Here is a 288,358-nt window from a genome sequence, read left to right on the forward strand (position 1 = left end):
AACACCTATTTTTCTCAAACTCTCCAAAATATAGCTGAGGGAGGAACACTCCCAAACTCATTCTACGAGGCCACCATCACCCTGATACCAAAACCAGACAAGGATGTCACAAAGAAAGAAAACTACAGGACAATATCACTGATGAACATAGATGCAAAAATCCTCAACAAAATACTAGCAAACAGAATCCAACTGCACATTAAAAGGATCACATACCATGATCAAGTGGGGTTTATTCCAGGAATGCAAGGATTCTTCAATATACGCAAATCTATCAATGTGATAAACCATATTAACAAATTGAAGGAGAAAAACCATATGATCATCTCAATAGATGCAGAGAAAGCTTTTGACAAAATTCAACACCCAGTTATGATAAAAACCCTGCAGAAAGTAGGCATAGAGGGAACTTTCCTCAACATAATAAAGGCCATATATGACAAGCCCACAGCCAACATCGTCCTCAATGGTGAAAAACTGAAAGCATTTGCACTAAGATCAGGAACAAGACAAAGTTGCCCACTCTCACCACTCTTATTCAACATAGTTTTGGAAGTTTTAGCCACAGCAATCAGAGAAGAAAAGGAAATAAAAGGAATCCAAATGGGAAAAGAAGAGGTAAAGCTGTCACTGTTTGCAGATGACATGATCCTATACATAGAGAATCCTAAAGATGCTACCAGAAAAGTACTAGAGCTAATCAATGAATTTGGTAAAGTAGCAGGATACAAAATTAATGCATGGAAATCTCTTTCATTCCTATACACTAATGATGAAAAATCTGAAAGTGAAATCAAGGAAACACTCCCGTTTACCATTGCAACACAAAGAAAAAAACTATCTAGGAATAAACCTACCTAAGGAGACAAAAGACCTGTATACAGAAAATTTAGGACGGACTGATGAAATAAATTAAAGATGATACAAATAGATGGAGAGATATACCATGTTCTTGGATTGGAAGAATCAACATTGTGAAAATGACTCTACTACCAAAGCAATCTACAGATTCAATGCAATCCCTATCAAACTACCACTGGCATTTTTCACAGAACTAGAACAAAAAATTTCACAATATGTATGGAAACACAAAAGACCCCAAATAGCCAAAGCAATCTTGAGAACGAAAAACGGAGCTGGAGGAATCAGGCTCCCTGACTTCAGACTATACTACAAAGCTACAGTAATCAAGACACTACGGTACTGGCAGAAAAACAGAAAGATAGATCAATGGAACAGGATAGAAAACCCAGAGATAAACCCACGCACATATGGTCAACTTATCTTTGATAAAGGAGGTAGGAAAGTACAGTGGAGAAAGGACAGCCTGTTCAATAAGTGGTGCTGGGAAAACTGGACCGGTACATGTAAAAGTATGGGATTAGATCACTCCCTAACACCACACACAAAAATAAGCTGAAAATGGATTAAAGACCTAAATGTAAGGCCAGAAACTATCACACTCTCATAGGAAAACATAGGCAGAACACTCTATGACATAAATCACAGCAAGATCCTTTTTGACCCACCTCCTAGAGAAATGGAAATAAAAACAAAAATAAACAAATGGGACCTAATGAAACATAAAAGCTTTTGCACAGCAAAGGAAACCATAAACAAGATGAAAAGACAACCCTCAGAATGGGAGAAAATATTTGCAAATGAAGCAACTGACAACGGATTAATCTCCAAAATCTACAAGCAGCTCATACAGCTCAGTAACAAAAAAACAAACAACCCAATCCAAAAATGGGCAGAAGACCTACATAGACATTCTTCCAAAGAAGATATTCAGATTTCCAACAGACACATGAAAGAATGCTCAACATCATTAATCATTAGAGAAATACAAATCAAAACTACAATGAGATATCATCTCACACCAGTCAGAATGGCCATCATCAAAATATGTAGAAACAATAAATGCTGGAGAGGGTGTGTAGAAAAGGGAACACTCTTGCACTGCTGGTGGGAACGAGAATTGGTTCAGCCACTATGGAGAACAGTATGGAGGTTCCTTAAAAAACTACAAATAGAAGTACCGTATGACCCAGCAGTTCCCCTACTGGGCATATACCCTGAGAAAACCATAATTCAAAAAGACTCATGTACCAAAATGTTCACTGCAGCTCTATTTACAATAGCCCAGAGATGGAAACAACCTAAGTGTCCATCACTGGATGAATGGATAAAGAAGATGTGGCACATATATACAATAGAATATTACTCAGCCATAAAAAGAAATGAAATTGAGCTATTTGTAATGAGGTGGATAGACCTAGAGTCTGTCATACAGAGTGAAGCAAGTCAGAAAGAGAAAGACAAGTACCGTAGCTAACACATATATATGGAATTTAAGGAAAAAAAAATGTCATGAAGAACCTAGGGGTAAGACAGGAATAAAGACACAGACCTACTAGAGAATGGACTTGAGGATATGGGGAGTGGGAAGGGTAAGCTGGGACAAAGTGAGAGAGTGGCATGGACATATATACACTACCAAACGTAAAATAGATTGCTAGTGGGAAGCAGCCACATAGCAGAGGGAGATCAGCTCAGTGCTTTGTCACCACCTAGAGGGGTCGGATAGGGAGGGTGGGAGGGAGGGAGACGCAAGAGGGAAGAGATATGGCGACATATGTATATGTATAACTGATTCACTTTGTTGTAAAGCAGAAACTAACACACCATTGTTAAGCAATTATACTCCAATAAAGATGTAAAAAAAAATAAATAAAAGAAATGTTTTTTAAACAAACTTCATTGAGGGTCTATTAAGCACCAAACAGAATGATGATTGTATTGGATTTTTTTTTCTTTCTTTCATAATACTAATGTGTTTCCAATATCTGTAGACAATAGGGGTTTCTGCAGCTCCTGGCAAGTTTCAAGTGTAAGGGGCAGGGAGACAGGGCACACTTCTGCTTCATCTACGACCTGAGTCCTGGTCCTGGACAAAGGCTCCTTCCCTGGATGGCATGGTCCAGGCTAGGGGCAAGCTGAGAGCTCCCGGCGGGAGGAGAAGGGTGAGGAAGGCATGAGATGGGGGTGGGGAGAAGATTGTGTCCATACCCCCAGGATGGCAAGTAGGCAACACCCTTGTAACTCAGGAGGATGGAGCAGCAAACCTGACTCTACTGGAGGCTGAAATTGTATCTGCTGAAGGTATCTGATCTAAGGCTCGGGTTCTGTGAGGCCACAGGGCTTGGAGGCCAAGAATTTTCTGTTACATGGTGAAGGTAAGAGTCACAGGCATTAGCAGGAACTCTGAGTTGACACAAGAGGTGCCAGGAGTTGGATCCCACCACAGGAAATAGGAAAAAGTAGGGCTGAGCAAATGCACATCAAACCAGGAACTGGGCAGAAAGCCCATTAACAGACTGAAGGCACCAGAGGGGCTCATCTGGGACCGCTCCTTGCTCCAGCGTGGCACCTGGAAGCACCCTCTGCTTGGATCCACTGTGGCCTCACTCACTGTGGGAGGAGGATTCTAGCTAAACAGCCAGGCAGGCTGGAATCCGCAAGCTCTGGGACTCGGTGGTGAGCTTCCTGCTGTAGCTGGCAGAGCGCTGAGCTGTCTGAGGTGGACAGATTGTCCCTGAGCCCCCAGGTCCTGATGCCAGGGGACCTGGACACAGGAAGCAGCTTCTGCCTTAACGATAAGGGGTGGCCTTAGCACCTCACTCTGATCTTCTGCTCTCCTCCAATCTCATGGTACTTCTCTTGCTCAGATAAGATGCTCACATAGGAGTGATGAAGATTAATTATTTAGTGCCAGAAGAGGGTGGTATTTCTGATGATGAAGAGTTTCATGTAACTGCTAAGTATTATTATAATTAGGGAGCTAAGCAGATACATTTATCCTGCATCTACTAATTAGGCAGGGAAGTAAATTAATTTTTCCCTATCATGCTCATTTTGCTTGTCGGTTATTTTTATATCAAATACAAGGAGAAAACCTTATCTCTTTCAGTATGGATTATATATGCTGTACTCCTCTGTCCAACCAATTTAGATAAAACTGGATCCACCCTAGGGAAATTTCACTTGGGGAAATGGTGGTGGGAGGAGATAAGACCTCCTTGTCCGAGTGAGTTATAAATAGCGGACAAATAAATAGAAAGTCCCAGATGCTGTTGGGAAGAAAAAAAAAAGTCTGTATTTTTTTTTCTTCTCCGGTTACTATATAATTAGCATGAGCCACTGTTCTCCCGGCTTGAAGTGTATGAGGGAGAGAAGGAGGAGGTGTGGAGGAAGACAGCCAGGCCCAGGACTGAGGAAGGAGCTATTCTTCGTTGAGCTTCCTAGAGAGACTGGAGCTCTAGAACAAATGGTACACAAAAAGCTTCTGGTCCTAGTGGGGTACCAGGAGGAAAGGAACATCGTTGCTCAATGGAACTCATAGACAAGACGTTCTGGATGTATGTCCACGATGTGTCATGTCTGCATTTCATTTCCTCTTCGAGGCCTCATTCCCCAGGAGTTGTTTTAATAGATGTCAATCAGTGATCTTCTCATCACTTTTCCCTGCTGCATGTACCTTCCAGGGGGTGTTCATCTGGTCCTCGGTGGTGTCCATGTTGGCAAACTCAGACAAGCTCATTCCCTATCTGGCCTGGGATCCCATTCTCAAATAGGCAAGGCCACTCCAAGACTAGCTCCATCCGAATGAAACCCAGTCCACTCTGGGGTGTTACGAGAGAGGGGTGTTACTTACTCTTGTGATCAAGGGGGATCATTCTACTGCTCTATCTCTTCCTCCTTGTCTCTTACTCAATGTACACACACACACACACACACACACACACGCACACACACACACAGTCATTCAGGCAAACACATCTCAGCTCCTGGAACCAGCAGGAACTCGATTGGACTGTCTCAGGCCTGCTGCCTAGACATAGCCCCACCTATTTCTGCTCCAGCTCTGTTCTGCCACTCCAAGACAGGATCCAGACTAGGGTAAGGTGAGCAAGGCATCTAGTGCACAAAATTTAAAGGCACACTCATTTTCAGGAGCTGATCCCTCACCCAGGATAATCCTGAAAGTGACGGACTCCTTAAGTCTCAGGCCCTGAGTGCTTCATTCGCCCCACCCTAGTCCCTGCTCTGCTCCAGGGTTCCCCAGGATTTACTCATTAAAGGAACTCTGGAGGCTGAAGAGTGATCCCCAGAGATGTCCAGGTCCTAACCCCTGGAACTTGTGAATATGTTACCTTAAATTGCAAAAAGAGCTTGGTAGATATTGATTAATTTAAGGACCTTGAGATGGGGGAGGTAATCCTGCATTATCCAGTTGGGCCCTAAATATGATCACAGTGTCCTTATAAGAGGGAAGTAGAGGGACATTTGGCGACTGAGACAGAAGAGAGAAGGCAACGCCATGACTATAGCAAAGAGAGCAGTATTTAAAGATGCTACGCTATGGGCTTTGAGGGTGAAAGAAGACACCAGCCAAGGAATATGGACAGCCTCCAGAATCAGGCAAAGGCAAGGAAACAGATGTCCACAGAGGAAGCATGATCCCTTTAATTTTGACCCACTAAGAACCGTAAGAAAATAAATGTGTGTTTTTTTTAATAGATCTTCATTGGAGTATACTTGCTTCACAATACTGTGTTAGTTTCTGTTGCACAACAAAGCGCATCAGCCGAATGCATACATATGTCCCCATACACCCTCCCTCTTGAGCCTCCCTCCCACCCTCCCTATCCCACCCCTCTAGGTCATCGCAAAGCACCGAGCCGATCTCCCTGTGCTATGCTGCTGCTTCCCACCAGCCAACTATTTTACGTTCGGTAGGGTATACATGTCAATGTCACTCTCTCATTTCGCCCCAGCTTCACCCTCCCACCCCATGCTCTCAAATCCATTCTCTATGTCTACCTCTTTATTCCTGCCCTGCAACTAGGTTAATCAGTACCTTTTTTTCTTTTTAGATTCCATATAAATGTGTTAGCATACGGTATTTGTTTTTCTCCTGACTTACTTCACTCTGTATGAAAGACTCTAGGTCCATCCACTTCACTACAAACAACTCAATTTCTTTTTTTTATGGCTGAGTAATATTCCATTGTATATATGTGCCACATCTTCTTTATCCATTCATCTGTCAATGGACACTTAGATTGCTTCCATGTCCTAGCTATTGTAAATAGTGCTGCAATGAACATTTTGGTATATGACTCTTTTTGAATTATGGTTTTCTCAGGGTATATGCCCAGTAGTGGGATTGCTGAGTCATATGGTAGTTCTAGTTTTAGTTTTCTAAGGCCACCGACTTTGGGGTGATTTATTACAGCAGTCATGGGAAATGAATCAGAAGCCCAGCTCCTTCTACCCTTGGCTTCCCCCCAGACCATCTGGGATGCTTCTCATCGTGCCCCAAAACATGGAATAGAAGGACACAGACCTTGCACCCACACAAACCAAAGTTGACTCTTGCCTTCCCTTCAGACTCTGACTCTTAAGTCTTTAGCCTGTTGCCAGAGAGGTGGCTTTTGCAACTCCGAAGCTCAGAGCTGACATAGGTGGTGAAAGTGGAACGCCTGGGTATGAGGCAACAATGAAGGGATCTTGGTAAATATCACAGCGAGCTTTATCTCCACGAAGATGGTGAGCAAAGCGATTTATACACTAGGATATTTACCCATGAAGGTAGCCCAGTTCACCCTCATTATGCAAATAAGTAGACAGAGTATCTAATCTCACAGTTAATAAACAGCAAAACAGGGGTTCTCTTTTCTCCTAACTCTTATTTTCTCCTTCAAACCAGGAATTTAGAGCCCCCTCCTGGAGCTTGCAGGATCTGGAATTTAACATCTGCTGCCTACAATGAGCCTATAATGGACCAGGGACAATACATCCCTGACAGCCATCAGTGATGCAGCTCTGTTGGTATGGCCCCACCTCTATTAGTTTTTAGGGGGGTAAAGTTTAAGATCTTACCACTGCTTAGGATGCCCTCTGTGATGTGGCCCTGGTCTCCTGCCTCACGGGGCACGGTGGGTCATTGTGCTGCTCCCACAGTTGCTCCCACAACCTCTGGCACCAGTCTCTGTCACTAAAAGAATCATGCATACCCATCTCCCCTGGTTCTGTAGACACACTCGCTTTTGCACGTGCCCTCTCCATTTATTCTGCAAGTGCTAAATCAACAGTATCTTCTTTGGCTAACTCTCTTCTGATACCCTTTGGGCAGAGTGCGGGTGCCCTTCTAGGGTTGCCACCAGAAGCTCTATCTCACTGCTCTATGATTGTTTACTCTCATTCTTCCTACAACAGACAGAATCTGTATCTTACAAATTCTGCATCTTTCCCCTAAGTTTGCACTGTGCCCAGCCCAGTACATAAAGGTCACTCAATAAAGGTTTGTTCATTGAGTGAATAAATGAATTCATAAGTATGATAAAGTAAAATGTTATTAGTGATAGCAATTTCTTTCTGGTATCTCTGAACAGCACCATCTAAGACTTGCTCCAGGGTGAGATAAAACCTAAGAGAATACTTTGGAGGATAAACTGAAGTCTGGCCCTTTGGAAACAGGGTGAGGGAGGGCTGCAGAGATTTTTTTTTCTTCTTGGTTTTTAAATTTCATTTCAGTAACTATAACCCATCTCACCCACAGTGGAGCTGTATGTCTTGTAGAGCACATTGAATAGAATGAGTGTGCCTGGGAGATTATGTGGGGAATTGAAGATGAACATCAATTTACCTGGACCTGAAAATAAAAGTTTCATGGTAAGAAAAATCAGTAACGTGAATGTTCCCTTGAACTCAGGTACGTGAATGGATGAGGCTAAGCAATGATACTAGAAAAACATGCCACAGGATCTGGGGGAGTGGAAGAAACTTGTAGGGCAGGGAGGGGAAGCCTGAACAAGGAAACACAACTGGAAGACTTATTCTTCTTCGTCCTTCTGCTTTACTTCTCTCACTTTCAGCATGAGGTTGCCCTAGGGTGTACCTGGTTCATGAAACTCCTATTTTAAGAGTATGCCTTTTATCTTAGTGATTATGTATCTTAGTCTCCAAATTCTGTAATTTTTTTTTTATGTTTTATAGAGGTATGATTGATTTACAATGTTGTGTTAGTTTCAGGTGTCCAGCAAAGTGAGTCAGTTGTACATACATATATATCTTTTTGTTTTTCAGATTCTCTTCCTTTATAGATTATTACAAAATACTGAGTAGAGTTCCCGGTGCTATACACTAGGTCCTTGTTGGTTATCTATTTTATACATAGTAGTGTGTATGTGTTAATACCAAACTCCTGGTTTATCTCTCTCTCCGCTTTCCCCATTGGTAACCATAAGTTTGTTTTCTAGGTCTGTGGATCTATTTCTGTTTTGTATATAAGTTCATTTGTATCATTATTTTTTAGATTCTACATATAAGCAATATCATATGATATTTGTCTTCCTCTGTCTAACTTCACTTAGTATGATTAACTCTAGGTCCATCCATGTTGCTGCAAATGGCATTATTTCTTTTTTATGGATGAGTAATATTCCATTGTATATATGTACCACATCTTTATTTATTCATCTGTCGATGGACACTTAGGTTGCTTCCATGTCCTGGCTATTGTAAATAGAGCTGCAATGAACACTGTGGTACATGACTCTTTTTGAATTATGGTTTTCTCAGGGTATATGCCCAGTAGTGGGATTGCTGAGTCATATGGTAGTTCTATTTGTAGTTTTTTAAGGAACCTCCATACTGTTCTCCATAGTGACTGTAACAATTTACATTCCCACCAACAGTGCAGGAGTGTTCCCTTTTCTCCACACCCTCTCCAGCATTTATTATTTGTAGTCATTTTGATGATGGCCATTCTGACTGGTGTGAGGCGATACCTCATTGTAGTTTTCCTTTGCATTTCTCTGATAATTAGCGATATCAAGCATCTTTTTATGTGCCTTTTGGCCATCTGTATGTCTTCTGCAAAAATCTGTAATTTCAAAAGCTAGGAAGTCTGGGAAGATGTGAGTTGAGGGAATAAATGACAAGGTGAGTGAGGAATAGGTTTCAATCCTTGACCAGAGAAAAACAAGCCCTACAAAATATGTTTGGCCTAAAAGGTAAAAAAGACCCTAAGTACAGAAGCATTTTCTGTTTCCAGGTTTAATGGAAAGAGAAGCATGTGTTAAGTCCAATAGAGGAGAGAAAAGAGCATGTCCCCTGGGGTCAGAGTGGCCCCAGGCTCATGTCCCAGCTCTATCACTTGCTAACAGAGGGACGGGAAGGTACCAGCCAGCCTTGCCTCAACTTCTCTCGCAGAAGTACGTTCATATCCTCTGTGGCTGTGGCTATTGTACATGACAGGACACACAGACTGTCCCTGACACATGTAAACACACTGCGGAATCACAACAGGTAAGTTCCTCCTTCCCTGTAATTAGCACTGGTCTGCTCATTCAGATGCAGAAATACTACCGCATAGCATGTTAATGGTTTATGGCATGCTTATTATTTTAATGTCACAACATCACCCTCCCTGACTCTTTCCTGGGAAGCTAATTTTAAATTTCTCTAGGTTGGTTATAGGTTTGCTACAAACATCCTCTACATTCTTTTACAGTATTTCCCAAGCTGATAAGAGGAAAGTACAGCCAGACCTCATGGGAGCGTAAACCCTTTAGGCCGACATGATCTTCTATCTCACACTCTCTTCTTGTTCCAGGGGCCACTCAACTTCTTGTCTCAGTGAAACTGACTTCTTCTGCGAGCTCCCTATTTTCTCTCATGGTTTCTGTATACTCGTCCCCCGGACTTCGACTTGCACGTGATGTGATTCCAGCCATTCCTGGCATCACCTCTGGTCCCAACACCACTTACATTTCAGAACAAAAGTCTAAAGCACTTTGAGTTTCTCAGAGTAAAAATATAATGCAGAAAATAAGAGAGATTCTTCTTATATTGGCCCAGGTCCCATCTACTGTGGAGAGGGCTAAGTTCAAGGTCAGGGTGGTGATGTATATGCCACGAAAGACTCAGGCTGGGGAAGCTTGATTTGCATTTCTGGTAAGGGAGGTAAAAGCACATGGTCCAACCTTTTTGAAAAGAAAAGTTTCAGGAATTTGAGAACAGAGTTTTAAAGTTGCTTGGAATCTTTGATCTACATATTCTACTGGTGGGAGTGTCATGTAAGACCCTTATACTGAATTTGGAAACAAACAGTCACAAAAATGTTCAATGAAGCATTAATAAAAGTGGAAAAGAAATTCTCAGTAATAAGGAAATGATCACTTAAATTAGAATCTGCTTCTGATGTATTATTTAACCATCACAATGTATAAGCATGATGACCATCCATTGAGTTAGTTAAAAATAAAAGTAAGATTCAAAACAGTACATACAGAAAAATCTAAAATATGCTAAGAGTATGCATATACAAAATATAAAAAATGTTTGCATCTGGTGGCCTTGGTATACAGATCTGCATTTTTCTTCCTTTTTTCTCTGAAGTTTCGTGTTTTACAAATTTTGTATTATGAGTGTGTATTATTTTATACTAAAAATTTATGCTAAGTCCTATAACTGTTTTTAAGAGAACTCTTCTGGCTTCCTCTTCCATTTTATCTCCTGCCTATTTTTGGAAACATAAACCAAGACGTGTGCATGGAGGACACAATGAGCAGAGTTACACTGATAGGGGGTTTAAGAAATAAGTCTGGTGTACTCCAATTGGTGGCAAGGAAAATATCCTAAACAGGGCTTTCATTTTGCCAAATTTCAATTAACCTTAGGCCTTTTTAGATATGTTAACACTTTTTTTTTTGTCAGCTAAATGATGATTACTCAGTTTGCATGCCTCCTAACCCTCATTAACTCTTCTACTGAATCCTCACAAATTACAGCATTTGAGAGATGCATTCTGCTACACAATCACAAGAAACCTTAGAAAAATGTCACTGATCACTTGCTTCTTCTTAGGGAAGAAAACACTTAATTAGAGTTATTGGAGGTCCATCAATATAGTCTAAAATAGCACCCATTCTGACAGAGTTTTTAAGCTGATCTCTGAAAAAAGCTGGTGACTATTTTGCATTATAATAACACCTTCCCTCTTCTGTCCCCGCACACATTACCCTGGAAAGTCAGACTTCTTCATGACTGAATGCCTCTTACCTGCATACCCCATTTGAAAACTCCATGGTCAATAAGGTAACTTCTAATACCATGGGGAAGGAAGAAACATCAACACAGTACCATCATAGGCCAAATAGGACTGTTGTCCCCCTCTGAAGCATACCTAGCACCTATGCCACTGTAATTTGCAAAATTGTATCTTAATTTATATGTCCATGTATTCATTCATTTACTCAGCAAGCATTTGTAGAAAAGCCTAGAACAACTATGGCTAACACCTAAAAATAAACTGTTAGAAGAACTATTAGAAGAATATAAAGTACATCTTGCACATTTGGCCAGGCAGTCCTTTAGGTGCTGGGAGTATCGCAGTTAACAAGGCAAGATCCCTGCCCTCATGGAACTTACATATACATACATAATTGACATAGCATATACACGTGTGTTTCTATTGGACCACACACCATGGAGACTGTGTGCTGCTAGAATGGGTTTGGGATTCACAGAGACTTGAGTTTAAACCCCTGGCTCAGTTATGTATTAACTTCATGGAATTCAGCAAGTGACTTAACTTCTCTGAAGAACCAACTTAAAAATGGGCAAAAACCTTGACAAAGATCTCACCAAAGAAGATATACAAATGGTAAATAAGCATTTGAAAAGATGTTCAACATCATATGTCATTAGGGAATTGTAAATTAAGACAACAATGAGATACCACAACATACCTGTTATAATGGCCCATCTCCAAAACACTGACAACACGGAACGCTGGGGAGGATGCGAAGCAACAGAAACTCTCACTCGTTGCTGGTGGGAACACAAAATGGTACAGCCATGTTGGAAGACAGTTTTGCAGTTTCTTGAAAAACTAAACATACTCTTACCATTAACATGCAACGATCATGCTCCTTGGTATTTATATAACACAAAGGAGTTAAAATTTATACCCACTCAAAATCTGCATGTGGATTTTATAGAGCTGTATTTATAACTGCCAAAACTTAGAAACAACCAAGATGTCCTTAAGTAGGTGAATGAATAAACTGTGGTGCATCCAGACAAGGGAATTTTTTTCAGTGCTGAAAAAATGAGCTATCAAACCACCAAAAATATGGATGAACTTTAAATGCATATTGCTAAGTCAAAGAAGCCAGTCTGAAAAGGCTACATACTGCATGGTTCCAACTACGTGACACTCTGGAAAAGGCAAAACTATAGAGACAGTAAAAAGATCAGTGGTTGCCAGGGCCTGGGGGAAAGGAGAGATGAATATGCAGATCACAGAGGATTTCTAGGGCAGTGAAACTCTTCTATATGATACTACAATGGTGGGTATATGTCATCATGTATTAGTCAGAACCCAACACCAAGAGTCAATTCTAAACTATGGGCTTTGGGCAATTATGATGTATCAGTGTAGGTTCATTGGTTGTAACAAATGTGTCACTCTGGTGCAAGATGTTGATACAAGGGACAGTTGTGCAGGGGCAGGGAGTATATGGGAACTCTCTGTAACTTCCTTTCAATTTTTTTAAAGTGAAACTGAGACCACTCTAAAAAATAAAGTCTTTAAAAAAATGAACAATTATTTACCTCTCATACTAATAATGCAAAATAGCCAATATTTATTTGATGTTTACCATGTACCAAGTCCACCTATTTCTTTTTTCATATGAAAAAAACAAGATTCAGAGTGGTTAGATCACTTGCTTAAAGCCATGAAGCTAGTACTGAATGGATCCAGGTTTTAAACTCTAGGCTATGTGACTCCCAAACCTATTTTAAGAGTGCACCATCTCCATGGTGTGTGGCCCAATAGAAGCATATTCACACCATGAGTAATTACAAGCTTGAAGCAGGAAAGTGACACACAACACCCAGAGCAGCATTCTCAGGATCTGAGGCCAGGCAAGATCTGCAATGGCAGGCTGGGGGCTTACAAGGCAGAAATACAACCCTCACCTGAGCATTTATGCTATATGATGGACCTGCCAGGTATTCTTTTATTGCCATTTAATAATAATGACAGTACGCTACAAGGAAGGTATTATGTATTCATTTAAGACACCAGGGAACCGAGGCTCAGAATGTTGAAGTACTTCCCTAAAGGCTGAAGACTTGGCTGTAGTAATGCTTGCCTTTGTCCATTCCAAATACTATCTTTCATTTGCTGGTGCTGAAATATTATTTGTACTTCATCAGTTCAAACAGATTACCAGACACTTATCCAAGGTACCAAAGGACCGAAGACACTGCTGAAGGACACTGGAGCCACAGTGTCACAAAAAGAAACAGACAAGCCAAAGGAGCAGAATTCTCAGGTAGCACAGAATCTCCAGTGCTTAAGGGTCTAAGCAGTGCTTGTTTTTCTCATCCCCCATCTGCTCTGCTGGATTAGGGACCCTTGGGCACCTCATGGGGTAGATCACTCAAGTTTTCACTAAGACTCCGAACTGCTCATTCCCTTTCTCATTTCATTTCATCCATGGGTCATGGATTCTCTCAAATGAGAAAATTAATTGTAATTATTATTTTTAAGAATGTGCATCTTGGTTACTCTTTTTATTCATCTTGAAAACTAGAGAGCCTCTCTGAAAGAGTGACATGTCAATGAATGGGAAAATGGGAGGGAGTGTTTCAGCTTTTAAACTGTTCTTGAAACACAGTGCAAGCCATCTACTGAAAGAGGCTTTAGTATGGAAAACCAGGTGGTCAGTATCACCACAAGAGATGTGACAAAGAGGATTTAGTAAAAGGTTAAGGAGAAGCAGGCTTCTTTGATTTCCATGATAATGACTAACAGGGTACTTCACATTATTCAGGAAGACTCACAAGTGCTTTGTCGATTTTAACCTGTGCACAAGTCCTTGTAGGTGGGAAGGACTTTTCAAGGACACTCTCAACATGGATACTCTTTGTTTCCACCTTTTAGTATTTATGATATTGAGATTTCTGATACTCACTACTTTTATAATCAGTATATCTGGTATTCTGATTTACATTTTGGAGAATTCCTCTATTCAATATATATATTTATTTATTTATTTTAAATTTTGATTGGAGTATAGTTGATATATAACGTTGTGTTAGTTTCAGGTGTATACAGCAAGTGAATCAGTTATACATACATAAATACATATACACATATGTGTATATGTATAACTCTTTTTTAGATTCGTTTTTAGATTCTTTTCCCATATAGGTCGTTACAGAGTATTGAGTAGAGTTCCCTGTGCTATACAAGAGGTCCTTATTAGTTATCTATTTTATATATAGAAGTGTGTATATGTCAATCCCAATCTCCCAATTTACCCCTCCCCCTCTTTCCTCCCTGGTAACTTTAAGTTTGTTTTCTACATCTGTGACTCTATTTCTGTTTTGTAAATAAGGTCATTTACCATTGTTTTAGATCCCACATTTAAGCAATATCATATGATATTTGTCTTTCTCTGTCTGACTTACTTCACTCAGTATGACAATCTCTAGGTCCACCCATGTTGCTGCAAATAGCCTTATTTCATTCTTTTTTATGGCTGAGTAATATTCCATTCTGTGTGTGTGTGTGTGTGTGTGTGTGTGTGTGTGTGTGTGTCTCTGTGTTGAAGCGGAGACAGGAAGGTCAACTCATTTTCTCTTTCAATGACTTTCAGGTAAAGAGCCAGGGATGAAGTGAGGTATTAGCAGTTTCTCATTCAGCTTATGAGGTCTGATAGACATTCACCCTGTTTAGCACTATGAAAAATATGCCTTCCCTGGGAAATGATGCCTTGTTGTACTATCCCCATAATAGGGAAAATGTTTTACTGTTCTTTATCTTTTACTGAATCATCTTCCCATTTGCTCTCTGGATTCCAACATTCAGGTGATGTATCAATACCATCCTATTAATTTAGAAAGAAAAATGCCAGGTTTTATACATTACTTAGGTAAGTAGGGATGAGTTTGTTAAAGTGTTGATAAATCACTACAGCAACTGGGCTCAAATTGTCAAAATTTTCCCAAATTTCATTTGATTCCCAAAGTTTTTAAAGTAAAAGAATTCTTATGATTTCTAAGAATTAACATCTCAATTATGATTCATTCCTATAGCCAATACATCTTCTGAAGTTTGAATGTGTATACAAGAGTGCTCAGGTATCTAGAAATGGCAAGGCTTTAACACTCGATGCTTTGAGTGCTTTAAATGGGATAAATTACAAAATAAATCACCTGCTTTTGTGAAATAATTCAAATTTGGATGATGTAAACATGGAGCTAATTATTCTTTCCAATTACCTTTAAGAAATAGCCATTGCTTTAAGGATTGTATAGGATGTAGACTGCACTTGGTAAAACAGCAATTCCTGAATTTTCTCTTCCAAATTTGTTAAACTGATATACAAATGATAAATAAGCACTTGAAAAGATGTTCCACATCTTATTTCACGAGGGAAATTCCGATTAAAACAACAAGATACCACTATACCCTTGTTAGGATGACCCAAATCCAAAATACTGACAACAAATGCTGGTGAGGGTGTGGAACAAGAGAAACTGTCATCCATTGCTGCTGGGAATGCAAAATGGTACAGCCACATTGAAAGACAGTTCGGCAGTGTCTTACAAAACTAAACATACTCTTACTGTATGATCTAGCAATTGTACTCCTTGGTATTTACCCAAAGAAGGTGAAAATCTATGTCCACGCAAAAACTTGCACATGGATATCTATAGCAGCTTTAATCTTATTTACCAAAACTTAGAAGCAACCAAGATGTCCTTCAGTTTAAGTGAATGGATAAACTGTGGTATACCCACAATGGAATATTGTTCAGTGCTAAAAACAAATACGCTGTCAAGCCACAAAAACTATGGATGAGTCTTAAATGCATATTTCTAAGTGAAAGAAGCCAATCTGAAAGGCTACTTACTATATGATTCCAACCGTATGACATTCCGGAAAAGGCAAAACTATAGGAATAGTAAAAATATCAGTGTTTGCCAGGGGTTGTAGGGAGGGAGGGATGAATATACAAAGCACAGAGGATTTTTAGGGCAGTGAAACTCTTCTTTATGATACCATAAGGATGTATATATATCATTATACTTTTGTCCAAACCCATAAAATGTGCACCATGTGTGACCTATAAACTATGGACTTCGGGTGATATTGATGTGTCAATTTAGACTCAATAATTTTAACAAATGTATCACTTTGGTGGGAGATATTGATAGCTAATGGGGGAGGCTATGCATGTGTGGGGTAGGAGGTATGTGGGAAATTTCTATACCTACCCCTCAATTTTGCTGTGAACCTAAAACTGCTCTAAAAAATAGTTTTATAAAAAAACTCTGTATGCTGATCCTTTGGTATAGTATTTGGAGAGAGATATGCCCTCCTCACTCCCCACATTCCTAAGCATGTTTGCATCCAGTGGATATAATCAAACCTTGGTAGAGAGGCAAGTTAAATATAAGCTGTTTGTCCCCTTAACTCATCCTATTTCTCTCCTTTGGTCATACCTATGTCACTCTACCCTCATTTCTCTGCAGAAAACTCAATTTTTAAAAAAAGAGAATAAATCAATATACCTCAAAGATGATGTATTTTCTCTTTAATTCAGTCATTTGACAAACTTGTATTGTGCCTATAATATGTGCCACACTCTTTACTATGCTTTTAGGGGGATCCTATGTAGAATAAACCATCATCACTCTTCTCAAAGAGGGTAAAAAAGAGGAATATTAGATGAGGGGAATTTGGAAATAAAACACAAAAGCAATAGAGAAGATTTTAAAAGCTCAACATTTGTTTTTTGAAAAGATTAACAAGATAGACCTCGGGCAAGACTAAACAAGAAAAATCAGAAAGTACAAATAAATACCAAGTGAAAGGGGGTGACAAATTAGACACATTAGAAAGTTAAGCATATTAAAGCAACAATTAGAGAAGCAAAAACCAGATAGCATGCACCAGATAGCAAGCTGTTCAAACTCATTAGTAATATGAAAAATGCAAATTAAAACAACAATGGACTATCTCTTTAAACCGTGTAGATTTGAAAATTAGAAAGCTGGATGGTGCCAAGTATTAACAGGGATTAAGAACTCTGGGAGTAAGAACCTTGATTTACTGTGAGTGGGAGAAGACTAGGGCTATCAACCAGGAGAGTAAGCTAGCAGTACCAAGATCCAGCATTTATGCCCCTGGTTTTACATGCCCTGAGAGTTAATTTTATGTGTCAATTTGACTGGGTTATGGGATGCCCAGATATTTGTCAAACATTCTGGCTGTGTTTGTAAGGGTATTTGTGGATGAGATTAACATTCAAATTGATATACTGAATAAAGGAGATTACCCTCCATAATGTGAGTGGCCCTCATCCAATCAGATGGAAGGCCTGAATAGAACAAAAAAAACTAACCCTTTCCTGGGGTAAGAGAGAATTTTTCTTGTCTGTTGGCCTTCAAACTGGAACATCAGCTTTTTTTCTGCCTTTGGACTAGAATTGAACATCAACTCGTCCTGGGTCTCAAGCCAGAAGCTTTTGAGTCTGGAACTACACCATTAGCTCTCCCGGGTTTCCAGTTTGTGATTCACCCTGCAAATCTTGGACTTTTCAGCCTTCATAATCATGCCAACCAATTCATTATAATAAATTTCTTTAAAAAAAATTTTTTAAGGCTTTTTTTTAACATTTATTTATTTTTGCCTGCACCTCGTGTTAGTTGCAGTACGCAGGATCTTCACTGAGGCATGTGGGATCTTTGGTTGTGGTACATGGGCTTCTCTCTAGTTGTGGCATGCGGGCTCCAGGGCATGTGGGCTCTGTAGTTTGTGGCACGTGGGCTCTCTAGCTGAGGTGCATGAGCTCAGTAGTTATGGCCCACGGGCTTAGTTGCCCTGCGGCATGTGGGATCTTAGTCCCCCCGCTGGGGATCGAACCTGCGTCCCCTGCATTGGGGGGCTGATTCTTTACCACTGGACCACCACAGAAGTCCCAATAAATTTCTTGATATATTAATACATATACACACACACACACTCTATTGGATCTGTTTTTCAGGAAACCTTGACTAATACACATGCCAAAGTCTTTATTTACCAGTCCGTAAGAGGACATAGATAAGGGTGCTCCTTTTATTTGTGGAGGTAGAGAGTGACTAGGTCAAATGTGGTGTGAGTCACATCATGGAGGGCTATACATTAGTCAGAAGCAATGAACCAAACAGAGCTGAAACAGAGGGATAATGAAGACAGAGTGCTTAATGAAAAGTTAGAAACAGAATTAGATATATTACACAATATCATTAGTGTAAATTGAAAATACATATGTGTAAAACAAGAGTATACATTTTGTAAAACAAATGCCTGTTTAGCAAGGATACAGTTTTTTATAGTAATGGAAAGATATATGGTAAATATATTAGAATTTTGCCTAACGCGGGTGAGAGAAATGAGAGCAGACTGTGTGGAAATAAGAGGAAATGATTAAATTATTAAAGTAATAAACAAATAAGAGGAGAGCTTTACATAGGCCAGCAGAAATAATACACCAAGAACTCAGTAGTATGATTAACTTAACTCTGTACTTTGAAGGGAATAAAGAAAATCTGATATCATCTAATATCTACTTAGATTATTTTAGACAATTAAAAAAAAATCAAGCATTCCAGGGTGAGAGATTCACAAATTCTTAGCATTGGAGGGGTCCCTTGAGGTCACTGGCCCAATGTACCTCATGATACTGAACATCCTCTCAGACCTCACTAGGAAGTGTGTGTGCAGCTTGGGACAGAGCACTTGGGTGGTGAAGAGCTCAGAGTCACCTACAGCAGAGACAACGCTGTCTTTGGGTAACTGTGACAGCTAGAAGGATCTCCTTCAAAATGTGATTGAAAATCTGTCTCCTCAAGATTCCTGGCTGCCTCTAGGTCTTGGTTTCCTTTTTCCTGATTTCCTTTGCCTCGTGATAGTCTCAACATAACACCATAGATGTGAACATTTTTCTTTGTATTTAAATCTTCATTGTCATGATGCTGTCTTAGGAATGCTTGGATAAAGGGTCTTCCTTCAATCTCCCAACCTTACTATACAACACAAAAACATATTTCTACAGCTTACAAAAGCCCTGTGAGGCAAAGAATTACCTTTATTTCTTTCTTAATTGGACTGGAAGTGTAATTAAGAACCTCACAGATGAATAGAATTAGGTGTCACCATAGAAATAATTGTTAGATAAAATATAAAAGTCCAACCTTAGATTTGTAACCATGATCTATTAAATATATATTTTTGTTCTGAAGGGTCATGGTATCTAGTCAGGACAGAAACATCAAATAGAAATGAAGTTGGATGAATATTCAGAACTAGGTCAGCAAATCCGAGATTCAATCCATCAGAGTTATTGCATTCTCTATCATTGATGTCCTTTCATTTAAAAGGATGACACAGCCTTGCTCCTATAAAGAGTCCATTTACATAAAATATCATGGACTAACTCAAGAGAAAAATACCAGATAGCTCCAATTCCTTAAAACGTCATTATGAAATGACAGGTTGGGTGTTTCAAACTAATTCTTTCACTAACAACAAATAAAAAGGCTGGGAACACGTAGAAAGATTTGTCTTAATGACATCAAAGACCAAACGAGATATTGAAGGTTATCGGACCAAGTCACTGGCTGAAAACAGGAGCAGGAAGTGTAGAACAGAATGCCCTGCATGGACATCCTCCTAGGAGTCAGGAGGAAGGCCACCAGGAGGCAGAGCTCTGTGAGCAGGTGGGAGGCAGGGTGGCGTTAAGCCAGGGCACTACATGGCAGGGACCAGAGAGACTCTGCTCTTGTCACGCGCACACACGCTGAAATCCTGTCCCCTCCCCCATCTGTGCTTCCCTGACAAACAGCTGAGAGGTGAGTGGAGCTTTTGGTTGACACTTGGGGTTGACAGGATGGGAGCTCAGATCCACCAAAGGCAGGATCTGTTTGAGGATAACACCTCAAACAACAGAGGTTCTTAATCTTTTGTTTTTTCCTCACGGACTCCTTTTCACGGTCTGATGAAGCTTATACACCCCTTCTCAGAAAAATTTTTTTTAATGCATTGTAATGAAATACTTAGGATTACAAAGAAACCAGTTATATGGAAAAGCAGTTATCAAAGTGTACTTTGAAAGAAAATTTATCCTTTTTAGTGTGTAATTATATGATTTTTGACTAAAGAACATATTCCAGTAACTACAGTGACAAACAAGATATAAAACAGTTCTATCACCTCAAAAAATTCCCCATGTCTCTTTGTTGTCAACCCCTCCACTAAACCCCTGCCTGGTAACCACTGGTTTGTTTTCTCCCTGAATAATTTTGCCTTTTCTACAATGTCATATAAATGGAATCCTAGCATGTAGTCTTCCGCGTTAGATTTCCTTCACTCAGTATAATGCATTTGAGATCTATCTAAGTTATGCATATCAATAATTCACTCTTTTATTCCTGCATAGTAGTCCACGGTATTTATGTACCATGATTTGTTTATCCAGTCACCCCTTGAAGGACATTTTGTTTTTTCAGACTTTTTATGATTAGGAAAAAAGATGCTGTAAACATTAAGTACAGGTTTTATGTGTGTGTGAACATATGTTTTCACTTCTCTTGGATAAATAAGAAGTGTTGGGTCTACCTGTTTTATCGAAAACCCAAAGTTTTAGAGTATATAGTAGAAATGCAGAACTCTTTCTTTCAAATCCTTAACACGTGCTGTCTTAAGGTGAAACTACTTCATTCCTTGGAGGATTTTCTATGCGTTTCAATCAATGGGAGGAGACTTTTATAAATCAGCAAACTCACTGTTTGCTGATAATGGCTTTTTTCTTAATAATTTCATTAGCATTTAAAGAAAGTTTCTTGATTTTCATGATGAAGGATAAACTTTTCCCTTGTTTACTTGTTGATTCACTTTGTAAACATTTTCCCATTTGAACAGTGTGATTATCTTATTGTGGGTGAGGTCTCACTGGGCTCTAGCTGGTTATTGTGCCATGTCTGGCAGAATTGAAGTTCAAGGTCTTATCCAGGCTAAGGGGTTGGCCACCCTGTCTTGAGAGTGTTTCCTTGAGCAGTGGCAAAAGTAATGGCAGCCTAATGTGTGTGTTGGGCGGGGGTGGGGGGAGGTGGATCCCAGACCTGCATTAGAGAACCTGTATTAGTTCCAGCTCTGTCACCAACTAACTACATGAACTGACCAAGCACTTTGTCTCCATGGGCATCAGTTACAAGGCTCAACCCTGAGGTGAGTAAGGTGCTTAGGACACAAAACTCCAGGAGGCAGTGCCTCTCAGGGCAGGGCTTGTACCTGTAAGATCCGGTGAGCGAGTGCCCTTCAAATTTTGCACCCTAGTTGCCTCAGTCCCCCAATCCCAGTCCAGGCAGAGATGGTAATTTCTCGGAAAATTACATATTCATTTACCCTTTGACCCAGCAATTCCACTTCTAGGAATTGATACCAAAATGCACAGACAAAAATATAAAAAGTTATAGGCTCTCAGCATTCTTTGCAGGAATATTTGAAATATCAACAGACTAGAAACAAGGCAGGCGACCAACAGTCTCGAGATAGGAGAATGGATGAATAAACTGTAGTATTCCAGAGTGAACAACTCGAATAAACAACCTAACCTTGCACCTAAAGCAATTAGAGAAAGAAGAACAAAAAACCCCCAAAGTTAGCTGAAGGAAAGAAATCATAAAAATCAGATCAGAAATAAATGAAAAAGAAATGAAGGAAACGATAGCAAAGATCAATAAAACTAAAAGCTGGTTCTTTGAGAAGATAAACAAAATTGATAAACCATTAGACAGACTCATCATGAAAAAAAGGGAGAAGACTCAAATCAATAGAATTAGAAATGATAAAGGAGAAGTAATAACTGACACTGCAGAAATACAAAAGATCATGAGAGATTACTACAAGTAACTCTATGCCAATAAAATGGACAACCTGGAAGAAATGGACAAATTCTTAGAAATGCACAACCTGCCAAGACTGAATCAGGAAGAAATAGAAAATATGAACAGACCAATCACAAGCACTGAAATTGAAACTGCGATTAAAATCTTCCAACAAACAAAAGCCCAGGACCAGATGGCTTCACAGGCAAATTCTATCAAACATTTAGAGAAGAGCTAATACCTATCCTTCTCAAACTCTTCCAAAATATAGCAGAGGGAGGAACACTCCCAAACTCATTCTATGAGGCCACCATCACCTTGATACAAAAACCAGACAAGGATGTCACAAAGAAAGAAAACTACAGGCCAATATCACTGATGAACATAGATGCAAAAAACCTCCACAAAATACTAGCAAACAGAATCCAACAGCACATTAAAAGGATCATACACCATGATCAAGTGGGGTTTATTCCAGGAATGCAAGGATTCTTCAATATACGCAAATCAATCAATGTGATACACCATATTAACAAATTGAAGGAGAAAAACCATATGATCATCTCCATAGATGCAGAGAAAACTTTCGACAAAATTCAACACCCATTTATGATAAAAACCCTGCAGAAAGTAGGCATAGAGGGAACGTTCCTCAACATAATAAAGGCCATATATGACAAGCCCACAGCTAACACTGTCCTCAAGGGTGAAAAACTGAAAGCATTTCCACTAAGATCAGGAACAGGACAAGGTTGCACACTCTCACCACTCTTATTCAACATAGTTTTGGAAGTTTTAGCCACGGCAATCAGAGAAGAAAAGGAAATAAAAAGAATCCAAATCAGAAAAGAAGAAGTAAAGCTGTCACTGTTTGCAGATGACATGATACTATACATAGAGAATCCTAAAGATGCTACCAGAAAAGTACTAGAGCTAATCAATGAATTTGGTAAAGTAGCAGGATACAAAATCAATGCGCAGAAATCTCTTTCATTCCTATACACTAATGATGAAAAATCTGAAAGTGAAATCAAGAAAACACTCCCATTTACCATTGCAACAAAAAGAATAAAATATGTAGGAATAAACCTACCTAAGGAGACAAAAGACCTGTATGCAGAAAATTATAAGACATTGATGAAAGAAATTAAAGATGATACAAATAGATGGAGAGATATACCATGTTCTTGGATTGGAAGAATCAACATTGTGAAAATGACTCTACTACCCAAAGCAATCTACAGATTCAATGCAATCCCTATCAAACTACCATTGGTATTTTTCACAGAACTAGAACAAAAAAATTTCACAATATGTATGGAAACACAAAAGACCCCGAATAGCCAAAGCAATCTTGAGAATGAAAAATGGAGCTGGAGGAATCAGGCTCCCTGACTTCAGACTATACTACAAAGCTACAGTAATCAAGACACTATGGTACTGGCACAAAAACAGAAAGATCAATGGAACAGGACAGAAAACCCAGAGATAAACCCATGCACATATGGTCACCTTATCTTTGATAAAGGAGGCAGGAATGTACAGTGGAGAAAGGACAGCCTGTTCAATAAGTGGTGCTGGGAAAACTGGACTGGTACATGTAAAAGTATGAGATTAGATCACTCCCTAACACCATACACAAAAATAAGCTGAAAATGGATTATAGACCTAAATGTAAGGCCAGAAGCTATCAAACTCTTAGAGGAAAACATAGGCAGAACACTCTATGATATAAATCACGGCAAGATCCTTTTCAACCCACCTCCTAGAGAAATGGAAATAAAAACAGAAATAAACAAATGGGACCTAATGAAACTTCAAAGCTTTTGCACAGCAAAGGAAACCATAAACAAGACCCAGAGACAACCCTCAGAATGGGAGAAAATATTTGCAAATGAAGCAACTGACAAAGGATTAATCTCCAAAATTTACAAGCAGCTCATGCAGCTCAATAACAAAAAAACAAACAACCCAATCCAAAAATGGGCAGAAGACCTAAATAGTCATTTCTCCAAAGAAGATATACAGACTGCCAACAAACACATGAAAGAATGCTCAACATCATTAATCTCTAGAGAAATGCAAATCAAAACTACAATGAGATATCATCTCACACCAGTCAGAATGGCCATCATCAAAAAATCTAGAAACAATAAATGCTGGAGAGGGTGTGGAGAAAAGGGAACACTCTTGCACTGCTGGTGGGAATGTGAATTGGTACAGCCACTATGGAGAACAGTATGGAGGTTCCTTAAAAAACTACAAATAGAACTACCATATGACCCAGCAATCCCACTACTGGGCATATACCCTGAGAAAACCATAATTCAAAAAGAGTCATGTACCAAAATGTTCATTGCAGCTCTATTTACAATAGCCAGGACATGGAAACAACCTATGTGTTCATCATAGGATGAATGGATAAAGAAGATGTGGTACATATATACAATGGAATATTACTCAGCCATAAAAAGAAACTAAATTGAGCTATTTGTAATGAGGTGGATAGACCTAGAGTCTGTCATACAGAGTGAAGTAAGTCAGAAAGAGAAAGACAAATACCATATGCTAACACATATATATGGAATTTAAGAAAAAGAAATGTCATGAAGAACCTAGGGGTAAGACAGGAATAAAGACACAGACCTACTAGACAATGGACTTGAGGATATGGGGAGTGGGAAGGGTAAGCTGTGACAAAGTGAGAGAGAGGCATGGATATATATACATTACCAAACGTAAGGTAGATAGCTAGTGGGAAGCAGCCGCATAGCACAGGGAGATCAGCTTGGTGCTTTGTGACCACCTGGAGAGGTGGGATAGGGAGGGTGGGAGGGAGGGAGACGCAAGAGGGAAGAGATATGGGAACATATGTATATGTATAACTGATTCACTTTGTTGTAGGGCAGAAATTAACACAACATTGTAGATCAATTATACTCCAATAAAGACGTAAAAAATAAAAACTAAATAAAACTAAACTGTAGTATTCCACAGTGGAGTACTAAGCAGCTGTGAAAAGTAATGAGGAATATCTCTATATTTTATTGATAATTTGAGGAGTTCTCTAGAATATCTTACTGACTAAGAATAAAGGGGAGAAGAGTGTATAGCTTGCTATCACTTATACAAGAAAATTGAGAATACCAAATTGTGTGCGTGTGTGTGTGTGAGCTTAAATATAGTTGGGGGATGAAGCAGAAATATTCAAGGAGGGACAGAGTTAGAAACTAGACATCTTTGAATGTACTTTTTTTTCTAAGATTAATTTTGGAATCAGATACTTGAAAAATTGATGAACTGGTTTGCAAGGCAGAAATAGAGACACAGATGTAGAGAGCAAATGTACGGACACCATGGGGGGAAAGGGGGGATGGTGGGATGAACTGGGAGATTGGAATTGACATATATACACTAATATGTATAAAATAGTTAGGTAATGAGAACATGCTGTATAGCCCAGGGGACTCACCTTCACTTCGCTGTACAGTAGAAACTAACACATTGTAAAACAACTATACCCCAATTTGAAAAAAAAAAGAGAGAGAGAGAAGTGATATGGAAAAATGAAATTAAATATTTGTCTATTTGGTGGCTAATCATTCAGGGTGGAACTGTTACAACTGACTCAAAAACGCCAATCATTTTACTCTAATATCCTAGTGGGATATATTCTCAAAGAGAAAAACTGCAAAAAAAAAAAAAATCTCAATTTTTTTTTTACAGTAAACATATTGTTGCTGTTATTTATTTGTATTTGTCTGTGAGACTACTGAGTATGTGTATTTTGGGATTCATTGAATGAGTAATTATATGATATTCTAATTCAATCAACCCTGTTTCCTGGAGTACCGAGATTCAAACTATAATTTCTATATCTATTACACAAAATAGATATATAAGATAGGTTGTAGATAGAAATAAATATACATGCACATACACACAAGTATATACAGAGATTACCTACATAAATACATGCATATGTGTCTATGTGTATTTTCTAGCTCTGTTCCCTGAAAATGCCTTGAAAACATAACAAACCAAATAGCAAGGAACACTCACGGCTCACAGATTATAGTCTTGAAATGCCATTTCGTACCCAAAGTAGCCAGAGCTCCTTTAAGAATGACTGCCTCTAAGTCTGGGGCAGTGTAGGATGATCATGGAATATCTTTTTATACTGGATAACGAGAACTCTATCAACTGGGAGGGTCATATGTAAACAAATTTGAAGTCAACCCGAGTAAGTTGTTATTGGCAAAAGTAGTACAATTTGAGCGTCACTAGCACTAATTTCTGCTATGAATTTAAACACATAAAATATGTATAAAACTGTAAGGTGCAATATGATACTGAAAAAAAAATAACCTTGGTGACTACTGGAAACTTGAAAATAAAGGGAAAGAATTCAGCATGTTATCATGTCTTCCCATGTCACCAAAAAGTAGATGAGGCAGATTCTCTTTACAGAAGTATTCTAGCTAATGCATAAGGAAGAAATGAAAAAATCAGAACATCATCACTGTGTAACACATAGTGAATTCATATATCGAAGCACTGGTCATTAACTACTGCTAACATCACAAAAAGTGGCAAACAAATATTCCATATACCCTGATGAAATACACAAATCTATATGCAAAGTACCCTTGTCCTCTCTCAGATCAATCCTGAACCTGATCAAGCCTTCCAGATTCAATTTAGCAAAATATGAAAGACAGAACAATATGTTGAACAACATATTATGTTAAATAACAGATGCTAAAGAACAACTTTAGGGCTGTAATCAGCAAAATTCAGCTTGTACGAAGCTCTACAAGATAAATAATCCTGTTTCTTCAACAAGTACATTGTAAGGGGGATGGAGAAAGATGGAAAGGAACTTAAAATATGGAACTTAGCTGAATACTGAGTCAAAGAAACTTTAAAACTGATATTTATGAGACAATTGGAAACTTGAACATTGTCTTATATTTTGCCTTGTGGTCATGGCTGCTTGACTCTATACATTTATCAATACTCATGGAGTTGTACACCAAATAGGGTACATTTTTCTATATGTAAATTTTAAAGAATTCTAAACAAAAAGTAGCAAACCGGGCTTCCCTGGTGGCGCAGTGGTTGACAGTCCGCCTGCCGATGCAGAGGACACTGGTTCGCGCCCCGGTCCGGGAAGATCCCACGTGCCCCCGAGCGGCTGGGCCCGTGAGCCATGGCCGCTGAGCCTGCGCATCTGGAGCCTGTGCTCCGCAATGAGAGAGGCCACAACAGTGAGAGGCCCGCGTACCGCAAAAAAAAGAAGAAAAAAAAAAAAAAGTAGCAAACCAAATCCATAAAAATAAAAAGTATAGTACATCATGCCCAAATTAAGTTTATCCCTTGAATACAAGGGTTTTTTTTAACATTAGAAAAATCAAACAATTTAATATAGATGTTAACAACTTAATAGAGGGAAGAAAGACATGATCACCTCAATAATGTTTGAGGAATTTAACATTCATTTTAAAAACTCTTACTGAAATGTGAATAGGACTCCCTTAATTTGACAAGGAAATCTACAAAATGCATAACAAACATCCCATTTAATGATGAAATGTTGAAAGTTTTCCTTTGAGATCTAGAGCAAGACAAAGATACCATCACAGATCGGGTTCTCTTGAGAGCAGACACTGAGATTAAAGCATAACCAATATCTGAAACATAAAACAGGATAAAATGGAAATAACAGGAATTTAGGTACTTAATGAGGTTTAATGAAACTTCTGCTCCAATTCTACATATTGTCTACTGAATCATGATACAAATCCTATTTCTTGTTGTGCTTCACATCACAAAAGTATGAGGAACACCACACAGAATAGAGTCCAAACAGCTTTGTAAGTTACAGGAGGCTTTCCTTAACCCTGAGCTTGCCTACCCTCTACCTTCCTCCATCCTCCTGTTCCACACTTCTTTTATCTTTCTTTTTAGCATTATTTAACAACTTGCAGTTTTTAGAATGCACTGTATAATTTCAGGTCCTGTCTGTTTGCAAAAGAGAATCCTTCCCTAACTCACCCACCGAGTGCATTTCTACAGGTCGTTTAATGCCCAGCTCTAGTGCGTTCCCTGCAAAGGTGATTCACTGCCACCTCTCTGCCCCCTTGAATATACTTCCACTATAGTACTTAGTATATTTCCATTATTTGTGACAAGCTTCTTTATCTCTGCACAGGGTGTTTCTGAAGGCAGGTATTATGCCTCAATTATCTTTTTAACTGAGATAACAGACATTTTAGGAAAGTCAAGAAGTGAGGAAGGGAGAGAAGGAACTGAGCCTTGAGTAGCGGAAGTACATTTCCAGCAATGTCTTTACTTAGGCTTGAGCAGCGTGTTTAGGATTTGAGGTAGCCTTTAAATGGGGAATCCTCCCAACACCTGTTGTCACTCACTGCCTGCCAAGCCTAGCAGCAAACACGTTGAGCCATACTTTCCCACTTGGACCCCTGTCACCCAGGCGCAGTGACATGCCCCCACAGGGCTACTTTCCATAATGAGAAATGGGCCACGGAAGCATTTTGGCTAATAGGCAGCACTGAATTGTCAAATTATCCTCTGCTCTGGGATAGCAGAAGCCTAGCTTCTGTCATCATGTGCTTCTCATTACTGTTAGCTTTATTAGCTTCATGATGCTGGGTAGAACCTGAGGATGAAAATCTACAGATAGCTGAGCTTGAACTCTAGCATTTTCTCCACCAAAGCCCCAAAAGTGATTCACTAATGAATTGGGAAAAGAAGTGCTTCTTAGGGGATTGTAGAAACCATTCTTTCTCTAATAATTCTGAAAATATTTTCTGAGGAGGTATGAGCCCAGAACTGTGCATGTGAGGATACACTGATAAATAAAACAGATTTCTCATCCTCAAGGAGCTTAATAGTCTGGGAATTCATGCAGACCAACAAAGAGAAAAATGTAATGGTGTAAATATAAAAATAGAGATCTGGCCTGTGTGCTTCCCACACTTTAATGTACATACAAATCAGATGGGATACTCGATAATATGCAGGGTCTGAGTCAGTAGGTCTGGGATGGGTCCTGAGATTCTGCATTTGTAACAAGCTCTCTCATGGTGCTGATACATTAGTCCAGGAACCATTCTTTGAATAACTAGGAGCTGGAAACATAGGGAAATGGAAGTGTATCCTCTGATAGCGTGTGAACAGAATAGTCTTCCCAAAGGCTCCAAGGCTTGAACCACATCTTGACAGCTACGTCGCTGTTTCCATCCTGATCTAGAGGGGTTATAGGCATTTAAGGTAGAGAGATGAGCATGCCCACAGTCCGTTATGTTTAAGGAACTACAGTGGTGTCATGGGATGAAGCAGAACCATGAATAAATCAATGACAGGTGACAACCAGGGAAGGCATAGACCAGATGTTCAAGGGCATAGTAAGAAGCAGAAACTGTATCTTGTAGACACTGAGGAACCATAAAAAATGAAGATAGTGTATGAAAATATATGTGCCTTTTATATGCTAGGGAAAATGAGTGCTGCTGTACCTGTGAAGTAATTTATTTATGAATAAGATTAAGGAAATGATATCAACCCAATGGTTTTATGAATATATTTTAATATTTGCATATATATATATATATATAGTCATATATATATGATTATATGATGTGTGCAGATTATTTTATGCTTTTCAAAATGTTTTAGCCCAAATGGAAGCAGAAATAAATGACATCAAGATTTAAAGTTAGAACCTATATGAGTTAGGGAAAAGTATCATGTCAGGGTTTTTTTAGTCAAGTAAAATTCACATAAGATAATTTCACCATTTGAAAGTGCATAATTCAGTGGCATTTGGTACAATCACAATGTTTGTGCAACTACCACCTCTATCTAGTTCCAAAACATTGTCATCATAGGAAATGGAAACCCCATACCCATTAAGTAGTCATTTCTCGTTCCTCTCTCCTCCTAGCTCCTGCCAACCACTAATCACTGGTAAAGGACTTCTGTTGTTTTGCTATTTGTTTCTTTGTGTATTATGTCTTTTTATATGCCTATGTTCCTCCATTACTGCCTTTCCCAATAATCTATAAATTTTTTCTAGTGCATCATTTTGATTTCCTTCTCTCTGTGTGTATTTTTAGTTTTTTTTCCCTTAGTGGTTACCATGAGATTACAATCAATATCTAACTTTATAAGAATCAAATTTGAATTTATACCAACTTAGTTTCAGTAATATTCAAAAACTCTGTTCCTTTACAGCTTTATCCCTCCTCCCTTTATGTGTTATTGTCCCAGTTACATCTATATACATTATTTGTCCATTAACATTCATTAATAATTATTGTTTTATGCTCTGTCTTTACATTGTATAGGAGAGAAAAAACAGGAAATGCAAACTAAAATGCAAAAATACTGGCTTTTATATTTACCTCTGTAGCTACCTTTGCCAATATCCTTTGTTTCTTCACATGGCTTTGCCTTACTGTCTAATGTCCTTTTACTTCAGTCTAATAGACTTTTTAAGCATTTTTTGTTGGACAGGTCTACTAGTAATGAACTCCACTTTTTAAAAATCAGAGACTATTTTAATCTCTCCTTCATTTTTGGAGGATTTTTTTTCTGGATATAGAATTCTTTGTTGACAGGTTTTGTTTTTGTTTTTAATTTAAGTACTTTAAATATAACATCCCACTGCCTCCTGGACTGTATGGTTTCTGAAGAGAAATTAGCTGTTAATCTTACTGAGGCTCCCTTATACATAACAAGTTGCTTCTTTCTTGCTGCTTTCAAAACTCTATCTTTGGCTTTTGAAAATTTTACTATACTTTCTGTTATCGTGGATATTTTTGAGTTCATCTAGTTTGCAATTCCTTGAGCTTCTTGAACATGTACATTCATGTCTTTCATCATATTTTGGCCAATATTTCTTTGAAGATTCTTCTGCCCCTTTCTCTCTACCCTCTCCCTCTGGGGCTTTCATTATGCATATGTTCATTTGCTCGACGTTGTCCTACAGGTCTGTTAGCCTCTGTACATTTTTCCTCATTTTTTTTTTCCGTATGCTCCTCAGATTGGATAATCTCAATTAACTTATCTTTAAAGTTTGCTGATTCTATCTTCTTCATAGTCAAATTTGATATGAACCACTTTAGTGAATTTTTAATTTCAGTTATTATACTTTTCAGTTCTAGAATTTCTATTTAGTTCCTTTTTACAATTTCTGTCTCTTTATTAATATTCTGTACTTGATGGGACATCATTTTCATGGTTTCCTTTAATTCTTTGTCCATGTTCTTCTTCAGCTCTTTGAACATAGTTAATATAGTCTTTGTCTAGTAAGTCCAATATCTGCTTTCTCAGGGATGGTTTCTCTTAATTTATCTTTTTTCCCCTGTGGCTGGGACATATTCCCTTGTTTCTCTGCATGCCTTATCACTTTTTGTTGAAAATATTCTTCTGAATATTTTACTGGGGCAACTCTACAAACCATACTCTTCTCTATCCCTGGGTTTGTGCTCCTGCTTGATGGGGATTGTTTGTTTGTTAATGACTCTTCTAAATTATTCTTCTAAAGTCTATATTCTCTGCCATATGTGGCCACTGAAATCTCTGTTCTATGAACTTAGAAGTCAACCAGTGTTTTGACAAAATTTTCTTAAATTCCTGGAGACAAGAAAAGAAAAGAAAATTCTCCCAATCTTCGTAGATTGGCTCTGTGTCAGAGCACTTTTTCAATGCTTAGCCAGGACATTTACAACTTTGCCTTAACCTTCACTTCCTGCTGTGTGGAGCCTGAAGATCAGCCAGAGGTGAAAATTTAGTCTTTTCAGACTTAGTCACTAAGAATATATCTATCTGTGGGAACGGGTTTGACCTTCTTGATTCTCCAGTGTCCACAGGAGCTTTTTAAAGCCCTTATTCTCCTCATATATCTCATTTCCCAGCCTCTTCTTTCCTAGGAGTTTTGGTCTATTGTGCTTGTTCTGGCTGTTTTCCCTTGCCCCAAGATGCTGCACTCAATACTTTTGCCTTTAAGTACTTTCACTAAAAGCTGCCCAGCCCTGGGAATGCTCCAAGTCAGGCAAAACCAATGTCAGCCTTTGTGCCCATCATTAAGGGAGCTGCCAGACAGGTTGAATCCTAAAACCAAAATCTTTTTTTAATAATAAAATATTTATTGCTCCTATGGTACTTGCAACATGAACCAGGTGTTCAGACTGCTTTTTTCATGGCTTCTGACATTCTGGAGAGTGGGGAAAGGTAGATGGGTGATGCAAAATGCCACAGCTCTCTCTTACCATAGTGAAGCAATTTCTATGTCCATTAAACTTTTCCTTGGCTATTGTAAGTTTCTGACTAGATTCCAGAGTTCTATAAAAGTTAATTCTGACAGTTTTTGCCAGCTTCTTGATTGTTTTTCTAGATGGACAGTCTTGGAGCTCCATATTTCACATTTGTTGAACTCACCATGATATTGTTTATACAGCCCATGCTGTAATCTGCATTTGTTTGTTTGTTTGTTGGCCATGCCACATGGCTTGCGGGATCTCAGTTCCCCAACCAGGGATTGAACCCAGGCCATGGCAGTGAAAGTGACGAATCCTAACCACTAGACCACCAGGGTAATCTCCTGTAATCCATATTTCTGCCCAATTTGAGCAGAATAGAGAGCAATGTTGAGTGTTAATTATGGAGGAGCATTTACTTCCAGAGAAATTCTTTTTACTTCTGAGGCAAAAGGATTTCTGATCTTCCATCTACCTTGATTAGGCCTCATTGAGCTGGCCTCATAGGAACACAACAGCTCTGATCACAGCTCTGATCCAACCACTGACTGAGAAAGTTACTTGTATGTTGCTTTGGGGTGCACATACCTCTGTGCCTCATCTTCGCCTTTTCCTCCTCCTCTCAGATAGGGCTTGTTAAAATGTGACTTTTAACTTTCTAGTGATCTCTGAGAGACTATTTTGGAGGCAGGTCTGGGGCATGTATATCATACTTAATACTTAGTTATTCATTCAATGTTTAGAATAACTTCACACATACCCTATGCCAGGACAAAGCCAGGAACTGGGGAGATAAGGAGGAATAATGTGTGGTCCTACCCTCATATAGCTCACTGGCAGCAGACGCTGGGTTCCAGATCAAAATAGTCTATCATTATGTAATTGTAGGGAAAAGATTCACCCTAAAAAGAAGTGCAAACTATTAACCTACAGCCATGACTTTTGTTCGCAAGAGAGTGTTAGCAGTTTCAGCAACATACACTTCTATCTTCTCTCAATAAATTCATGGAAAATATTCTAATTTGTGCCTTTGTTTTCTAAGTAAAAGCAAGCAACTCTGAAACCCAAATGGATATCTAAAAATCAGAGCGGATCTGTCACTGTTTGATCAGGCCTCTTAACTCAATGTTCACATGAAAGCCAGTCACTACACAGTATGCTCCTTCCTTTGTTAAGAGGTTATGAATGATAATGATCCAAGTTCTAGTAACTTTGTGAAATCTTATTGGTAATTTGAAATGGAAGGAAAATAATTAACAATTAGTTTTGTTAGTAAAATTTACATGAAATCCATTTGGGGAGGTGGGGCTAAAAGGCTAAAGAGTAATAAAGACACAGACCTACCAGAGAATGGACTTGAGGATATGGGGAGGGGGAAGGGTAAGCTGTGACAAAGTGAGAGAGTGGCATGGACATATATACACTACCAAACGTAAAATAGATAGCTAGTGGGAAGCAGCCGCATAGCACAGGGAGATCAGCTTGGTGCTTTGTGACCACCTAGAGGGGTGGGAGGGCGGGAGACACAAGAGGGAAGAGATATGGGAACATATGTATATGTATAACTGATTCACTTTGTTATAAAGCAGAAACTAACACACCATTGTAAAGCAATTATACTCCAATAAAGATGTTAAAAAAAAAGAGTATATTTAACCAAGATTGAGTAAATACTGGATTACTCTCCTTTCATAAGTGAGTAGAAAATTGGACAAAATCTATATGAAAGAATAGGTTCCGACGGGTAGGACATGATTGCGATCTCTGAGTGAAGAGAAACAAAGGCGGTGAGCCCTATAATCACCCTACATTTCTGAGCTGCTTTCCAGAGAATGGTTTTCCAGTGGGAGAGAAGGAGAGCCCAAACATACAGATGTGGTTTCATTTCATTGAGGACAGAGATTCATGGAGGCCAAGGCAGCTAGAATTTCCAGGGCAGATACCAGAAAGGAAGAAGTCACATAAAGAAAAAGCAACGGAAATATTCGTAAGTTTCATAGGTTTCTATTTGAATCTTTGTCTGTTCATATATACAATGATTCCCCCACAAGGCCAGGCAAAGAATGATCAAAGACCTTACCTATAAACTGAGCAATTGTCAGACCTCACACAGGGGTAAGAAACTTTCTAGTTCCAACCAACCAATGTGGAGAGGCCTTGCTGAACATCTGGAATATTCAGTAAATAGCTCAGTAGGGAATCTTACTAGGAAGGCTAAACTATCAAACCTGGAAGGAAAATAGTCAACATTTTAACAGCTTTGCTGAGATAGCATTCACATACCATATATTTCATCCCTTTAGACTCTGCAGTTTGGCAATTCCTCAAAATGCTACATGTAGGGTTGCCGTAGTCCCAACAATTCCACCTGGAAGAAAACACAAATCCACAGAAAAACCTGAACAATATATTTCATAGCAACCTTATTCATAAATACTTAAAAAGTAGAAGCAATTCAAATGACCATAAGCTGATGAATGAATAAACAAAACATGTTATATCCGTACAACGGAATGTTATTTGACAATAAAATGGAGTGAAGTTCAGACACATGCTCCAATATGGGTAACCCTTGAAAACATTATGCCCAGTGAAAGAAAGCCCAATTAAGAAAGACAACAAATTGTATGATTTCTTTTATATGAAATGTCCAGAACAGGCAAACATATAGAGATAGAAAGTAGCTGAGGGCTGGGGAGGGGCAAGTGGGGAAGGGGGAGTGACTCCTAATTTGGGAGGTGATAGTATGTTCTAATATTAGATTGTTGTGATGGTAGTACAAGTCGATGAATATAATAAAAACACTGAACTGTACGTTCTAAACGGGTGAATTATAGGTTATGTGGATTAAATCACAATAGAGCTAGGAGTTTTTTTCTCCCATGAGTTTCGTTTTTTGTTTTTTTTTGCGGTACGCGGGCCTCTCACTGCTGTGGCCTCTCCTGCCGCGGAGCATAGGCTCCGGACGCGCAGACTCAGCGGCCATGGCTCATGGGACTAGACGCTCCGCGGCATGTGGGATCCTCCCGGACCGGAGCATGAACCGGCGTCCCCTGCATCGGCAGGCGGACTCTCAACCACTGCGCCACCAGGGAAGCCCTCCCATGAGTTTCAAAGGGCATTAGAACTGGATATAATACCTGGTTCTGTAATGGATGCTCATGAACAAATAAATGAATTATTAAAGACAGTTACAGAAATTTGGATATGGAATGGACATTATCAAGACAAAGAATATTGAATATTGACATGGAAGCATAAAGGTAGACATTGCTTCTCCCAAATAATAAAATAAACACATTAACAACAGAAAAAAAGGTAATTAAAAATGTAAAAAAAAAAGTATACTTTTATCTAATTTTGGTTAAATTAAAAAAAAATAACAAGTAAGTGTGTGTGTGTGTCTACACATATGTAAAGATTTGGAAGGACATACAATATAAGAACATGCTCTTAATTAAATTCTGGGTAATAGATGATGTTTCTATTTTCTCATTTTTTCTTTCCTTTTTTTTCATTTCTTTACACTGTACACATATTTATTTTATAATTTTATTTTATTTGTATATGTCAAACAAATGCAAAGTAGAGAGAATAAAGTGACAAACCCCCATGCACCCATCATGCTGCTTCAACAACTATCAGCACAGTCTATTCTGTTTCATCTGAACCTCACCCTTATGCTCCTTGTGTTATTTTGAAGCCAATTAAAATGTTACTTTTAATTCAAAGATTATCATCAACTTGATAATTAACTTGATATAAAAGGATAGAAGAAGGTCTTTTAGGTACATATCAATTTGTGATTGAGAATAGAATAAGGACGCGGTAGAGTGGGTGGCTCTTTTATGATGGAAAAGTATTTATGGAGAATTTTTTAAATCATGCAAAACAGAAAGATAATTTTTAAAAAAGAAGCATTCCTCCATATGTATTAGAGGCATAAGGTTTTCCTCAAATTAGCAAAGGTCCATGGAAAGAAGCTGAAGAAGCACTGAACTAGAAATCAGGAGATGAGTTTTACTTCTATTTCTGTCACTGTAACAATAATCTCTTGAGTCACTGCTTATAAGGATCAAGCATATTATTCACTCATTCCGATAATATCTTTGAGCATCTACTATATGTCCTGCATTGTCCTTATTGCTGGAGATACAGAATAACTTCATTTCCATATTAGTCAAGACTCTTTGGCGGTAAGTAATAGTAACTTTGACTCAAACTAGCTTAGCCAAAGAGAAGATGCAATGGCTTACACAACCACAGAATCTAGGGATGGATCTGACTTCACATGCATCTGGAATCAGAGGCGATTAGAGTTTCATCAGGACCTAGTCTTACTATCTCTCCATCCCATCTCCTCAGCTCCACTTTCCTCTGTGTGGGCTTCCCTTTCATGCAAACTCTCTCAATATGGTGACCCCTGGCAGCTCCATGGTTATATCCTCACTGCATCAAGACCAAGGGCTCTCGGTACTACCTTTCCTCCTCTCGGTCAATTATGATCCCATCTCAATATATTCTCTTGCGTAAAATCCAGAGTGCACCAAGTGAAACGTCTGGCACATTAGCTGCTACGTAAATGTTCTCTCTTTCCACCGTCTACCTACAAGGCTGCATCACCTATGCTTGACAACCAAGTTGTTTCCTTTCTTTGTTTTTTTAATTTTTAAAAATCATTTATTTTTTATGTTTTTATTTTTAATCTATGATCTGTCCTCTGAGGCCATAGTTTGGAAACGATCCATAGCCCATTGACTCATGATGATATTCTGGGCTGATTTTCAATGAATCATCATTGGATGTTTCCCTATTGAACCATCAGAGATCCTGCATGGGGTTACTTTGCCAGTACAACCCACGTTATTCACACTCAGTGCTGATGGAAAAAAACTGTGCTTGTGTTTTCACAGTTACTTCAGGAAAAGAAATGCCCATGATTCCCATCTCTCTTTTGAAGAATTACTTATAGTTTCCCTATTATCCAATGGAAAGTCGCAGCATAACATAGTTCTCTTTTTTCCTAAGGGCAGTGTAAACATCTTTCCTCTCTACTTTCTCTTTCCTTAGAGTCAAGAAGGTATTCCAGAAAGAGAACGTAAAATGGTGTAAAATCCCTCTCATCATCTGCTAGCTGGGGCTTCCTGGAAAGTCATTTGGCCCTTCTGAGCCTCATTTCTCACAACTATTAAATAAGGATAGTAGTGGACCTACCCCACGATGGAGTTCAGAGGATTACGGAAAACAGGTTTATAAAGTTCTAACATACTGCCTGGGACAGACACAAGTCACCTTTCCTCCTCCAATGGCACAGCATGTTCAGATTTCTTTCTTTAGGTCTCACTTTATTTGTTTTTGTTGTTGTTATAAATTTATTCATTTGTTTGTTTATTTTTGGCTGCGTTGGGTCTTCGTTGCTGTGCGTGGGCTTTCTCTAGTTGCGGCGAGTGGGGGTTACTCTTCATTGCGGTACGCGGGCTTCTCATTGCGGTGGCTTCTCTTGTGCAGCACGGGCTCTAGGCACGCAGGCTTCAGTAGTTGTGGCACGTGGGCTTAGTAGTTGTGGCTCGAGGGCTCTAGAGCACAGGCTCAGTAGATGTGGCGCACGGGCTTAGTTGCTCCACGACATGTGGGATCTTCCCGGACCAGGGATCGATCCCTTAACCCCTGCATTGGCAGGCGGATTTTTAACCACTGCGCCACCAGGAAAGCCCCTCACTTTACTTCTTATATGACCATTACTTCTATTTCTCCTATTCATTCATAAATCCCTTGAGCTTGTGAATCATGCTTTGGTTCTATTTATTGTCCATGGAGCTGAGCACAATGCCTTTTCGTGCAGAGGGGCCCTAGCCAATGACTCATAGCTGTAAAAAACGTCATAACTTTGATACTCCTATCCCCAAACTATGGGTAGGAATATATTAATGATACAAGCATCTAATAACCCCACTACATGTGAGACTGTGTTATGTGATTTGTCTATTTTCTCATTTGATCTAACACTGTGAGCATAGGTATGGCTCCTTTCTCGTTTTACAAATGAGGAAACAGGGTTGTAGATGCTAAGAACTCACTGCACAGTCATTCAGCGGGTGAGTGGTGGGCTTTGTCCTTAAACCCAGGTCTGATTACGCTGGACACCTAGCCCCTCTGACTCGACTGTACTGCTGCACATCGCCCGTCTTAGGACTTTGGCATCTCAGTCTGGTGCAGTATCAAAAGACCAGGCTAAGATGTAAAGTCTTCAAGAACCCATACTTCATGGTACAGGTGTATAGTACTGTGGGAGCAGAGATGTGAGTGCTCACAAAGGCAATCAGGGGAGAAACCTGGGCTGCAAGAATTCCTCTCTAGTCCTAAAGCCCAGTCAATTACGTGCAGATAAGCTCTTGTTCCAAATAAGCTCTTGGGCGCTTAAGTGTGGTGCCCATTCCCTGCTCTGGTCCCTCTGAGGATCCTCTTTATGTTATGGTTCCAGGTCTAGCCTGGATTCTCTGTGGATGTTTTGTTTTGAGTCTCAGATCTGTGCCCCACAAGGACACCCCCTCCTTTCCCTCCTGCTACACTGAGGGCTTTGACGTCTTAGCTCCCTTCGCAGCTTCTGCCTGCCAGGTGGTCTAGTCAAACTCTAAATTGTTGTGGGAACCTGGCTTCTCCACCTCTCTTTTGCAAAGTAGCATCATGCTTCACTCTTGAGATTTAAAATTTAACAGCATACATATTCCTACAACAGGAAAACATTTCAGCTCCCTTTCCACTGACTTTTTGCTACTTTAAACCTTCAAGCTTTCTCTTTTCAATAGCACTTGGGTCATTGCAAGCCCTGCCCAGTTGCAGGTGGATAGAGCCCAGTCTAGGTTTACAAAACAAGAATGGGTCCCAAAGTGCTGGGTGGAGATGGTAGAACTACCAGGTATTTGACCCTTTGATCTGGATTCAAAAGGAGGCAGGAAAAATGCACCTGGGGCCAGACACTGGGAAATGAGTGTAGAAGGAAATGAAGCAGGACCCTGAATCCAGATCATGTGACTGGAGAATAGGGTAAGAGCATCATGACTCTGGAAGGCAGTGATGGAGAACCCTACAGATGGAGGCAAAAGGGGTTAGACCAGGAAAGGTCTAGCCTGCCATGTGATACTAACGAAAAGAGTTGCTATCACCTTACAGATGTTATTTCTTTTCATCTTCCAAATAGATCTTTGGTATATATTTGTATATCCATTTTAAAGATGGGAAATTTGAGGTTCAAGTAGGTTAGGTAATCTGTCCAATGTTCTAGAGACAATGGGTGGCCAAGATTTAGATGTTGATTTGTCTGATTCCAGAACTCACACTGATTTTCCAGAGATACTGTATTTAAGGAGCTACACTTCAATATTATCCATGGAAATTAAGATGGTCTCTGAACCTAATGAACTGATGGGGCAGGACGTTACTGATGTAATGCCCAGTCAGATTGCTTCGCCATGGTACTACTCAGGTGACTGTGGTCCCTTATGGCCAAAGGAGACAGGGCTGGTACTGCAGGAGCTCACACACGTGGATAAAGGGTTAGCACTAGAGGGCTTGACCTGGGGCCCCTTGGACGTGGCAAATAGCTTTACCCTCCTTATTTCTCCACTCTTTGACATTTTACTCCCCTTACAGGCTTTCTCTCTCATGCCCCCATAATGTGTCTGCAGTGATTTGAGAAGGTTCACATGCTTTCCCGTGTCCCTCCATGCTTGTAATTCCACAGGGCATGTTCTAAAAATAAAATGAAGCTATTCTGAAGTAGGAATATTCATTTGCTCAGAGCTAAGCTTCTGGGGAGCTGCAGGCAGTCACCGACACATTTTCAGAGACCTGTTCCATCTCTTACAGCACTGTCATCTACTGCCCGGGCCTCAAAATACTGCAGCCTGACTCTGTAGCCCAGTATGACCAGTGCAGATTCTCTAGGCCTCCATTTCATTAAAGATAAAATATATTCAGTGAGGATCAAAGCACAGAATGCTCTAAGCATCCCTAGAGCAATGGTGGGAGCTTGGGAGCCTGCAGTGAACGATTGGCAGCGGCGCAGGGCATGGAGGTGGCATGCAGGGCAGGGAGGCTGTGGGAAGAAGTTATAGAGAAGTAGACTGTGGTCACATGAGGACATTCTAATAGCCTGAGCTGTCTGAGGATGAAATGAACCATTCTGGAAGGCAGAGAGTTTCTTGTCACTGAGAGCGGGACTGTAGCAGCACTTAAGGGTACAGGGGAAGCGCTCACCCCCGCTGAAAACCTGGCCCCCAGGCCTGCACAATGGGGACAGAGTTCTGGGAAATAACGAGTTGAAGTGCTTGACCATGAAGGAAGCCGTTGGCCCAGTCCCATCCTCTCTCTGCGGCATTCCAATTTGGACTGTGTGGGAGCAGGGTGGTAGCTCCCCGGCATCAGCAAGCTGGGTGTTGGCATCAGTCCAGCTTAGCAGGGAGCAGAGGGATGAATGAAGCCAAGTGGGACATTTGGCAGCATCTGACAGAGGAGGGCCAGCTTTGCTTTCTTAGAGTACAAGGTCAAGTCTCAGAGAGCCCACCGAGGGGGCGCTACGGTCCAGGCAGGTGTCCGGAACTCTGCAGAAGCAGAATGATGTGCCCTAGACGCAGATGGTGTGGAGGATGGTGGGAGGGAGTGTTGGGGGCAGGGAGAGTTCCTTTGCTCCGCGATCCTGCCATTGGGCATGAGGTTCTTACGGAAGGTCAGTGTGACACTGCCCAGGGAAGGGCCTGTGTGTCTATACCCACTGAGGCAGGGCAAGCAGGAGCTGACCTTCCCTGCAGGGGCTGGGTGACTGCACCTTATACTGCCTTCCATTCTGAGACCACAGCATCCCATGGCCTGAGGGAATCTGGGATTCAGCCAGAGTTGTGTTAAGTGTACTTAGAGGCATCAGTCCTTGGTCTAAAGCAGTGATTCTCCAAGTTTGGCATGTGTCAGAATCATGTGGATGGCTTTTTAAACCCTGAATGGCCGGCCCCACCCCCAGAGTTTCTGATTCAGTGGGTCTGATTGAGGTCTGAGAATCGGCACTTCTAACAAGTTTCCAAGGTTGCTGGTGCTGCTGGTCCAGGGACCACCCTTTGAGTAGCTCTAGTCTAAAGTAATACTAAGAAAAAAAGTACCCAGGAAAGTGGTGCTTAGTCTTGATGCCAAGAACTAGAGATATCCCAATAAACAAGACAGAATCCCTGGCGTCAGTGGCTTATTATCTAGAGATACATGAATGGGCAGTTACCAGGCAGAGTCACTGAGTATTGCCAAGACAGGAGTAATTAATTACTGGTGATGCTGAGCCTGTGTGCACATGCGTACTGAGACGTACAGTCCTGGGACACTAGAGAAAGTTTCTGAACCACTCGACCTTGAAACTGGAAGCTGATTTTAGGGTCAGAAAACCCTGCATCAGCTCTTGGCTCTGCCCTTGGTAGCCAGTTGACCTTAGATGAATTAATTAGGTTCTTTGAGCCTCAGATTCCTCGTTAGCCAAGTGGTCCACAGGCACTCATCACCGTGGCCACGGGCATGTTCTAGGCACAGGGCCATAGAGAGTAAGCCTGACAGCTTGTCCCTGTTCCCAAGGAGTTCACACTGCTAGTGGCATTGGGATTGGGGACAGGACACTACCATGTAGATGCATAAATGAGATAAGCTGTGACAAAGTACAAACAGGATAGCCAGGACAGGGAGAGATGAAGGAGGACAGATGATTTTATAGACGGTTGTCAGAAAAGGCCTCCCTGAGCAGATAACGTTTGAACTGAGGTCTAGATGATAAGAAGAAGACTGTATTTGAGTATATATGTGAGTTCAATAACTCTCATGGTCAACTATCAATAAAATATGCTTATTATTATCACCATCCTTCTCTTCATTACACTTACTGTTGTTGTTATTCTTACAGTTATTACAATGACTATCATGCCAGGAATGCAAGCATATGAGTGAGGCCCAGAGGAGCGCGCCCTCCCAGGTACATTCAGAAAGGTCATAGGTCAGCAGCACTGAAGCACAGAGCATTCAGGGGGCGTGAATGACAACACCTGAGATCCAGTAACAGATCTGCGGAGCTGGCCAAACCCTGGACGTTGTCCTTGGGAGCCAGGGGAGAAATCTGGGTAGCAATGTGACATGTTCATATTTGTGTTTTAGGAAAAGCACCTGTCATCTCGTTTTCTCCTGTGTGCGGCGTGGGGAGTGGGCGGAGGTCAAAGGTTGTGGGCGAGGGGGAGACGCTAGCAGTCTACAACGGGAGGGACCGGTGGGGCAGGTGGTGACAGAGATATTTAGGAGGGGCGATGAACAGCTGTGGATTGTTCTGGATGGCAAAGGGGCTCGGGCCATGGAGGGAGCCTGCCACAGGAACAGGACGCGCCTCTCCCCAACCTCCCTTCAAACTACGAGGAGGCAGGGCTTTGGGGAACCTGCTGCGGGATGTCAGCCAGGTGACTCTGCCATGTGGGCCTTCTTTCTGTCAAACAGGATATTTTTCTGCTTCCCAGAGAAGAGTATTGTGAGGACTAAGTCAGATGGCAGGTATGAAAAGCACTTTGGCAATTGTAAAACATTGTGTCAAATGTGAGGTGCTATTTTTATTACCCTTCATTTCCTTGTATAGAATGTGACCCAATAACTGGATGACAGTGTCTGGCTGCTCCAGAGGCAGCAACAAAGGAGGCGATGGCAGGCCCCGGGTCCTACCTGCCAGGGCCTCTGGACATGGCCTGAGCTAACTCCCCAGGGGCCCACCTTTCTCAACAATGCCCTTAATGTATCTCTCATTTAAAATGATTTGCTAGGCAAAGCTGTGTACATCATCAGAGGAAAGGCGGCAGCCTCGGGTGATTCAGTGCCTGCAAAGAAATAATCCCCATCAACTCTAATGGGGGTTAAGACGGCAATGACATGATTACCAAGCATCCTCCCATGATTAAGCTGCACAGCAGCTGGCTCTGGATGCAAACAGGCACTCCCAGCAGGGGCTCCCTGTGCAAAGCATTAACGAGAACTTAAGATAAATTCCTCTTCAGTGGGCTTTGGAAATGGAAACCTATTTAGGGCAAGGCTGGGCGTGACACACCATGGAAGTCATTTTACTCATAGCTGATCCCTTCCTTCTTTCCTTTCCTCTCTTTTCTCTTCCCGCCCACTTCTATTTCCCTTCCTCCTCCTGTCCCTCAGGTCTTTCCATCTCCTACTGTGACATTAGGAAGTAATCCCCGAGGCATGTACCCTGATGCATTTGGAGCCCAGCAGTTCAGTGATGGGGGCATCCATGGGAGCTTCTCTGCGTGGGTGCTACGGGGGAGAATTGTGGGAAGCCTGTGGTCACACACACACTTGATTCTGTCCCTTGGAATGTGATGCACAGGTGAACATGTGGCTTTCCCATCCTTGTGTGTGTACACGTGTGTGCACTGTGGCCCAGCAGTGCCTCCTGTCCTCTCGCTCCAGCCAAGCATCTTGAGGACTTGCTCAGAGCACAGTGGCTACTTGAACTGTGAGGCCCCTGAGGTTCCAAAAGAACCTGCAAACATCAGCAGACTCATTTGCTGTGAAGGATTTTATATCAAGACTCCTACAAGGGCCACAGCAAAATAGCTCAATCTCAGATTGCATCCACAGTCGTGGGTCTCATCCGTTCTCTCTCCTTCCCTTCCCCAAGTGATGAGCAATCTTGTCTATCCCAGCTCAGCTCCTAGGAGCTCTGCTCTCACCTTCTCTCAGACTGAAACTTTGAACTAATGAAACTTCAAAGCTTTTGCACAGCAAAGGAAACCATAAACAAGACCAAAAGACAACCCTCAGAATGGGAGAAAATATTTGCAAATGAAGCAACTGACAAAGGATTAATCTCCAAAATTTACAAGCAGCTCATGCAGCTCAATAACAAAAAAAACAAAAACCCAATCCAAAAATGAGCAGAAGATCTAAATAGACATTTCTCCAAAGAAGATATACAGACTGCCAACAAACACATGAAAGAATGCTCAACATCATTAATCTCTAGAGAAATGCAAATCAAAACTACAATGAGATATCATCTCACACCAGTCAGAATGGCCATCATCAAAAAATCTAGAAACAATAAATGCTGGAGAGGGTGTGGAGAAAAGGGAACACTCTTGCACTGCTGGTGGGAATGTGAATTGGTACAGCCACTATGGAGAACAGTATGGAGGTTCCTTAAAAAACTACAAATAGAACTACCATATGACCCAGCAATCCCACTACTGGGCATATACCCTGAGAAAACCAAAATTCAGTAAGAGTCATGTACCAAAATGTTCATTGCAGCTCTATTCACAATAGCCCGGAGATGGAAACAACCTAAGTGCCCATCATCGGATGAATGGATAAAGAAGATGTGGCACATATATACAATGGAATATTACTCAGCCATAAAAAGAAACTAAATTGAGCTATTTGTAGTGAGGTGGATAGACCTAGAGTCTGTCATACAGAGTGAAGTAAGTCAGAAAGAAAAAGACAAATACCATATGCTAACACATATATATGGAATTTAAGAAGAAAAAAAAATGTCATGAAGAACCTAGGGGTAAGGCAGGAATAAAGACGCAGACCTACTAGAGAATGGACTTGAGGTTATGGGGAGGGGGGAGGGTGAGCTGTGACAGGGCGAGAGTCATGGACATATACACACTAACAAACATAAGGTAGATAGCTAGTGGGAAGCAGCCGCATGGCACAGGGATATCGGCTTGGTGCTTTGTGACCACCTGGAGGGGTGGGATAGGGAGTGTGGGAGGGAGGGAGACGCAAGAGGGAAGAGATATGGGAACATATGTATATGTATAACTGATTCACTTTGTTATAAAGCAGAAACTAACACACCATTGTAAAGCAATTATACCCCAATAAAGATGTTAAAAAAAAAAAAAGACAACAACAACAACAAAAAAAGACTTCTACAAGGGCCACAGCAAAATAGCTCAATCTCAGATTGCATCCATAGTCGTGGGTCTCATCCGTTCTCTCTCCTTCCCTTCCCCAAGTGATGAGCAATCTTGTCTGTCCCAGCTCAGCTCCTAGGAGCTCTGCTCTCACCTTCTCTCAGACTGAAACCTTGAACCCTACAGGAGGTCCTGGATCTCCGTAGGAACAGACACTGGATTGGGTCCCCCCTTCTCAGAGCTGCTTTGTCCCTTCTCCCAGGGCCTATGTTGGCATAGGTTATCATCTTCTCCCCAGAGATTACCGCCTTTCCAGCGTAAGACAGTATCCATTCAAGGCTGCACTGTTTACTGCGATAGGGACCACCGTCCCTGTTTGAGCTTCAGTACACAGCTGGCATTTCCATTAGTTCAATAAATGTTTACTGATTAGTGATTAGTGGGGATACAAATGAAAATAAGACATAGCTCCTGCCTGTAAGAAAACCACAATCTAGAGGAAAGAGAAAGATGTAAACAAATAAGTTCAGTAGATTATTTTAAGTGTCCTTTATAATTTGGAGATGTTTGCATTTACAGATATGTGTTCAGCTCTGGAGAAGCCAGGGTGGAATAGAGCATCTGACTCATAATTCCCAGGGATCTCGTTATTACCGAGAGTGACAATAATATTACAAGCTTTACTGTGATCTTCAAGTATCTGTAAGCACTAGTTCCATTAACTGCCAAGGAAACTGAGGCTTAAAGCAGTTAAATGACTTTCCCAAGGCCAGACATCAGGAAAGTGGCAGAGCTATAAATCAAATTCTTACCTATTTGACTCCAAAGGTCTCACTCTTTACCTTACCCCAGCCTGCCTTTCTCCGACACCCTCCTTTTTGGATGGAGACTTGCTACCAACCTGCAAAATGGTGGAGGGTGACCCTTTTTATGTCAGCATGATGTTTCAACTTCTGAAATCAAGCAGCATCGACATGTGACATGACAAGGGAACATTTTCCCCATTCAGAGGATCATTAACGGAAATGAAAGCCGGTAGATCATTGTTACGCACGAGGAAGCAACATAAATGGAAAAATCTATGAGTGTCATATCCATAAGTCTCTGGGGAGTTTGCAGTGGAAGCAAATGGGCCAGAGTGTGAATGGGTAATGCTTCACCAATGGGAACCTGGGAACCATCAGGCCAAGCTCTCAGCAAAATGATCCATTCTGTTCAGCATGAAATGAATTCTCTGGCAAAATAGAGGAAAGGCAGCTTAACCACCTGTTTCTCAACTGTAAGATCTATGGATCTGGGTTTTGTCTCCGGGAAGATGAAGGAATGCTAAAGCATATTCCTTTGGGCATGTGGACAGAAGCTCGGCGGATTCTCCTGCAGGTGGCTTAAAGCCCCTTGGCCATGGCCCTGCAGACTTGGCAGAGCTTGGAGATCAGGGCTTGTTCCACACTCCTCAGGTTCGTTCTAAAGATGGCAGCTGGAAGATAAGGCCACTCCAGGAAGTTGGACACGGCATCCAACATGATGCCTCTTAGAACAAAATCTGTTCAGCAAGCCCGGGTCCTTTCTGATGAAGGGACAGTTCCTAGTTGATCAGGGGGATGTTTGCTCATTAGGCCAAAATTTTCACTCTGTCCCTACTTGGGCATGGTCCAAATTTCCCCCAAATCTCTGTCTACTTGGGAATTCCATTCTGCTTCTCCTCAGAAAAGTGTCTTCCTCAGGAAGATTTCATTGATCATCAGTACCAAACTAACAGCCCCTCCCCCTCAGGGTCCTTATGCAGCCACTGGAAAGTGTGAATCATATGGAGAAATTTGTTTTTCCTTGCCCACCATCTATCCTCACTTTGTATAATAGCACCAAGGTTTTCGGAGAGGAACCTACAGGACAGATATTTGTTCTCTTCTTAGGATTCAGTAATTTTATAGAAGAGAGGTTCTGGGCAGCTTCCATGAAATAGTATGATCCCATCTCTTCTTAAAAATAAAAATAAGAATTATAATGATGCATTAACTTCTATTGCATGCTTAAATACATGTACTGTATTAAGCACTTTTCATAAATTATCTCATCTAATCACCACACATACATCTATGAAGAAGACTCTTATTCCCATTTTATAGGGACTGAGAATCAAGGTGCCAATAGTACAGAACCAGGTATTTACACCCAGATGTCTCTGACTTCAAAGCCTTTTCCTTGACTACTATGCTCTGTGCTGCCTCAAAACTCCTTTTTTTCAGATATGCAATACAAATTTGAGGATTGAATGCCCTGAAGTGTACTCAGTAAAGAACATTATTTAATTTTGCTTCGTCTTAACATGGAGAGCTTTGTAAAGCTTTTCCAGGTACCACTGCCACTATCAGCAGGTCTGTCCCTTCCTGACCTATATGTTCAGAGGAGGACAATCCTGTAGAAGTTGGAGTAGTAGTACTGGTGGTGGTGGTGGGGATGGTGATGATAGTATTTACTGAGAGCCTATCATGTGCCAGGTGTTTTCCACGTATTATCTCATCTAAGTCTTACAATTTTGGTAAAGAGTGAGTGTTATTATCATCCCTATTCATAGTAGATGAGGACACTGGGATTTTGAGAGCTATCTTGCCAAAGGTCATACTATTAGGAAATGGTAAAACAGGAATTTGAACCCAGACCCACCTGAATTCTCAGCCCCTGGGTGGTGTCTGCTTTTCTCCTAAGCAATGGCAGGTTGCCTTCCCTCGGGGAAGGGCCAGCCTCCAACCCAGCAGAGCCCCACCCACGCTGGTAGCTCAAACTCTAAAAGGACATGATGATTTTCTTTCAAGAAAGAAAAAGGAAGCCCCTTGTCCATCTGTCACCCAGCCTTCTAAACTGTAAAACATCGGAACCTGTGGAAGCTCTGCTGTGACCACAGAGCTCTCCCGCAGGAGGCTGGACACAGGGAGGGAGTCCCACAGGCCTCATGGCAGCAGCATGGGATCATTCTATGTGGAACCCTATAGACCAAGAGTAGATTAAGGCTTCAAGATACACGAATTTCAAAATTGAAGCAATAAAGCACTTTTTTTTTTCTCGGCTGGCAATTGCCCCTTAATTGGACCATGAATAGCAATTACACTATAAAGCCTAACAGGAATTCGTGGGTAATTAGAGTGTGTCTTGGGTGGCGGGTTTTAATGGAGGAATCCTGCTAATCATTGAGTGACTTTCACCCTCTACCAAGTGATAAAATCATCATGTAACGCCTATCAATCATTCAGAGAAATTGCAAGTGTGATTTTAATTCCTGTTAGAGTAAGACTAAGAAGGCTGGAAATCCACTCTGCCCAGAAGGCTCTGTCTGTGTCCTTGAAGAAGTGGAAAAAGCAGAAGCAAAGGTGCTCCCATGGTCTGGGAACTTACAATGCTCTGTCTGTAGCTGCTTTTTACACAGTACTAACTTCAGTCCTCAGTACGGCTTTGTAGAGAACATATCTTTACACCCAATGCATAGATAAAAGCATCGAGATTTGGAGTAATTTACCCAAACTCATATAGCTAGTAAGTGACAGATCCAGAATTTAAATCCGCAGGTTTAATTTATGTCACGCTCAAAGTTCATGACCATTTAACTCTATAATTGCTCAACATTTATTGAGTACATACTCTAGGCACTGGCTTTCCACACATCATGCGATTTAATACTTTCAACAGGTACATTGGGTAGGTGCATTTTATCACATTTACAAATGAAAAAGTAGAAATCAACAGGAATGGTGGAAGTTCCTGTTCTGGACTATCACCCTCTGCTACACTTCCCATCTCACACCGCCCCCGCCCCCGCCCCCCCCCCCCCCCAGCACATACCACATTTCTTCTGTCCCTCCATCTCTAGTTTCAAGAAGCTGAAGCCACACTTTTGGGGTTTCCCTCAAAAGCAGGCCGTGAGCCAACAATACAAGAGATACCCTAAGAAGCACCAGGGGGATGGAGAAATGGCACAAGGAAGTTAAGGTAGCCAAGAAAGGATGAGCTAGCAAGGAGGCTAGCAATGTTAGAGCCTGGATACGGCCTCACCGGGAAGCTAGAAAACAGTGTAGACCACACATAGCACTCACTGCAGAGCAACAGGGTGGGTATTCATCTATCGACTTCAGCAGTCATAGCTGGGGAATCCGGAGGTGGGAGACTTAATCCTTCCATGCTTTCAACTTATGACAAAGATAGCAAAATAGGTTCCAGAGCAAGAGAAGGCCCTCAGCAAAAGAATTCAGGCACAAGTGGTAAAGACCAGTTCAACAGTAATGGAACAAACTCGTCTTCAATGAACCAGGAAGCAAAGGAGAGGCAACAGAAAGAATAGCTCTGGAATGCGATAGACCTGCTTAGGTCTGCTTGCTGTATCATCTTCTGGCAGTGACTGACCTGGGCTAATGTGCTCACCATCTTCCATTCAGTCTAGATCAACTCACACATGAGCCAGGGAGACTGAGGCACACATCCAGAGTGGATTAGAAGATTCTAGGGATAAGACCTGTCCGATCCCAACACTGTACTTATCTGGCAGACATTTGCTGCTCAAGAGAGTAAGTCACCTGCACCTTGAAAACTGCTTTAAAACCAAACAATAAAAGGCAATTTCTGGTCAAATCATTCTTCAGATGGGTCCTCTAGAAAGTAAAATGTCACTTGTAACTTCTCTATCCAAGGGGTCATGGATTTCTTTGAAAATCTATTGAAATCTCCCAGCTCCATCCCAGAAACACACACAGAAGATACAAAAAGATAATCTGCAGGAGACAGAAGAGATACTTCCACAATTATCTGGGGGAATCAATATGTAAACACAAGTACATTTAGTGAATTTGCTGGGTTTTGCCTACTATGAGCATTCCCTAGTCATAATCCTGGTAGTGATGTAAGCCTGTGTGGACTCTTAGAAGAAAAACATCATTTATGGTGTCTCTGAATGGCTGAGGGCCAGCTAGGACCCTTATTCTGTATCCCGGTTCCCAGCAGCATCAGGACCACATGTTTCAGCAGAGACAGAAGCATGTTGTGAGTCATTTGCTCAGTTCGGCTTTGGGCCATTGGTTTCCCTTCATGTCAGTGTCCTTCCAGAAAATGATTTAGGTCAAGCTGTAGCATAATTGCTGACTGGTTTATTCCAAGCTCTCAAGTATAAGCAGAAGAGTGATGGAAAATACAAGCCAAGTTAGGAGTTACTTAACCTGGCTAAGAGACGTCAGTCTTCCATGGAAAATATACCAATCTGCTGAAATTCTGGATCTGAATTTTGATTTGTTCCTTTTGGGAAAGGAAACCTCTACATGTGGGTGATATAATATCCCACCACCTTTTTTATAACTGAATTCCTAAACTTGGCTTGCTAAGGTTCTGCTTCCCTACCAAGCAGCGTAAATCAGAACTACACAGCACAGGGACCCATTACTTACTTGACATTGCCCTGTGTCCTCATTTTCTTCTCCCTTTACTCCCTCCTGCAATATTTCGGGACAGAGAGTTGTGTTCTGAAGCTTCAGAAGAGGAGTCGTACTAAATCTACTTTGTGCCAAGGGCCTCTTCCATGTAAAAATACACTCTGTTCCACTCAGACTCCGAGGGACCGAAGAGGGATCGCTTAACCGCAAGTTTACTGCCGAGCAATCCCGCCACTAGGCTCCCTTCCCGTGGAAGAGGAATCTGCTACCATCTGTATGTGACAAGAGCAAGTGGCTAGGGGACTAAGTCACTGAATAAGGATTTATTCCTCCTTCAGAGATGAAAAAAGAAGCACATTTATGTCTTTGCCACACCTTCCCTGTTATCTCTTACCCTCATTTGTCCTCAGTAAAGTATATAGTTATCAACAAGCCTTTCAAATGCCATGCGACCAGGGTACACAAGAGTGACAGAAAAATAGCAAGAACTCCGCCCCTCCTCGCACCCTCCAGTCTCCTGATGTATCTCCCTAGAGATCAGCACATTGTGGAGATATAGACACACAGGCTTAGGAACCAGGTAGCTGTGATCAGAGAGCTGAGCCTCACCTACCAGCCGTGTGACCCTGGGCAAGTCCTCTCTGAGTATCTATTTCCTCAAAGCGGTGACACTCATATCTGTTGGGGTTGTCGAGAGGTTCATGTGAAATACTGGATGTATTGTAAGTGTCCAACAGATGAGAGGGCTCTTCCCCATTGCTCTGGGTTCCCGGAAGTCTATATCACCTTTTCCTGCCTCATGTTAAAGTATAACCACATTACTGTGGATCCCACAAAAGCAGACAAAAAGAGACATTTTTAAAAGGATGTATAACCATAGGAAACATACCTGGCATCCTTATACCTTACTGAGACCTAGAATAGGGTTGTCAGGTAAAATATGGGGTATCCAGTTAAATATGGTTTTAGTTTAAGTATTTCCAAACTTGTGTAGGATACACTCGTACTAAAAAATTATGTATTGTTTACCTGAATTTTAAATTTAATGGGCTGTCCTGTATTTTGATTCATTAATTCTGGCAGCTACTTGTGTCTCACGACTCTCAATTTGCCTTACCCGATTGAGCAATGTTAAGAGCTCAAGGGCACTAGTCAAATGACGTTGCCCTAATTTGGATCCCAAGCCCAGATGACTGTCCTGCATAATCTTAACCATGTTTTAGGCAACATTGGAAAGATATTAACAAGCTTCAGGCAAATAGACACAAACATCTTTTTTATGCTATGGAGGTTTGCCAAAAGCAATACAATAGCAAAATGAAAACAGAGCAGGCAGAACCAGATACAACACGTGACTTCTTCGTTCAGAGGCAGCGATCTATAAGGGAAATTTAAGTTTTGCCATAAGAGTGTGGAGATATACTTTTATGATATGTAGATTTGCCAGGAGCAGTATAAAGGCAAGATGAGAACAGAGTGGATAGAACCCGTAGAACGCGTGTTAACTCTCCATTCAAGAGCATCGATCTCCAAAGAAATTTTAACTTTTTTTTGTTTTAACAATATTTCTTTGTGCTAACATAAGAAATAGGAGAGGAAAACTTTCCAAAGGACAGATAAGATTTGTCCAGATAGAAGATTCAGTGTGTCCTTCTAAATGCCTGATTTGTGGTTCTCCTTCTTTTAGAGGAAGGTGGTTCTTTGGAGAGGGGTACAGGCAAGTAGACTCTTAGAAGGATGTGCATTGGGAAAATCTGAGATCATAGGCTAGACCCCATAATCTAGATGTTTTGAGGCATTTCCAAGTTTGCTGTTCTCTTGTTTCAGCTGTCTATTGTTGTATACCAACCACACACCCCCTACACACACACACACACACACTACTTACTTAAATAACCACCATTTATTATCTCTCACAATTCCACAGATCACGTGGGCTTAGCTAGGGTGCTTTTGCTCCTCATGCTTTTGGCTGGGACTGCTGTGGTAAACAAGCAGGACCCTATGGGGTTTTCCCAGAATAGACCCCACCCCCATGTCATCTGCCTGCCTTTTGTCTGTAGAAAAACTTCAGTCAAAGAATAAATTTAATCAGAGAAGTGAGAAAATGCAGAAAGGAAAACAATCTAGCAAGACAAAATAATAATAGTTTAGCCATTAAACAAAGTCAAGAAGCTTTCTTCCTCAAGGACTACAGATAATATTCTGAGCCACGTCCTTTGAGCTGTTTGGCAGACACTGAAACCCCCACCAGGTGGAAGAAGTTAACTATATGCTGCCCACAGGCCAGAGACCCAAGACCAGTTGGAACCAGAAGGTTGATAATGTTGACTCCCAATTACCTCACCACCAACCAATCAGAAGAATGTTCACCAGCGGATCACGCACCCCACAATCCCCCTCCCTCACACTGTCTTTAAAAACTTTTCCCTGAAAGCCTTTGGGAGATTGGGCCTTTTAAGCAATAGCTGCGTGGACTCCTTGCTTGGTGCCCTGCAATAAACACTGCTCCTTCCTTCACTACAACATGCTGTTAGTAGACTGGCTTTACTGTGAGTACGGACAGTGGACCCAAGTTTGGTTCGGTAACACTACCACCTGTAGGCTTGGCGAGGCTGGAACAACCAAGATGACGCACTCAAACGGCTGATGTTTATTAGCACTGTTGGCTGGGAGCTTGCCAGGGGCTGTCACCTAGAGAGCTTGCTGGTCCTCTACCCAGACTCTCTAACTGCTTGAGCTTCTCACAGTGCAGCCACTGGGCTCCAAGAGAAAGTGTTCCTAGTGCACAAAAGCTGCACATCTCTTAAGGTCCAGACTTGCAAAATATGCAAGGTCACTTCCACCACACTCTATTGGTCAAAGCAGGTCCAAAGACAGCCCACATTCAAGTGGAGAGGAATAGGTTTCACCTCTAGATGCAGGAGGTGGCAAAAAATGACCACCACCTCTCATTACCCACAGTTCATCTTGTGGCCACAGATCATTTACATTCCTCCCACACGAAAATATACTCCCATACACCCCAGGAACCACAAAAGTCTTATTCAATTATAGTATCAAACTTAGGTTTGAAGTCCAGGATCTTGTCATTTAATCATGTTCAAGAGTGTATGAGAAACTTACCCTGATGTGTCATTCCTTGGGGGTAGGTCTTTTAGTATGGTTTCATCTCAATTTGATGACCTAGGAATTAAAGAGATACAATTTAACATGCAATGATGAAACAGGCATAGAATAACTACTAGAGAAACTCATGTTCACAAAGGGAGGAAATATGAGGTATATAAACATCACTATTCCATAGAAATCTGAAATCTAGCTGGGCAAATGTCACAACTCCCCCTCCTTTGGGGGCAAGGGATGCATATTGATTAGGGCCTGGTTTTGCTCCCTCAGACCTTAGCTTTGTTAGATCTGGTTCTCCTGCAGTCTTAGCTTTGTTGTCTAGGCCCTTGGTTCTATCTGAATCATCTTTCCTGGATGGCTATGTTTTCTTATATTTTATATTCTTTATTTTAAATAAATTTATTTGTTTGTTTATTTATTTTTGGCTGCATTGGGTCTTCATTGCTGCATGCTGGCTTTCTCTAGTTGCGGGGAGCAGGGGCTAATCTTTGTTGTAGTGAGCGGGCTTCCTATTGCGGTGGCTTCTTTTGTTGTGGAGCACGGGCTCTAGGCGCACGGTTTCAGTAGTTGTGGCACACAGGCTCAGTAGTTGTGGCTCGCGGACTCAAGAGCATAGGCTCAGTAGTTGTGGCCCACGGGCTTAGTTGCTCCGCAACATGTGGAATCTTCCCGGACCAGGGATCGACCCCGTGTTCCCTGTATTGGCAGGCAGATTCTTAACCACTGTGCCACCAGGGAAGTCCCTTCTATATACTTTTTTTTTTTTACATCTATCTTGGAGTATAATTGTTTTACAATGGTGTGTTAGTTTCTGCTTTAAACAAAGTGAATCAGTTATACATATACATATGTTCCCATATCCCTTCCCTCTTGGGTCTCCCTCCCGTCCACCCTCCCTATTGCACCCCTCTAGGTGGTCACAAAGCACCGAGCTGAACTGCCTGTGCTATGTGGCTGCTTCCCACTAGCTATCTAATTTACGTTTGGTAGTGTATATATGTCCATGCCACTCTCTCACTTTGTCACAGCTTACCCTTCCCCCTCCCCATATCCTCAAGTCCATTCTCTTAGTAGGTCTGTGTCTTTATTCCTGTCTTACCCCTAGGTTCCTCATGACATTTTTTTTCTTAAATTCCATATATATGTGTTGTCATACGGTATTTGTCTTTCTCTTTTTGACTTACTTCACTCTGTATGACAGACTCTAGATCCATCTACCTCAGTACAAATAGCTCAATTTTGTTTCTTTTTATGACTGAGTAATATTCCACTGTACATTTGTGCCACATCTTCTTTATCCATTCATCCAATGATGGACACTTAGGTTGTTTCCATCTCCTGGCTGTTGTAAATAGAGCTGCAATGAACATTTTGATACATGACTGTTTTTGAATTATGGCTTTCTCAGGGTATATGCCCAGTAGTGGGATTGCTGGGTCATATGGTAGTTCTATTTGTAGTTTTTTAAAGAACCTCCAGACTGTTCTCCATAGTGGCTGTACCAATTCACATTCCCACCAGCAGTGCAAGAGTGTTCCCTTTTCTCCACACCCTCTCCAGCATTTATTGGTTGTAGATTTTTTGATGATGGCCATTCTGGCCGGTGTGAGATAACTCATTTTGATTTGCGTTTCTCTAATGATTAATGATATTGAGCATTCTTTCATGTGTTTGTTGGCAGTCTGTATATCTTCTTTGGAGAAATGTCTATTTAGGTCTTCTGCCCATTTTTGGATTGGGTTGTTTTTTTTGTTATTGAGCTGTATGAGCAGCTTGTAAATCTTGGAGATTAATCCTTTGTCAGTTGCTTCACTTGCAAATATTTTCTCCCACTCTGAGGGTTGCCTTTTGGTCTTGTTTATGGTTTCCTTTGCTGTGCAAAAGCTTTGAAGTTTCATGTGTTTGTATTTTTTACAGATCTTTTCCTGTAATTGATATCTAGTCTCATAGCGTTGTGGTCGGAAAAGATACTTGATACAATTTCAATTTTCTTAAATTTACCAAGGCTTGATTTGTGACCCAAGATATGATCTATCCTGAAGAATGTTCCATGAGCACTTGAGAAGAAAGTGTATTCTGTTGTTTTTGGATGGAATGTCGTATAAATATCAATTAAGTCCATCTTGCTTAATGTATCATTTAAAGCTTGTGTTTCCTTATTTATTTTCATTTTGGATGATCTGTCCATTGGTGAAAGTGGGGTGTTAAAGTCCCCTACTATGAATGTGTTACTGTCGATTTCCCCTTGTATGGCTGTTAATATTTACCTTATGCATTGAGGTGCTCCTATATTACGTACATAAATATCTACAATTGTTATATCTTCTTTTTGGATCGATCCCTTGATCATTATGTAGTGTCCTTCTTTGTCTCTTCTAATAGTCTTTATTTTAAAGTCTATTTTGTCTGATATGAGAATTGCTATTCCAGCTTTCTTTTGGTTTCCATCTGCATGGAATAGCTTTTTCCAGCCTCTCACTTTCAGTCTGTATATGTCTCTAGGTCGGAAGTGGGTCTCTTGTAGACAGCATATATATGGGTCTTGTTTTTGTGTCCATTCAGCCAATCTGTGTCTTTTCGTGGGAGCATTTAATCCATTTACATTTAAGGTAATTATCGATATGTATGTTCCTATTCCCATTTTCTTAATTGTTTTGGGTTTGTTATTATAGGCCTTTTCCTTCTCTTGTGTTTCTTGCCTAGAGAAGATCCTTTAGCATTTGTTGTAAAGCTGGTTTGGTGGTGCTGAACTCAGCTTTTGCTTGTCTGTAAAGGTTTTAATTTCTCCATCAAATCTGAATGAGATCCTTGCTGGGTAATCTTGGTTGTAGGTTTTTCTCCTTCATCACTTCAAGTATGTCCTGACACTCCCTTCTGGCTTGAAGAGTTTCTGCTGAAAGATCAGCTGTTAACCTTATGGGGATTCCCTTGTGTGTTATTTGTCATTTTTCCCTTGCTGCTTTTAATATATTTTCTTTGTGTTTAATTTTTGACAGTTTGATATGTGTCTTGGCATGTTTCTCCTTGGATTTATCCTGTATGGACTCTCTGGACTTCGATTAACTATTTCCTTTCCCATATTAGGGAAGTTTTCAACTATAATCTCTTCAAATATTTTCTCAGTCCCTTTTTTTATCTCTTCTTCTTCTGGAACCCCTATAATTCAAATGTTGGTGCATTTAATGTTGTCCCAGAGGTCTCTGAAACTGTCCTCAGTTCTTTTCATTCTTTTTTCTTTATTCTTCTCTGCAGTACATATTTCCACTATTTTATCTTCCAGGTCACTTATCCGTTCTTCTGCCTCAGTTATTCTGCTATTGATCCCCTCTAGAGTTATTTTAAATTTCATGTATTGTGTTGTTCACCATTGCTTGTTTCATCTTTAGTTCTTCTAGGTCCTTGTTAAATGTTTCTTGCATTTTGTCTATTCTGTTTCCAAGATTTTGGATCATCTTTACTACCATTATTCTGAATTCTTTTTCAGGTAGACTGCCTATTTCCTCTTCATTTGTTAGGTCTGGTGGGTTTTTATCTTGCTCCTTCATCTGCGGTGTGTTTTTCTGTCTTCTCATTTTGCTTATCTTACTGTGTTTGGGGTCTCCTTTTTGCAGGCTGCAGGTTCGTAGCTTCCGTTGTTTTTGGTGTCTGTCCCCAGTGGCTAAGGTTAGTTCAGTGGGTTGTGTAGGCTTCCTGGTGGAGGGGACTAGTGCCTGTGTTCTGGTGGATGAGGCTGGATCTTGTCTTTCTGGTGGGCAGGTCCACGTCTGGTGGTGTGTTTTGGGGTGTCTGTGGACTTATTATGATTTTAGGCAGCCTGTCTACTATTAGGTGGGGTTGTGTTCCTGTCTTGCTAGTTGTTTGGCATAGGGTGTCCAGCACTGTAGCTTGCTGGTCGTTGAGTGAAGCTGTTTGTTGGTATTGAGATGGAGATCTCTGGGAGATTTTTGCCATTTGATATTATGTGGAGCTGGGAGGTCTCTTTGTGGACCAGTGTTCTGAAGTTGGCTCTCCCACCTCAGAGGCACAGCACTGACTCCTGGCTGCACCAAGAGCCTTTCAGCCACAGAGCTCAGAATAAAAGGGAGAAAAGTAGAAAGAAAGAAAGAAGGAAAGAAAGAGAATTAAAAGAAAAATAAAATAAAATAAGGTAAAATGAAATAAAGTTATTAAAATAAAAAAATAATTATTAAAAGATGTTTGTTAAGTAAAAAAAAAACAAACAAAAAAAAAAACGGACGGATAGAACCCTAGGACAAATGGTGAAAGCAAAGCTATACAGACAAAATCTCACACAGAAGCATATACATACACACTCACAAAAAGAGGAAAAGGGGAAAAAATCATAACTCTTGCTCTCAAAGTCCACCTCCTCAATTTGGGATGATTCGTTGTCTATTCAGGTATTCCACAGATGCAGGGTACATCAAGTTGATTGTGGAGATTTAATCCGATGCTCCTGAGGCTGCTGGGTGAGATTTCCCTTTCTCTTTGTTTGCACAGCTCACAGGGGCTCAGCTTTGGATTTGGCCCCGCCTCTGCGTGTAGGTCGCCGGAGGGCATCTGTTCTTCGCTCATACAGGACGGGGTCAAAGGAGCCGCTGATGCGGGGGCTCTGGCTCACTCAGGCCGGGGGGGAGGGAGAGGTATGGAGTGTGGGGCGAGCCTGCGGCGGCAGAGGCTGCCATGACGTTGCACCAGCCTGAGGCGTGCCGTGCATTCTCCCGGGGAAGTTGTCCCTGGATCCCGGGACCCTGGCAGTGGCGGGCTGGACAGGCCCCCCGGAAGGGAGGTGTGGATAGTGACCTGTGCTCGCACACAGGCTGCTTGGTGGCGGCAGCAGCAGCCTTAGCGTCTCATGCCCATCTCTGGGGTCCGCGCTTTTAGCCGCGGCTCGCGCCCGTCTCTGGAGCTCCTTTAAGCGGCGCTCTTAATCCCCTCTCCTCACACACCAGGAAACAAAGAGGGAAGAAAAAGTCTCTTGCCTCTTTGGCAGGTCTTTTCCCCGTACTCCCTCCCGGCTAGCCGTGGTGCACTAACCCCTTCAGGCTGTGTTTATGCCGCCCACCCCAGTCCTCTCCCGGCGCTCCGACCCGAAGCCCGAGCCTCAGCTCCCAGCCCCCACCCGCCCCGGCGGGTGAGCAGACAAGCCTCTCGGGCTGGTGAGTGCCGGTCGGCACCGATCCTCTGTGCGGGAATCTCTCCGCTTTGCCCTCCGCACCCCTGTTGCTGTGCTCTCCTCCGTGGCCCCGAAGCTTCCCCCCTCCGCCACCCGCAGTCTCCGCCCTCGAAGGGGCTTCTAGTGTGTAATCCTTTCCTCCTTCACAGCTTCCTCCCACTGGTGCAGGTCCCGGCCCTATTCTTTTGTCTCTGTTTATTCTTTTTTCTTTTGCCCTACCCAGGGACGTGGGGTTTTTCTTGCCTTTTGGGAGGTCTGAGGTCTTCTACCAGCGTTCAGTAGGTGTTCTGTAGGAGTTGTTCCACGTGTAGATGTATTTCTGATGTATCTGTGGGGAGGAAGATGATCTCCGCCTCTCACTCTTCCGCCATTTTCCGGGATTCCCCGGCCTTTAATGTTTAACGCGATGTTTTAACTAGGATAAGAAACACCTGCCTGAGTTAGCCAGCGCTGCCTAATCAGCCGCTCCTTTAAACCCCTCCCGTCTGGGCGAAGAACAGACACCAGAGGATGACCTACATACAGAGATGCGGCCAAATCCAAAGCTGAACACCAGGAGTATTTTGAATAAGATGCAATCCTACATTTGGAAGCAAAAATAATTGTTTCAATATATTCAGTTCTTCCTTCTTCCTTTCCTCCTCCACACCTGCTAGTATTGGAGGGTCTTCTGCAGAGGCGGGGGGTGGCTGTGGCTCACTGCAGGGACAAGGACACTGGCAGCAGAAGTTCTGGGAAGTAATCCTTGGCATGAGCCCTCCCAGAGTCCGCCATTAGCCCCACCAAAGAGTCTCCCTTCTATATTCTTGATGCTCTGACATTTGCGGCCTTCATCCGAGACAGAATGCCCCTCCCAAGGCTAGCTAATTCCTAGAGATAGGCAACACCTCCCTTTATAGTACACCTTTGATATCAATCAATCCAGAGCTCACACCTCCAACCATTTCCTTTATTAAACTCTCACACAGTAAGCCAATGATTCCTCTGTCCTAAATCACCCCAGGGGAAAGACACTTGAAAACTGGGAATTACCCCTATAACCTAGCGCCCACCTGAAATTATTCAAACTATCAAACCCTTTAAACCTAGCATATTCTACCCTGCCTCACCCATTCCTTCCTACAAAAACCCTTAATTGGTTTTTTGTCTCTGGATCATACACGCCCCTCTCTGCCTCCTGACCTTCCCTGGCCCTTCCCCATAAGGCCCTGCATGGCATGCCTTCAGCTTTTAGGGATCGGTGAGTATAAACTTCTTCCCTCATGACAGTCATTTCTGTGTCTGCTGTCATACCATATTTGATTAAAACAAACCCTGGGAACATTTTAATACATCTTCTTTTACATAAGAAATAATTCATGTTTACAGTACAATAGCTTTCTCAGGCTGCTTCCTGTCTAAAGAAGATTGCGAGCATGGAATCTTCCTCATTTTCTACAATCAGGGTTCAACCATGAAGGAGATCCACTAAAAGCACAGTGGAATAGGGGATTTGTTACAGTAATTAGGATTTCCGCAGTTTGTGGAAGGAGCTGGGTCAGTCAAGGTCTAGAAGGAAAAGGTACAAGATCGTAGGAAAGTCACAAACTCGGTGTCCTGGAGAAATGGAGCAGGCGGACAAGCAGAAGCTGGCTGAGAAAACACCAAAGTGGATGGGGAAGAGGGTCTGGAAAGACATCTACGGAAAGCTGCTGTTTTTGTGTGACTACTGCCTTTGGGGGCCTGCAAACAACTTTCTGATAATGGCCAAGGACCACTATTGGTTAGCAGAGCCAGCATCTGGAAGATCAGGACACACAGCAGATGAGCACAAGGGTCAGCTGAAAGCCATCGGGCACGATGCATTTGACCTTCATCAAATCTTTGCCACACCTGCCTTTACTTCAAACATTCAGTTTCAGTTTTTCTCTCCTTTGCTGAGGACAGTGCTTCCCACTTCCTACGGCAGGAGACTGTGTCTCCCTTCCCTAACTCTTTGTGGACAGACTTGATTCACAGTGTCTGAAGCACTTGCACTCTCCCAGCATTATCCAACCCCCCTTTGCCTTCTGGTCCAAGAGAGAAAATTTAATTGATGGGACTGTAACGCAGTTAAATCTTGACCTCACTTGAGCTCATTCCTCCCTCTCTCCCTCCCTTTCATCTTGCCTTCCTGCCTTCTATCCTTTCCTTATGCAAGTTCTATGCATCGAGTACCTATGATGCACCTAACACTATGCTAGGTGCTGGGGCAGGTCACCATCTGAGTAACTGAGTAAAGGTACAGCTTCATTTATCTGTGCCTGCCTACCTTATTTATTCATCTAACAGTTGTAATTTGAGATAACATTTGCAGGACTTTGTGCTGGGGTCAGGGAGGCACCCAGCTCATTCTCTGGCAGAGGACAGGAGACACTTACTAATAGGTAAGGTAGATATTGAAAAGGCCAGAGGGGAGTTGAAGACAAACTACTGGAAGGTTGAAAAGATACACTAAAGTCAGATTACGAGAGTCTTTTAATGTTTGTCTAAGGACTCGGCCTTTTTCTGTGCCTAATGGGAAATCATTAAAGACCTCTGAGCTGGAGAAGGCTATAGTGAGAGCTGAGCTTTAGGTAAGTGTATCAGGTAATGCTGCAGAAGGATGAGGAGATGAAGATGACTAGAGTTAGGCTTATCAGTTGGGGGCTGAGGAAAGGTGAGCTATTACTGATTTATTAAATGAATCTCCTTGGAGCTGGAGCCTCGGTGGTATGCATCATCCTGGGATGACTGCAGGTATCTCTGAGTTTTCACCACTGTGGACATGGGAGGTACTGGGCAAGGGTTGTGCCATCCTGTGGCTGGTGGGGGTGTCGAGATTGTAGGGCCAGGGTTTAAGGCATTCTGGAAGACAGGGTATTTGCAGGACTCAGGACACCATGCCACACAAGTTCACTTCATCCCACAAGCACAGCAAACTGTTCTCTTGGCCATGTCCCCTCTGACAAGTGAAACTTCTCTTGCTACCAGATCAATAGTCACTGAGCTAAAGAATTGTTAGAGATAATTTTTAACTCAGTGGAGCATAGTTCCTATATATCGTATTTATTTTTACATCCATGTATTCACAAATATCAGTTAAGTGTGGGCTGTGGCACCGTGATATATAGAACATTAATGGTGGTAGAGATGCGAGTGTGCCTGTTCTTTCCCTTATCAAATGATGTTGATGGCAGTACTTTCTTTTCTTTCCTTTTTAAAATAAGTAAATAATGTCATAACTTGGCAAAATAAAATATCAGCAACCTTATGTTAATACCCTACCTCCCCTGCTGGTCCGTGACTCCAGGGTAGAAATCATTGCTTCATGACAGAGGCTGCACATTGTTTTTATCCTGTTCAAATGATTATTATGGACTTATAAAGGCAATGATGATATTCCTATCAAGTTTCTGCATGACAAGAATAGGAAAGGGGTCTAATATGTAGATATCTAATATGCTGAATCATGATCCAAAACTTTCCAAAAAAATTGCCAGTGCCCTCAGGAGACAGATTATGGAAGTAGCTGGTGACACACGGCAGCGTGGTTCAGACCACAGCTGCACACTGGGTCTAGAGCTGGCCGGCCTACTCTAAGAGCAATACTGACAGGGGGAGTCAAGGAAAGACTCGCCAGGATGTAGAAGCCATCGTTTCAGAACAGGAAACAATTGGAAGAGAGTCGTTTCTTCTTTTTTTGTTTTTCAGCCATGCTGAGAGGCTTACGGGAGCTTAGTTCCTGACGAGGGATTGAACCCTTGCCCCCTGCAGTGGAAGCACAGAGTCTTAATCACTGGACCGCCAGGGAAGTCCCAGGAAGACAGTTGTTTCATAAAAGAAGAGATAGCTTGAGGCAAAATGGAGAGAGTAGCCTAAGAATGCTCGTAAAAAAAAAAAAAAAAAAAAAGTTATACAGTTGTATTATAAAGAATTTTGAACTTTTTATGTGTCCCACCAGGAGGCAGAACTAGGGAGAGTGGATGGAAACTACAAGAAACGCTGTTGCTAACAAACGTAGTAAGGTAGATAGCTAGTGGGAAGCAGCCGCATGGCACAGGGATATTGGCTCGGTGCTTTGTGACAGCCTGGAGGGGTGGGATAGGGAGGGTGGGAGGGAGGGAGACGCAAGAGGGAGGACATATGGGAACATGTGTTTATGTATGACTGATTCACTTTGTTATAAAGCAGAAACTAACACACCATTGTGAAGCAATTATACCCCAATAAAGATGTTAAAAAAAAAAAAAAGGACTTGGAACAGCATAGGGAAAAAAAAAGTATGGCCATTCCCAAGGGCAAAGGAAGGTTAAAAAAGGAACAATAGGTGTATCCACATATGTGGGTGTAAATAAAATCTAGAACATCCCCCCCCCCCAAAAAAAAGAAATGCTGTTGGTCTCCTATCAGAAAAAAAAAAAAAAAATCCCTCCAATATTAGCATTTACCCCGCAGGGGATATATCATTGCCTTGTCTATGATCTCATTCAATTTATAGCTCTGCGATGTCCAGACCTCATCTTGGAGCTTTGGGTGGATCCCCAAACAAGTAGCCAGTACGGTGCCTGCTCCTAGTAGGAGATGGATAATTGTGCAATGAACTGAATTAAGTGGATTCACTGCTTTGGTGTTGATTTGTGTCCAGTATGGCAGTTTTTCATACAATTCTTTTCGTCCTCACTCTTCATAGTTAATCCACAGATAAGGACTGCCCAGCACACGAACGTTTTAACTTGTATTCCCTGTGGTATATAACTTCTTGAGGCTAAAACAGTGCACTTCCTCAGTTTCTCCGTATGTACAAAAGAAATCCCCAGGAGTCCATAAGCCTAAATGATACGCACTTGGAGATATATAAAGATAGGATATCTTGTGATACTACTCTTTCTGCCACTTGTTGACATTGATTGACGATGATTGAAACTCAATGGAGCCAGGTAGAAATAGCAGGGAGGAAGGACATAAGGCTGCCTGTGGGGGTCAGGAAAGGTTTCACAGAGGAGGTGATATTTCTGCTGAATTTGCTAGGTCAGCGGTCCCCAACCTCTTTGGCACCAGGGACCGGTTTCGTGGAAGACAATTTTTCCATGGACTGGGGGGCTGCGGGGGAGGTGGGATGGTTTTGTGATGATTCAATCGCATTACATTTATTGTGCACTTTATTTCTATTATTATTACATTGTATATAATGTAATAATTACACAACTCACCATAATGCAGAACCAGAGGGAGCCCTGAGCTTGTTTTCACTTGCCACTCACTGAGCGGGTTTTGATATGAGTCTGCAAGCAGTTGATTTATTTTGGTCTCTGTGCAGTCAAACCTCTCTGCTAACGATAATCTGTATTTGCAGCCGCTTCCCAGCGCTAGCATCACTGCCTCAGCTCCACCTCAGATCATCAGGCATTACAGTCTCATAAGGAGCACGCAACCTAGATCCCTTGCGCGCGCAGTTCACAGTAGGGTTCGCGCTCCTATGAGAATCTTATGCTGCCGCTGATCTGACAGGAGGCGGAGCTCAGGTGGTTATGCGAGTGATGGGGAGTGGCTGTAAATACAGGTGAAGCTTCGCTCACTTGCCTGCCGCTCAACTCTGGTTCCTAATGCGGGTTGGGGACCCCTGTGCTAGGAGGGCAAGGGGTAGAGGGTTGAGGCAGGAGGTGAGAGTGGAGAGCATGGGTAGAGTCAGTCTGGAAGTGTTAGGGGCAGGATGGTTTGGGGAACTCAAAGATGTGATTAGATATGGTGTGAGCACATATTTTGAGAGACAAGAGGTTGATGGGACAAGAAACCAAGCTACACAGACGAGGAGACATGGTAGTCTTAAAAGGCAGATAAGGGGTTAGTGACATCCTGCAGGTAGCTGGGCTTCTCAGGGTGGTCTATTTTGTGGATCATGGAAGCTTCTAATGATGTGACTTTCCTATCTTTAACCCACAACTACTTAGATAATTTTGAAAACTTGTTGTATCCAAAGAGGTTGCCATACAATGACTCAGATATCTAGTGCATTATCTTCCATCAGGGAGATGGAGCATTGGTAATCATGTTAGAAGAAGATCCTTATTTTCCCCTTTGAAATAAATGTTTTCTGTCCTCTCTTGTCCTATACCTATTTCTCATTCTGCTGGCAATAAGAATCACAGATTTGACAAATGAGCAGGTAAGCTACCTTCAGACTAACAACAAAGGCATTTAAAAAAATTACTATATTATATTTTAAAATAAGCTTGAGTTCTCTAAGTCTTCCTGTTTCCTAAATCTATGAAACAGGAAGACTTAGAGAAGGTGGGCCTTCATTGTGAAGAGCAAACACTCCAAAATGACCCTTTTCCCTGCACAGACCTCTTAAAGCCAAGACTACTTGTGTGTGAGAATAATGTTTTGATAAAAAAAAAAATTTATAGCAGAGTTCCCTCACCTTGGATTCATCAGCAGGTATTAAGACATCCTTGAAAATGACATGAGAAATTAGGAAGATTGTCCTAGGGCCACCAACATAAAAGGCTTAAGGAACCCAAATGGTTTTAATAAGATAATTAGAAGCCACAGCCTGAGGTGAGGATTACAACTCTCTCCTTTGTCTTTTTCAGTAGAAAACACATGAGAAATAATGATCCTTAAAGCCATCAGAGCAAAATAAGGTTGTCCAGAAGGGATGGAAGTGTGTGTCTGTGTGTGGGTGGGATGCTGGGACTGGAGCAAGCCAAGCAGAAAAATTGCAACCATTTGCATGATGAATACATCTAGGCAGCCTGTCTGTACCACACGTGCTGGAATGAAGGGCTGGCTGGTCAGACAGGAGACGGCTGGGAATTCTGATAAAGCAGAAGTGAAGATGGAGTCACACCTCACCCATGCCTGAGCCCTGCGAAGCACGGGGCGTGTAACACTTTCATGAGAAAATGACCTAGCAGGTAAGATAAGGCCCCTCTTTTCCTCCTTTACCTATCACTACTGGCCCAGGTCTGGGTGCTCATTCCCTTTTCCGTGGGGCCCTACTGCCTCCTGGGAAAGCGATCCTGACCATCAGTGGCCCCACACATGGTACTGTGGTCCCCCCCAGCATTCTCAAGCATTGTCCACCAGCTTTCCTGTCCTTTGTCTCCTGTTCCTGTTTGTCCCTTCTCATCTCTTTCTTGCAATGGTGACTCTAAATGATTTCAAATAAATATGACCCTGCAGAGCAAACTGCTGTTGACAGTGAAAAGACTTTGGTTACAAGTACTAGTTATTCGGCAACCAGTACTACTGCTAGGACTTATCCAGCACACAATAAGCATGGCACTAAACGCTATTAAACAGTGTCTCATTTTTCCTCACAAGAAACTTGGGAGGGAGCAAATTTTTATACCCAATATCGTTTGTGGCTGAGGAAACAGAAAGGCCAGGTAACATGTATGAGGTCACACGGCTAGTGAGTGGCAATGCCAGGTTTTGGAGCCCCAGGCCCATCGACACTCTCTGATACTGGCAGTGGGGAGCAGGTTGCAATCCACCCTCCCTGCTGATCACTTACCCATGAGAGCAGGAAATCCAGGACGCCTCTTTGGTACACTCGGACCTCAGCAATTCTGACAAGTCTGATTTTCTGAATTTAATTTCCGTGACTCTTGATGAAAAGAATCAGAGAGTTGCCCCCAGACCTTGTCGACCAGGGAGATTCCCCAGGGCTCATGCACCCATGAGCATGGAATTTGGAAACATACTGGGGGCTGCCCCAGCCTCCCAGAAAAGCTACCTGTGAGCTGGGTGAACACTGAGCTTCTCCATGGAAGGTAATATTTTCCCCAAGCAGCTATGATGGGGGATAAATGAAATCCTGTATGTAAAAGACAGTACAAAACCTGTCACAAAGGATGTGCTTGGAAAACATAAGTGCCTGCCCTCATTCCCTCTCCTGTAATCTGCAGGCTCGTGCCAGGCAGGCCCATGGACAGCAGCAGCCAGGTGGCATGGCTTCATGTGGAACATTTCCCGGTGGCACGGTCAGAGACAGGGACAGGCTGAATACCCCTTTTCTAGAGCCTGTACAGGAAGCAGCATCCTGAAACGTGGAGATCATGATGTTGGGGTAAGAAACTTAGGGTAGAGGTGACCTGGCGCAAGTCACTTAACTGTTTTCAGTTCGTTGATTAAGTCACCTTCCAGACTCTGCTTCTGAGCGTGTTTGAAAGTTATATACGATGACACCTGAGAAGTATCTGGCATGATGCCTCGTTGAGAGGAAATGGTTAATGCGTGTACACTCTCTCTTGACTCCTGTATTTCCTTTCGTGTTCAGATTCAGACCTCTGCCAGGGGTTGATCTCTGATAGGATTTGGAAGATTAACAAAATGAGCTCTGACTCTCGTCAGATCCAGGACTCCGTCCAGGTGAAAGATGCACGGTGCCCTGAGGTGAGTGCCGCCTTCTGGCACGGAGGAAGCAGCATGAAGGATGAGCCTTCTCCCGCCTCAGCACTGGGTCAGGAAGGCAGAAAATCACACTCACTGGGAGCCGTTCTTCATTTTCTGCAATGAAATTTGGAAGGATCATCTTCAATCAGTATCATTCTCCGGCGGAGAAGGAGTCATTTTATATGTTCCTTCTGATTTCCCACAAAAAGAAAACCTGGATGAGGCCAGCCCTGGGCATCCACCGTCCTCCCCATTCACACCTCCCCCACCTGAAACACCTCCCGAAGAGCACAAAGTGCAGCCCACAGACTTGGGGAGACTGCCGTTCTCTGTAGACCCCATTTCCACCTTGTTTCTCGGAGGTGCTCCACAGCTGACACCCAGCGGGTGCGCTGGGGCTCCGTGAAGCTTCTTGTTTCTGCATCCCGTGCACAGAGGACATTCAAGGGGGGCTCTGTAACACCCCCGCCCCCAAACACCAGTCACCGCCCTTGGCCATGCCTCGCTCACAGATGTCCCCACCTCCTTCATTTTCTTTTTGCCTCACTTCCAGGGCTGGAGGAATTATAAACGTGTACTCTTTTTTTTTTTTGCGGTACGGGGCCTCTCACTGTTGTGGCCTCTCCCGTTGCGGATTACAGGCTCCGGACGTGCAGGCTCAGCGGCCATGGCTCACGGGCCCAGCCACTCCGCGGCATGTGGGATCTTCCCGGACCGGGGCACGAACCCGTGTCCCCTGCATCGGCAGGCAGACTCCCAACCACTGCGCCACCAGGGAAGCCCTAAACGTGTACTCTTGCCTATGATTCCAACATGGCACTTTGCCAAATGGCCTTAAGGTTCTTGACCAGAGACACTGTCAATTTTATTAACGTCTAGAACTTTTCTTTCGGGTCTGTTCCAGCAGGATGACCACTTGTTTTACCCCTGTCTATAGATGAAGGCTGAGCACAGTCTAAAACATTCTGTACGCCAGCCGTGCCTCATCCTCTCACTGCCGTCTTCTCTGTTTAAGTCACTCTCATGGGTCACCTGCATTTGCTGTAGTAACTGCTTGCTTTGTTCCCCTGCCCATGTCTTGCTCCCCCTCTTCATGTGCCTCCAGAGTCTATTCTCAGAGCAGTGGCAACAGAGGGACTCATTAAACGGAAGTAAGAGCTGCTCAGAACTGGCTTGTGTCTTCCTCTCTTCCAAGGAGGAAAAGGCTTTCAGTATCCCAGCCTCCCCTTTCCATCCCAGGCTACCCACGACCTGACCCCACCTCCTACTGTCTTCTCTGCCCCTTGACTCCCTCTTGCTGTCTGCCGACATGCTAGGCAGGCCTCTGCTTCGAGGAATGCTCTTCTCCCAGAAATCCAGCATTTTATTTTTTTCTTCATTTCCTTTTTTTCCCCCCTCAAATACCGCCTTTTCATTGAGGTCTTCAGCAAACACTCCATTTTAAATTGCAGTTTTTGCCTCCTGTACTCTGGCATCTATCATTCTGATTCCCCTTCCTTGCCTTATTGTTTTGTTCACAGTACTTATCATGTTCTAACATACTATGAGGATAGGAGTTTTATCTGCATCCCAGCACCTAGAACACTTCCTGGTACATAGTGGGCTCTCAATAAATACATGTTGGTTAAGTGGACTCTAATAATTGCAACCAGGTCTGGGATCTGGTCATCTCTCCATCTATCCCCTCTCAGTTTTATTCCTCACTGCTATGCACATGGCCTTTGAGTAGACGCAGAGACCCAGAGCAGGAAGATGATAAAGGCATCACCCCTTTCTTCAGAAAACAAATCTATCTCGACTTTTTTCCAGTCATTATCTATGCCCTAACTCTAACTAGTTTTTCATTACCACGTGTCATTGACTTTAAAGGACTCTTTGGAGTGCAGATGACCTTGTACACACCTGTTTCCTGTTCAGGGGCCAGCGTGGAGATGAAGGATGGTCCTGCTCTTATTATAAGTTGTCAAGAGATCTCCTTGGCTTGATCCATCCAGACAACCTTTATTCAGAGGGGAGAGACAAATCAGTCAAATCAGTTATTTGACAAGGTGTCAAAGACACTTCAGTTATTTGGTTGAAACAAGATTTTTCTATCAGTTAGGGTGGTTTTGTTTAGAAACGTGCCTTCCCTCAAAGACTCTATAAAGTACACATATACTTAGTTATTCAAACCCCTAGAGAATGAGCCCAAACGTGCCTCATTTACTTGTCCTAAAACCAGGAACTACTATTTGTGGTTGGACATGGTGGAGAGCTCCTAACTACTTCCCTATGTCAGTATTTGTGAGCTTCGGTAGTCAGGGTCAGATAGGTTGCACTTGAGGGTGGATGGGAAACTAATATTTATAGGGTGGCTACACTGGCCAAGGGCTTTACATAAATACAGCTCCTTATTTCTCAGAATAACCCTATGAGACAGGTTTTATCATCACATGTTACTGATGAGAAAACCATGGTGCAGAGAGGTTCAGTAATTCTCTATTTGATATGTAGCATCAGAGCTGAGATTTGAACCAGGTACTGACTGATTCCAAGCCCAGGTTTCTTTAGTGTTTCAATCTGTATTCCTAGTCTCATTCTTTCTCTTCTAGGTTACTTCTGTGGCCAGTTGAATAAGAACTGTGCTTAAAATAGTCAAAGGTTCAATAGAAAAAGCAGATTAAATATCCAATCTTTTCCCCTCGCATGATCCTTGGAGTGTATCTGCTCTCCAGCTCTGTACATAAGCACTGAGGGGTCAGCCGTTCTTAATATCCAAGGTCAACCATTACTTATTTAATTCAATCTTAACACTCATCCAACTGCTAGAGAGAGAAATCTACCTTAAACTGTCTTAAGGAATAAAGGAAAAGTGTTGGCCTCCTAAAAAGTCACATGGGTAGCACCAACTTCAGCAATGGTGGAACACAGGTGCTAAAACTATGGCACTGGGATTATGTCTCTCTTTTTCATACGTCTCTAATTTCTTTCATATCAGCATCACAATTAGCTACACTTATCTTACCCGAGCAATCACAAGAAAGAGCTATTATCTTTCCTAACATATCCAGGAAAATGCAGGAGCTCAGTCTCACTGGCCTGGCCAAGGCCATGTGCCCATACTGAATTCACAAAATGGTCAGGATAATGGAACAATCTGCCTAGCCAGACCCAGGTTGTGAAACGGAGTCAGCCCCATTTCCATACAACATGTACTAAAAAATTGGGAAAATGCATTTTCAAAGGCAAATCAGGGTACTATGACCTGAATAATGGCAAATGATTGCTGGACAGGCAAAACCAATAAATAACCATCAAACCAACAGTGTGATATAGGATAGCTTGCGTACCCTATATGTATATCAGTTTCCTTATCTGTAAAACAAACATACTGTGTATCTCACAGCATTTGAAAAGGATCCAATGATATAATGTTTGAAATTGCTTAGCACAATGCTTGATGCTTTGCAAGGCCTCCAAATAGCATTGTATTATTTTATATTACAATGTCCCAGGCCTCATGACTTCTACATGCAATAGCGTTGAATTATTTTACATTACACTGCCCCAGGCCTCACGACTCTCTTCTCATGCCTTCCTACATGCAACTGTATTGCTGTATTTTCCTCATGCCTCTGGCTCCTTATTTAAATGGTCCGGAATTTGTTAGACAATCTGAATTTTTGATGGCCAGAGGGTCCATGGGAAGCTGGAACTTTCAGAAAGGCTGCTACAAAAGCTGTTGGCAGCCATCATCTTTCAGCGGGGGTTGTGTGTGTGTGATTTGTGTAGAGACGGTATGAGACGGAAGTACACATCTCATTATCCTATTAATCCTCTAACATGTTGCTATTTGGCCATAATCTCCTTTCCCCAAAGACGAAAAGGGAGAGGGAGACAACAACAGTACCGCACATAACAGATTGTGCTTTGATACCCATGAATGATCTGGGGGGAGAATCACTTCATCCACAGAAAATACTTACTCCATAAAATTTGGCCCCAGTAGCAATTAACTGGTTGGGGAATATTTTCGGGGGGAGGGTGAGTCATATTAAATAAACTAGGGAAATAAGCTTCTGAGGACAGCTCTTCCTTTCCCTTTCTTCAAATCTGTTCTGTAAATATTTCAGGATAAGTGCTGAGAGCTGACTTTTCCTCCCTGGTGACACATACCATTGTTTCAGAAAACATGGTTTATAAGCAAGTTTCTGTGGAATGCCTTTTTTTTAAAAAAAAGCAGCCAACTTTACTTTTCACTCATGGAACATGAAAATGGCTGAGGAAACAAAGGAACTCCAGGGAGCAGGTAACCATGACAAGGACAATGGACAAGTCAGTCTTCTCATTTTGCTTTTAACGCATTCTTTGTCTGAACACAATTTTTTTTCCTCATTCCAGGAGAAGGTGGATGGCAATCAACACTCACTCATTAAACCAGCCTTTGTTCTAGAGTCTAGAGATGTATCTATGAACAGAACAGACGATGTCACTGCTTTCAAGATCCTATGCTCTAGTCAGGGAGACAGAAAATCAACAAGTAATTAAGCAAGAAAAATATCAGAGAATAAATGTAAGCCAAAAGTTAAGCTAGGTTTACGTGACAGTGCGTAGATGGCAACGCTGGGGCAGGTGGTGGCAGCAGGTGAGCTGATGTCCTGCTAGATCCTATCGTCAAGCCAGTGCACACATCCTCCAGCTGCTGGAGGATAATCCTGTGGCCAGTGGCTTAAATGCGAGACCTTCTCAGGAAAATTGTCCTTGGCTGGTAGGAGATGCCCTGGAGTCAGCCAGTGATGGATTGATACAGTGGTACAAAAGCCTGGCTCCTTCCTTCAAGGCTGGCCACCTATGAGGAATGATTTACCCTCCAGATCCCCCATGACCATCACAACCCGTAGATCAGGCCAAGCTAGACATTACCTAAGATCACATCTCAGACCATGTCCTGGTTCTCTTTTCCTCTCCCCCTCCTTGCTGCCCTCACCCTTTTGTAGGTTTTTCCTAAGTATACACTTTAAACAAAGCATGTGCTCCCAAACCCTTCTCTCAGGCTCTATTTCTAGGAAACACAGCCAAGACAGTGGTCGAGGAAAGTCTCTTTTGAGTTATCATATTGAAGCTGGGAAATGAGTGATGAGAAGTAGCCAAGAATGCAAACATCTGTGGCACAAACTTGACATATGCTTAAAGCACCAAGAGAAGATCTTGGGTGGCAGGCACTAGGAAGAGGGAAGGTGGAAATAGAGGAGGTTGGAGGAGCCCCAAGAGCTGGGCCCAGATCTTACAGGAGGAAGATCCTGGATTGTAGTCCAAGTGTAATGGGAAGCTATTAGAAAGTTTTGAGCAGTTGTGTGTTCTGACTTACGTTTAAAAAATTCCTCCAGAGGACAGAAACTCCTGGGGTCAGAATAGAAGCAGGGAGATCAGGTAGGAGACTACAGCGATGACGTTGGTTGGACTAACAACTGTTGTGTGCCTGTTATGTGTCGACAGTTTACCTACACTGTGTAAGTTCTGCTAACAACTCCACAAGGTGGGTATTATGCTACCCATTTTAGAGATAGGGAAAGCAAGATAGATTGTTCATATAGCTACCGTGAAATCCCCCAGCTATTAAGTAGTATATCTGCTATTTAAACTAGACCATTTGGTTCTAAAACTGATGTTTTTCTTACTATACTACCCTCCTCATCTGATTTCCTGGTGTACAGTTTTCTTTGAAAATAGCTCAATCACCCTGGCTTGCAATGTTTGGGTCATCAGAGGTGCTGAAGCCTCTGTGTCCCACTGGGGATATGAGTTCATGCTGAAGCATCAGTCTGTGGGGCCCCTGAAAGACTGGCTGCCATTCTTCAAACACATCTGTTTGTAATTATGAGGTGCCCTTACACTTCCCCATTTTGTCAACATAATTACTCTCAATTACATGAACACTCCACCCTGACCAGCCCAGGGACCCACACCCCTGCCAACTACAATGGTTGATTTCCAAAGCCCCTGCCACTCCAGGCCAAACATATGGACCCTCTTCTCAGTTTTAAGTACAAGAGGGTTCAGGTCCAAATACAGTATGAATAGTAGCTACTTCTTGCTCTGTCTGTATCACTATGGCAATGCAAGAAATGGTTAAATTACTTAGGGCCTTCTTTGAAATTTACAATGACTTTGGCAACTAGAGGGAAATTTTTAACGGGCATTTAATCTGAAAGTGGTTCTCTTGCCACAAAAAGCCATGGCAATCCAAAATCTCCTCCTCCCAAAACGATGCAGAGAGAAAAAGAGAAACCAAATCTGTTTCAAATAATTTAGAATTAAGGCGGAGGAGATGTACCCAAATTCAAGAAGTGCACAGTTCTTTTTTTTTTTTTTTGAAATAAATCCATACATGTAAAGTCCTTAGGACCAGATTCATAGTGACTGCTCAGTAAGTGTAGCTAGCTATAACTATTATACTCTAATTTTTTTTTTTTTTTTTTTTTTTTTTTTTTTTTGCGGTACGCGGGCCTCTCACTGATGTGGCCCCTCCCGTTGCGGAGCACAGGCTCCGGACGCGCAGGCTCAGCAGCCGTGGCTCACGGGTCCAGCCGCTCCGCGGCATGTGGGATCTTCCTGGACTGGGGCACGAACCCGTGTCCCCTGCATCGGCAGGCGGACTCTCAACCACTGCGCCACCAGGGAAGCCCAAGAAGTGCACAGTTCTGAAGAATAGCAAAACAGGAGCAGCAGCAGTGAGAGCTTTTTACGTGGTTGATGAAGAGTCTAGATTAAAATCCAAACTTTGACAAAGGGCAGTTGAAAAGTTTTCTGTAGTTAGTGTAAAACCCTGAAGTAAATATGAGATGAGTCCAAAGTGCACTAAAATAGGGAAGAAAAAACAGGGGATTATCACTTACTTTGCTTCCTCTTGCCAGGCATGTTTAAAGGTGTTTTACCTTAATGATGACATTTAATCTTTATACCAATACTATCAGGGCGATTATTGTTATTCTGGTTCTCTAATGGAGGAAATGGACTCAGAAAGCGTAACAAGTAGCCAGAGGCTATAGACTTCATAAATGGCACAGAAGTCACCAGAGCTCTGGTCCCGGTGGTTTCAAAGGCTACGGTAGCTTTTTATTTATTTATTTATTTTTCGGTACGCGGGCCTCTCACTGTTGTGGCCTCTCCCGTTGCGGAGCACAGGCTCCGGACGCGCAGGCTCAGCGGCCATGGCTCACGGGCCCAGCCGCTCCGCGGCACGTGGGATCTTCCTGGACTGGGGCACGAACCCGCGCCCTCAGCATCGGCAGGCGGACTCTCAACCACTGCGCCACCAGGGAAGCCCTACAGTACCTTTTTAATCTGCAATAGTGAAAATGGAAAAGCGAAGGAACTAGGGAGAAGCAGAGAAGAGGAAGGCAACATCACTAAGGACGAGAGATTTCCTTTGGAGATACTTGACCAAGAAGATCAAGCAGCTTTTCAATTTGGCGTGGAGCGAATGAACAGAGATAATACAGAATCCCAAAGCATACTAATTATAGCTTGGTAAGTATGTATGTGTGTGTGCACCCAAAATAGCTATGCACAATTGCCTATCATTCATTGCATAGTGTAGATGGTTCAGTTGCTCTCAATATTCCTCTTTGACCCTAGTAATACTGAAGAATCATTGAAGTCTTTGGGACCCACGTACCATGCAGCTTGCGGAGCAGGTGACCACGCCCCATCATAAGACAGAGCTTAAGCAAATTCCATCTCCACTGGGGTAAGGCAGAGCTTAACCCTGTCCTGCTCAAAGGAGGCTCATTAATTGTCCTGGTTCTAAGTCCAGACCTGTAGAGATCACCTGAAGTTAAATCCATATGCAGGGCAGCGCTGCTGATAGGAGTCTTTCCAAAGAATTCCTTTCCCACGAGTGTCTAATTGGGTCCCTGTGACAGAGATATAAAGATATACAGAGTAACAACAACCACCAATTCCCGAATCTCACGTCAGAGACTGTTGTAAGCACTGTGCCATGCATCATCAATGACAGCTCTGTGAGGCAAGTAGAATTAAAATCCCCACTTTACAGGTGAGAAAAGTGAGGCTTAAGAGAAACGAGAAATAAAGCCTTGCCACGGCCACGCTATAGGTCAGTTTGGCACCCTAATCAGTACCCTTAGCATGTTGTGTCTCTCTCAAGGCTAAGTGCAGGTTAGAGCCCCAGGCAGGTGCAAGGAGGCCTCCTCTGTCTTGGGTACTGGGAAGAACAGAACAAAAGAATTGGACGGTAAGGGGTGCCACAGTGTGCCAGGCATCCTGGGAGGATATATAGAGAGAGATGCTTTAGGATTGAACCCTCACCACAATCATGCTGGCAGGTTACTTTCATTGCCCACATTGTGCATGTGTGTAAATATAAGATTGAGGCTGTGAGTGTGTTCCCCAAGGATATTCATTCATTCACTCATTCATTCATTCACTCAACAGCCCTTCACTGGACATCTACAGGGGATCATGTCCTGTTCTGGAAGCTGGAATGAATGAAATAAATGACATTACAGCTCAGGGAAGGGGCTGCACACTAATCAGACAGTCACAAGAATGGATATATGGTTACAACTGTCACAAGTAAGTGCTCGCCATGGTGCTCTCGGAATGTATGTCTCCTCAGGGGGTCAGAGGAGGCTTCCCAAAAGAACTGATGGCTGAGATGAGGTCTAAAGGATGCATAGGTGGTGAAGGGGAGAGGGAAGATGGTTTTAGGCAGATAGAAAAGCAAGTATGAAGACCCTGTGGAAGGAGAGAATGTGACCCATTTGAGGAGCTGAAAGAGAGCAGAGGGGGGAGCCACAGGGCCATGTGAGGCCAAAGAGTTTGTGTGGAAGCCAGGCTTGGCCGAGCCACGTGAGACCACAGAGTTGGTGATGGCTCGACTCGCAGCTACGCCCAGCCCTTGTTGTTTGCTCTGTCACAAACAGAGCCTCTTACAGGATGGGGAACAGGTGTACAAGGAACTGGAATCTTAAATGGTACACTGTCCAGTGGCTCCAGACATTATAGCCTGTCTGACCTCTCACAGGACTGAGACCTTACCAGTAAAGGCCAGGTAGCACTTATTTAGGAAGCCTATATTCGCTAACCTGGCATCGAGGTCTTTCCCAGTCTTTCCAGTTTCAGGATAATCTACTCTATGGAACTCAATCTTCATAAGACTGGGTCCCTGATACAAGAATTCCTACCCACCCAACTCTATTCAATACTCGAGTTTGGATAGCAGACAATTTGGATAGTGAGGGATACATGGACTTGGTGGGATTCCATGATGCTCTCTGAATGCCTGGCCATCCTGTGGTGCCACCTCTCTGTTCACCTGAGTCTCTGCTGAGCTCAGATCTCATCAGTGACTTGCCTGGACCTCGTGTAGACCATAGTCACACGGTGCCAGCTATCTTTACAATGGGAACCGTCTGGCTGCCCACCTGTATGAATGCCGGACACCAGCTGCCACCCATCTGCCAACTGTCTGCCTACCCTCTACTTGAATGTCCACTCTGGATACTTGGGTCCATCTCAGCCTTTTGCCGGGACCACTTGTCTGCCACCTGTTCTCCCTTCCCTGGAACAGATGACTCTCCTTTGCGCTTATCTTTGCATATTTGTGTTGGGTTCTGACCTCAGCAATCACACTCCCTCTGAGTTCTCGAGGCTTGGAACCTTCACATCCAGGCCATCCAGGCCCTAAGTAAAGCCAGCTGAGTTTCCGCAGGCCAGGCCTTTGCAGACAGGGACTGGATTTGTCTCACTGCTCTAACCCTGGATTGTTGCTTTATCCGTGGTAGAGTGTGAGCTTCTACTGATCTCCACCATATATTCCCAATGCGATGCATTTGTACCTTTGCCTCATTTCTTACTTTGCTTTCCTGCTCTCCATACTTTTCCGGGGTCTGAAATTCCTGCCACATGCCTCTTTCTAGGGGAAATCCTTGTCCCCTTAAATCCAGTCTCTGCCAGAGGTTTTCTGCCGAACTGAATGTACTGCCTTGAGCCACAGACTACCTCCCACCGCACTGTGAGGGACAAGCATGCCCTTTGGAAACTTTGTCTTCCTAACTTACAAAAGTTGATTGATGGATGTTGGATGGATGGATGGAAGAAATGATGGTGCCTGGCTTAGGAGGGATGAAGGACTCTTCAGCATGGCCTGGCAGGTGATATGGGTCGGCAAACATCCATCTGGTGCTTAAGTAGATATTAATCTCACCCATATCCAAGTGCAGCTGAAAGGCTCAGGGACATAGTGGCTATTGGGAGCAGCCCTTGGAGGCAAGAGGTGAGTTCTCTGCTAAATGTAGACTCAGTCCCAGGCTCACTGGGGATCAAGGTCAAATTGCTTCACCTCACTTGGTCTTGTTAACTCAGATGGAAAATTGGGTTAGAAGCAAATCACATACATGGAGAAGAGCTGCAGCTACCCAGGGCCACTTTTACAGCGTAGTGGGGTCTCTGAGGAAGGAAGAATAGTTAAGATGGATGCGTAGACAGGAATGAGGAAGGGATGCAGGCTCCCAGGGGACTGGAAATCCCCATTAGCATCAGGAACATCATGCTGGAAAACCTTTTTTCGTTTCCTACCACAAGTAGTTGTCGAAAGTCCCCGCCTTCTGTCAGACCACAGTGAGGATGGCTGCCTAGACTTGGGTTGGGCCTCTGTGGGTTGCAGAAACAGAGTGGGCATTTGGGAATGAGCATTGCCCTGGGGATGAAAGCTAGTCAACACATGGCTGACCAATGAGAGCAAAAGAAACAGCTATACTGCGTCCTGTCCCACCACCCTCATCTTACAACTCAGCTCCAGCTAGAAGCTTTGGTTCCCTGGCTACTTCCAGGCTTCTCAGGTGAAATTTTGATCAGCACTGATTCTGTCCCACAGACCTCAGAGCCGGACAAGTAACTGTGTGTTCTGGCTGTACCTCAGCACCCTTGCCCACTCCTCCCACACTCACTTCTGCCCAAGTGTTCTGCTGGCCCATGTCTGAGAGGAACAACCACCAAAACTTCCTGTAGGAAGCCAATGCACTGCAGGATATTTTCATAAGGAGAATTTATCAAACCCCATTGTATGAAGATCATGATGGAAGAGCCTGAGTTAGGTGTGCTCACTCTCTGCCCCTCCAGCAAAGCACAGCCTCTGGAAAAAGAGATAAATTGGTATCCTCCATTCACTACAGAAAATGAAAATTTTCTGCTGGGTACCCAGAGCCGGACAGGAAACCATTGATCATCCTGAACAAACATCCTTCAATAAATCTTTATCTCTTCTGAAGATAACTGGAAGGACAGTGACTTCTGAGTTTACTCTCTTTCAGTAGTCACCTCTCTTTGACCCTTCTGGGTATATTTGTTTTCAAAGACAAAATGTACTACATGGTCCCATCCATCAAGGTGAAGGAACCTCAAATGATTTCCTATTTCAACTCCAATGTGCTGAGCTTGAGAATTCTCGTAATCCACTGGCTTTGCAAGGTGCTTGGCCTTTTCCATCACAGCTAAGCACATCATGTTGCCTAATTCCTCAGGAAGGATGTACCCACACTACTAACCCCATTGCTCTGTTTGGAGTTAAGACTTCCTCTCTTTTAATGAGCATATTCATTTGTTCATTTCAAATGCAACTGACCATATGCCCATCACTGTTCCAGGATGCCCAATTGTTAAAGCAGATATGATGACAGATTTGCATGTGCCTGAGCTCTCTGGATCCCAGCTTGCTTATTAGTGCCCCCTGAGGTATGCAGCTGAAGCAAAGACAATCATTTTGGTGATTCTATACATTCTCGGTTGTAAAAGTCATTTAAAACACTGAAAACCTTAAACTTGGTATTTTTGATTTGCAGGACTCTTAATTAGCTGTGTAGCTGGTACATCAATATCTTAAGACCCATATTCATTAAAAAAACTAGGTTATTATAATGTATAACTTTTAATAAAACCTTCCAACTATAGTAATGCAAATCATAGCAGCCCTGAAAGCTCTATGAATCAATGCCACCACCTCACACCCAGCTGTGGAAGTTATTTGCTATTCACACAATAACCTTTAAATAGAAGAGTGTGTTCTTAAGCATACTGGGCCTCAACAAGGGGCCCACCCATATGACGAAGAGGACTGGCCTCTGTGTTGCACGTGAAAATATAATGGAAAGAATTTTAATGTGGCAGAAACGAATGTCAACTCTTACAAGAAGAATTCACAAGTATCTATAGAGTTCGAAGATCATCGACACAATGCAGATGGTTCTTTTATGCAAGTGTATGAAATACAAAAAATGATGGCTCCTCTGAACAGAGGAAGTTGTCAGATCTCACTAGGAAGGCTGTTTGAATAAATTTTAAAATAATGAGGAACCAAATGACTTTTACAGTGGAGTAATCTGGAAAACCCCTTGTTTACCGAGTGATCAATGCTAACCTCACCGATAAGGGCATAAATTGGCATCATGTGCCTCCTGGTTTGATGTGCTGAATAGAGCAGAATATTGCTTTCATAAAAAACTGCAAATAGAACTACCATATGACCCAGCAATCCCACTACTGGGCATATATCCTGAGAAAACCATAATTCAAAAAGAGTCATGTACCAAAATGTTCATTGCAGCTCTATTTACAATAGCCAGGACATGGAAGCAACCTAAGTGTCCATCAACAGATGAATGGATAAAGAAGATGTAGCACATATATACAATGGAATATTACTCAGCCATAAAAAGAAACTAAATTGAGCTATTTGTAATGAGGTGGATAGACCTAGAGTCTGTCATACAGAGTGAAGTAAGTCAGAAAGAGAAAGACCAATACCGTATGCTAACACATATATGTGGAATTTAAGAAAAAATAATGTCATGAAGAACCTAGGGGTAAGACAGGAATAAAGACACCGACCTACTAGAGAATGGACTTGAGGATATGGGGAGGGGGAAGGGTAAGCTGTGACAAAGCGAGAGAGAGGCATGGACATATATACACCACCAAATGTAAGGTAGATAGCTAGTGGGAAGCAGCCGCATAGCAAAGGGAGATCAGCTCGGTGCTTTGTGACCACCTAGAGGGGTGGGATAGGGAGGGTGGGAGGGAGACCCAAGAGGGAAGAGATATGGGGATATATGTATATGTACAACTGATTCACTTTGTTATAAAACAGAAAGTAACACACCATTGTAAAGCAATTATACTCCAATAAAGATGTTAAAAAAAAAAAAAACACTCTTAGAACTAATAAATGAGTTCAGCAAGGTCACGAAAAAAAAGAAAAAAAAAAAAAAAGAATATTGCTTTCATAGTACTTGTACCAAAAATGTATAGCTTGAATCTAATCCCGAGATAAATGCAAATTGAGGGATAGTCTAAAAAAAAAAGTTTGATTCTTCAAAAACATCAAAACCATAAAAAGGAAAGAAAAGGGGAGAAATCATTTCCATTTAAGCCATGACCCTAGATTAGCACTTGGATATAGATTAAAGATCTATTGATCAATCTATTTAATCTATTTATCCATACATAATTTTCCCTCTAAATCTGTGTATGTATATCTGAAGAGAAGAAGGACATTCACATAACTATACACAGTTATCAAGTTTTGGAAAATTTAACACTGATAAAATAAAATAAAAATATTATCTAGCTCTCTGTCCATATTCAAATTTGCTGATTGTCCCAATAATGCCCTTTAGAGTAGGGGTTTGCAAACTACAGCCCACCTGCCATCTGTTTTCATAAGTAAAGTTTTATTGGAACAAAACCATGCCCCATTTGTTTACATGTTGTCTATGGCTGCTTTCGCATTACAACCACAGACTTGAGTAGATGCAACAGAGACCATATGGTCCATAAAGCCTAAAATATTTATTATCTGGCTCTTTACAAAAATAGTTTGCCAACCCCTGCTTTAGAGCTATTTTATTCCAGTCTCATCCAGGGTAATATATTGTACTCAGTTGTCAGGTCCTTAACATCTCTTTTAATCTGAATTAGCTCCTAACCCTTTCTTTGTGTTTCTTAATCTTGGCATTTTTTTAAGACTGCAGGTTTGTTTTGTAGAATTACACTCAACTTGCGTTTATCTGATGTTTCCTCATGATGAGATTCAGGTTATGCATTTCTGGAAAGAACAGATGGATGTTGCATCCTTTTCAATACCTCAGATTAAGAGACATGTGAGTTTATTTTTTGTTTTTTTCCAGTTTCATTGAGAAATAATTGATATATATTACTGTATATGTTTAAGGCATACAACATGAAGGTCTGATTTACATATATTGTGAAGTTATCAAAATAGGTTCAGATAACATCCATCTTCAATACAATAAAAAGAAAAGAAAGAAGAAAAGAAAAAAAATTCTCCTTGTGATGAGAACTCTTAAAATGGTTTTATCCCAATATTGATGATGGTAGCTTTGGTCAGCTGGCTAAGGTGGTGTCCTCCAGAAGAAAAATATTTTATTTTGCTCTAAAAGACATTATCTGGAAGATTAGTAACATTCAAATACAGGTTGTATATTTGGTAACAGAAATTTTGGCATATTAAATTTCCATTTGATCATTGTGATGTGGTTATATTAAAAAGTCCTTGTTCTTAGGAAATTTGTACTGAAGTATTTAGGGATGCAGGGTCATTATAATTACCACATATCAAATGATTTGGCACACACACACACACATACACACACACGATGTAAATTTGGAAAATCTTAACATTTGGCCAAATCTAGGTAAACAGTATGTGGGTGTCCACTGTATTATTCTTACAACTTTTGGGTAGGTTTAATTCTTTTTTAAATAGGAGGTTAAAATAATGATGGATCTATATTACCTGGCACATAAGACAGAACAGAGTGTCAGGAGGACAGTAAAGAAGTGAGACTGAGAATGAAGAACATCTTCCCCTCTGTACTGGGGGGAGCAATTGTGTAGACTCCAGCGATAATAAAGGGAGCTCCCAGAGGGGAGATTCCAGGCCATTGTCACACTCCCAGCCATAGCATTTGCCCACCAACTGGATAAAATCGATTTTTATTTAATTGTATAGAATGCTTTGGCACAGTTTTGATTTACCCATGAAAGCTACAACTTCCAAATCACTTAGAGGAAAAAAGAAATCAAGAGGGAAGGAAAAAGGAAAACGAAAGATGACAGTAAGGAATTGTAAGAGATTTGCAGTAAGCCAAAATTTATCAGTTATAAAAATAATACATTGAGAGTCCGCCTGCCGATGCAGGGGACACGGGTTTGTGCCCCGGTCCGGGAGGATCTCACATGCCGCGGAGCGGCTGGGCCCGTGAGCCATGGCCGCTGAGCCTGCGCGTCCGGAGCCTGTGCTCCGCAATGGGAGAGGCCGCAACAGTGAGAGGCCCGCGTACCGCAAAAAAAAAAAAGTCAACGACCTGATTCCTAGAAAAGAGAAATAAGATGGGTATGTCTCTGGCAGCACACACACACACACAAAAAAAAGGCAAAAATAAAAACACAAAAATTTATCACATTATGCAAAGTAGCATATACACGCAGAATAAGAATGGGTGAAACAATTACAATGGGATGCAAAATGTCATTATAAGCTTAACAACATGCAGTTCATTGATAAATGCATGACTTTCTAGAAAAATGTAAACTACCAACACTTATTCATGAAAAGTTAGAAAAGGGAAATAGGCCATTAACTATGTTAGAAAATGACAAAAGTTGTCAAAGAACTTCCTCCAAAATAAATGTTTAAACCAAATCATTCTTTGAAAGAATTTTATCCAATGCTATTTAAACTGTCAACATATAAAAAATTAATGCAAATTTCTCAATGAGCAGCATAAAACTAGGGTAAAACTGATGCAGAACTTGAAAAAAAGATAGCACCAAAAGAAAACCTGCAAATCTCACTATGAATATGTGTGGGTACAATCATAAATAAAATATTTCAAAACGTTTAAAATGATATACTATAGACATGTAAGTGTTAATCCCAAAAAAGCAACAAGTCAAAGGAATTAAAAAATTTTGGAAATCCTAATATGTAATTAATAGAGGAAAAAAAAGGTCAATATGATTATCAGAAAGATAAGTAGAAAAGGTATTTGATGAAGATTTGCATCAAATATACTATTTTAATGTAGACCACTAGGAAGATAAGAATAAGCCCTCAGGGACTTCCCTGGTGGTCCAGTGGTTAAGAATCTGCCTTCCAATGCAGGGGACACAGGTTCAATCCCTGGTCAGGGAACTAAGATCCCACACGCCTAGGGCAACTAAGCTAACGCGCTACACCTAGAGAGCCCACGTACCACAACTAGAGAGAAGTCCACGTGCTTCAACAAACCTCCTGAGCGCCGCAACTAAGACCCGATGCAGCCAAATAAATAAATATTAAAAAAAAAGAATAAGCCCTCTGTTTGAAGTCAACAGCCATCATTATGTTAAAATGACATACTAGTGACACCGCCACTAGAGCCCCAAAGGGTCTCAGGGGCATTGCTGTTATTTAACATTGCTAAGGTCAGTGCAAGAAGGCAAGAGAAATAAATATGACAAACATACCTATAGGAAAATGGAAGAGGTGACTGATTACTTGGCAAATCAAAAGAATTTACTCAACAAATTTAGAAAGAGTGAAATAATCTAAGGAAGCTAGTTTACATATAAGTCATGTTTAAAGATTTATCCTACCATTCAGAAGTAACCATTTGGAAAAGATTAAAAAAAACACTCCCTTTCCAGTATCATATGTATTATAAAAATTTAGTAAGTAATCTGCAGAATTCTTTTGAGCAAAGCCATAATTTTCACTGAAGGAAATAAAGACTTTATATGCATTATATAATGTAATCCTCATAACTAGACAATGAGGTAGACATAATTATCTTCATTTTGCAGACAAGAATACTGATTCAGTAACTTGCCCAAATTCACAGACTTGAACTAACATATATTACATTTTATTTGGGGATCATAAAATAATATAAAATATGCAGTAAAATAAGAAAAGACGGTAATAGGCAACCAACAGAACCCAAGACATTCAACAAAGCATCTGAATAATACATATGATATTTTTTAGTCACTGGAAGAAAAGATTAAAAGAAAAATTAAGCAACTGGTACACCACTACAGAAAAGTATAATTTAGATGCTCATGCCACGATACACACCAAAAATTTTCTGATGGATTATGAGTTAAGTGATAAATAAAAACATGAATACAATTAAACAATGGCAAATATATGTTAAATATCAAACTGGGGAAACCCTCTAAGAATAACATCAAAGGCAAATGACGAATATCGTTAATAGATTTTACTAAATAAAAATAGAAAAGTTGTATACAAAGAAACTCACTATAAATCATAATAGAAGCAGAAAACTGAAGAGTGTATAATACAGGCAAAGAGTCTATGTTTTTAATCTTAAAAAAAAAAAACTCCTGCAAATTGATAAGTCTAATACGAAATAATCAAACTAACCTACTTTTAGGTATATACGCCAGGTAAAAACTAGAAACGTGTGCTTAGATAAGTTTGTTCTGTGAAATACTGTTTATAAACTCCAAAATCGGGGGAGTGGAGATTAAACATCTAAAAATATCTGTACTTTAAATTACGGTACACAATGTTATACGACACATTAAGAATACTATCACATTTTATATATTACACATAATGTACAAAATGCGATGTGTACATTAATGGAAATATATGATTACTAGTATATTATTACTAGCATATTCTTCGTGTGATGGTGCTCACAATTCTACATTTTTTAAAATTATGAAACTTCACATTCAGTATGTTTTCATCTTTGTGGGAAAAGCATCCTTGTAAGAAAGATTTCAGAAGGATTTGCACCAAAATTATATCAGTAATTTATTTGGAGACGTGGGTAACATTTCATTTTTTCTTATGTCTTTGGTGTTTACAATTACATTTTAATGTGCCCCATGATCTTCCACTCACCCTCTAGTCATGGCCTCTCTACTAGGTGTCAGGCGTTATGGAAGCTGATGATACAGTGCTTAGCAAAACAGATGCCCTCTGTCCATCTCAGGGAGGAGCAGCCAGGAAACAGATGAACTAACCAGTTGGTAAGGCCATTAGTTACAAATGCATACAGGAGCTCTCAAGGTACATGTAGGGAGTAATGGGGTTCTCCTTCCAATAAAGTAATTTCTCTGAGCAGGCAATAGTAGAAATGGAACCTGGAAGATGAGGTTAAATTAAAGTATTGAGGGAAAGGTGTGGAGACCACGGGAACAGCAGGTGTCAAGCCTCGGGAGACAGTGGTTAGTGGTGTTACGAGAAGGGAAAGGAGACAGCGGTGGCTGAGTGGTATGAAAAGTGGTGGGAGACTTAGGCCAGGACAAAGAGTTTCGTTTTTATTCTAATTTGACAAAAGCCTTTGGAGGTAACACAGCATCTGGTTCACCCTGGAGGCAGACAGGGTGGAGGGACAGGTGCGGCTGTGTTGGCTGGGAGGCCATGACAGTGGTCCAGGGTGAGGAGGGCTTTGGGCAACATTATGTGCAGCGTCAGCCAGCAAAGTAAAGAAGATGTGATCCTAGGTAATGCGATCCTGACTGCCGGAGACAAGAGTAAAGATTCTGGGGTAAGAGGCCATTCGGTTATTGCAGTTATCCAGGCCAAGACTTTGGAGCCATCGTTCCTTGTTCCCCAACTCCTCTCTTTATACCACTCATCCAATCAATAAGCAGATCCAGTGTGCTTTACCTTCAGGATGTCCCCGGAATCCAATCCCTTACCTCCTGCACAACGAGCACCCACATCCTGTAGTCTCCCAGTTGCTCCCCCCTTTCCTGTCCTTTCCTCCTTTCAATCTGCTTCATCTCCATATAGCAGCCTACACAGTCCTTTGAAAACCTAAGTCAGGTCACGTTACTTCTTTGCTTACTATCCTCCAGTGGTTTTTCATCTTATTGACAATAAACCCAAACACCTTGCGTTTGTCCACATGCCTCCCATACTCCTCTCTGACACCATGGCATCCTTGTCTCTCACAACTCCCCTCCTCTAGCCACACCGGTCCCTCGCTATTCCCGGAACCCTGCGAGCAGCTTCAGCTCAGGGAAGGCACCGAGCCCTCGCTCTGCTTGCAGTGTTCTTTCACTGGATATCTGTAAGACTCCTTTCCTCACTTTTTTCAGGTCTCTGTTTAACAGGGAGGCCATCCTGGATACCTTATACGAAACTGCCCTCTGCCATCGTCTAGGTCAACTCCATGAGGGCAGGGAGCTCTCTTGGGTTCGTGGCTGTATTTTCAGTGTTCAGGACGTTACCTGTCCTGAGGCAGTTCTCCTTAAATGGTGGGGGAGTAGATGAGTTCATTCAAAACATTTACTGAGAACAGGTTAGGAATCAGAAACCACACAGATGCTGAGGAAGCCACTACGTACTAAGAAAACATCACAGTCTAGAGGAGGAGGTAAGTGGAAGAAAAGGGCTGCGGAGTGGGCAGGCGTTGGTGGTCAGCTCCGCGGATGCCTACGTCATGCTGAGTGGCATCTCACTAGCCCTTGCAGCTCCGTGATGTGGACACATGCCCTTCATCCTGAAGAGGGAGATGGAGAACCATGGTAGGATTTCCTTCAAGGGCTGATATGATCAGTTTTGTATCTTAGAAAAATGTCTCTAAGTGCTTTATGGAGCTGGGAGGGCAGTGGGAGCAGGGAGACAGGGGGCTGCTGTGATAGGCCCTATGAGAAAAGACCCTTGTTTGACCTAAGACAATAGATTCATGGGGATGGAGAGAAAGAAATGGCTTTGAGAGAAAGGTGGAGGCAGAACCCTAGCCTTCAGTAATGCAGAACAATAAATCAGGCATAATCTTGAGAGGCAGATAGAATTTCCAGAAGCCATCTCACTTCATCTGCTAGAGTTGTTCCTTTTTATCCCTTTCAATAAAGGCAATTATAAATACTTTCAAACTGTCTTCTTCATCAAAATCGAGGTTGTCCTTGTGCACACTCAGGAGAAATTGATGTCACTATAACCATTCAGCCCTATAGTCAGTCACCTGCCCACACTGCTCAGTGAGTGATGAAACACTAAAGTGAGGACCCTGGCCCAGGGTCTACATGGCCCAGTACTGGTGCCAAGTTTATTAAAGCTTTATCCTGGCATTACTAAAATCTAAACCTGTTGTCAGACTCAGTGGAGAGGCCTCTTCTCCTATAGCATCACCATCACTTTTTGACACTGTAGGCACCCACATGCAGCCAGACCCCCGGTCCCCAGGGATCCTGTTTAACTCCAAATCCAAGACTGCTTGCCTTGGCTTCTCTGCCCAGAGAAAGTGTCTAGGTTAGCGGGACTTTGGCTCTCACATAGAAGGCTAGAGTTTGGGCAAATCTAGCACTAGAGCAACAACTACATGAAGTGGAAATATTGCAAAGTTAGAGAAGAATTTTTTTTTTTCAGTCCAGAGATTGGTGGTAGATCCCAGGGTATTTAGTTAAATATATATATATATATATATATATATATATATATAAAACCCTGTGTTGACACTAACTCAGCAGTGAAGAGAGAAACAAACAAACATCAGAGGAGCAGAGAGACACAAAATCCACATAGAACCAGGGAAAGTGCTATATGCCCTGTAAGGGTAACGCCACTTTCTTAGACCCCAGTGTGGCTTTGGACAAGACTGGGTTAAGCTGGGCAGGATGTCCACTGCCTCAATATCTTTATTGTGGATTTCACTGGAAAGGGATCAGGCCTCTGCAACTAGGATAGCTGGGGCACTGGCAGAACGGAGCAGTCACAAAATAAAAAGTACCTCAGTAAGGTGGGCTCTACGTGACAGGTCCCCTGGCAGGTGGGCATCTGATGGTACAATGTCAGTACCCAGCATGCAAAAACTGTCACCACCGTGCATTTATTCATGCAACAAACCCCTCATGTGCATTCACTGCTGGGCAAGAAATGTGGGAAAGTGCTATCCTTCTCCTTTTTCAGCTTCCCATCTAAAAAAGGACATGACACAGCTATCCAAGCAGCCCTCCAGAAGATGCCACTGTTCAGACCAAAGACACCAGAGACCCTTTGACTGAGCCTTCCCCACCCCTCTCTTGAGATGTGCTTTCTTTCTTGAGTTGTGAGAAACAGTTTTCCACGACCAGCTACTGGGAGTTACGATGCTGCTCTGATCTGATGATGGGAGCTCAGCGCCTTGCTTATCTACACTTTTGTTTTCTTGCTTTTGAATTTGCAGGTCATAATAAAGCATTGCATGTCCACAGACCAGCCAGAAGAATTAATTAAGGAGAGCCTTTTAATGTAAAAAGCAGCTTACTGAGATAATGGAAAAGGCCTTGGTCAGATTTGGCTTAATTGGAATTTCAAGCAATTCCTGGCTTGTCGTACCAGGGATTTTTACTGTTATAGACAGGATGAGCAAGCTGTTTAAAGAGCTTATGGGCAGAAATGGACTCAGAGATTTTGGCAGAGATGGATTTGGTTCAAACAATCAGGGCTGCCTCAGAAAGTGGTAAGCAGGGAGCATGGACTTGTTCTCTTGTCACTGCACGGACACGTAAGGCTTTTAAGCCTCCGTTGTCTCAGGTAACTCAGAAACCAAGAGATGAACTGGAGGGTCAAGTTCCAGTGCATCACACTTGCTGCCCGTTCCTAGATATAAATACGAAATGAAGCAAAGAGGGACGAAATGCAAAGCATGGGCTTTGGAGTTTGAAATGTATGCTCATGCCCTAATTCTACCACGTACTTCCTGATATAGCCAAATGATAATTCCCGCTCCCAGGAGCAGTGCGGATGTTAACCGTTAACAGAACATGTTAAATGCACAGTGCTCTGCTGTGATGGGTAGTATTCTCTGGGTAGGACACATCAGTGGGCAAGATAAAGACACTTAAAGAGGTTTACAGTGTATTGTAGACGGCCAACAAATTATATTAGCTGGGATGAAGCCTTTTCTATTTGAATCACTAACTAAGCATTAATGAGCAACCGAAAGATAAAGCCAGTTGAAATGACTGCCTTTAAAGGATATGGCAGGGTTTCAGGAAAGAGGACAGTGACTCTGTCTTTTTGTGGGCTGAAGTGTGCAGGGGCAACAGAAGCTGACTGAGGATTCGTCTGACTGTCCCACAGTAGAGCTCTTTGCCTTTTTCCCTGAGTCCAGACGCTACTCATCATAAACATCTATGCCTGCAATTTGATGGGACCATCTGAAGGGCTGTTTGTCTGGAAATTAGCCTGATTCACATCTGAATTACCAATGATTACCAATGATTAGTTGATTATGTCTTGACTTGAGCTACAATTGCTATTAAGTGCTATATGTCACCTTAAAATATATTCCACTGAAGACTATTTCCACTTGCTTCTTGTTGTATTGAGGCTAGGCTGAGATTCTCTTAGCACACCTAAGGGACAGCTTTGGGGAACAAACACATGGTCTCTTGTAACATTCAGTCCACTTACTAGGTCAGAGAGTGCAAAGAATAATTCCTTGGCTCCAAGATAAGGATGGGAACTCTTTCAGGGTGTCAATTTCCCTAGTAGAAACACTGTTTCTGCTTTAGTGCTAACAAAGAGAAGAAAACTGAATCCAGGGCATTGTCCTGAAGCTTTTTCCAAGTAGCATATATATATGACTTTGAAAGTAAGCAGCCTTAAATAAGTAAGACCCTAGAGTCAAGAAAGAATCCAGAAGAATATGCATTTACTGGAATAAATAACCTTCTAAATACAGCAACCAAAGCTTCCCCAATGCAACAGAAAATTCCAGGATGAGCTTTTCAGAAGAGGCTGGATTATAGCATTTTATATGAAGGAAAAATGGACCCATATCCATTACTCTCCTCAATGTTTCTTGTACCAGTGCCTGATATGAGTATATTACTCTGAAGAGCTTTCATGTTTGCCCTCCAGTTTTATCTACACATCAACCCTAATGGGTATCTCTTTTACTCCCATTTACATGTTAGGCTACCAGGGCTGAGAAAAGGGAAGTCACTTTCCCAGGTTCACACAGCCATAAGGAGTGCAGTTGAGATGTGGAACACAGGCTCTTTCCTCCAATGATTGAGTGTTTTACTCTACGGTTTCTGGAATACTGTTTTGCTTCCATTTTTGCAATTCTCCAGAGCACTTTCCTGGAGGTTCTACCCTAAAACTCCTACCAGGACCCCTATCCCAGCAGCAGGCAGATCTCAAGACCCTAGCACCCTAGACCAGGGGTTCTCAAGTGGGAGTCCATCTCAGAGTTACCACATTTCTGGGCCCTATTCCAGAGTCTTCTAATTAAGTAGGTTAGGAATGGCCAGAGAATTTGCATTTCTTTCTTTTTTTTTTTTAATTTAACAACTTCATTGAAACAGACTTTACATACCGTAAAATTCAACCATATTAAGTGTACAATTCAGTGATTTTTAACAACTTGACCTACTTATACAACCATCACCACAATCGAGTTTTGGAACGTTCCCATCACTCCAGAAAGATCCTTTGTACCTGTTCGCTGTCATTCTCGGCCCCTGACAAGCACTAATCTACTTTCTGTCTCTATAATTGGCCTATCTGGAATCATACAATATGTGATCTTTTGCATCTATCTTCTTTCACTTAGTGTAACATTCTTGAGGTCCATCCATGTTATAGTACGTTGCAGTACTTCATTCCTTTTTTATTGCTGAATAATATTCTATTCGTTGGCTACACCACTATTTGTTTATCTATTCACTGAGAATGCGCATTTCTAACAAGTTCCCAGGTGATGCTGACACTGCTGTTCTAGTGGCTACACTTTTGAGAATCACTGATTTAGGCCAGCGGTTCTCAACCTTGGCATCCCATGTCCAACTGGAATCTCCAGAGAACATTTTACAAAATACCACTCAGACCTCATCTATATTCTGATTTACATGGTCTGAGGTGGGGTTTGGGAACTAGCACTTTAATAAAACTTCCCAGGTGATCTGAATGCACAGCTGAGGCTGAAAATTACATCTCTAAACCCTTGCTACTCAAAGTGGGTTCCCTGGACCTGCGGCAGCAGCGCTTAGCCTGGGAGTCTGATGGAATCTCCAAATCTCAGGTCCCAACCCAGAACTCCTGAATCAGAATCAGCATTTTAATAACATCTCAAGGTGACCTTAGATACATGAAAATTTGAGAAGTGCTGTTCCAGAGCAGGGCAAAATGCTGAGGAACAGAAGACAGGAATGAAAGGGAAATTTCACTTTCAGATTGAACTGTAATGAGGTCCAAACAAAAGACCATTGATGAACAGGTTGTTCCTTTAGTATGAATTGCCAAGATGAGCTCTTGCATTGATTAAATTATGGAACAGTTGCTGACCTTCCTTCCCAGTCCCTGTGGCTACTGATGAACTTACTGAAGGAAGCTGGGTTAAACTGCCTGCTCTAAATAGATCTCATTCTCTTCCAGAAAGTGTGGCTGGTACATGTTAATGACTTGTTTCCTCTGTGTCCATGCTAATGAGGATGGGCTGGGATTCCTCCAACAATCTCTTGTCTGGACTGCTGAAGTCATGTATAGATTCCATGGAACCTTAATATCTCGACCAGATTAGGACAATTTTTTTTTGGTGAACCTATTTAGTTCTGGGCATGGAGAGGTATTAGGGTACAGAGATCAAAACCCAGTGTCTGTCTGGAGGTACCTGGTATACTAAGGGGGGCAGAGGCTCAAAGATACATGTAACATTCAGTGTGATGAGGATAATGGAAGCCCCAGAAGGGAAGACCCATAACCACATATTGAGGGGGAGGTGTAAGCCAGGGAAGGCTTCCTGGAGAAGATTCCAACTGTCACTTGCCCTATTCACCTCCCATATATTGCCTGGTATATTTATATCCTGACCTTTAGGCTTACAGCCAGTGCCTCTTCTGTTGGTGACTGCAGATCTGTACAGTAGTCAGCTCTAGAACTTAAAGTTTAGGTTTCTCTTCCCTCCCTCCCTTCCTTTAGATTTAAATTTTCATGCTGCAGCTGCCTGAATACTGAGGGCTTAAAAAACATTCGAAACAAGTGGAAAAGAATTAACATTCAAGGGATGATCTCATTTCAATCCTCAAAATAACTCCATGAAGTAGATAATAATATATTATCCCCATTTTACAAGTTCAGCAACATAGAGGCATATCATCTTGTCCAAAACCCCCATCTAGTAAGTGGTGGAAATGGTCAATCCAAGGTTTTTCCTGGGACCAGGCTGCCCCTCAATGGGGCTGTTTCATGTGTCAGTGGCTCAGCAGACACTAGAGATGCCCCAGTTGCGGTAGTGGTTGGGTCATTATTCTCAGAAACAGACTATGATGATCTTGGGGGCAGTTGTGGCCTGTGAAATGTTGCCATGAATGTGAGTGGATATGAGAATCCCTTCAATCTGCTACGTCTATGATTCCAGGCCAGGCAGCCAAGGGGCTGGCCTGAAAGTGTGCCCACCTGATGTTTCCACGTGTTCCATTGAGAATCCATGTTGCGAGGTCAACACAGGACTCAGACCCAGGGAAGAGCACACGCGTCACAGCTGCAGAACAATTCTGCTTTGTTGGATACCAGCAGGCGAGTTAGCTTGAAAACAAATTATGCCTACGAAAGGGTTGGATGGGTCCATTGTGGACGGGCCTGCAGTATAGCAGGTTATTTCTTGTCCTTAATTACACTGTCCTCTGGTGGGGATGGAAAATAAGGTTAATCCATTACATTCTGTCCTCAGAATGGAGACCCCCTTTGATTATTTCAACTTTTAAAATACTCATTTTGTGTGAATGAGTATGATTGTTGTTTTAAATTTGTAAATTAATATAATCAACGAAGAAATCCTAATGAAACTGTGAATTACATTTATTTGGCATCTACTCCATTAATGTCTAACATCTAAAAAGCATTGTTAATTATCTCAACATGGTTAATTGCTGTTTTCTTAAATAACTAGTAGGCCACATGTAAATGATCTTTCAAGCATTAACATTTCATTTGTGGAAAAGTAAAACACTGAACAGATTGCATGATACATTAGACCGAACATGATCTTTGGGCCTTTCATGCTGTATTAGGAGAATGGCAAACCAAGTGAATGATTCTCCCTTACCATCCAATCTAAAACCTCAATGGCCCAGTGGAGCAAACATAACTATACTTGGAAATATGATGAAATTATCAAAAGGACAGTAAGTCTGCAGCATAAATTGTGAAACATAAGTTAGAATTCTGTTTTTCTTATGACTGTAAACTTTGCATTTATTTGTCAAGCTAGGAAACAAAAATAATAATGTCTAACATGTAGGGAGCACTTTCCAAGCACTGTGCAAGGGCCTGGTGCATTTTCTTGCTTCAATTCATTCTCATAACGGTCCTATGATGAAGATAATGTGATTATCTTTCCCTTTTATTTATTTATTTTTTTGCGGTACGTGGGCCTCTCACTGTTGTGGCCTCTCCCGTTGCAGAGCACAGGCTCCGGACACGCGGGCCCAGCGGCCATGGCTCACGGGCCCAGCCGCTCTGCAGCATGTGGGATCCTCCCAGACCGGGGCACGAACCCGTGTCCCCTGCATTGGCAGGCGGACTCTCAACCACTGCGCCACCAGGGAAGCCCTATCTTCCCCCTTTTAAAAACCCAGGCAGGGAAAAGTTAAGTAACCTGCGCAAGGTCATATACTAGTTTGGTTGGGATTGGGATGCTTATCTAATAGTCCCTATTTTCCTCCTTTTACATAGGGTTTCCCAGCAGCCTCTTTTGGTGGGTACTACTTTAAAATACCAATGACCCCACCTTCTCTGCTTTTGAGAACCTGAGCTCAGCATCAAGTAAGACTTACGATACCCACTCTCCAGAAAACCTGGGAACCTTCTATAAACCTGCTTCCCATCCAGTGTGTTTGGGACAGATATGTTAGTCTGTTCAAGAAGCATGTTTGCTAGATGGGATGGCAATGCTTTTTTATATTTTCTCCTTCAGAGGCAGGATAAAGGGCTAAGGGTCATGGTAATCTTGGTGAGTTGGAGACAGTGTAGTGTGAATAGCGATAAGAGCTCTACAACCAGAGAGTGGATATGCCATGATGCTAATGCAAGAGGAAAAGGTTGTGTGTGTAGTGACGGACATGAAATAAGAACATGACATTTAACTATAAATGTCAATCAACTAAATATGCTCAGCTAAAATACTATACCAATTTAGAACTTTGTTAAATCTGGAAAAGCTGAAAAACATAGAAAGTGAGTGAAGAAACAAAGTCATGGTGATAAGTGGGGTGTGGTTGGTCAGGGCCGATGCATATGGCAGTGAGGGTGAGAGAATAATTTGACCATGAGCAGCCCAAGCCACCGCCAAAGACATGGTTCAGAGCACAACTTCCTTGTTAACAGTACTTACTACATGTACTTACTTAATATTTCTCTATGTAACCTGAGGACCTAGCAAGAGATCAGTAAAGTTTCCTGAATGCATAAATGAAGAAGGAAAGTAAAGGCAGGGGGAGTGGGAAAGAGAGAGAAAGAGAGAAAAGAAGGAAAGAAATAAAAGTTGTATCAACAAAGTTGATACAATATTACTGACTATATTCCCTATGTGTACATTATATCCCTGTGATTTATTTATTTTATAGCTGGAAGTTTGTACCTCTTAATCTCATGTCACCTATTCTGTTCGTCCCTCAAAACCCCTCCACTCTGGCAATCACCAGTTTATTCTCTGTATCTATGAGTCTGTTTCTGTTTCGTTTGGTTTGTTCATTTGTTTTGTATTTTGGATTGATGTATGTGAAATCATATGGAATTAGTTTTTATCTCTGACTTATTTCATTTAGCATAATACACTCCGGGTCCATCTATGTATGTTGCCACAAATGGCAAGATTTCATTATTTTTTTAAGGCTAAGTAATATATTTATATATGTATATATAAATATATTATTTAGCCTTGAAATATTATCCATTCATCTATCCATGGACACCTAGGTTGCTTCCATATCTTGACTATCAGAAATAATGCTGCAATGAATATTGAGGAGCATATATCTTTTAATTTAGTATCTATGTTTTCTTTGGATAAATACCCAGAAGTAAAATTTCTGGATCGTATGGTAATTCTATTTTTAGTTTTTTGAGTACCCCCATACTGTTTTCCACAGTGACTGCAACAATGTACATCCCCACTAACCATGCACGAGGGTTCCCTTTTCTCCATGTCCTCTCCAATACTTGCTATTTCTTGTCTTTTTGATGATATTCATTCTGACAGGAGTGAGATGACAGCTCATTGTGGTTTTGATTTGCATTTCCCTGATGATTAATGATGTTGATCACCTTTCCTTGTGCCTGTTGGTTATCTGTATGTCTTCTTTGGAAAAATGTCTATTCAGATCTTCTGTCCATTTAAAAAATTTTTTTTATTCAGTTGTATGAGTTCTTTGTATATTTTGGATATCAACCCCTTCTTGGATATTTCATTCGCAAATATTTTTTCCCCACTCAATAGGTTGACTTTTTCTTTTGTTGGTGGTTTCCTATTCTATGCAAAAGCTTTTAGTTTGATGTAGTCCCATTTGTTTATTTTTCATTTGTTGTCCTTGCCTTAGGAGACATATGAAAAAAATATGTTGCTAAGACTGATGTCAAAAAAGTCACTGCCCATGTTTTTGTCTAGGAGTTTTATGAATTCAGGTCTTACATTTAAGTCTTTAATCCATTTTGAGTTTATTTTTTACATGGTGTGAGAATGTAGTCCAGTTTGATTCTTTTGTACGTAGCTGTCCAATTTTCCCAACACCATTTACTGAAGAGACTGTCTTTTCCCCACTGTATGTTCTTGCTTCCTTGTCATAGATTAATTAACCATCTAAGCACAGGTTTACTTCTGGACTCTCTAGCCTGTTGCATTGATCTACATTTCTGTGTTTGTGTCATTACCACACTCTTTTGATTACTACAGCTTTGTAGTGTAGTTTCAAGTATGGGAGTCTGACACCTCTAGTTTTGTTCTTCTTTCTTAAGATTGCTTTGGCTGTTCTGGGTCTTCTGTGGTTTCATACAAATTTTAGGATTGTTCATTCTAGTTCTGAGAAAAATGCTATTCATATTTTGATAGGGATTGCTTTGAATCTGTTGATTGTGTTTTGTCATATATAGTCTTTATAATGTTGAGATATATTCCCTCTATACCCACTTTGTTGGCAGTTTTTGGGGTTTTTTTTTTAAGCCATAAATGGATGTTGAACTTTGTCAAAAGTTTTTTCTGCATCTATTGACTTTTATCCTACTTTTCTTTTTTTTTTTTTTTTTTTGCGGTACGTGGGCCTCTCACTGTTGTGGCCTCTCCCATTGCGGAGCACAGTCTCCGGACGCACAGGCTCAGCGGCCATGGCTCACGGGCCCAGCCGCTATGCGGCATGTGGGATCTTCCCAGACCGGGGCAGGAACCCATGTCCCCTGCATCGGCAGGCGGACCCTCAACCACCGCGCCACCAGGGAAGCCCTATCCTACTTTTTGTGGTATCCTCCATTTTGTGGTGTCCCCAACACATGGGTCCTCTCTCTTCATCTTTGCTCTATTATAACAGCAATTCTACTAGTGATACTAGTCCATTTTTTTTATCCTACCTCATCTCTCAAAGATCTCAAGGCATATTATCTGTAGGATTGGTCTGAAGAAAGTGCCTGCATCCACAGCATCATATCCAAAGTCAACTCTTCTATCTTCTCTGAGTCCCAGCATCTTCCCTTATCTGCTAAGGTGTGACATTTACATCAGAGTCTTACTGTTCATGAATTTAACTCCAAAGTGCCCAGTGGGTATTTTCTCTCCCCAAATGCCTATACGTCCCTTCTGCAAATAGAACCCTTGGGGGCCAGCCCTGATACAGTGCACCATCTCAGAGTCTCTTCTCAGACTGGTTTACAGAAGAGAAATACCTCTGCAACCCTTGCTATATTATCAATGAGCTGACCAAGGGAACATCAGAGGAAGAAATGGAAAGGGACTTAAGGAAAATTGACTTCTATAGCCCACCCTGATTGGATATTGAATTGTTTCTTGCAAGGATGACTTTCTGTCCAGTCATTCTATGGAGTCAGCTGTCAGTATATTAATGTGATCCTTATGCAGTCCAGAGAGAATAATGATAACCTGGCACAGACACGATTACACACTGACAATTTCAGGGCTGCCTCTGCCATCCTTATCCAGCCCATCAACTTGCAGCTTTCAAGCCTCATTCTTGGTCTAGGCAGGGTACTGCCAGCCCACAGGGGTGTGCTCTTCTTTAAGGTCATTATGGGCATGATGGGGTTGTACCTTGAATATCCTGTCATTTTCCCCAAATGCCAGCAAAATATTATTGAGTCTGTTCACAAATATGATACTGTTTTCCCAACTGTTTTGACATTGAGGTTAGGTCTGCAGCAATAACCCAATGGAAAATGTAGCTAAAGAGATGATAACGTGCCACCTGGGAAATGAGGAAGCATCAAAACTCTAATTTCCACGAACAAATTTTCTGAGCACTCACTGATGGGACAATCATATTCACCTAAATCTTTAACTGAGCATTTACAAACTATGGTTCTATTAGATTTTAAACCAGACTATATTTGAAAATGTGTTTTTATAGAAAAACTAATTAAAATAACCTGATATTGTATCTAGTGTGAGACTTAAAAAAACAAAAAGACTACAAGCTACAGAACAAGAATAAGTAATAACTCTACTTTTCCTGGTGGATATAATGAACCAAAGAGATCTTAAAGCCCTGCTGGAGATTAGGATGAACCTTAATGTAAAATTTGGCACGTGTGCCAATTTTTATTTAATCTTTCAGTTATATTTAATCATACTTCTCCTTTTATGCAGGGGTATTGTCTTCAAGTTTTCTGTGAAGGGTGTACTTTTGGCCCAATGCCTCCTCAAGGACCTTGCGCTTCGATCTCTGAGCCAGACCCATCCAGCGCCCAGTGAGGAGATCAATCACTCAGGCATCTCCCAGGACACCAGGTCAAGTGGCGAAAGTTCGTCCTCCAGGACTCTTGGTCCTCTGGACTTTTGTAGCATCGACTGTCAACTTGACAAAGTCAGCTGAGTTTTTGTGTGCAATCCCCAGACAGCATAAGGCAGAGCAAATCCTGAGAGGCCAGCACTAAACTTTCAAGCTTTTTAAAGAAGAAGACTGATAGGACATTGGTCTGCAGTAGGAAAAACAAACCACATATATCCAGCACCATTTAGTAACTGCATCAACATGGACCAATTGAATAACCTCTCTGGACCTCTGTTTGCTCATCTGTAAATAGGGTGGTTGCCCATCTTGCAGTGGGTGAGCTGTCTCTATAGAGCTCTAGACCTGTGTCTTGTGATCCCACCACACGTTCCTCTGAGAACACTCAGAGGGGCCCATTCATTGTTATCCTCTTCTCCCCACCTCCCCAGTCATTCAGCAACATAGACAAAGGGCACAAATCTGTATGTGACCATGATGGAACTTGAAGGAAGATCAATAAGACCTAGGAGAGGGTCCTTGAATAACATCCTCAACCCATCGTTGCTCTGGGAGGAAAAGTATCCACTGCCAAAATCCAAGCATGTATCCCATTAAATGATAAATGCAGGAAGGGCACAGTGGGGCAGTCATTTTGGCAAAGATGCTCAGATTATCATAGCCTTGTCAGATCAGCCTGGAAAAGAGCCACTAGGGGATCCCTAGTGAGAGTTCACAATATCTTGACATCCAACAGAGGTTGGCTAGCCCAAGGCAAAAGAATTGTGATGTCCCAGCCTAAGAGTTTGCACCTTATCTGTACAAGAAGAGGGGGAGGCTGGGAAATGGGGATCTGCAGATGGGGGCAGCTGGGATTTTTTCCTAAGTATTTCTAGGAATTATATTCATCCTGTTAATATAGGAGTTAGATGAGAGAGAAGGATACCTCTGGTCACACAGAAGTTTGAGACATGCTGGATTAAGGTAAATGCTAGACCTTTAGTACATGACCTATCATTCATTCCTATTCCCAGCATTTCAAGTTGCAATACCATCTCTCTTTCTCTATAGTGGGAGACGAATTCAATGACTTGCCCAACGTCACACAGTTAGTTATCTCAAGTCTGCCTCACTCTCATGCTGACAGTTTTCTGTGAGAATGTATTCCTTACTGAAGAAAGGAGTGGGCAGTGTTTTGAAGAGGACTTTGAGAAGTAAAAATAAAGCTTGTCAATGAAGGCCATGGAAATCAGAATCAGGCCTGCATGTGTATGGGCAGTATGCAGCTGATGGCGCTCCCATACTTTTAAGCCTGGGAAATATTAACATCCCAAGGACAGGCATAAGCCACATTCTCTGTCCGTGCCTAGAACAGAGTCAGAGCAAGGTACATGAACACTCTGTGTGGAGAACAGAGGCCTTATTTGACTAAAAAGTGTCACTTGCCCTGCCTTGTGGCCAGTCGAAATGCAAGCCTCTTCCCTGCTGGGCGCTGGGATTAGTCAGGTGGCCAGAGGCAGGACTACCTCTTTCCAAAGCCAGAGCGAACAAGCCCATCAGGCCTCAGGGGCTTGCAGCTAAAGGATGCAAAGCCTTTCACTATTTTTGAGGGGGTGGGAGTGGTGAGGGCAGCCCAGGAGTCTCTGTCCCTCTGATTCTTTGAAACGTGGGGAAAGCATTGCTGTGTCATTCTCCTTTCCTGGAAGCCTGCCCACTTTTCCAGCCAAGCTCCTGTTTCTTTTTTATCATCCAAGCAATATCTCCACTGGCCATCCCTGGACATGACTTAGCTCTGCATGTCTGGACTCTGAGGGTTAAGCTCACAGCCTCCTTCCTTAGAATCAATGCCCTTACACGCCCCCCACGGAAATAGCATGTGCCAATAAGTGCATTCAAGCCTTTTCACAAACATTGGTCTTTTGTTGTGATTCTGGTCTCCCTGGACTTGAAGGGCCGCAACTTCTCCTCCCTCCCTCTTAGTCTGTGCCCCTCCTTTCCAGTGAGTTGTACAGGAGTTTCAACCCTCTCCTGAACGCAGTTGCTTCTGGGGATTCTAAGACCACAAATGGTCACTACCTTTCCCTGGACATGGAACCTCAGAACTTACATGGTTCAAGGCTCTCAAAATTAATTTAATATCTAGACAGGACTTCTCTGCAAAGGGTTTACTTGAACCATGTTCTTTTAAATATATCTCTATGGGCAACCCACTTTGTCTTGAAGCCTCCAGAGGACAGTGTCCCTGCCACTCAGGAAAGGCATCGGTCATGTGGAGGGTGCTTGGAAATGCTCCTCTTCAGAGAGGCACCAAGGGCTCCCTGGGCCCGGAGCTCTCAGCAGTGAGAGCAGGAGGCAAGGGGGACTTTGGGGCAGTGTTGTTTCTGAAGGATGGTGTGGTGTGGCCCTGTTCTCAGAAGCCCCAGGGTTCTGTCTATAAGTGACTAGAGAAAGCAGGTCTCTGTGGCTACCTCCAAATGGAGGGATATAAATGGCACTAGTGTTAGGCGCCAGGGGGGCAAAACCGTCCAACTGCTGATTATGCGGAAATCAAGGGCTATTTTCTAATATGGAGAAATTACAGGTTGAAAATGTGATCCCAATGGAAACAAAATATAGTGGCTGATCCCGTCCGTCATTCAAATCCTAGTGTCAGCAGGGAATTCCCATGCCATGGGTTAAAATATGATGGTTTGAAAGGGAAGACATTAAAGCATAAATACCAGGTATTTGTATTTTACTTTACGCAAGTTCTTGACCATTTAGCTATTTGGTAATTGCTCTGCACAGCTGAGTAAATATACAGTGAGTCCCAAATCATTCAATACTAAGAAAATGGAGCCACATATATATAACACTTTTCCTTACAACTTCTCGACGCTGAGGTTCGTGATTCTTTCTAGTTGTAACTGGAGGTCAGCTGGAATGTTGTAAAATGTCAGAACTGCCAAACATTTTCTTTAATTTCCAATTCAGAAATGTCAGCCAAAGTGATGGGAAATAGAAAACTAGATCTCTCTGAGCACATTTTTTTTTCTTTCCATTCCCCACATCTTTCCTCTCTGAGCAGGTTGGGCATCTCTACAAATAAATGCATTCATTCCCTTCCTTTCTCCCCTCTGGTAGCTATCTTTTCAGGGCAGGGCAGGACCTATAGGAGTGAGATTGACCCAGGATATATAGAACCAGGAGCCTTGTCAGTTTTGTGCCTCAGGACCTTTGCACATGCTGTGCCTTATGACTAAGAGACAACCCTCACCTTACACTCTTCTGGCCAAATCCTCCCTCATCTTTCAGCTCTCGTGTTAAATGTCATTTCCCCAGACAGGGTTTATCTGGCCCGTGGAGACCACGCCATATCTCCTGTGATTAGTTTTCTCTCTATCCTAGACTTCTCTTTTATATTATCACAAGAAATGACAAAGGGATTCTGAGTGGTCAGCAGGAGTCAGAGAACCAGAACATGGGGTCTTATAAGGCCAAGGGAGCCGATTGGCACCTCATCAATATGCACACAATGGTTCAGCCTCTCCAAGAGCATCAGGATCAAAGCAAGCCATAGGGGGCAACTCCAACTAAAGACAGCTGGGACAGACCTTTGGGCAAACTAATTTGTCTTCTTGCTCTGTGGATATTCTCATACTCTAAGGATTCCATCACTGCCCCAGACCCACTTAAAAATATTGTATTTTCAACCAAGTTCTGCTGGATTTTAAATATATATTAAATATATATATTCTGCTGTCTTGAAAATAATTTTCTGGCATGAATCTATGAAAAATTCCTGGCTTTTCTTCTTTACCTTTGTCCTGAGAATCTGTGTCCTCTTACTAGTTAACTTCCCTCCCCTGGTCTCCTTTCTGGATGGCTCTGAACATATCTCTTAGACTTTGACATCTGTCATATCTCAGCTGGGGTCTGACCTGTCACCAGCCATTCTCAGCTGGTCCTTAAATATAAGTGTTCAGGCCTTAGCCTGTGTTCTGAGGAAGAGTTAAAATCCGCAGCCAAAAAAAAAAAAAAAAAAAAAAAAAGGGGATCTTAATCTTTAGAAGGAAAGAACTTTAGAATAAGTAGTTTTATTTCTCCATGCGGCAGACATTTTATTCTTGAATTTAATAACCAGAGCTCCAAACCCACCTAGAGCAAGAGAGTCTTAATGATGAGTTCAGAGTGTGGAAAAGGAACCTCTGATTCCCTTTGGCCTAAATTGAGAATTAATCCCAATAATGAGGAATGGTCCCGGGTCTGGAGTTTCAAGTCAGATGTCTCCATCTACGGGTAAATGCAGATTGTTTGTTCTTATGATGCCAGCATCTTTATATCTCGCCAGGTCTGCTCTCATTTCCTGATGTCTGCAACTTCAAAAGATGAGACACTGACAACTTCAAAAGAGGAGCAGCCTCAGCCAGTGCCATTTCTAAAACAACATGTGCTTGTTGAGGGAAGTTACGGCAGCTTTCATTAGTGACTCTACTGCTACATTCCAGGACTGGTTGTGTGTATGGAAATGTGCTTACCTTACCCTATAAGGATTGCTACCCAACAGCTCATTTGGGCTTTCACAGATCATTATCACCTCGTCAGAGAGGGCTGCAGGTCAAACTCTGGCACCAAAAATCCACTGTAGGTAGGTCCTTAGTGGCATGACTACTTGTGCTCTCCTCTTCAGAATTCAATTTACATGCTAATTAACCTTTTGTGCATCGACACACATTTACCTGTATAGAGTAGTCACTCTCTTCTTCCTCCAATTTGGTAGCATTACCATCCCACTAAGAAGAAATCATACTCACTGGGTCTTTGCAGCCCAGAATTGGGGGCACTCCTATTTCAAAACTCAAGAAGCTGTGTTCATTAATTTAGCTTCCAGAGGTGAAGAGCAAGGACAGAACTGCCTGCATTCCTCAACACAAAACACAAAAGAGGGCTTTTTTCCTGCCTGAGTCATTTTGCAGGGCAGTATGGAAATTGGTTGTCTAACATTCAATACTGGAGATTAAGTGACTTCTTTCCATCCAAATGTGGCTCCAAAGTCTTCAAATTGTTACTAAGGGAACTGTTTTGCCCTCTATAGTGTGTTTGTGTGCAAGTGTTCTGAAGCACAAAATGCCAAACTGTGTGCATTAACCGAGGTCTGCTCCTTTGCAGATTTTACTCCACAGTTTTAATTCAAATGTAATTGACCATGACAATGCTGAAGGCGCTAAAACTCTTCCTTTATTGGAATTAACTGCAAAACATTTCACCCATTGGTGAGATACGCTGTACAGGAAGGGCTTATGCAAACAGCCTGCTGAAAATTCATAGATAGGAACATTTCCTGGAAAAGAGTAAAAATGGAACTCAGAGGACAGTGGCATGAAAAAGAGGGCAAATCAAGCACATGGGCCAGCTCTGACTCCTCTTTGATTTCCACCATGTATTTTTATGGCTGTTTAATGAGATGGACCAGCCATGACAAGATGAGCTGCTGTTGTGATGCTGATGTCTCTCAATTGCCTTGATGCTGCTTTTCCCTGAATGATTTATAGATTCTGCCCACACCGGGCATTCTACTAGGGACCTCAGCGTGGGAGTTGGAAGAAGGATGGCAGATTCGGAATTCTATGAAAACACTTTCAGCATTTCTCCTAAATTGGATCCTATAAGTCTTTCTCAGAAAATGTAATTGAAATTGGAGTCTGTACCTCTAGTTGAGTAAGACATGATATGAGAAACTTATCAAGACCCTGAAAGGACAAATGGTGTCTGGGTGGGTATTTCAGCAGTGGTGAGAAAGCCCTGATGTTTACATAGGGTCTAGGAGACCTCAGAGAGCCCTTCAGGATAACCTCAACAGGAAGCATTTGTTGATCACCACCATCTGCCACCACGACCCACTGCCTCAAAAGAAGCCTCTCCCCACATGCCACCAAGCGGCTCCTCAGATATCTATAGTAACAGTTATGAACACTAAATTGCTCTTATGTATTTGTCTTACCCACTAGAGGGAGAGCACTTCAACACCATAACTGTGTTACCTTTGTCTTTATCTTTCTAGACCTTGGCACTCAGTAGGTGGTCAATCAATACTTGAGCTGACCTTTTTAAAAGGCTGTCTAAAGTGTCCATGACGGCAGCAGCAAGAAGAACTACAATCCTGCAGCCTGCGGAACAAAAACCACATTCACAGAAAGGTAGACAAGATGAGAAGGCAGAGGGCTATGTACCAGATGAAGGAAAAAGATAAAACCCCAGAAAAACAACTAAATGAAGTGGAGATAGGCAACCTTCCAGAAAAAGAATTCAGAATAATGACAGTGAAGATGATCCAGGACCTCGGAAAAACAATGGAGGCAAAGAGCGAGAAGATGCAAGAAATGTTTAACAAAGACCTAGAAGAATTAAAGAACAAACAAACAGAGATGAACAATAAAATAACTGAAATGAAAAATACACTAGAAGGAATCAATGGCAGAATAACTGAGGCAGGAGAACGGATAAGTGACCTGGAAGACAGAATGGTGGAATTCACTGCTATGGAACAGAATAAAGAAAAAAGAATGAAAAGAAATGAAGACAGCCTAAGAGACCTCTGGGACAACATTAAATGCAACAACATTCGCATTATAGGGGTCCCAGAAGGAGAAGATAGAGAGAAAGGACCAGAGAAAATATTTGAAGAGATTATGGTCGAAAACTTCCCTAACATGGGAAAGGAAATAGCCACCCAAGTCCAGGAAGCGCAGTGAGTCCCATACAGGATAAACCCAAGGAGAAACACGCCGAGACACATAGTAATCAAATTGGCAAAAATTAAAGACAAAGAAAAATTATTGAAAGCAGCAAGGGAAAAATGACAAATAACATACAAGGGAACTCCCAAAAGGTTCACAGCTGATTTCTCAGCAGAAATTCTACAAGCCAGAAAAGAGTGGCGTGATATACTGAAAGTGATGAAAGGGAAGAACCTACAAGGAAGATTACTCTACCCGGCAAGGATAAATTCAGATTTGACAGAGAAATCAAAAGCTTTACAGACAAGCAAAAGCTAAGAGAACTCTGCACCACCAAACCAGCTCTACAACAAATGCTAAAGGCACTTCTCTAAGTGGGAAACACAAGAGAAGAAAAGGATCTACAAAAAAAATCCCAAAACAATTAAGAAAATGGTCATAGGAACATAACATGTCAATAATTGCCTTAAACGTGAATGGACTAAATGCTCCCACCAAAAGACACAGGCTTGCTGAATGGATACAAAAACAACACCCATATATATGCTGTCTACAAGAGACCCACATCAGACCTAGGGACACATACAGACGGAAAGTGAGGGGATGGAAAAAGATATTCCATGCAAATGGAAATCAAAAGAAAGCTATACTCATATCAGATAAAATAGACTTTAAAATAAAGAATGTTACAATAGACAAGGAAGGACACTACATAATGATCAAGGGATCAACCCAAGAAGAAGATATAACAATTATAAATATACTTGCACCCAACATAGGAGCACCTCAATACATAAGGCAACTGCTAACAGCTATAAAAGAGGAAATCGACAGCAACACAATAATAGTGGGGGACTTTAACACCTCACTTATACCAATGGACAGATCATCCAAACAGAAAATTACTAAGGAAACACAAGCTTTAAATGACACAATAGACCAGATAGATTTAATTGATATTTATAGGACATTCCATCCAAAAACAGCAGATTACACTTTCTTCTCAAGTGCTCACAGAACATTCTCCAGGATAGATCACATCTTGGGTCACAAATCAAGCCTCAGTAAATTTAAGAAAACTGAAATCATATCAAGCATCTTTTCTGACCACAACGCTATGAGATTAGAAATGACTCACAGGGAAAAAAACGTAAAGAACACAAACACATGGAGGCTAAACAATACGTTACTAAATAACCAAGAGATCACTGAAGAAATCAAAGAGGAAATCAAAAAATACGTAGAGACAAATGACAATGAAAACACGACGATCCAAAATCTATGGGATGCAGCAACAGCAGTTCTAAGAGGGATGTTTATAGCTATACAAGCCTACCTCTAGAAACAAGAAAAATCTCAAGTAAACAATCTAACCTTACATCTAAAGGAACAAGAGAAAGAAGAAGAAACAAAACCCAAAGTTAGCAGAAGGAGAGAAATCATAAAGATCACAGCAGAAATAAATGAAAAAGAAATGAAGGAAATGATAGCAAAGATCAATAAAACTAAAAGCTGGTTCTTTGAGAAGATAAACAAAATTGATAAACCAGTATCCAGACTCATCAAGAAAAAGAGGAAGAGGACTCAAATCAATAAAATTAGAAATGAAAAAAGAGAATTTACAACAGACACCGCAGAAATACAAAACATCCTAAGAGACTACTACAAGCAACTCTATGCCAATAAAATGGAGAACCTGGAAGAAATGGACAAATTCTTAGAAAGGTATAACCATCCAAGACTGAACCAGGAAGAAACAGAAAATATGAACAGACTAAGCACAAGTAATGAAATTGAAACTGTGATTAAAAATCTTCCAACAAACAAAAGTCCAGGAGCAGATGGCTTCACAGGTGAATTCTATCAAAGATTTAGAGAAGAGTTAAGACCCATCCTTCTCAAACTCTTCCAAAAAACTGCAGAGGAAGGAACACTCCCAAACTCATTCTATGAGGCCACCATCACCTTGATACCAAAACCAGACAAAGATACTACAAAAAAAGAAAATTACAGACCAATATCACTAATGAATATAGATGCAAAAATCCTCAACAAAGTACTAGCAAACAGGATCCAACAGCACATTAAAAGGATCATACACCATGATCAAGTGGGATTTATCTCAGGGATGCAAGGATTCTTCAATATACACAAATCAATCAATGTGATACACCATATGAACAAATTGAAGAATAAAAACCATATGGTCATCTCAATACATGCAGAAAAAGCTTTTGACAAAATTCAACACCCATTTATGATAAAAACTCTCGAGAAAGTGGGCATAGAGGGAACCTACCCCAACATAATAAAGGCCATATAAGACAAACCCACAGCAAACATCATTCTTAATGGTGAAAAACTAAAAGCATTTCCTCTAAGATTAGGAATGAGACAAGGATGTCCACTCTCAGCACTATTATTCAACATAGTTTTGGAAGTCCTAGCCACGGCAATCAGAGAAGAAGAAGAAACAAAAGGAATACAAATTGTAAAAGAAGAAGTAAAAGTGTCACTGTTTGCAGATGACATGATACTATACGTAGAGAATCCTAAAGATGCCATCAGAAAACTACTAGAGCTAATCAATGAACTTGGTAAAGTTGCAGGATATAAAATTAATGCACAGAAATCTCTTGCATTCCTATACACTAATGATGAAAAATCTGAAAGAGAAATAATGGAATCACTCCCATTTACCAATACAACAAAAATAATAAAATACCTAGGAATAAACCTACCTAGGGAGACAAAAGACCTGTATGCAGAAAACTATAAGACACTGATGAAAGAAATTAAAGATGATACCAACAGATGGAGAGATACACCATGTTCTTGCATTGGGAGAATCAATATTGTGAAAATGACTCTACTACCCAAAGCAATCTACAGATTCAATGCAATCCTTGTCAAATTACCAATGGCATTTTTAACGGAACTAGAACAAATCATCTTAAAATTTGTATGGAGACACGAAAGACCCCGAATAGCCAAAGCAGTCTTGAGGGAAAAAAACGGAGCTGGAGGAATCAGACTCCCTGATTTCAGACTATACTACAAAGCTACAGTAATCAAGACAATATGGTACTGGCACAAAAACAGAAACATAGATCAATGGAACAAGATAGAAAGCACAGAGATAAACCCATGCACCTATTGTCAACTAATCTATGACAAAGGAGGCAAAGATATACAATGGAGAAAAGACAGTCTCTTCAATAAGTGATGCTGGGAAAACTGGACAGCTATATGTAAAAGAATGAAATTAGAACACTCCCTAGCACCATACACAAAAAAAAACTCAAAATGGATTCGAGACCTAAATGTAAGACTGGACACTATAAAACTCTTAGAGGAAAACACAGGAAGAACACTCTTTGACATAAATCACAGTAAGATCTTTTTTCATCCACCTTCTAGAGTAATGAAAATAAAAACAAAAATAAACAAATGGGACCTAATGAAACTTAAAAGCTTTTGCACAGCAAAAGAAACCATAAACAAGATGAAAAGACAACCCTCGAGTGGCAGAAAATATTCGCAAATGAATCAACTGACACAGGATTAATCTCCAAAATATATAAACAGCTCATGCAGCTCAATATTCAAGAAACAAGCAACCCAATCCAAAAATGGGCAGAAGACCTAGACATTTCTCCAAAGAAGACATACAGATGGCCAAGAAGCACATGAAAAGCTGCTCAACATCACTAATTATTAGAGAAATGCAAATCTAAACTACAATGAGGTATCACCTCACATGAGTCAGAATGGGCATCATCAGAAAATCTATGAACAACAAATGCTGGAGAGGGTGTGGAGAAAAGGGAACCCTCTTGTACTGTTGGTAGGAATGTAAATTGATACAGCCACTATGGAGAACAGTATGGAGGTTCCTTAAAAAACTAAAAATAGAATTACCATATGATCCAGCAATCCCACTACTGGGCATATACCCTGAGAAAACCATAATTCAAAATGCCACATGCACCACAATGTTCACTGCAGCACTATTTACAATAGCCAGGTCATGGAAGCAATCTAAATGCCCATCGACAGACGAATGGATAAAGAAGTTTTGGTACATATATACAATGGAATATTACTCACCCACAGAAAAAGAACGAAATTGAGTCAATTTTTGAGACGTGGATGGATCTAGAGACTGTTATACAGAGTGAAGTAAGTCAGAAAGAGAAAAACAAATATCGTATATTAACGCATGTATGTGGAACCTAGAAAAATGGTACAGATGAACTGGTTTGCAGGGCAGAAGTTGAGAAACAGATGTAGAGAACAAACGTATGGACACAAAGGGCGAAAATCATGGTGTGGTGGGGATGGTGGTGTGCTGAATTGGGCAATTGGGATTGACATGTATACACTGATGCATATAAAATTGATGAGAACCTGCAGTATAAAAAAACAAATAAACAAAGAAAAAAAATTAAAAAAATAAAGTGTCCATGACTTGCAGAAATGTGCTCTTGTTATGTCCTTTGATTATGTTTATCTTCCCACCCCACATTTCCCAGGCAGGTTAGTATGGAGGGAAAATCTCTCACATCTTTACAGAACATTTCATCCCTTGGCCCCTTAACCAACGAGCACCACCATACACTCATGCCTCCAACTGATGAGGATGATATGGTGCCTGCTATATTGACAGGAAGCTGGGACATTCTACTTAGAAAGCCAGCAAGTTTCCTATTTCTACAGCTATGTGGAGGGGGTTAGATAATCACTGCCTGCCTTAGAAGGAATGAAAGAACCACAGGTCTGGACAGCTACAGTGGGAGGAAAGACTGTTATTTCTGGCCAACCCCCAGATAACATTCATGTACAAAATTCCAGGGGAGGAACTCTTAAATCTCTGTAAATGGTGTTGAGCAAACCCCACCTCAGACAGAGTCTATGTCCTGGAAGCCACTTGAACCTGGAGAATCTCACACCCTTTCCATCTCTGGTTTAAAAAGATTAAACTGATTAGACCAGAGGATACCTGGTATGAGCAGGTGGGAGGTTGGGAGTTGGGTGGGGGAACGTAAGAGTTGGGGGTGTTTGTGGGGTAGGAGACCAATATAAAACTACTCCCATCTTATCCCCCATTTCCTGTTGCTGAAAAGCAACTGGACATTTCACAGATTGGCATCCGGCAAGTAGAGCTTTATGGATTATCTAGCCTGAGACCCCAGAAAAGCTCAGGCTAGTAGAACACTTGGGAGCGAGGTGAGCTACAAGGGAAAAGGGACCTAATATTTCCTGAACTCCTACTATTGCCAAGCACTTTACATGCATTATTTCATTTAATGCCCACAAGATCCTGGAGTCTAGGTATTCTTCTCTCCATTTTAGAGAAGAGAAAGCTGGCTCATAAACAATTTATGTAAGGTTTAAAAGTCATTAAAATGGATGAACTGGCTACACTGACTCATTCCAAAGCCTATGATCCGTTTTACTAGGAAAGGAGAAAATGGAAAATGAAGAAAAGGCAATGGACCAAGGAGAGAAAAGAAAGAGAAAAATAAAGGCTATATATGCCATGAGAAAAAAAGATGAGGCATCTGGGCTCATGAGTCTCTTCCCCTTAGTCTGTATTGGAAGGACACCTCGGGATAAATAACAGTGAGCAGATTTACTGGCCTTCTGATTCTTCCTGCTTTGCCTGAAGATAGTTCTCTTCTATATTTGGTTCTTCATTTCCTTCAGGGGGTAATCTGAATTTTGGCACATTTCTGTATGAATATGCCTGATGAAGTAGGCATAATGACTGTGCAAAAACTACATTAATTTTCAGGTCCTTATAACAAATACATGAATAGCTGCATAAGTCAGTTCCTTACAGGAGAATGACTGAGTGCTGAGGTGACCAACCATAACACTGTTTTTATCTTGAGTCAATGAGCAGGACACAGGGCGACCTTCAGGAGTGCAGGTCCATTCATGCTCAATGCACACTGTCTAATCTGTCCAGCTGGATGTGGAAGTCAGGAATCTGGGTTCTGGTTCTCACACCCATCACTGGTTGGATAAATTCACTTGGGATAGACACTGAGTTCTCATTGTTTGTCTTATTTACTGAAGTATCATTCTCAGATTAATTTTGCCTTTTTAAGCTTGGATACATCCTGATTACATTACCCTTTAATCTTAATTTAGCCACATCTGTCCACTTTTTTACTGAGAATTCTTTCATTGCATCTAAGAATGGAAAATTCTCTTCCATGCGTACATGTAATACATATTTACTTCTATTTTACTAAATTGTTTTGTGATTTTTAAAAATTTAAATCCATAAAATTTATTTTGTAGTATTGTATAAAGTAGGGATATGGTTTATTTCCAATTATTCAATACTAGTTATTAAATAATCAACTTTGTCCCTATTGATTTATGATGCTTCTTTTAAACTGGCGGATATTTTAGCTCAAAATTCTCGTGTACTATAAAAATAACGCTTTTCTCCAAATATTCTGACTCATTTTATAGAGGGAGAAGATCCTCCACAGGAATGTTTATAATTTATAGGTGGTTTCCAACCGTCTGTCTTTTCTGCCTTCTCTCTCTCTCTCTCTCTCTCTCTCTCTCTCTCTCTCTGTCTCATCTCTACCCCTCCAAATACTATAAATCTTTGTTTCCTCACTGTCTTCTTTGGCTCTTTCCTCTGACTTCTGGAATAATTTCTCAAATAGTTCTTTCAACATAATTTAACTTTCTGCACCTTCAATTTTATTCCTTTTTGACCCCAATGCCAATTTTAAACCTGACATAGCTTTTTTATTTTTGGTTTTGTGGCAGACTTTAACATTTTTAGCTTATACTATTTTATCTCAGAATTTTGTCTTTTTATCTCACCTGTTCTTTCCTTATATGTCATTTTGTTGTTTCATGGTTCCTCTTTATCTTACCAAGAACACAAATCAGATACACTTTTTAAAAATTTGATCTATTTTCACAGCAACTGTCAAAGATAGGCTTTTCCTCTGAATCCTCCACACCTATTATCCTGCAGACTTTTCTCATAGGCCACAATGTCACATGCAGCGAGAGAGCAAACTATTTGGCAGAGAAACAAATTCCCTCAGCTCTTTGTAGTGTATTGCCTCTGAAGGTCCTGAGAAAAAGAGTGCAGGGGATACACACTGTATCTTATTTGTCACTAGCCTCCACTTGGCTATTTTAAATCTGGAGACACTCCCAAGTAAGGGGTCATCCCAAATCTCCAGCCTCATGCAAATATGAATCCAAAGTTTGTAAATGGCCCCCCTGCCCCCTGTTCCAACCCAAATACTAGCCAGAGTCCTAACCTATTTTCTTTACACAATCAAAGTCTCATCTTCAAATCTTGTGGACACGGGCTTCCCTGGTGGTGCAGTGGTTGAGAGTCCGCCTGCCGATGCAGGGGACACGGGTTCATGCCCCCGTCCGGGAAGATCCCACATGCCGCGGAGCGGCTGGGTCCGTGAGCCATGGCCGCTGAGCCTGCGCGTCCGGAGCCTGTGCTCCGCAATGGGAGAGGCCACAACAGTGAGAGGCCCGCGTACCGCAAAAAAAAAAAAAAATCTTGTGGACACATTTTCAGCCCATGAATAGGGAGCCACCTTCGATGACTATCTTCACCAATGGATCAGGTATGTGGATGGCCCTAGACAGCTACATACCCATTTGGATCCTCATAGAAAATTTCTTTGGGGGATATAGCTGGAAAAGTGTGCCCATCCTCTGGCCCACATTCTGCTAGCCTGAAATACAATTGCATCATGATGCCACCACCTAATTCTCCCAGTAGAGAATGAAAATATAGGCCATGGAGAATATGTGGTGGTCATTAGTCACCTTTTTTTTCTTTATAAACTAATTGTGATACCCAAAACACTGTTTGTGTGCTTCTCCTACAATACTCGCTGCTCCCACCTCACATAATATACTTAACCTGGGAAAACTATAATTCCCAAAATGTCCCAACCCACCTTCTCTAACTTTTAGCAACACTGTATAGTGAGGGTTATTTTCTGATGGGATGTAGAAAGCCAGAAACAGGAGAGTGATAGGAATTAGAAATGGATGGTAGATATATGATTTTGTTTGATGTAGCACTTGTTTCATCCTTGCACTGTCAAACGTTAGTGTGCGTAAAAGTCACCAGGGAATGTAGTTAAAATGAAGATTCTAATTTAGTAGATCTCGGATGGAGCATGTGATTCTGTGTTTCTAATAAGCTCCCAGATGATGCCAATGCTGTTGATTCATGGACCACACTTTGAGGTGCAAGACTGTGAGCTCCTTGAGGCAGGGACAATATTATATGAACTTAGCTCAGTGCCAGGATTGTGACAGACACTTTCCAGGCATTTCTTCTACTGAATTGAAATGAAGCATTTTGGATTTGAAAGGCAGAGCACTCAGAAAAGACAAAATGTGCTTTTTAATCTGGCTGTGCTGGTAACACAGTTATACCTCTTTGTCTTAAAAGCTGACTCTTAGACATTTTTGAATTCCTAATCCCTAAATGACCATGAGTTTAGAGTTTGGGGAAAAGTCTGATGGAGATACACTCAGTTGTTTTAATCACAAAACCAAGTTTTCCTTCCTGTATATTTGAGCCTTCTGTGGCTCAATATCCCCCTTTCTCCTGGGCTGGGTGTCACCCTACTGAGCACAACTATGTTCACCAAATGCACATAACAAGTAGATGTGTTCACACAGACACATATGACCATGGTCACCAACCCATCACCACCCTCACCATCCCAGTCCCTCCAGCAAATGGCATTCCATTGTGACTTTCACACAACACTAGTTCTGGTGGAGTTTATATCAGTATGGATCCACTCAAGAGATAGAAATTACACTAGTAATTTTATCAGAGGATAGTAGATATACAGAATTGTAAACCGGGTATAAAGTTGTTCACTAGGTATCATGGACGTGGCAAATGCAGGAAGCAGCTCCCACCCCAGAGCTGGGCAACAAGGGGAAGACGTTGAACTTATCGAAAATGAGAAGCTTCAGAGGAAGGGCCCTGAAAACTGAAACTCAGACCCCCAGGGCCGGTGTCTGAGCTTGAGGGAGAGGACCCATGGGCCTGGGCCTGACCCTGTAAGGAGGTGCTGGTATCTCAGAGAGGGATGTAAGAAAGTTGGCTCTGCAAGTGTTGGGAAAACTGCAAACTGGCTTCAGCTGCTGCTACAGGAAGGAAGTGCCTCTGCCAGGGCAAAGAGTTGTTGCTGGGGGGGGGGGGGGGGACACAGTAAAAGGCAGCACAAGGCAAAAGGAAACAGACAAGAAGGAGCTTGTCTGCCTCTTCTTCCTCCGGCCTTCTGTCTCTACCTAGCGTCCCCTATTTGAAGGTCCCATCAAGGAGAATCTAGTCAAACAGAAATGTGATTTGCAGAGGTCCAGCCTCAACATGGCAGAGCTAAGTATGGAAAGATGGGTCTGGAGGCAACAGACAATAACCAACAGCTTAAGAACTGATACACCCATTGTGGGGGTGGAAGGAGTTGTATAAGTAAATAGATTTGGGGAAAACTGGGTTAAGAAAGTGTAAATATCAAAGTAAAATTGTAAAGTATCCTTTGCCTTAAACTATGAGCCCCTATGGTTTTCCATCTATTGAACAAAGCTTTTTCTTACTTTAGAGAAAAAGTAGCTGCCATCAAGAACACAGGAACCACTGGAGGAAAGATGGAGGCTCTGACTCAGAGATGTTCTTCTTTTCCATCAAAAGTGAAGGGGAGCTGGAAGTTCTTCTGGTTCTGGGAGGCGGGAATGAGAGGAGGATAACGAAAGAAATCAGGTGATCAGATATAAGAATCTTGGTTGCTAAAGCTCTAGGAAAAGAAGATGAAAGAGTGACAGAAATTCCAAGGAGGTTGAAGGAAAAGCTGTTTGGAATTCTTGGAGGGAATTCCCCTCAACAGAGGGCCTGGAAATGACACGGGAGCAGCCACATTGTGTGCTTAGGAAGAGGGATAACCAGAGACAGCACCCCTGCTCTCTGCTCCCTTGTGTCATGGATGAAATCTAAAGTTCTGTGTGCTTCCAGGATGTAGGAGGAGGTGGCGAGGTACTAAGACCATGCGCTTTCCCTGAGGTCAGTGTGAGCAAGAAGAAAGAGTTCCTGTGGCAGTGGACATCTAGTTAGAAGATATGACCTAAATACAGGGATTTGAAGGGCCAGCAGGAGCCATAGTGAGGTTAAGTTAGCACAGAGTCGTCAGGGAACTCTGATTAAAAAAAAAAATAGGTCATGGATTTCACCAGCCACAAACGTGAGCAGTCGATACTAGTTGGATGCCAAGTGTCTGGGCAGGGTGACGGACATCACTACAGAGGGCTCGTGAGTCCAGAGGATGGCACAAGCACCCTTGTGTAAGGCAGTAGTCCCTTTCCAACCTCCCTGAGGACCCAAAGAAATCTTCAGCAAAAGAAAAACCAATCCCGGTAAGGAGTTTGAACTTTGAATTTGACTAAATATTTATGAGTTTATCAAAACAACATCAAGCTAACTTGAAAGTGATTTTTTTAAATGGAAGAGAATGAAATTACTTTAGGTGATGAGATTTTTCACCACCACTGCCGTGTCTCTCCCTCTCTCCCGCGCTCTCTCTCTCTCTCTCTCTCTCTCTCTCTCTCTCACACACACACACACACACACACACACACACACACACAATTTATCTAGGAGGATACAGGGGGCTTAGGAAAACGATAAGAGACCAAAAATAAAATTAATCATTTAAAAACCTTTCTTTTTTTTACACCTGAGCATAGCCTGCAATTGTGAAACTTTCACTACACAGTCAATCAGTTGCCTCCATCACTTGACCTCTCCAAACTTTTACTATAATAGTGAGCATGTGACTTGCTAAGAGGAGGAAAACACTGTTCCCCTGAAAATGTCCTTAGAGAAATGTACTGTAGACCACCCTTTGGGAAATCTGGATCATGTTTTACTAAGCATCTACTAAATGCAAATAATTGTGGAATCATTTACCCTGAATCGTCACGAATCCTCAGATAGGCAAGATAGCATTATGTCTGCATTACAGGTGAGGAAACTGAGTCTCAGAGAGGTTAATTCATAGTCAAGATCATACACCTAAGTAGAGTAAAACTGCCATTCAAGTTCACATCTGTTTGGTCTCAAACCCACTATATAAATCAATATAAAACCAAGTGCTAAATAGAATAAGCACAAATTACAAACAAACCAACAAAACTAGACCATACAGAAATAGAGACACAGGTGTAGAGAACAAATGCACGGACACCAAGGGGGGAAAGCGGCGGGGGGTGGTGGGATGAATTGGGGGATTGGGATTGACATGTATACACTAATATGTATAAAATCGATAACTAATAGGGCTTCCCTGGTGGTGCAGTGGTTGAGAGTCCGCCTGCCGATGCGGGGGACGTGGGTTCTGTGCCCCGGTCTGGAGGATCCCACATGCTGCGGAGCTGCTGGGCCCGTGAGCCATGGCCGCTGGGCCTGTGCGTCCTGAGCCTGTGCTCCGCAACGGGAGGGGCCACAACAGTGAGAGGCCCGCGTACCGCAAAAAAAAAAAAAAAAAAAAAAAAAAATCGATAACTAATAAGAGCCTGCTGTATTAAAAAATAAATAAATAAAATTTAACAAAGAAAACAATCCCATTTACAATAGTATCAAAAATAATAAACTACTTAGGAATAAACTTAACCAAGGAGGTGAGAATTTGTACAGTGCAAATTTCAAAACACTGATGAAAGAAATGAAAAAAAAAAACAAAATGAAGAAAAACCCAGACCGTAAGTGCTCTGTGATTGGAGCCAATAACCCTCTGTCCTTAAGACAAATACAAGAAAATAGCTTAGAAATACAGTTGCCCAGAGGTCTAAGCAAAAGCATTTACCACTACATTTCAGATCATCTGAAGACAGATTATTCCCACTTTATTTTATCTATCCAATTTTTCTTACAAAATTGTCAAGTAGTATCTCTAGATTTAATTTAATTAAAGTTGGCCAAAGGGCACAAAGACAAGGAAACATACTTTGTAAGAACATATCAGATGCTATTATCCACAGTGCTGCTCTTAATCACTGCAGAAGTCACAGAGGGCACCGCTGAGCTAATTTTTACTTTGTATTTTCCTTACTAGTTCATATTCATATCATCTCTGGCATCTCACATTATTTCAGTTCCTCCATTCTAAAACTGGCACGTATATAACCACATGGCTTTTCAGCTCTCTCCTTCCCTTCCACAGTGATATTTTAGGTAGCCAAGGTGGTATGCACTGTTTTAAATTTTTTGCCTTTTATTCACTCTCCGTGGCATTTTGACTCCTGAACCCCCGCTCTATTAATGATTCAGGCAAAAGCCAAATACAATTGACTAGTAATCAAATGTAGTGGATTCTTTTCAGTTCTCATTCTATTTGGTTTATCTGCAGAAGTTGACGTCAGTGTAACACCCCATCATTTATGAAAACCTCACTCTTCTTCCTTAATTCCTATGATGTCACTCTCTCCTGCCTCTTACACCTCTGACAGCTCTTTCTCTTTTTTGTCAAGTCCTCTTCCTTCCACTTTCTCTAATGTGATTTGCAATGTCTGTCTCTATCTACCTAAAACTAAACTTGTAAATACCCATCTTTTCCCAACTCTGAACCAATGGAAGCTCTTTCTAATCACTGACTGAACATCTGCATCTGGATAGACTACAGATGAGCTGACATTAATAGCTTCAAAGTCTGCTTCGTTTTCCACCCACTCAAACCTGAAGTTCCTCCTTCAACCAGTTTTGTTTTATGAGTCTTGTGAACCAGCTAAAGACCTCACACCAGACAATCTGAGTGTTGCTCTGGGCACTCCTTGGTTGGATATCGTTACCGTCCGCTCACTGCCAAGGCCAGCAAATCCGCCTCCACTGCCTCTTCCCTGCTCCAGGTAAGAATCACCTCTCAACGGTGCTGCTGTGACTGTTTACAAACATGCCTCTGCCTCTAGTCTTTGTGCCTACAACCGGTCCTCAAACGGACTGACAAGACCATCTTTCTAAAACACAAATACCTTCACAAGACTCCAAAAAAATTTCTGACACTAGGAAAATGATAGCTTCCCACTACCTCGTTATTTTGTTGTAAATCCATGTGGCACACACTATTTTTAATACGCTGGCTTCACGCCACTTTTGCAAATACACTTTTCTTCTCCTCAAAACCCTCCTGTCTCTATATACTATAATTCTCCTCATTGCCTATAACACTCTGTGTAATTTCAGGACTCTAGACCTTGCTCATTTTGCTTCCTTTCTTTACTATTCAACATTGTTAAGATGCACTGCAAATGTCAGTTTCTGCTGCTCCCTAGGATCCTGGAACAAAATCGATTGCTCACCTTTTCTCTTTATCAATGTGTATAATGTCAGCACATTGCACAAGCACAAATTGTAGTATATAATAAAAAAAGACTGTTTTTGACTTCCGTATTTCAATATTTGTTAGGCTCTGTAACTGACTGCTTCACTCTTAGAAAATAATAATTTCTCCTGTTCCTTCATTTTGCAAGCATAGCCTCAATTGAGATGTTAGGTCAAGTTCCGAAAAAACTTAATAAGCTCCAAAAATAACACTGGCTACTTGGGAGTGGCAGAAGATGCCATGATTCTTCTCTTTTTTATCATTTATTCTAGAGAGACAGAAGAAGAAAACAGGACAGGGAAGTTCTTTCTGGAGCTGGCCCATCCACAAGGTGTCTTGGTGGTCTTCAGCCCTGGCCAATGTTGATAGTGACTCTCCTGGGTATTTTTGCAGAAATTTGGAGGCTCCCCTGCTAAGGCACGATGCATATAATTTCCCACACTCCTTCAACTACCCAGTTCACCCAGTGCCCTGTTTTTAGAGGTCCACATTCACTCTCATTGAAGTTCCATCACCTCTTACTTAGTGTTCTTGAGAAAGCCACAAAATAGCTCCAGGCTGGCTGTCTCTCCCACAGAGTATGCATGTGGTTCCCAGAAAATGCTCATCCCTATTTGAACTGCCAACAGAAGGGAATTCCCAGAAGCAGCAGCAACTTGCCTTCTTCTCTACAAGTAGAGCAGTTTGCCAGCTTATGTTGCCTGCCCTCCATATACCATCACAGAATTCAGTCCCCTTTCCAGTCTCCCCCATATCTCAAGTCCTCTGTGAGATGAAGTGAAGGAAGTAGCATCCTCACCCATCTACCCCACCTTGGTGGGAACCAGGTAAATCAGGTAACATGTCAGTTCTTGCCAAAGAAATTTCATTATGGTATCTTATTTTTGTCTCCATTCTCTCAATCTTTTATAGCTTAGATTTGTTTCAGGATTCACTGTTTAAAGTGACCATGAGTCATGAAATCAGTTACCAGTCACTTATTATGAAATCCTGCCTTTTAGTCTGGTATAATTTACTTTACAAGCAACATCTTTAGCACTTTGGTTTCCTAGTTAAAACTTTAATTTCAATATCCTATTACACACAAATTCACACACATGCATGTAAAATAGTTGGGAGCAGAAAATGTTTTTCCCAAGTAATCTTAAATTTGGGTAAGCCCCACCTCCTGGGATTGGTAAGAAATCCAATATCAACTAACCACTTATGCCATGAAGATTGTGTGGATTTTTGCCCGTGTGCTGTGACAGTTTACTGGGAATGGCATTAGTAAGGAGGAGTGACTTCCTGATAAACTAATTCACCCCAAAATGATAGCTATGAAAGCTGAATTAACTTAAAATCAAAACAAGAGAACAAAAACCCAAAGTATCTATTCTGAGGGCTTTGGAGACTAAACAAAAGCAGATAATATTTATTAATTTAATTTAATTTAATTTTTTAAACATCTTTATTAGAGTATAATTGCTTTACAATGGTGTGTCAGTTTCTGCTTTATAACAAAGTGAATCAGTTATACATATACATATGTCCCCATATCTCTTCCCTCTTGCAACTCCCACCCTCCCACCCTCCCTATCCCACCCCTCTAGGTGGTCACAAAGCACCAAGCTGATCTCCCTGTGCTATGCGGCTGCTTCCAACTAGCTATCTATTTTATGTCTGGTAGTGTATATATGTCAATGCCACTCTCTCACTTTGTCCCAGCTTACCCTTCCCCCTCCCCGTATCCTCAAGTCCATTCTCTAGTAGGTCTGCATCTTTATTCCTGTCTTGCCCCTAGGTTCTTCTGACCATTTTCCTTTTTTTTTTTTTTTTAGATTCCATATATATGTGTTAGCATATGGTATTTGTTTTTCTCTTTCTGACTTACTTCATTCTGTATGACAGTCTCTAGGTCCATCCACCTCACTACAAATAACTCAGTTTCATTCCTTTTTATGGCTGAGTAATATTCCATTGTATATATGTGCCACATCTTCTTTATCCATTCATCTGTTGATGGACACTTAGGTTGCTTCCATGTCCTGGCTATTGTAAATAGAGCTGCAATGAACATTCTGGTACATGTCTCTTTTTGAATTATGGTTTTCTCAGGGTATATGCCCACTAGTGGAATTGCTAGGTCGTATGGTAGTTCTATTTTTAGTTCTTTAAGGAACCTCCATAGTGTTCTCCACCAGCAGTGCAAGAGTGTTCCCTTTTCTCCACACCCTCTCCAGCATTTATTGTTTGTAGATTTTTTAATGATGGCCATTCTGACCAGTGTTAAATGATATCTCATTGTAGTTTTGATTTGCATTTCTCTAATGATTAATGAGGTTGAGCGTTCTTTCATGTGTTTGCTGGCAGTCTGTATATCTTCTTTGGAGAAATGACTATTTAGGTCTTCTGCCCATTTTTGGATTGGGTTGTTGGTTTTTTTGGTATCGAGCTGCATGAGCTGCTTATAAATTTTGGAGATTAATCCTTTGTCAGTTGCTTCATTTGCAAATATTTTCTCCCATTCTGAGGGCTGTCTTTTCATCTGGTTTATGGTTTCCTTTGCTGTGCAAAAGCTTTAAGTTTCATTAGGTCCCATTTGTTTACTTTTGTTTTTCTTTCCATTTCTCTAGGAGGTGGGTCTTGCTGTGATTTATGTCATGGAGTGTTTTGCCTACGTTCCCCTCTAAGAGTTTGATGGTGTCTGGCCTTACATTTAGGTCTTTAATCCATTTTGAATTTATTTTTGTGTGTTAGGGAGTGTTCTAATTTCATTCTTTAACATGTAGCTGTCCTGTGTTCCGAGCACCACTTATTGAACAGGCTGTCTTTTCTACACTGTATATTCTTGCCTCCTTTATCAAAGATAAGGTGACCATATGTGCGTGGGTTTATCTCTGGGCTTTCTATCCTGTTCTATTGATCTATATTTCTGTTTTTGTGCCAGTACCATACTGTCTTGATTACTGTAGCTTTGTAGTATACTCTGAAGTCAGGGAGCCTGATTCCTCCAGCTCCGTTTTTCTTTCTCAAGACTGCTTTGGCTATTCGGGGTCTTTTGTGTTTCCATATAAATTGTGAAATTTTTTGTTCTAGTTCTGTGAAAAATGCCAGCGGTAGTTTGATAGAGATTGCATTGAATCTGTAGATTGCTTTGGGTAGTAGAGTCATTTTCACAATGTTGATTCTTCCAATCCAAGAACATGGTATATCTCTCCATCTATTTGTATCGTTTTTAATTTCTTTCATCAGTGTCTTATAATTTTCTGCATACAGGTCTTTTGTCTCCTTAGGTAGGTTTATTCCTACATATTTTATTCTTTTTGTTTCAATGGTAAATGGGAGTGTTTTCTTAATTTCACTTTCAGATTTTTCATCATTAGTGTATAGGAATGCAAGAGACTTCTGTGCATTGATTTTGTATCCTGCTACTTTACCAAATTCATTGATTAGCTCTAGTAGTTTTCTGGTAGCATCTTTAGGATTCTCTACATATAGTATCATGTCATCAAAAGCAGATAATATTTAGAGGGGAGTCAAAATTTAGACACAGTGTCTAGTGGGGAGTGAGTTCCTCCCCACCTTTTTTTCCCTGTGCTATCTTTTGCTTTCCTTCTCTTTCTGTCGTTCCCTCTTTCTACTTTTCTTTCTTCCTTTCTTCCTTCCTTCCTTCTTTCCCCTCCTTCCCTCCTTTCTACTCTCTCTCTCTTACATTTTACATCAAGGGCAGCCATAGTTACGATGATCACAATTGCTCCAGGCAACTACAACTTTGATAGAAAATCCACTAGTTTTCTTATTCAGTGGAGAGAACCCTGGCACTACAAGGATGAGCAGAAAAAGAGAGAGAAACACTAGAAATGAAAGATCAAAAGAGAAGTACAGTTATGGAACACTAATTCTATATGTAAACTCTGTGAAAGTTTGTGACTGACTTCTAAATCACATATATGTGAGGTAAACTGAAAGTAGCTTGAACTTGAGCTCAAAGAACTAAACTGGCATTTGGACTACTGCTCACCACAGATGATCAGCTGGATTTGAGTCTAACAAGTCAATTCCCTGCTTAAAAAAATCAACAACCTCTGGGGAAATATGAGAATCCAGAATCCTCACAACATAACATTCAAAATGTTATGATCCAAGATGCAATCCAAAGTTACTTGGCATATGAAAAACAAGAAGAAAGATATGGAACAGATGCCAATCTTGAGATGATATAGATGCTAGCAATATCAGATAAGGACATTAAAAAGTCTATTACAAGTATGCACACTGAAATAAAGTAAAATACACAGACAACACACTTAAATTGAAAAGATAATAAATGTCAGCAAAGAAACAGATAATAAAAAAATTTAAGAAGTTGGACCATCGAGACCTGAAAAATTCAATATGTGAAGTAAATTTTTCAACAGATGGGTTTAATAAGTGTAGCGATGAAAAGGAAAGAATCAGTGAATGCGAAGATGGATTAATATAAATCATAGACTCTAAAGACAAGAAAGAAAAGTATCAAAATAAGTTAAACAGTCTGGGAATCCTGAGGAAAATTTCAAAAGGTTCAGAAGAGAGGGAGAGAGAAGAGGGAGAAAAATATTTAAAGAATTAATGTCAAAAACTTCCCAAATTTGTTCAAAAACAAATATACAGATTTGAGCAGCTCAGTAAACACCAAACATGATACATTTGAGGAGAACCACACCTAGGCACATCATAATCAAATTGCTAAAACACAGTACAAAGAGAAAAAGTTTGAAAGCAACCAGTGAATATCAACACGTTACATACAGGGAAATAATAATTTGGATGACAACAGACTTCTGCTTAGAAACAGGGGAGGTCAAAAGATGGTGAATAACATCTTTAAAAAGAATAAGAAAGGGCTTCCCTGGTGGCGCAGTGGTTGAGAGTCCGCCTGCCGATGCAGGGGACACGGGTTCGTGCCCCGGTCCAGGAGGATCCCACATGCCGCGGAGCGGCTGGGCCCGTGAGCCATGGCCGCTGAGCCTGTGCGTCCGGAGCCTGTGCTCTGCAATGGGAGAGGCCACAACAGTGAGAGGCCCGCGTACCGCAAAAAAACAAATAAACAAACAAAAGACTAAGAAAAATGACATCAGTCAACCCAGAATTCTGTAAGCAGCAGATAGCTTAATAAATGAAGGGAAAATAAAAACACTTGTCGTTAAAGGAAAAATAGAGTAATTCATTGTCACCAGACTTTGTAGCACAAGAAATGTTCACAGGAAATTTTTCAGCATGAGTGAAAACTAGGCTCTTCAGAAATAAATGAAAAGCATTTGAAATGGTAAACATAAAAGATTATTTTTTTCTCTTAGCTTCTTTACAAATATATATGCTGCAAAAAAATACATAAAAAATGTAAATTATCTTACTTGTGTAAGTGGATGCAATACATATAACAACTATATGGAAAAGGAGGTGAAAAGATTAAAGAGCCTACGTGGTTGCAGAGCTTGTATATTGCACATGAAGTAATACTATATAAATTCCAGGTAGAATTTGAAAATTTAAGATTGTATGTTGTAATCTCCATAGCAACCAGTATAAAGTAATGGACAAAGGTATTTTAACTCCTTGTTAAAATGAGAAATCTGCAAGATGGCCAGGAAGGAGGACATCCCTCCCTTCCTAACTCCCCCCAGTTCAATTTAAGTAAACCCTCCCTTTCAATGATTCCTGTGGGAAGTTTGTTAATACAACAAAACGTGCTCAGAGAGGAGTGGCCAGGTTCAGCTAATTGTTTCTCTCTCAGGATTTGATGCTGCTTTCCCAGCTAGCTGCTTAGTGCACAAGTTCATTGTGACTCTTTCTGTCCGACACGTGAAATTGCTGGGCTGCCAATCAGAAGATTTAGAAGAAAATGCAGTAAATTATAGATTAGATGTACATGAAATACATGTAGAAAATAAAACATAAGCAGCCCTGTCATAGAGTGAAGGGAATACAAGGTAATTCTCTGATGGCTGTTGCTACTGTGATTTTATTTATTATATGTTATAAATCTGAAAGTATGCATTTACTTTATTGTTTTTGCAATGCTTTAAAAAAATTTTTTTTTTTTTTTTGCAGTAAGCCCTTTGGCAGTAGTGAACAACAAAAGTAAGAGCAAATTTCATTAAAAAAAAAAAGTGCTGAAATTCCACCTCTTACAAAAGCTGATGACAAGCCTGTAGCTTAATTTTTTATCAAAATTTACTTTTTACTATGTGGCCATAGTACTTTTTCTTGCTGCATGGGAACAAGAAGTCAAAAATTGCTAAGAAGTGATGGAATCCACTATTAAACTTAGTACTTTGACTGGATTGCACTGGCTAGGATATCCAATACAGAGTTGAACAAAAGTGATGAGACCTTCGTTTCATTTTTTAACTTACAAAGAAAACTCAGTATTCCAAAAATAAATATGATGTTTACTGTAGATATTTTAGAAGTACTCATACTAGTTTGCTATTTATTTTTTAAACATAAATGGTTATAGAATTTCACCAAATGCTTTTTCTACATGTCATAGTGATCACATGGTTTTTCTCCTTTCTTTTTGTGTGTCAGTAACATTATTGATTTTCAAATGTTAACTCAGCATTACAGATCCAGATAAGCCTTATTAGGTCATGATAGATTATCTTTTTAATATATCATTGAATTTGATTCACTAATATTATGTTTAGGATTTCTGCATCAGAACTATGGTATAGGTATCCAATATAATAAAACCAATGTCTATTAATTCAGAGATATTTTAAATGATATTATTTAACATCTAGGTACCCTCTTTCTCCTTCAAAATTGTCTCATCATGAAAGATAAATTATATGGCACATAATAATATACCATAGCATAAAATAAGAAGAGCACAGTCAAAAGATTCTGAGGTATAGCAAAGTTCTGGGAAGGATAAGGAAAACACTGGTTGAGGATACAATGCCCAAAATATCTTGGCATCTTCAATAAAATAGAAAAAGACATATCCTCAGTGAAACAAGAGTAGAAAACCTTAAGCCAATGAAAGATAGAGATGGAAATTCAACAGAATGCAATAAGGAATGAAAAAGATGAGCTTTACAGAGAGGTGGATGATCACAGAAGGAGTTACAAGGCATCTACACAACCAAAAAACAGAATTAACATCCATGTTAGAGCATAAAAAAAGAGCAGGTCTGAAATGGCTGAACACAAAATCAGTAGGACTTTCAGTTCAAATGGCAATTTAAAACCACTCATTTAACTTGCCTCTCTAACAACCCCACTAAAATGAATAATGAAATATAAAATTGGTAGAAACATGTATCACTGCATGAAACTAAGGAAACATGGCACCCAAAGGCAAAAGAAAAATTCAAAGGCTCTGTGAACTAGAGCATAAAAGCTCTGGATAAAAGGAAGGGCCAACGGTTTCCAACAGAGCCGGCTGTGCTTAGGAGTGGGTGGACTTCCTCCAGCAAATCCTCAACATCAATTCCAAATTTCAAGAAGCAGGACCTGAAGGCAACCTTCGGCCATTGCATAACTGGCTCAGTTCAAACGCAGCCCTACAAGGGCGAGTGGTAACCAGCACAGCAGACCTGTTCTTGTGAACATTGCTCTAAAGAAGGGAGGAGGTCCTGCTCTAACTGGCTGCAAATGAGGGATGACCTTCTCCTTAAAAAATGCATATACTAATCAGATATCTCTAAGCTATCATAAAAAAAGCAAAGATAAAAACAAGAGAGAGAGAGAAAAAAAGAAATCCAGAGAAAAAGAAAGCCAGAGAAAAGGCCTTCTGTACCTTCAGAGTGTGCAGGTACATTTACCTCTTGTGCTTGGACCACTACACATCCATGCAAAAAAGAAAAGTCAGCAAATGTAAACATGTTCTTCTCACTCATCCAGCCCTAGAAATCTGAACAGTGCTCTTCATGGTCTCTAACCATGCCCATCTTGATTCCCAATATTAGACAGACATGGAGCTCCCTCTTTAATGAGAGTAAACAGAAAAAAAAAATATATATATATATATATATATATATATTTTTTTTTTTAACTGAGGAATAAGAATAGATGTTTCCTTCTAAGACAGATTATTCTAAGAAGAGGTATTCTAAGGTTCTGAAGGTATTCTAAGAAATACCTTCAGGAAATAGTTTACTTCATATACTTATCAAGATCTGAGATTAAAATAAATGTGTGAAAAGAAGTAAATGAACAATGAGAAAATATTGTTTTAAGATGAAAAATTAGATTATCAAAAAGTGTAAAGTCAATGAAGGTTGGGAATATCAGAAACAGTGATATTCTGTGGAAGCCCAGAAAACTGTGGAAAGACAAACAAATTGTGGAAGACAAAGGGTGGATTAAAAAATGAAGTTTGTAAAATATCAAGTGGAGCCCAACAGAAAAGGATAAGGAGATAAATGCAAGTTCAAGGACAGAATCTATGAACACAAGAGTATTTATGGAGAAAGACACACACATTCAAGAAAAGGACTATAGAATAGATGAATAAGCAATAAATAAAGAAAAAAAAGAGAAATTTTACTGAGTTGAGGATTGAGGCTTCACACTGAAAATTTTTATTAAAGAAGTCTACCCAGACTGTTGATGGTGAACTTTCTGAAATTAAAAAAAATGAAAGGAAAAAAGAGAATCTGAACTCTTATTTAAATGACTCACTGAGCATAAAAATTTCCCTCTTCTTTCTCTCAAAATCTCATGAAAATGACAAAATTTCTCTGATGTAGGGGAAAAAAGGTAATGCTACAATATTAAGAATGCCTTCAAAAGCAAAGAAATATAGAGTATTTCTGGACAATATTAAGCTAATACAATAATATTGATCACCATACCTAATATGTCTGAGGAACCTTGAAACTTATGAAACAGATGAGAGAACCTCTGAAAAATTAAGTTTGTCCAAAAGAGACCCTCAAAAACAAGGTCACAGAGAGCAAGAGCAAAGGAGCTAGAACAGAGTGTGGGCTTTTTTTAATGTGTAATTAAAGGATTACAAAATAGTTACTGCAGGTCCCTGCTTTCAGGCCTGCTGTCTGTTATATTTTCCAACTGGATAAAATTTGCAGGGCCACTTTTTACTGACTGTGGGAATTCAGCCAAAGGGTCTATAAAGGGGTGACTTCAGACTTTTGTCCCCCCGATGGGGGACAGGGCCACTTACATTGTCCACATAGGTTCTTTCTGCACCTTTAAGGTACAGCCTGCCTACTTTTACCTTCCTGTCCACTGGACAGAGCTGGTCTCAGCACTCATCATTGTGGCAATAACTACTGTCATATGTGCCAAGGAAATTTTCATGAACCATGATCACAGCTACATCTATAAGTGTATTAATATATGGAAATGAGCAAGGAAAAAAATCATCAGACATTGGAGGAAAAAAATAATTAAAAAAATTTAACACTATGAAAGGGAGAAATCAAAATCAACAAACAGGATAACTTACACTAGCAGAATCAGAGTTAGCACTGAATACAGGAAGATTTTTTAACTGTCTTGTATTCATATTTTCATAGAATGAAAGGATGCTCTGAAAAATAGAAAGTAATTGTTTCTTTAAATTAAAAACATGATTACTAAGGTTAAAAATACAATAATAACACAAAGGTTGGATAGCAAAATTGTCATGGATAAAGATTATTTTTGTGATTGGGAAGATAAAGCTGAAGAATGATCCCAATGTACAGTTTAAAATTTCAAAGCAGTAAGAGTTGAAAGATACTAAGCAGAAGACATGGAGGTTAGATCTACAGTCGCCAATATCCTTTTAAGATTCCGACTGACATCCAACTTCTCATCTCAAACGCTGAATTCTAGAAAGTAGCAAATAAGAATGAAGGATTTTTGAACTAAAAAAACCCTATCCCTATCAAAACTTTGATCCAACTATGAGAAAAAATAGACTTTTTAGACATCAATGGAAAAAAGCTATATTTTACTTACACTTCTTTTTTCACAAAATGTATTCACTAACATATCCTTGCAAACTGAGAAATGAATCTTAGTATGTGGAGGATACATAATGACAAAAGTAGTTAACTTTAAATAGTCATAGGTAATAATGCTATGGAACCTAATCCAGCTGTTAAATAAGTGTTCTAGGGCTTCCCTGGTGGCGCAGTGGTTGAGAGTCCACCTGCCGATGCAGGGGACACAGGTTCGTGCCCCAGTCCGGGAAGATCCCACATGTCGTGGAGCGGCTAGGTCTGTGAGCCATGGCCGCTGAGCCTGCGTGTCCGGAGCCTGTGCTCCGCAACGGGAGAGGCCACAACAGTGAGAGGCCCGTGTACCGCAAAAAATAAATAAATAAATAAGTGTTCTAGTTCCAAAAAATTAGGGTCCAAGAGGAAGAGAAGAATTCAAATCCTATGGAAAACAGTGTGGAGGTTCTTCAGAAAACTAAAAATAGAATTACCATATGATCCAGCAATCCCACTCCTGGGCATACACTATAACTCAAAAAGATACATGTACCTCTATGTTCATAGCAGCACTATTCACAATAGCCAAAACATGGAAACAACCTAAATGTCCATCAACAGATGAATGGATAAAGAAGATGTGGTACATATATACAGTACAATGGAATACTGCTCAGCCATAAAAAAAGAATGAAATAATACCATTTGCAGCAACATGGATGCAACTAGAGATTATCATACTTATTGAAGTAAGTCAGAAAGAGAAAGACAAATACCATATAATAACCCTTCTATGTAGAATCTAAAATATGGCACAAATGAACCTACTTACAAAACAGAAACAGACTCACACACATAGAGAACAGACTTGTGGCTGGGGGGCGGGGGAAGGACTGGGAGTGTGGGATGGGCAGATGCAAACTATTATATATAGGATGGCTAAACAACAAGGTCCTACCATATAGCACAGGGTATCCTGCGATAAACCATAATGGAAAAGAATATATAAAAGAAAAGAATGTAAAAAAAATACCCATTTCAAAGCTATAAGACCAAAGAATAAAACTGACAGATTACAAAATTTTAAAAAAAGAAAAAGAGAGAGAGAATTCAAATCCTACTAGAGTTTTTGCCTGTTCTATGGGACTCTAGGGTTGGGCTATGGTTAGCAATCCAGTTTTGACAAATGTGTCTGCTTAAAAGTTAATGTAATAACTAGTAGAACAGATGTGTGAAGTAGAAAGTCCAATCCATGAGGACAACAGAAAAAGATCAATCTAACAAAACTCAGGGTAAAGGAAAAAAAATCCATTGTAACTTAATGAAATAAAGCTTAATAAAGAGAAAACATAAACTGTGTCTAGAAACGTTGTTGATTATATTTTATGAAAATCCTCTCATTTAAAACGACCTGGAAATAGCAGATAAAATTCAATAAAGATTACTTTACTTGCCTAGCTGAATTTTCAAGAATGTTAGAGAAATCTTTATAGTCTGACATCTAGTAATTGGGATCACAAGCTACAACTGAAGACCTGGCTGTACTAAGGGCATTTTCCAGTTATAATAAAACCAGGTTTGGCTCTTCACAACCTCAAGATCTTTAGGAGAAAGGGTCTTAGGTGAATATAGGCGGGAGTTAGATTGAATCCATCATATAAATCCCTCAGAAGGTTATACTGTCAGGTAAAGATACATGCTTTCAAAGAAAGGTAACACAAAACTTTGATTGCTCTAACCAAAAGCAAAAAGTCATAATTTCAGTCTTGCCCATACACAGGTAAGGGGATTAAATTTATTTGAATGTTCCAGAAAGTACCAATTCTGGATGTTAATTTAAAGAGGTTCCAGGTTCTTGACATCCTTTTCAGGAGAAAAAAGAAGACAGCCTTCTCAACTTTGTCACTAATAAATACCTGGTGAAAATGAGCTCATGCACAGAAAGAAGTCATTAAAAGCTAAAGTAAGCTGAAACAACAATCAACAGAATTAAATCTCCAAGGAGTTTAGACAGAGGAAAAATTAGATACAGAACATGAGACTTTTACTGAAAATGTTTAAAGAAATAAAAGAGAATCTAAAATATGTAAAAGAAGATGCTATTTATGAAGAACATAAGTATGTGAAAAATGAACCAAATCAAACACGTTCTGAAAATTAAAAATTATACTCATTTAAATTAAAAACTCAGTGAATAGGTTAAAACACAGAATCGACATAACTGGACAGAGAAATAGTGAAAGAAAAGATTGATTTCAAGAAATAACCCAAAGGCAACACAGCAATTAAGCATATGAAAGACAGATTGAGACCCAGTGGTAGACAGACTGATAAGGACCAACACACATGCAACTGGGGTCCAGAAAAAAAGAGAGAATGAAGGAGAGACAGTATATATTTAGTTAAGTCTATAACTAATCAAATGCCTTGCTCTTCAAATCCTAGAAATAAACCAAATCCTAATCAAAAAAACTAAAGTGAAAATCATACCTGAGTGCTAGCTACCATAACAAACCCTAAAATGTTTCATGGCTCAAACCTGATAGAAGTTAATTTCTTGTTCACATAAAATCCAAAATGAGAATGTTGATTATCGAGTGTCATCTATCATTTCTGCTCACATTTTTTTGGCTGGAAAATAGCTCATCAGTCACAACAAGGTGCAAAGAAGAGTGGAAAATGCAGGGTAGCTTTGAACCCAGGAAAAGTAAGAAAAGGACACTGATGAATGCACAGTGTTTTATCTGAAACACCTTACCCTTCTCATCATGAAATATTCATTTTATCCTTCCCCCTATAGAAGGAGATAACCCATGCCTATCTGGTTCAAAGTTCGGTATTTCCAGATGATTCCCATTCCTCTCCATCAGGTTTGTTTGTAAATCACCATGGGCCAGTGATCTGGGAATAAAAATATTTTACTTGCTCTAATACACAGCGGTGGAAAAGGCATAGAATCTAACCGGGCAGGTTCTGTGAAAATCAGCTGCTTGTATGTGGAATGATTTTCATTCTTCTCTCTGGCCAAATCTGAAGTGGGTAAGGGCACACATATTCTCTCAGATATTAGGAGTTACTATAAAGTTATGTAGTAACTAAACTAGAGTATTAATACCACAGTAGTAGCAGTGCCAAAGGTTTGATGGTGGAACTTGATGATGGAACAAGTTTTTAGTATCACTTAACGTGCTTCAGAGCCTCAAAAAGAAGAAATCTGAATTTGTTGGTAACAGAAAAGGTGCAAAAATGCATAAAAATAGATGAATAGGCCATTGAAACAGAACAAGACAGTCAATGTATATATGCCAATTTAATATATGCAGAAAGTGGCTTTTCAAATAGGTGAGAAAGGAATAGATTATTCGGTTATTCAAAAAATGGTATTGGGACAACCCACCACTATTCACTTGGGATCAAAATATAAATATCTCACACCATACATAGAAACAGATTCTAGATAGATAACATAACTTTTCAGTGCTATAAAATATACTATAAAACATAGAGAATATTTTCATATTCTTATATAAGGTAAAATCTTTCCTAATGAATATTTAAAAAAAGAAACTAGAGGCTACAAATTTGACAAAATAGATTGTATATATTCCAAATGAAGTTTTGTTTTGTTTTTTAATTACAGAAGATGTGGTAAACAAAGCCAGCAGGCAAGGAAGCTTGAAAAATATAATCCTCTGAAATACAGAGCAGAGGAGATAAGAGGAATGGATTTTTGGCAACAAACAGACAAATAGACTGATACAAAGTGCATTTTAGACTGAAGAACAGAGTTCATTAAATGAGTGGGTCATTTCACACAAAAGGCTATTCTTATTTCAACAAAAGGGAAAAAGTTAAGCAAGCCCCTCAATCTGTATATATGCTTTCAGTTATGGAAAAAGACAAGACTGCAAACAATGACCTGAGGTTTAGTGCTTAAGATCACCCATGTTTTAAATGTGGAATATTTTGCTTGTAGCAAAGACAGCGGTTATGTCTATTTCAGGCTGAGGAACACACCAAGTGCTATCAAAGAGCATGTGTGTAATCACAATGGGCCACTTAAATTTGAATGGCACTTTGATAACTGCACAGTGCTTTTGGTTGTGTTATCTCATTTAATCCTCTCAAGACTACACTAGTCAGATAATATTGACCTTCTTTGTTTAAGAGAAATAAAGTCTCAAAGAGAGTTAGACTACTTCCAAAAGGTTAGACAGTGAAGGCAGGAGTCAGGATTTAAATCCAGATCTTCCTTGGACACAAAAGCAGTGATATTTCTACCCCTTCAACTATGACCTCTCCCTCTTTATTCAATTGAGTTTAAAACATTCTATAAATAAGGTTAAAAGACATCATGGCTCAAGGAAAATGATTTGCAACATATATAATACACAAAGCATTCATGGCTACACTCTTTAATGTGCTCCTTTGCACCAAAAGATAAAAGGCAAAGAAACCAACAGAAGCATAAGTAAATGACAAAAATGGATAATTTAAAGATAAAATGTATAAATGTTGAGAATAAACTACATTCTCTCATACTGATAATTAGGAAGATGGAAATTGAAAATGTAACTGCTACCTCATTTCTTGCCTATCAATTTGGTAAAGACATTTGATTATATTTTGTGTTGGATATTTATATATTTCAGTGTTTTACAGTGTGTCACTTGATGGTCAGAATACAAGAGAGATGCTATTGATTGATTAGAAATTGATCAATTGATTAGAAAGCAACCCACGTGGTTTTTTCTACTAATCAAGACCAAGAACTTGCCAGAGAAGACAGTGAGGCTTTATCTTCAACTCTCATTTCTATCAGAGAAGATCTGCTTATATGTTAAATCTCTGGATAAGAGTTTATTTTTAAAAAAATTATTCTGTCAAGAAGAAAAAGAGGGGGAGAAGGAGAAAAAGGAAGAGGAGGAAGAAGAGGACAAAGAAGGAGGAGAAAGGAAAAGAAAACAATGAAGAAAAATAAAGGTGTTGGAAAATCCTTGTTGCATTGGAGAGAGTGCAGGCATTGCGGAAAGCAGTTTCAATTTGACATTTCTTCCACCTCTCATTTCCTATGTGGCCATGTATAATTTGCATAACATGTATGAGCCCCAATCTATTCATTTATGCCAATATTTTACAATTTCTACAAAAGCTAAAAAAAAAAAGCCTTCAGAGGATAGACTGGTAACTCAACTGATTGAAGGAAACTAGTGTAATCACAGTAGGGTGTAGTAGGTTCTAGAAGCAACTAGAGAGTAAAAGCACACTAAAGGAATTCGAATACAAAAGTTATTAAAAATATCATGCAAGCTAAGTAGGTCATCTCTTGGCACAGCTGACTGGACTGCGTTGGGAGTTTGAGCCACTGATTTACAATTACGTTACATGGTAGGTTTAGTCCAACTTTAGGGCGTAGTGCTGTTTTATGGCTACAAGTATAAATCAATCAACTTAAAATGTGGAACAAATCACTTGAATGTTCTTATTTTATGGAAATACTCAAATAGAACCTGAGTGATAAATCATCTTTCATTTTGAATGGTGAGCCAGTCCTCAACAAGGATGAGTCTCTTTAAAATATTTATTGCCTTAACTGAATATTAATTAGCTTAATTTTATATGTCTGCAAATGTTCTAAAGCTTCATTAAAAGTTTTCTTCTTGATTAGGCTCTCAATAAACATATTGATTAATATTACAAAAAAAGAAAAGATCTGAGCAAGGCTCCTCTGTGGAGGACATCTGCTGTTTCTATTTGCCTTGGGTTCGTTCTACCTTTTCTGCAAAGAGTACCTCGACTTACCTTCAAGGATTTCCTCCACAAATCCTTAGGTGACATCACTGCAGTGACACTAGGCTTTTCCCATTGTCCATGCTGCCCTGACTCAAAGCGCCCTTGTCCCTCCTTTGCTAGCTCTGGGAATAAGAAACCAAGGGCTCACAATGAGGAGCAAGCCCAAGTATCAAACATCAGCAGTTATTTTTCTCAGTCTCTCCTCTCTCTGCATCTGCTCTATCTTTCATTGCATCATTAAGGGCCCATTTCTCTACTGCCATCAGTTCCTGCCATTTGTATCTGGGAATTCAGATATCTAATGAGAGACTATTTATCAAAGCCACCCCAGAACTGCTTCCCCCAGTGCCTGTGCTCTCTCTCCAATACAAAGAATGATGATGGGTCCCACTTGGGTCAGACTCCCACCACTGGACCAGCCCACTTGGGCTAGAGCCACACCACTCCCACTGCAACTGTGTTGATGGGGTTTGGAGAAGGAGGGACTATTCTCAGGAGGAAAAAAAAAAAAAGGGTGCTAGAAATGCAAACAGATAGGCATCTGCCACAAAGCCTGGAGATAGAGAGCCGTGAACGGCAAAGGAGGGAAAATGCCAGGATCATTTCAAAGAAAGATGGAAAGTGTTAAGAGTGACAAAGGCTGCAGAGCACACAGTACCATAAGGGTTGACAGGAATCCCTGGATTTAGCAATGAGGTAGTCACAGATAACCTTGGCGGGAATGCAGCTCGTTGGGTGAGGTGTGAAGGAGACTGAGGTGACCACATCCAAGGGGCTGAGAATGCTATTAACCCAAGTTAGAAAGAATATATCCTTGACAAGAATGCTATCAATTTAATTTTGTTTCTTGTTAAAGAATGAGCATGGTCATAGGCTAATAATCTCTGGACTTTATAATCCCTGGTTTTCTACCACGTGAGACTGGGAAGGGAATAGGCTCTGAGCGGATACTGGGGAAAGGACCACACCCCGAGTTTTTTGGCGGTTCAGGATCTCCTGTGTGTTCTTTTTTTTTTTTTAACATCTTTATTATAGAGTATAAATTGCTTTACAATGGTGTGTCAGTTTCTGCTTTATAACAAAGTGAATCAGTTATACATATACATATGTCCCCATATCTCTTCCCTCTTGCATCTCCCTCCCTCCCACCCTCCCTATCCCACCCCTGTAGGTGGTCACAAAGCACCAAGCTGATGTCCCTGTGCTATGCAGCTGCTTCCCCCTAGTTATCTATTTTACATTTGGTAGTGTATATACGTCCATGCCTCCTGTGTGCTCTTAAGAAACCATGTCTCTTTGCCATCCAAGGAACATATGCAGTGACCACAAGGAAGGCTCACCACAAAATATCTCACACTACCTGTACCAACAGATTAATTTATATCAACAATACCATGTCTGTTCAACTCCCTAAGTTATATCCTTTCACGTCTATAAAACATTTTCTCTCCCCCGTGTCTGCCTTCCCCCATCAGTCTGACCACAAAAAGCCCTCTCTCCTCTAATATCAATACTTTCCTTTGCGGAAGTTTTCTGGAGTTACCCACAGAGAGTTAATACTTTTTCATTTGAATTCTGCATCTCTGAATGTCCCTCATGTAACAGAGACAACATTATATTATGATGGTTCATGCACTCGTCTGACTTACTTCCCAGGTGTTAATGCTGACCAGGTCAGGAAACGGTGCAGCCATTACAGAATCTCAGGTGTGGGCTGGGGCACAAGACACAGACCAGAGCTCAGGGGTACACTGCACTTCTCTTCCTCAACTGGCCCGCCTTGCAGGATCGTTTGCATACCTACAGGAAAACACCTGTGACGTGAATACACCTAAGTAAGATATCTCCGCTCTGGAACCATCTTGTGTTCTGTCTGCCCAGCTTTCTCTCAACACCTGAAACATCCTGGCATCCTCCAGCTTGCCTCACCTACTGGATGAGACCAGTCAGGACTCAGCCCCACATACTCTGTTCCATTCTCTGCAGAAAAGGTGACCCAGTGTTATGAGAACACATGGGATTTACCCAGCATCTGGACTCAGCACAGAGAAATGTTATATATGAAACGAGGCCACTTGGTGGGGTAGTGCTTGAGTCTCAGCTGGGAAGCTTGCAGGCCACATTTGGCCTGCAACCCTTCGGAGAAGAGGGTGAGCCAGCTCTTTCCAGAAATGGCAGGATGGAGGAAAGGAAAGGGAAAGGCCGGTTAGCAATAGTTGGTGCTCACACGTGTACAACTCTAACTCTCCAGAGAATAAGTTAGCATTTGTTTAGGGATCAGTGACAACAGTACTCACTAAGAATAGGTGAGATTAGCAAGTGGGGCAAAAAAAAAAGTCTTTGGTGCCTCTGTTTAGGGGATCTTCACTGACACCTTGGGTCTCTCAAGGGGAGAAGCCATGAGGCTTTGTGGTTAAAGGCACAGGCTCCAGAGTCCAGGTCCATCCCTGATGGGCTGTGTGATCTTCGACAAGTTACTTAAATTATCAGCATTTAACTTCATTTAAAATTTAAATTTAAAAGTCCTAGCTGGCACGGTTGTTGGAAAGATTATAAAGCATAGAAAGCACTTAATATGTGAAGTGCTTAAGACAGTACCTAGTAGGTGTTCAATGAACAATTATTAACTGGAGGGTTTTCAGATTTCAGGATTTCCAGAAATTTGTGTTTTTAATTTCAGGTAAATGTTTCATTTATCTGATAGGTTTTGTTTTCTCATGCCATCAGTTGTGGTTTTGGGGGGAAGTTGGGAGAAGCTGAAGGAGATAATGCAATGGACTACCCAGTAAGATGCTATATTTGACCGGAAGCCTCAGAGAAAAGTAAACTACATTACTATAGTTTTAATTTTTAAAGTATTTAATTATATTCCAATTATTTGTAATTTGATCATCCCAAGTGGCATAGCTCATATATGCAGTCTATTTAATAAACTACAAATTATGTTTCTTAACTCACTATTCTGGAAAATCTGCCTTAATTGATTTCCCAATTATTGATGACGTTTTGAGCACTTGATTCTGCATGAACTTCTATAAGGAAGGATAAAACAGACTAGTCCTATGTAAAATGCCTTGTCACAAAGAGTTAATGCACTGTCAATGATTATGTTTTTAAAGTTATTTTAAAAAGCAAACCAGAACCCTCAGCAGCTTTCAGCCTTCCAGAATATGACAGTAGGCATAGTCAGGGAACTGTTCCGTGCTTTTCTCTACCACTTTTGTGGAGTCTAGGCTCTCCCTGAGCGCAGCCCTGCTTGCTTCCTCAAGTTCCTCTCTCACCACTCTGCCGGGCTCTGTTTGATCCAGCGACATTGGCCTTCCCTCTTCTGGTTTCTGATTCTCCACCAGCCATTTCCTCTCTCTGGGCCTGTACCCACATTACTCCTCTGCATGGTATGCTCTCTGCCCTTGTTTTGAGGCTGTCTACCTAGGTTTAGCTCCCAGCTTAAGTGCTTCCTCCTCAGGGACACCTCTGATACCATATTCTCCTCCCCGATCCTTTTAGAGCACCCTGCACTTTTCATCATAGCCCTTGTCACAAATGCATTTAAATGGTTACTTATGTAATTTTCACTTAATTGTAGTCATCCCTATTAACATGTATTTTTCATATTGAGAGAGACCATGTCTTTTTGATTTACTGCTCTATTCTGAGCATCTAGCCCAGTAACGGTTCAATAAATATTTATGAACTGGGTGAATAAGTGAGGAAGCTTGTAGGAGAAGCCAAAGCTGTTTCATCTTGAGGCTGGTGCTCAGGCTTTTGAGCTGGACAGGTTTGCGATGGAAACACAGATTTGCTATTTAATTATCCTGTGACTGTGAGCAAGAAACTAAATATCTCTAAGCCTCAGCATTTCCCCTTCTGTGACATGGAGATAATATAGTACTTCCACATAAGGTTACAGTAAGATATAAATCAGGTTGTGTTGTACCCACAAATACCTATTATAGTGCACAGGGTAAGTACTCAAAAATTCCCAGTGCTCAAAGCTCACTACTATTAAGAGTGATGTGGAGTAGAAATCTATTTCCATGATAAATGCCTTGCATGTATCATTAAAACTCAGCTCAGGCAGCTGATATCATAGCAGAGTTAACATCAATGGCAGCTCAGTTCTTTCTGAAAGCTGATTGAGAGTGTAACTGACCCTGATATAGCACAGGCAGACCATCTGCTGCCTCTCCAAGCTCAGCCTGAGAAGCAGTCCTCATCAAGTTGTAGCACTACACAGCTTCTCCCACGAGAGCTTCTGGCTTCCCAAATACAGCCAAACTCCCATCCTCAATTATACTGTTTAAAACAATGTACGGTGTCTCTCCTTCTGGGAGGGCTCAGCAGGGGCTCTTATAATTATCACCTAAGCAACACTCTAGTCACTAGCCAGCATTAGGAAAGAGAATGTTCTGGTAACATCTGGTCTGGGCATACAAATGGACTTCACATCTAAGTATAAAACACGTAGCACTCACCACACCCAACAGTCTACACAGACTGGTAGGATACATGAATATCTAGCTCCTTACATGCCAGTCTCTCCAACATATCCATTTCAGATGCAGTCTGTCCTTTACATCTGCAAAACAAAATCATTTTTAAAAAATCTGTTTAATAACTTTTTCTTTCTAATTACACACTGTAGAAAATTATTTTGTACCAGAAGGAGCACTCGCCCCTTTAGAATACAACTTCTGGAGAACTTTGTAGATAAAAACAATCTTGAGAAAAAAAGAACAAAGCTGAAGGTATCACCCGCCCAGACTTAAGACTATACTACGAAGCTACAGTAATCAAAACACTATAGTACTGGCACAAAAACAGACAAATAGATCAATGGAACAAAATAGAGAGCCCAGAAATAAACCACGTATGTATGGTCAATTAATCTACAACAAAGGAGGCAAGAATATACAACAGAGAAAAGACAGTCTCTTCAATAAGTGGTGCTGGGAAAATTGGACAGCTACATGTAAAAGAAGGAAGTTAGAACATTTCCTCACACTATATACAAAAATAAACTCAAAATGGATTAAAGACCTAAGTGTAAGACCTGAAACCATAATCCTCCCAGAAGACAACATAGGCAGAACACTCTTTGACATAAACCACAGCATTATTTTTTTGGATCTGTCCCCTAAGGCAAAAGAAATAAAAGCAAAAATAAATAAATGGGACCTAATTAAACTTAAAAGCTTTTGCACTGCAAAGGAGACTATTGACAAAACAAAGAGACAACCTATAGACTGGGAGAAAATGTTTGCAAATGATATGACTGACAAGGGGTTAATATCCAAAAATATATAAACAGCTCATACAATGCAACATCAAAACAAAAACAAAAAAACCCACACAACTCCATCAAAAAATAGACAGAAGACCTAAACAGGCATTTTTCCAAAGAAGACATATAGATAGCTAACAGACACATGAAAAGATGCTCAACATTGCTAATTATTAGAGAAATGTGAATCAAAACAACAGTGAGATATCACTTCACACCTGTCAGGATGGCTATCATCAAAAAATGTACAAATAACAAATGTTGGAGAGGGTGTGGACTAAAAGGAACTTTCCTACACTGTTGATGGGAATGTAAACTGGTGCAGCCACTATGGAAAACAGTATGGAGGTTCCTTAAGAAAACTAAAAATAGAGTTACTATATGATCAAGCAATCCCACTCCTGGGCATACATCTGGAAAAGATGAAAACTCTAATTCGGAAAGATACATGCACACCAATGTTCACAGCAGCACTATTTACAATAGCAAAGATATGGAAGCAACCCAAGTATCCATCAACGGATGAACAGATAAAGAAGACATGGCATATATGAAATATTACTCAGCCATAAAAAAGAATGAAATTCTGCCATCTGCAGCAATATAGATGGACCTAGAGAACAATATGCTTGGTGAAATAAATCAGACAGAGAAAGACAAATACTTTATGATATCACTTATATGTGGCATCTAAAAATTAAAACAAACAAACATATATAGCAAAACAGAAACAAACTCACAGATATAGAAAACAAACTAGTAGTTACCAGTGGTGAGAGGGAAGGGAAGAGGGGCAACATAGGGGGATGGAATTAAGAGATACAAACTACTATGTATAAAATAGATAAGCAACAAGGACATACTGTATGGCATAGAGAATTATAGCTATTATTTTTTAATAACTTAATGGAGTATGATCTGTAAGAATACTGAATCACTATGCTGAACACTTGAAACTAATATAATATTGTAAATCAACTATACTTCAATTAAAAAATTAAAAATAAAGAAAAATTAAATCTTAATTGGGGCAGCTGTTTTTAAGTGAATTCATTTTATAATAAAATTTCAAGTAGTACATCTGAGAGAAGACAGTGGCTAAATGGCTACTAAGACAAGGCTGGGTTCGTTCAGACAGAGATGGTTTAGGAGAAAGACCTTCTTGGCTATCTTTCCATCATTACTGAGAACAAATACATTACATGCATATAAAAGGGAATTTCATATTGAGGCGAGTCTTAACATTTGAAACTACCCAAGAAAGAATAAAAATTTCAGCTTTGCAATAGAGTTGATGCTGGAAAGTGGATGCTCAATCAGGGATTATAGTTGCCTGCTCTCTTTTTTTTTTAAATTTTTATTATTTTTGGCTGCATCAGGTCTTAGTTGTGGCACATGAGCTCTTCGTTGTGGTGTGCAGGCTCAGTAGTTGTGGTGTGCACGCTCTCTAGTTGTGGTGCAAGGGCTCAGTAGTTGAGGTGTGTGGGCTCCAGAGCACTTGAGCTCTGTAGTTGCAGCACGCAGGCTCTCTAGTTGTGGTGCGTGGGCTCAGTAGTTGCAGTTCACAAGCTTAGTTGCCCCGTGGCATGTGGAATCTTAGTTCCCCAACCAGGGATCGAACCTGTGTCCTAAAATTCGTTCCTTTTTCAGTTTGGTTGCTTTTACTTGTAAACCTTGTACTTCTTTATCATGATACTCCTTTAGTTTTATCCAAAGATCCTTAAAGTCATTAGATACATCTGCAGAACTAGGGCTTCTATAACTGCTTCCTGAGACGTTCATCTTGCTTAATATATGCTACTCTTCTACCGCTTAATGTTTTCTGACCTTTTCTGTTACATTAGACAGGTATGAAGTTGTCTTTGGCCAGTTTAAATACCCAAAGTCACACTGCTAGGACACAGCTACAGTTACATCACGGCTGGAACTCAAGTTGTGATGCCAATGAACTCCAAAATACTTGGCTTGCAAGACTGCTTTGAGATTCTCAAAAGCCCCAGCAGGAAAGCGAGCTCACTTTGGCGCAGGGAAGAGATGGCTGTTTGCTCTTCTCATTCCCTCACTAATCTGCAAAACTGCCAGCGGCCAAGCCACCTCCTCTGGGCAGCCTGCTCTTTCCAGCGCTGCGGGAGGGCCCAAGGGCCACCGGCCCCAGTTGCCTGACCTCTTGAATCTAGATGAGGCCATGTGACCAAGCCTTGCCAAAGATAAATGAGCAGATGTGCTGCTTGTTACTTTGGGGCAGAAACATTTAGGAAGTGGGTATGCTGTCTTCATCCTCTATTTCCCCTTCCCTCAGCTGTTTCCCGAGGAGCCTGAGGTCAAAGGGATGGTGAAACCACAAGTTGTAAGGAGCGTGATTCTCATAATTATTGCCCAAAGAAAAGTCACCTGTTGACCAGGACTATCCATATTGTACTGTTTCAGGGGCCAGACGTTTTATTTCTGTTGTCTCAAGGCACTGAAATTTTGTTAGTATTTATTACAGCAGTTAACATTACCCCAACTCATATATTCTTTTCAAAGGAAAGAAAGTCACACATTTTTCAGAAGGTTCTTGAGATCTTTAAGTCATCCAAGAAGTGGAAACATCTGCATGGGTGTGTCTAATATAGGACAGGATTTATCACGGGCACATGTCTGTTCTACTTGCTGAAGTGATATCTCTGGAGTTTTTGACTTTGGCATGCTATGGAATTCTGATAACTATTTCTTAAATATGATCAATTACTAGTTTGAGACACTTCCTAGTTTCTGGCATTTTGCTCCTTGACTTCATGCCCCTGTCATGGACATCGGGGACCACAGAGTCACCATGTGCATGCTCATTATTTCTCCCCCAGTGCACACAAGGCATGACATGTGCAATAGTCAACCCTCTCACTGAGAAGTAGACCAGAAAGCCATACCTCTAATAATCCAAAAATTATAAAGCAAATGAACTCACTGATCACGCTGCAGGCAGACAAAGGACTTAACAATTCTCAGAAGTGGCACAAACTTAGATAACCAGATTCTAGTCCAGTCATAGGATGTATCTGACTCCAAAATTGAAGTTAGGGTAAATTTTAAAGAAAAGTTCAGGTTGATTAAGCCAACAGTGGTCATCAAAGTCAGAATTATTATTGTTGTTGTTGTTTTTAACACATCTAAAGAGTCTGCTTGAGTAAGTTTGGAACTCAGCTTGGACAACTGGCACTTTAAACCAATTTCCCATGTGCTTACAATGTACAGTAACACTTGAGAACTACTGTATTAACTGTAAATCGTAACGTATAAGCATCCATGAAAAGGCAGTGTTAAGGCTGAAACAAAAATATAAATGGAAGCATTTTGTTCTGATGTTAAATACTAGAAATGGGAAGATACAGTTTTTAAAGGAGAAAACACATATATTATCTGAGAGAAGCTATCTAAATTACAGGTCTTGTTCTTTTACCATCGTCTTGCCCAGGTACCTCGGCCATATAGAGATAGCACACTCCATTGTAGGTTCTTAGTTGGATGGATAAATTTCTGTAAGGAGAGTCTCCATTTCTGAAGCTATATCAGGGTCCATGATGGTGTTGGCATAAGGATATATTCAGGGAAGGCAGAAGATGGAGTGCCGTAGGGTTGTCCATCCTTTATGGACACGTTTCAACCATTCAATGCCAAAGAGATTTCATAGACTCTCTACTTAAAAATCCTAATGCTGGTAGAATAGTCATTAGAGTACAGGTTTGGATTTTCAGGTCTAAAACAGAAGCATTCATACCCATGGTAGAGAGTTGGTCTAAAGGAAAAGATAGAAAAATAATTACCTTGTTCTATGCATTATACTAAACATTTTATTGACAATTTAAGGCTTTACCTTCCAAGAGGTAAGTGCTCAACTACATTTAATTTTATTTATATATATAATTTATTTATTTACACAATATATATTTAGATATATTCTGATATAATTGGGGTGTTAGCATTACCTTCCCATGGAGGAATTAAATCAGTATTTGATAAAAAGTTCTTTCCTAATCCTAGAAATTCATTGACATGCAGTGTCCTGTCCCTTCTCCTTGACAACACCCTAAAGGCAACATAGTATCAAGGGACATATGTAATAGAGAATAAACAACATATTTCAAATATGCAGAGTCTATACCATAACTTGAAGCCTCATTCTTTATTTTTTTTTACTGCTCCTATTAGGCCCACAAAACCATCACTGCAATTGAATGAGAGGTTTCACTTCTAACACTCCTGAGTGATGTCGAGATTACTAAGATGTATGGGTGAGTGACTTCCTGATTCTGAAATCCAGAAATCAGGGTCTTCTGTTCCAGGGACATCATCCACACCCAATGGTTCTTTTCAATATTTATTCCTTGGGAGTCAATACGTTGTGAGCAATTTCAGTGGCTTATTTATCACATTCTCCTGGTCTGTTACTCCCTTGTTACCCTCTCTTTCCAAACATGGAAACAGCAGGCCCACAGCAATGACAGAATCCCAAAGTTGCTATTACTCATTCTAATGAGGTGCCCTGGTACCTCTCATCCCTCCCTCCAGACACACCATCATTACCTGTGCTCATTTATAAGCATCTCTGCATATTTTCAACAACCCTGCCAAGGCTTGGAGAAGCTCCTCTATGTGATGAAATAATCAGAGAAACAGTGACTTTTCTGGTGGTTAGGCTCAGGGTGAGCACTGCTTGGAAGAACACGCCATGCTCTTCAGGTGAACTGCTGTGTCAGGGAGCCAGGAATGCAGCTGAGGGTTGCTCACTAGGGCCAAAGGCAGCATCAAAGGAATGATGTGAAATGTGAAAAAGAATCAATAATCATTCTTCAAAATAATGCCTTTTCAAACACGGCAAATGTCACTGGCTTTTGGCAACACTACTTGGGATTTATTCTCTCAAAAAAGGGCACCACCACAGGGCTGGAATAAAAAGCCCTGGTATGTTATTCTTTGAAATGGCAAAATGACAGAAGAGTGGGCATGGGAATTCAGATCCAGATGTAAATTAAATGTGCATAATTCCTCGAGGCATTTGCATCCATCTCCCCTTAAGGGCTGTGCTGCTAAGCTAGTGGATCAGGGTAGGTCTAATGGGGGTGGGGGTGGGGGGAGGACAGGAGGGGTCTCAGCAGAGCCTGGATGCTCTCACACACTCCCACATCCCAGTTTCAAATAAACGTCAAAAGTGGGCGCTAACTTCTCGTTTCCTCTGCCGCTTCTGCCTTACATGCTACAACTCAGTGTTTCACTCCTCCCTCTCCTCTTGTCCACTTCTGAACATGTTAATCTCACTCTGATTATTCCACTTCTCTCCTTCCCTTGACCTTGAATCAAGCCAGCTGGGTCACCATGATGGCCTGTCCTCTAGTTTCCTGATGCTGAATTCTACTTGCCACCATGCACCAGTCATGTTTACATCAGAATAATGGGTGCAACACTTAGATCTGCTCATACCACACCTCCTGTTGACCTCTGAAGATGTTGGGGGATGATCACCCAACACAGAGTTCAAGCATCTTGAGGTACATTTTACATCCTTCCCAATGTAGCTCCAATCTTTTCAGTGCAGTCTCCTATATGAACCCACAAATCCCTATACTGTAGCTACAGCCACCCTGCAAATATACCATGCTTAAATGTATGTCTTCTCCCAACTGTCCATGTGGCAGCAACTTGTATCCATCCTTCAAATACCATTGTCTATAATGGAAGACTTCATAGGGATTAAAAGAGCTACAGGTACACATTGTCCAGGATGGATCTCACAGACCAAAGTTGAGATAAAGAAAACAGTTACCAAACAAAAACCCACCCGTATCTTATGAACCCATTTATATCAAATTCAAAAACAGGCAAAATAAATTCATGGTGATCAACCAGTAGTTACCTCTTGGAGGTGGGGAGGATTGGCTGGGAAGGGGCACAAGAAGCTTTCTTGGGATGTTGAAATGCCCCACCCAATATCTTAATCTGAGTGATAATTACCTGAGTGTGCACATATGCAATAATTCACTGAGCTATACAATGAAGATGTGTGAACATTACTGTATGTATGTTATACCTCACTTAAAAAGAAAACAAATACCAACAGATAAGTGACATTTTGGAAGAAGCATTTCCTATGTCCAACTGGCCACTGCCACCCAACTCTGCTCATAGAATAATCACTCTCTCTTTTATGTTCCCATTGTCTTTTACAGCTTAATTACAACACATGGCCCTTATTGGTGCCTCTTTTGTTCTTAGCCTTGGGCATCTTTATGAAAAGGGATTGACTAGCATGTTTCTTCTCCTCCCCAGCACTTAACACAGTGTTTAGTCAAATGTTGCTGAATGAATGCAATAGGAAATCACAAACAGAATTGCGTGGGACCCCTGCAAATGTGGAACCATTCCTGCTATAAACATCTCCTAGCAGGGCTATGCATTTCTCAACAGGCAGAATTCTAAACTGCCACCCTCTGTCACCAAGGTGTCTGTTAATACACTGCACCGTCTTCCCCAATAAGAAGTTGAGTGAAGGCAAAAGAATTTATACTACGTGATGACATTCAGACCACCCTGCTCTGGGCTAAGAGAGCGCACACAGTGAGGCTTGTCAGCTGTGTGAACATTAGGCTGGTTAGTTGTTTAAAGAAAGCAAAATTAATTTTCAGCTGTCAGTCAGTTGAGCAAGATTTGCTTCACTTCTGAAATTTATTGACAGGCTCTAATAACCAGCACTTAAATTGTCTTTTCTGGAAGCAAACAGCGAAAACCAAAAGCTAGAAATCGGATGATCACCTCTGGTTCCCAGGCAAAACAGAAAGAGGCTATTGTGGTCATATAGTTTTTACAGCATTTTCAAATTTTAATAGACATTTTTGTTATTGGAAGTTTCCCAAATTAGCTTGCTGTTTTTCTTTACTACTGCAAGGTTAATATAGTCTGAGTGTTTTTGGCAAGGTTTACAGCACAGAGAGTGGGGGTAAAATAAGAACTGTGATTACCTATAATAAAGAGGGTGTTGAAGACTCAGATTCAACAACCATTTTATTGAGGGACTTCTGGTGATGGGCACTTTGACATATTTTTATTCAACTACTCTTCCCCAAAAGAGGGATTTATTAGACCTAACTACAGATGAGGACAATGAGATTAGTGAGGTAAAATAATTACCCAACATCACACAGTAAGGTTAAAGTCATTTAATATAACTCACACTAAATCCTATGATGTCTGGTGAGGTAATACCTTGTGATGTTATAGATTCAGTTTTTAGGAAGACACAAAGTCCGTCCTAGCTTCCCTCAAAACTCATCACATATGTTTACTTGACTTCAATAAGCCAGTCTCCCAGCCATACCTACCATACCAATCAACTCAAGGCAATATGTATCAATAGCTACTGAGAAAGACACACCTGTTCATCTATTATTTTTGCACACAATAGGGAGTCATGAGGAGAAGAGAATAGCCCTTGCTCTCAAGGAGCCCCCAGTCTACAATTAAGGGACTTGACCACTTCTCCAAGGTGTACAGAAAGTTGGGGTTGGTCTTAGTGTGATGATCTCTGCGCTTGCTACTCAGCAAAGAAAAAAGCAGCAGCCTCCTCTGAGGTTGCTAGTTGTTGCCCTTGTGAGTCATGAGCCTTGGATGTCCAAGGGCTGCAGGATCTTGGATCCCAGGGGACAGCTATCTTTGTCTCCTGGACTTCCCGCTGCAGGTTAGACAGCACTTGGATTGCCAAAGGAATTGAGGAGGTAGACAACGCTTGAATGTCAGGGACTTGGTGGGGAAGAGGAAGGATTTGATCTCCTCTTGAGGAACTGATTATACCTATGGCAGACAAGAACTTAATGGGGAGAAGTGAGTTGTAGGTTAAAGATCTTCAATTCCACAGAGATTAAGTGAGGACCCAGTGGGTGTTGAGGTTGTGAGCCCCAGTGGGGAAGGTAAGATGTAAAAAGTTGTCACTCAGTGTGGGAATGGACCAAATAAAGACAGGGGCAAAGTGTTACAGGGGCACAGAGGAGGTCACATCTAAACCCACCTGGAGTAGCTGAGAAAAGTCAGGCAAAGAAAAATGGAAGAGTATTCCAAGATGAGACCCTAGCACGTAATCTGGCACACAGGCACTAAAGAATTAGTTGTGTATCTGGAACGATGGGGCTTTGACACAATTAGAACACAGGTTTGTGCTGCCGGTTGTTTTGAATTGTTTTTCTACTTGTGGGTTTCTTGTTTGGTTGTTTTGTTTGATGGTTTATGTGATTTTTCTTTTTCTTTTAAAAAAGTATTCCAAAAGGTAAATTATCTCATTTAAAGATAGAAGATCAGGTCCTATCTATATTAGTCAGCTTTCTCCAGAGAAACAGAACCAACAGAATGGTTGAAAGAGAAAGAGAGATTTATTTTAAGAAGCTGGCAAATGCAATTGTGGAGGTTTGGTAAATCCAAAATCTGCAGGGTAGGCTGGCAGGCTAGAGACCCAAGGAAGAACCGGTACTACATACCATTCAAGCCTGAAGGCTGGCTGCTGGCAGAATCCCTCCTTGCTCGGGCGGGGGTGGGGGGTGGGGGGTCAGTCTTTGCTCTATTTTGACCTTCAATTTATTGGATGACCCCCACCCACATTATGAAGAATACTCTGCTTTGGGGCTTCCCTGGTGGCCCAGTGGTTAAGAACCCGCCCGCCAATGCAGGGGACACGGGTTCGAGCCCTGGTCCAGGAAGATCCCACATGCCACGGGGCAACTAAGTCCGTGTGCCACAACTACTGAGCCTGCGCTCTAGAGCCCACGAGCCACAAGTACTAAGCCCACGTGCCACAACTACTGAAGCTCACGTGCCTAGAGCCCATGCTCTGCAACAAGAGAAGCTACCGCAATGAGAAGCCTGTGCACCTCAACGAAGAGTAGCCCCCGCTGGTTGCAACTAGAGAAAGCCCACACGCAGCAACGAAGACCCAACACAGCCAAAAATAAAATAAATTAATTAAAAAAAAAAAAGAATACTCTGTTTTACTCAAAATGCATCAGTTTAAATGTTAATCTCATCCAAAATAGCCCTTCATAGAAATATCCAGAATAATGTTTCACCAAGTATCTGGGCACTGTGGCCAACCAAGTTGACATAAAATTAGCCATCACAGGTCCATAAAGTAAAAAGACATGTTTAGAATTCCCAGGATTTTGTTTTTTATCTTTTGGGTTATACAGAGCCCTTGAAAAGTTTTAATCAAATAATGATTTATAAAATAGGTAGGGCTGCATTGCAAATGGTGCCTAAATTTTTAATTGAACAGATGCTAATGATATTAACTGAGACAAATATAGAAAGAAAAATAGGATTTGGTCACGTTGAGTTTGAAATAGCAGTGTGACAGCCAGGTATAAATATGCAGGAGGCATTGGAAACACAGGCATGTGTGTCTGTGCAGCTTAGAAGATATGAATTTTGAAATTGTTATTATATAGTTGACAGCTAAAATCACACATTTACAGGAGGTAGAGAATGAGGAAAGAACTGAGGATGGTATTCTGGTATGTACAGGCATTTTATATAGCAAGAGGGAGCAGGGAGAGGGTAAAGGAAGATTAACTCCAAAAAACACTTAGAATAAATGGTGAATAAACATAAAGAAAAGGTCGCAAAATGCAGAGGGGCGGGACTTCTCTGGTGGCACAGTGGTTAAGAATCTGCCTGCCAATGCAGGGGACATGGGTTTGAGCCCTGCTCCAGGAAGATCCCACATGCCGCAGAGCAACTAAGACCGTGTGCCACAACTACTGAGCCTGCGCTCAAGAGCCCAGGAGCCACAACTACTGAGCCTGCATGCCACAACTACTGAGCCCATGTACCTAGAGCCCGTGCTCTGCAACAAGAGAAGCCACCGCAGTGAGAAGCCCACGTACCGCAATGAAGAGTAGCCCCCGTGTGCAGCCATAAATAAATAAATTTGTTAAAAAAAATGCAGAGGGGAGAATGGACATTGAATTAAAGGAAGAAGAGTAAATTATGAACAAAACAAAGCCACAGTGGTCTTCTTGGTAAACTATTCTAAATACTTGTGGGTATGAAAATATCCCACCTGGAAAGCTGAAGGAGGGAGACAGAGGGTAAAAGGGAAAACGGTAGATGGAGATGTGAGAACTCTGAACATGAAGAAAGCTGCTACCACTCAACATCAAAGATGAGTGCAAAGAGGAGGAAGAAAGAATACGCGATCCACCGAATAGCAGAGGTGGGATGGAAAAGTTGACACACTGTCAGATGAATCATTTGAAAACAAAATGGTGGAGGAGGTAAAGGGTCTTTTAAAGACCTTAGGGGAGTTTTCTATAACTGAGAGGAAGGCAGAGTTTATTCCCCAGCCCTTCTTTTCCTTCCAGGTGAAAGGTCATCATTAACATAACACTGGCTGGACTCTCTCTGTCCCCCCACCTAGTCTTCCCCCATGGTGTGTGGAGGGATTTATCTTCTTGGTAAACATGGAAAGAATAAACTCAGTGCACATGACTCAGGGCCTCCCTCTTCCTCTTAGGAGCAAGCCTTGCCAGCAGAGGGTGCATGCCCTCGACTGCTCTCTGCCATGTGGCCAATGAAGGGGCAGGTCTGTCTATCTAATCCCGGGGATCAGTGTTAGGGCCATGATCTACAAACATCTGCCTTCCTCTCCAGTGTCATTATTATAGGTAAGAGAAGAGCTATTTTGATATCACTTCTGCTAATTTTTGGTCTTAGTGCTCCATAGATTCATCTAACTATGCATAAAGGAGAGGATGCTGTTATTAGGCATTTGATTCCTAACAAGGATTAAAGTAAAGATGAAATGTGCATGTTTTCTCATCCACATCTAGACTGAGATATTGGAGGGCAGAGATGGGCTGTCCTCCCGCTTCATTGCCCATAGTACCTACATGACCCATAAGAAGCACCCAAACACATCAGGTTTAATTAATGATGATTGAAATGTTTCCTAACTTCGACAACCTTCATTTATTCTCTTTCCTAAATGGTTAGGGAGCAGGAAAAGGCAGACAGACAGAACATGATTGTAACGTATACAATACAAAACAAGCAAACAAACAAACAAACAAAACCCAACGTTCAATATGTAGGAGGAGCTCCTACAAATCAATAAGAAAAAAAGACAGTAATCAGAAAGAAAATGGGTAAGGAAAATAAATGAAGCATTTCACATAAAAGGAAATAAAGTGGTCAATTAACAGACAAAATGATGCTCAACCTCATTCACATCAGAGAATGAAAATTAAGCAACAATAATTCTGTTGTTTCACAAAGATTAAAAAGATTGATGATATCTAATGTTGGTGAAGATTCAGGGAAATGGGCAATGTCTACCGCACTTTCAACGGGGGTGTAAATCAAGCAAGCCTTTTTTGGCAGGTGATCTGGCAGCAGCATCTAAATATTTACTGTGCATATTCTTCTTCCAAGCAACTCCATGAATAAAACTTTATTCTTAAACAGCATGAATACATAATATCAAAAGATATGGGCAGTGGTGATCTTTTCAGCATTGTTAGAAACAATCTTAGTGTTGCTTAGCAGGGGCTGTTTAAACAAATTATGATATAACTATATTACATTATGGAATGCTCCACAGCCAGGTCTCTCAACCTCAGCACTGACATTTCAATCTGAACCTTGATATTTTGAGCTGGATCATTCTTTGTTGTGGGAGGATGTCCAGTGCATTGTAGGATGTTTAGCAGCATCTAAACATGGCCTCTATCCTTCCTGGCACCCATTTCCCCACAACTGTGACAACCAAACATGCTTCCAGACATTGCCTTATGACAACATGTTTCCAGACATTGCCAAAAGACAGCCTGTGGGCCTAGAGAAAAATTACCTCCACTTAAAAACCACTGTTTCACAGATATACAGAGGAAAGTGCCTAGTAAATATCTAAATATTTGAAATGGTAGGGTTCCAAATCATAGTTTCACACCAGTGGAAAGAGCACGTTACAGAAAAATACATAGAGCACAACATTAATGGCCTAAAAAGATATATGTGAACATAAGCATTGAGTAAGAATAGGATGAGTATAGGAAAATAAACACTAGTCCCCTGTTGCCAGTGGTTTACTCTGAGTGGAGAATGGGAGTTTTTTCTTTTAATTTATTTTTTATTGAGGTAACACTGGTTTATAACATTATAGAAGTTTCATGTGTACAAGACACGTGAAGCATTGTGTTTTAGTACACTGTAGTATGCACTACAGTGTGCTCACCACCAAAAATTTAGTTTCTGTCTGTCACCATATAGTTGATCCACTTTAGCATTTTAACCTTCCCCCCACCCCTACCCCTCTGGTAACCACCACTCTGTTCTCTGTATCTATGGGATTGCTTTTGTTTGATTTGTTCATTTTCTTAAAAAAATTTAAGAAAATGTTTTAGTGCATCTAACTAAAGGAAGTTAGAAATTGCATTCCACTACAAGTAACAGAGCCTTGAAAATAGTGATTTGAACATGTCCAAAGACAGGCAGTCTAGGGTTGGACTGTGTCTTCCAAGACCAAGGTCCTATATTTGATCGCAGGTAGGCTTATATGTCCAACACCTAGTGCTCACGGGATGGCAGCTTTACCGTGAGCACCAAGTCTTCCTTCCAGGAAGGGGGAGGACAGTGGGCACCAGGTAAGCTGAACTTATCCCCTCCACATACATGTCATTGGCCAGAACTATGTCACATGGCCACATTCATCTACAAGGAATGTATTTTTTTTAAGCTGGCATATTACCAACTTGGACACAATCGATGTAGGCTTCTAATAATACTGCCACACTTGTAAACCTCTTTGAAAATGAAGAGGGGAGGGGAATGGAAAGACGTGAAGGAAGAAAGGGATGAGTGTAGAAGGAAAGATAAAATGGACATAGACCTTGAAGACAGTAGACTTGGGTTTGAAACCTGCTGTCATCACTTCCATATTTATTGGTGAAAGTCAAATTAGTTACTTAGAGGCTGCTTTCCCAACTGTAAAATGCCTATCTTACAAGGTGGCTATAAGGATTAAATAAAATTAGTTTTTGTAATATGCTTAAAACAGTGATTGCACACAATAAGTGCAAAGAAAAGTGGATTTTCTTCTTCTCCCTAGAATACCTACAGTCTATTAAATATTAAAACATACAGGGGGACTTCCCTGGTGGTCCAGTGGTTAAGACTTCGCCTTCCAGTGAGGGGGGTGCCAGTTCAATCCCTGGTCGGGGAGCTAAGATCCTACATGCCTCACGGCCAAAAAACCAAAACATAAAACAGAAACAATATTGTAACAAATTCAACAAAGACTTTAAAAATGGTCCACATCAAAAAAAATCTTAAAAAAGAAAAAAACACACAAGTGCACACACTTGGTTCTCTAACTGTTTCATGGATGTCATATTGGATTATAGTGAGAGCTTCTGCTCTTCAAGGGCAGGGACTTTGGCATCCTGTGGGATCCCCTAAAAGATATGCATGTCTTTTATACCACATCCACATTCACTGGACACCATGTACCTTCTGCCCTGGACACTGGGCAGGGCTGATGACACAGTGACTCTACACAGAGGTGAGGCTGGACCTTCAAAGTGAGATCCCAGTGAAGGTAAAAGATGACTATTGTGAGGGCAAGTCCCCCCAGCACATAAGCAGGACTGACCTTCAGGATCTGGGTTGGCTATGAGGCTACAGAGACTCAACATGGGAAACGAAGGACAGAGAGATGCTCAGAAAGGAACAGAGGGAACCATGTAGTCTTTGCAAGGAGGAAATTTTGCTGAGTGGAAATTGTGTTTATGTGGTATGGGTAATTATGGAGGGCACCAGAAACCCTGGTGTGCGTGTACATACACACACACACACACACACACACACACACACACACACACACACACACACTTTTCTAAGGCTGGAGAAATCCCCCTGATCATTACCCCTCTTAGACTACCCACTTCAATTCCACGCCCAAACACAGCCCCCATCTCCACCCTCTCCTCTCATTAAGTGTGCTCTCCTTTTGGACATCCCAGTCTCTGTCATGGATTCACAACTGCTCTTGGGTTCACAACTGAGTCCCCTTTGACTCACCCGCCAGTCATAAAATCACCTGCCAATGTTGCCTTTCACAAGACTTCCTTCCTTTGCATTTCCACGGCCATCACTTTAAGGTCTGTGGATGACTTACCCAATCTCCTTACAGTTCTCCTCACATTTCATCTCTGCCTCCCCGTCACCATGCAAAACGTTGCCTATTAATTTCTGAAACACAGTTCTTTTATTACGTAATGCAGTATTACCCTTATTTTCTAGGTAAGTAAACTAAGGTATAGAGAGATGAAAGACCTTGATGTGGCCTCTCTAGCTCCAAAGCTACATGTTTTTTCCTCATAATACCACAGTGTCCCTCAGGCATCAGGGAAATCTCCTCCCCATGCTTCTGGAAGGTGGCTGACTTCCTGCCTTGCTCAACAGCTTCCTGCCTGTGTCTCAGCTGCTTTAGCATCACTGACAACCAAGCCCTCTACTGAGATCCCTGCTGGAATCTGTAGTGAAGCCAACATCAGGTCAGTATGCCAGTTACTCGGCAGTAGAGTCAGGGAGGGATGAGTGCCAGTGCCTGTAACTTCTGTGCTTTAATATTCATTTAACTTTGTAGAGAGTAATTATATTCCACTCATTCTTCACCAGCTGGTATTTACTTCATCCTCCATCAGGTATCAACAGAGCATGGGGCTGCAAGACAGAAATATTACTCTGGCAAACATAAATATTTCATTTTTCACACCACAAATGTGTTGATGATTTATTAATTAGCCTAAAGGCTTCTGCCTCTGCAGAGCTGAAAATGAAGCCTTTCTGCTCTGTGGATTGGGTCTGTTTGGGGCACAGTGTCTGTGGGTGATGCTTAGCCGGGAACGTGGCCCAAGTTTGGCAAACAGCCTCTGGAATGCCCAGTCCAAACTTTGCAGGCCCAGCTTTGGGTTTTGACTATGCACAGAAGCCCTGCAGAGAACTTCCCCAGCCTCAAAAGTATTTTATCTTTGCCTTTCCAGAAAATGTAGCTGGGACCAAAGCCAACTGGTCTACCTACCAGCTGGCTACTAAGATGAGGCTGCTGACCTGCTAAGGGGGTCACTACCTGCCTTTGACCCAGCTTTTGAGGTTACAGGACTCATCTCAGGGTTAGATATTCAGGAGACCCAATGGAGCCTCCCCTGAACTTTAGCCACAAATGTCAGTCAGTGACAGGATCCAGAGTCCTCTCTTTCATAACTGTCTGAACACTATGAGAGGAATAGCTATCCTAGGGGTGAAGCACTCATGTGACAGAGGTCCACTCCAACTGGGACCTACACACCCACCCTATGCAATTCCCTGAGCTCTCTGAAGAGACTTTCATCTGGGTTCTGAATAAGTCATAAACTGTTAAAATGAAGAATAAAAACAGAGCCCAAAACATCAGCTTTATTGTTGATAAAGCTAAATGAGAGGCCACAATTTGGTGTCAGGTCCAAGTGGTCTGCCAACCCTTCACAATTGTTTAGGGCAGTGGTTCTCAGGGTGGGGTGGTAATGCAATTTTACAGTATCTGAGACATCTGTGGGGATGCTATGGGTGTCTAGCAGGTGGAGTCCAAGGATGCAGCTAAAGATCCTACAATGCACAGGAGAGCTCCTACTAAACCCCACACCAACCCTAACACAAATCACTTGACCAAAATGTCAATAGTGCTGAGGCTGAGAAAACTTGGGCTACACTTGTAGGCAGCACATCTGCGGTAAACATGAGTCTGTAAAGCAGACACACTTACACAGGTCATCCCACTATTCCTGGGGAAGAAGAAAGAAGAAAGATAACCCATACACCATGCTCAGAATCTCTGACAGACTGTCATTGAGAGATGCAGTGGTTGTTGTTCTCTACCCATTATTCTATCTTCATAGGTAGGAGTAAAGGGTGGGGCAGGAGGCCAGGAGCATTCTTGGGAAAATCTCCCTCAAAGATACCAGGAACAAGGAAAACACTCTCCCTCTTAACAGTATCCATCCTCAGACTCTAGCCAGACATGTAGATGAACTTCAAACACCAGCAGGTGATCAATGTAACAATCAGGAAGACATCCTACCCCGTTCCCTAATTGTAACGTGCTTGCCCTTCGTTGTCCAGTCTCAAACCCTTGGCTTCCTAACCTGACTCAGATATCTGTCCTTGGCTCCACTGACTTGCCCCAAACCTTACCCTGGACCTCAGCCTGATGATCCGACTCCTTTCTCCTTCTGGGGTTTATGATCATTTTTCTGACTCCTCATGTATAACTGAAGCCATAGACTCTATATGTAAAACTGAACCGGCCCCTGGCTAGGGATATCCCAGTAAAAGGGTGAGAAATCCATACATGGAAGGTTCCTGGGTTGGACAAAGTTCTTGATATTAAGAAAAGATAGCAATCACTGGGTATTTACTCTGTTTCAAGACTCTCCCAGTACTTTATCTATTTTCTAACTATCAGCATTACACGCATTGCACACCTCTAGTACCCCTGTTGTACAGATGAGGAACACAAGGCAAAGGCTGAGAGGATACAATTTTCTCAAGATGGCATGGCTAGTAAGTAGCACATAAGGATGAGAATTCAGACCGTCTGGCCCCAAATCTGCCTTTGCTAACCACTACCCTACACCATGCCGGGGGATGGACATGAGAAAATGAAAGACAACTTCAGTGTGGGGAATGCATGACTAAGTTACACACAGGTCACTAAACAGAGACAAAGGGGACCTTAAGTAAGAGAGGAGGTTTCCCCAGAGAGGCAGTGTTTGAGGCTTGACAAATGAGGGCTATTTCGAGGGCTGGGGGCAGTCTTTGGTGGGGCTCTTCTCGCAAAAGCACGAGAACAACAGAGGAGCCGTGGCAGTTTGGTCTTGCTAGCTGAAACATGGATCGTGAAGACAAGCACTAAAGTGGGGCAGCTGGTGAGGCAGGCACAGTCTAGATCACAGGGGACCTTAAGACACTGCATAAGCGTCTGACTTTTTCCAGAAGGCAGTAGCAGAAGGCCACACAGGTCATTTGTGTCTTAGAGAGGCTCCTCTAAGCCCTAGCGTGGTAAACAGGTTGTGGGGTGATATTGGTCAACTAGGCCCAACAAAAAAGTTCTTATGATAAGGTCTGAACCAAGTCAGGAGCATTTGGGCATGGGCAACAGCAGACAAATAACAGAGGTATTTAGAGGGTGAAACCTTTTGGGGTTTGAGTAAAGTTAAAACACAAAATTTCTGTGTAAGTAAAGGGAGAGTTTCCTAACAAATCTAAAACCTCATAATAGCAAAGTTCCAGCACAGGGCACAGCCATCAGTGGCCCAGGCCACAAGAGGTAGGAAGGAGAGAATTCCCTAATGGTGGCAGCAGAATCCGTTCAGCATATTGGGTTGGCTAAAACGTTCGTTCCAGCTTTTCCGTAAGATGTTATGGAAAAACCCGAACTTTTTGGCCAACCCAGTACATCAAAAAAGCTCTCCCTTTACCAGTGGCCCTGTCCACACAGTTGTCAGGCTGGAGCCACAGGCCTCAAGATGAATAACCCACAGCCTTTACATTGGCCAATGTAGCTGGAGAAGCATGGACTGAATTGAACTAAATGAGCAATTCCTAATTCTTATTTTAGTGAATAAGGAACATCATCCAATAAAATTAGTCATCATTCAAAATGATTAACACTAGCAACTTCCCATGAAATAAGTTAACCCACTTGATTTAGGGAATCTGGAAACCTTCCATAAAACCATTATCAACATATAGACAGTTTTCATTATTATTAATAAGAATCTGGTTTAGGCAAGTTGCATTAAAAAATGCTTTATGCATCAGTATTGAAACAGATCATATTCTTGGAGATGGCTGACGAAGCCTCTATTTACAGGTGCTGCATCAAGGTTGTACACAGGTCTGTGAGATGACCAGCCTCCCGCTATGGGTGACAAAGTCCATGCAGGTCACGAGGATTTTTGAGAGGAATCTGTGGCAATCAGCCTCAGCAGAACCATTTCCTGTGGGAAAAGCCAACGAATATTTGTGGACCTGGGAGTACCTGAGAACTCAGGCTCCAGGTCAGTTTTCCTATGCCAATTCTACTAAATTCTAATAATAATTTGTTAAATGAGATGCCTGTGTATCAAGTTTATTTCTGATATGATAGGTTGATGTTAAAGCGGAAATTGGAAATCCTTTTATTTATATTCCTCTACATGTATTTTTTTCCATCTCATTTATTTTTAAGCATTTCTAAAAAAAAGAAAATTTCAATGTAATAATAAAAAATGTACAGCTTCAGAGGAAGTAAAGTAAATGTACAAGAAGTGTCAATGTCTTCCTTATAAAGTAGAATGACTATCATCTCAGAGCACATACTTATCTTACCTTCTGTTGAGCTTTGAGGAAAATGAATAATCAGGAAGTGAAGAGGAGAACAGTGCACCAGATCACTATGGATCCTTTCTTCAAGAGGTTATAAAGAGACACTTGCTCAGAGACTCATATAGTAACACAAAAAGATGAATTCCTAATGGCTGAGCAGTTAAATATTTTTAAAATAAAGCAATAGATCCCTAAAAAATAGAACTGTATATTTATTCAACCTCTGCAGGGAGGACGTTTGAAAACTAAGATTTAATAGAAGAGATGACAAAGGAAAAAAAAGACAATTCTGACTACCTCAAAGTAAATATCACATGTAAAATAAAAACTTAAAAGGCCAATAAGAATTTGGAAAATATTAATTTATTGATATATTTATCATACACAAATCTCAAAGTTGATATCTAGTTGATATCTAGGGTGTCTAGTAGCATCAGTGATGAACCAAAGGTAACATTAAGTGAAGAGAAGTGCTTGAATGTGGTTATTCAGTCAGGTATTAACTACATAATTACAATCCTGGTACATGAGCCATTAGATATATTGCTACATAAAAACAAAAGCCTAGATGTTTATACTTTGGGTGGTCTAGGAACCAGATGACCTGATGAATGCAACTGTTGAAACTACTAAAAGTTCTTGGCAAATAGAGCAAAAATTATGTTTACATTTATCAATGATATTGATTTAAAAAACAAAATAAACAAACAGGAAACCTCCAGCTTGATAGAAGAAATGGCAAATAGTCTCTGGAGCAAAGAAAATTCAAAATAAGTGTCAAAGAATTTAAATATATGAAGTTTCAAGGAATGATATTTCTTGGTTAAAGATGAAAGCAAAAGGCATATGGTAAAAATCATGAGTGAAGGACAGAAGAAACAACATAGACAAATCAGATCAGCAAAATGTCTAATAGTGGAATTATCAACTTAAAAATGTAAGCTTAAAGGAAAAAAATTGAAACTGTGATTGAAGGACAGGAAAATATAGAATATAACCAAAATAGATTTTTCAAATTATCAAATTGAGATTCTAGAAGTGGAACAAAGTCAGTAATGAAAATTTAAAAATTCAATAACTAAGTTCAACAGCTAATTCAACAAAGCTGAAGAGTAAAATAAAGGATAGGATCAAATGAAATTATAAAGAATGAAGAACAGTAACAAAGACACAGATAATTGGAGAGAAATTTTAATAAACATTCAAGGTTAAAACACCTAACATAAGATCTGTTGGAATTGCTGAGAAAATGAGAGCTATTGAGAGAGAGAATTTATTTGAAAGAACAGTTACAGTAGTCAAGATGATGTGATACTGAGGTAAAGACAGACAAATTAAAGAGGCCAGAAATAGACCCACACAAATATGGACAACCCATTTTTGACATGATGCAAAGGCAAATCAATGGAGAAAGTATAGTCTTTTACAAAAAAATGGAGGTGGAACAATTGGATGGCCATATGCAAAAAAAAAAACACCCAAAACCCTTTAGTCCATACCTCCCACCACATACAAAAATCAAAGGGATCATAGACCTAAAATTTAAAACTTAAACTATACAGTTTCTAGAAAGAAAACTAGAACAAACCTTTGTGAACTTAGGTTAGCTGAAAGTATCTTAGATATAACACCACTATAGATTTTTGTTCCCCCAAATACGATATGCTGAAGTCCTAATCTCCAATACCTCAGAATGTGACTTATTTGGAAACAGGGTCTTTACAGAGGCAACTGAGTTACAATGAGGCCATTAGGGTGAGCCCTAATGTAATATGATTGGCGTCTTTATAAAAAGGAAACATGGACAATAGAGATAGCCATGCACAGTGGGAAGACTTGGAGAAAAGATACAGGGAGAATGACATGTGAAAGCAGAGGACTGGAGTGATGGAGCTACAAGCCAAGGAACGCCAGAGATTGTCAGCAATTACCAGACACTAGGAGAGAGGCATGGAACAGATTCTCCCTCACAGATCTCCAAAGGAAGCAGCCCTGCTGACACTTTGATTTCAGAACTATGAGATAATAAATTCCTGCTTTTGTAAGCCAGGTTGCGGTGCTTTGTTACAGCAGCAATAGGAAAGTAATACAAACACCATAAACATAATCCATAATTTTTAAAATGATGGTAAATTGGATGTTATCAAAATTAAGAACTTCTGTTCTTCAAAAGTATTTGTTAACAGAATAAAAGGATAAGCACAGACTAGGAGAAGATATTTGCTAATCATTTATCTGATAAATGATTTATATCCAGAATATAAAGACGTCTCAAAATTCAATAATAACAGCCCAACAAAATAAAAACAGCCCAAAAGAAAATGGGCGAAAAGTTTAAAGAAAAAAAAAAAAGATGTACAATGGCAAGTAAGCATATGAAGAGATGCTCAACACCTTAGTCTCTAGGAATTGTAAACTAAAATTACAATGAGATACAACTTCACACCTATTAGAATGGGTAAAATTTAAAAGACTGATCATACCAAGCGTTGGCAAGGATGTGAAGCAACTAAACTCCTATACATAGCTGGTGGGACTGTAAAATGGCACACTTTGGAAAAGATTTCTGCAGTTTCCTAAAAAAGTTAACGAACACTAATTTATGATTCAGTCATCCCATGCCAAGGTATTTACCCAAGAGTAATAAAAGCATATAAACATATAACTTATATCTGAATGTTCATACAGCTTAATCTGAAATAGCCAAAAACTGGAAACAACCCAAATGGACATCAGCAGATCAACAGATAAACAAATTGTTTCATATCCACACAATGGTATACTACTCAGCAGTAAATAGGAATGAACTATTTTTACACACAACAGCAAGTTTTTAAATAATTAATGTAAGTGAAAAAAAGCTTGACATAAAAATTATATACTTTGTGACTTCATTTATACATAATTTTAGAAAATGCACATTAATTTATAATGACAGAAATCCAATTACTGGTTTCCTAGGAATGGAGAGGAAGGGCTGGGAGGGGCATCAGGGAGGGATTACCAAGGTGCATGAAAAAATTTTTTGGGGGGTGGATAATGGATATTTATTATCACGATAGTTTTGATAATTTCATAGGTGTATACATCTGTGAAACTTATCAAATTATATACTTTACATGCAATTTATTATATGTCAATTATACAAAAGTATAATATTACAGAGTGTAAATTTATGTGCATTTTCTTTTATGCCAATTATACAAAATATAATGTCAATTATACAAAATCATAATTAAATTGGATTTAACCCCCCAAAATATAAGGGAATAAAGACATGTTTATATTTTAGTATCTTCTTTTATAATAACTGTAAATTGAATATAACCTTTAAAAATTGTGAATCACTATGTTGTACATCTGAAACATATAATACTGTATGTCACCTGTACCTAAATAAAAATTTAAAAATGTGATAAGATAAATAAGAGGTAGAATAAATGCAACTTTGTAGATGAATGCTCAGCCTCTGGACAGAAACAGACTTAGATTCATAATCCTGAATCAGCTACTTACTCATAAATGTGACCTTGCTCAATTAAAAAAGAAAAGAAGAAGAACAGGGCTTCCCTGGTGGCGCAGTGGTTGAGAGTTCACCTGCTGATGCAGGGGACACGGGTTCGTGCCCCGGTCCGGGAAGATCCCACATGCCGCGGAGCGGCTGGGCTCGTGAGCCATGGCCGCTGAGCCTGCGCGTCTGGAGCCTGTGCTCCGCAACGGGAGAGGCCACAACAGTGAGAGGCCCGCGTACCACAAAAAAAAAAAAAAAAAAAAAAAAAAAAGAAGAAGAACATTGGAGGAAACAATATGGCATTAAAGCACATCAAGATACCAAGAGGAGCACAAGTGTATTAATTATCATTGTGGTCCGTGTCCACATTGTACCTGACTCTGTAAAAACATGACGTGACTGATCAGGATGCGATGATGTCTTTCATCTCTGTCATAGGGCTGCCACTGAGTACTGCTCCGGTCTGATCATCAAAACTACAGCCATGAAGAATATATCATCATCTTGCCAGAAGACAATTTACCAGTGACTAGTTCTTTTCCATGAATGTTTTTGGTCAGTTCATATTTGAAAACAATGTGGTGAATCACAACATAAATAGGTTTTATAAGCTTGCTCAAGGTAAGATCCTGGTAGGATACAGGGTTTAAAAGAATTTTCTGTTTTTTCACTATAAAATTAATTTTTAATCACAATTTACACAGTGTTTGAGTTAATATTCATATTATACCCATATTCACTACTGACTCACAAAAATTCTTAGTTATACTGACTTTCTATTTCCCCCCTTTTTTCTTTTGTTTAATTTTAAGATCTATTTGATATAACTGTCCCTAATACACATCACATATTTCATAAAAGTTTGTATCCTTACAATGTTAAATAAATAAAACTTCCCCATAAAATAAAAATTGTATTTAATATATAATAAATATTAAAGATAAAATATCAAATAAAAATTGCATCAATGACCATAGAACAATTAGAAGGGAATGTCTCTTAAAATTATGGAAATTTTTTTCTTTTGAGCTTTCTTTTGAGCTTTCCAACTTTTATTTAATGAGTATATACTATATTTATAGTGAAAGCAGTATCCTACAAATCTCAAAGTCTTAGGTTAAATTATTGTAGCGTGTGATTAACTGTTTTTTGATCAAGCATTACTTTATGATGTAGATTATTGAATAATACAGAGAAATGAGCTAAATAACTTTTATTCCTTGTGTCAAAGTATAATGTTCCACTAAAATGGCCAATTGGGTATCAGATGATTTGCTTCATAGGTCCACAAAGGGTGCAAAGTCTCCTAAAATAGCCCCTAAACAGCAAAATGTAGGCCAGAACATCACAAGGGATGCATCTGATGAACTGCATATGACATAATGTAAAATTCATAAATGGAAGCTGTCTGATTCTAAAAATACTTGAAATACTCAAAAGTAGCCAAACAAATCAAAATATTTCCAAAGGGATGCAAGCACTCACTCTAATAAGTGTAACACTGTGTATATCCCATAACATGCATTTCATTGTGTAAATACGGATTTTGAGTGTCACTAGGAAACTTTCGATTAACCAAATTCGTGCCCATCATGGTGATGCCAGTGGGCTGGGAAGACCCACTGCCAGCACACAGACACCTGGCAGAAGCCAAACAAATGTCTGAATGGAAAGGGAAGAGGCACCAGGTTTAGTTGCCCTGGGAGGGAAGTTGACAAGAGGAAGAAAGAGTCTCAGAAAATGCAATCAGTTGACACTCAGTGCTAATATGTGCCATATATAGTGAATAAGAGATCATTAAGAACATGCAGCTAAGAGAAAGAAACAGAAATAAACAATATCATTGTAATATTATAAGCTCAGTATCCAGGTCTGTAAGAAGAGCAAACGAAGCTTAGAAGAGGTATTGGTATATCCGCTTTGAACATTGGGGGATAGAGCTGGGGGTCAGTGAGGAGCTGCCCAGAAAAAGGCATATTTTCGGAACTTAAACCTGAGTAAGATTTTTGTCAAATAGAGAAAAGGGGGAAAAGAATGATAAGGAAAATTGAAAGGGTGTGACTTGCTTATAAAATCAAATATCCCTTTTCAGTACCAGAGTTTAAATACTTCAGGTGAAAAGTGGCAAATGTGAGTTCAAAGTTAGTTAGAGACAGCGTTTAGAGCTGAGAGAATGCAGGGCTGCATATCTGTAACTTCTTCCTTAGGCATCAGAGACTCCATGAAGGTACTTTCGATGTTGCTGTTGTTTTGTTTATTTTCTTAAGAACAGAAATGAAACATGATCATTGTTTTTCAAAAAGCTTTGAAGAAAGGAGTACAAATGGAGGCAGAAATTATTTTAACAGTCCAAGTGAGAGATGATAAGGGACTGAACTGAAGCTCTGTTACTAAGGAAGGACTATAAAAAGACTTTAGAAACATTTTGAGAGATGAATAGTCAGGGCTTGGTTCAAAACTGACTGTGAAGGTGAGAGAGAAAGAGCAGTAGATAAGGACTCTGAAAGTTCTAATTATGACAACCCAGCAGATGGCAGTATCATTAACCCAGATATGGAATGCAGGAAAAAGAGCTGGTTTTTAGGAAGCAGATAATGAGTTTAGCTTTGGACATGGTGATTTGTATGTTCCTCTGGTATATCCAGAAATGTAGAAAATGGAAATAGAGGTCTGGAAATTAAAGGTGAGTTTTGAGTTAGTGAAATAGATTTGAGACTCAAGAGTCCAGTGCTGGTAGTTAAAGCTCTCAGAGAGGATGAGAGACTAATAATCAACAGGATATATGTGTTTGGGTGCTCACTGTGTGATCACTTTACATATATTCTTTTACTTAATTCTTACAACGACCCCATACGTTAGGTACTATAGTTGCTTCTCCTACCCACAAGAAGCTGATTCACGAAGGGGTTAAAAACTTGTCCAAGAATAGAAGTGACCAAGCTGGGATTCACAGCCAAGTAGTCACAGCACAGATGCTTAGCCAACACTTTTACTTTCCTCAGCCAGTAAATGACAAGGAGGATCACGAATATTTGGGGGGCAAGTCTAGGAAGAGAGACCAATGGACATCACAGAAGATAACCAAGGAGAGTGTAATGTTAAGAAAAGCAAAGGATGAGAAGGTTTCAAGGCAAGAGCAACCCACAGGGTCAAACACTGCAGAGAAGTCTCGGATGCCTGAGTAGGGGGTCGGGGCCAAAGAGCAATCTTCTGGGAGGAGATGGGAAAGGAGGCTAGACTGCAGGGGCCTCTGGTGGCCATAGGAGTGAAGGGACAAGAACAGTCAGAGCAGAAGACTTTTCCAGAAAGGAGAGAAAGGAGGCAACAACTTGATTGGTAACAGAATGGAGGAGAGATTTATGGCATTTTCAAAAGCAGGGGTTGTCCTGACCTACATGTCTGTCTTGACTCATATAAAAAAGCTGAAGTCTGCAAAAGGGGATCACAGCCTTACCCCCAAGCTTGTCTGAATACACTTTAGGTTAACATAATAGGTCAAAGGGAAGGCACTAGTGTTTAGGGTCGCAGAAGCAGGAACTCCGAAAGGTTTAAGGAAGCCCACTAAGACGGCCCCCGCCAGAGTGAAGATCTTGAGTGCCACAGCCAGGATGAAGCAGGGACATCGGCATACAGACTGAACAAAGGACACCCAAGACCTTGAAGCGGCACTCACCTAAAACTGCCTAAATGGTGGGGTCTGGGAATCCAGATTTAGCAATGGACTGAGGTGAGGCCCATGTGGTTGGGGGAGGTCTTAGCATCCCCCAAGACAGAACCCTCTTCTTAAGATGACTAATGTCCTTCTAAGCTTCATATTATTCCAGGCTTTGGAGTTTTTGTGCATCCCCCCCCCCCCGCCTCACTGAATTAATATGCAAAAGAATCTGTCTGTGCTGGGGCACGAGAACACTGGAGGTTACTGGTTCTCAGGGTCCAGTACGGCAGAGGCAGCACCCAAGCCAGAAGGACATGCAGAGAGCCAAACACAGAATTCACGATTCTAAATATAAATTACTGGGAAGTCAGAGGTGGCCAGAGACTTGACAGAGCCTTCCTCTCTTTTTCAGTGAACTTGGGTCTTGCGTGTAATTCCCACACCCACGAACTTTCTCCTAGAAAATGACAGCTAAAACCTCCATTTGGCACCACAGGGCAAGGAAGACATGGGCCTTTAATAGCGGGAAGGAAGGAGCTCTCTGGCCCTGCTCTTCGAATCAACCTACTCAGTACTTAGAAACCCACGTCATCGCAAATCAGCCAGGTACATGGGACCTTAGACAATGGAATTCTGCGACCACCTTCTATTTGCCCACCCTAACTCTTAACTCTTGACATTCTAGGTTCTCTAAGATCCCCTTTCTCCCAACTAGCCTTCCAATACTTTTCCAAGGATATCACTTTTATGCTATCCCTACCTCTTACCTGACAGCCATGTTTAGAATTGCCTATCTGAATTAAACTCCAAGATTTTCAAACAACATAAATTTAGTATGTGCTTTCTGGTCCCTGAAAGATAACTGAAGATAAAAGGTGTGCCATTTTCCATCTGACTCCAGGGTCCAACTAGCCAAGCTCATCTCTTGCCTGGTTTTCCACCAAGGTGAGCATGAACAGACAAGAAAATAAATCACAAAAGCTTGGGGATGGGGTGTGTATCCTTCCCTGTCAAGTGTCCTGAATGATTCTCTTTTCTCTTCCCCAGCAGAACCACATTGGGAAGCCCTCTGTTGTCACTCATTATCTTTGATTTGGAAAGAACAGAACCATTTTGCATAATACATGGGTCTCCCCTAAATTATAAATATGCTGTGACTTCAAATTTTCCCCACTGCCTCTGTCTATACCTTAGTATCAGCTTAAAACTTGTCTTCCCAGAGTCAGGAAGATGAAAGGAAAATTAGATGTGGCAAGATCAGAAGTCAGAGCAAGGAAGTAACCATGTGTCCTGGCCAGCTTCTAAGATGTATGAGAACATTCGACTTAACTAGATTCTCCCACAGCTCATATGAGTCTATTCTTCTGTTTCATTTGCTTCTTCAGTGGCTTCCAATGAGTCCACTGCTTCCCGAGAGCTGGAATCTCCCCAGGTTTGCCCCATTCTGTGCCCTGTCTCCCAGGACCCTGTTCAGCCTGAATCCTGACCCGTGCACTTAACTTGTTGGGATAATTAGAAAGGATTCTGATTCAACTCAGTGGCTTGCTCTACTGGAAGCCAACTTTTTAAATGGCTGTTTGATTGGTATGGTTGTTTGTTTGCAGTATAAGATTTCGTAATATCAAATCATATCTGGGTTCCAATAAAAAACAAACATTTTAATACCCTTTGCCTTCTGTTGTTTGGTTAAAGTAAACTAAAGCAGGGATAGATTTAGAAAAAATAAAGAGCTCAAGGTAATAGCTGGAAAATAACTTCAGCCACGCAGTTTTGCCAAATGTCCTGACATCCACTTCTGCTCAATGCAGTGATGTTGGGTCATGGGTTTTCTCACCTTGCATGTTGCATATCTCCTATACTTGTTGAAAAGTCAGGCTGCCATTGAGGGGTTCCTGCTTCTCTGTTTGTTTGTTTGTTTTTCCTGGTTCAGGTCCAAAACAAATCTACTCTTAGAAATAAGGCCAAATAGTAAACAGTTAGGAGGTATAATTCCTGAGAAGCCAAGTGGTAGGATAAGGGGCTATTGTCCCTAATCTAAGAGTAGTAAAGGCAGTATCCAGACACTCTGTCCCCTCCTGCTTATCCCCACTGTTACCTCTAAGAACTTACTGCAAGGATCCCTGCAGTATCCCAACAGCTCACTCTTGGCAATGACACAGTGCTTTCAAGCCCACTGGTTCACTTTGTCAATGGGAGGGATCATTTCAGCCAAGGAAACCAAGGCATACAGAGTTTAAAAATGTGTTTTGGAAGCTTGTCTTCATTAACACCCATGGAGAGAGCCCCATGCTGTCCTAAGATCATGTTCCCTGTTGTTGAAGGGGCTTATTAGATTCATGAACTTCCTAGGTATTTACTGGCTGCATACACACTTTCTAATTTAATAATAAACCACCAGGGTACAGGGACTTGTTTCCTTTATCTTATATTCTACAGTACTTTGCAGGCACTATGTACTAAAACTTGGTTCTCAAGTTCAGTTGAATTGAACCTAGCACCATATTCTACACGCTTTTGTTTGCTTGTCTGTTTTCTTCTGGTATACTTTATTTTTTATTTATTTGTTTATTTTTATTGAAGTATAGTTAATGTACAATATTCTGTTAGTTTCAGGTATACCACAAAGAGATTCAGTTATATATATATTTTTTGATTCTTTTCCAATAGAGGTTATTACAAGATATTGAATACAGTTCTCTGTGCTATATAGTAAATTCTTGCTGTTTATCTATTTATATTTGACAGTATTTGTTAATCCCATACTCCTAATTTATCCCCCTCCTTCCCCTTTAGTAACCATAAGTTTGTTTTCTATGTCTTTGAGTCTGTTTCTGTTTTGTAAATAAGTTCATTTGTACTGTTTTTTAATTTATTTTTGGCTGTGTTGGGTCTTCATTTCTGTGCGAGGGCTTTCTCTAGTTGTGGCAAGCGGGGGCCACTCTTCATCGTGCTGCACGGGCCTCTCACTATCGCGGCCTCTCTTGTTGTGGAGCACAGGCCCCAGATGCGCAGGCTCAGTAGTTGTGGCTCATGGGCCTAGGTGCTCCGTGGCATGTGGGATCTTCCCAGACCAGGGCTCGAACCCGTGTCCCCTGAATTGGCAGGCAGATTCTCAACCAGTGTGCCACCAGGGAAGCCCTGTACTGTTTTTTAGATTCCACATGTAAGTAATATCAAATAATAAATGCTGGAGAGGAGAAAAGGGGAACCCTCCTGCACTGCTGATGGGAATGTAAATTGGCATAGCCACTATGGAAAACAGTACGGAGATTCCTTAAAAAACTAAAAATAGAGCTGCCATAAGATCCTGCAATCCCACTCTGGGCAAATATGTGGAAAAGACAAAAACTCTAATTCAAAAAGATACATGCACCCCAATGTTCACAGCAGCACTATTTACAATAGCCAAGACATGGAAGCAACCTAAGTGTCCACTGACAGATGAATGGATAAAGAAGATATAGTATATATATAATGGAATATTACTCAGCCATAAAAAGAATGAAATAATGCCATTTGCAGCAACATATATGGACCCAGAGCTTATCATATTAAGTGAAGTAAGTCAGACAGAGACAAATATTATATGGTATCACTCATATGTGAAATCTAAAAGATAGTACATGCTTTCTCTATGTAATAGTCTAATTGCAATGTGTAAGCCTCCACTCATCAATCAGATCCCAGTTTTCTCAAGGCATAAAAATCTATCTTTTCCTTCATTCTGTGCAGTTCTAGGTACACACTGTAAGAATTTCTGGGTGAACTGAAATAAACAATCTTTATGTTTGACTTCTTCTATAGAAGTTGTTTTTTGTTTTGTTTTGTTTGTTTCTGGGTTTGTTTGCTTTTTGTCTTAATAGGAAGAAAATGTTTACATTTTTTACTTCCTTGATCCACTGAGGACTCCCCACCCTCCATCCTTTAAAGTTGAGTGTTGTATGTGCCCTGCGAAGAAATTAATCAGAATCTTTTCCTCTTTAACAAGCCTCCTACTGTAAAGGTATGTATTCCTAGAAATTTATTTGTGTTTTTCCACCTGTCTCAGGGTGCTCATATAGGTCAGGTGTTCTGCAAATTATTTGGGTTGGTGGGAGATAATGCTTGTGCTCATTTACTGTGAGTCCTCTGGGGTGGGAAATAGCACTTGGATATTCAGTGTCCCGCTCAATACTTGACAAATTACAGCATAGGTACGCCGTTAAATTCCAAGTGTCAAGTGGAAGCCATAGCTCTCTATTAGTGCCAAGATAGTCCATGTCTTTGGTCAGAAAATGATAATTCAAGGCTTCTTCTAGGAATGTTAAGAGGCTAAGATTACCTTTAAAGACTGAGCTCTTCAATTAAAAAAGATGTAGTTTGACTTTTGTTTGTATTATATCTTAGTGGTTTGAGAGGTTAAGATAATAAAATTATCATATACAGGCTGTGATTACTGTACTTCTTTAGGTTAAATCAACTTTCAAAAAATCTTCCATCTTAATGAGAGGATGTCTCGCTTGAACAAGCCAACATACAAACAACTGGAGGAGGCCACAGATGATGAGCTAAGCCCCAAATAAATAACACTGAGTATCTTATTTAATAATCAAATAATTACTAACAGAACAAAGCTGACATACACAAGTAACGCTGCATTTCATCACTAAAGATCATTCCTTGGACCATCGTCATTCCCTGCAGAGGAAAAATTGTGCCCACATTATTAAAAAGTCCACAGATGATCTGAAGGCACATACCAGGAAAAGACTGGCATTATACCAAGGAAGAACTGTGTTTGTCTGAGAATGGAACCAGTCATACTCTTGGGGCTCAGGTAGACAAAGAGGTTGGGTTGATATTAGTCAATAAGTCAATACCAAAAAGGCTTAAGTAAAGCAAGGGTCTTTGCACTCATAATTTCTACAGTGTTGTGCATCCATGTTGTTCACTCCTTAAAATATATTTATTGATGGCCCACTCTGGGCCAAGCACAGTGTGAATTGACAGAAAAAAAAAAAAAAAAAAAACTATCACGCGAAAAACAGACATGGTTTCTGTCTTAGAAAAATTTTGCAACACATAGACTTAAATTCCTTATCTATTATATGTAAAACATTCTTGCAAATTAAGAAAAAATACCAATACCACTTCAATAAGAAAAAAGGGTCAAAATTTTTAATCAAAATTCTATAAAAAGATATACCAAGAATGAATAAATTATGGAAAAGGTATACTTTATCAATAAATAAAGACAAGTATTTAGAGACTGATTATCACATACATAAGTAAAACCACGAAAGAAATAGAATGCCTACTGTTGGTAAGTATAATGATGGTTGATGAGTTGAAACTGAAATCTGGTTGATGAGAATTTGAAATTGGGAGATTGGGATTGACATATACATACACTAATATGTATAAAATAGATAACTAATAAGAACCTGCTGTATAAAAATAAATTAAATTAAATTAAAAAAATAAAAATAAACTGCAACAAAATTTCCAGGTTGTAAGTTTGCAATATCTACCAAAAAGAAAAAAAGCTTCACCCATGACCCTATCATTCAAATTTTAAGAATCTATCCTAAAAAATAATAGCACAAGTTGTTATGCTACACGCATATTATAGCACCTTTGTAACAACAACGACAACATAGAATAATAGTCTAAATGTCCATTAATAGGGAATGAGTATAATGAATAAAAGTATAGTCACACAATGGAATACTACATATTTGTTTAAAACAATGAGATTAGTATGAAGGCAGAGCATGAAAACGAAAACAATGCTCCATAAAAACAGACCAGAGTGACCAGCAGAATCCCTGAACAGCTGGGTCTTTACCTTGGTATTCCTTATACTTTACTGTAAACCCTCTGGTCTGGCTGCACCCCTCAAGGATATGCTTTGAAACTCCTGGAAAAGCTTCTCCACGGCTCCTGGTGAACAATTCTTACCGCCCATCCCACTCCCCATCAACACTGCCTCCCACTCAAGGAAGTGGTCATGTTACCTGTTCCTGGAGAACATCTCACTCTCATGCACTGACTACCGCCCCATGTTCGTCCCTATTATACCAACATAAAGAAAGGAAGTGAGGACCAGCTTTGAGTGTCTGGTGAATGGTTATCACAGGCAGGGGAGACCCAAGATCCAGTGCAGTTGTTTTTCACCTTGAATACTGAGATCTTTAAGATACTTTAAAATTGACACTTTTTTAGTCTTACCATTTTTACGCTTCTTGCTCAAACTACTGTTGAGGGAGGAGAGGAATAAAGGTGGACATATGTGGGTCACGAGCTAAGGGTTGCTTTCTGCCTATTCTTTGTGGCTTCAGGGGTGTGGTCCAAAGCCAAGCATCCCAGCAGATGTAGCAAACTCAAATTCAGTTCTGGCATTAGATTATCTGTGGGCATTGGATACGGTGGGGAAAGCAGAACCAGGGAGCATGGAAGTGTTCATTCAAGCAGGTGGAACTGGAGAGACCCTGATGATTCTCTCTGCTTTCATTAATTCAACACACCCAACTCCGGTCAGTATCCCCTCTGAGGGTACAGAAGTGAGCACGATAAACACGATGCCTGTTGTCATAGAGCTTGCTGTCTTTTAAGGGCAATGTACAATTCTGCTTTGGAATAGGATACTGGAAAGAGGGCACATAGGAGCAGAATACATAAACATACATATATCATACACAAACGCACAAACTTTCTTTTCTCTTCTGAACACTCATTTTGAAATATCTTGTATTTTCTTTCTAGAAAATGGGTCTCTGTAACAATGGAAATGGCTGCTGTCTTCAGTCCAAGGGGATATAGGATTGTGTGTTTAAGGAGATACTAAATAAGCTTTGATTGCTGCTTGAATGGAACTTTCAATTTCAACTCTTCACCACTCAAAGCTCCCATGATGGATTAAAGTGGCAACAGGAATCACGGCTGCAGACCCTACCCCTCACTTCCTTAAGTCCAGTTGCAAGCTTACTTCACCCCTGCTGTGCCCTTGGAATTAACGGCAAGAGTGAAGGTAACCAATCTCCCCCATCCCCACCCCTGAAAGACCACACACAATGCAGCTGGGAGAAGGCAGCCGCCACTTTGAGTCACAGCCCCTCACCCCACTAAAGCTCTAAAGCCCACTGATTCCTAGACGGAGAACTAGGGGAGCCTCCTGGGCTGCAGGAGCATCTGATTCCTTTTCCTGGATGCTCTCTAGGGGTCAGATGCTGGGCCTAGCAAGATGCCCACGGGACCTGAAAAATGATTGCTTGGGAAGGCCTGACTGGGCAGGAGTTGAGACCGCTTGACCTGAAGTTAACCTTGTGTTTTTATCTCTGCTGCACTATGTACTTTCTGATAAATCTAGTAAGTCTCCTCTTGTTTAAGTGACAGGCAGTCGGGATGGTGATTTTTGCTTCTGGCAAATCCTCAAAGGGGAACATCAACCCACACATCCCAGAAGGGAGGAGAAATAGGTCAAAACAGAAGCAAAGTTGAATTCCTTAGCAGTGGGCGGAGCTTAGGAGGAGGGGCCCTGCTTTTGACTAGAGACCCCTCTATGCGCCCCAGCAGACACAAGCACCCAGAGAGCGGTGAGGGGGCTCCGTCTGACTCTTGGCCCAAAAAGAGAGTTGTGGGCACATGCAAATCCAAGCAGCACAAGCAGGCATATCACAGCGGACAGCCCTGCATCCCAGTGCTACTTTCCTCTCCTTCTGAGATTTCTGTGTTTTCTGGCCAGCTTCCTGGCCTTTGCTTTATTGATCCTGGTAACTGTAGAGAAGAAAACGGAAAGACCACCAGGAAAATTAAATTAATCTACACTAGAAAGGGCAGAAAGCTATGCATGATAGGAAAATAAACAAATAGAAGTAGAGCCAAAGAGATAGGAGGAGAAGGGGAGAGAGCGAGGAGTCAGCCTAGGTTGTGTTTACAGAGGGTTCATGGGAGTTGGTAGACGTGAAAGGAGAGATCGAGGGGCAGCTTCAGCACCTTATAAATGAAAGGGTAGGAGAGACACCAAGGAAAGGAATTTCAGAGTGTTGGATGTGGGTTAGCTAGTAATCCCTATCTAGTGCTTCTTAAAGAGCCCTCAGTAAAAAAGTCAATTGCTTCTCAGTGCTCTCTGGATATCATACTAGTTTTACTTCTGAATGCAGCTCCATGTATTTGGGCCAGTTTTATGTGGATTACATGCTGATTAAACAAACGTGGTTCAGTGGACTTTCGAGTGCCTGACACCCAAGCCGTCCAAAAGGGCCTCCAGATTCCGCAGGCTGGAGCCTGAGCCAGCGGATAGCCCGCGATTCCGGGCCAGCAGCGGCTTGGGTACGCTCAGTCTGGAGGTTGAGAATCCTCAGGGTTGTGGCTGAGAGCGCTCAGAAAGGCGGGAACCATGTGCCATCATTTCCCCCTAGACACCCTGTCTGTGCAGCAGCTTTTCTCTGCCACCTTTGGCTAAATGCGGTGGCCATGCTCAGCTCCTCCAGCCACTCTGGGCACTGCTGATCTTTCCCTCTTCCTTGGAACAACCTCTTTGTGTGGCGTCCATAACACCACTCTCTTGGTTTCACTCAGCCTTGCTGGGCACCCTTTCCCAGCTTCCTTCACTAGTTTCTCCTCCCCCAGGTTCTACGCTCAGGCCATTTCTCTGCCCACATCACTCCCTGAGTCATCTCATCTGGCTTCATGGCCTTAAAAGCAAACAAATGATGACTCAAGATTTAAATCTCTGGCCTGAACATCTCTCTGATCTCCAAAACCACATTTACAACTGCCCATACGACATCTCCAACAGATGTCCGACAGGAACATCAAACATCACAGGGCCAAGGTTGAAATTCCACCTTGCCCTATTCCCCTCACCCCCAAACCTCTCCCCATGCAGCTCAGTGTCTCGACAAATGCAATTCATCTGTTCTAATTGCTCAAGACAAAATACCCAAGTCATCCTCAAATTCTCTTTTTCTCATACTCCCCACAAACAGTCCGACAACAAATCCATTGTCCGTTTTCAAAATATATGCCGAATCTGACCACTGTCATACCCCTCACCATCACCACCATCCTGATTCAAACCACCACCACCTCTAGCCTGAACTCCCACAAAATCCCCCACCTCGTCCTCCTGCTTCTGCCTCTGCCAGTCAGCATACAGAGTAACCTTTCAAAGGGGCAGCAGGATAATGCCACGCCTCCACTGAAAGCCAGCCAACAGCTCCCCAGCACTAAATAAAACAGTACACGTGCACATACACACATCCCGGAATTTTCTTCCCCGTTTACTTTGTTATATCATCTTCCACAGCACCAATCACAAATATACGGTATATTTACATGTTTCTTTATTTCCAGTCTCCCCCCTAGAATCTAAGCTCCCTAATAGTAGGAATGTGTCCTGCTTTGTCTTATCCCTTATACCTGGAATTTTCTGACACATGGTAGGTATTCAATTAATATTAAATTAATAGATTATTGTTCTGAGCTTTATGCTTCCCTTTCCCAAGACAGGATATACCTTGCAAGGAACAGGGGTGTGAAATGGGTGCATTACCCTTCCCAAGTAGTTGCTATTCTCATGCAAGAGTATTGTATTTCCCTGTCCCAGTGATTCCAGCTTGGCTTGGTGACTTGCTTTCACTAAGAAAATAGGAGTATAAGTAGCGGATACCACTCATAAGCTGATGTTTTAGGACCCACAGTGTGGTTCCCCATCACTCTCATCCCAGATAGAGGCTAACCCTGCATCTCTGGTCCTGGAATGAAGATGTGGGACACAGCCCCAGTCCATCCATTATAAAGACACGGGATGTGAGTGAGAAAGAAACACCCTGTGTTGTAAGCCACTGTAATCTGGGGCCAAGTGTTATGCAGCAGAAGGTAGCCTACACTCAGCTGATGAAGGTATGTATGGGGGGACCTTCACTGGCCCGTGGATGTTTGTGTGGTGCTGTGTTCCTGCCTTGGTGAGCGTGTGCTCTCTGCGATGAGTGGGCTCGTCCTGCTTAGCAATTCTTCAGGGATGATCCTCCAACTCTCCAATCTGAAGAGGACAGGTAGAGGGGCCACTCTAGGATTTTAGCCATCCCATACAGGTATAATGTGGCCGCTTTACTTTTCCATGATGTGAGTTAGGATCAGTGACGCTGACACACATTCAAAGTACATTGGCTATAATTTCCAAACTTGCTGCTAGACTTACTCATTCTGAGAAAGTCTGAGGAAAGAAAAGAGCCAGCTGACAAGCTCTGTGCCCTCAGCCTGGGCCCAGGTGCTCTGTTGGGGATGCAGAGAGTGGGCAATTCTTCCAACAACCTCTGGGATGAACGAGGGAAGAGTGATAACTAGTTGATGCCAGGTGGTGAGGCCAGCCATGGACCTCATCTGTGCCTGCTTTTTCACAGCTAAAGGGTATATCCTCCAAACACTGAACTGAGCGCAGCTTCCCCCAGGCAACATTCTAAATCATGGGCTCTGGCTGTGTGTGGGGTGTGTGTGTTGGTGGGGCCCTCTTTCCTGGGCCCACTCACAAAGCAGACTTTGAGAATTTAGACCCAGGATTTCCACAGATCCATGCACAGCCCTTGCGATTTCAAGGGTCTCCGTCCTAGGAGAATGTGCACCCCTCTCGCCCAACTTCTTTTGGACCACAGAGAACTGAGCAACAGGTTGGGGCTGGACTGCTGCCTCCCACACTCTCTCCTGGCCATTCCCTGAGGTCTGGCTCACCTCAGACAGACGTTAGGGCAATGCTTTGCATTTTATTCCCGACAGAATAATGCTTCTTCTCCTTTTCCAACAAAGGAATTTTCCATCATATGAAACAAAGTACATTCTGTGAATTAATGAGACAAGGAGGAAGGACTTGAGCTTCCTGTGGAGGCTCTGGGAGGGGCTGAGCTGCCCAGGAAATATTTAGAGGCATTTTTCCAAAGTAACAGACCGCAGTAAATTGGTAAAAGTCAAGAGCTGTTTTCCGGAGCCCACAGAGACTGAAACTCGCAGCTGGGACCCAGGCATGATGTCTAACCTTTGCCTGCCTCCTGTGCCTCTGTCCTAGCATGGAGTTTCTGCCCAGTCCTCTCCAGTCTGTGAAAGCTTCTGTCTTTAAAGTTGGATCATCTGTCAGTCGCAATTACTGCCCTGGCCAATGGACATGGGGGATTTGATCAGATTAGGCCAGTAATACAGAGAACATACAGTTTATGCTCATCATCCATTGCTGTTCGTCAGTTATGAAGCAAAGATCACGTGGATGCTCAGATCTTGCAAGATGGGTTTGTCCCTGAAGCTTCAGGGGTGAAGCACCATCGTCACATACAGCTATCTCCTGAGATGAGAATCTGTCACATTATTTTAGTATCTAAGGAGCTTACAGCCAGGTCATCTATTCACAATCTCATTTGCTGTGCATAAAACTCGCTTTGTTGCCACTCTTACCAGCAGACAGAGAGTCCCACAGAGAATTAGATTGGATTAGAGTGAGCAGGAGAACTACCATACATAATCATTATCTTTGCAAACCTCCAGGTTACAAATAATAGCCTCCAGGACAGGTGCAGCACTGCAGATGCATTAGGTTCTGTCCACACAATGTTGTCAACCAAGTTACACAATAATTTTTTAAAATAGGATATGCCATTTAAAACCATGGATACGTGGTTATTCTTTTTTTTTTTTTTTTTTTTTTTTTGCGGTATGCGGGCCTCTCACTGTGGTGGCCTCTCCCGTTGTGGAGCACAGGCTCCAGACGCACAGGCCCAGCGGCCATGGCTCACGGGCCCAACCGCTCCGCGGCATCCTCCCAGACCGGGGCACGAACCCGTGTCCCCTGCATCGGCAGGCGGACTCTCAACCACTGCGCCACCAGGGAAGCCCTACGTGGTTATTCTTAAACCTTGAAATATCTGGTAATACTGGCTCCAGACTTCAACACGACAACGGTATACCAGAACTGAATAGCTAATTGTTGGACTTGAAACTAGCATACGTTCTTCAGCTGACCAGAGTCTCCACCACTCTCTACTGTATTATTCACATCACATCTCTTGTGGTCATTTGACCCTGTGACCTTAAAAATTTTTGTTTAGCGACACAGCTGCTAGCCAAAGACAATCAGATACTCTAATATTTTAGCTTCATCTCAGGTGGAATGTAAAGCATGTTGGGCTCTGGTCAGGATGTGGTCTCCATCCTGCCCCCTCTGTATTGTGCCATCATTGTTCCACGAACTAGGCACTGCATATCAGATTCCCTGTTTATTACCCCAGTGAAGATTTTGATTTAGGGATCGCTTTCCTGCGGCTGTTATGATTACAGAGGGCTTTTCTGGACTTCAGTCTAATCCACTTTTTTTTTTTAAATGTCAAAGTCACGTATTTTAATAATCTCACATATTCATATTTTCTTCCATGTCATTCTCTGAAGATCAGCTTTTTAAAACTATTTTCTAAACTTTTAATTTTATATTGGAGTATAGCCGATTAACAATGCTGTGATAGTTTCAAGTGCACAGCAAAGGGACTTAGCCATACATATACATGTATCCATTCTCCCCCAAACTCCCCTCCCATCCAGGCTGTCACATAACATTGAGCAGAGTTCCCTGTGCTATACAATAGGTCCTTGTTGGTTATCCATTTTAAATATAGCAGTGTGTACATGTCGATCCCAAACTCCCTAACTATCCTTTCCCTCCATCCTTCCCCCCTGGTAACCATAAGTTCATTACCTAAGTCTGTGAGTCTGTTTCTGTTTTGTAAATAAGTTCACATGTATCATTTCTTTTTAGATTCCACATATAAGGGATATCATACTATACTTCTCTTTCTCTGTCTGACTTACTTCACTCAGTATGACAATCTCTAGGTCCATCCATATTGCTGCAAATGGCATGATTTCATTCTTTTTAATGGCTGAGTAATATTGCATTGTATATATGTACCATATCTTCTTTATCCATTCCTCGGTCAATGGACATTTAGGTCGCTGCCATGTCTTGGCTACTGTAAACAGTGCTGCAGTGAACACTGAGGTGCATGTATCCTTTTGGACCATGTTTTTCTCTGGATATATGCCTAGAAGTGCGATTGCAGGGTCATATGATAGTTCTATTTTTAGTTTTTTAAGGAAACTCCATACTGTTCTCCCTAGTGGCTTCATCAATTTACATTCCCACCAACAGTGTAGGTGGGTTCTCTTCTCTCCACACCCTCTCCAGCATTTATGGTTTGTAGATTTTTTTGATTCCGTCTGCTCCTCCTGCTTTGAGCAGTGGCCAGTCTGGAAGGGGCATTTTGAGAAGGAGATGCAGTCTGTTTGATGGTTTCATTGTTGTCCCATATAGCACCATGTTCAGCCTGTGAATGACTTGTTGTCTCCTCCTAAGCAGGAAGGTTCCTGCGGGTGGATAGGAGTTTCATAGTGACATGTCAGCATGATTCCAGAGTTTCCTCTAGACATATAGAGCAGTAGGATCTGCTGCACATTATGGCAAAAAGTATAGGCTAGAAAGCCCATCAGATATTTACATCTCCCTGAACACAGCTAGAATTGTCACTTGTGTCCCTCACCACTACAGGAAAAAAAAAGGCCGTCATCTCTTTCTTGCCTTTAAAACACATGTGCTAAGCAAAAGCAGACATTGGACAGGAGTGATCCATCTACCAGAATGACCCGCTGGTCTGCTCCTGTGTTCACTGCTGCACTCACTGGGCTGAAAGTCTTGACCTGAACTCTCATCTAGCCAATGGCAGCCTTGGTCTTGCCAGCTACTGCCACTCAGGGGTGGGTTTCACATCTGATGTCAAATGAATCAATGCAGACAGTTCTCTCTGGACTCAGGAGTCCACCCAGTACTGAGATCTGCTCCTGCAGTAAACAAGTGACCTTCCCTATGGATCATGCTTTTCATATAACCCCAATATCCCTGAGCTTGGGTTAGAATTTGGATGTTCCCTCATTGCCAACTCCCCGTCTGTTTCTTTCCCTCAGTCTCCACCCTCTGAGCTCAGCTCACTGCCTTCCATTCTGAGGAGACTCCATCGTACCAGCTGGTTGGGCTAGTTCTGGTTAGAGCAGGACCATGCATCAAAACTCGAGTTGATTAGTTACGAAGAATTCCTTTTCCTGTTGCTTGCTTATAGAGAATTCAGATGAATATAGAAGAAACAGAAGGAAATAGGTGGTATCCCATTATCGGCTCTCTGGAAAAGAGCCCCGGTATACTTCATTATTAATTTAGCCTTCAGAAAAGTGCTGAGGATCAAACACCCATCTTCTCCACAAATGACTATTTAAATGTAAATCAGATCACGTCACTCTTTTCTCAAGGAGCTTCCAACAGCCACATGCTGCACTGAGAATAAAAGCAAAGTGTTGCCTATGGCCCACAGGGCTGTCATACCTTGGTCCTGACCTATCTCCTGCAGCTCACCCTTGCCACATGCTTCTCTTTGCACTCCATGATCCAGGACAATCACCTTCTTACAGTTCTTGAAAGGCCATGCACACTTTCCCTCTTCTGGACTTCCATCTCCATAGATCTTTTCTCTCTGCCTAGATCACTCTTCTCATGGATTCTCATAGCACTCAGGTCTCAGTTTCACAGCAAGACATTTTCTGCTGACCCTTCTAGAGCAGGTCACTCTAATCCCCATCACTGCACTTTACAATTTTCTCTCACAGTACTTATCAAAACTGGTAACTTCACAGTAATTTGTTTTTTAACATCTTTATTGGAGTATAATTGCTTTACAATGGTGTGTTAGTTTCTGCTTTATAACAAAGTGAATCAGTTATACATATACATATGTTCCCATATCTCTTCCCTCTTGCATCTCCCTCCCACAGTAATTTTTTAAAAATTGTGTATTGTATGCTTGCCCAACTAGACTATTCATGAGGCTAGAGATCATGCTTTCCTTATATACCAATACATCCTCACTGCTTGGTAGAAGTTCAATCCACCTTTTTTGGATATATAAACAAATTCCAGATATCCACAAATGAATAAAAGAATTAGTAGTACTAAATCAAATCTCATTTTCTGAAATTTAATTTTGAAGTTATCAACAATCTATATATAGGTAGGGATGCAGGGAATCCTAGAATGCTCTCTTTCTATTCTCTGCTATCTCAGGCCTGAAATTATTTTACCCACTGAGCTTTCTGTTAATTTCATTTGGCATTTGCTGTCACCTGCTTCATCCACGCACAGGAGTAATACCTATAAAAGGGCTGAGACCTTTCTCCTTTGTCTCTAAACTAGAGTAGAAGTGCATCTGTAGCCCTATCTCATTCAAACTATCTTAAGACTTCCCACCTTTGACTACAGGGATTGACTGCCCAGCGTTGGATCTCAGCAGGATTACAAACAGAATTATCTATAACTTCCCTTTTGCCACAGGCTTTGTTTTTCTTATGTTCAGGTTTCCTCTGTGAGTTGGAGAACATCAAAACAGCACTTTAGAGAAGATCAAGAAGAAGAGAAGCATTAATGGCAAATATCTTCCTCTGAATGTCACTGGTATCCTAAAAAGCATTGAAGAGCAGGACGGAGACCAGAGCTTTGGCATTTGACACATCGTTGTTGTTTTTTTATGACACAGAGAACACTAACTATGAAAACCTTACTCAGAATTTATCCTTTAACAATGAGCATATACTTATCTGTCAAAGGAGAATAATACTATTAACATCTCAGGATTGTTTTGAAGATAACATAAGACAATAGGACACCCAAAATAGTGTCTTGATCAAAAAGGTATTAATTTCACTCCTTCTATGATCTTCAAAGGTCACTCTTCATCTCCAGTTGTAGAAGGAGCAAAGGTCCCCTCAGGAAATTTCCACTCTGGCCTATGCAGTAACCCAGAAGAGGAGGGTCTCTAAAGCATTACACAAAGCACCCCCTCCCATAGTGGAAAAACTGAGTCTTCAGAAAATCGTAAAATACTACTTAGTAGGACGGCCTCTGAAAAGAACACACAAATGAAACCCTATCACCCCATGACTGGGCAACTTTGTCACAAGCTTCTTCTTCCCTCCCTCTACTCAGAGTGATATGTCACCGGTCACTTGATGAAGGATCTACCCAGTTTCTTCATTAATTTTCAGAGTATTCAGAAAGCCTCGGTCTTTCTGTAGTTTGTAGGTACCAAACTTAATGTTTTCTATGAATCTACTGGTGATAAAATGAGTGTGTTTTCCTCCTTTGTCTCAATACTTAAAAGTCCTCTTGGTCAGATCCTCAAGGGGGACAGGAACTGGTAGACAAAGGAAACTTCTTGTCCAGTTAGTGTCCACGTATTTTCTGAGAGAAAACACTCACATGGACACCTCAGCCATCCTCCTGGTCCCATCTTCAGCTTCCACTTTGCCTCTGTGTAGGTTTACTGGAGTCCCAGCTGCCCTTTTCAGTTATACATTGAGCACTGGCTTTTTGGGCACTTCTTGGTCCAACTGAAGATTCTAATACTGTATTATCTTTGAAACAGATTATATTTCCCCAAGTTGATTAGAACACTTTCACCCCACATCCTCATCTCTGACTTTGCTCCTTCAGCATTAAGTGATAGAGTCTTAGCCCCTCCCTCTTGAATCTGGGCAGGAATGTTGCTCATATGGGACCAACAGAATGTGGCAGAGTGATGCTGTGTGACTTGCAAGGCTGAGTCATAGAAGGTGATGTAGCATCCATCTTATGGGCCAGGACACTGACTTTTGGAGCCCTGAGTCATTGTGCAAAATGTCCAACTACCCTGGGACCACCACAGTGGGAAGGCCATGTATAGGCACACACCAGTTCAACAGCCCAGATGAGTTCCCAGGAAAAAACCAACAATAACTACCAGTCTTGTGCGTGAGTTGTTCTGCATACCCAGCCTGGCAAGCTTTCACAATTCTGCAGCACCAGCCAACATCTGACTGCACCTACGTGAAAGAACCCAAGTAATATGAGCCTTTTCCAAATTTCTGACCCACAAGATTCTGAGCAAAACAGAGGTGGTTTTAAGCTATTAAGTTTTAGAGGAATTTGTAAGGCAGCAGTAATAACTAGAATAATCCTGGATGGGCCATAGTAAACAGGTTTTCCTAGCACCTGGTTTATCTGGATTAACTCTAGTTTTCAATCTTATGCCCGAGAAAAAAATAAACTGAAATAGATGTCTCATTTGAAGCTTCCAACAGTCTATTATATGCCTGGAATTAAACTTTCATGTTCAAGCTGCCAGTGAAGATATGGAGCATGTATGTCCACGGCAAAAGTATGTTTGTTGGAAATCAGATTAGACAAGCTAGTCAGGAATGTAACTATTCATTTTGATAGCAAATCTTTTTTCCTTTATTGGGAAGATGATATGAATTCCTTACTCCAGAAGACTTTGGACCATAGGCCTTGAAGGTTGGATAAGGTGGTTTAAAGATTCAAATATCCCTGGGCATTGCAGAGTCTCAGCAATAAGAGATTACCAGGAGCTTATTTATCTGTGTAGAATGTCACCAAAGAGAGGTTTCTGGGATTCAAAAGGAGGAAGCCCAGCTTTTGGTTTCTTTATGGCTGTGGGTCAGGAGAGAAGAATCCCATGAGTCTTCCTCACACCTAAGTGCAGACTATATTTGGCATCTGGGAAAGATTAAAAAGGAAGAGACACAGGGAATCAAAGATTCTGCACACTTAATATTCATCTGAGTACTGGAATCACTATATCATTTTAACTCTAAGGACCAAAGTAAACAGTCTAGAACTCCGAGGTGAAAATGAGAATTGTGTCCTACTGCTCCTATTACAGTTAAGTACTCAGTGAAATCAGTGAGAAGGCTTGCATGGATTACAAAGCAAATCCAAATTACATTTCTAATTAGCCCACAAAGAGAGAATAATTCTATAAAAATAAACAGAGGTAGGCCAGCATGAGTGGATTTATGTTTTAAATTCAAGGCATTTGAAAAATGTTTCTTGGTAGGAAATTGAGTACCACTGAGACTTAATTGTGGAATAGTGGGACAATACATATGGGAAAGCAAACAGAAATCATGGATCTACTACTTGTCATGAATATCTTTCCCTTAAATCCCACTGAAATAGGTATAAAATCTTCCGAAGCAAACAAACAAAATTTTCCTGAATCTGCAAGGATGATTAACAAAATATCTGACCTGACTCATATTTAAATATGACTTTCCGAATACTACTCATGTTGCTGGTGAGAAGTTTTCAGATGCCTCTTCCTCTGAGAAGTTCTTGAATCACAGTCATATTAAGAATAGTCTACTATCAACTAAGCAGCTGGAACTCTATTTAAAAGTATTAAAAATTTTTGATAAACTATACGTATTAACTGCAAGAATACTTTGGAAGGTATAAAACAAGAATTGAAAATAGGCAGTGACAAGCCAATTTTGACTAAAAGGTATTTTTGAATTGTTAATCATTTTTTCTTTCCTCCAGGTAATTCAGTTTTCCAAGCTCATTGCCTTGGGAAAAGAATGTGATGAGAAGATAAAGTGGGAGTGAGTTAGGGCCAAAGTCTTGGCTTTGGTTTGCAATAGCACTGGTCCTTTGGTAATGGAGTGCTGTCTGTGCATAAGCATCATACATGGGAAACACATGACGGGAGATAGTGGTCTCCTTCCAAAAGCCTCATAGACCAAAGGGTGGTTAGGAGTTGGAGAGGGATGGGAGTGATACGACGAAAGCAGAGGAATTAGTGGACCTCAGCAGTAGTTACTGCAGGGCTCAGAGAACTGCTCCCTTGGAGCAGCTCCCACTTCCATAATCTCTATTTCATCACATAAGTCCATTGTTTCCCTCAGCTCATGACTCTGATATGAAAGGTCTTCCTTTTTTATATATAATGGCCTCTCTTTGCAATTGTACCTCTTATTAACATTTTAATATCTGTTAAATCTATAGTAATGTTCCCTTTTATATTCCTGCTATCGGTAACATAATCTTCTCTTTACTCTCATGTTCCCCCTTGCTAAGGAAATTTCAGTTTAAATGATGTTTCAAAGAAATAATATTTGGCTTCTTGATTTTTATCAAGTACTACAAATAAAATAAATTAATTATAAATAAAATACTCCTTATTTTGTGTCTTTTTTCCTGACTTCTTGTGGTACATACTTAGAACATCTATTTTCAGTCTTTTATTTTATAACATATCAAGTTAAGCTCTAAGATTCCTCTAAACATAGCTTTAGTTGTATCCCACAAATTTTAAAATGCTATATTTTCATCATTATTTGAGTCAAAATATTTTCAATTTTCCATTGTGATTTATTCTTTGGCCCACGGTTTATTTAAATGTGTTTTACTTAATATTCAAGTATTTGGGGATTTTATTTCTAGATGGATTCCACTGTGGTCAGAGAATAAACTGTATGACTTCAAATTTTTGAAATTTGTGTGGGTGGCTTTCAGGCCCATCGTATGGTCTATTTAGATAAAAATTTCATGTGTACTTTAAAAGATAATATATTCTGCAGGGTTTGATTACATATGCATAATCAGATGACATTTGTTTCTATTTGTTAACAGATTTGTTGTTATTATGAAAGTCTTCTATAGCTCCACTGATTTCGTATCTCCTTTTCCTACCAGTTACTGGGAAAGAGATGTTAGAATCTCCACCATGATTTTGGACATGCTGAAATCTTTCACACTATCACTTTGCTTTATGTATATATTTAAATTTACATAATTTATCTTATTAAGTGCAAACAAATTTATGTCTTTATAATTTCCATTTGAGCAAAGGCTTTAATCATTGTGATATCTCTTTTTATATTTTTATTCTTTATTTTATTTTACTTTATTTATTTATTTATTTTTTTGCGGTACGCGGGCCTCTCACTGTTGTGGCCTCTCCTGTTGCGGAGCACAGGCTCCGGACGCGCAGGCTCAGCGGCCATGGCTCACGGGCCCAGCCGCTCCACAGCATGTGGGATCTTCCCGGACCGGGGCACGAACCCGTGTCCCCTGCATCTGCAGGTGGACTCTCAACCACTGAGCCACCAGGGAAGCCCTATTCTTTATTTTAGCATGAGACTACTGGCAATAAATTCTTTTTTTGTTTGTCTGCAAAGTATTTTTCCATCATTTTTGAAATACAGAACAACAGGTTAGAGAATATCTTCTTTCAGAATTTGGTCTTGTTTTACCCTCTGTTGTTTGTGTCAGTCTTACTGCTGCTTCTGTGAAGCTAATGGGCCTTCTTTTCCTCTGGCTGCATTTAAGAGTTACATTTTGACTTTGGTTACATCAGTTTTACTATAATGTATTCAAGTGTAGATTTCTTTGTATTTGTTCTGCTATGGTTTGCAGAACCTCGTGAATTTGGTCTTGAGGTCTTTCATTAGATTTTGTGAAATCCTTACCCTGTAACTCTTCAAACATTTCTTATGCCCCGCTTTTTTTTTCTCTCTCTCTCTCCTTTCCTCCCAAGACTTCAATCACACATATTTAGACCTCTTAGTGTGCCCCATTTTTTTCCTTTAGATTTTATCTTTGTGATTAAATGTACATATTTTCTACTGCATATCTTAGTTCACTATTACTCAGTTCTGCTGCAATCAAACTTCTGTTGAACCCAGCTATTGGAATTAGTTCAGTTACAAAATTTCCACTTTACTCTTTTTATAGGTTCCAGTTCTCCATTGAAATTTTTTATTTATTTTCCTGGACATGTGAACTATAGTTTCTTTAAGTATCTGTCTGATAACTCCAAATGCTGGAGTTGCATTGTACATCTGGAGGTTTTGGGGGTTTTTTGTTTGTACGTTTGTTTTTTTTTTTACATCATGGCTCTGTTCCTTTTTTCGCTTGATTTTCAGCCATATGGTCATTTTTTACTGTCATGTTTAGTTAGTTTTATTGTATATTTTTAAAATATAGCGGCTTTAGATGATTTATATTCTTCCAGATAGGATTTAATTTTCTTCTGACAGACTACCTTGGGAAGACTACCTTGATTTAATCAGGAATTAAGATGGCTTCAGGTTGTGTTTCAGGCTTTGTGAGGACTGGCCTTCTTCCAGTTTGCTCTCATTCTTAGGAGGAGCTGTTCAGGGGTCTCAACTAAATGTCTGTGTTGTTTCCCAGATCCCTCCTCCATGACAGGCTTTAAAATTCTCTCTCTCTCTCTCCCCCAACTTCTCTCTCCCAATCTCTCTCTCTCTCTCTCCCTGAGATTATGTACATCTCTTAGCTTTTTAACATTTTAAATATCTGTTTGGCTTCTCAGTCTCTTAGGGATTGGTAAATGCCTCCAGAGAAAACTTCATGCAGAATGTCAGGCTCAGTTTTCTATGATACCCCTTTCTTTTGAATTTTGGACCCTCAAATCCACCCATTCCCAAAACTAAATTTCAAAATGTGGGTCAAATTAATAACAAGTTAACCCAATCTTGATATATATATCAGTGTCAGTCTAAAGAAAGAGTGAATGTGGGGTAGTTCTGTAAAAGGAATTTCATGTAAGAACTAGTTAACAAGGCTACTGGAAGCATCGCAAAACCAAATAAGGGAAGAGAAAGCAATCCAGAGATTAGCAACAACAGAAAGCTGCTTCTGCTGGTAGGGCAGAACAATGTGATGAAGCGTTTATAGAGGGCAGGAGCCAAGTCTATCAGGTAGACACCAGAATCAGAACAGAGGCTTCCAACAAGAGTGGCGAATCACATGGGAGACAAAGCCAGTGCTAAGAAGAGAGCAAGAAATGTGATTCTCCCCCCTCCCCTGCTGCCGCTCAATTGTCAATGTGTCCTTTTGGATAAACCTAACTGGTAGTTGGGAAAAGAGCCTGAGAAATGTAGGATCAGTCTTCTTTGTGCAGAACAAAAGGACACTAAATTCACCTACATGCAAAAGGCAAATGACCAAAAAGGTTCTTTTGGAGCCAGGTGGAGGGAAACTAATAGAAATATAAGACTTCCAATTACCTTCATTGACTGATTAAAACTATTCTTAGATTAGATATAAGTTGAAGGAAGTTAAAGAAAAAAATGGCTCTTCTGAGTCAAAGATTTTCCTAAACAAATATTAACCAACTCTGGCAGAGATCAGTCATTTCAGCAGCAGCCAATTTAGTGGGTCTTGGCCAAGATATTTTTTTTTTTTTGGGTTTTTTTTTTTTTTTTGCGGTATGCGGGCCTCTCACTGTTGTGGCCTCCCCCGTTGCGGAGCACAGGCTCCGGACGCGCAGGCTCAGCGGCCATGGCTCACGGGTCCAGCCGCTCCACAGCACATGGGATCTTCCCGGACCGGGGCACGAACCCGTGTCCCCTGCATTGGCAGGCGGACTCTCAACCACTGCGCCACCAGGGAAGCCCCCAAGATATTTTAAAATAGAATGGAATGGAATAGGATAGAATAGAACATCACAACTCATAGGGACTTTGAGACAAAGTATTTGTTCAAAAAGTTTTAAATCTCGGCCATCTAGGTGAGTGATTTAAAGTTGGTTTCATTTCACTGAAAAGGAAGCAGACAAGGATAATTTCATTTAAGAATATCAAGTCAAGACCCTTTAAAGAACAGAGAAAGAGGAAAGAAGATTAAATGCTCTTGGAATAAAATTCTAAAGTGCCAAGTGAAATGCAAATTTTAAATATTCCCCAGCTAGTCAATAAATCCTTACAAATGTGTGGATTGTTCATCAGAATTGAAATAAGTTCTTGAATTTTGATTTTAATTAGTCTGGGTACATGCTGTTTAAAGAATCTTTAAATTTAGACCGTCACCTGTGTTGTGAAACATCCGACAGTAAAAACAAATTACCTCCTCGTGGACTGATCTCCGTTTCCTTCATTTTTCTCAGATATTCAAAGTGAAGATAACACTGACCCCCTCACTGGGTCTTCATGAAGTATTTTTGGCTGGGATAAGTGTCTCTAGTCAAAAGAAGGGCTTAATTTCTGGGAAGGCAATTTTAGTCATTTTGATTAGACAGTTTCTGTGACAAAAGGACTAAGAACTGGATCTGAGTAGAGCCAGCTGTATTCCCTTTATTAGCTGCTGAGGTGTTAGGAGAGGGATCTAAGGTAACTGATGACCCAGCAGGTGGGAAATGGGTGGGCATGGAGGACAGAGAGCTCTCCTTTCAGCCAAAATTGTGATTGCTTGTGTTACTAACAGGAGGGTTCATTCTGATATTTTATTACTAATGAAAAATTTATCAGTTAAGATCAGTTGGGTTGCAAGAAAGGGAAAAGTCAAATCATATTCATAAAGGGAGTGTATTAACCTTCAGTTCTGGAGATCAGAGGTGGAGCTGGTTTCAAACACAGTTTGATTGGAAGGTTTGACAATCCATCAGGACCTAGGCTCTCCCACTCTATTTATTCACTTAGATTTCCACCTCACAGCCTTCATGCTCAGACTAGTGGAGAGCCTCATAGTCACAAAAAGCCTGAAGCAGCTTTGGAACTTAAATTCTCTCCTGGTCTCAGGTAGTGTAGGCGAAAAGGAAAGAGTTTCTTTCCAATGACTCCCTGCAAAATCTTTTGTATCTCATTGACTTTGACTGAACAGTATATCCTTGAATCAATCATTGTAGCCTGATGACTACCTTTAACTTAGGTCACATCCTCCACAGAGGTCTATGCAAACACGTGGGTTGTGAATGGAGGACAGAGAGTCGTTCAGAGGGAAATGAGAGTATTTGACAAAAGCGAAGAAGGAATGAAAGGTGGTTAAACACACCCATGATGAAAACACATGTCCTCTTTATATGGTGGCCAAGTCCACTCAGCCACAGCACACTGTCTTCCTGAAGTGAAATGTGTTTTTGTTTGTTGTTTGTCGGTTTTCCCTGTGCTCTTTTCTCATTACATCTTTGAATGGAAAAGTGTGGAGAACATTCCTGAGAGCAAACTTTGGCTTGAGGGAAGGGAAATACGAGCCTTACCGTATGCTATTAGCTACCATGACCTCTGTTTTCAAAAGCTAATTTGCTCTACTTAAGACATACAAACCGATATTAAAACAACAGATTGAATATCTGTTCATTTGCATTCCTAATAAGGAATAAAACATTGTCAGCAGAACTAAGTGCCCCTTTGAAAATCTCCCCAATTCTCTTCCTTTGTTTCCCAGAAAAATATTATCCTGAATTTAGTGTTTTTTATTCCTACATCTTTATTCATATATTATCTAAAATTTTTATGACTCTCAATACAATATGTAGTACTGTTCTGCATGTTTTTCACATATGCAAATATATAATTATATTAAATATACATATTATAAATATATATTATATTAAATATATATATTTCATATATATGTAGTCATGTTGATTACAACATTTTTCTCAATTATGTTTGACATATGTAGCTCTAGTTCTTTCATTTCACTATTGTGTTGTAGTCCTGTTTTTTTTTTTTTTTGGTGTTTGAATACATCGTAATTAAATTATCCATTCTCCAGTTGATGGACATTTGTATTGGTTCCATTCTAGCTATTAGAATCAATGTTGTATGAGTGTCTTCTACCTGTTTGCTGGCATACATGTTTAAATACCTCAATGGTAGAAACCAAGAAGTGGAACTGACAGCTCTGGGAATATAGGCAACTTCAACATTACTGGTTATTGTCAAATTGTTTTTCAAATAAGTTGTACCGACATACATATTCACCAGCAAAGTACAAGTATCCCTGTGGCTCCACATCCTTGCCAACATGATACCATCAGATGTTTTCATTTTTACTGTTCTGACTAGTGTGAAATTTGTGGTTTTAGTTTGAATTTCCATAACTAATGACACAGAACATTTTGACGTATCTTTACTGACTATTCAGATTTCTTCTGTGAATTTTCTGTTTACATTTTTGCTGATCCTCTGTCCACACCTCAACACCCCCTCTGCTGCTTATTTCTTTTATTAGTGCTTTGTAGAATTTTGTATTATTCTGTATATTATTTCTTTCATTGGGGAGAGGGGTGTATATATATTTCAAATATCCTTCTTCCAGATTTTGCGTTGTCGTTGTATTTCTTAATAAACAGAAAACGTAATTATAATGTGATCAAAATTACCATTTTGTTTTTATGATTTGTGTTTTCTGTGCCCTAATTAAGAGATCCTTCCTTACCTCAAATTTAGAAAGATGTCTTCCTGCATGGCAGCTGGGCTTTCCCTGTTACTGAACTTCATGATGATGTTTATACAGAAGAAAGCCCATCTCACAGACAGATGGCTGGAGAGCTTTGCTAAATTAGCTGTGTCTTTCAATGTCTTTGAAGCAAGTGTTCCACGCCAATGTGGAATGATTTCTTTGGGAAAGATCTTTCATCCCCTGTAGGATGCCTGTGGATCTATATACAGCTGAAAGGCATGTCCCATCCCAGTGGCACATAATGTGGGCGCTGAGGGGCAGCTAGAGGAAGGGGCCTTGAGCACAGGTTCAAATGTTCACAGGCGTATGCCAGAATCTCTTATGCATCTTTTTTCCCCACCACACCCCCCTACACACACACGATGTCCAGATAGGCAGCCTGGTCTGTGCAGCAGGGCGATCCATACTTAAGCGGTGGTTTTAATCGCACCACTGTGTAATTTTAAATTTGAAGCCGAAACACTGGTGCCTGTAAACCCCGATCAAGTTCAGGAACCCCTCTCTCTCTCTTACACTCTATCTCCCTTACCTACTCAAGAACAGCTGCATTTTAGCATTTGATTTTTTTTTTCTCTCTCTACTGTGAGACTTGCAATATGAGGAAAACAGTGAGGAAGACAGGAGAGAAGGTAATGGAAGGTAAAGCTTTCAAAACTAGAAAATATTTCCATCTGCCAACTAGAGAAAGCATTCTGACTGTGAAGCTTATGGGGTAGCCGCATTTATCCCTGACAGAATTCCGGGAATCACTTTACCTTAAGAAATTTTCTCTAGCATCAGTACTTAGTCTAGTGGCCACGGCCATTTGAGGCACTAGGTAACAAAGCAGAAACTAGGGTAGCTTGTCACCGAGGTTAAGCCTACTACTATGGGGAAACAAGCTCTGTGCTGTGTCAGTGTTAGATGAGGTTGTAGGAATTAGGCTCTTTGTCAAACTGCAATAAAATCTCCATTCTCCTCCCCAATCTCTCCCCACCAACCATCACTATAACAACTCACATCTCATAATAAGCAATCAGCTCCCCTGTAGTCTCAATCTACTGACTGCACCACCAATCAGTCTGTGAATTGCCCAGGTGCCTCTGGAGGCTTCCTAACACTTCAGCATGTGCCCTGTATCCCCAAAGACCAGCATACTTGCATTTGCAAAGGCCCCCTGAGAAGACAAAGAACAAGGCTAAAATGTTTGGTGTGGGGCCAGGGGAGGACATAATTTGATGTGACAGTAATAGGCCCCTCCATGCAATGGCACTCAGTATTTCGGTTTCTTCAATTCAGTTTCTGTTTCTTCCATAATTCTTATTTTTAAATTTTTTTCATTAAATTGAGTGATAAAACTGATTCATTTCATGATTCAACATTGATTTTATGAACTATCATATATTAAGTAGTTAACATATTTTTCCCTCTTGAACATCAGGATAAAGAAATTATGTTGGGAAATTTGAGGTGGGGGTCATGCCCCTCTTCTTCCCTTTCTTTTTTCCCCATGCTGTGCTCCTCCCCTTAAGTTATGAATTCTGAAGTCCTCTATCGAAATAAGCATCAGGGGTGTTGTCACTCAAAGCTCAAAGTGAGATCATGGGGTCTCTCAGACCTTGAAGAAAGTCTTACTTATTTTAGAGGCTGTTATCTTTTTCAAAAAAGATAGACTCAAGAAATCTTTCACAAATCCTTTACCTTTCATCCTGGCTATCCAAGGCAATTCATTTTAATTCTGATTGTGCACTTTCCTTTGTTCGTCCTTAACAAGCTTTAGAAAGGTGGATGTCTGCCTCCCTGGGAGAGCCTTTGTCCAGCCCCGTAGAGCTCTGGCACCATTAGCCTGACCTCCCCCCTTCTTATAAAAGCAGCATGCCTGGGGCTCCTGGCAAGAGCTGGGCACAGGGAGGAAGGGCAGACCAGCTACTCTCCTAACAAGAGAGAGTTGATGTGAGTATTCTTCCCTAGAAAAGTATGGAATGTCTCTCAAGGAGATAAGCCATGACCACAAAGTCTTCTACCTGGGAAGGAAACATGGTTCATACTCATTTCCATCTCTGCCTTGAAAAGACTGTGATTCTGCCCACGGAAACATGTCTGGAATCAGTCAGAAGAATAGGACCATCCAGCATGATGTGGGGTAGGGAGTGGGTGAGGGGTTGAAGAAGAATGAGATTAGATGATTAGATGATGGAAGTGGGGGAAATCCTTGACAAACAGATTCTTGCTGTGCCTACTCAGCCCTTCAGCAAACAACATCCTCTGGATGATGTTCTGCATCAAGATGAAAGAAGAGTGTTTTAGGTCTAAGAGTGAAAATTTGGGATCCCAGGTCCTGTAACTGTTCTTGTGCCTGGAGTAGGAGCTTCTGAAACATGTTCAGTGTCCACAAGCCAAGTCGACACGACACTCAGATCACAACCTCACAAGAGAAAACTTTCTTGGAGGAAGTATACATTTAGATTTAAGGCAATTCTCACTCATTCTTTCCTGAAGTGGTTTGCTAGTGTTATTCATTGGGTCTTATAAACAAAACTTTGCAAACTGTTGTTCTAAAACTCCAAAAGCAGAATGTTTTCTGCAGCCAGGCTGATCCAGAACAGGGTCAGAGGGTTGAAAACATGTCCCAAGTGTAGTACTTCCTGAACTGGTTTCCTTCTCTTCACCTGAAACTTTTTGACTTTTCACCCTTTTATCAGCTTCAGATTCCTGGAAGCTTAGTTTCCAACCATCTTCACTCTGTCTCTGATTTTTTTACTATAAGAAGTAAAGACAGGTTGTTTGACCTGAGGAGATCCAGCACTGAGGCACACCTGGCTCTTTGGTGGGACTGATATGGCAGACTTTGGGAGGGCTCATGCCAAGGAGTATTTCCGAGAATTTCTGCTGCCAGTGTCCTTGTCCCTGCGGTGGGCCACAGACACCCTCTGCCTCTGCAGGAGACCCTCCAACACTAGCATAACTTGAAGTCATATCTATGAAGCCAGAGCTGAAATTAATGTCAGGGATCTGGAGCCCTGTTCTGTTGATCCCCCTCCTACAACTGCAGACATTGGACACTTTCTGAGAGCTGCTGTGTGGCGCTGGGTCTTGGTGCTCCGGCTGGGTATCAGGCCTGTGCCTCTGAGGTGGGAGAGCCGAGTTCAGGACACTGGACCACCAGAGACCTCATGGCCCCATGTAATATCAATCGGTGAGAGCTGTCTCATAGATCTCCATCTCACTGCTAAGACCCAGCTCTACTCAACAACCAGCAAGCTCCAGTGCTGGACATCACATGCCAAACAACTAGCAAGACAGGAACACAGCCCCACCCATTAGCAGAAAGGATGCCTAAAATCATAATAAGTTCACAGACACCCCAAAACACACCACTGGACACAGTCCTGCCCACCAGAAAGACAAGACCCAGCCTCATCCACCAGAACACAGGCATCAGTCCCCTCCAGGAGGAAGCCTACACAACCCACTGAACCAACATAACCCACTGTGGGTAGACACCAAAAACAACAGGAACTACAAACCTGCAGCCTGTGAAAAGGAGACAACAAACACAGTAAGTTAAGCAAAACGAGAAGACACAGAAATATGCAGCAGATGAAGGAGCAAAGTAAAAACTCACCAGACCAAACAAAAGAAGAGGAAATAGGCAGTCTACCAGAAAAAGAATTCAGAGTAATGACAGTAAAGATGATCCAAAATCTTGGAAATAGAATGGAAAAAATACAGGAAATGTTTAATAAGGACCTAGAAGAACTAAAGAACAAATAAACACTGATGAACAACACAATAAATAAAATTAAAAATTCTCTAGAAGGAATCAATAGCAGAATAACTGAGGCAGAAGAACGGATAAGTGAACTGGAAGATAAAATAGTGGAAGTAACTACTACAGAGCAGAATAAAGAAAAAAGAGTGAAAAGAATTGAAGACAGTCTCAGAGACCTCTGGGACAACATTAAGTGCACCAACATTCGAATTATAGGGGTTCCAGAAGAAGAGGAGAAAAAGAAAGGGACTATGAAAATATTTGAAGAGATTATATTGAAAACTTCCCTGATATGGGAAAGGAAATAGTCCATCAAGTCCAGGAATCGCAGAGTCCCATACTGGATAAGTCCAGGGAGAATGATGCCAAGACACATATTAATCAAACTATCAAAAATTAAATACAAAGAAAAAATATTAAAAGCACAAAGGGAAAAGCAACAAGAAACATACAAGGGAATCCCCATAAGGTTAACAGCTGATCTTTCAGAAGAAACTCTGTGAGACAGAAGGGAGTGGAAGGACATATTTAAAGTGATGAAAGGGAAACACCTACAACCAAGATTACTCTACCCAGCAAGGATCTCATTCAGATTCAACAGAGAAATTAAAACCTTTACAGACAAGCCAAAGCTAAGAGAATTCAGACCACAAAAACAGCTTTATAACAAATGCTAAAGGAACTCCTCTAGGCAGGAAACACAAGAGAAGGAAAAAACCTACAAAAACAAACCCAAAACAATCAAGAAAATGTTAATACATACATACATATCAATAACAGCCTTAAATGTAAATGGATTAAATGCTCCAACCAAAAGACATAGACTGGCTGAATGGATACAAAAACAAGACCCATATATATCCTATCTACAAGAGACCCACTTCAGACCAAGAGACACATACAGACTGAAAGTGAGGGGATGGAAAAAGATATTCCATGCAAGTGGAAATCAAAAGAAAGCTAGAGTAGCAATTCTCATATGAGACAAAATAGACTTTAAAATAAAGATTATTACAAGAGACAAAGAAGCACACTACATAATGATCAAGGGATCAATCCAAGAAGAATATATAACAATTGTAAATATTTATGTACCCAACAGAGGAGAACCTCAATACATAAGGCAAATGCTAACAGCCATAAAAGGGAAAATCAACAGTAATACAATAATAGTAGGGGACTTTAATACTGCACTTTCACCAATGGACAGATCATGCAAAATGAAAATAAATAAGGAAACACAAGCTTTAAAGGCCGCATTAAACAAGATAGACTTAATTGATATTTATAGGACATTGCATCTAAAAACAATAGAATACACTTTCTTCTCAAGTGCTCATGGAATATTCTCCAGGATAGATCATATCTTGGGTCACAAATCAAGCCTTGATAAATTTAAGAAAATTGAAATCATATCAATTATCTTTTTCCAACTGCAACACTATAAGACTAGATATCAGTTACAGGAAAAAATCTGTAAGAAATACAAACACATGGAGGATAAACAATACGCTACAAAATAACCAAAAGATCACTGAAGAAATCAAAGAGGAAATCAAGAAATACCTAGAAACAAATGACAATGAACACAAGACGATCCAAAACCTATGGCATGCAGCAAAAGCAGTTCTAAGAGGGAAGTTTATTGCAATACAATCCTACCTCAAGAAACATCTCAAATAAATAACTTAACCTTACACCAAAGCAATTAGAGAAAGAAGAACAACAACAAAAAAGAAACCCAAAGATAGCAGAAGGAAAGAAATCATAAAGATCAGATAAGAAATAAATGAAAAAGAAATGAAGGAAATGATAGCAAGGATCAATAAAATTAAAAGCTGGTTCTTTGAGAAGATAAACAAAACTGATAAACCATTAGCCAGACTTACCAAGAAAAAAAGGGAGAAGACTCAAATCAACAGAATTAGAAATGAAAAAGGAGGGCTTCCCTGGTGGCACAGTGGTTGAGAGTCCGCCTGCCGATGCAGGGGACGCGGGTTCGTGCCCCGATCTGGGAGGATCCCACATGCCGCGGAGCGGCTGGGCCTGTGAGCCATGGCCGCTGGGCCTGTGCATCCGGAGCCTGTGCTCCGCAATGGGAGAGGCTGCAACAGTGAGAGGTCCGCAGACCACAAAAAAAAAACCCCAAAAAACAAAAAACAAACCTAAGAATAAACCTACCTAAGGAGACAAAAGACCTGTATACAGAAAACAAAAAGACACTGTTGAAAGAAATTAATGATGATACAAACAGATGGACAGATATACCATGTTCTTGGATTGGAAGAATCAACATTGTGAAAATGACTCTATTACCCAAAGCAATCTACAGATTCAATCCATTCCCTATCAAACTACCAATGGCATTTTTCACAGAACTAGAACAAAAAATTTCACAATTTGTATGGAAAAACAAAAGACCCCAAATAGCCAAAGCAATCTTGACAAAGAAAAATGGAGCTGGAGGAATCAGGTCCCCAGACTTCAGACTATACTACAAAACTACAGTAATCAAGACACTATGGTACTGGCACAAAAAAAATGTATAGATCAATGGAACAGGATAGAGAGCGCAGAGATAAACCCATGCACATATGGTCACCTTATCTTTGATAAAGGAGGCAAGAATATACAATGGAGAAAAGACAGCCTCTTCAATAAGTGGTGCTGGGAAAACTGGACAGCTACATGTAAAAGAATGAAATTAGAACACTCCCTAACAGCATACACAAATATAAGCTCAAAATGGATTAAAGAGTTAATGTAAGGCCAGAGACTATAAAACTCTTAGAGTAAAACATAGGCAGAACACTCTGTGACATAAATCACAGAAAGATCCTTTTTGACCCACCTCCTGGAGAAATGGACATAAAAACAAAAATAAACAAATGGGACTTACTGAAACTTAAAAGCTTTTGCACAGAAAAGGAAACCATAAACAAGACCAAAAGACAACCCTCAGAATGGGAGAAAATATTTGCAAATGAAGCAACTGACAAAGGCTTAGTCTCCAAAATATACAAGCAGCTCATGCAGCTCAATATGAAAAAAACAAACAACCCAATCCAATAATGGGCAGAAGACCTAAATAGACATTTCTCCAAAGAAGATATACAGATTGCCAACACACACAAGAAAGAATGCTCAACATCATTAATCATTAGAGAAATGCAAATCAAAATTACAATGAGGTATCATCTCACACCAGTCACAATGGCCATCATCAAAAAATCTACAAAAATCTACAAAATCTATAAATGCTGGAGAGGGTGTGGACAAAAGGGAACCCTGCTGCACTGTTGGTGGGAATGAAAATTGATACAGCCACTATGGAGAACAGTATGGAGTTCCTTAAAAAACTAAAAATAGAACTACCATATGACCCAGCAATCCCACTACTGGGCATATACCCTGAGAAAACCATAATTCAAGAAGAGTCATGTACCAGAATGTTCATTGCAGCTCTATTTACAATAGCCAGGACATGGACGCAACCTAAGTGTCCATCGACAGATGAATGGATTAAGAAGATGTGGCACATATATACAATGGAATATTACTCAGCCATAAAAAAAATGAAATTGAGTTAGTTGTAATGAGGTGGATGGACCTAGAGTCTTGCATACGGAGTGAAGTAAGTCAGAAAGATAGAAAAAATACTGTATGCTAACACATACATATGGAATCTAAAAAAAAAAAAAGTTTCTGCATAACCTAGGGGCAGGACAGGAATAAAGACACAGACATAGACAAAGGACTTGAGGACACGGGGAGGGGGAAGGGTAGGCTGGAACGAAGTGAGAGAGTGGCATGGACTTATATACACTATCAAATGTAAAATAGATAGCTAGTGGGAAGCAGCCACATAGCACAGGGAGATCAGCTCAGTGCTTTGTGACCACCTAGAGGGGTGGGATAGGGAGGGTGGGAGGGAGACACAAGAGGGAGGTGATATGGGGATATAGGTGTACGTATAGCTGATTCACTTTGTTATACAGCAGAAACTAACACACCGTTGTAAAGCAATTATACTCCAATAAAGATGTTTATATATATATATATATATATATATATATATATATATATATATATATATATATATATGCCCCTAAAAAAAAAGAAAGAAATAAAGACCGCTTTGCAGAACGCCCTGTGTGTGAAGCAATCAGCCTTCTCTCTGAAACAAAGATTAAAATTCCACCATAGATGAACCTGGATCACTGGATTTGACTTCATGGGTGCCTCCTTTTCTTTCTTCCATCCATACATCTGTCCCAAGCGACCCCCTTAATGGCTCCAAGGATATATCATGTCCATATGTCACTTTTAACCTCTGGCCCAACTACTGATGCAGGTTTTCTAAAACTTAATCCCTAAGCAAGAGATAGCACAGAATTTTCATCAAGACTTGGCAAAAACTAAGAAGGAAGAAAGAAAAATAAAATAAACATAGAAGGCTCACAGACACAGAGAACAGACTTGTGGTTGCCAAGCTGGAGTGGTGGGAGAGGGAAGGATTGGGAGTTTGGGATTAGCAGATGCAAACTAATATATATAGGATGGATAAACAGCAAGTTCCTACTGTATAGCATGGGAACTATATTCAGTATCCTGTGATAAACCATAATGGAAAAGAATATGAAAAAGAATAAAATTTTTTAAAAAATAAAATAAACATAGAGAAGTTACAAAGCATAAAAAAAGTCATTTAACTTTCATTCATTATTCAATCCTTTATTTATTCAACAAGCATTTATTGAACACCCATTAAGTGCCTGGAGCTGAAGATACAATGATGAACAGTACAGAAACTCCTGCCTTTGTGGTCAAAGAGCAGTTTGGGTTTATACTGCAGAGGTTTGTGGAGCTCTATAGTACCTTGCTTCTGGGGATCCAAATTCCTCTTCACTTTCATACTCTTGTCCAAGAAAAACAAACAAGTAGTTGAACAATCCAGGAAGAAACTGTTATCCCATGACTTGGAATCTAATCTTCAATACTAAAGAGCTTCTGACTCTAATTTTCTTCCATGATCCTCATTTTGTCCTCATCATTTTTCACTGTGAGCTACAGAGCTTTACACATCCAGGAATGGGAGGACACTCCACTTGTCAGCTACAAATTTGGAACTTTATCATCAACTCAATGGATAAGTAGAAATCAGGCATTTAGCAGTGAGTAAAGGAAATGCTTAGGTTCACAAAAAGGAAGATTTAAGGTTGGAAAGAACAGATATAATTCAGCCTTGAGAGATATTAGCAAAGCTAGACCTCAGACCCAATTTCTCCTGAGTTGTCTTTCATGTTGTGTGTGTGCATGTGCATGCATTACGGTAGCTAGGACACTGATAGAGACCACATAGGTTTTCATATTACACATAGTGGACTGACAGGATAGAGAATATATTTAGGACTGTATAAACTACACCTAAATCCGGGAAACTACTTCTTCTGCATTTGGGAGTGCCTATCTTCCCTGGCCATGCTGGCTACATAAGCTTCTCTATGTAAACATCCAATGTATTCTAGGTATTCAAAACCATGAGAGGACTGGGATTTGGGAGCTAGGAGATGACTGAACTTGGAACTGAACTTGGAACTGAACTTGGAATTGTCCAAACCCTGGACAATTCAAGAAATAATGGTTTCAGTAAACACTTCAATCAGATAATCACAAGAACTGATAAGAAGTTCTAGACAAGATTGTCATGGGAAATAACAACTGGATGTACTAATTACTTGACTTTACAGAACAGGTGATGATTCCTATCACCCAAGATCTGGGAAATGGATGTTGTTCTTGACCAAATTATACAGGTCCCATCTAATTCCTTGAATTCTCTGGGCAGGTCCCCTCCTTCAGTACAAATACAAATGAAAGTACAGTGAATTTGTAATTTGAGATAATGGTAGTACCAAATGAGGCAGATTAATGAGGTATCTGCATCTTGTAGAGGGTTCAGCAACGCTTTCTTCATCCATTTCTCAATTATCTCTAACAAGGAACTTAATTTATATTTTGTCACCTATTTTCAGGCCAGGAGAGCTATTCTATCAGCAGCATGTGCTGGTTAACTCATGAGAGCAGAGGAATGAAGATTCCCCAGGGTGAACTGTGAAAGAGAAACAACGGCCTCAGAAATCATTACTTTCATTTTATTAAGTCTGTATATTTTTCCTTTTTATATAGTGAACATTTGCTTCTTGGGAAATTGTTTTTTAAATGAAAAAAGAAATCGGTGAATGTCACTATCAAAGAAATGAGTCTAGTGAAATAATTCACAGGCTTTGCACTTGAGAGATGTTTGAAGTAACTACGGGGTGTTTACTTTGGAGAAGAAAAAACTTAGGAGGTCCTGATGATTAGCTTCATGATATAAAAAGGTCAATAGTGTGAAAGAGAGATTCAACTTAGCCTATGTCAACTCAGAGAACTGACCTCAGGATAGCATTTTATTATAAAAAGCTAATTCTCTAAAAATCAGTGTTGTTCTGTAATGGACCAGAATAAGAGTCCCAGGGAAGTGGTGAGGTTCCTGTCACTGGAGGTACCCAAAATGATGGATGACCTTTTGGAGTAGAATGTAATAAAAGAAGAGAAAAGTAGGAATGGTCATAAATTACCATCTATTCTGTGCTAAGACTTTTCATATGTCATTTAATACCTGTTTCCATGAGGTAGATATTATTTTCCCAGTTTATAGATGATGACACTGAGGCTCAGAGAAATGAAGTCATTTGTCTAAGATGACATGCCTAGAAAGTGAAAAGCCAGAAGTAGAAATCCAGTTCCACGGTTCTTTCTAAAATATTTGCTTTTGAGATAGAAGGAATAAATAAGGAGTTAGTCTAGTTGTCTGTAACTATGCTGCCTACTAAATCATCCTGACCACTGCCACTGATGCAAAACTAGAAGGTATTGAGCCTTGGGTACACAACTATCTCAAAGCTAAGGAAAATTCCACCTGCCACCTGGTTCTGTACAAATCCTGGAGACCTCCGAATCAAATTAACAAGGAAGAGAAGTAACTGACATCAAGGGAGATTGCTTCTACCCAAGATGCCAGATCAAGACTTCCTACTTTAGATAAACATGAAACCCTTGCTTTTCTTATTTCCTTGACTTTGGCATTGGCCTGGAAAGACTCGTCCGTATCTCCCAGGCCATTGTTAAGGAGGGTAACCTTTCAGACTGCCAGATTTGTCATCAAAGATTCCTATCTACCCATGATCATCTAGATCAGATTCAGAAGAAATCACACTAAGAAATCTCACCAGCAGCACCTGTCTCTGCAAGGTATTTAAGATGACTCTTTGCCTCAGGCTAGGGAAATGCAGTAAAAACCTGACTAATCCCTGGATTGAACAGGTAAACACAGCAATCCCTGTGAGTGAACCCACAGGGATTCCCTGGTTAGGAGATACAAATGAGAATATGATCAGAAACCAAAAGCCTCGTAATTATTAAGAGTTGACTCAGATGTAATGCTGGTCCTGATGTTTGCTAACTAGGAGAACTTTATCAATTTATTTATCATCTCTGTGCCTGTTTCTTCATCTTTAAACTGGAATAATCACCCTACTTATCTTGCAATTAAGATGCAAAAAACAAAAAAGCACTGGTACATGGTATGCACTCAACAAATTTCAGCTATTACTGCTCATAGTATCAGTTGGAACTAAGAAAAAAAAAATATTTCCAATACATTTGAACATCTAATATCAAACAGGAAACAAACACAGATCGTCATCTGCCCTATTTGATGAAAATTTTTGTGTCTTCTCCTGAAGACTCTGGGACCATGCTTTCTCCTACTCACTCAACCACTACTCAGTGACAAAGGATATTAGAGCTGGGAGAACTGACCCCAATTTCTTGGCTTTCAATTCCATGCTCCCCCATTCTAGCTTCTAGGACTGGCCATGATGCCCCTGCCCTCAGCTGCAGAACAAATCCTGGCCAGGGTGGACAGTCATGCTTTAATCATGCTCTTAAAGCCCATTACCCTGTGGGCTTGTTGAGGTTCCTGCTGTCCTGAGCTTCCCCATCCAGCCACCTTTCTGGAACTGCGCTATGTCTGGGTTCCAGCCACATTTAAAGAACTTCTGCTACTGTGCAAAGCTGCCCTTTCATGTGGGTTGAACCCCATCCTCTATGACAACCAAAATGAGCTGAGAAGCCTCCTAAGGCAGGTTGGGCATCCAAGACCATGAAGCTCCCCCTGCATGTTGCTGAGTAGCCGGGGAGGGTCAGGGGAGGAGGAGTGTGGCCAGTATCTATTCCACACTTATTGTCTGCAAGGAACTGAGTTAAGCAGTCTACAAAAGTAACCTTATTAATGTCTCACAACAACCCCTCAAGACAAATACTAAGAGTATCCCCAGTTATCGATGACAGCTACTACATGATGGAGACTCTATCGGAGCATAGCTCTCCCTTGCTCTGAAATCCAAGATTTAGGCCACCGTGTGGTAACTGTTCTTGATTAATATAACTGCTTAGAATTAGGATAGGCAACTTTTGGGCAGAAGAGGGATTCAGGGGGAAATAAGAGTGGGGGATTAAGGAAAGCATTACTTATTAACTGAAAATAAAGAGAACTTTATTGAATCCCACAGGGGAAATACATATATTTAGCATTATGGAAACATTTTACCTTAATATATGTGAGTAGTAGAGGCTATTTCCAATCTGTTGTCTCGAAATTGGATGGACTCCGGAAGTAGTTCTTACTCCCTTGAATCTCAGCCCCAGCCTGGATGGGGCTCAGGTTCTTTTCTTTTCTTTCTTTTTTTTTTTTTTTAATAAATTTATTTATTTATTTTTGCTGTGTTGGGTCTTCGTTTCTGTGCGAGGGCTTTCTTTAGTTGTGGCGAGCGGGGGCCACTCTTCATCGCGGTGCGCATGCCTCTTACTATCTTGGCCTCTCTTGTTGCGGAGCACAGGCTCCAGATGCGCAGTCTCAGTAGTTGTGGCTCACGGGCCCAGTCGCCCCGCAGCATGTGGGATCCTCCCAGACCAGGGCTCAAACCCGTGTCCCCTGCATTGGCAGGCAGATTCTCAACCACTGCGCCCCCAGGGAAGCCCCTCTTCCTTTTTTGAAAGGTGTTTTGTGTTTTTTGGTTTTTGGTTTTTTGGCCGCACTGTGTGGCATGTAGAACTTCCCCAACTAGGGATGGAACCCACGCCCTCTGGAGCGGAAGCGTGGAGTCTTAACTACTAGACTGCCAGGGAAGTCCCAGGAATCAGGTTCCACACGCAGTTCTGGACACTGTGATTGGACTTCACCCACCACACTCCAGTGGAGACCAGTGCCCCCCAGTCATCCCAGCTTCCCCTCCATTTCCCTACATACTACTGAGCTCCTAGAATGCGTTGTGGCTAAGCATCTCCAAATGGCGACAACATCATCCCAGTCAATACAAGTGATTTTCCTGGGAAATTATGTGCATGTAAGTTGATTCAAGAAGAATAAGCAAGAACGGAAAGCTGGCATCATGATGCATTTTCTAGCAGTCATGCCTTTCTATGAAATGAATAGCATATTCAAGATACTTTTAAGGTTTATAAACAAAGGCACTATTCACAAATGCATCAGCTGGGTTTAAAGGAACTACAAGAGGTAGTGCAGTACCTTGGGCTTAGCATCAGGGACTCTGTTATCCACCCCTAGGCCCAAAAGGATGAGGGGAGAAACTATTTACTAGACTCAAGGTGGAGAGAATGATGTAGAGAAAGCTTCCTTGAGAGGAGCAGAGACCTTCAGTTGGAAAATACAGGCAGCCTTAGTAAACCTTGCAGGGAGGGAGCTGCAAGAATTAATCTCCTGGTCCTACTCTTCTTCTACCTTATCATTATTTCCAGTTACAGCTCCCAAACCCATAGGATAGCAAGAGAAGTGTACATGATCACTTTCCAAGGCAGAAAATCAGATGGAGAAGAGAGAAAAGTAGATCTGGAAAGTAACAGAAAGCAAAAAGAAAACCACACACATAAAAACAGTTATGAATATAATTACACATCACAACTGCTTAGCTTATGAAGACTTATAAGAAGTGCTATAAGAGGTCTGAATAAAATGTTATGAATTAGAGCAGAAGCACACTTGTGCCTTTATTCAAATCCTTCTTAGAGTATCTTCTTCAGAGAGAATTGGTGTTCCTGCAGCACAGAAGGGTTAGTAAGACCAGTTTCCAATGTGGCCAACCAAAGACTGAGTGATATACAACAGAGCCAGTGACACACGGTGCTATGAACTAAACTGTGTCGTCCCCCCCCCAAATTTATATATATAAGCCCTAAGACCCAATGTGACTATATTTGGAGATAGGGTCTTTTAGGAGGTAATTATGATTAAATAAGGTCATTAGGGTGGGATCTTAATTTGATACGATGGGTGTCCTTATAAGAAGAGGAAGGGACACCAAAGATCTCTCTTTTTCCAAGAGAGAACAGAGGAAAGGCCATGTGAGGACATAGCAAGAAGGTGGCCAACTACAAATCAGGAGGGAAGGCTTCACCAGAAACCAAACCTGTGACACCATGATCTTGGACTTCCAGCCTCCAGAACTGTGAGAAATCAAGTGTCTGTTGTTTACGCCGCCCAGCCTGTGGCATTTTTGTATTGGCAGCCCAAGCAGACTAATACACATGGCTTCTGAGATTCGTCACCAGACTTTTTGTCACCCTGCCTAGTCCACCCAGCCCAGCCTTGTAAGATTCTCTAACTGCATTACAAAGATGATTATTTCAACCCCAACAAATCCTCCCTTGGACTAGTAAGGAGTTTTACCCCTGATGCTCACAGATCTGTGCTTTGCTACCTTTGTCCACAAACCAGAGAACTCAGAAGGTAATACCTCCCAATCCCCAAGCACTAAACTGTAACTATCCAGCCAACCTGTTGGCCATTAGAAAAATGGATTTTGTCGGTCACAATCCAAGGCGTTATAATGTGCGACCTCTGAGTACCTTCTTGATCATCACAATATGGTCTTTTGGCTTCTGCCCTTTGAAAGTATCATTTAACTCCCATAAACATACCTTGTAGATTATAGTATTATTAAGATCATAACTTTGGACTTTATAATGCAGTCTCATGATCCATTCTCTTTACCCCACCAAGACATTATAAACTGGAAACTGGCCTTCAGACTGCCACTTCAGACATGATAAGATGGTCTTGTGACCATATCCCTTGGACATTATAATGCAGTCTCCAGGCCAATGTCTTGGGATATTATGTTATAGCTTTCTGGTCATCAACTTGGACCTTTCAATTCGGTCCACTGGCCACTGTCTCTGACATTTAGTTCTAACAAATAGATGAATACCTAGGGTTTTAACTTTGCCCACTTCTGGCTTGCTCTCCTCTCTCTGTGCTCCCCTTCTTGCCATCCCAGCAGACCTTGTGGCAGAGCCTGTGTGAATTATGACAAGCTGAAAAATCTAAGACTTGAGCATGCTGGCAAGTTTGATTTTTTTTTTTTTTTTTTTTTTTTTTTGCGGTACGCGGGCCTCTCACTGTTGTGGGCTCTCCCGTTGCGGAGCACAGGCTCCGGACGCGCAGGCTCAGCGGCCATGGCTCACGGGCCCAGCCGCTCCGCAGCATGTGGGATCTTCCCGGACCGGGGCACGAACCCGCGTCCCCTGCATCAGCAGGGAGACTCTCAACCACTGCGCCACCAGGGAAGCCCACGTTTGATTATTTTTTCTGCAATTCCAACAAAGTGGAATAATGGAGTTATCTAACTGCAGGATACAGTTAGAAAATGCATTTCCTTAAAAAATCAAAATGTCAGTGCAAGATAAAGCATCTAGACTTTGTTCAAGTCATCAAAATTCTCTCTTATTCTTTTAATTTAGTGGAAAGAAATGTCAGTTGTGACCAATGTCTCCTAGATCAATATTACACTTCAGCGCTCTATGAAGAAATGTACAAAAGGCAAAGTGTGACAACCCATGGCGTCTCCTTATTCTTGCCTATGGGTCTTTGGTGTTGATGCTCTGCAATGGCTAATAAGGAAAAGTTCATGATGTTGCCATAAGGAGAGTATTCTACCCACATAGCAGGGTCTCTCCAGCCTTTAGGACTACCAGGGAATGGAGAAAAAGCAGACACAGTTGATCACCACTGCTCTGTGCCTCGAGTTATAATTTCAGGCTTGACTGAGAAGTCTTAACACACAATTTCTCTAACTTTGAAGCTTAAATAAATATCTCTAGGTTTCTATTTTTTAATTTCCTTTTTCAAAGCATTAACTCAGGTCTCCTTGTTGAGATGCAGTAGATGTCACTGAAAGGAAGCAAAGCTGCATGCCCACTGCTCAAATTCAGGTATGCCTGTACATGTCTCGTCATGTTCTGCTCAGTTGCTAGCACTGGTTCATGTCATGGTATTTATTTTACCCTCCTATAAGGATGAGGTAAAAGCGCAGTTGAAGCTGAGGGCTCTCCCTGAGTCTGGGACAAAGGGAACGAGAATAAATACCATTCTCTTAATTCCAGGCACTAACGTAAACAAGAAACTTGTGTCCTCCCCCACGCCCAACTCCCACAACACACACACACACACTTCCCTGCCTGGGGAGTAAGCCTCAGAAAACCAGTTTTGTCCTTGACCAGTAATTTAGGGCTTTACCCAGGGCATTTTCTTTCATAGTATCTTCAGTCTTAAAGGAAGATGTTCCAAGTTCCCAGGGATAAAATGAAAGACTGAATCAAATTCAATAGTATAATTCTTGGTTTTTCACTCTAAAAGTCTGAGTACAAAGCGGACCTTGTGGCTGAGCGACAGAGCTATATTCTTCACTGGCCATCTCAGAAGGGCAGTAGAAAAAACCTTGGTAACGGAGAGGAAAACAACGCTGAAAGTGAGAGCAAGGGTGTTTGTGGAGAGTAGGTTGCAACAGAGGAGTAACAATGATCTCTCTGGGATGCTGGTATGACATCAGCACAGAGTGTGTGGAAGCCCCACCTAAAGCAAGAGAGGCCTTTTCTGCTTAGACTTTAACTCCATTAAAAACATGATATCAGCTCACATTATTTTATTAGTGATATAGTATCTATCTAAGGCCTATATTAAATAATTCTATATGGTAAGTGACTTTGGACTGAAACACCTTCAGGACCACCAGTGGAGCAGAGACATATTAATGACTCCTGATGTGAAAACATGCCTGAGCTTGATTATCTGCTGGGACCCCGGCACGACTGGCCCCCTTCTATGCCCTCTCTTACATCACAAGGACTACAAGCCTAGGAGCTGCATTTCCTAACCAGCTGGGTTCCGGTTTAGATTCTGCCAGTGAAAGGCACTCATGTGAGAGATGGAAGGTGGACAAGAAGGTGAAGTCATAGTTTTTGTGGCAGATACAGACAGATGCATGGGTTTCAGCAGATGGTAGAGTAGTGCCCAGGGTTTGGAGCGTATTTGAGTGAATCACTCACTTTGGCGCTATGTGAAAGTGAGGCATCTCATGCAGGGGGTGGTTTCTGATGATTCTATCACATATTGATTTCCTAGAAGCCATTAGAAGCTTTCCCTATCGCTCCCTCAGTCCATCTAATGGTATTGTAGTTTTCTACACAAAATAGTTTCCTGTTTGGAATTTTACGGTGCTTTCTACTTTCCTGACCAAATCCCACCTGGGAAAAGGATACTACTGGGATGAGCGTAAGTGGGGTGGCTTAGGAAGAAGCACCTGCTGGGGGGAGGATAAGACATGTGAATATTTCATCAACTCTTCTGGGGACACTGAGCTGTATTCTTCTTGTTGATACCCTACGTTTCTACCAATATGACTTTGGGCTATTTATCTGGGGAAATTATCACTGTACTCGTGTAAACATAATTTACATCTCTCCTCCCTCCTCCCAACCCTATCCCCTGCCTTGTTCTTTATCTTATTAACAAAGAAAAGAGACAAAAAATGGTTCTAACAAAGAGCCCACTGTTCTTTGTTACCTTACACACTAGCCCCTGCCCCTCATTCTACCGTCATCTTTCTTAAGGAATTATAATTACTTATATTCTATCTTCATTTGGTTGTTTCCAGTGATAATTCTAGTTTTCTTCTGGAGTTTTTTAACTCTCTGAATCTATTGTAAATTGTAGTAGGCAGACTTGTATCATTCTAACATGAAGACATATAACAAGTCTTCAAATCTTCTGAATCAAGATTTAAAGGCAGAAGTTGTTGTTTTCAATCTCCCTCTTGACAATATCTCACGTTTTACTGGTCTTTATGGCTGCTGAGCCAGTGCATCAAGCTAATGTTGCCACAAAACACCCTATAATCCTGAGTTTTGTGTCTCAACTCCTGATTGAAACTAATAGCTGTGAGCTCACTGTTTAATGCAGTTTAATCTGAAGTGTTATTAGATATAACACCTTCTACTCATCCACAGTGAAGCCATCATTCCCTCTTCTCCCAACCAGAACAGTCCTGAAAACTTCACAACTTAATGAAGTCCTCTTTCCTCCAGGACATGTATGGAAGAGTCCAACGGGCCCATCTCATGGAAGCTCCTATATACCACGAGATATACCCACTTAGCACGGAAGGAGAGCAGATCTAGTTAAAATGAGACAAGAGGTAAATCCAGTTAACCAGACACACAGAAACTGCAAAACACAACCTATACCAAAAGTAAATGAAGTATAAGACACCACTGTCAACTCCTCCCTGTTTTGGAACCTTGATATTTCATCAACTAAACTTGAGGTGGGACCATGTGACATGTGGACCAAGTAAAGACATCAGTGTCAATCCATATGAAATATTAGTAGAACTTCATTCTTGTTCTTTTTTGATAAACTATTAAAATAGAAGCCCTTATCTTTTTTTAAAAATGCATATTGCAATGGATGATCTTGAGCACCCCTAGAGTGTGAACAGCCCATTTTGGAAACCACTGGTCAAGAACACTGCTTCGCACCAGGTGGTTCATGGGCCAAGAAGACAATATTCTTTTGTCTTCCACTAGTTCTTCACTTGGTCCACTGCCCGCTTCTGGCTTTTAAACAATGGCTGTGCTCCCTCCACTTCTCCATGATATCCATTATGAAATGTGTTTGGGGCTGAAAAGTATATTTGTAACATACCTATGAACCAGGATTCTGTCTAGAAAATATGTCTTTTCTTCTAGGTGGTAATTTTGGAAAACCAAGACCCAGAGGACTTTTTTGACTTTTCTCCTCACAGTTTATTACCCTGCAGTTGAGCCGGGTGTGAGAAAGAGGAAGTAAAAGTGTACCTTTGGGTCAGTTGACTAGCAATTAGTAAACAGTGACCTGGACACAAGATGGCTAGCCAGCCTTGTTCTCAGAGTGGATCCTGAGTGGGGGAACGCACGAGCCTGAATCCCAGTTCCCTGGGGCTCCACGAACCTCCCAGTAACTGCTGCAGGGGACCTGAATCTCCTCACAGGTGCCTCTCAGGAGCCAACCATGAGGACAACACTCATCATGACAGATGAATAACACTCCTCTTCAGAAATCTTTCTCTTAGAGTCATCAGTGGTTCCATTTTTGCTTCAGCTTTACATGGAGATCTCAGAGACCCAGAGAAGGTTAAGGAGAAGTCAAAATTGAAGTTGTAGGTGCTCAGAAGGAACTTTAAATGCATGAGTTTCATCAGTCCATGAAAAGAGATCCAAACTTTATATTGAAGTCAATGGGCAGTTAAAGAAGGTTTGTGCACATAGGCATGACATAATCAGACCTATGTTTTAGAAAAAATTCTGGCAGTAGCTTGCTTGGGAGAATGCCAAGTGGTTAGAGTTGATTCTCTTGAAACACCCATATTTTCTGAGTTTCTGGTATCCTTGTGTTTTAATCAAGTGCTCCTTTGAAAGTGCAAGCTCTTGTGTCAGCAATTTCAGTTCTTTGCAGAGCGTCTGGTTCTATCTGGTTGCCCATTGCTGGGCCTGGGAGAATCTACCTCACATAGACCCAGAGAAAAATAAGAGTTCAAGTCAAGACTCTGTGACTATATACTGAGTTCCCAGGTCTCTGGAGACTTCACTACCACATGCCTTCTTTCATTTCCAAAGGAAAGAGCTTTTGTCTGTCTTCCTATAACATTGGCATCAGCCCTCTCAGTAGTAGACTTAGGAAGAGGTTCTCACAAAATAAGGGCTTCCATGTGTGGCAAGGAGGGGAAATGTGGTGAGGAAACATATATCAGTTCCACAGGTTTACTGTCAAAAATCACAAGGGTGAAAATGACCTGAAAAATTTGAAAGACCCTGTCACTGTTATTTCAATGCATGGGTTTGGGTAGATATAAATTCAACAGCTTGCTTGTGAAAACCTATAGCTAGATTGATATCTCCCTTAGCCATCAAAATAATCAAGGAAAGAGGAATCTGAAAGGAAGAAAGGAGGGAGAGAAGGGGGAAAAGAGAAGCATATTTTCTGGACATTAGAGGAATGGAAAGGGGCTGGCATCAACTTTCCCACAGCTTATGTTAATGCCAAGTGTTCCATATGCTTTTTCTCCTCCAGTAATCCACGGCTATAGAAATATACATCCCCAGACCATGTGCACCTTCACTATGGCTACTCCACTGGCTTCAGCACAAAGATAGTTTCCTTCTTTGTGAGTGCTCGAAAGATCTGTTTGTGGTTCTTGTTTTGAAGGAGAAGCCACCCTCTGGTTTGGATATCTCTGGGTGAGGACATGCTCATCTGCCCCAGCCTACACCTGAGGACTAGACAAAAGACCTCTGTGTCTGTGTAGCTCTGCTGTCCGCCTGTAGTGGTGAGGTCATCCTGGAGGAGCTACTTTTGCAGACCACCATCCTGAACTACCCCAGGGGCCAACATTCACATTAAAACCTATTTGAATGGTGTCCCTGGAATACTGACCCTCACTTTCTGCAGGGCTGCCCGTGGTAACTGTGTATTTGGTACCCAGGGCATACACTGATGCCTGATATTTGGATACCACTGAGCAACAGATATCCTTGTGTCCTCTAAAACATATCCTCCCCTAATTGTGAACAAGAATTAGGAGTCTAGACTCAGAAAAGACAATCATCCCAGAGCAAGGTCTCCCTAAAAAGCTCTCACCTCCCTGTACCTATACATGTTAGAGTTCTGTCTTTAACTGTCAATGTTTCCTTGTTATCATATAACATCACATCATATCACATTACATCCTATTACATCATATCCTATCACATCACTTAACATCACATCACATCACATTACATCATATATATAAGGAAGAAGGTCAACATGGAGTCCTGGGAAAGGTACACTGAAGGATCCCAGGAATCATCAACCCTACGGAAATTATGTAAAATGTTTTGCCTGTATAAATATCTGCATTTTTTCATGAAGAAAAATTTCCATAGTTTTTTTTATCAACTTCTCAAAATGTTTTATAACACAAAATGGTTAGCAACCAGGAGTCTAGAGGTAATTCACTTCTCATTTGGATATTTTAGCCCATCATTATTTGGTAGTTTATGTGGTTTCCAGTTGTCTCTTTCCTCAGGGGTTCAGAAGCCCTGACCACTTTTTTTTTTTTGTCTTTCTTTTGCTCTACTTGAACTCTCTTTCCTTGCTTCCTGTGCCCCCCTCCAGGCTTTCCATTTATCTGTGTGCAAACATACCTGCTGGTCCAAATTATCACTCAGAAGAAATGTTTCATTTCTCATTCAGGAGTATTAATGGCCATAGAGTCTGTATGCTTATCTCATCTGTTCCCAAGAACGTAAGACACCTCCAACAAGGAAGGTTTTCTTTTCAAATAAAGCAATCTCACACTTGTCATATTCCTCCCTGACAGAATGGTTTGTCTTCCCTGGCTTGCGTGCCCCTCGACCTCTGGAAGACATTTGCCACTTGGGAGAAGATGCCCACCGTGGGGGCAGCCTCTGAAGTTCATGCTTCACACTGGTCCCTTTGTCACCCTTAGTAATTTACAGCAGTTCTCTTGGTACAGTAAGTGTCTAAATGGGAGGGCAAAGCCTTTACCAAGTCTCCTCATAAATGTGCACAGAATATTATCCTGCAATGAACTCCCCAATCCAGGGCACAAAGTAGTCGTATATACGGATGGTTTTCTTTTTTCAGTTTTTCCTGTAGTCTGATATTTTGTTCAGTGTCTGTTGGCGATGGTGTAGTTGTGGGCTACCAGTATATACATTTCCTCTTTCATGCAGCAAAACCCACAGGTCACAAGGCACAGACAATCACTTCTCCAAAACGGTTAATTATGTAAAAAATTCCTAGCCCAATACTGTCATATTGCTGTACATTTTTCAGGTTTGCATAAATATTTTCAGTTGATCTTCACAACAACCCTATCAGGTTGATAGGGAGAGGGTAGTTAGTATCGTATTACACAGGCAAAGACATCTTCAAAGAGATTAAAGTTACCCCATACACTAATAGCTAAGAAGGATCAGACCCTGGAGGTTTTTGGTTTTTTTTTTTAATCAAAGTCCAGTGCATATTCCATGATATGATACTGTATCTGAAATTTGAAAGTACACAAATTCAACGTTAATATGCCTACAATCATCCTTTGACGAGAAGTCTCAATTTAGTCTCTAGGTTTCAAGGGCAAGAAGGTAGAATTTTCAAAGGGTGCTGGGGGTATGACTTCAGGATAGTTATGTAATTCTAACAAATGTCAGACTCCTAGAAGATCTTCCCTTTTCTGAAGTCATGAATAATCAAAGTGATTACAAAAGTGATTCCATATTCTCCTTTGCATCTCTCAAAAGAACACAAACAGGAAATCAAGTAATACTTCATTGCAGTGCCTCTGATGAACCCAGGGTCCTCTGTCCCATAAATCCCAGATCTCAGAGCTACTCCAGAGCAGCAGCCATGTCATCCTCCCAACACCCCTCCCTGAACTCGCCGCATGGCTGTTTATCCCTCTTTACTCTACTCCCTTAAACACCCATCTTGTAGCTTCTTCATTTGTTTATTGACACAGAGATTCGGGCAAAGTACTTCTGACTTCTCTCCCAAATATCAATCCAAAAGTAACACAGAAGTGAAAGGAGTGAGAAAAATGGACAAGAGAATTGATCTTCTTTCTGGTGGCCTGTGTACTTAACCTGCAGATAAAGTTACATCACAGGACCACTAAAACAAGGTAAAAAAAAAAAAAATCATTGCATACTAATTAAATCATTCTACTTCTCCCTCTTCTTAGTCCCAAATATTTCATAGTTCTCTAGTACATGTTTTACAAAATTATCTAATTCAGACAACTCTACTTAGACCATGTTAGGAAAGAATTGTTTATTGAAACATAAAGTCATTTCATGATTCATCATTTTATGTTTCATGGGCCCTTGACTCTTGTCTAGTCTAATAAAAAGAGCAGCACTATTTAGTCCTTAGCACATCAGGGACCTCAGTTCCTAATCCTTCTCACCCTTCCAATTCCTCTGCTAATGATTATATGAGAAACTTCAGCTTCTGGGGCAAAGACCCTACTGCTCTGTCAGAGAGAAAGAAATGTGGGAAATTTCTGGATACTGATAGACTTTAGGCTCCTGTTCAAATGTAAATAGAGAGAGAGACTTGAGGGCAGAGAGGACAAAAAATTACTGTTCTTAGGAATTTGCAGAAAAGGAAACTGAAATGGCCAAGAAACATACAAAAGATGCCCAATCTTACCAGTACTTAGAGAAATTAAAATTTGAACCATATACAGTATGATTCTACACCAGCAATTCTGCAAAAATTTTAAAGTATGACAATGCCAAGTAATGATATGGTATAGAGACATGAAGACATGTATTACACTACTGATGGGAATATAAACTGGTCAACCACCTTAGAAACTATTTGGAAATATCTAATAAAGTTGAAAATTTAGGTACTCTACCACCCAGCAACTCTATACCGGCATATATATTCTATAGATCACCTTAAAATTGTGTCATAAGGAGCTGTATATAAAAACGTTCACAGCATAATAAATTGTAAAATTTTCATACAACGAGATACCATACAGTACTCAAAGTAAGTGAATACAGCTGGAAAAATCAACATGAATAAATAAATAAATCTTACAAACAAGGCTTTGAGCAAAAAAACAAAAAACAAAAAAACAAAACAAAACAAAGCAACTGGCACTAGAATATTTCCAGTATAATACAATTTACATAAAGTTGGAAAACATGCAACTAAATACCATATAGTCTTTAGGGATACTTAGATGGGGAAGAACAGCATAAAGAAACGGGTAGGTGTGAGAACAGCCAATCAGTATACCGGGCACATTTTGGAGGAAGGACCTCCAAATAATGGGATCAATGAGGGGTATATAGGAAGTTCAACTAATTTTCTACTTCTTGGATGTACTATGCATTAGTGTTTATGACAGTTTTCCTTACAGTTTCAAATGTATAAGATCTTTCATGCTTTATTATTTAAAAAGTTCCAGTGCCTTGACTGCATGTTGGACCTCACTACATTACAGCTTTACTCCTATCACTCAACTGGGTTCTGGAACTTGGCATGGTGGGAGGGGGACTGGGGTGGTCACTGCCAGTGGAAGCCAGGTGAGAAGGTGTAACAGTTAGGACGGGTATGTTCCATTGATCTGCCAAATAGAAGGTCAGCAATTCCTCTCAACATCATGAGAAGGTCATGAGTGTAAAAGAAAAAGAAGACAGGACTCAGAGTGTGGTTTACTCCCACTTCTGAAAGTGTAGTTGTACTCCCCATTAAAGGGGAATCCATCCTGGCATGGAAACAAGTTTTCTGTGCAGATGTTTGGGTTTAATGCATCACTTAGGCTCCAACAAGGGAGGCTTCACCTTGAAAGCACAGCTGGATCCTCCTGGCTGGCAGGTTCTATTCTCCACATTAAGGGGTCAGAGAGTAAGAGGGGTTGTGACACCTGTTCCCTAATTAACAATTTAGAAGTGCTTATTTCTCCAGCACTACCCTTGGTAAAGAGAACTGCTAATTGCACTTCTGGGGCTTCAGTGGCCTTGAAGCATAGGTACATGTGGGCCCAGGACAGGACTCTCTGTCTTAAACCAACTGATCTTCTGCCAAATGTGAGGTCCTCACCTGGAGATGAGCTACTACATATACAATTCAAGGATGAAGAAAATGGACAGGCGATCATGTCAAGGGAATACGGTGAAGGTAGACAGGTCGGGTAAGGTGGGGGAATCCACAGGGTAAAAGACACTCATCTGGCTGGTGAAACACTTGTAGAGAAAAGTGTGATCATCAACAGGTGCAAGTGCAAAGGATGGCAGCAGATCGCGGAAGGCAGTTCGTGGCCATGGAAGGCCAAGATAAGGAATGCAAATTTTTGACTTAAAGGCAGTGGCAGGTATGGGGTATTATGCTGTGATTAAAATGCAATATGATGTCCAGAACTTAGAAAGATCGCCCTATGCTACATCTTTTGCTGTATTTTCCTGTGCAATCCATTTCTCCTTACTTTGTTTTTACACACCTCATCAAAGCATGGAACAAGCGAGCAGGGCCTAGGAATGTGCAGAGACAATACTCACTTAAAACTCTGTGAGCAGGTTAAGGAACGAGCTGTCAGGATGGAAAGTAAACTCACCTCCCCAAAGAGGGAGACATCCATCTCCTCAGCCAATGAGTTGGATAAGCTTTGGGCAGATGACTTCCAACCATAATGTGGTGGTGTTCTGAAATGAAATGAGTCACCAAATTATTGGGGGGTTTACAATCCTGGCTAACTGGCTAAACTCTCTAAAGGCTTTGGAAGATGCCAAGTGAAGAAGTAGACTGGTCTTCTATTGGTCATGCTTTCAAAGAAGCAAGCACCTTCCAGCTGTTGAGAGTTGAGCCCTGCTGTGCCAAGCCACGCCACAGTATCCTAGAAAGATGGTACCTTTCCTTCGCCATGATGAAGGAGGAACCCAAGAGGAAGTGAAGACCCAAAAACTGAGTCCTCTAATATTTTGACCAAATTCTTAGTATAAATATTCTCCAGGAAACTTTGAGTATTTTCCCATTTCATCTTTGTTCTAAAACAAGAATAGGACTCCTATTTGAGGTCTGAGGGAAGATAGAGGGACCTTCAAAATCTTAACTATAAGCTTGATATGAATTGTTTCCCATGGGAAACCTCTGGTTTTAAGCTTCCCCAGTCATGGACTACTTTGACGCAGTAGAGGGTGTGGCACAAACTGCAAGGGTTTGCAGCATGATTCTGCCACCCTCCAATTCTATAATCCTGGGCACATTACTTAACCTCCATATGACTCAGTTTCCTGATCTGTGGAATGGAGAAAGTAATGATCACTATCCTTAGGGTGCAAGTGAAGATGAAATGAGTGCTGGGAGCTTAGTATCTCCGAACAAACCCATTATCCAAATTGTTAGTGTCTGTGGGTATGTCTGTGTATGTGTGTGCAAGTGTCTTTTCAAGATGAAGACAAGTGGGTTCCATTTCACACCACAAAGCAAGAAATTTAATAACATGTAACAGCAGATATTTCTTCTCCCCCAAACACTTCTTTGGTTGCTAGTGTTTAGGACTCTGGCTATTGGAACACTCAGCCTAGCAACTATAATTCCCATGCAGCTTTAGACCTCAGGTTTTGATCTTTGCTGTTCTTCCAAACCCCTTTCTTATTGCAAGAAACTAAGCTCTGTCCTAGCTCCCCCAATCCCTAGAGTCCCTGTCCATGGTTTCTATTAACCTTCAAAGAAATAGAGGGAAAATAAAATAACACATTCTTTGTCTTGTTATTTTCATACTAGGAAACTGTTAGAATCTGGACGTTGTCCACCTGCCTCATTTAATGTTCTGCTTAAACTAGAGTTGTATCTTGAGTTGATAAAAGAAAAAAAAAAATTAGCACATCTACACCTCACACATTTATCTCTCTTGTGTGTGAGAACATTTAAGTTCTACTCTCTTAGCAAATTTCAATTATGCAATACAGTGTGATCAACTATAATCATGGTGGTTTTTTGTGTGTGTGGTTTTTTTGTGGTACGCGGGCCTCTCACTGTTGTGGCCTCTCCCATTGCGGAGCACAGGCTCCGGACGCGCAGGCTCAGCGGCCACGGCTCACGGGCCCAGCCATTCTGCAGCATGTGGGATCTTCCCAGACCGGGGCATGAACCTGTGTCCCCTGCATTGGCAGGCGGACTCTCAACCACTGCGCCACCAGGGAAGCCCAACTATAATCATGTTTTACATCAGATCTTCAGACCTTATTTTATTTTATAGTTAAAAGCTTATAACCTTTTCCCAACCTCTCCCTATTACCCTCAACTCCCAGTCCCTGGAAACCACTTTTTAAATTATCTGTTTCTATGAGTTTGACATTTAAAATTTTTTTTAGATTCCACATATAAATAATACTATGCAGTACTTGTCTTTCTCTGTCTGGCTTATCTCACTTAGCATAATGCCCTCAATTTCCTTCTTTCTCATGGTTAAATAATATTTAGATATATGCCATATATAAGCACATATCACATCTTCTTTATCCATTCATTTATTAATAGACACTTAGGTTGTTTCCATATCTTGGCTATTATGAATAATACTGCAATTAACATGGGAGCACAGATACTTCTCTAATACTTTGTTTTCATTCCCTTCAGATATATATCCAGAAGTGGGATTGCTGGATCATATGGTAGTTCTATTTTTAATTTCTTGAGGAACCTTCATACTGTTTTCCATAGAGGCTGAACCAATGTACACGTCCATCCACAATACACAAGGGATTCTTTTTCTCCATATCCTTGCCAACACTTACCTCACTTGTCTCTTTGATAAAAGCCATTCTAACAGCTGTGAGGTGATATCTCACTGTTTTGATTTGCATTTCCCTGATTATTAGAGATGTTGATCGCCTTTTTCATGCACCTGTTGGCCATTTGCATGTCTTCTCTGGAAAAATGTCAATGCAGTTCCTTTGCCCATTTTTTGATAAGATTGTTTTTTTGCTATTGAGTTGTGTGAGTTCAATGTCAATTCATTTATGACAGAGGAACCAAGAATATACAGTGGGAAAAGGATAGTTTCTTCAATAAATGGTGTTGAGAAAACTACACAGCCCCATGCAAAAGAATTAAATTGGACCTCTCTGTTACACTGTACACAAAAATCAACTCAAAATGGATTAAAGACTTGAACATAAGACCTGAAACCATAAAACTCCTACCAAAAAACATAGGGGTAAGTTCCTTGACATCAGTCTTGGTAATGATTTTTTTTTCTAATTTGACACCAAGAGCAATGGTAACAGAAACAAAAATAAACAACTTGGACTCCTGGACTCCATCGAACTAAAAGGTTCTGCACAGCACAGGAAACCATCAACAAAATATAACATAGGAGCAAACTATAACATAGGAGAAAATATTTGCAAATCATATATTTGATAAAGGGTTAACCTCCACTGCCATTTAAAAGTCTTTCAGGATTTAGGTTGCTCTAATCCTTGAGAAAGTATTTACTTTTACTTACTTTTAATATATGCTACATTCTAAAAAGTTTCAAAGTGATATACTTTTCCGAGGGGATCCTTCTACCCCCTCAAACCACATATTTGTCAGGTTGTGGGATGTGTTCTCACAACCTGATACAAACTACTTTCTAGAAAGTGAGGTTTCTCCATCCAATATTTTACATGAAAAGTTGCCAAGCATCAACCAAAGATGCTTTGCCATTGCTCATTTTTACAGCATTTATCAATTACCTGACATTTGTAAATAGGATGTTAGACTGTCTGAAGCTTTTGTTGGTCTCTCAATGGTTATTCACAAACAGCAAATAGTCAGAGACAAAAAGTCATGAAGTTCAACACACTTGAGCTGTTATAAGGGCAATGAAGGATAAACACAATTCTGCCAGGGCTACTGTAAGGTTACAGGTGTGTACCGCTTCAAGAAGGGCAATTTACACCATGAAATTGGATTAACAATCTCTCAAATGATCAAAATACAAGTATGAACGTGTTTCCTCAGAAAGGATTTATGTTTTTTAAGGCAAGATATGTTAGCCAGCTCAGACTGGCATCACAAAATACTACAGACTGGGTGGCATAAACAACAGAAATCTATTTCCTCACAATTCTGGAGGCTGGAAGTCCAAGATAAGGGTACCAGCATAGTTGGGTTCTGGTGAGGATTCTCTTCCTGGCTTGCAGATGGCCACCTTCTTGCTGTCTGCTCACATGGCCTTTTCTCAGGGTATGCACGTGGAGAAAAAGAGAAAGATTGATCTTCTGCTCTTCTTATAAGGCCACAAATCCTATCAGATTAAGATCCTAACTTATGACCTCACTTAACTGTAATCACATCCTAAAAGCCCTATCTCCAAATACAGTCACATTGGGGGTTTGAATTTTAACATATGAATTTTGAGGAAACACAATTAAGTCCATAGCACAAGGTAATATAATAAAAGGGATTCCCATCATAGTTTGAGCATCTGTGATTATTCAGTATCTCCAGGCCCCTTAATGAGAACAACACACATGGATACTACCCAACCAGTGGTGCTTATACTGGTGCAAAATATAGTTTCTCATGATCATACCATTCCATAATACAAATGCATTTCTCTGGATTCTTAGTAAATCTGGAATTGTTTCTTAATGGCAGTAAAAATACCAATGAGATATTCAGCTAGTCAGAATGTCCTCAGCTTCTTGGCTCTCTTATCTGTTTCTAGCTATAAAGTGTTTCATGTTGAAGGCATGACATAAGAACAAAGTTTCTATAAGCATTTTAAAGATATTTTCCTGTTTACCTTCAAAAAGGGGAAGATAAAGATTTTCAATCTTCCAAAAATTTTAGATGGAAAATCCCATAGAATTGCATCATGTGGTTCACTCATTGTCCTGAAGCAAAACTACTATGCAACTAGAGCTCCTTCAAAAGCAGTATCAGAGCTGTACATGCATATGGTAGAGATTATCATGTTCTCTTATCACTTATATTGGTTTCAGTAAGATCTGTAAATGTTAGGCCTAAATCAAGAACTGATAAATTCTAGCATGGGGTATTGTGGCCCTCCAAAATAGACAACTATCCTTGATCAGTGAACTGGGTTATTCTAGGTAAAAATAAGAGAAAATAACTACTATAATTGAAAGTATACATTCATCAGAATCTAAAGACTTCAAACTCTGTGCTAGAAACTCTCTGTATCATAGGGTAAGGATGGAGTGGCGGTGGTATAAAGATACATATCTGAACCTTTCTCTAAGAAATGTACTATGTCTTTTATTGCTAAACAACCCACTCTCAGGAAGTCATTGGCGTGTCAAAAGTTGACATCTCTACGGAAACATTTTTCAGGAGGGGAAATTAATGCTTTGACGGGGACATCTTTATCCCTGTATTAATTCAATCCCATGTCTAACTCAGAAGTGACTTAAAGACTATATTTGGAAACAACGTTTAAGACTCTGTTTCCTTCTTTCCATGCCTAGGCAGAAAAATCTTCCCTCTGAGGTCACAAAACGTTCTACCTGCCTCAAAGTGCATATACTGCATTTTTCCCCCACCAAAGTGCATATATTTATTTGTTTAACTGTCTGATACCTTTTGTCAGATTAAAATGTCACTGATAGTAAGAATTACATCATATTGCTCTTTGCTATGGTGATAGGAGCCAGAACATAAAAATAGTTCCTAGATTAGTCCCAGCATATGTAGTTTTCTGAAGTTATATAGTGGGGTTCAAAATCGGCATGCATTTGTTGTCAGGAGCACAAGGTCAAAGGAGACAGGAGGTGAGGCCCTGAGGTAAGGCACTCTGACTTTTTCAACTGAGACAAACATGTCACGTTAGCTAAGTCAGTACCCTGGACAGTGCCACGTGGAATGGTTCTAATAAAATTTGATATGCTTTTATCTGTAAAAAGCTCATGATGTTCTTAAAGTTCCATGGTTGGCAAAAGGACAAACAACGCTTACAATGAGCTTTGTTCTTACGGCTCTTGGGATCTGTCCTCACTGTTCTTCCCAGCTTTTAGTAACATCTTCATCAGAAGTGACATTCAGGTCTTGCTGACCATTCCATTAGGATATCTATACTTCTGAACAAATATAACCAATTGACAGGATGGGATTTTTTACTTTTCATGGAACTTTCTTTTTCCTTTATATGCTTTATATGATGGTGAGTATGGAGTAATGACCATGGTCCTTAATAGATATGAAATGGATAGACAAAGACTATTCAGCCATATTTCCATAACACACCTGGCTCACAAATGATTTCTCCTATATGTTTCATGGTAAGATAGTACTTGTTACGTCAATGCTATGTGCTGTCACACCCTTTGGGGTTTCTGATTTGATTAAAAGAACTAACCTCACTTTTTTTCTTGCTTCAAAACTTCTACTGCCTTTATATGTGCGCCTCCTTTCTGCTTAATAATACAGCTTTACCTCTGGTAAATCATAACTGAGATAGCAAACACATCATTAGGTAAGCAACCTAAGCTGAAAATTGGCTATATATTTTCAAAATGCTGATGCATGGGATTTGGAGGTCTTACCTTACCTGACAGATGGCCAAAGAAAATGGTTACAGCAGATCCCTTCCTCCACACTTCAATGCTTTGTTAAATAAGAATATGCCTATTTAATTAATATTGATTTAACACTGACTGTCCTTGAGACATATTACCCTCTGACACATTTTTACCTCCAAAACTGCCAAAATTGCAAAATGTATAATTATAAAAAAAATTCAAATCCATTTCCAATCCCAGGGTTATTGTGGTTTGTTATCACCAATTCCCAGCTACTCCATGAAGGAGCTACATGTCTCAGCAAGCAGCAATGCCTTTATTTATGACCCCCAGAGATTCACTAGTTTTGCCAGACATTTCTCAGAGCATGTCCCAGGTCACCCAGGAGTGGAACGTTAGTGCAGGATAAAAGATTCTGACTATATTTGTCTTATGATCCTGGCATTTGTTAGAACATGACAACTTCACTTTGATAGAAATATTAGGTAGTTATTTCTTTGTAAGTAAATAACACAAAGAAGGGATTTATCACTTGGAAGAAGAGGGCAAGTTTAGTATTCTTGACACCTTCTATCTGCATTTGAATAATGGATAAATAACCAGAAACCCTTGTTTACCTAAGGTAAGACTTTTTTTTTCTTTCATTTGCAAATTTGCTTATTCAGTTCTCACTCTTGGATTGCATCCAAGTTTCAGAGAAGGCCTTTGGGTAATAGTCCCTTTCTAGTAAAACCCCGTCCCTCTGTGAGGGGAAATGTACACATCATTAGATCCAGCAAGCATCTTTTGAGATCCACACTCCATTTTCAGTCTCAGAATAGTAGGCCTGTCCTCCCACATATAAATTTTACTCAAATATCTTAATTAATCAGCACCCTCATTTGTGTGATGGTGCAAATCACAACATTTTTTCTAACTCTGACCCCTCAATGAGTGAATGATATGCAAGAAGGCCAAACATCTGTTGAACTTTCCAGGTAGACACTGACTGGAGGAGGAGATGGGAGGCACTCATTTCAGCCCTAACCAACCGGAAGTCATCTGCCCTTGGAAGTCCTCTGTCCAAATCTGGGCAAAAACAGTATTTTCAGAATAGCGTGATCAGAGGCTCTCTTCCTGGGGCAATGTAAAGCCAAACGTTAGAGGTCCAGAAGTGAAAGATCTCGGCTACTTTTATCTCTAGTAATAATGGGGTGGATTTATAAGTAATAAGACAGAAAATAAAGAAAAGCCTGGGACTAGGGTGAGCCATTGCTTCACCTAATTTAAAGAAAGATGCATGGTCACTCAGACTGGTATGATATTCTTGATAGGGTTGAGGTTAAATGGTTGGGCATGAAAAAGGGTCAAGATAAAACCAGTTGATGTAACAGAATGATTCTGAGTTGAAGCACAGAAGTTAGGGCTGGTAGAGGCCATCTCTGGAGCAATCTTTGCTAGAAGCATCAGGGACAGTTCCCCTAGTTACTGCTGCTGTGAGAATGGGGTTTTGCCAAAACAGCTGCCTTATTTTCCTTTCTGGTATGACTTTGCTTTTCTTCTTTGCTTTGTTTCTATGGTAATCATGGCCCGTTTCTCTGGATCATGACCCTGTTCACTATCTAGTCAACATCCATGGCCACAACTCATTTGCACACTCCCATGAAGTAAATTATCACAGAGAATGAGTGTTTGGGGTGTGTTGAAGACAGAGAAATGATATCAAATGTCTCTGTCTGAAAAACTGTAGCAACTAGAAGAGTCATATAATTGTTCCAGAAAGTTCTCACTTCCCATTCCAATCTCTGGAATAGCTCATCCACTTGGCACCTTCCTCTAAGAACACAGCCACACTGCACAAAGGACTTGTATCAATGCAGAGATCACAAGGAAGGTTTAGTGGAGTCTCTCATGCACATCTCAGCATCATCTTCAGTCCTAAAAAGGCAGTTGTCATAATTTCACATGTGGGCATCTTCCAGGAGCCCCTTGGGCAAATAAATGTCCCATCAGTCCAAAGTTTTCTGATTCACACCATACAGTTCCCAAAAAAAAGGAAAAATTGTATTTTGGAAAAAAAAATAGAACTAAAAAGTTGTAACTGTTAACTATTATTTTCAAGTAAAGCATCTCAAGATATGTATGCTTTTTTCCAGAAGATGTTTTATATTATTTCTACAAATATAACATGTCATGCCTGCAAAGTTCACATTAGGAATGTCTGCTTACAAGCTCTGCCAACTCCTTGTTGAATATTTCTATGAAAGAACACAAAGAAGGGGCTGCTCCTGAATCTGCCTCAAGTGAGTCATGGAGTTTTGACTTTATGTCACTGCTGCCAATCATTTCTGCTCCAGAGAAGACTATTAAAAGGATTCGACAAATCCCACCTTTGAAGCTCTCTGTGGTTATAGTCAAGCTTTCTATTTTGATTCTTCCTAAAAGGTGAATATTTGAAACAAAAGGACCTTGCAAGTATCGGGAGGACTGAAACCAATGTTGTGATATCAGAAGGGTTAGTACCACTGGTTGGACTGAAGAATGAAAAGGCAATCATATGAGCCTTTGATTAAACTCTTGTCTCTTGCTACCTTAAACCTTCTGCCTCATTGATCACTGCATATAAACAAAAAATAGACCAAGGCTGAAAACTGGAGCCATACTCTATTTTGACATATACTTAAAATAGGGAGTAAACCCTAGGCAATGAAAGAATCATGGACTTGTCGAGCTCTGGAATGTGAAGGTGGGCTTATATTTCCCCATTTATTTACTAATCTGCCTTCTTTACTAATCTGCCTTCTTTACTATATCTATATCTTTACTATATCTATATCTATCCTATATATTACTATATATCTTTACTATATTACTAATCTGCCTTCTTTACTATATCTATATCTTTACTGTATCTATATCTAGATACTATATATCTTTACTGTATAGTAGATATTTACTATATCTCAGCCTTCAGATACTTTCCATATACTACAAATTGTTATACTTTTTCCTTATGTAACAAAAAAGTATGGTCCAGTAAGAGACAAACACCCATGAACAATGCTCAGATGAGCTCAAGCATCTCCTGAGTATTTCATTAGCCATCCCGGTGTTCAGATTGACTTATGCGCCTCAGGTCCATCGTTTCCTCACCATTAGCCATCGTTAGACCATTATGACTCCCTGCAGTCCCTCAGCTTACTGCTTCCAGGGAGGAGGTGCAATCGTGCCCAGCGGTGCTGAGCTAGTTTTCACTATCGCTAATTTTCTGCCAGAATCTATGAGTAATGTCACATTTCATGCTGTTCCAATAAAAACATTTACTCCCTGGCAAGGCTAGTAAAGAGCCTGATGGAGAAACTACAGAAAGTCCCCATGGGGGCAAAAGGTGACTGAGATTTTGTCATGAGAAAAACTGAGTACCCACCTAGGCTGACACAGCAGATCAAAACAAAGAAAAAAGAATGAGGTCATCAGGTCATGACCCAAACACTTTGAGACATTTATTCATTTACTCAAAAATATATTTTTAGCACCTACAATGTGCCAGACACTGTACAAATAGAACAGTCATGTCTGTTGGACACAATCCCTTGGAGCCAGAAGGTCTGGGATCTGCTCCATGTTTCCACCTTACTGAGCTGTGCAACTTAATAAAAACAGCTTAACTTTGTGAGGCCCCTGGCTCCTAATCTTCTAATCTACATAATAGTCATCTGTTTCACAATACACCTATGTAATAATCTATATAATATAACCTATATAATAATCATTCAAATCTTAACTTACTGATAGAAATTCATGGAAAGTGGCATTATACCTATTGGAGGCATATATATATACACACACACACACACACACACACACAGACACACACACACACAGAGGGGGAGAGAGAGAGAGAGAGGGACAAAGAGAGAGACAGAGAGACAGAGATAGAAACAGAGAAAACCCTTAAGAGGAGGATATTCTCCTATATAAACACTCATCTTCTAACACTGTAGAAGAAAGGTAGGTCCTTCCAACATTCAGCTAACAAATATGTGTCATCTCCACATTGCTGTCTACCCACGAAGCAAACACAAAGGTCAACTGGACATGAGAGAGAGTAATGGGAGTACCCAGTTATCTAGGGCATAGTCTTAAACATTATGCAAAGTTGATATTGAGACATCAGGAAACATGCCTGAAGCATAGTACCTTCAGAAGAAGGTACTGCCAATTGATGGAAGTCTCTAGGACCATCCCATCATTTTCTCTATATTTACAGTGTCTGAGGAAATTTGAACATATTTACATGGATATACTTTCTCCTATGATGGTGCTTTGCTGAAATAAATCCCCCCTTCTGTATTAGCCTCTAACTTGTTATCACTACTGCTTTGAGGCATCTGACTCAGTTTATATGAAGACTATAGGAACATATAGGTAATATAACTATAGGATTTATTTAGTATGCTCCATACAGGTTGCCCAACACCCTCATAGACCCACCCCATTAGTTGTGTCTCAAGGTGGAAATGGGATGCCTAGAACCCTAATCCCTTAATCCTCAAGTGGCCACCATGAGGTAATACACCCTTATTAAGCAGAATACACACTGGACATTGCCCTCTATAGCCACTGACTGGTGCTGCTTCCAGGTGCCAGTCTGTTCTCCTACCATGGTTCTAGAACCATATCACCTTCATGGCCCTTCTAGTTCATCTCATGGTCAAGACGCTGCCTAAACAGCTTGCTTAATGCTCCCTTCCCTGGAAACTCACCCTGCTTACTTCCTGATGTTGGGTTGTGGGTTCCTCTTGAGAAGGAGGCATCCAGAGGCCCATTTTTAGGGCAACAAGAATAAATAGAAAGACATTTGCAGAATGAGTAGATCCAAAAATTAAAAGAGGAATTGTGGGGTCTCTCAGTCCAGTCCCCCAGCCATCTTCTACCAAAGCCCCTCCGTGGTCTCAGGAACTTTACTCTGTTCCTGAGAACATGTCAGAACTCTCTTCTTAAGAATGAAGAATGAATAAAGGCTGAAATAAAATGAAGAATGAAGGGCAAAATAGGTGAAGGTGGTCAAAAGGTACAAACTTCTAGCTATAAGATAAATAAGCCCAGGGGATATAATGTACAGCATAGTGACTACAGTTAGCAATACTCTGTTGTGTATTTGAAAGTTGCTAAGAGAGTAGATCGTAAAAGTTCTCATCACAAGAAAAAAAAATCTGTAACTGTGTGTGGTAATGGATGTTAGCTAAATTTATTGAGGTAATAATTTCACAGCGTATTTATAGATCAAATCATTATGCTGTACACTTAAAACTATCACAATATTATATGTCAACTGTATCTCAATTTTAAAAATGAGGCTGAAGTGACGGGACTTTGAGTTTCCCCTTAAAAATCTGCTAATATTGCCTGTCCACCTCTACCTCACCCCATCCTCAGCCTCACGCTCTTGCAAAGGAGAGGACTGATGATCCTTTCTCCCCAGGCGGTATTTAGACTTTAAGACTGAGACAATCGGTGGAACAGAATAGAAAGACCAGAAATAAACCCACACACCTATGGTCAATTAATTTTCGACAAAGGAGGCAAGAATATCCAATGGGGAAAAGACAGTATCTTCAGCAAGTGGTACTGGGAAAGTTGGACAGCTGCATGCAAATCAATGAAGTTAGAACACACCCTCACACCATACATAAAAATGAACTCAAAATGGCTTAAAGACTTAAATATAAGATATCACACCAGAAGAGAACACAGAAGAGAACATAGGCAAAACATTCTCTGACATAAATCATACCAATGTTTTCCTAGATCAGTCTCCCAAGGCAATAGAGATAAAAGCAAAAATAAACAAATGGGACCTAATCAAACTTATAAGCTATTGCACAGCAAAGGAAACCATAAACAAAAAGAAAAGAAACCTACAGAATGGGAGAACATATTTGCAAATGATGCAACTGACAAGGGCTTATTTTCCAAAATATACAAACAGCTCATACAACTCAAAAACAAAAAGACAAACAACCCAATTGAAAAATGGGCAGAAGACCTAAATAGACATTTCTCCAAAGAAGAAAAACAGATGACCAATAGGCTCATGAAAAGATGCTTAACATCGCTAGTTATTAGAGAAATGCAAATCAAAACTACAGTGAGGTACCACACCTTACACCAGTCAGAACGGCCACCATTAAAAAGTCTACAAATAACAAATGCTGAAGAGGGTATGGAGAAAAGGGTACCCTCCTACACTGTTGGTGGGAATGTAAATTGGTGCAGCCACTATGGAGAACAGTACGGAGGTTCCTCAAAAAAATAAAAATAGAGTTGCCATAAGATCCAGCAATCCCACTCCTGGGCATATATCCAGAAAAAAACTATAATTTGAAAAGATACATGCACCCCTACGTTCATAACAGCACTATTTACAATAGCCAAGACATGGAAACAACCTAAGTGTCCACTGACAGATGAATGGATAAAGAAAAAGTGGTGTATATATATACACACACACACACACACACACACACACATACACATACACACAGACACAGGCATGCGCACGCACACACACACACACAATGCAATATTACTCAGCCATAAAAAAGAATGAAATAATGCCATTTGAAGCAACATGGATGGACCTAGAGATTATCATACTAAGCGAAGTAAGTCAGAAAGATAAAGACAAATACCATATGATATCACTTATATGTGGAATCTAAAATACAATACAAATGACCTTATCTATGAAACAGAAACAGACTCACAGACATAGAGAACAGACTTGTGGTTGCCAAGGGGGAGAGGGGGTAGGGGAGGGAAGGACTGGGAGTTTGGGATTAGCAGATGCGAAGTATTATATATAGGATGGATAAACAAGGTCCTGCTGTATAACACACTATATTCAATATCCTTTGATAAACCATAACGGAAAAGAATATGAATTTTATATATATATATATATATATATGTATAACTAAATCACTCAGCAGACATTAACACAACATTGTAAATCAACTAAACTTCAGTACAATTTTAAAATATAAAATAAAAATAAAACTGAGACAATTCAGATTGCTTTGGAATACTCTATATTGAACATAGTAGTCTATGAGCAGTGTTTCTGGTAACAGGCCCACCTCCTCCATCACAGCTAATTTGGCTAGCTGTGTCCATCTCAGCTGGCGAGGGCAAGTGGAGGCAAGGTAGAATTACTAGCTAGAATTATTTAGACATTACCTGGTTCTGCCTAATATTCCTGCACCTCTGTACTTCCTACAGACAGACACACACACACACACACACACACATCTGTCTTCCTGATAAGCCTTCACTCATTTTTCAAACATCTACTGATAAATGGCCTGAAATTGCAGTGTTCCTCCTTGATCATGGTTCACAATTATTAGCTTCTTCCCACGGTTAAGCACTGCACACCACTCCTCACCCTCTCCCCTCCTCTCACTAGCTCCTCCGCTCCCAGATTTGCCAGCGTGCTCCCACTACTCTAGGCGTACAGCAAATTCAACAGCACATGTGGATGTGCCAGTCTCTCCTGGGAACCAGTAACGACACAGCTTCTCATCCCATCTCAGCCTTCTTGACTTCTTGCCCTCATTCTGCCAGTCTGATGTTCTTAGTGCCCATGAAATTGAAGATGAGAGAATGTTTATGAAAGAAATGGCCACTTTTAAACTCCATTTTATGCTCACCTCCCAGATATTGATGGGGACCTAAGAATAAGCTAATTATTATCTAGTCAAGAATAAAAGGCCCTAAACAAAGAACAAAGTTTTACTTAGATGGCCAGTAGACTGCCATTTGGCAGTACTGACTTGTGGCAACACTTCTCCAACTTTTAGTTTGCATAAGAATTACTTGAGGGAGTTTCTTACAAATGAAGAATCCTAGTCTCTACCCTCAGAATCTTGGAAGCCTTGGTGGTCCCCAAAATATAGGTATATGAGGAGCTTCTGATGGAGGTGGTCTGTGGACAATACTTTGCAAAACACTGGTTTATGGTTAAGAGAAGAGTTTGAGGCCATGCTCTCTGCTTTACATGAGATTATTACTTTTCAATTAATATCTTCTGTGATTATATGGCACAGAAGTTTCATTAAACAAGATTAAAGAGAATACAAAAACTTACATGTTTGTCTGTGCCTTGAATGCTGTGAATATACTTCTGAAGGCAATCTGTATCCCTTTTTATAAAGATTCAGATTTCAATCAGCAATTGAATTCGATGACAGTCCCCATGAGATTAAACAAAATCCCAGTGGACACCCTGATTTTTCTGCTACTAGTTACATTTAAGGGCTATTATCTATAGGACATTAAGGAGGATATTATCTATAATCCTAAACCCTAATTTAAAAATACAGTAATATTACAACTTAAAAAGAAAGTTTTGTGTTTAATACTCTATCTAGGTGCATTCGAAGAGAAAAATACTGATCATTGTGGAAGATGCTTCAAGAAGTCCTTGGATTTAAGGAATATACACAAATAAGCAGTCAAAGCAAGGTAAGGGAACACTAACAAGTATTATTTCTTAAGTATGCTACATAAGGTAAGTATTGCTCAACATATAAAATGCATGTGAGTAGAAAACACTAAAAGGCAAAATATAAACTGGGAAATATATATAATATTGATTTAAAAGGTATAATGGTATAATTACATAAAGAGCTCTTGACTTACTGCTCCTCCCTTGCCCTACAGGATCTTCTCGTTTTCTCCCTTTCTGCCATTCAAGCAAGCTGCAAACCCTCTGAAAAAAATGCCTCTGCACCTCTAGCTCCTGCAGATTTAGCGTCTTCAGTGGAGTCTCCTATTGTGGGTCCCTGTAGCTGACAGGGTCTTGGTGCTCTTGGTCTGGTGTCAGGCCTGAGCCTCTGCGGTGGGAGAGCCGAGAACAGGACATTGGACCACTAGAGACCTCCAGGCTCCACGTAGTATCAATCAGCAAGACCTCTCCCAGAGATCTCCATCTCAACACTAAGACCCAGCTCCACCCAACGGCCAGAAAGCTCCAGTGCTTGATGCCCCATGCCAAACAAATAGCAAGACAGGAAAACAACCCCACCCATTAGGAGAGAGGCTGCCTAAAATCATACTAAGTTCACAGACACCCCAAAACACACCTCCAGATGTGGACCTGCTCACCAGAAAGACAAGATCCAGCCCCACCCACCAGAACATAGGCACCAGTCCCCTCCACCAAGAAGCCAACACAAGCCACTGAACCAATCTTACCCTCTGGGGGCAGACACCAAAAACAACGGGAACAACGGACATGCAGCCTATGAAAAGAAGACTCCAAACACAGTAAGTTAAGCAAAATGAGAAGACAGAAAAAAATGCAGCAGATGAAGGAGCAAGTTAAAAATACACAACACCAAACAAATGAAGAGGAAATAGGCAGTCTACCTGAAAAAGAATTCAGAATAATGATAGTAAAGATGATCCAAAATCTTGTAAATAGAATGGAGAAAATACAAGAAGAGTTTAACAAGGACCTTGCAGAAGTAAAGAGCAAACAAACACGGATGAACAACACAATAAATGAAATTGAAAATTCTCTAGAAGGAATCAATAGCAGAATAACTGAGGTACAAGAACAGATAAGTGAACTGGAAGATAAAATAGTGGAAATAACTACTGCAGAGCAGAATAAAGAAAAAAGAATGAAAAGAATACAGGACAGTCTCAGAGACTTCTGGGACAACATTAAATGCACCAGAATTTGAATTCTAGGGGTCCCAGAAGAGGAAGAGAAAAAGAAGGCATCTGAGAAAATATGTGAAGAGATTATAGTTGAAAACGTCCCTAACATGGGAAAGGAAATAGTCAGTCAAGCCCAGGAAGTGAAGAGAGTCCCATACCGGATAAATCCAAGGAGAATCATGTCAAGACACACTTTAATCAAGCTATCAAAAATTAAATACAAAGAAGAAATATTAAAAGCAGCAAGGGAAAAGCAACAAATAACACGTAAGGGAATCCCCATAAGGTTAACAGCTGATCTTTCAGCAGAATCTCTGCAAGCCAGAAGGGAGTAGCAGGACATATTTAAAGTGATGAAAGGGGAAAACCTACAACCAAGATTACTTTACCGGGCAAGGATCTCATTCAGATTCGAAAGAGACATTAAAAACTTCACAGACAAGCAAAAGTTAAGAGAATTCAGCACCACTAAGCCAGCTTTACAACAAACGCGAAAGGAACTTCTCTAGGCAGGAAACACAAGAGAAGGAAAAGACCTACAAAAACAAACCTAAAACAATTAAGAAAATGGTAACAAAAACATACATATTGACAACTACCTTAAATGTAAATGGATTAAATGTTCCAACCAAAAGATATACACTGGCTGAATGGATACAAAAATAAGACCCATATATATGCTGTCTACAAGAGAGCCACTTCAGACCTAGGGACACATACAGACTGAAAGTGAGGGGATGAAAAAGATATTCCATGCAATTGGAAATCAAAAAAAAGCTGGAGCAGCAATTCTCATATCAGACAAAATAGACTTTAAAATAAAGACCATTACAAGAGACAAGCACACTACATCATGATCAAGGGATCAATCCAAGAAGAAGATATAATAATTGTAAATATTTATGCATGCAACATACGAGCACCTCAATACATAAGGCAAATGCTAACAGACATCAAAGGGGAAATCGACAGAAACACAATAATAGTAGGGGACTTTAACACCCCACTTTCACCAATGCACAGATCATCCAAAATGAAAATAAATGAGGAAACACAAGCTTTAAATGACACATTAAAAGAGATGGACTAAATTGATATTTATCGGACATTCCATCCAAAAGCAACAGAATACACTTTCTTCTCAAGTGCTCCTGGAACATTCTCCAGGATACATCATATCTTGGGACACAAATCAAGCCTTGGTAAATTTAAGAAAATTGAAATCATATCAAGTATCTTTTCTGACCACAACTTTATGAGACTACATTATCAGTTACAGGAAAAAAAAACTGTAAAAAACAAAAACACACGGAGGCTAAACAATATGCTACTAAACAACCAAGAGGTCACTGAAGAAATCAAAAAGGAGTTCAAAAAATACCTAGAAACAAATGACAATGAAAACACGACAACCCAAAACCTATGGGATGCAGCAAAAGCAGTTCTAAGAGGGAAGTTTATAGCAATACAATCCTACCTCAAGAAACAAGAAATATCTCAAATAAACAACATAACCTTACCCCTAAAGCAACCAGAGGAAGAAGAACAAAAAAAGCCCCAAAGATAGCAGAAGGAAAGGAATCATAAAGATCAGATCAGAAATAAATGAAAAAGAAATGAAGGAAACAACAGCCAAGATCAATAAACGTAGAAGCTGGTTCCTTGAGAAGATAAACAAAATTGATAAACCATTGGCCAGACTCATCAAGAAAAAAAGGGAGAAGACTCAAAATCAACAGAATTAGAAATGGAAAAGAAGTAACAACTGACACTGCAGAAATACAAAGGATCATGACAGATTACTACAAGCAACTATATGCCAATAAAATGGACAACCTGGAAGAAATGGACAAATCTTAGGAAAGCCCAACCTTCCAAGACTGAACCAGGAAGAAACAGAAAATATAAAAAGACCAATCACAAGCACTGAAATTGAACCTGTGATTAAAAATCTTCCAACAAACAAAAGTCCAGGACCAGATGGCTTCACAGGCGAATTCTATAAACATTTAGAGAAGAGTTATCATCCCTCCTTCTCAAACTCTTCCAAAATATAGCAGAGGGAGGAATACTCAAAAACTCATTCTACAAGGCAACCATCACCCTGATACCAAAACCAGACAAAGACGTCACAAAAAAAGAAAACTACAGGCCAATATCACTGAAAAACATAAATGCAAAAATCCTCAACAAAATACTTGCAGACAGAATCCAACAGCACATTAAAATGATCAGATAACATGATCAATTGGGATTTATCCCAAGAATGCAAGGATTCTTCAATATACGCAAATCACTCCATGTGATACACCATATTTACAAATTGAAGGATAAAAACTATATGATAATGTCAACAGATGCAGAAAAAGCTTTTGACAAAGTTCAACACCCATTTATTATAAAAACTCTCTTGACAGTAGCCATAGAGGGAACTTACCTCAACATAATAAAGGCCATATATGACAAACCCACAGCAAACATCATTCTCAATGGTGAAAAACTGAAATCATTCCACTAAGATCAGGAACAAGACAAGGTTGCCCACTCTCACCACTATTATTCAACATAGTTTTGAAAGTTTTTGCCACAGCAATCAGAGAAGAAAAAGAAATAAAAGGAATCCAAATTGGAAAAGAAGTAAAGCTGTCACTGTTTGGAGATGACATGATACTACACATAGAGAATCCTAAAGATGCTACCAGAAAACTACGAGAGCTAATCAATGAATCTGGTAAAATAGCAGGATAAAAAAATTAATGCACAGAAATCTCCTGCATTCCTATACACTAATGATGAAAAATCTGAAAGAGAAATTAAGGAAGCACTCCCATTTACCATTGCAACAAAAAGAATAAAATACCTAGGAATAAACCTACCTAAGGAGACAAAAGACCTGTATTCAGAACACTATAAGACACTGATGAAAGAAATTAAGGATGATACAAATAGAGGGAGAGATATACCAGGTTCTTGGATTAGAAGATCCAACATTGTGAAAATGACTATACTACCCAAAGCAATCTACAGTATCAATGCAATCCCTATAAAACTACCAATGGCATATTCACAAAACTAGAGCAAAAAATTTCACAATTTGTATGGAAACACAAAAGACCCTGAATAGCCAAAGCAATCTTGAGAAAGAAAAACGTAGCTGGAGGAATCAGGCTCCCTGACTTCATACTATACTACAAGCTACAGTAATCAAGACAGTATCATACTAGCACAAAAACAGAAATATAGATCAATGGAACAGGATAGAAAGCCCAGAGATAAACCCACGCACATATGGTCACCTTATCTTTGATAAAGGAGGCAAGAACATACAGTGGAGAAAAGACAGCCTCTTCAATAGTGGTGCTGGGAAAACTGCACAGCTACATGTAAAGGAATGAAATTAGAACAGTTCCTAACACCATACACAAAAATAAACTCAAAATGGATTAAAAACCTAAATGTAAGGGCAGACAGTATAAAACTCTTAGAGCAAATCACAGGAAGAACACTCTTTTACATAAATCACAGCAAGATCCTTTTTAACCCATGTCCTAGAGAAATGGAAATTAAAACAAAAATAAACAAATGGGACCTAATGAAATTTAAAAGCTTTTACACAGCAAAGGTAACCATAAACAAGACGAAAAGACAACCCTCAGAACTGGAGAAAATATTTGCAAATGAAGCAACTGACAAAGGACTAATCTCCAAAATTTACAAGCAGCTCATGCAGCTCAATATCAAAAAAACAAACAACCCAATCCAAAAATGCACAGAAGACCTAAACAGACATTTCTCCAAAGAAGATATACAGATTGCCAACAAACACATAAAAGGATGCTCAACATCACTAATCATTAGAGAAATGCAAATCAAAACCACAATGAGGTATCACCTCACACTGGTGAGAACGGCCATCATCAAAAAATATACAAACAATAAATGCTGGAGAGGGTATGGAGAAAAGGGAACCCTCTTACACTGTTGGTGGAAATGTAAATTGATACAGCCACTATGGAGAATAGTATGGAGGTCCTTAAAAAACTAAAAATAGAACTACCATATGACCCAGCAATCCCACTGCTGGGCATATACCCTGAAAAAGCCGTAATTCAAAAAGAGTCATGTACCACAATGTTCATTGCAGCACTACTTACAGCAGACAGGACAGGGATGCAACCTAAGTATCCATCAACAGATGAATGGATAAAGAAGATGTGGCACATATATACAATGGAATATTACTCAGTCATAAAAAGAAACAAAATTGAGTTATTTGTAGTGAGGTGGATGGACCTAGAGTCTGTCATACAGAGTGCAGTCAGTCAGAAAGAGAAAAACAAATACCATATGCTAACACATATATATGGTATCTTTAAAAAAAAAAAGAAAAAAAAAGTGGTTCTGAATAACCTATGGGCAGGACAGGAGTAAAGACGCCGACATAGAGAATGGACTTGAGGACACGGGGAGGGGGAAGGGTAAGCTGCGAGGAAGTGAGAGAGTGGCATTGACATAAATACACTACCAAATGTAAAATAGATAGCTAGTGGGAAGCAGCTGCATAGCACAGGGAGATCAGCTGGGTGCGTTGTGGCCACCTAGAGGGGTGGGATAGGGAGGGTGGGAGGGAGATGCACGAGGGAGGGGATATAGAGCTATATGTATATGTATAGCTGATTCACTTTGTTATATAGCAGCAACTAACAGAACAATGTAAAGCAATTACACAGCAATAAAGATGTTTAAAAATAAAAAGAGCTCTTGAATATAAGACACAAATTATCCAATGGAAGTAGTAGCAAAATTCACAAACCCTACACTCATAAAATAGAAAATATAAATGGACATTCAACATTTGAAAATGTAATCCAACTAATTAGTAAAAAGAAAATATCGATTTTAATAATGAGATGTTTACCCTAAATAAGCTAGAATTTTTCAAATGATAATGCCCAAATTTAGGAGAATAAGAATTTTAAATTAATATGACCATTTTGGAGAACAATTTGACAATATCTTACTCATTAATTCGTTAAACATATAATTATTGAATACCAAGCCTGACCTGAGGCACTGGAGACACAAAAGTGAGCAAAATTTCTTAAACACCTTAAAAGTATTTATATACATTGACACAGCAAATACTGATCAGTCATTTATGAAAAAGGATGTTTACTATAAGATTATATATAAAACTTAGAAATAACCCAAATGTCTAACACAGGGGCATTTGTTAGATTATTGAGGGTATATCCATCTTATGAAATTATGCAATCATAAAAATAAATATTTAGAGGCATGCAATATATATTCACTACATATATTTAATTAGAAAAAGAAGTTTATAGAAGAGTATACATAGTATGATCCCATTTCACAGAAAATACATATATTCATATTTATGTCTGTATAGAAAAATGTCTGGAAAGTTATACATCTAAGTATAACAGTACAGAATTTTTATTTTAAATTTACTCTTACTTTTTATGCATTTTTCTAATATCTGCTAAGTGTAAATTGCTTTATATAAAAAGTTTTTTTTCTCATGGATTTTTTAAATTAAACATTTTTATTTTGAAATGATTGTAGACTCCCATGCAATTATAAGAAATAATACAGACTAATCTTCTGTACCCTTTACCCAGTTTCCTTTAATGGTAATATCTTGAAAAACTATAGTACAATATCACAACCAGGATAATGACATTTACATATTCTAGATATAGAACATCTCCCTCACTGCAAGTATTCCCTACGTTGACCTTTTATAGCCATGCCCACGTTCCTCCTGCCCTAAATCCCTCATTAACTCTGGAAACCACTAATCTGTTTGCAGTTTTATAATTCTCTCAAAAACGTTTTATAAATTGATTCATACATATGTAAATTTGGGGGACTGGCCTTTTTCACTCAGCATAGTTCCTTGGAGATTCACACAGGTTGTTGTGTATATTGCTAGTTCATTGTTTTTAATTACTGAGAATTTTCCTTGGAATGAATGCACCACACTTTCTTTAACCACCCATTGAAAGACACTTGGGTTATTTCCAGTTTTTAGCTATTACAAATAAAGTTTCTACTAACATCCCTGAATACATTTTTGTGTAAACACGAGTATTCATTTCTCTGGGAGAAATTCCCAGCAGTGTGGTTGCTGGGCCATATGTAGGTGTATTTTTTTTTTTTAATCTTGAATTTTCTTTTATTTTTTTATACAGCAGGTTCTTATTAGTCATCCATTTTATACACATCAGTGTATATATGTCAATCTCAATCTCCCAATTCATGACACCACCACCACCACCCCCTGGTAGGTTGACTATATGTTGACTTTAGTTTTTTACAAAACTTCCAAATTGTGATCCATTTTTTCAGTATTCACCAGCATTTGACATTATCACTATTTTAAAAATTATTATAGCCATTCTAATAGGTAGATAGTGATACCTCATTGTGGTTTTAATTTTCATTTTCCTAAAGACTAACAATGATGAACATCTTTCATGTGCTCATCTATACCTCCTCTTCAATGAAATGTCTCTTCATGTCTTTTCCTCATTTTCTAATTGGATAGTTTGTTTTTTTCCTGTTGAAATTTTTGATTGTTCTTTATATATTCCAAGTACTAGTCATTTGATGGATATGAAGTCTATGATCTTTTTAAAATTAACTTTTGTATATGGTGTTTGATTTTTTTTAATGTTGAACCAGCTTGCATTCACAAATAAACCCCATTTGGCTGTAGTATATAATTAGTTTTACATATCACTGAATTCTGTTTGGTAATATGTTGCAAAGGATGTCTGCATTTATATTCATGAGGGATACTGCTTTTTAGGCTTCTTCTTTTGTACTGTCTTTATCTGGTATTGGTATCAGGGCAATATTAACTTCATAAAATATATTGGGAAGTGTTCCCTCTTTTTATATTTTATGGAAGAGATTATGTAGAATTGATGTTAATTATCTTTTAAAATAAATTTATTTGCTTTTATTTTTGGCTGTGTTGGGTCGTCGTTGCTGTGCACGGGCTTTCTCTAGTTGCGGTGAGCGGGCGCTACTCTTCATTGTGGTGCATGGGCTTCCCATTGCTGTGACTTCTCTTGTTGAGAAGCAAGGGCTCTAGGTGCGCAGGCTTCAGTAGTTGTGGCACGTGGGCTCAGTAGTTGTGGCTTGCGGGCTCTTGAGCTCAGGCTCGGTAGTTGTGGCGCATGGGCTTAGTTGCTCCATGGCATGTGGGATCTTCCCAGGTCAGGGCTCGAACCCGTGTCCCTTGCATTGGCAGGTGGATTCTTAACCACTGTGCCACCAGGGAAGCCCCATTAATTATCTTTTAAGTATTTGGTAGAATTCTCCAGTGAAACCATCTGGCCCTAGAGATTCCTGTTTGTGGAACTTTAGAATTAGGAACTCAATTTCCTAAATAGTTATAGGGTTATTCAAATTATTTACTTCATATTGGCTGAAGTGAGGAAGTTTGTGCTCTTCTAGGAATTGGTTAATTTTATTTAAGTTGTCACATTTACGTGTGCGAGTTGTTCATAGTATGCCCATGTGTGTTAAGTTCTCTATGGCTGCTGCGACAAATTAATATAAACTTGGCGGCTTAAAGCAACAGAAGTTTATTTTTTCACACTTCTGGATAAAATTAGTCCAATATAACTTTTATTTGACCAAAACAAGCTATCAGCAGGACCATGCTCTCTCTGGCAGCCCTAGGGAACAATCCATTCTTTACCTTCTTCCAACTTCTGGTGATATTTCCTGACTTGGGGCCATACCACTCCACTCCTTGCCTCTGTCATTACATGTCTACTCCTCTTCTGTATGTATCCAATCTCCCTCTGCTTCCATCTTATAAAAATACATGTGATGGCACCTAGTGCTCATCTAGATGATTCAAGATAATCTCTCCATCTCAAGATCATTAATTTAATCACTTCCACAAAGACCTTTTTCCTAAATAAGGTAATATTTACAGGTCCTAGGGATGAGGACCTGTTATCTTTGAGGCCACCATTCAACCCGCCACACCTTATTATCCTTTTTATGTCTGTAGGGTCTGTAATAATATCTCTTGTTTCATCCCTTATGTTGGTAATTTGTGTCCTCTCTCTTTCTCTTCTTTTGGCCTACATGGGGCTTGCACAGCTTCTTGAGTCAGTCATTTTGTCTCAGCCCTTGTTTCTTCCAGTACTTTTTCTACCCTGCCTCTCTCTCCTCTCCTTCTGAGACCTAAATGGCACAAATATTAGAGCTCTTTAGATCATTAAATATTAGGACCTGTTAGAGTCCCACCGGTCCATAAATTTTATTCATTTATTTTTCAGTCTATTTTTATTTCATTGTTCAGACTGAGCACTTTCTATTGGTCTATCTTCAAATTCACTGATTCTTTACTCTCGCCTCTCCCTTCTGATGTTGAGTTCATCTATTGAGGTGTTTATTTATTTATTTATTTTAGCTACTGTAATTTCCAGCTCTAAAATTTCCATTTGGTTCTTCTGTTTCTTTGCAGAGACGTTCTTTTTATCCACTTTTTTCAAGCATGTTCATAATTGCTAGCTGAAGAATTTTTATTTTGGCTGCTTTTAAATCTTTTTCAGATAATTCTAAGATCTCTGTCATCTTAGTGTTGGCATCTAATGATTATCTTTTTGCATTCAGTTTGAGATCTTTCTGGTTTTTGGTATGATGAGTGATTTTTTTCATTGATACTTTGACATTTTCATTTGATCTCCTTCCTGGGTTGCCTCTTGATGTGTTGGCTCAATGGATCTTGTCATTGGAATTTATATTTAGGCTGTGATAGTCCTCCCACCCACTCTTTCACACACACCTTTGAACAACCCTTCCTTACTCAGATAGCACACATCTCTCTCCCCAGTATTCCACTACTTTAAAAGTAAAATTTGAAGCATTTTTATCTTAGCTCCTTCATAAATCTGGTTCCATGAAACTTGGCATTTTCACAGAATTTCACTGGTCCCAATCTCCCGTGAAATGAAAGTCTTCTTGTTATGAGGTTGCAGTAAAACTGCTGTCTCCTTTAGAGTCCCCTCACCTCTTTACTTATGCATTTGTCTCTGACTTATCTAACTCAAAAGAACTACAGGTAAGCCAGTTAGTTACATATTAACTTGGATAACCCTGAAACAGAAATAGCACCAAATGTGTGACCAATGCTCGTGAGTCAATAAATAGAAAGCCAGGTAGGAAGTAGAGTGGGTGAATATGAAGGCAGGTGGTTTAGAGTGAAAAAAGGTTTCAGGTGACACAAGAATTGTAGAAAGGTGACAGTAAACAGAGGGATTGCTTTAATTCATGTTAGAGGTCATTTCATTTCTAAACCAATACATTTTCAGTTTGACTTTTCATCTTGACTTGAGCATAGACAATGGTTGTAAAGGCAAATTTCAGGGGCATGTGAGTTAATTGTTCATCAGATTAGGCCAGTCTCCAAAATGTCATTTGCTGCTCTATCCTGCCAAGTAGACCTAGTTTCACACTCACAGGACTTTAATATCAGGGCCCAAGAAGATTTGCACCTCCCAAGATCTGAAGTAGCTCAAAGCAGATTTTCTCCTTGACACATGAACTTCATCAGTTAACCTGCCTCACAGTAGTTCTCAAATACAGACCCTACATGGGGTATTTGCCCTCTGCTGCTTCTAGCCTCAGCCTCAGTAAAAATCAAACAGATAAACAAATACAGGCTTGAACTGAATTTCAACAGCATTGCTAGATAAATCTTTCAGAGTTTATTTGATACTGGCTGTGTGTATAATATAGCCTGTTTTTTTTTTTTTTTTCCTCCTCCTGTTTAGTTTCCAGGTAGTCTTAGGTTTAAGTGTTGGCCTAGGGACTTAATACCACCCCTGCTCTTCATATATAAATCAGAATTACAAGATCCCTTGGCCTTCTGTTCTTCCTGCCTTGTAATGAGCCAAGAATGGGAAGTACATGTAATCTTCAGGCTCTTTCATGCTGTGACACATCAGCTGAAAATGACATCCGGGAAAAGGCTGTGTTCTGATCATAATAAATGTGTTACATAATAAATGAAGCTACAGTCTCATGTATTGTCTGTGAAGTGTGCTACATAACTTTTCTCTACAGTCATTAGCCTTCATTTTAATGTTTCTCTTTCATTAGCTTTCCTGAGCAAAAAAGCTGTAACATTTTTTTTTAACATCTTTATTGGAGTATAATTGCTTTACAATGGTGTTAGTTTCTGCTTTATAACAAAATGAATCAGTTATACATATACATATATCCCCATATCTCTTCCCTCTTGCGTCCCCCTCCCTCCCACCCTCCCTATCTCACCCCTCTAGGTGGTCACAAATCACCGAGCTGATCTCCCTAAGCTATGCGCCTGCTTCCCACTAGCTATCTAATTTACGTTTGAACTCTCTCACTTTGTCCCAGCTTACCTTTCCCCCTCCCCATATCCTCAAGTCCATTCTCTAGTAGGTCTGCGCCTTTATTCCCATCTTGCCCCTAGGTTCTTCATGACCATTTTTTTTTCCTTAGATTCCATATATATGTGTTAGCATACGGTATTTCTTTTTCTCTTTCTGACTTACTTCACTCTGTATGATAGACTCTAGGTCCATCCACCTCACTACAAATAAGTCAATTTTGTTTCATTTTATGGCTGAGTAATATTCCATTGTATATATGCGCCACATCTTCTTTATCCATTCATCTGTTGATGGACATTTAGGTTGCTTCCATGTCCTGGCTATTGTAAACAGAGCTGCAGTGAACATTGTGGTACATGACTCTTTTTGAATTATGGTTTTCTTAGGGCATATGCCCAGTAGTAGGATTTCTGGGTCATATGGTAGTTCTATTTGTAGTTTTTTAAGGAACCTCCATACTGTTCACCATAGTGGCTGTATCAATTTACATTCCCACCAGCAGTGCAAGAGGGTTCCCTTTTCTCCACACCCTCTCCAGCATTTATTGTTTGTAGATTTTTTTAATGATGGCCATTCTGACTGGTGTGAGATGAGATCTCATTGTAGTTTTGATTTGCATTTCTCTAATGATTAATGATGTTGAGCATTCTTTCATGTGTTTGTCGGCAATCTGTATATCTTCTTTGGAGAAATGTCTATGTAGGTCTGCCCATTTTTGGATTTGGTTGTTCGTTTGTTTGATATTGAGCTGCATGAGCTGCTTGTAAATTTTGGAGATTAATCCTTTGTCAGTTGCTTCATAAAGCTGGAACATTTAAAGCTAAGTAATGCAAAATGTTTAAGCAATGCTGCTAGGAGCCAGTGTCCTGGAGATATTGTATATTGAACAAGTTATCACCATCAAGTATTCCCCAGGCACTGAGGCAGCAGATTTGATCTTGGGCATTTGCAAAAAGCATTTCAGATGTGGTCCCTTAATCAGATAGCTTAAAGTCCAAGAGTTATAATACTGGTATTATAATAAAATAAAATAGAGTAAATGTAAACATATGGCAAATAAAGGAAAAGGTGGGAGAGGTAGGTAGGTAGATAGATAGATAGATAAACTGAACTTAGGTAGAATACATTCAAGCAACAAATATATTGTCAGTAGACTCAATAAAATCTTGCAGAGTATGCAAAGTTAAGGGGCCATATGGATAATTAAGAAGAGAAGGCTTGAGCTGGACCAGTTAAGCAAGATTTTGTGGAAGAATGATTATTTCAGGATTTCCTTGCAAGCATTCTAATAACATGTAAGGCATGTTTGGGCTAAGTTTCCAAGTCAGAGGAGCATGATGTAAATTCATTTATGAGATGTCAAAGGGTTGGGCTGAATTGTGGCTTAAGAGACATGGGAGATTAGGTGAAATTCTGAGTATGGATCATAAATGTACAGGACCCAAAGGATATCCAGACAATATGGTTAAAAATTTGGGCCAAAAAAGGGGGGGATTATTTATCTAACAAGAAGCTTTTGAGACATAGCTCACTTAGCTCATACCATTCAGAATCTCCAAGGTTGGCTATTTCCAGAGCCTGTCATTCCTGGAATAAACACATAGGAAGCTTAGTCTCTGGTTTACTGAGTTACTCATGATCTGGCAGCCCGGTGGACTTGCTTAGAAGACCAGGATCAGGGTCTAGGACTCCTAAAATCCAGGGAGTAAGCATCTGGGTGTCACTCAAGTCATTCACATCAGTTGAGAATCTTTTGGAAGCACAATGGTAAAGACAAAAGACTTGGAGTCTTGGAGTCTAGTCTCATCTCTGTGATTAGCAGATATGTGCCCTTGGGCAAATCATGCTGTATACGTGAGTCTCAGTATCTGAATCTAGAAAATGTGGAGTTTCTTCTACATTAGCATTTCCTAAACAGTCTTCAAAAAGCTGTTCAGTGGCTCGTGGTAGATTATATTCAAACATGGCCACAAAAGTTCCTTCTTCCATTCCATGTACCACTTTGCAATGTGACTATTCTTCCATCAATAGTGGACATTAATTTATATGTCCCTTGAATCTAGCCTGGCCTTGTGACTTACTTTGTTTAATATTATATAGCAGAAATGATGTTATTTGATTTTCAAGGCTTAAGAAGCCTTATAGTTTCTGTTGTTTGTCCTGAGCCCACGTTGAAGGAAGATTTGGGGAGGATGAGAAACCGCATGGAGGAGAAGTGAGGTACCTCAGGTGGCACCAACTGCCAGACCATCTTGGAGTTTCCAACACAGGAAATCTACAGAATTGTGAAAAATAATCCATCATTGTTTTTTTAAGCCACTAAATTTGGGGGTTATTTATTATGCAACAATAGAAAACTGAAATGGTGTTCAATATCAATATGATTTTATTATCAAATAAATTAGTTGAAGATCAACTGAGCAGTATAAATAGGTTTCTCAGACTGGACTGTCAGAGCTTCTAATGTGCTGACATTGCTTTAAAACTCCAAACTGTGAGAGAGATTTGTATACCTTGTCTGCCAGACTTATTTAATCATTTTTTTCTCTAGAAAGCTGTCTAATCACTTGTGGGTCACAGTTTGGGAAACACTGATGTAGTTGAATCCCAAAGGCCCTGCCAGTTCTAGCATTCTAAAAATCTGCAAATGAAGCAGAGAGGGTTTTGGTCACTATTTCTTCTTGATTATCTTGATGACAAGAAAACTCCTTCCATAGTTGGTTGTTACCAAATTTCATTATGCACTTCCACTGAAACCATTTTTTAAACTATTAACAGAAGAAAGCAGTGTTGGAGTTATTAATGAGCAGTTAAATAGAGATTTAAGAGCTATTAACCTGCAGCTTGGTGGTGGAGTCTTGGCTGTCAGGTGGTGTGGGAGCCTGATGGATGTGGACCCATGAGAGGCTGTCACAATGATGAAACAAGCAAAGAGCAGGCTAATAGATTTATCTATTTCTTCTTGGCAGATTGTAATAGTATATGGAATTGTCCTGCTGATCTAGGGATCTACAGAAAGCTCTTAATAAAAAGAATGCGATTAGAAGAAAAAGAACTGCATTCTCTATACCCTATACTCTCTCAGACTAGTCAAATGATCAAAGGGTGTACATGTGATGCTTGTGTGCACATATGTGTGAGAGTAGATGTCGGTAAGGGTTTTGCAAGTCCTGTTTTTCATACTGATTAAATGTGGCTCTTTGTGCATATTTATGTTTATCAGAGTGTTTCTGACTTTGTCTGTTAAGTTTGTGTGGCCATCTGTACATACATTTTCTTTGTATATTCATGTGGTTTTTGTGTGTGGAGGCAAACATGCATACAGATAAATATGGCTGGGACAGTACGTGACTGATAATGATCCATGGTTCTCTGTGAACCTGCAGGGCATAATGTAAGGTGACAGGAATAAAACAAGAGCCACAGGAAAAGGAAAGGGGCCACTGGGACACAGTGGTTTCATGAGGTCAGTACACCATATAAGTACCTCCACTGAGGGGAAGTTTTGCCTTTGTCTGGGGGTGAGTGAACTGGCTCCCTGTCTTAGTGAGTTCATCCTCCATTGTGGTAAAGGAGATCAGAGACAGCAAGTGGAAATGAATCAATAAGGAAATGCAAGCCTGGGAATCAGATCAGCAACTTCAATCTACTCCTGGCTATGACTGGCCCGATGTCTTATTTGAGATAGAAAGTTGAGAACTATAATAAATAAAGCTTTTTTTTATAGCTTAGAGAGGAAGAGAAAATTCCTCCGTTCTCTCCCCACTTAATTAACATTTGCCCTAGGTAAACTATTACTCTTTTGTTTTTTGATAAATTAGTCCAATCCAAACTCATTTGGGTTCCTGTCATTTAGTAATTTCTAAATTCATAGAGGTCCTCACTCTTAAGTAGTTTGCAGCATTTATTTAGTGTCAAACCCTCCATTCACATTTTACATGCACTGTTTTATTTAATCTTCCTAACAGCTGAATTAGGTGGTATTGTTATGTCCATTGCACAGAGGGGCAAGTGAAATATGGAGAAGTTCAGGACCTGGTCATAGTCACACATCTGTGAAGATTTCAGATTCACAGCTATAGCGGATAGACCCCAAAACCCATGCTTCTGATAACTGCACTACACTGGTTCTCTTAAGAAGAGAATTGCCCAAGCTTACCTCCCATCATTTCTTTCTGCTTGGGGTCAGAACATGGGCATGGAAGGACTTTCATTTGGTTCCTTGGGGCTGATGAAAAAATCTGCTGGCTTTACCCCACTATACCTGTTTCTCAAGAGTATACTGAGAAAAACTGTGGTCACCTAATACACACACCTAGAAGTAAGGGAAGGTACTCTCCTTGGGTGGAATGATTTCCTCAACTCTGCTTCAAGTCCAACTACTAGAGAAGGAAGAGATACCCTGCTCCAGGAGCAATGGCTAGAAGGGGTCTGGAAAAAAACAACTGGGAGCAGGTCACTTGGCTCTATGACCCCAAGTAACAGTGTGTTGAGGCCTCTGGTAGCTAGGACAGGTCATGAAAATTAATGACAATAAATCCATTTTAACCAAAAAAATCTCTGAAGCTCATTCCTTCTGGATCAACAATGTTCACAGCTTTCCATGGGGCAAAAATCAGCTGCTATGATCTGAGCAGCTTGGAGCATGTACTACCAGGTTTAATCTACAAGCCTTGAGCTTGTCAAACAGGCAGATACTAAGTAGGCTAGGAAGTTTCCATGAGGTTATAAAAAATTCACTTCTGCAGAAAACTTAGAATTAGCCCTTGATAGTGCTCTTCCTTTTGATTATAGATAAAAAGATGAGATAATAAAATCAGCATGAGCCTCTGGTCCTGACTTCCTAGGCTTCCCTCATAAGAAACTGACAACTTGTGGCCAAAAGGGGAAATATTTTGTTGGGTTAACTTTCAAAGGAGAAAAGAAAGGTGCCAACGTTTAGCAAACACCTACTTCCTACCAATTACTGTGATGGGAGTTCCACACACGTTGTCTTATTTGATGCTTATACCTGCCCTAGGTGGTATATAGGATTGTTTCTATTTTATATTTGAACCTCCAGGGTGTTACAGCTGATAAGAGGCAAAACCTGACACCAACATCAGTACATTCTCTGTTTTTGTTTTGTTTTGTTTTCCACTCTACATCTGCCTAATCCAGGTCATCATGTTATTATTTAAAAAATTTGTTTATCCCCCAAACACATAGATGCCTACTACCTCACTACCAAGGGGGAGCTTTGAAACTGGCAGAAGATAAAATGGCACACAGTGAAACAGGCTAGTCCGGTGGGATAGAAATTTTGTGGGAAAAGTGAAAAGATCCTAAACAGAACCTGACTGCAGAAAACCCTCCTTTGCTTTGGGGAGTGGGGGTCTTGTCTTCTGCATCCAGTAACTAAGATGGGACCCATGACTACCTTCTGCCCCTTCCTTGGTATATCCAAGGGTAGCCAGTAGGGAGCTTCAGAGAAAGGATGTCCATGCAGCGAGCCTCTGAAGCATGCCTTCAAGTGTCGGTCTTGGACTGAGACAACAGCTATCCTGCTTAGTCCACATAGGGCCAATCAGCTCATGAGAGTAGAAGCCATGTGGGCATGTGGAGCTAGAGCTCCTGCTGGTAAACAAGACAATGTCTCCGGCATACCCCTATGCATACATCCTTCCCCCATGTGGAGGGAAGTGTCAGGACAGGGATCCAGTATTCAGACATCTAAATTCTGGCATTATCTCTCATCACGTATTTATAATCCTGCTTTACACAGGAGGAAATTGAGGGCTCTGAGAGATAAGTAACATGAAACCAGTAAGTGATTGCACCAGGATTGCAGGAAGTCCGTCTGAATCTAAAGTCTATTATCTTTCTCCCCACCCCTCAGCTTCAGTCTAGGAAGTTGTCTGAGAAGGGCCTGGCAGTAGGTTATGGTTATAACCCCAAGACATGTACTGAATTATTATGTTCAGGGCTGACACTGTGATTTGCATTGCAGGATACAAAATTACGTATTGCCCCTGCCCTCCAGAAGCTCCTGATCTAGTGGAAAAGACTCAGTAGAGTCAAAAACAAACCATAAGAAGGGGGATAATAAAGGTTTATTGCAGAGATTTATAAGAATAAGACACATTAAGTTTATATTCTCCTAGGAGGCATGAAAGACAGTTTTATTGTAAAACCTGGTCTCTGAAGGAATGGCAGTTTCAAGAAATGGCAATACATAGGACCTTTCAAGCAGTGAGAACAATATGAACAATGACAAGGGGCTCGAAGCCTGAAGGACATATTCAGGGATAAGCAAGTATTTGGGGGGCCACTGCATCAGATGAAACAGAAGGAGACTGGAGAGGAGCTGAGGCTAGAAAAATAGTTTTGAATTCGAAAACAATATTAGCTGATAATAGAGAGGCTTCCATTCCAAGTAGTCTAGAGTGTATTCTTTGCTTAGGACCATATTCTTTGCATAACAGGGAATCCCAAAAGTTCCCTGGTGAAGGACTTTAGGAAACTTCTCTGGTGTCTGTGTAGAGGATCAACAGAGCAGGTGGAGAACTAGAGCCTGGGAGTTCAGGCAGGAGTGTTCATTTATTTAAGAGTAAGAATGATGGGTATGTTTCTCATCGTCTCACTCTGATCTTTGTCTTTCTGCCACTATGTGAGGCACAGACCCAAAGCCCTAGTATGAGCCTTTTCAAGCAATGGTTCACAGCTGGGAAGTGATGATTTTGCTAAGCATCCAGATTAAAGATTTAGGGTGGGATTATCGGGAAACCTGTCAGAGTTTAAAATATCTAGTTGCACAAAGAAATCTCTGTCTTCAGTGTCATAGCAAGGAACCAAAAGAGGGCCCCAAAGGCAGTGTCTCTGGCAAAGCAGAGGGGGCTATTCTCTTTTCCCTTAGGGTACTAAAGAGAGAATATTGACCACGGGATAACATTGTGCAGAAAGGGAATCCAGTCGTCGGGGCATTAGCCAACCAAGGGTGTAACCTGTAAGGAGACACCGGGTTCCGTTTCACAAAGGTTTGGGTACTGCAACTTAGTCTATCTACCACAACCTGTGCCAATGCTGGGATAAGAAGTTCAAGTTGAGTATCAGATCTAACTGTTTCTAATAAAATTCTAGGCAGGCTTGGTTGTCTGTCTCCTTATCAGGCAGGTGAGCCTGGAATGGGTCTTCAGTGGACCCCAACAGACAGAAGGACAGCCTTCCAACCAGATACCCCAGGCGTGTCCAAGCCTGGTTGTACTCAGGTATTGGTTGAGTCTGGACTCCTGCCATGAATATCTGTTCAAGCCCCCTCGTCTTATTGGCTTTCACTGTAGTCCCCACCCCTCTAACCCATATGAAGGACAGGTCTTGTTCCATTTGCCCCTGATAGAAGTAGATTTAGTGGAGCCATGTCACTACACCTTCCTGCCTATTAGTGCCATACTCCAGGGATCCTGGTATTTTTCCCATACTTATTAGGACAAACCCTTTGCTCACTAACTCCAACCCATGCTAGCCCAATGGTTCCTAAGCTTTTTTAAACAATGTATTTTGGGCTACGTTTTTTCTCAGTGGATCTTGGTCTACCTTAGGGTTTCGTTCTATTCTTGGCCCCACTAGACCTTGCATAATCCTACCCTCCAACCACTTAAAGTCACTTTTAAGTAGTGTGACCTTATGTAAGTTAAGAAACTGCTCCCCATCTCAGTTTCTGTGTCTGTAAGTGAAGAAAAATGATACCTCCTTCAGAGCATCGTCAGGAGGATTAAATAACATCAAGCCTACAAAACTCCTGAGCACAATGGCTGGCATGACTCTGGCTACCCTCAGATCATGAGGGGCAAAATGGAGAATGGCGCTTCTCGGGGAGGGGATCAGAATGTGTGGATGAGAGTGGGAAACGTGGAGCCTTTTTTTCTTTCTCTTTTCAAGACTGATCTCCCTGCAAAATATTTAACTTCAAGACACTAGTCTGTGACCCGTTTTAGACACTATTGTCCAAGGCAGTCTGTGCCAGCTCAGCAGTTCACCCAACTCTGGCTGGAGTATGATGATCTCTTTTCCAACAATCTTTCACCCTTCCAGGTGCTCCCTATTTCTAAAGTGAAAAATTCTTAAAGGTAAGGATAGGAGTTGTGCTCCCAAAACATAGGCATCTTAATAATTTAGGCTGTGTCAGGTGCCCCTTCTATCTCCTACCACAACACTTTGCACTTGTCTCATCATAGGACTTGTTTTGCAACTGTAGGTTCTAACGATCCTCATCCCTGCAAGACTGTGACCTCTGAGGGCAGGTGGTATGTAGTTTTCCCTGTTGTACCACCTGGGAGAAAGCCAGGCACACAGTAGGGGCTCAAAGAACTTTTGTAGAAACAAATGCATGACTGAGTTAATGCAAAAGGTCCAAGGGACTCCATAATCTGGAGACTCAAAAACAAATGGAGAACTAACCTAAGTATTCATCAATGGAGGAATGGATCAAGAAGATGTGGTATATATAAACAATGGAGTATCATTCAACCATAAAAAAAGAAAGAAATATTGCCTTTTGTGACAACACACATGGACCTTCAGAGTATTATGCTGAGTGAAATACGTCAGAGAGGACAAATAGTGTACAATTTTATTTATATGTGGAATCTAAAAACAAAACTCATAAAAACAGACAAAAGATTGGTAGCTGCCAGAGACAAAGCGAGGGGGTTGGGAGAAGTGAGCAAAGTGAGTCAAAAGGAACAAACTTCCAGTTATACATAAGCCCTGGGCATGTAATATATAGCATGGTGACTGAGTTTGCAATACTATATTGGATATGTGAAAGTTGCTAAGGCAGTAGATCTTAAAAGTTCTCAAGATTGGTTCAAGATGGCGGAGTAGAAGGACGTGCTCTCACTCCCTCTTGCGAGAACACTGGAATGACAACTAACTGCTGAATAATCATCGACAGGAAGACACTGGAACTCACCAAGAAAGATACCCCACATCGAAAGACAAAGGAGAAGCCACAATGAGACGGTAGAAAGGGTGCAATCACAATAAAATCAAATCCCATAACCATAGAGTGGGAAACCCACAAACTGGAGAACACTTATACCACAGAAGTCCACCCACTGGAGTGAAGGTTATGAGCCCCACATCAGGCTTCCGAACCTGGGGGTCCAGAAATGGGAGGAGGAATTCCTAGAGAATCAGACTTTGAAGGCTAGTGGGATTTGATTGCAGGACTTCGACAGGACTGGGGGAAACAGAGACTCCACTCATGGAGGGCACACACAAAGTAGTGTGCAGATCGGGACCCAGGGGAAGGAGCAGTGACCCCATAGAGACTGAACCAGACCTACCTGCTAGGGTTGGAGGGTCTCCTGCAGAGGCGGGGGTCGCTCTGTCTCACTGTGAGGAGAAGGACACTGGCAGCAGAAGTTCTGGAACGTATACCTTGGCATGAGCCCTCCCAGAATCCACCATTAGCCCCACCAAAGAGCCCAGATAGGCTCCAGAGTTGGGTTGCCTCAGGCCAAACAACCAACAGGGAGGGAACCCAGCCCCACCCATCAGCAGGCAAGCAGATTAAAGTTTTACTAAGCTCTGCCAAGAAAAGCAACAGCCAGCTCTACCCACCACCAGTCCCTCCCATCAGGAAACTTGCACAAGCCTCTTAGATAGCCTTATCCACCAGAGGGCAGAGAGCAGAAGCAAGAAGAACTACAATCCTGCAGCCTGTGGAAGAAAAACCACATTCATAGAAAGATAAACAAGATGAAAAGGCAGAAGGCTATGTACAAGATGAAGGAACAACATAAAAGCCCAGAAAAACAACTAAATAAAGCGGAGATAGGCAATGTTGCAGAAAAAGAATTCAGAATAATGATAGTGAAGATGATCCAGGACCTTGGAAAAAGAATGGAAGCAAAGATCGAGAAGATGCAAGAAATGTTTAACAAAGACCTAGAAGAATTAAAGAACAAACAGAGATGAACAATACAATAATTGAAATGAAAAATACACTAGAAGGAATCAATAGCAGAATAACTGAGGCAGAAGAATGCATAAGTGACCTAGAAGACAGAATGGTGGAATTCACTGCTGCAGAAGAGAATAAAGAAAAAAGAATGAAAAGAAATGAAGACAGCCTAAGAGACCTCTGGGACAACATTAAACGCAACAACATTTGCATTATAGGGGTCCCAGAAGGAGAAGAGAGAGAGAAAGGACCTGGGAAAATATTTGAAGAGATTATAATAGAAAACTTCCCTAACATGGGAAAGGAAATAGCCACCCAAGTCCAGGAAGAACAGAGTCCCATTCAGGATAAACCCAAGGAGAAACACACCAAGATGCATAGTAATCAAATTGGCAAAAATTAAAGACAAAGAAAAATTATTGAAACCAGCAAGGGAAAAACGAAAAATAACATACAAGCGAACTCGCATAAGGTTAACAGCTGATTTCTCAGCAGAATCTCTACAAGCCAGAAGGGAGTGGCATGATATACTTAAAGTGATGAAAAGGAAGACCCTACAACCAAGATTACTCTACCCAGTAAGGATCTCATTCAGACTCCATGGAGAAATCAAAAGCTTTACAGACAAGCAAAAGCTAAGAGAATTCAGCACCACCAAACCAGCTCTACAACAAATGCTAAAGCAACTTCTCTCAGTGGGAAACACAAGAGAAGAAAAGGATCTACAAAAACAAAAAACAAAACCCAAAACGATTAAGAAAATGCTAATAGGAACATACCTATCAATAATTACCTTAAACGTGAATGGATTAAAGGCTCCAACCAAAAGACACAGGCTTGCTGAATGGATACAAAAACAAGACCCATATATATGCTGAGACCCACTTCAGACCTAGGGACACATACAGACTGAAAGTGAGGGGATGGAAAAAGATATTCCATGCAAATGGAAATCAAAACGAAGCTGCAGTAGCAATATTCATCTCAGATAAAATAGACTTTAAAATAAAGAATGTTACAAGAGACAAGGAAGGATACTATATAATAATCAAGGGATCAATCCAAGAAGAAGATGTAACAATTATAAATATATAAGCACCCAACACAGGAGCACCTCAATACATAAGGTAACTGCTAACAGCTATAACAGAAGAAATGGACAGTGACACAATAACACTGGGGGACTTTAACACCTCACTTACACCAAAGGACAGATCATCCAAACAAAAAATTACTAAGGAAACACAAGCTTTAAATGACACAATAGACCAGACAGATTTAATTGATATCTATAGGACATTCCATCCAAAAACAGCTGATTACACTTTCTTCTCAAGTGCTCACAGAACATTCTCCAGGATAGATCACATTTTGGGTCACAAATCAAGCCTCAGTAAACTTAAGAAAACTGAAATCATATCAAGCATCATTTCTGATCACAACGCTATGAGATTAGAAATCAATTACAGGGAAAAAAACATAAAAAACACAAACACATGGAGGCTAAACAATACGTTACTAAATAACCAAGAGATCAATGAAACAATCAAAGAGGATATCAAAAAATACCTAGAGACAAATGACAATGAAAACACGACGATCCAAAACCTATGGGATGCAGCAAAAGCATTTCTAAGAGGGAAGTTTATAGCTATACAAGCCTACCTCTAGAAACAAGAAAAATCTCAAGTAAACAATCTAACCTTACACCTAAAGGAGCTAGAGAAAGAAGAACAAGCAAAACCCAAAGACAGCAGAAGGAAAGAAATCATAAAGATCAGAGTAGAAATAAATAAAAGAGAAACAAAGAAAACAATAAGAAAGATTAATAAAAGTTGGTTCTTTGAGAAGATAAACAAAATTGATAAACCATTAGCCAGACTCATCAAGGAAAAGGGGGGGAGGACTCAAATCAATAAAATGACAAATGAAAAAGGAGAAATTACAAGAGACACCGCAGAAATACAAAGCATCCTAACACATTACTGCAAGCAACACTATGCCAATAAAATGGAGAATCTGGAAGAAATGGACAAATTCTTAGAAAGGTATAACCTCCCAAGAGTGAACCAGGAAGAAACAGAAAATATGAACAGACCAATCACAAGGAATGAAATTGAAACTGTGATTAAAAATCTTCCAACAGGGGCTTCCCTGGTGGTGCAGTGGTTGAGAGTCCGCCTGCCGATGCAGGGGACACGGGTTCGTGCCCCAGTCTGGGAAGATCCCACATGCCACAGAGCGGCTGGGCCCATGAGCCGTGGCAGATGAGCGTGCGCGTCCAGAGCCTGTGCTCCGCAACGGGAGAGGCCACAACAGTGAGAGGCCCGCATACCGCCCTCCAAAAAAAAAAATCTCTTCCAACAAACAAAAGTCCAGGAGCAGATGGCTTCACAGGTGAAATCAATCACACATACAGAGAAGAGCTAACACCCATCCTTCTCAAACTCTACAAAAAAATTTCAGAGAAAGGAACACTCCCAAACGCATTCTATGAGGCCACCACCATCACCCTGACACCAAAACCTGACAAAGATACAATAAAAAAAGGAAAATTACAGGCCAATATCACTGATGAATATAGATGCAAAAATCCTCAACAAAATATTAGCAAACAGAATCCAACAACACATTAAAAGGATCATAAACCATGATCAAGTGGGATTTATCCCAGGGATGCAAGGATTCTTCAATATACGCAAAACAATCAATGTGATACACCATATTAACAAATTGAAAAATAAAAACCATATGATCATCTCAATAGATGCAGAAAAAGCTTTTGACAAAATTCAACACGCATTTATGATAAAAACTCTCAAGAAAGTGTATATAGAGGGAAACTACCTCAACATAATAAAGGCCATATACGACAAACTCACAGCAAATATTCTCAATGGTGAAAAACTGAAAGCATTTCCTCTAAGATCAGGAACAAGACAAGGATGTCCACTCTCACCACTATTATTCAACATAGTTTTGGAAATCCTAGCCATGGCAGTCAGAGAAGAAAAAGAAATAAAAGGAATACAAATTGGAAAAGAAGAAGTAAAACTGTCACTGTTTGCAGATGACATGATACTATACATAGAGAATCCTAAATATGCCTCCAGAAAACTACTAGAGCTAATCAGTGAATTTGGTAAAGTTGCAGGATACAAAATTAATGCACAGAAATCTCTTGCATTCCTATACACTAATGATGAATAATCTGAAAGAGACTTAAAGAAACAATCCCATTTACCATTGCAACAAAAAGAATAAAATACCTAGGAATAAACCTACCTAGGGAGACAAAAGACCTGTATGCAGAAAACCATAAGACAGTGATGAAAGAAATTAAAGATGATACAAACAGATGGAGAGATATACCATGTTCTTGGATTGGAAGAATCAATATTGTGAAAATGACTGTACTACCTAAAGCAATCTACGGATTCACTGCACTCCCTATCAAATTACCAATTGCATTTTTTACAGAACTAGAGCAAAAAATCTTAAAATTTGTATGGAGACACAAAAGACCCCGAAGAGTCAAAGCAGTCTTGAGGGAAAAAAACGGAGCTGGAGGAATCAGACACCCTGACTTCAGACTATACTACAAAGCTACAGTAATCAAGACAATATGGTACTGGCACAAAAACAGAAAAACAGATCAATGGAACAAGATAGAAAGTCCAGAGATAAACCCATGCACCTATGGTCAACTAATCTATGACAAAGGAGGCAAAGATATACAATGTAGAAAAGACAGTCTATTCAATAAGTGGTGCTGGGAAAACTGGACAGCTACATGTAAAAGAATGAAATTAGAACACTCCCTAACACCATACCCAAAAATAAACTCAAAATGGATTAGAGACCTAAATGTAAGACTGGACACTATAAAACTCTTAGAGGCAAACATAGGAAGAACACTTTTTGACATAAATCACAGCAAGAATTTTTTATCCACCTCCTAGAGTAATAGAAATAAAAAGAAAAATAAACAAATGGGACCTAAGGAAACGTAAAACTTTTGCACAGCAAAGGAAACCTTAAAGAAGTTGAAAAGACAACCCTCAAACTGGGAGAAAATATTTGCAAACGGATCAACGGACAAAGGATTAATCTCTAAAATATATAAACAGCTCATGCAGCTCAATATTAAAGAAACAAACAACCCAATCCAAAAATGGGCAGAAGACCTAAATAGACATTTCTCCAAAGAAGATACACAGATTGCCAACAAACACATGAAAGGATGCTCAACCTCACTAATCATTAGAGAAATGCAAATCAAAACTACAATGAGGTATCACCTCACCCTGGTCAGAATGGCCATTATCAAAAAATCTACGAACAATAAATGCTGGAGAAGGTGTGGAGAAAAGGGAACCCTCTTGCACTGTTGGTGGGAATGTAAATTGATACAGCCACTGGAGAACAGTATGGAGGTTCCTTTAAAAAGTTAAAATAGTGTTACCATATGACCCAGCAATCCCACTACTGGGCATATATCCAGAGGAAACAATAACTCAAAAAGACACATGCACCCCAATGTTCACTGCAGCACTATTTACAATAGCCAGGTCATGGAAGCAACCTAAATGCCCATGACAGACTAATGGATAAAAAAGATGTGGTACATATATACAATGGAATATTACTCAGCCATAAAAAGGAATGACATCGGGTCATCTGTAGAGATGTGGATGGATCTAGAGACTGTCATACAGTGTGAACTAAGTCAGAAAGAGAAAAACAAGTATCGTATATAATGCATATATGTGGAACTTAGAAAAATGGTACAGATGAACTGGTTTTCAGGGCAGAAACTGAGACACAGATGTAGAGAACAAACATATGGACACCAAGGGGGGAAAGCGGAAGTGGGGGGTGGTGGTGGTGGTGTGATAACTTGTGAGATTAGGATTGACATGTATACACTGATGTGTATAAAATGGATGACTAATAAGAACCTGCTGTATAAAAAAATAAATAAAATTATATTTAAAAAAAATTTGCCTTCCAATGCAGGGGATGTGAGTTCGATCCTTGGCCAGGGAACTAGGATCCCACATGTTGCAAGACAACTAACCCCGCACACCGCAACTACTGAGCATGCAAGCTACAGCTAGAGAGCCCGCACTCCACAACTAGAGACAGAAGCCCGTGTGCTGCAATGAAAGATCCCCTGTGCTGCAACTACGACCCAATGCAGCCAAAAATAAATAAATAAATACATAAAATAAAAAACTCATTGTTTAAAAAAAAAAGGTCTCAGCGCACACACACACACACACACACACACACACAGACACTCACAATGTAACTATGTGAGGTGGTGATTATGCTAAGTAAACTTATTGTGGTGATTATTCCACAATATGTACATATGTCAAATTATTGTGTTGACACTAAGCTTATATAGTGTTTTAAAAAATGGAGGGCAGAGTAACTAGAAAGGCAAGATACAGCTTCTGATCTATTTCTCCAAGTTTCCAGGGAACTGATTAGGGTTTAGAGCAAACGGGTTTTCTCAGTTTATTCTGCACAAGGAAACTCTAAGGCATTATTCTTGCCATTCATGGTATCTGGGGAGCAACACTGGTCTTGCCCAAATAACCTCCGTTATTTCATTCCTCTACTCTGTGCGAACATGAGCAAGACATTCTAACCTCAGCCTCATCCTGTGAGATTTACAGTGGTTCTGTGCCTTGCCTCATGGCCCTCATGAGGTGAGACCTGGTGTGCAGATGAACACAGGGACAGGTAACAAGTGGGCCTAAGACAAGAACACACATTGTGTTCTTCTCCATCTGCCTGAGTTAATTTTTAATAAGGCAAACAATGAATGTTTGAGCTTCTTTCCTAAAATATTTTGACTAGCAATTTAGTGAGTGGGAAGGTTTTAGCCAGGCTGTCTCCAAAACAGTGAGTAAATAAAACAAAGTGAAACATGCTAATTTTGAAGAAAATTAAACTACTGATAGCAAGCAATTTGGTAAAATACTCATCAAAGTGTGGGAAAGGGAGGGAAAATAGTTGCCCAGATTTGCCCTATTGGGATCCTACTGTACCACCAAGGATTTGGCCCCATTTGAAGATCTGGGGGGCTAGACTGTATGCTGTAGTATTAACATTGTTTCAGCAACATCTTCACAAAGTTAAGACCAAGTAATGCCAATATAGCAAAAAGCTCTGGATATTCTGGGGCTCAACCCTACTTCCTCCCTCACTGAGCTGATCTGCACTGAATTTCTTCATTCCAAAATGTCCTCAAGGAGGACCTTCAAGATGGCAGAGGAGTAAGCCATGAAGATCACCTTCCTCCCTACAAATACATCAAAAATACATCTACATGTGGAACAACTCCTACAGAACACCTAATGAATGCTGGCAGAAGACCTCAGACTTCCCCAAAAGCAAGAAAATACCCATGTACCTGGGTAGGGCAAAAGAAGAAAGAATAAACAGAGACAAAAGGATAGGGATGGGACCTGCACCTCTGGGAGGGATCTGTGAAGGAGGAAAAGTCTCCACACACTAGGAAGCCCCTTAACTCGTGGAGATAGGGGGTGGGCAGGGAGGAAGCTTCGGAGCCACGGAGGAGAGCGCAGCAACGGGGGTGCGGAGGGCAAAGTGGAGAGATTCCCACACAGAGGATCGGTGCTGATCAGCACTCACCAGCCCGAGAGGCTTGTCTGCTCACCCGCTGGAACGGGTGGGGGCTGTGAGCTGAGGCTCAGGTTTGGAGGTCAGATCCCAGGGAGAGGACTGGAGTTGGCTGTGTGAACACAGCCTGATGCGGGCTAGTGCACCACAGCTAGTCAGGAGGGAGTGTGGGAAAAACTCTGGATCTGCCTAACTGTCAAGAGACCATTGTTTCAGGGTGCGCGAGGAAAGGGGATTCAGAGGACTGCCTGAACGAGCTCCAGAGACAGGCACGAGCCGCAGTTATCAGCGTGGACACCAGAGACAGGCATGAAACACTAAGGCTGCTACTGCAGCCACCAAGAATACTGTGTGTGAGCACAGGTCACTATCCATACCTCCCATCCCAGGAGCCTGTGCAGCCCGCCACTGCCAGGGTCCTGTGATGTAGAGACAACTTCCCTGGGAGAACACACAGTGCGCCTCAGACTGTTGCAACATAATGCCCACCTCTGCCGCTGCAAGCTCGCACCGCATTCCATACCCTTACCTCCCTCCGGCCTGAGTGAGCCAGAGCCCCCTAATCAGACACTCCTTTAACCAGCTCCTGTCTGGGTGAAGAACAGATGCCAGAAGGCAACCTACATGCAGAGGCGGGTCCAAATCCAAAGCTGAACCACAGGATGTGTGTCAACAAACAATAGAAAATGAAATTTCTCTGCACGGCCACAGGAGCAGCAGATTAAATCTTCACAATCAACTTGACGTACCCTGCATCTGTGGAATACCTGAACAGAAAATGAATCATCCGAAATTGAGGAGGTGGACTTTGGGAACAACGATATATATATTTTTTTCTCGTTTTCTCTTTTTGTGAGTGTGTATGTGTATGCTTCTGTGTGTGATTTTGTCTGTATAGCTTAGCTTTTACCATTTGTCCTAGGGTTCTGTCTATCTGTTTTTGTTTGGTTATTTTCAGTATAGTTTTTTATCACTTGTTATCATTGGTGGATTTGTTTTTTGGTTTGGTTGCTCTCTTCTTTCTTTCTTTCTTAATTTTTTTTATTATGTAAAAAATATTTTTAATAATTATTTTTTATTTTAATATTTTATTTTACTTCATTTTCTTTTCTTTTCTTTCTTTCTTCCTTCCTTCCTTCCTTCCTTTCTCCCTTTTATTCTGAGCCGTGTGGGTGACATGCTCTTGGTGCTCCAGCCAGGCATCAGGGCTGGCCCACTGTGGTGGGAGAGCCAAGTTCAGGACACTGGTCCACAAGGGACCTCCCAGCTCCATGTAATATCAAATGGCAAAAAACTCCCAGAGATCTCCATTTCAATGCCAAGACACAGTTCCACTCAACAACCAGCAAGTTACAGTGCTGGACACCCTGGGCCAAACAACTAGCAAGACAGAAACAGAACCCCATCCCTTAGCAGAGAGGCGGCCTAAAACCGTAATAAGGCCACAGACACCCCAAAACTCACCACTGCATGTGGACCTGCCCACCAGAAAGTCAAGATCCAGGCTCATCCACTGGAACACAGGCACTAGTCCCCTCCACCAGGAAGCCTACACAACACACTGAACCAACCATAGACACTGGTGACAGACACCAAAAACAAGGGGAACTAAGAACCTGCAGCCTGCAAAAAGGAGACCCCAAACACAGTAAGTGAAGCAAAATGAGAAGACAAAGAAACACACAGCAGATGAAGCAGTGAGGCAAAAATCCACCAGACCTAAAGAATGAAGAGGAAATAGGCAGTCTACATGAAAAAGAATTCAGAATAATGATAGTAAAGATGATCCAAAATCTTGGAAAGAATGGAGAAAATACAAGAAACATTTAACAGGGACCTAGAAGGACTAAAGAGCAAAAAATCAGTGACGAAAAACACAATAAATGAAATTAAAAATTCTCTAGAAGGAATCAATACCAGAATAACTGAGGCAGAAGAACAGATAAGTGACCTGGAAGATAAAATAGTGGAAATAAGTACTGCAGAGCAGAATAAAGAAAAAAGAATGAAAAGAACTGAGGACAGTCTCAGAGACCTCTGGGACAACATTAAATGCAACAACATTCGAATTATAGGGGTCCCAGAAGAAGAAGAGAAAAAGAAAGGGACTGAGAAAATATTTGAAGAGATTATATTTGAAAACTTCCCTAATATGGGAATGAAAATAGTTAATCAAGTCCAGGAAGCAGAGACAGTCCCATACAGGATAAATCCAAGGAGAAACACACCAAGACACATATTAATCAAACTATCAAAAATTAAATACAAAGAAAAAATATTAAAAGCAGCAAGGGAAAAACAAGTAACACAAAAGGGAATCCCCATAAGGTTAACAGCTGATCTTTCAGCAGAAACTCTGCAAGCCACAAGGGAGTGGCAGGACATATTTAAAGTGATGAAAGGGAAACACCTACAACTAAGATTACTCTACCCAGCAAGGATCTCATTCAGATTCAACAGAAAAATTAAAACCTTTACAGACAAGCAAAGGCTAAGAGAATTCAGCACCACCAAACCAGCTTTACAACAAATGCTAAAGGTACTTCTCTAGGCAGGAAACACAAGAGAAGGAAAAGACCTACAAATGACAAACCCAAAACAATTAAGAAAATGGTAATAGGAACATACATATCGATAATTAGATTAAATGTAAATCGATTAAATATTCCAACCCAAAGGCACAGACTGATTGAATGGACACAAAAGCAAGACCCATATATATGCTGTCTACGAGAGACCCATCCCAGACCTAGGGACACATACAGACTGAAAGTGATGGGATGGAGAAAGATATTCTATGCAAATCGAAATCAAAAGAAAGCTGGAGTAGCAATTCTCATAACAGAAAAAATAGACTTTAAAACAAAGACTATCACAAGAGACAAGGAAGGCCACTACATAATGATAAAGGGATCAATCCAAGAAGAAGCTATAACAATTATAAATATTTATGCATCCAACATATGAGCACCTCAATACAAAAGGAAAATACTAACAGCCATAAAAGGAGTAATCGACAGTAACAGCATCATCGTAGGGAACTTTAACACCCCATTTTCACCAATGGACAGATCATCCAAAATGAAAATAAATAAGGAAACACAAGCTTTAAATGATACATTAAACAAGATGGACATAATTGATATTTATACGACATTCCATCCAAAAACAATACACAGTCTTCTCAAGTGCTCATGGAATTTTCTCCAGGATGGATCATATCTTGGGTCACAAATCAAGCCATGATAAATTTAAGAAAATTGAAATCATATCAAGTATCTTTCCCAACCACAACGCAATGAGACTACATATCAGTTACAGGAAAACATCTGTAAAAAATACAAACACATGCAGGCTAAACAATACACTACTTAAGAACCAATAGATCACTGAAGAAATCAAAGAGGAAATCAAAAAATACCTAGAAACAAATGACAATGAAAACACGATGAACCAAAACCTATGGGATGCAACAAAAGCACTTCTAAGAGGGAAGTTTATAGCGATACAATCATACCTTAAGAAACAAGAAACATCTCAAATAAACAACCTAAACTTACACCAAAAGCAGTTAGAAAAGAAGAACAAAAATACCCCAAAGTTAGGTGAAGGAAAGAAATCATAAAGATCAGATCAGAAATAAAAGAAAAAGAATTGAAGGAAATGATAACAAAGATCAATACAAGTAAAAGCTAGTTCTTTGAGAAGATTAACAAAATTGATAAACCATTAGCCAGACTCATCAAGAACAAAAGGGAGAAGACTCAAAGCAATAGAGTTAGAAATGAAAAAGAAGTAACAAGTGACACTGAAGAAATACAAAGGATCAAGAGAGAGATTACTACAAGCAACTATATGCCAATAAAATGAAAAATTTGGAAGAAATGGACAAATTCTTCGAAATGCACAACCTTCCGAGACTGAACCAGGGAGAAATAGAAAATATGAACAAACACAAGCACTGAAATTGAAACTGTGATTAAAAATCTTCCAACAAACAAAAGCCCAGGACCAGATGGCTTCACAGGTCAATCCTATCAAACATTTAGAGAACAGCTCACACCTATCCTAAAACTCTTCCAAAATACAGCAGCGGGTGGAACACTCCCAAACTCATTCTACGAAGTCACCATAACCCAGATACCCAAACCAGACAAAGATGTCACAAAGAAAGAAAACTACAGGCCAATATCACTGATGAACATACATGCAAAAATCCTCAACAAAATACTAGCAAACAGAATGCAACAGCACATTAAAAGGGTAATACACCATGATCAAGTGGGGTTTATTCCAGTAATGCAAGGATTCTTCAATATACGCAAATCAATCAACGTGACACACCATATGAACAAATTGAAGGAGAAAAACCATATGATCATCTCAATAGAAGCAGAGAAAGCGTTTGACAAAATTCAACACCTATTTATGATAAAAACTCTCCAGAAAGTAGGCACAGAGGGAATCTACCTCAACATATTAAAGGCCATATATGATGAACCCACAGCCAACATCATTCTCAATGGTGAAAAACTGAAACCATTTCCACTAAAATCAGGAACAAGACAAGGCTGCCCACTCTCACCACTATTATTCAGCATAGTTTTGGAAGTTTTAGTCACAGCAATCAGAGATGAAAAAGAAATAAAAGGAAACCAAATCGGAAAGAAGAAGTAAAGCTATCACTGTTTTCAGATGACATGATAGTACACATAGAGAATCCTAAAGTTGCTACCAGAAAACTAGTAGAGGTAATCAATGAATTTGGTAAACTGGCAGGATACAAAATTAATGTACAGAAATCTCTGGCATTCCTATACACTAATGATGAAAAACCTGAAAATGAAATTAAGAAAACAATCCCATTTACCACTGCAACTAAAAGAATAAAATATCTAGGAATAAACCTACCTGAAGAGACAAAAGACCTGTAGGCACAAAATTGTAAGACACTGATGAAAGAAATTAAAGATGATACCAACAGATGGAGAGATATACCATGTTCTTGGATTGGAAGAATCAACACTGTGAAAATTATACTACTCAGCGCAACCAACAAATTCAATGCAATCCCTATCAAACTACCAATGGCATTTTTCACAAAACTAGAATAAAAAATTTCACAATTTGCATGGAAACACAAAAGACCCCAAATAGCCAAAGCAATCTTGAGAAACAAAAACGGACCTGGAGGAATAAGGCTCCCGGACTTCAGACTACAGTACAAAGCTACAGTAATCCAGTATGGTACTGGCACAAAAACAGAAATGTAGATCAATGGAAAGGGATAGAAAGCCCAGAGATAAACCCACGGACATATGGTCACCTTATTTTTGATAAAGGAGGCAAGAATATACAGTGGAGAAAAGACAGCCTCTTCAATAAGTGGTGCTGGGATAACCGGACAGCTACATGTAAAAGAATGAAATTAGAACACTCTATAACACCATACAGAAAAATAAACTCAAAATGGATTAAAGACCTAAATGTAAGGCCAGACAGAATAAAACTCTTAGAGGCAAACATAGGCAGAACACTCTATGACATAAATCACAGCAAGATCCTTTTTGACCCACCTCCTAGAGAAATGGAAATCAAACAAAAATAAACAAATGGGACCTAATGAAACTTAAAAGCTTTTGCACAGCAAAGGAAACCATAGACAAGACGAAAACACAACCCTCAGAATGGGAGAAAATATTTGCAACTGAAGCAACTGACAAAGGATTAATCTCCAAAATTTACAAGCAGCTCATGCAGCTCAATATCAAAAAAAAAAGAAGAACCCAATCCAAAAATGGGCAGAAAACCTAAATAGACATTCCTCCAAAGAAGATATACAGATTGCCAACAAACACAGGAAAGAACGTTAAACATCATTAATCATTAGAGAAATTCAAATCAAAACTACAATGAGATATCATCTCACACCAGTTAGAATGGCCATCATTAAAAAATCCACAAACAATAAATGCTGGAGAGGGTGTGGAGAAAAGGGAACCCTTTTGCACTGTTGGTGGAAATGTAAATTGATACAGCCACTATGGTGAACAGTAGGGAGGCACCGTAAGAAACTAAAAATTGAACTACCATACGATCCAACAACCCACTACTGGGCATATACCCTGAGAAAACCATAATTCAAAAACAGTCACGTACCAAAATGTTCATTGAAGCTCTATTTACAATAACCAGGACATGGAAGTGTTCAATGACAGATGAATCGATAAAGAAGATGTGGCACATATATACAATTGAACATTACTCAGCCACAAAAAGAAATGAAATTGTGTTATTTGTAGTGAGGTGGGTGGACCTAGAGGCTGTCATACAGAGTGAAGTAAATCAGAAAGGGAAAAACAAATACCATATGCTAACACATATATATGGAATCTAAAAAAGAAAAAGAAAAAAAAAGGTCATGAAGAACGTAGGGGCAAAAGGGAATAAAGACACAGATCTACTAGAGAATGGACTACAGGATACGGGGAGGGGGAAGGGTAAGCTGGGACAAAGTGAGAGAGAGGCATGAAAATATATACACTACCAAACGAAAAATAGATAGCTAGTGGGAAGCAGCCGCATAACACAGGGAGATCACCACAGTGCTTTGTGACCACCTAGAGGTGTGGGATAGGGAGGCTGGGATGGAGGGAGACACAAGAGTGAAGAGATATGGGGACATATGTATATGTATAACTGGTTCACTTTGTTATAAAGCAGAAACTAACATACCATTTAAAGTAATTATACTCCAATAAAGATGTTTAGAAAAAAGAAAAGAAACCTGGAGTAGCAATTCTCATATCAGACAAAGTAGATTTTAAAATAAAGAGTATTACAAGAGACAAAGACGGACACTACATAATGATCAAAGGATCAATCCAAGAAGAATATATAAAAATTGTAAATATTTATGCACCCAACAGAGGAGCACCTCCATGCATAAAGCAAATGCTACCAGCCATAAAAGGGGATATCGGCAGTATCACAATCATAGTAGGGGACTTTAACACCCCACTTTCACCAATGGACAGATCAAGTAAAATGAAACTAAATAAGGAAACTGAAGCATTAAATGACACATTAAACAAGATGGACCTAATTGATATTTATAGGACATTCCATCCAAAAACAACACAATACACTTTCTTCTCAAGTGCTCATGCAACATTCTCCAGGATAGATCATATCTTGGATCACAAATTTAAGAAAATTGAAATCGTATCACGTATCTTTTCCGTCCACAATGCTATGAGACTAGAGATCAATTACAGGAAAAAAACTAAAAACTACAAACACATGGAGGCGAAACAATACACTACTAAATAAACAATTGATCACTGAAGAAATCAAAGAGGAAATCAAAAAATACCTAGAAACAAATGACAATGAAAGCATGACGGCCAAAAACCTATGGTATGCAGCAAAAGCAGTTCTGAGAGGGACATTTATAGACATAAAAGCCTACCTCAAGATACAAAAAAAATCTGAAATAAACCACCTAACCTTACACCTAAAGCAATTAGAGGAAGAAAAACTAAAACAACCCAGGGCTTCCCTGGTGGCGCAGTGGTTGAGAGTCCGCCTGCCGATGAAGGGGACATGGGTTCGTGCCCTGGTCCGGGAAGATCCCACATGCCGCGGAGCGGCTGGGCCCGTGAGCCATGGCTGCTGAGCCTGCGCGTCTGGAGCCTGTGCTGTGCAACGGGAGAAGCCACAACTGTGAGAAGCCCGCGTATCGCAAAAACAAAAAAACAGTAAAACAACCCAAAGTTAGCAGGAGGAAAGAAATCATAAAGATCAGATCAGAAATAAATGAAAAAGAAATGAAGGAAACGATAGCAAAGATCAATAAAACTAAAAGCTGGTTCTTTGAGAAGATAAACAAAATTGATAAACCATTAGCCAGACTCATCAAGAAAAAAAGGGAATAGACCCAAATCAATAGAATTAGAAATGAAAAAGGAGAAGTAACAACTGACACTGCAGAAATACAAAGGATCATGAGAGATTACTACAAGCAACTATATGCCAATAGAATGGACAACCTGGAAGAAATGGACAAATTCTTAGAAAAGCACAACCTTCCATGACTGAACCAGCAAGAAATAGAAAATATAAATAGACCAATCACAAGCACTGAAATTGAAACTGTGATTAAAAATCTTCCAACAAACAAAAGCCCAGGACCAGATGGCTTCACAGGCGAATTCTACCAAATATTTACAGAAGAGTTAACACCTCTACTTCTCAAACTCTTCCAAAATATAGCAGCAGGAGGAATACTCCCAAACTCATTCTATGAGGCCACCATCACCCATATATCAAAACCAGACAAAGATGTCACACACAAAAAACTACAGGCCAATATCCCTGATGAAAATACATGCGAAAATTCTCAACAAAATAATAGCAAACGGAATCCAGCAACACATTAAAAGGATCATACAGCATCATCAAGTGGGGTTTATCTCAGGAAGCAAAGATTCTTCAGTATATGCAAATCATTCAATGTGATATACCATATTAACAAATTGAAGGATAAAAACCACATGATAGGGCTTCCCTGGTGGCGCAGTGGTTGAGAGTCTGCCTGCCGATGCAGGGGACACAGGTTCGAGCCCCGGTTGGGGAAGATCCCACGTGCCTCAGAGCAGCTGGTCCCGTGAGCCATGGCCGCTGAGCCTGCACGTCCGGAGCCTGTGCACCACAATGGGAGAGGCCAGGGCAGTGAGAGGCCCGCGTACCGCAAAAAAAAAAAAAACACATGATAATCTCAATAGATGCAGTAAAAGCTTTCAGCAAAATTCAACATCCATTTATGATAAAAACTCTCCAGATACTAGGCATAGAGGAAACTTACCTCAAAATAATAAAGGCCATATATGACAAACCCACAGCCAACATCGTTCTCAATGGTGAACAACTGAAACCATTTCCACTAAGATCAGGAAGAAGACAAGGTTGCCCACTCTCACCACTATAATTCAACATAGTTTTGGAAGTCCTAGCCGTAGCAATCAGAGAAGAAAAAGAAATAAAAGGAATCCAAATCAGAAAGAAGTAAAGCCGTCACTGTTTGCAGATGACATGATACTATATATACAGAATCCTAAAGATGCTACCAGATAACTACTAGAGCTAATCAATGAATCTGGTGAAGTAGCAGGATACAAAATTAATGCACAGAAATCTCTTTCATTCCTATACACTAATGATGAAAAATCTGAAAATGAAATTAAGGAAACACTCCCATTTACCACTGGAACAAAAAGAATAAAATACCTCGAATAAACCTACCTAAGGAGACAAAAGATGTTTATGCAGAAAACTATAAGACACTGATGAAAGAAATTAAAGGTGATACCAACAGATGGAGAGATATAGCATGTTCTTGGAATTGGAAGAATCAACATTGTGAAAAAGATTATATTACCCAAAGCAATCTACAGATTCAATGCAATCCCTATCAAACTAGAAATGGCATTTTTCACAGAACTAGAAGAAAAAATTTCACAATTTGTATGGAAACACAAAAGACCCCGAATAGCCAAAGCAATCTTGAGAAACAAAAACGGACCTGGAGGAATCAGGTTTCCTGATTTCAGACTATACTACAAAGCTACAGTAATCAAGACAGTACAGTACTGGCACAAAAACAGAAATATAGATCAATGAAACAGGATAGAAAGCCTAGAGATAAACCCATGGACATACGGTCACCTTATTTTTGATAAAGGAGGCAAGAATATATAGTGGAGAAAAGACTCCCTCTTCAATAAGTGGTGCTGAGAAAACTGGACAACTACATGTTAAAGAATGAAATTAGCACACTCCCTAACACCATACCCAAAAATAAACTCAAAATGGATTAAAGACCTAAATGTAAGGCCAGACACAATAAAACTCTTAGAGGCAAACACAGGCAGAACACTCTATGACATAAGTCACAGCAAGATCCTTTTTGACCCACCTCCTAGAGAAATGGAAATTAAAACTAAAGTAAACAAATGGGACCTAATGAAACTTAAAAGCTTTTGCACAGCAAAGGAAACAATAAACAAGATGAAAACACAACCCTCAGAATGGGAGAAAATATTTGCAAATGAAGCAACTGACAAAGGCTTAATCTCCAAAATTAAGGCTTAATGTCCAAAATAGACAAGCAGTTGCATATTAAAAAAACAAACAAACAAATGCAAAAGTGGGCAGAAGACCTAAATAGACTTTTCTCCAAAGAAGATATACAGATTGCCAACAAACACATGAAAGGATGCTCAACATCACTAAGCATTAGAGAAATGCAAATCAAAACTACAATGAGGTATCATCTCACACTTGTCTGAACGGCCATCATCGAAAGGTCTAGAAACAATAAATGCTGCAGAGGGTGTGGAGAAAAGGGAACACTCTTGCACTGTTGGTGGGAATATAAATTGATACAGCCACTATGGAGAACAGTATGGAGGTTCCTTAAAAAACTAGAAATAGAACTACCATATGACACCAATCCCACTACTGGGCACATACCTGAGATAACCATAATTCAAAGGAGTCACGTACCACAATGTTCACTGCAGCTCTATTTACAATAGCCAGGATATGGAAGCAACCTTAGTGTCCATCAATAGATGAATGGATAAAGAAGATGTGGCACATATATACAATGGAATATTACTCAGCCATAAAAGAAACAAAACTGAGTTAGTTGTAGTGAGGTGGATGGACCTAGAGTCTGTCATACAGAGTGAAGTCAGTCAGAAGGAGAAAAACAAATACCGTATGCTAACACATATATATGGAATCTAAAAAAAAGGTTCTGAAGAACCCTGGGGCAAGACAGGAATAAAGACACAGATGTAGAGAATAGACTTGAAAACATGGGGAGAGGGAAGGATAAGCTGGAGTGAAGTGAGAGAGTGGCACTGACATATATACACTACCAAATGTGAAATAGATAGCTAGTGCGAAGCAGCTCCATAGCACAGGGAGATCAGCTGGATGCTTTGTGACCACCTAGATTGGTGGGATAGGGAGGGAGGGAGGGGATATATGTATACGTATAGCTGATTCACTTTGTTATACAGCAGAAACTAACACAACAATGTAAAGCCATTATACTCCAATAAAGCTGTTAAAAAAAAAAATGTCCTCAAGTCCATCAGAAGTCCTCTGTTCACGTTCTCTTCTCCTTTTGTTCATTCCCGTCCCTTAGTTTTGTCTCATTTTGAAAGGACAAGACAGAACTTTTTCTTCACCCCAAGCCTGGAGCTCAGAGAATCTGGAGACCCTTTGGTCTGTGACCGCTGAAGGAAGCAGACTGCTTTGCATGCTCATGGTTTCCTTCCTTGAGCTTGAAATTTGCTAAATGCATTCCAAGCTTTTCCTATGCAAAGCAGGATATTGTTCTTTTGTTCTATAATTGATGGTTGCAGCTAGCATACCTGTAAAAATGCAAAGGCTCATCTTACAATTAATCTTTTGTCTCCAACTTTTCTATGAGAATTGAAGTATTAAAATGCAAATTCGTAGGGCAATACATGTGCTAACACTGTCCAACTGAAAGCTTCCCACCCCCAACAAACTGTACGTGTTTCCAAGCAGTTTCTGGCACCCCCAAGTGGACAATCCCATGCTGGAAAACAATAGATACGTGACCTAATCGTCCCCACTCCAGCCAACAGCCAGCCAATAGCCAGTAATGAGAGTGACTCCATCCTAGACAAGCCAACCCTCTGCCAGCACACCAGCTGATGAAGACACCTAAACAAACCCAGCAGACATCAGGGGAACCCAGTCCAGACCAACAAGAACCGCTCATTCATAGATCTATGATCAATAGGGTGGGAGGGAGGGAGACGCAAGAGGGAAGAGATATGGGAACATATGTATATGTATAACTGATTCACTTTGTTATAAAGCAGAAACTAACACACCATTGTAAAGCAATTATACCCCAATAAAGATGTTAAAAAAAAAAAAGACTGCATAAAAAAAAATTTAAAAAAAAAAACCAGTGTTTTAAGCCACTAAGTGCTGTAGTGGTTTGTTATGCAGCTACAGATAACCAATATACTAAAAGCTATGGTTATTTCATCTCTTCTTTTCTCCCGCATCTTTGCCTTAATTATTCAGAGAATTCACGAGTGTGTTAACTCCAGCCTGGTAGAGTCTGTGAAAAAGGCTCTGCAAGGCCAGATAGAACAGCTTTGCAGCACAGATGGAAGTATAACACAGATTTTTTTTTTTTTTTTTTTTTTTTTGGTCACTGTCTCTGCCTCCAAATACTTGTTGAAGTTGCCATGAAGACCACACAATTCCCTCCTCAATTTTCTGGATAAACACAATCATTTCCAATGTTTTTTTTTTCATCTATAGTTTTAGCTTCAGGATATATAGTAGTCATGCTGAACAAGAATAATCAGAAAGGCTTCTTGGAGGATGTAGGAAAGTACACAATTCTGAAAATGAGTTAGACTTAGTTAGATATTAAGAGGAAATTTCCTGTTCAGGGAAAGGAGAATTGGGCAAGGAAAGGCATTGATTGATTCACCCACAAATATGATTGAGCAACTACCCGGAGTCAGACTCCATTCTAGAAAGTGTGGATAAGTCCGTGAATGAAACAGACCAAATTCCTTCAGGGGAACAGGTAATGAGTGAAAAAGTAAAATATTGTCAGAGGGTAGTGAGAGCTGGAGAAAAATAAAAATTCGGATTTCTGGGGTGTTGGAGAGTGGGTTGCAATGTTTGAAAAGGTGGTCAGAGAAGGCCTCATTCAGAAGATGACACTTGATCTGTGTCCTGAAGAAGACTAGATTGTAAGTTTGGCAGATATACAGGGAAAAAGCATGCCAGGCAGAGGAAACAGCAAGTGCGCAAAGCCCAAGGAATTAGCAGTCTAGGGTCTGCAGAGAAAAGCAAGGAAGCAAGTGCAGCTGGAGCAGGTTGATCAGGGGTAGGAGAGTAGAGGGCAGTAGAAGATGAGATCAGAGAGGAAATGGGAGAGGGGCTTTGTGAAGAATCACACTGGCTGCTGTGTTGAGCACAGACTATTGGCAGCAATGGTGGAAGCAGCGACCCCCATCAGGAAACCATGAGCATAATCTAAAAGAGAAGTGACAGTGGCTTGTGCTCTAATGGTGGCTTTGGAGTTTGATATGGAATATGGCACTTGGAACGCAGGTAGATTTTGAAGGTGATGCTGAAAAAATTTGCGGATGGACTGGATGTGCTCTGTGACATAAAGAGAGGAGTGAGAGTGAATCTACTGTTTCATAATTTGCCACTTATAAGAAAGGGCAATCAGGTCTGGGTGAGAAAATACAAAGTTTGGTTTGGAACAGGAAAGTATAACTCCTATGATGCAGTCTGCATATCCCAGTTTGGTCAGTTTGCCTGAAAAATGTGTTATGGGCATGAAACTGGTGGGATGGGAATCAAGAGAGTTTGGGTCAAGATGATGGAAGGTTCTCGAATGTCTTAAATAACAGAGTCAAGAGTTTGAACACTTTTCTGACTGTGGGGATGGGGTCATAGAGGGCCAGAAAATACTTTGAAACTTGTTGTCCATTAGTGGCCCTCAGAGTGTGGTGGGGAAGGGAGTAGGTTATAAAAATCAGGGGCTACCCACTCAAACATTTAGAGCAGCCAGGTAGTGAGTACAAATGAATGAAGCAGGATATAAGAAAGCAAAACCCAAGCTGTCTGTTAAATGCAACTGACTGTTGGTCTCAATGGCCAGGGGACAGTGTGATTGAGACTGGGACCTTCCATCCCTGGAGGGAAGTTGCCATTTATCTCCCAGGTATTATGGCCATATATAAAAGCATTCCCAGCATTGTCAGATCTTCCAGTTTTTGTTTGTTTGTTTGTTTTTTAATGAAAGCTAGAAATCTGGATTTTTATGTGAACTCTCTAGATTTGTATAATTTGGCAAGCTATTGATTTAAACACACAAATACACATACTGGAGGCAAAACAACTTGCAACTTGAGAAAGATGAGGCCCACTGGCTGCTAGTTCCAACCTCTGATAGAGATGTCCTGTATACCCTGCTTTGTGGGAGATCTGATTCAGAAGCCAGATTCTCAGGCCCCCTCAGGACATCCTGACTTTCCCATCAGTCACCATCAGAGGGTAACTATTGGCTCATTCCTGGACCGTGGTCCTTGTAACTCTGACAAGATGATTTGGCTCAGGGTGTGATGAGATCACCAGATCATTGCTCTCCTGCTCCCATCAGAATTAGAGCTTGTAGCAATAAGACTGGTAGTCTTCCTATATATATTCCCTCTGCACACACTGCAAGCACTGCAATTCTCTGTTGTAAAGCTTTCCCTGCATGTAAAAGACTATTCCCTTAGAAGACTGCAGAATCTGAACCCCTGGGGACAGCCCTTTGTCACTGACAAAAGGAGTTGGTGCGTATATACTGAAGCTTCGTCACTTCTTGGGTAAGACGACTCTGAAGCAGCTTCCACACCATCTCCCAGAGGCCCCCAGCCAGACTGAGCCCTAACTGCCAACAGTAGTAACTTACTCATTAGTACTCCATAGACTGACTTCAGTCCCTTACTGGTGTATCCTGGCACAAATATGTGTGTTCAAGTCCTTGTCCCAGGGTCCCCTGGGATAAAGCATCATACACTCTCGCTTGTTGAGTGGCCAGAGCAGCACTGTGATTAGGTTGAGTACCCACATTTGCAGGCTCCTCTGCTGGGGCTGGATTCTGAAGCATGTGGAGACTCTGTGACAAACAGGCTGATTTTTGGCCCTTCCAAACCTGGTTTGATTGACAAAGGCATACAACTCTGCTTGAAACAAAATGTTTTTTAGCTCTGTCGTAAACAAGCTAATCCACAGACAAAGTACTCCCCCTGCTTCCTCTCCCCTCAGCCCCAGCACAATTTGTTTGGGATCCTTGGTTGACCTTTTAATTGTATTTCAGTGGAGGATGGAGAGAAAAAATAAAAAGCCTCCCATCTGCATTCATACAAGCAAATGACTACAGCTTAGGGCAAAGTCTGTGATCAAAAAAGGGACAGGACACTCTACCAGCTGCCTAGATAAGCCAGGGACCTTTAGAGCCCAGCAGACACCCCAGCTCTGTCCCCCACAGCTTTTAGGGAATCCCTTCAGTGGAGCTAATTGGGGGCTACTTGCATCTGTTCATCTGGCTTAAGAAGAAAGAGAAGGAAATAGGACAAAAACAGCTTAGGCAAGCACTGAACTCAGCAAAGACCCTGATCTGATTTCTGGGGCATCAGGGATGGTTCCCCACAGGACTACATTTCCCCTTCCTCCTTGTCTTTCTCTTGTTATTTTCCTGGTGCTTAAATGCTGAATTTTGTCCTAGTACTACAGTAGGTACAGTCAAAATAAAGCTAGACTGGAAAGACCGTGAGGGCAAGGAATGCGTGTGTCTCATTTTCTGATGTGTCCTCAAGGCCTAGCACAAGTCTGCCAATAGTAGGCATTTATTTAATCACTATATGCTGAATAAGTAAGCAAATACATAAATAAGTCCTAGGGAAACAGTTTCAATATAAAAAGAAAACAAACTTGTTCTTACAATGTCATTAATAGATTTAAACAAACAAACACGCAATCCCCCCTCCCCCCCCCCACCGGCCCACCCACACCCACACACCAGTTCTAGGTGCAGGAAACACAGCAATGTTCTAGCTATGCAAAAAAGGTTTAGGAAACATTTTTAGTCTGACAGGGATACTGTTGCTCTGCCTCCTTCTTTTTCTGTTTATTCTCAACAGTTGTTAACAGGGTCCCAGAATTTTAAAACCATTATCTTATTTGCTAAATTTTTAAGTCACATTTGCCTGTGATTTGCTGGTTCAACGATTGCTCAAACCTTTCCTCGCTCAGTTTTCTCACCTATAAAAGTAGTTATAAGAATAACATCCTCCTTAAGAGGTTCTTATGAGGATTAAGCGAATTATTTCAGGAAAAGTACATGGAACAGTCTCTGGCACATGGTAAATTCTGTTAGCTATTGTGATTACCTGACTTCTGAACAATGGTAGAGTAAACAAGATGACATGAACCTTTCTCCACTCTAAATCCCATCAAATTATTCTTCACACCTTCCAAAAAATGTCATTTCTCAGCAGTAGGTGTGACTAAACCTGGTGACAATAGCTTTACACATTTCAGAGGAACCAAACTAATAAGCATCTCTCCATCACTCATGAACCTACCTCCACTGCACCCAGCATGACCTCACCAACTCCTGTTTCAGAAATAAATTCTCTACGAGTAAGACTGGAAGAAAGGCAGCCCTTATCACAGCCTCCTGCGCAGTCCCACTGTGGGTCTGACAGGCAGACGGAGGAAGTGGGCCTGGGACCCCACTCTCATTCCCCACAGCACTGGAAGAAAGCTGCCCTGAGGGCCTCCTCTCAGTCCTTAGACGGTGGCCTCCAACCTCCAAGCCTTAGGCGGAAAGGGCAACCCTCTGATAAGAAAGAGGGCTGTGAATAAATAGATGCAAATAAAGATGCACAACCTGCAGAACTCCCTAATTTCAATCCTTGAGGACGCAGATCCCTCAGCCCCTGTACAACCAGCTGTATTCAAGCTCTCCTAACAGAAATAATACCCAGTCAGCCAGCAGATTCAACCCAAACCAAAAAAGTCTGCTCAGCCACTTAGAGAGGATATAAATACTTCAGTACAAACATATAGACGGATGGGAAATGAAGAGTTGGAATGAAGAGCTTTCTAACTCTGTAACTAACTTGTGATCTGATTAGCTGATGGGCTCTGCTCTAATTGGGTCTTATGAGAAGCTTCACTAATAACCCATACCAATCAATTTTTGTTAAAAGCAATCCTGTCTATGCCGTATTCCACAAAATCTGGACTTTCCTATTACAGCTGTCTTAGAGTGGGAGAGGGAGAAAGACAGAGATAGGAGCAGGCAGACAGAAAGAGGCATAGAGATAGAGATTTGGTTAGACGTGTTAGCAAGGCAGCTTGCCAAATTAAACACAGAATTAGCTACTTAGGAATTCATGCATTTAAAATTTAAATATAAACAAAAATCAAAACAAAACAAAACTTGATTAAAACTAATTCCAGAGAGAAGTCTTGGTATTAGCTTTTAGGACTGAAAATTAAGAGGACCTGAGAGTACAACTGTCCATGATACGGTTTGGTAAAAAAAAAAAAAAAAAAAAAAAGTTGTGATGAATAAATTCTCATTGATATCTGTGGATCCATTTTTTAGGGCTACTGAAACAAAGCCATTAACTGGGTGGCTTAAACGACATAAGTGTATCGTCTCAAAGTTCTGAAGGCTAGAAGTCCAAGATCAAAGTGTCAGCAGAGCTGGCTCTTTTTGAGCGCCGTGAAGGACAATCCGTTGCATTCCTGTCTCCCATCTTCTGGTGGTTTGCTAGCAATCTTTGGTGTTCCTTGGTTTCTGTGGCATCACCCTACTGTCTGCCTTCATCTTCACATGTATTCTCCCCATGTGCATGTCTGTCTCTGTGTCCAAATGTCCCTTTCTTACAAGGACACCAATCATATTGGATTAGAACCCACCTCAACGACCTCATCTTAACTAGATCATCGTCAATGACCCTATTTCCAAGTAAGTTCACATTCATAGGTACTGGGGGTTAGGGCTTTGGCATCTTCTTGGTGGATACAATTCAACCCATCATAAGCTGAAGGCCTCCATTTTTAGTTTTCAACACAAACAACTTCTTCAAGTGAGTAGAACTTTAGTTTAGCTTAGTTTCATTTAGATACACTTAGTTCCTACAGAAACTCATTTAATTTTGCACCTTAAACAAAATTTTGTGAGGAATTTTTTTTTTTTCAGAGCAGAACTTCCAATCTGTAGGTCAATTTAGAAACTTGACAAACTTTCACAGGTACCATCTGTATTAGTTTCCTACAGCTGCTGTAACAAATTACCACAGATTTGGTGGCTTAAAACAACATAAGTGTATTCTCTTACAGTTCTGAAGATCAGAAGTCTGAAATGGGTTTCACTGGGCTGAAACCAGGGTACTGACAGGGCTGTGTTCCCTCTAGAGGCTCTAGGGGAGGATCCATTTCCTTTCCTTTTAAAGTTCTAGTGGCCACCTGTATTCCATGCCTTATGATCCCTTCCTCCATCTTCAAAGTGCACCACTCCAATCTCTGCTTTCATGATCACATTGCCTTATTCTCTTCTGTAGTAAGTAATTATATATCCACTTCTTCCTTCCTTTGATAAGGATACTTGGGATTACATTTAGGGAACACCCAGATAATCCAGGACAGTCTTCCCATCTCAAAATCCTTAATCACATTTGTAAAGTCCCTTTTACCATATACAATAACATTCACAGGTTCCAGAGACTAGGACCTGGATATCTATGGGCGATGTTGTTCAGCCTACCATACCACCCATCCTAGATCAACTCAAATGACAGTCCACCCCATTTTCACAAAGAAAAACCTTAAAAGAGCATTAGATGTAGAGAAAAGGGAACCCTTCTACACTGTTGGTGGGAATGTAAATGGTACAGCCACTATGGAGAACAGTATGGAGGTTCCTTAAAAAACTAAAAATAGAGCTACCCACTCCTGGGCATATACCCAGAGAAAACCATAATTCAAAAAGACACATGCAGGACAATGTTCATTGCAGCAATATTTACAATAGCCAGGACGTGGAAGCAACCTAAACATCCATCGACAGCGGAATGGATAAAGAAGATATGGTACGTATAGCAACGGAATATTACTCAGTCGTGAAAAAGAACGAAATAATGCCATTTGCAGCAACATGGATAGACCTCGAGATTATCATATTGAGTGAAGAAAGTCAGACAGAGAAGGACAAATATCATATGATATATGTGGAATCTGAAACAATGGTACAAATGAACTTATCTACAAAACAGAAATAGAGTCACAGATGTAGAAAACAATCTTTTGGTTACTAGTGGGGAAAGGGAGGGAGGGATAATTGGGAGATTGGGACTGACATATATACCCTACTATATATAAAATAGATAACTAGCAAGGACCTACTGTATAGCACAGGGAACTCTACTCAATACTCTGTAATGACCTAGATGGGAGAAGAATCTAAAAAAGAGTTGATATATGTATATGTATAACTGATTCATTTTGCTGTACAGAAAGTAACACAACATTGTAAATCAACTATCCTCCAATAAAAATTTTTTAAAAAGAGCATTAGTTTGCTAGACGTTTCCTCAAACTTCCAGTTTTCTTTTCAGGTATAGGTTCCTCTTTCAACATCTTATCAAAGGAAAGTCTGATTTCAAATATAATAATGCCCCATTGATCAGTGCATGGATAGATCTGAACTGTAAGAATATTTGCAACTATTATTAACCTTCAATTCTGCAAACACACAATAATTTCTTATGCATTACCATTTTTACAAAATCTGTGCTGTATGTTTTCTGCAGGATACTGGGAATGAATGCAGCAAAATCCTCTTGGCAAATCAAATCATTTCAAGTTTTATAAATTAGAGATGTTTAGCACCTCTTCTTTTAAATTTACTCCTTAATAATTTTAAACCACTTTTACATGAACTCAGAGCATGTTCCTGTCAAAGTGAATAAAAGAATAAATTTGCCACTGTAGAAGTAAGATTACTGTTCAGAAAACATTCTCTCTTACTCTCATCATCCCAACCTCTATGGAGAAATTCTACTTTGCACCCAATGATGTTGAACTTAACACGTGGCCTTTTTTCAATGTGGATATAGGTGGAAGTGACAGTGTATCACTCCTGAGCTTAAGCTTTTAAATGCTTGTTGTTGCAAGCTACTGAGTACATGGTTACATAGCATTTTATAGCAATAGTTGATAAACACGGTCACTAATTATTTTTAATCATTATAAACCAAGAGTAGCTCCAAAAAGCAATTGACCTTGATATTTGATTGTTAATTAATGTATGGATAAGACATATAACAGCAAAAACATTCACTTTAATGTCAATCAGCATAATATTTATTATTTTGTAGATTAATGTTTATAATTTTCATTAATATGAGTTATTCTTAAATTAAGCTATCAGGAAAACAGCAGGATGTGAAGTTATACATATAATACAATCTCAACTGTTTAAAAAATTTATAGAAAAAATAATAGTGAATTACTTATGGTAAAGTTTGTTTATTATCTGAGTACTTTGTTGTTTCCTGAATATGATCCACCTGATAGAATTTAGCTATTTTCTACATATTATCCTATATTATGTTTATGATGTACCTAAAATACATAATAACAATATTTGTTCTTGAGGAAAAGAACCCAGACGTTCATTTAGGAAATTGAACCATGGATCAAATTTCAAGTTATGATAAGGGGAGAAGAAAGGTATGTGCCCATGATGAATATTAATTATGAATGGATAGATAAGGTTAAGTTTTTAATTTCTTTCTCTCCAATATGCAAGCTAGCTGGGAATATTGTGTTTTCATTTTTAAAAATCAAGTGTTTTATTTTTTCCTTCTCAGCTGAAAGCTGATGATGTACAATAAATGTTCAAGTAATAAGAGCTCCAGAGATATTATCTTCAAAAATTGTGCTATGATTTGGCTTTTATTTTTAAATAACTGATTTTTTAACATTTATTATAATACACCTACAAAAGGTAAAACAGCTGATTTTTCAATCATGATTAATTATATGAGTTTTCCCTTTTCTTACCTAGAAGCACATAATTAGAAAAACTTCCACTTACTTTTATGGAGAAGATCAAGGCTGTGAAGTTGTCATACCATATATTTCTCAAATTCAGAAAAGGAGGAGTCTATGTTTTCTGAATATCCTGGAGTACGGGGCCTTTAAGGGTGAAAGAAAATGAATTACATCAAGCCACAGCTTTCCAAAAATATCTTGCAAAATAATAATTTTCATTTATTAGGGCACATATGCATTCATTTAGCAAGTACTGAGTTGTACCACACATTGTTTTAAACAGGGAAGACCAGAGGTAAACAAGAAATTAGGGTTCCTGCCCTTATAAAGCTTAAATTTTTTAGTGAATTAAAAGCTAGTTGCCTTTTTAAAGGATGAGAAGGAGAGAGAAATTCTGATTCTAATGTCGTTGAGGTCTTTTGTCCCATTTCAAAGACAAACAAACAAAAAACCCATGAGGTAAAAGCATTGGAAACCACCTAAAAGAAAACTCTAAGTATGGGCAATCATTTACTTTAAATAAAAATTTTCTGAAATTTTATTAAAATTGTAGCTGTCTAAGCTCCACCCAGGTCAATTAAATTAGAATCTCAGGGGAGTAGAGACCAAGAATTTTCATTCTTAACATAAATTCACCTAAATTCGTAGAGGCAGAGAAAGTTAAGCAAATTGAAAAGGCAGAGGAACTGCTCTCAATGGAAAGACCAAGGGAACACCACTGAAGAAACAAATAATGAAACAGAAATAAAATTTACCAGATAAAGAATTCAAAACATTATTAATAAAAATGTTAACTGGGGCTTCCCTGGTGGCGCAGTGGTTGAGAGTCCACCTGCCAATGCAAGGGACACGGGTTCGTGCCCCGGTCTGGGAGGATCCCACGTGCCGCGGAGCGGCTGGGCTCGTGAGCCATGGCCACTAAGCCTGTACGTCCGGAGCCTGTGCTCCGCAACGGGAGAGGCCACAACAGTGAGAGGCCCATGTACCGCAAAAAAAAAAAAAAAAAAAAAAAATGTTAACTGATCCCAAACCCCCTGACTACCCCTTCCCTTCATCCTTCCCCTGGTAACCATAAGTTTGTTCTCTAAGTCTGTGAGTCTGTTTCTGTTTTATAAATAAGGTCATTGGTATCATTTCTTTTTCGATTCCACATATAAGGGATATCATACGATATTTCTCTTTCTCTGTCTGACTTACTTCACTTAGTATGACAATCTGACACAGAAAAACGGATATGTGATCTGGAAGGTAGAATAATGGAAATCACCCAATCAGAACAGCAAAAAGAAAAATGTTAAAAAACTGAAAACCATTTAAGAGATTGCTGTTATTAGTGTGTACCAATAGTGTACCAATATTCGCATTATAGAGGCCCCAGAAGGGTAAGAGAGAGGAAGGGATCAAAAATATATTTGAGGAAATTAGGGACGAAAACTTCCAAAACCTGAAGAAGGAAACAGGTATACAGGTACAGGAAATACAAAGGGTCCAAAACCAGATGAACCCAAACAGACCCACACCAAGACATATCATAATTGAAATGGCAAGTTAAAGAGAATTCTAAAGGCAGCAAGGGAAAAAAGGTCATATACAAGAAAATCCCCATAAGGTTATCAGCTGATTTCTCTGCAGAAACTTTGCAGGCCAGAAGGGAGAGGCAGGATATATTCCAAGTGCTGAAAGGGAAAAACCTGTAACCTAGGATACTCTTTGATATAAATTAGCAATATTTTTTGGATTTATTTTCTAAGGGGAAAAAAATACAAGCAAAAGTAAACAAATGGGAATTAAACTTAAAAGCTTTTGCACAGGACTTCCCTGGTGGCGCAGTGCTTAAGAATCTGCCTGCCAGTGCAGGGGGCAGGGGTTCGATCCCTGGTTCAGGAAGATCCCACATGCTGCGGAGCAACAAAGCCCATGCGCCACAACTACTGAGCCTGCGCTCTAAAGCCCACGAGCCACAACTACTGAAGCCTATGCGCCTAGAGCCCATGGTCTGCAACAAAAGAAGTCACCGCAATGAGAAGCCCAAGCACCACAACAAAGGGTAGCCCCCACTCGCCGCAACTAGAGAAAGCCCATGCACAGCAACAAAGACCCAATGCAGTCAAAAATTAATTAGTTAATTAACTAATTTTTTTAAAAAATCTTTTGCACAGCAAGGGAAACCAATGACAAACTGAAAAGACAACCTACTGAATGGGAGAAACTATTTGCAAATGATATGACTGACAAGGGGTTAATATCCCAAAATATATAAACAGCTCAATATCAAAAAAACAAACAACCTAAGCAAAAAATGGGCAGAAGACCTGACTAGACATTTTTCCAAAGAATACATACAGATGACCAACTAGCACATGAAAAGATGCTCAACATTGTTAATTATTAGAGAAATACAAATCAAAACAAGATGTCACCTCACACCTGTCAGAATGGCTGTCATCAAAATGACCACAAATAACAAATGTTGGCAAGGATGTGGAGAAAAGGGAACACTTGCACACTGTTGGTGGGAATGTAAGTTGGTGCAGTCACTATGGAAAACAGTATGAAGGTTGCTCAAAAAACTGAAAATAGAATTATCATATGATCCAGCAATTTCACTATTTCACTCCTGGATATATATCCAGAAAGAAGAGAACACTAATTCAAAAAGATACATGCACCCCAATGTTCATAACAGCACTATTTACAATAGCCAAGATATGGAAGCAACTTAAGTGTCCATCAACAGATGAATGAATAAAGAAGTTTTATATATATATATATAGTTATACATATATATATAATAAGTTATATGTATACAATTATATATATAATGGAAAATTACTCAGCCAAAAAAATAATGAAGTTCTGCCATTTGCAGCAATGTGGATGGACCTAGAGAATATTACGCTTAGTGAAATAAATCAGACAGAAAGACAAATACTATATGATATCACTTATATGTGGCATATAAAAAATAAACAAATGAATGTATATAGCAAAACAGAAGCAGACTCACAGATATAGAAAACAAACTAGTGGTTACCAGTGGGGAGAGGGAAAGGGGGAGGAGAAAGATAGGGGTATGAAATTAAGAGATACAAACTACTAGTATAAAATAGATAAGCAGCAAGGATATATTGTACAGCACAGGGAATTATAGCCATTATTTTTAATAACTTTTAATGGAGCATAATCTCTAAAAATACTGATTCACTATATTGTACACCTGAAACTAATATAATATTGTAAATCAACTATACGTCAATAAAAATTGTTTTAAATAACAAAAAGAAAAGGACCAGGGGTGAAAGAGCAGCCCTCACCTAGGACACGTCCATCTTGAAGCAGAGGGAAAGAGAGGATGATGGGCCATTCTAGGCTCTTAAAGTTCTGGTTCAGATGTGACACATACCAGTTGCACTCACATTTCACTACCCAAAGCAAATCAAATGTACAAACCTATTGACAGAGGGGTGAAGTAGCATCTACTTGCAGGAAACATAATCTAGAGGGGGTCCCACAGAGAGCGGAATGAGAATACTTGGCTGAACAGTAGTAATATACTACCTTAGACTTCTAATTATCTAATTTATATTTTATTTCTTTGTTTTGTTATGCAATATCCACTATCTTTGCTGAAATTTTAGTTTAATGATCTTTTTTTAATCTATGGGATTTTTTTTCTTGTAATGAGATTTTTTATGGTACTCTGATCTTTAAAACTTTCTAATAATACCACTTTTTAAAATTTTCTATTTTCTTGTGTGTCACTTTTGGTTGTTTAGATTGTTCATCGCACAAACTTTTAGTTGATGTAACCTACTGGTAGCTAAAATAGACTCATTCAGAAAAGATTTATGTCATGGTTTAATTAATTCATTCTATGACCCATTTTCCTTACTACCTTAGTGGGCTTTTCTCCCCACTCATCCCCCACAAAAATCCCTCTACTCTTATATACTCACTTTATTGCTGAATTTCTTACACAGTTTTAGTGTGTTAAGTGTCACTCTTTTTGTTTTATTGACTGTATAGGATTTTTCCCTGTTACATTAATAGAGTCATTTCAGCAGGACATTGGACGTAGGAGGGGGACAAGAGTGTGAGCTGTGGTCACAGTATTGACCATCATCTTAGAGAATCAATGAAATAAACATTCAATCCAAGAAGCAAAATTTCTCTTTAAAAGCCCTCAAAGTGAAACAAAGAGAACAAGAGAAAAACATTACAATTGGTATATAAAACTGTTTTTTTTATTTTGACAAGACCAACAAAATATGTAAAGTCAAGCAATAGTGATCAAGGAAAAATGAAAGGAAACAGAAATGCATACTTTGGGGAATAATAAAATAGGTATATTCTCAGATATAGAAAAAAATTTAATTCTGTGCTTTTTAAAATATTTCATATTTTAAAGCATAAAGATGGAAAGCATTTTAATTTGTTTTACTGGACTAAAATAACCCTGATAATAAAATTTGTCAAATAGAGCACTAAGAAATAATCTACCAACCAATCCTTCCACTAAATATAGAGACATAAAATGATTAAAATTATAGGCTTGGGAGTTAAATACATCTTACATTTAAATACAAGTATTTAAATACTTGTACTTTAAAGAAATATTTTGTGACTTGGATACTTAACTATTCTAAATCCTTTCTCTAAAGTAGGATTATAATACCTACCTTAAGAACAACTGCCAGGGTTGCACACTTTAAATTTATTACAATTTTATTTGTCAATTGTAACTCAATAAACCTGAAAAAATGCTTTTTTTAAAAAACAATAACTGTGAGGTTTAAAAAGTGAGGTAAATAAGTTCTAAAATACTGTAGGCATTCAGCTTATGGCTTATAATGCTGCTAATGGATGATGATGATGATGGCAGTGGTGGTAGTGGTAGTGGTGCTGGTAGAATTGCTGCAACATCAAAAACAAAATTTCAGCAAACTGAATCCTGGAGTGCAATATAAAATGCATTCAAAGAAGTCATACATTGTTCATTCCGGAAATGCCACAAGAGTTCAACATTACAAATATATTTATTTAATTCACCATATTATAGGTAAAAGAAGAAAAAAATATATGAACGTTTCAAAAAATGATGCAAAGCATTTGATAAATTTCAATGTTCTCTTTGAATTCAAAACAAACTAGGAGGAGACCTTCAAGATGGCAGAAGAGTAAGATATGGAGATCACCTTCCTCCACACAAATACATCAGAAATACATATACATGTGGAACAACTCCTACAGAACACCGACTGAACTCTGGCAGAAGACCTCAGACTTCCCAAAAGGCAAGAAACTCCCCACGTACCTGACAGGGTCGTGGTGCTGTGGCTGGGTTTCAAGCGTGTGCTCCTGAGGTGGGAGAGCCAAGTTCAGGACACTGATCCACCAGAGAGCTGCCAGTTCCCCATAATATTAAATGGCGAAAGCTCTCCCAGAGATCTCCATCTCAATGCTTAGACCCAGCTCCACTCAACGACCAGTGAGCTATACTGCTGGACACACTATGCCAAATAACTAGCAAGACAGGAACACAACCCCAGCCATTAGCAGAGAGGCTGCCTAAAATCATAACAGATCACAGACACCGCAAAACACACCAACAGAAGCAGCCCTGCCCACCAGAAAGACAAGATCCAGCCTCATCCACCAGAACACAGGCACTAGTCCCTTCCACCAGGAAGCCTACACAATCCATTGAAACAACCTTAGCCACTGAGGGCAGACACAAAACACAACAGGAAATATGAACCTACAGCCTGCGAAAAGGAGACCCCCAAACACAGGAAGTTAAGCAAAATGAGAAGACAGAGAAACACACAAGATGAAGGAGCAAGGTAAAAATCCACCAGACCAAACAAATGAAGAGGAAATAGGCAGTCTACCTGAAAAAGAATTCAGAGTAACGATAGTAAAGATGATTCAAAATCTTGGAAACAGAATGGAGAAAATATAAGAAACGTTTAACAAGGACCTAGAAGAACTAAAGAGCAAACAAACAATGATGAACAACACAATAAATGAAATTAAAAATTCTCTAGACGGAATCAATAGCAGAATAACTGAGGCAGAAGAATGGATAAGTGAACTGGAAGATAAAATAGTGGAAATACGGCTTCCCTAGTGGCGCAGTGGTTGAGAGTCCGCCTGCCGATGCAGGGGACACGGGTTCGTGCCCCGGTCTAGGAAGATCCCACATGCCACGGAGTGGCTAGGCCCGTGAGCCATGGCCGCTGAGCCTGCGTGTCCGGAGCCTGTGCTCTGCAACGGGAGAGGCCACAACAGTGAGAGGCCTGCGTACCGCAAAAATAAATAAATAAATAAAAAATAGTGGAAATAACTACTGCAGGGCAAAATAAAGAAAAAAGAATGAAAAGAATTGAGCACAGTGTTAGACACCTCTGGAACAACATTAAACACACCAACATTCAAATTATAGGGGTCCCAGAAGAAGAAGAGAAAAGAAAGGGACTGAGTAAATATTTGAAGAGATTATAGTTGAAAACTTCCTTAATATGGGAAAGGAAATAGTCAATCAAGTCCAGAAAGTGCAAAGAGCCTCACACAGGATAACTCCAAGGAGAAACATGCCAAGATACATATTAATCAAAATATTGAAAATTAAATACAAAGAAAAAATATTAAAAGCAGCAAGAGAAAAGCAACAAATAACACACAAGGGAATCCCCATAAGATTAACAGCTGATCTTTCAGCAGAAACTCTGCAAGCCAGAAGGGAGTGGCAGGACATATTTAAACTGATGAAAGGGAAAAACCTACCACTAGGATTACTCTAACCAGCAAGGATCTCATTCAGATTCAGTAGATAAATTAAAACCTTTACAGATAAGCAAAAGCTAACAGAATTCAGCACCACCAAGCCAGCTTTACAACAAATGCGAAAGGAAATTCTCTAGGCAGGAAACACAAGAGAAGGAAAAGACCTACAACAGCAAACCCAAAACAATTAAGAAAACTGGTAATAGGAACATACATATCAAAAATTACCTTAAATGTAAATGGATTAAAATCTACCACCAAAAGACACACACTGGCTGAATAGATACAACACCAAAACCCGTATATATGCTGTCTACAAGTCACTTTCTTCAGACCTAGGGACACATATAGACTGAAAGTGAGGATATGGAAAAAGATATTCCATGTAAATGGAAATCAAAAGAAAGCCGGAAGAGCAATTCTCATCTCAGACAAAATAGACTTTTAAATAAAGACTATTAAAAGAGACAAGGAAGGACACTAAATAATGATCAAGGGATCAATCAAAGAAGAGGATATAACAATTGTAAATATTTAGGTACCCAACATAGGAGCACCTCAATACATAAGGCAAATGCTAACACCTATAAATGGGAAATCAACAGTAACACAATCATAGTAGGGGACTTTAACACCCCACTTTCACCAACGGACAGATCATCCAAACTGAAAATAAATAAGAAAACACAAGACTTAAATGATACATTAAACAAGATGGACAAAATTGATATTTATAGGACATTCCATCCAAAAACAGCAGATTACACTTCATTCACAAGTGCTCATGAAACATTCTCCAGGACAGATCATAACTTGGGTCACAAATCAAGCTTTGGTAAATTTAATAAAATTGATATCGTATCAGGTAGCTTTTCTGAAAACAATGCTATGAGACTAGATATCAATTACAGGGAAAAATCTGTAAAAAATACAAACACATGGAGGCTAAACAATACACTACTTAATAACCAAGAGATCCCTGAAGAAATCAAAGAGGAAATCAAAAAATACCTAGAAACAAATGACAGTGAAAACACGATGACCCAAAACCTATTGGATATAGCAAAAGCAGTTCTAAGAGAGAAGTTCATAGCAATACAATCCTACCACACGAAACAAGAAACATTTCAAATAAACAACCTAATCGTACACCTGAAGCAATAAGAGAAAGAAGAACAAAAACAACCCAAAGTTAGCAGAAGGAAAGAATCATAAAGATCAGATCAGAAATAAAAAAGAAATGAAGGAAACGACAGCAAAGATCAATAAAACTAAAAGCTGGTTCTTCAAGAAGATAAACAAAATTGATAAACCATTAGCCAGACTCATCAAGAAAAAAAGGGAGAAGACTCAAATCAATAGAATTAGAAATGAAAAAGAAGTAACAACCGACAATGCAGAAATACAAAGATTCATGAGAGATTACTACAAGCAACTATATGCCAATAAAATGGACAACCTGGAAAAAATGGACAAATTCTTAGAAAAGCACAACCTTCCAAGACTGAACCAGGAAGAAATAGAAAATATAAACAGACCAGTCACAAGCACTGAAATTGAAACTGTGATTAAAAATCCTCCAACAGGGGCTTCCCTGGTGGCGCAGTGGTTGAGAGTCCACCTGGGGATGCAGGGGACACGTGTTCGTGCCCCAGTACAGGAGGATACCACATGCCGTGGAGCGGCTGGGCCCGTGAGCCATGGCCGCTGAGCCTGTGCATCTGGAGCCTGTGCTCTGCAACGGGAGAGGCCACAGCAAGGAGGGGCCCGTGCACCGCAAAAAAAAAAAAAAAAAAAAAAATCTTCCAACAAACAAAAGCCCAGGACCAGATGGCTTCACAGGCATATTCTATCAAGCAGTTAGAGAAGAGCTAACACCTATCCTTCTCAAACTCTTCCAAAATATAGCAGAGGGAGGAACACTCCCAAACTCATTCTACAAGGCCACCATAACCCTGATACCAAAACCAGAGAAAGATGTCACAAAGAAAGAAAACTACAGGCCAATATCACTGATGAACATAGATGCAAAAATCCTCAACAAAATACTAGCAAACAGAATCCAACAGCATTAAAAGGATCTTAAACCATGATGAAGTGGGTTTTATCCCAGGAATGCAAGGATTCTTCAGTATATGCAAATCAATGTGATAAACCATATTAACAAATTAAAGAATAAAAACCATGTGACCATCTCAATAGATGCAAAAAAAGCCTTCGACAAAATTCAACAACAAATTATGATAAAATCCCTCCAGAAACTGGGCACAGAGGGAACCTACTTCATTACAAACCCACAGCCAACATCATTCTCAATGGTGAAAAAGTGAAACCATTTCCACTAGATCAGGGAGAAGACAAGGTTGCCCACTCTCACCACTCTTATTCAACATAGTTTTGAAGTTTTAGCCACAGCAGAGACGAAAAAGAAATAAAAGGAATCCACATCGGAAAAGAAGTAAAGCTGTCACTGTTTGCAGATGACATGATACTATACATAGAGAATCCTAAAGATGCTACCAGAAAACTACTAGAGCTAATCAATGAATTTGGTAAAGTAGCAGGATACAATATTAATGCACAGAAATCTCTTGCATTCCTATAAACTAATGATGAAAAATCTGAAAGAGAAATTAAGGAAACACACTCATTTACCACTGCAACAAAAAGAATAAAATATCTAGGAATAAACCTATCTAAGTAGACAAAAGACCTGTATGCAGAAAACGATAAGACACTGATGAAAGAAATT

The sequence above is a fragment of the Delphinus delphis genome, chromosome 16 (genome assembly GCF_949987515.2).
Source record: "Delphinus delphis chromosome 16, mDelDel1.2, whole genome shotgun sequence".
NCBI lineage: Eukaryota > Metazoa > Chordata > Mammalia > Artiodactyla > Delphinidae > Delphinus > Delphinus delphis.